This window comes from Pan paniscus, chromosome 16 (genome assembly GCF_029289425.2).
Source record: "Pan paniscus chromosome 16, NHGRI_mPanPan1-v2.0_pri, whole genome shotgun sequence".
NCBI classification, from domain to species: domain Eukaryota; kingdom Metazoa; phylum Chordata; class Mammalia; order Primates; family Hominidae; genus Pan; species Pan paniscus.
Window position 1 is genome coordinate 80,609,448 of NC_073265.2, and position 288,358 is coordinate 80,897,805.

General features: G+C 41.8%; 1 protein-coding gene across 5 annotated transcripts; it reads left to right on the top strand.

Moving 5' to 3' along the window:
• Window positions 1-44,992: 44,992 nt before the first annotated feature.
• Window positions 44,993-240,486, top strand: SV2B (synaptic vesicle glycoprotein 2B). Of its 5 annotated transcripts, none has more exons than XM_014341586.4 (14): window positions 44,993-45,609; window positions 74,005-74,092; window positions 170,998-171,840; window positions 196,981-197,161; window positions 197,531-197,682; window positions 203,580-203,713; window positions 205,470-205,559; window positions 212,062-212,172; window positions 213,035-213,123; window positions 213,917-214,081; window positions 226,916-227,049; window positions 229,200-229,400; window positions 234,710-234,869; window positions 237,559-240,486. In XM_014341586.4, exons 3-14 carry the CDS (start codon window positions 171,390-171,392, stop codon window positions 237,740-237,742), a joined length of 2,052 nt encoding a protein of 683 aa, XP_014197072.1. In that variant the 5' UTR covers window positions 44,993-45,609; window positions 74,005-74,092; window positions 170,998-171,389; the 3' UTR covers window positions 237,743-240,486. The 5 variants fall into 5 exon arrangements, with proteins under 5 accessions (XP_014197072.1, XP_008958083.1, XP_008958085.1 ...); XM_014341585.4 differs by lacking the exon at window positions 44,993-45,609 and adding an exon at window positions 46,917-47,566; XM_008959835.4 differs by lacking the exon at window positions 74,005-74,092.
• The last annotated feature ends 47,872 nt before the right edge of the window (window positions 240,487-288,358 follow it).

The window sequence follows — 288,358 nt, forward strand, 5'->3', positions numbered from 1 at the left end:
AATTCCAACAGCTGATTTTTGTCAGCTACATCTTAGCTTTTACACAGAGATGTCTGATTTAATTAACATTTTGCTTTGTAACAGAATGTTTGGACACCTGGTGCTTTCTAAGTCCATAAGGTTTCCATGGAGGAAAATTGACAAAAGATTCTTTCAGAACAAACCCACAATTTCCCATTAACTAGTTTAGTGTGTTTTCCTTCCTTGCAACCAAATCATCCCAGATTAGTATACCCTCAGTCCCATCAAAGCTCCTGGGGACCAAAACGTCAGCAGCAGTAAGACAGAACGGCAGGATGAGACTTATTTGCATTGAGTTATGTTGGGTTGTTAGCAGCGGTAATAAAACCCTGGGATGTTTCCTCTCTGACAACTCTCTCTATTGTCACAAACATTTGTGCTAGTAGCAGATGGATAGGTCACATCAATTTAATGTAACAACTGTACTTTACAAGGCTCTGTCTTCATTAGTAAAGATCAATTAAACCAAGATGGGCATTATGCCCAGGAAATCAGTGTGACATTTAACAAGAAGGATATTCTCGATGGACACACTTTGCCATAATTTTTTTTTACCACATATAATAAAAAATTGGAGGTGAAAACGAGTAGATATTTTGTAAGGTTTAGGCTGGAGATGGTGATGTTGGAACCTGGAATTCTCAATTGGTAGGAATGCTATCCTTGGGTTTGAGGAAGCTCAGATCTTTCCTGACCCCTCCACACCTACATGGGCCAGAGAGTGTAATGAGGGACCCTTCCCTTCTGCGGACATTCATTCCTTTATTTCCCCCATATTCTCTGGAATCATGAAAAGAACCTGGATTTGGGAGTAGACAGTTTTACATTTGAGCGGCCACTTTACCATGGCTTTGCAAGTGGAACTTGGGCAAGTTCCTTAATGTTTCTGATCTTCAGTTTCCTCAAATAAGGAAAATAAATAAATGCCTAATAGGTTCTGCTGTGAAGAGTCAATGAGCAAAGCATCTCATATGCCTGAGTCATAGAGAGCACATAACAAAAGATAGCTCGTTTTATTCTTATTATTCATCACCTTGAGACACATATTTATCTTAATATTTAACTTAGCTCACTTTATTATCCCATACCATTTGTAGTGAGAATGTATTTTTCCCCTGCTATCCTTTCTTCTGTGATAACTCCAACGTCTCTCCTCCCTCAGGGATATTCCTTGATTCTTGGATGCTGTCTCCTCCAGCAGAGAAAACCGGAAGACAAGGGTGTCCCAGAGTTTTGGCTGTTGTTGCTTGTCCTAACACACGATGGCACTGTTGAAACAGGCAATCTTGCCATTTGGTGCCATCCTCCCGGTACAATGCCCAGGGATCTTAGGGAACGAGGCAGGCACCTCCGTGGAATATAGAGATCCGGCAGCAGCTGCTACAGCCCATCTCAGCCTTGTGGAGAGATCACTTTTATTTAAGTACGGCTTGTGATGGAAACAGACCTGCAAGCCTATTGTGTGTGCAGGAGGGATCCTCACCCTGGTGTACCCGCCCGTGTCTGAGACTCAGTCCCGCTTCCTTGTTTAATTGCTCTGAGCTTTGAGTTGACACATCCAGAAGCTCCATGATAAGTGATTTCTCTCCATGCAGACAGCTACCGTCATACTCAAGTAATTAGCATTCTCCTCTCTGGCAGTATTCACGTGCAGGTTCCTGCCACAAAGACGCCCTTGTAGGGAACCAGCTCTGAATAAAGCTTGGAAAACTCACACCTCCCTGGGCACATCTCTGCCCAGATGAGTTCCTTGGACCTGCATGTTTCTGCCCACACTCATGAAACCTGGGCTGGAATTAGCTGTCAGCGCTGAAGGAATGTTGGCGTAAACGTCACTCGTCCACTTTCACCTTTTAACCAAATCTCAGGACTTTAAATGCATTGAGGGTGTTTGCCATGGGAAGGAGGGGCATGAAGAGATACCCAAGATAAATGGTTTAATCGAGAAAACAAACTGGCAAACTAGATGTATAACATGATCCCATTTCCCTGTTTTTTCTTTTGCACTTCTCTATTGTCTGAATTTAATGTACTTTTACAAAGCGTATGAATTAGTTTTACATATAGGAAAACGTGACAAAGATTTAAAAAACCACCCTATCCTGCCAGCAAGTTGGCTGGAAATAGAGGCTTCAACCGAAAGAAAAAAGTAGGGGGATAATGTGGGGTCTTTATCAGTATTGCTTTTGGAAAAATTGAAAAATCATCAAAATTATTTTTTCTAGTGATATATGACCCAGAATCAAATTTTAAAAGATTCTTTATTTCTTTCTTCCTTCCTTTCTTTCTCTCTTTCTTTTCTTTCTTTCTCTTTCTTTCTTTTTCTTTCTTTCTCTCTTTCTCTCTCCCTCCCTCCCTCCTTTCCTTCCTTCTTTCTTTCTTTCTTTCTTTCTTTCTTTCTTTCTTTCTTTCTTTCTTTCTCTTTCTTTCCTTTCTTTCTCTTCTCCCCTTCCTTCCCCTCTCCTCCCCTCCCCTCCCCTTCTCTTCCCTATCTTTCCCTTCCCTTCCCTATCCTTCTGTTCCCTTCCCTATCCTTTCTTTTCCTTCTTTCTGCAGTCTCACTCTGTCACCCAGGCTGGATGAAGTGCAGTGGCACGATCTCGGCTCACTGCAAACTCCTCCTCTTAGGTTCAAGCAATTCTCCTACCTCAGCCTCCATAGTAGCTGGGACAAAATTATCTTTTAAATCAGCACAAAACAAAATTGATAAGGTAATATAAAAGCATTTTGTGAGCTGGCCTTTGCTTCCTTAAAATGATTTCTGAAGAGATCAAAACAATTTCAAGGAACAGGCATAGTGGCTCACGCCTGTAATCCCAGCACATTGGGAGGCTGAGGTGGGAGGATTGCTTGAGCCCAGAAGTTTGAGACCAGCCTGGGCAACACAGTGGGACCCCATCTCTACAAAAAATAAAAAAACTAGCTGGGCATGGTAGTGTGTGCCTGTAATCTCAGCTACTCAGGAGGCTGAGGCAGGAGGATCGCTTGAAGCCTGGCATGTCGAGGCTGCAGTGAGCTGAGATTGTGCCACTGCACTCTAGCCTGAGTGACAGGCAAGACCCTGTCTCAAACAAAACAAAACAAAACAACACAAAACAAAACAAAACAAAACACCAGTATCAAGGTCTAACAGTAACCATACACTAAGGACAACAGCAGAATCAGGCAAGAGCAGATGGTGTTTCTATGTACTTGTGGCCAAGAAAGATTTCTGTGCTTTCTTTTCATGTAGGCTTCCTTTTTCTGTTTTTACTTTTGATCAAGTGGTTTATATTTGATTATGCCTCCACAATGTAGAGCGTCTGAGCAGCATCTCTCTATTTAGTTAGAGATTAAAAACTGAAGAGATGAGGGAAATTGACATTTAATGAATATCAACTGGTACTGAGCACTGGGCCAGTGACTTTACTGCCTTTATGGCGCAGAAGCCTATGTCCAAGAGGGGTTAAGAGCAAATTCAAAGCTGCTGACTTTTGAAGACACTTGACCCTTGGATCCTGCATCTATGAACTTGGGAACTGCAAATATGTGTACTTCTTTATGGAAGGGAAGAATTCAAATTTTTCCAAATATATATTCAAGTCTATTTTAGCTGCATATGTTTTCTGTATTAATTGGGTGATGTTAGCTGCTGTAGTAGATTAACACCACTTCTTAAGGATTAACACGAACAAACATATTTCTCTCTTAGTTTCCTGGTCCATACTGGTTGGCTACTCAGAGCCCAGGTGCCTTCATCCTGTGGCTCTGCCCTCTGCTCAGTTCCCAGAGTTATTTTCATTCAGCAGATGGGTCAGGGAGAGCGACTGTGTGGAAGACACGTATGTTTCTTAGTCATTTTGACCTGCAGGAGACAACAGCACAGCATCATTTCCTTGGTGAGAGCTAGTCCTGCCTAGAACTGGGGCTGGGCAGCCCTTTCCCACAACGACTGTGCACGGTGGAAGGGATCAGTTATCTTTGATGGTCAGCCAATCGTTTCTACACGGGTATACTCATGACTCAAATCAACGATTCTGGAAAAATGTAATTTTTAATGTCCTCAAAGTCACTTTCCAACTTCAGCAGTGAAAATGGCAAGAAAGAGAGGTCATTTGGAGTCCACTCAGAGAGAAGGTCGAGATTCAGATCAGGCGTTCTGGAGCTTCCTGTTTGTATTTGCACAAGCAAACTATCTCCAGACCCAGTATCTCCTCAGCAGGTTGGTCAGAGAGCAGGCAGAAGCATATCTATCCGTCAACAAATTCTTTAAAAAGGTAAAATTCCTCAATGGATTGTAGTAACGCAAATGAAATATATGTTTCCAAATATTGTTAGTGTAATTGGACACCCATTTGTGTGAGAAGTAGCTATACTTTTAATATGCTGCTGGTGGAATTTTTAATTCGTTTAGCCATTGAGAGAACACATTGGCATCATATCTTAGAGTTGAAAATGCAGGCATCCTATGACCCAGCAATTCCATCTGTACCATTGATAAGGATTTTTTTTTTCCCAATCAGCAACCCTGGATGACCAAATAATGCAAACAACTGCGTGTATGAATGACTCCGAGTGGTTTCATTTTTTTGACAAGATGATATCTTAAGAGCAGGAAAAAATCGACCAAGTTCTTATGAGAGAGAAATAAATTCTTCCAGCATGCTGCTATCAGTAGCTGAACGTGCACATTGGCAGCAAGTTCTAAATGATGGAGACCATCACGCTGTTTGCCTCACGGACATTCTCCGGGCAAGTCTATTCAAAAGTCAGAATTTGATCAGGTAAAGGTATCTGTGCAAAGAAGAATCAATGCAGTACTATCTCACTTAGTCTGATGGGATGGAAAACATGAGAAGGAATCAACTTTACAGTAATATTTTAACCAGTATCTATATATTTTTATCAACAGAAGTATTGATTCAAGTAGAATGGAAATGTTGTAGAATGTATCTGTTGTAGGAAAAGTGGAGATTTGTAGGTAATATTTTGCTTCTCAGACTGGCTATTTGAGTGACATGACAGGAACACAGGGGGTCACCATCGTGGCAGATGTAGCAAATTTTGTTTTATATTGTCACTTATCTGAGGACTTTCCCTCTTCAGAAGTACAAACGTATAGAAAATAAAATAGGCTTCTGAGCAACAGAAATATGTCACAGACATTATGAGCTGAAACTTATGAAGGCTTCTGTGAGATTTCCTCAAAATATCACGCCAAGCTTATTTTCTATTTATTTTCTTATGTTTTTGTCTGATAAGCCTGGCTAGCTCTTTCCTCCTTTGAGCAGCACTGTAAGATGTAGCATATTAGAAATGTGTCTGTGTGCATGAAAATGATGCTCACCATCACTGGCCATCAGAAAAACGCAAAACAAAACCACAATGAGATACCATCTCACACCAATTAGAATGGCGATCATTAAAAAGTCAGGAAACAACAAGTGCTGGAGAGGATGTGGAGAAACAGGAACACTCTTACTCTGTTGGCGGGACTGTAAACTAGTTCAACCATTGTGGAAGACAGAGTGGCGATTCCTCAAGGATCTAGAACTAGAAATACCATTTGACCCAGCCATCCCATTACTGGGTATGTACCCAAAGGATTATAAATCATGCTGCTATAAAGACACAAGCACAGGTATGTTTATTGTGGCACTATTGACAATAGCAAAGACCTGGAACCAACCCAAATGTCCATCAATGATAGACTGGATTAAGAAAATGTGGCACATATATACCATGGAATACTATGCAGCCATAAAAAGGATGAGTTCATGTCCTTTGTAGGGACATGGATGAAATCAGAAATCATCATTCTCAGCAAACTATTGCAAGGACAAAAAACCAAACACCGCATGTTCTCACTCATAGGTGGGAATTGAACAATGAGAACGCTTCGACACAGGGTGGGGAACATCACACACCGGGGCCTGTCATGGGGTGCGGGGAGGGGGGAGGGATAGCATTAGAAGAGATATACCTAATGTAAATAACAAGTTAATGGGTGCAGCACACCAACATGGTACATGTGTATATATGTAACAAACCTGCACGTTGTGCACACATACCCTAGAACTTAAAGTATAAAAAAAAAAAAAAGAAATGTGTCTGTGTGCATTTGTGTGGGTGTGTGCTCACCTAGAACAATTGTTCTTAAATGGGGGTGATTTTGCCCCTCCACAATAGGGGACATTTGGCAACGTCCAGAGACATCTTCGCTAGGCATGCCTGGGGAGGAAGGGAGAGTTACAACTCACATCTAGAAAGTAGAGGCCAGGGCTGCTGATAAATATTCTATAATGCACAGGATGACCCCTACCCAACAAAGAACTATCCAGCCCAAAGGTCAACAGTGTGCCACCCTAGTAAGACACCCTAGCAGGCACAAGGACATCAGTGAAACGTACGTGGTAGCTTACAACCTAATAGTGAGGTAGGAGGGAGAAAAAGTTATAACAACAAACGTATGAATTAAAAAATTAAATTTACAAAAGCACATCAGTGTGGCACCATTGGCATGGAGGGAAAGAACTCCATGCGTGTCAATAACCCCTGAGGCTATTGCCATATCAGGGCACTGAGTAGTAATGGCTGTCTGAATAATGTTAATATATTCAGTTTCATAAAATAGATGGGAGATTTTTATTACCTGCAGCTCCATAGGGCTGAGTCTAGCAGACACTGACATCTGTGATAAACAGATACCTCTGACTTCTGCCTGGAGCTAAGGGACTGCAATCCAGTGTATTAGAGGCAGAATTTACGTGGCAAAGTACATGCATTTAGGAGTCCCAGACACCTGGGTCCAGTCCCGGCTCTGTCACTGTGTGACTTTGGGCAAATCTGAAATCTTCTGAGTCTCTATAGGGGATTATATTATCTTCCATGCTGAGTGCTATGAAGACAAAATAAAAATATTTGTTAAATGCCTGATGCATAGAAGGCACTTAATAATTAATGGCTCTTATTACTATAGTAAGTGATAATTTATAAACATAATAATATAAACAATTTTAATAATAAAAACAACTTTATATTTATATAATGATAAAAATATGAACAACTTTATATTTATATAATGATAAAAATATAAACAACTATATTTATATAATGATAAAAATATAAACAACTTTATATTTATAATAAAAATATAAACAACCTCATATTCATAATAAAAATATGAACTATATTATAATACATGTAATAACGAGCAAATGATTAATAAATAATAGTTGTTATCGATAATCTGGTGTCCTGAGGTCTAGACTTTCTGATACCTTGCCACTTGGCAGATAAAAGGTAATTGGCACAATCCCAGTGGCCTGACCTGGGGAGGCAAGTTCCCGCGCCCATTCACAGACAGCTGTGGTGAGTTTCTGGCCTAGAATAGAGAAGGGAGAGTGCCTCTAATCCAGACAGCCTCAATGATTGAAAGGGGAGAAATAAGAAAAGCCTGAAAGTCAATTAACCTGAAGCTGAACAACGGAATGCCTGACTCCACTGTTGAACTCCCTTCACCCAGCAGCCACCTCAGTGCCGCAGAAAGACTGTCTTGCCTCTTCTCACTCCTGCTGGCCGAGAAAGCACAGGAACCTCACAGGACCTGCACATTGAACTAAATTACTTCTAGCAGAAAAAAACTCCATCAGTGAAGCACTCATGCATCCCAGACGTATTTTAAGGGCACCAGTGACGATCTCTCCTTTAACTCCTGGGCCTCTTATTGCTTCAGCTTCAGACAGAACTGGGTTAGTATCGTGACTTTGTTGCTTCCTAACTGGGTGGCCCTGTTATCTAGGTTAAATGTCTTGTGGCTTGTCGAGAAGCAAGTTACTTGATCTCTGTAAGCCCTAGTTTTCTCACTCGTATATTAGGGATAGAAATAATATCTATTTTTCAGTGTTATTGCTTATTATTAAATAAAAATTAAATGCATCTATTAAATAAATATTAAATATATTACTGTATAACAATGTCTCTGAAGCACTTAGCTGAGGGCTAGCATATCCTAAGAGCTCCGTGAATGTTAAATGCTCTTTTTATTATTAAATATTATCATTACCCTTGGGATGGCTGTGGATGAAGTTCTTATTGACTATCTCCCTGATAATCTTGGTCTGAAGTGGCAGTGCTCTTTAGGATAGTTCCTGTATTGGACTTACAGTAGTTTTGCATTAACTCTTAGAAGCTGAATGAGTAGGCTGGGCACGGTGGCTCATGTCTGTAATTCCAGCATTTTGGGAGGCTGAGGTGGGTGGATCACTTGAGGTCAGGAGTTTGAGATCAGCCTGGCCAACATGGCGAAACCCCGTCTCTACGAAAAATACAAAAATTAGCTGGGCATGGTCGTGCGTGCCTATAATACCAGCTAGTCAGAAGGCAGAGGCAGGAGAATCACTTGAGCCCCGGAGGTGAAGGTTGCAGTGAGCCAAGATGGTGCCACTACCCTCCAGCCTGGGCGACAGAGCAAGACTCCATCTCAAAAAAAAAAAAAAAAAAAAAAGGAAAAAAAAAGAAGCTGAATAAATAAATTTTGTTTGCAATAAGGAATGAACAGGTTCTTTTTTATTTTTAGAGATGAGGTCTCCCTATGTTGCCCAGCATGGACTTGAATTCCTGGCCTCAAGTGATTTTCCCATGTCAGCCCCCTGAGTAGCTGGGGCTACCATGTCTAAAGCTTTTCTTTTCTTTTATTAAGAAATTCAAACAATATCATTTGTGCTACATTTACTGTAGGGAAACTGAACATTATAAATAAGGGGAAACTGCTGTTGAAATGAAAAATACATCATTTTTATCCTTTTATAGTTTTACATTGGTGAAAAGAATACGTCTTTGTATAACCCGAGTGTTATTTCAAATGTTCTGGCTTTCTGCCTTTTTCTTGTTCTATATTACTGTCTGTGTTAGAAGATAATAAACAGTATGTGTCCTCCCCGGATTGAATCTGTTATCCACTGTGGGAAGCTCCTGGCTTTGCTTCATGTTCAAAAACATGATTTTTGAGGAGGTTTATGCATATTAAAAGATGGGGCTTACCTCAACTGGGACAACTTTTCATTTTTTGCTGCCTGAGCAGATAAAGATGAAAGAGCAGGAAAATCAGAGTTGTAGGTTGTAATAATTCCAAATGATGGTTTGCTTTGGGGCTTAGGCCTGGATCATTTATTTTCTCTTTTACTGTCAGCTTGCTAAGGGATCTCATCCTGTCTGCTGGTTTTGAATGCCGTTAACTTGCTGATGGTTCTCAGACTTGTATCAGCAGCCCAGACCTCCCCCGAGAGGCCAGTCAGGTCCACCCAACTGTCTACTTGACATCTCCACTTGGCTGTCTAAGAGGTGATCCAAACTTCACACATCCAAAACCACACTCCTGATTATAGCCTCAACCTTCATCAAGCCTGCCCTCCTCCAGCTCAGTAACTAGCCTTGAAGAATTGTCTTTGTATCTAGTTCTTGGGAGGGAATCACTACACTGTTGGGATTTCCCAAGTGATAGGAGTGTCTTTACCATTCATGGCGGGCCCCTCGGATCACATCTGAGTTTCCACTAACGAGATGACTCAGGACAGAGGCCTACCATGACAGAACGACCAACCATGTGATTAGAGGACTGGGGCTTTGAGCTGGGTGATATCAACCTGAACAATGGAGAGGGGAAGGGAACTGGAAGTTGAGTTCAATTTTGTGGTCAATGATTCAGTCAGTCATGCCTACACAATGAAACTCCAGTAAAAACTCTGGACACCAGGGCTCAGGTGAGCTTCCCTGGTTGGTGATACATATTGATGTGCCAGGAGGGTGGCAGGTTAATGTAATGGACAGCCAAGGTTGAGAACCAGGTCAGACACCACAAGCTCTTACTGCCTCTAGGCCTTTGTTTTTCATGTCCGCTCACTTGGAATGCTGTTCCCAGCTCTTGAAATTGCCAGGCCTCAGCTCAGATATCACTTCCTCAGAACAGACTGCTCTAATGTTCCTATCTAAAGTGACCCCTCCTGTCTCCCTCTTTTTCATTACTGTATTTACTTTGTAAGACTTATTTCAGTCTGTAAATATCTCGTTTATTTAGGTTTACTTGTGTCTGCCTCCCCCAGTAGAATGTGAGTGCCATGAGGGTAGGGGCCTTGTGTCAGTGCCTAACATTATGTGAGGCATATCTAGACCCAGTAAGTACTTTTAAAGTGTCTCTTAAACAAATAATTGAATAAATGAATAACCGAAACAACTGGCTGATTAGGTAACATTATACAAGGAAAAATGATACTCAGTGAATTTAATGAATTTTTGTCCTGTATGTAATTATCTAAATCTATATCTGTGTGTGTTTGTGTATATATATATATAATATACCTATTAGACTGATGCAAAAGTAATTGCGTTTTTTGCCATTACTTTTAATGGCAAGAACTGCAATTACTTTTGTGCCAATGTAATACATACATACATACATACATACATGTATGTATACAAAATATGTATACAAAATATGTATCCATGTATGTATACAAAATACGTATACAAAATATGTGTGTATTATATATCCATTTTTTTTCTAGAGTAGATGGTTCTTTTAAAAATATTTGCCTGACAGTATAAAAATGTGAAGTACATGAATTCCAAGAGCCCTAAAGAGTGGAAGAACACTGTGGTTTTGGCTGACAAATTGAAGATTGCTCAAGGTGGGTCCCAGGAGCAAGGGCTTCATGGAACATTCTCCTTTGTCTGACCAATTCCTGGTTATCTCTCAGGCCCCATGGTGGAGGTGCCTCTCCTCTGTGCCAAGATGTGGCAGTCACTGCCCAGGACTGGATGTGCTTGTGTATTTGTCAGTATCTATCAGAGGACTGTGCTCTCGGGGACTCTGTCCTGTCTCTACTTTCTCCCAGCACCTAGCACAATACCTGGCAGATAGCTGGAATGCACTCTGTGTACAGAATGCACTGGAGCACAGGGCAGTAACAGGGGAGGTTTCAGAGACATTCAGTCTGACTCAGACCCCAGCTGCTATAGTAACTGCCCTGTCACTCTGGACAGAACCTCGGGGACCTCTTTTGTAAGATAGGAAAAATAGTATCTGCTTCCAAGAGTCCTGGGGAAGGACAGATGAAGACTGTACTGGGAAATGCTTTTAAAGGCTATGTTAATTACATTTTATTTTAATTTTCTTGGCTTCCCCAATATTTCTTCAAAGCAGGGACCAGGACTTCCAATTTAGCCCATGAGGACTTGTCACGGGACACTGCAGTGCCTATTATCTGCTCGCCCCTCTGTGGCTCTTTTACTCAGTAGCATTTTCCCAGGTGTCTTGATCTGTAAGTAGGGCTCTGAGCTGGTGCAGATTCTGTGAAAGTCAAGCTCTCCTATGGGTCGGTAACTCTGGAAATCTAGAGAATGGGTCAGCATCTGTGGCAAGTAAACAGAAAACACATGAAGGGGCCTTGAGGCTACTTTTCTTCCTTGATCATTTAACTACAATGTGCAGAGGGAAGTTGTGGGTCTGGATCTTAAATCTGGGGAACTGACAAAGGCGTCTTCAATGGACAAATTTCAATCTGATTCTCAGTGTCATGGCACTTGCCGGAGAGGCTTCATTGCTTGATCGATGAGGGTGTTGCCAAGGATTTCTATTTTTAATCTTCGAAATTCTTAGCTTGCTTACAACTTGGGGGCTCCAAGCACAGGCAGTTTCACTCTCTTCTAGGAAAATGGACCTTTTTCAAGAAAATTAATTTGTTTCTGAAAGCTCATTCTGATGCACACTCTTTCTCTTGCTTGTTTTCTTCTCTATTCCCTAAGCGATTTCAAGGGGGCTTGCAGTAAGGTAGGCACCCAACCTGTAAATTAGGAAATAAAGGGAATGAGGTTGTAGTCAGAAAATGGAATAGGAAAGTACATGCTGGATGGGATTAGCTATCTGTGGAATAAATCATAAGTTTATTTGTGTGTAAATATTTGAGCAAAGAGTTAGAGGACACCCCAAACTCCAATCAAGTGGACAGTAGAGAATTTATTGAAACAAGTAAATGAGGTATTATATCCAAAGCACCTTGGACAATGCTGGTGCATCGCAGGTAATGAGTAAAAGGTTGTTACCAATAACACCATCTTCATTACTAAGGTTATTAGGGTACAGTTTGAAGGAGGTGGGACCACTGGGTGTGACTGCAGTTTTGAAAAAGAACTGTCAACATTTGTAGGAGCACTTCCCACACAGTGGGCACTGGAGTCAGTGCAGGTGTATGTGTATTAACTCAACCACACTGTGAGGTACTATTCTTATGCCTATTTTACAGAATAGGAAAGTAAGGCACAGAAGCAAAGTCACATAGCTAACAGTGGTGAGATGTCAATGTACCAGATCTCTCCCCAGAGCTTGTGCCCTGACTCACTGACTACGTCAGCCTCCTCCCAAGGCATAAATCCAATCAACTTTTGGTTCATTGTATTAAGAAAGACTTATGAAGACAAGGGAAATGATGAAAGAGAGCAGGTCAGAGGAAAGTGATTCATCCTGCTGAAGGTGTGGAGGCACAGCTGGAAGCTACTTTCTGCAATCAAAGGACTGTGTTGGTCAGTCTCAGCTAACATTCAGTTATAACTAATGTTGTTTTATTTTATTATTTTATTTAATTGAGACAGGGTCTTACTCTGTTGCCCAGGTTGGAGTGCAGTTGCACTATCCTGGCTCACTGCAACCTCCACCTCCTGGGTTCAATTCTCATGCCTCAGCCTCCTGAGTAGCTGGGGCTACAGGTGCATGCCAGCACGCCTGGCTAATTTTTGTGTTTTTTGAGAGACAGGGTTTCACCATGTTGACCAGGCTAGTCTTGAACTTTTGACATCAAGTGATCTGCCCATCTCGGCCTCCCAAAGTGCTTGGATTATAGGCGTGAACTACTGTGCCAGGCCGAGTTGTAACTAATATTGTTTTAATGAATATTTCTATATCATTTGCATATGTTTTTGTTAATCTATAGTTACTGTATTATTTTGTTGACATAAGTCACATGAATGCATCAATGACTCAGATAGTTTTGTGTGTGGCTGTGTGATATAATATATTCAGAGAGGTGGTATTATATCTTAATATAAGCTATAAACTTATATTTACACGTTTAAGAAAAACAGAAAAATGGCCAGGCACTGTGGCTCATGCCTGTAATCTCAGCACTTTGGGAGGCTGAGGCGCTTAGATTACTTGAGCCAGGAGTTTGAGACCAGCCTGGTCAACATGGCAAAACACCATCTCTACTGAAAATATAAAAATTAGCCAGGTGTGGTGGTACATTCCTGTAATCCCAGCTACTTGGGAGCCTGAGACATGAGAATCGCTTGAACCTGGGAGGTGGAGGTTGCCGTGAGCTGAGGTCGTGCCACTGCACTCCAGCCTGGGTGACAGAGCGAGATTCAGTCCCCCAAAAAACAAAAGAAAAGTCAGTAAAATGAGTAGTTGTGTAACGAACACCTGGGAGAACTAGAACGTTGCCAATACTTTACAGGCCCCCACATCCACTTTCCCCAGCGGCGCCCCTCTCTCTTCCTTATCTCCCTCCGTTACCGTGTTCCTAACTTTCCTATCTTTAATTCCCTTTCTTTTCATTCTAGCTTTACCACCTGCGTATGTATCACTAAATGACTTATTGTTTACTTTTACCTTTTTTTTACTTTCTATAAATGAAATCACATATGTTTTCCCGTGACTTGCTTCTTTTGTTCAATATGTTTTTGAGATTCATCCATGTTGCTGTACTTAGCTCTGATTCATTTATTTTCACTGCTGAACATGTTCATACAATAGAATGAACCTATGACTAGACTACAGTTAACTCATATGTTGTCAGTGGTCATTCTAATTGGCTTGTTTCCAGTTGGTTTACTTTTACAGATCATGCTGCTTGAACACTGTTGTTCATGTCTGATAGTGCATGTGTAGATGAAAAAGTTTGCCTTCTTTTTTTTTCTGAGACAGGGTCTTGCTTTATCACCTAGGCTGGAGTGTAGTGGTGTGATCACAGCTCACTGCAGCCTTGACCTCCTGGACTCAAATGAGCCTCTGGCCTCAGCCTCCCTAGTAGTTGGGACAACAGGTGTGTGCCACCACACCTGGCTAATTTTAAAGTTTTTTTTTTGTAGAGGTGGGGTCTGCCTATGTTGCCCAGGCTGCTCTCAAACTCCTGAGCTCTTGAGTGTCAAATCACAAAATGCTTTCCCACAAAGAATAATTGGCACTTAACTATATGCCTCCTAATCTTGATTTAGCATTGACAGAAATACTGCAAATTGTAAGAACAAACGGTGGCCTCTATGTGCATATTTTTTTGGCATGCCAACTGGAGAAACAGGCAGTTAGAGCAACAGCCTGCTTTTCCCCAGTGGAGGGCGTTGTTGTGGGTGGGAATGGTACACTCTTGTCTTTAAATAAGGAATGAAATTAACATAAATGTTTTTCATAATGCTGCTTTTAACCTTAATTCAGGAATCTTAGTATCTTGAATGGTGTAATCTAGGGGTCTAAGCTCTCACATTAGGGACAGAATACCCCATATGCTCAGGAGACGATATCAGAATTTCTTCAGTAGGCTAAATGATGGTGCAAAGAATTTGATTTCTGGGAATTTGATAGATTACCAATAGTTAATGTTTTTTGTTTTTGTTTTTTTTATTTGCTAGAGAAGGAAATTAAGAAAACCAAGATGTAATGCTGTTAGCCGTGGCGAATTCATATGGGTCTGCAGAAAACTCAATTCTTGCCTCCTCAGAAGAAAGAATTTGACCGAGGGACATAAGGCAGAAGGAGAGACTGAGGCAAATTTTAGAGCAGGAGTAAAAGTTTATTAAAAATCTTTAGAGCAGGAGCGAAAGAAGTGCACTTGGAAGAGGGCCAAGCGGGTGCCTTGAGAGATCAAGTGTGCTGTTTGACCTTTGACTTGGGGTTTTATACACTGGCACGCTTCCAGGCTGTTGCGTCCCTCCCCTGCCCCCGCATTCTTCCCTTGGGGTGGGCTGTACGCATGCACCGTGTGTTTCCTGGAGTTGTACACATGCTCCCTTGAAGCGTTCTTCCCTCACCAGTAGAATGCTCTCAGGAGATCATATACCTGTGAAACTCTGCTGGTTTGCCTCTTAGTGCCCCTGCGTGAGCCCACTCATCCACCTCCTGAGATCTTAGTTCTGGGTGTTTCTGCCTATTGGGAGACTGCCTTTCCCTGATCCCGGCTGCATCCAATTATTGTTTTGGAGAGACAGCTTAACAACTGCCAGACTATCACCTGGTGGTCGCCTGGTGCAGGGAGGTCAGGGGGGGCTCTCCTGCCCTGCTCGTGTCTGGGTCGCTACCTTCTGTAACAGTGCTGCATATTTAAAAATCCACACCTGCATCCAAGTACTGCAACAGAACATGAAACAATACTTTCTAGAGCCACAGTCAATGAAAGAGTGAGAAAGTCTGTCTTCAAAGTCGTCCCAGAACAGAAACATTTGCCCCTTGTCTTTTAGATATGATTTCTGTCAATGTAGCGTCCGACAGGGTGGAGAAAGTTGTATTCAGTAAGAAACACTTTTATTTTCCATTCGATTTCCCAAATTTGTGTAAAAGCGACACCAAACATTCACTGACATTCCCGATGACCTGAACTCTGAGATGAAATTTTCTAATTTAGTGAAAATACAGAGGAGGAAAATAAACTTTAACAGGAGGAAGGATATAGAACCTAACCTATAGCTCAAGCTATAGAACACTAAGCCAGATACAGCAACCCTGGTGAAAGATTACAAAGGATATTTCTACAGCTGATAAAATGTCTATTAATATTAATTATTTTATTTTTATAATTTTAAAATATAATTTTAAATATTTTATCACTTATTGTCTACCAATTCTATTTTTAAAAATTTATTTTCATTTATGATTGCATTTTATAAACTTAAGGGCTACAACATGATGTTTTGATATACATAGTAAATGATTTCTACAGTTAAGCAACTTAAGATATCCATTATTTCACATCTCACATAGTTACCTTTTTTTTGTGTGTGGTAAGAGCACCCAAAATCTACTCTTTTAGCTAATCTCCAGTATACAATACCATATTATTAACTACAGTCTTCAGCCAGGCATGGTGGCTGATGCCTGTAATCCCAGCACTTTGGGAGGCTGAGCTCAGGAGTTCAAGGTCAGCCTGGGTAACATGGCAAAACCCCGTCTTTACAAAAAACGCAAAAATTAGCTGGGCATGCTGGTGCATGCCTGTAGTCCCAGCTACCCTGGTGGCTGAGGTGGGAAGATGTCTTGAGCCAGGGAGACAGAGGTTGCAGTGAGCTGAAATAGTGCCACTGTACTCCAGCCTGGGGGACGACAGAGTGAGACCCTGTCTTCAAAAAACAAAACAAAAATAATTTTGTTTTGTCCTCATGCTGTGCGTTAGATGTTCGGATTTATTCATCCCACCTAACTGCAACCTTGTACCCTTTGACCTATGTCTTCCACACCCACCCCCACTGCCTCCCACTTCTGATAACCGCTTATTCTCTGTCAATTTTTACTGTCATTGATAAAATGTGATTACTCTGAATATTAATGATATTTTTAATCAACATACTTAAAAATTAAGACTAATTTTTATCTAATTTATTTAAAGCCAGCAGACCACATTTGTGTTGAGCAAGCACTTACCTCTCCACACATGGAAAAATTTGAGAAACATAACGCCATCTAATCCTACACCAAGATAGGCACTGGGGAAAAAAAGATGAGCAAAACATGTTATTCCTGATAGTCAAGGTTTGGAGTTTAACTGGGAGATGAACATATACATAAATTAGCAGAATGATAAGGCAGTGTATAAATTGTAATTATACAAAGAAATTTGTATTTGCCTGTGATTGCTCAATAAATTAAGTGGCAGAACTAAAGTCAGGGCAGGTTTCCTTGACTGTGGCACTGTGTCAGTGATATTTTATAATTTTAGTGTTTAACTTGGAAAATTTTAAGCATATCCAAAAAGAAGAAAATAGTATGATGAGCTACCGTTTACTTTTACACAGCAGCATCAATTATTAAATCTGTGGCCATTTTTATTTCATCTGTGTGCCAACTACTTCTTCCCGCCCCACTCCCTGGATTATTTTAAAGCAAATCCAAAACTTACTATTCCATCCGTAAATATTATCAGTATGGATCTCTAAAAGATACGTGCTGTTTAAAAAAATATAACCTACAATATCATTAAACTACTTAAGAAATTACTACTCTCTAATCTCAAATATTTGGTCAGTGTTCAAATTTCCCCAATTGTCTTATACACATGTCTGAGTGTGTGTGTGCGTATACTTGGCTTGTTGGAGTAAGGATGCAAATAAGGTTCATACACTGAATTTGACTGATTTATCTCTTAAGTGTCTTTTAAGTCTAGGTTCTCTTACCCTCTCTTTTTCTTTCTCTTGCCTGATCAATGGGAAAAACATTTATGTAGTCAAGCTTATCCATTTTTGCTTTATTACTTCTGGATTTGGTGTAATGGTTAGAAGTAAGAGTTCCCCATTCCCAGATTGCATAACTTCACTCATGTTTTCTTCTGTATGATTTCATATTTACATTTGAAATTTATTCTAGTGTATGGCATGAAGAATAGATCTAATTTTGCATTTTCCCAGATGACTATCCAAATTCCCAACACCATTTATAAAATGTCCATTTTTTCCCCACATTGCTTTAAACATTTTTCGCACTCTGTTCTTCAAGGGAGATGTTATTATGAGAGTACTGGATGAATAATATTCAGACGTTATAACACATAAGGCAATCCACATGTACTGACATAGGAAAATGTCTCTCATATGAAGTAAAAGAAGGTGCAGAATAGCATGTATTATGAATCAACTTTTGTATAATAATTATTTATATCTGTACAAAAAAAATTTGGAAAGTCAGTCTTCAAATTGTCAATAATGGTTAATGGTGGTTACCTCAGATGGGGGGAATGAGGGGGTAAAGTTTTAATTTTTTTCTTTGTAAAATTTAGCATTTATTTATTTATTTATATTATATGCATGTATCATGTTTCATTTAAATATTCAAATTTACAAAAAGGTCATTAGCATATCCTGAATGTTATTCAATCAATGTTCGGTGAGTTCCACTGCATACCAGTTTGCTTGTATGCTCTGTGTCTAAGGATGTTTCCCCACCACATATTTTCAAATCACCCGCTTTCTCTGTTTCTGTTTTCTCCTTTCTGAAAAAAAGGGAGCTTCAGGATGCCCTCAGGATGGACAATCAGGAGACCCGAGTTCTGGTTTCCACTTTCCTAGGCAGCTCTGTGAACTTGTTAGCCCAAATGCATTGCTTCTCTAACCCTCTGAGTCTGCATCTGTTAAACAAGGGCTTGGCTCAGATCCTCTCTGTCTTGTCTTGTCCATCGCTGAAATTCTGTGATCTGATATTTACATATGCTCTGCATGGTTATCTGACTAGTTCCATCCTAGCCAGGCTGGCCAGTTCCAGTAAGTCCCTGTACATCCAGACTAACTGTGAATAGTATTCATTGAGTATTTACTCTGTCCAGTTATGCCCTGCAGATCAGGAGAATGATTTATTTGATTTATATCTAGTAAGTGTCATAGTTGGCAAATAGCAGGGCATTATTTTTTGGGAATTAAAAAGGATTACATAGCTTCTTGAGTAATCAGGTTTTTTTTCTGTTGTTGTGTTTTTTTGTTTTGTTTTTGTTTTTTTTTGACAGGTTTTGCTCTGTCATCCAAGGTGGAGAGTAGTGTCATGGTCATGATCAGGGCTTACTGCAGCCTCGAACTCCTGGACTCAAGTGGTCCTCCCGCCTTGGCCTCCCAAAGTGCAGGATTATAGGCATGAGCCACTCTGAAAGACCCAGGGTCTTTTTTGTTGTTGGGTATTGAAGTTATTTCCTTCAATAGATTTTTTTGAGTAATGCATTTTTAATATAGCTTCTTTTTCTGATTTTTTGGGTACAGGGCAATTGCATTATAAATGTACTCAACGTAAGCAAAGTCAGCTAAATGTATGTGATTCCAGTGTTTAAAGATGCTTATTTTTCATACAGCATGAACTTTAAATGCAAGCTGACTACCTCATCTAGTGCTTAGCTAAAGAAACAGCTATCTGTTTCAGTGCAACAGGAATTACTGGTTGGGTTGATTAAATATGTGTCTGAGTACCATATATAGTAGACAATTAAATGAATTTGACATTGACTATACATAATTTTTCACATTACAAACTGTCATTGGAAATGAATCCTGGCATAAAATACATTTCTATTGTAATATATGTTCATAGCAGAAAACTTGAAAAAATATAGCAGAAGATAAAAGTCATCACTCATCCCTCTATATGGAGATAATTGTAATGATTATTAAGGGTGTATGTCTCTTCAATACTTAATTGTATGCAAATATTTACGTGGTAGGACACAACTTTGAGATCCTATCCTAGGTCCTTGCCCCCTACCTCATTCCCTTGTGCTCTATCCTGTGGCATTTCTAACAGTCCCACCCCTAGGCCCACCCCATCACTTCTTAAAGGTTCAACATTGCCTTTTGGTGCTTATATCAGAATTAAAAGCGTTGAAAGTCAAGCTCTGGGATGTGAATATTCTGAAAGTCCATGTCCTGAATAATTAAGTGCATAAAATTGAATGAGGTAAACAAGAAGGGAAGGCCAGGCGCGGTGGCTCACGCCTGTAATCCCAGCACTTTGGGAGGCCGAGGTGGGTGGATCGCTGGAGGTCAGGAGTTTGAGACCAGCCTGGCCAACATGGTGAAACTCTGTCTCTACTAAAAATACAAAAAAACTTAGCCGAGTGTGGTGGCGCGTGCCTGTAGTCCCAGCTACTCATGAGGCTGAGGTGTGAGAATTGCTTGAACCTTGGAGGTGGACATTGCAGAGAGCTGAGATCACGCCACTGCACTACAGCCTGGGCAACAAGAGCAAGGCTCTGTCTCAAAAACAACAATGACAACAACAACAACAACAAAAAAAAAACAAGAAACCAAACAAAACCAAAACAAAACAAGAAGGAAAGTGGAGCCAGGTCCCCATCTCCTAGGGGAGATGAAGAATCTCCTTATGGGGAAAGTCATGTGGGGGGAATGGAAGGCACAGAACACTTGCCTAGAGAAAGAAATTGGTGGGTTTAAGGAGAACTATGTAGACCCACCTGAGGGGACAAGTACTGAGTTGCCTCTGAGTGAGCACCATCTGTTGCTGGCAATGAGAGCTCCGGGGAGCTGCCACAGGCCCCATTGCCCGCTTGCCCAGTGTAGGTAAGCGTTTGTATTACCGGTGCTGGGGAACTAAGTCTGCAGTTCCCTCCCTGCCACTGTGCTAGGAGTGCCCATGGAGGCCAGCCAGTGAGTCTCTGGCACATGGACCAACTGACACAAGTGTTGGCCATCTGTTCCCTGAGATGCTGCTGCAAATTACTTTGTGTGGCCAGTGCCTCTCTTGAAAGGTCAAGTACACTTGTGAGCCCATACACTACCTGGATGGGCAGTGGTGAGGTCACAAGGAAAGAGCCAGCTTTGGTACTTTGGTGGAACTGTGTGAAATCAGCTCTCTGGAGCACACACCTCACCTTTTAGACATTCCAAATTGGGATCATACTCTATGGCCTATTTGGAGACCCTGTTTTTCCACTTTATATTCTATCATGTACTTTACCTTCATGATGAAATAGTCTCCCAGAGTGATTTTAATGGTTTCAGAATATCCCATCACGTGAAAGGTACCATGATTTACTTTAAAAATCCCCTCTTGTTGGACTTTAAAATGATTTCTAGTATTTTGCTGCTACTAGTAATGCAACGATGACCTTCATTGTCCTAAATCTTTGTGACTGTCTCTGAATTAAAAAAAAATGCTTAAAATATGGCAGGCGATCACAAGATAACTACGGTGAACATGATTGTCTGGGTTTTGGCTTAATTTTCTAGGATTATTGGCAGCTGTTGAAGCAGCTGAGGCCCCACCTGCTTTGCAGATGGGCAAGGCCTGCAGAGGCTCTGAATTGAATTAACACACTGGTTGGAGAAAGAAAGGCAAACATAGGAATATAAAATTGCCATGGAAACATGCTTCCTGGCTAAATACACATCTTGGTATCTAACCCATATCTCAGAGTCTATGATGACTTGCATACATGAAATGAGGTCCTGCTTTGAGCTCAGCATTTCAGAGGAGACTGCAGTTCCCAGGAGCCTTTGTCCTTCCTCTTCTAACTCAGACAGGAAGTCCAGTCTGAGTTATCCTCACACATGAACAGAAAAACCATGAAATATTAATGCCTTGTTAGTGACTCTGCTGCAAACATTTAGTAAGCATCAGTCCCTTCCTAATCAATATCCTGTAAATTATGCATAGCAGCGCCACAAAGTCACACTTACTATCCTTTGGGTTACAGTGGTGGGGAGGACTAGGAGCAGATACCTGAGGAAGATGCTAATCAGAGATGGTCACAATCCCTTCTCTATATATTTACTGTAGAACAAATTCAATTGGTTCCAGAGAAAGAGAGTGTCTTATTCATCCAACAACTCAAGATTTGGAAGTATAATGCTTGAAGTAGCCCAATAGATTACTTTGATTTATCTCCCTCTTTGGCAGTAGGGAGAGGGAAATGGTAAAATTTTAACACATTTTGTCTCTGCTTACTTAGAAGGAATACATATTTATTCTAAAAAATTTGGAGAATGCAGAAAGATTAAATTTAAAATTTCCTATTTAATTTTAATATTATTTTTATTTTATTTCTGTTTTTATATTTATTTTTTGAGACAGGGTCTTGCTCTGTCACCCAGGCTGGAGTGCAGTATTATAATCTTGGCTCACTGCAGCCTTGAACTCCTGGGCTCAACTGATCCTCCCACCTTAGCTTCTTGAGTAGCTGGGACTTGAGGTGTGTGTCATCATGCCCAGCTAATTTTTGTTTTTCACAGAGATGAGGTCTTGCTATGTAGTCCAGGCTGGTCTTCAATTATTGGCAATCTTCCTGCCTCAGCTTTCTGCAACACCTGAGATTATAGGTGTGAGCCACTGTGCCTGGCCTGAATAGACAATATTTTAAAGCATAGTTTTAGGTTCATAGAAAAATTGAGTGAAAAGTTCCCACATGCCCCCTCCCCCTACACATGCACAGCCTCCTCCACTATCAATATTTCACATGAGGATGGTATATTTGTTACAATCAATGAAGTTACTGTTAAAAAACAAAATTTCAACAAATTGAGTTTAATGATTGAATTGGATTTTATTTGTGATTCATGAATTGTGCAGCATCTCATTTATGAAATAGAAAGGCACTAGGCTAGACATGGCATGGTTTTTGCAAGGTAGGTTGAGCAGGCACAAGGAAGTAGCACAGTGCAAAAAGCAGATTGGTTAACATCAGGTTACTTCAGGCTACTTTCCTTGTATGAGTTAATGCAGAGGTAGCTTACTTACGCTGGCTAAAACTTGCCTGTTTGGGGATTTGGCTATCACGTCTCTCCTGATTTCTCAGAAGGTCAGATCTTAAAAGTAAACAGCTTATGTTTTAGTTTGGTAATATGAAAACTTAGCATGAGTGACTCCCTCTCAAGTTGTTCTGCTGGGGCCTGTGCAGGATCTCCATCAATGACCTCTTAGAAATTTTATTTAACACGGCTGGGCATGGTAGCTCATGCCTGTAATCCCAGCACTTTGGGAGGCTGAGGCGGGCGGATTGCCTGAGGTAGAGAGTTTGAGACAAGCCTGGCTATCGTGGTGAAACCCTGTCTCTACTAAAAATACAAAAATTAGCCGGGTGTGGTGGCGCATGCCTGTAGTCCCAGCTACTTGGGAGGCTGGGGCAGAAGAATTGCTTGAACCCAGGAGGTAGAGGAATTGCAGTGAGCCGGAGATTGCGCCATTGCACTCCAGCCCTGGTGACAGAGCAAGACTCTGTCTCAAAAAGAAAAAAAAACAAAAAAAACAAACAAAAAGAAATTTTATTTAATACTACGTTGATACCTCGTTATCTACCAACTCCATGGTTTTCATTAGAGTTCACTTTTGGTGTTGTACTTTCTAAGGGTTTTGAAAATGTATAATGACATGTGTCTACCACTATAATATCATAACAGAATAGTTTTGTTACCCTAAAAACTCTGTGCTTTGCCTATTCATCCTTTTACTTTTTTTTTTGAGATGGAGTCTCACTCTTGTCACCCAGCCTGGAGTGTAATGGCACGATCTCGGCTCACTGCAACCTCCGCCTCCTGGGTTCAAGTGATTCTCCTGCCTCAGCTTACCGAATGGCTGGGATTACAGGCGCCTGCCACCACGCCTGGCTACTTTTTGTATTTTTAGTAGAGACGGGGTTTCACCATATTGGCCAGGCTGGTCTCGAACTCCTGACCTCAGGTGAGCTGCCCATCTTGGCCTCCCGAAGTGTTGGGATTACAGGCGTTAGCCACTGTGCCTGGCTTCATCCCTTTACTTTTAATATATATGTTTATGTTTAAAGTGAGTTTCTTGTGGGAAATATATGGTTGGCTCTTGTTTTTTGGTCCACGCTGACAATTTGTCTTTTAAGTGGTAGATTTAGGCCATTAATGTCTAAAGTGATTATTAATTTAGTTGTGTTGATATCTATCATACTTATTACTGTTTTCTATTGTTGCCTTTTTCTTTATTTCACTTTTGCCTTCCACTCTTTTTAGGCCATTTGTGGTTTTAATTGACCATTATATAAATTTTCTCAATTTTTTCTTCTTTCTTAGCATATCAAGTATACTTTTAAAACTTTTTAGTGGTTGTTCTAGATACAATTTGCAATATACAGTTACAACTAATTTAATCCACCTTCAAATAATACCATACCACTTCAAAAGTAGTGCAAATACCTTATAAAAACAAATAAGCCTAATTCCTTCTTCTCACCCCTTATATCATTGCTATTATTCATTTCATATATACCTAAGCACACATAAGTGTATACGGATGCTCTTCAACTTACATTGGGGTTACAGCCTAATAAATTGAAAATATCACAAGGGAAAGATGGATTTAATATACCTAGGCTGCCAAACATCATAGCTTAGCCTAGCCTATGTGCTCAGAACACTTACTTTAGCCTACATATAGGCAAAATCATCTAACAGAAAGTCTGTTTTATAATAAAGTGTTGAATATCTCATATAATTTGTTAAAAACTGTACTGAAAGTGAAAAACAATGATTGGATGGGTACTAGAGGTACAGTTTCTACTGAATGTGCATTCCTTTCATACCATTGTAAAGTCAAAAAAGTTATAAGTTGAACCATCAGATATCATGGACAGTCTGTATATATTTACATACACATGAACATACATAATCAAATATATTATTGCTATTGTTATTTTGAACAAACCATTCTCTGTTATACCAATCAGGAATAAGAAACATAAAAGTTTTTATTTACTTTTACTTATTCCTTTTCAAATGTTCTTCCTTTCTTTATGTAGATTTGAGTTTCTGGACTTTATCAATTTTCTTCTCTCTGAAGAAGTTTTTAAAAATATTCCTTGAAAGGAAGGTCTACTGGCAATAAATTCCCTCAATGTTTGTTTGTCTGAGAAATTATTTCTCCACTTTTGAAATATACTTTCACAGGATAAAGAATTCTAGTTGAGGCTTTTTTCTCTAAACACTTTAAATATTCCACTCTATTTTCCTCTTGCCTACAATGTTTCTGAGAATTCAGATGTAATTCTTATCTTTGCTCCTATACAGGTAAGGTATTTTTGTCCTGTATTTTTTTTCCAGAATTTTTTCTTTATTTTTGATTTTCTGTAGTTTGAAAATAATATGCTTCAGTGTAATTTTTTTGTATTTATTCTTCCTGGTGTTCTTTAAATCTCGTGGATCTGCGATTTGGTGTCTCACATTTATTTTTTGGGAAATTCTGTTATTATTGCTTTAAATATTTCTTCTGTTTTTTTCTCTATTTCTTCTTTTCCTGATATTCACAATATTTATGTTACACCTTCTGTATTTGTCTCGCAGTTCTTGGATATTCTATTCTATTTTTCAGTATTTTTTCTCTTTGCTTTTTAGTTTTAGATGTTTCTATGGACATATCCTCAAGCTTGGAGATAATTTCCCCAGCCATGTCTAATCTAATGAGCCCATCCAAAGGCTTTCTTCATTTCTCTTACAGTGTTTTTTGATATATTGCATTTCTTTTTGACCTTAGAATTTTCATCTCTCTACTTACATTGCCCATCTGTTCTTGCATGTTTACTTTTTTCCACTGGAGTCCTTACCGTGTTAATTATAGTTGTTTTAAATTCATGATCTGATAATTCCGGCATCTCAGCTCTATTTCTTCAAACTGTTATTTTTCTTTCAGTATGCCTTTCACTTTTTGTTAAAAGCTGGACATTATGTACTGTAGAAAGGAACTCTGGTAAATAGACGTTTAGTGATGTGGTGATAAGGAGTGGGGGAGGGGAAACATTCTATAGTCCTATGATGAGGGGTTTTAGTGAGCTTGTGTCCCTTGACTATGCACTTCACAGGTGCCTTTAAATTCCCCCCTCTCCCGCTCCACCCTGCTTTAGGTAGGACAGGATGGGTGGAAGGGACTGGAGTCAGATATATCACTTCCCCTAGGTTGGTTAGGCTCTGACAAAACCCCAATAAATTATGCTCTGGTAAAATAGTATTGCTCTCTCTCTCTCTTGCTCTCTCTCTCTCTCTCACTTTAAGAGACAGAGTCTCACTATATTGGACAGGTTGGTCTTGAACTCCTGGTTTCAAGCAAACTTCCCACCTTGACCTCTCAAAGTGTTTGGATTACAGGCATGAGCCACTGTGCCCAGCCAAACCTGATGAATTTTTAATTTTTTTTAAAAATAGAAATGAGGGTCTTGCTTTCTTGCCCAGGCTCAAGGAGTCCTCCTGTCTCAGCCTCCCATATGTGGGGATTACAAATGTGACCCTAAAATATTAATAGTTTCTTTTGAAGGCAGACCTTGTTCAGAAGAAAATAATGCTTTGGTGTACTTCAGAGTAACCACTTTTCCTCTCTTCTCTTTCCCCTGCTGGAAACAGAAGATTTTTCTTCAGTCTTCATTGTGGGAACCTGGTTGAGCTCCTGGACTTAAAACTAATGAAAGCCCCTCAATAACTACATCTCCCTGGAGTTTTGGTGTGACAGACTTGTTCATACTGAGCCTCCAGCAATTTGTCATTTATAGGTTAGGTCCCTTTCTTTTCTTTCCTTCCTTCCCTTCCTTCCTTCCTTCCTTCCTTCCTTCCTTCCTGCCCTCCCTCCCTCCCTCCCTTCCTTCCTTCCCTCCCACCCTCCCTCCCTTCCTCCCTCCCTGCCTCTCTCCTTCCTTCCTTCCTTCCTTCCTTCCCTCCCTCCCTCCCTCCTTCCCTACTTCCTTCCTTCCTTCCTTCCTTCCTTCCTTCCTTTCTCTCTCTCTCTCTCTCTCTCTCTTTCTTTCTATCTTGACAGGGTTTCACTCTGTTGCCCAAGCTGGAGTGCAGTGGTGTGATCTCGGCAACCTCCACCTCCTGGGTTCAAGTGATTCTCCTGCCTCAGCCTCCTGAGTAGCTGGGACTACAGGTGCAAGCCACCACGCCCAGCTAATTTTTATATTTTTAGTAGAGACGGGTTTCACCATGTTGGCCAGGCTGGTCTTGAACTCCTGACCTCAAGTGATGCTCTCACCTCGGCCTCCCAAAGTGCTGGGATTATAGGCGTGGGCCACTGTGCCCGGCCAAGTCGGGTTTTTCTACCCGAGTACTGGTTCCCATGGGGTTTTCACTCCAGTATGTTATGATTCTCCATATCTGCCTGTTCATCTCTCCAATTTTGGGGTCAATGGTTTGCTCTGTGACCTTACTTCTCTGATTCACCTAAAAAGAGTTGTTGATTTTTCAGTTTGTTCAGGTTTTTTCTTATCGTTACGATGAAGTGGCAACTTCCAAACATATGTCAGACTGGAATTTTTTAAGAGATATTTTTAAAAATGCCTGTAGACATCCCTAAAAGATTTAGATGCTATTAACTATTTCAGTACATTTCCATGTGCATCTATATATGAAAGCAGATATATATTATAGTTTTTTATATGTATGTAGGACTTATTTGCATACACAGTAATATACATATATGTATTGTATACAGTGTATGCAAATATTTCCTACATACATATAAATACAATATATGTAGTTGCTTTTTTTTTTTTGAGACAGAGTCTTGCTCTTTCTCCCAGGCTGGAGTGCAGTGGCAGGATCTCGGCTCACTGCAAGCTCCACCTCCTGGGTTCACACTATTCTCCTTCCTCAGTCTCCCGAGTAGCTGGGATTACAGGTGCCTGCCACCACGCCTGGCTAATTTTTTGTATTTTTAGTAGAGACGGGGGTTTCACCATGTTAGCCAGGATGGTCTTGATCTCCTGACCTTGTGATCCACCCGCCTCAGCCTCCCAAAGTGCTGGGATTATAGGCGTGAGCCACCGCACCTGGTCTTGTAGTTGCTTTCGTAAAATTTTGATTAAGTTTGCACAGCTTTGTATTTAGATTTTTTTCTTAATTTCCATTTGTATTTTTCTATGTCATTAAATAATCTTGTTAACAGCAGTTGACATTCAAATTATCTGATATAACTAAGAGATGAAGTATAGCAGAATACTACCTGTGAAGTCAAGAGAAGTTGGTAATTAAAAAAGTGTTGATCATCTGTGAACCTTTAAGTTGACATAAAATTATTTTAGTTCAGTTAAATAATACATATTAAGTACTCCAGCCCTGTCACCTGCATTGTGGTTACAGAGATAAATAGAATGCAGACTTTGGCTTGAGGGGCATATACCTACATAAGAAAAAGACTGACAAATAGACAATAATAATAAGAGTTGGGAAGTGCTATGGGGTACATGCATGTACATGGTATACATATGGACAGAGTGTTTGGGAGATGAGAGGAGAAGCATTTTACCCAGCTTTGGTGGCTTTTTAGGTGGCAAGAGCTGGGCTGAGTTTTTAGCAATGACAAGAATTCGGCCAGATGAAGACTCGGTGTAGGAAAGGAAGAGCAGGTGTCCTAAATAGAGGTAACAACGTGTGTGGAGCTGGTGGTGTGGAACCTGAATTGATACTGGGTGGAAAATGAAGATTCAGGTGCATTGACATAGGAAAACCCAAAAGCTGTTTGATAGGAGGGACCAAGCTACTTCTTAGTTATTAGATTCATTTTGGTCTCAAAGTATTGTATTTTTCTTGAATAGCAAACAGAAACTTATACATGTAGTATAGAGTCCATCACATGCCAATCTCTGGCAAAGCCAAGCCTTACTAATTGGACTGTGCTCAAGAAATCCTATTTTGGAAAAAAAGACAGAGTCAGCTTGTGTAGGATTTGTATCAAACATAGTGAGAATTTAAAATAAGTTTTGTGACTTAAAGGGGGTAAACATTATTTACCCGAAAAATTCACTTACTTGGCTTTATAAAAAAGAAATATAGCTTTCAATTTTTTCTATTAGAAGGACTTTAAAAAAAAAGTAAATCTTGAACACAATCTAGTATGTAAAACAAAAATAAGTGTAGCACCTCTGCTTGAAGGAAAGTGTGTGTGTGTGTGTGTGTGTACAGAAGCATCCAGAGCTCAAACCACTCAGCATGCCCCTTTGCCTGAAGAACCTAAAATTGCAGAATATAATTTACAAACTATTGAAGTAGATTGGAGGACTATGAGGGGTGAAAGTACTGACAGATTTAATTGAAACATCCAAACCTTGGATTTTAGACATGGCCCTCAAAGAGTTGGCAAGGGATTGTAAATTTCCCAGGGTAGTGGGACTGAATAATTTCTCAGGCATTTCTAAAAATTCTGATGATTTTATCCCATGATGTGTTTTTTTGCCTAGAGAGGAACTCAACATAATAGGAACATCTTGGTCCTCCATTCATGAAAACGTAGTAAAATAATAACAAATATAAAGTTCATTACTTTTGGAACACTTTTTGTGTATCCTACACTGTGAATGCATTTTCTATTTATTATCTTAAAAAATTTTAACTGGCCCGGTGTGGTGGCTCACGCCTGTAATACCAGCAATTTGGGAGGCCGAGGCGGGCGGATCACCTGAGGTCAGCAGTTCAAGACCAGCCTGGCCAACATGCTGAAACCCCATCTCTACTTAAAATATAAAAATTACCTGGGCATGGTGGCAGATGCCTGTAATCCCAGCTACTCGGGAGGCTGAGGCAGGAGAATCACTTGAACCTGGGAAGCAGAGGTTGCAAAGACCCGAGATGGCACCATTGCACTCCAGCCTGGGGGGCAAGAGCGAGACTTCATCTAAAAAAAAATTTTTTTAATTGTAGGCTGGGCATGGTGGCTCACACCTGTAATCCCAGCACTTTGGGAGGCCGAGGCGGGTGGATCACCTGAGGTCAGGGGTTCAAGACCAGCCTGGCCAACATGGTGAAACCCCATCTCTACTAAAAAATACAAAAATTAGCTGGGCATGGTGGCAGGCGCCTGTAATCCCAGCTACTTGGGAGGCTGAGGCAGGAGAATGGCTTGAACCCGGGGGGTGGAGGTTGCAGTGAGCCGAGATTGCACCATTGCACTCCAGCCTGGGAGACAGAGCAAGACTCTGTCTCAAAAAAAAAAATTAATTGTAAACTACATATGACATAAAATTTACTACACTAATTATTCTCAGGTACACAGTTCAGTGGCATTAAGCACACTCACATTGTTGTGGGACCACCATCATCTATTTCCAGAGTTCTTTTGATTTTGCAAAACTGAAACTCTGTACCCCTTAAGCAATAACCTCTTCCTCCCTCCCATTAGCCCCCGGCTACCACCATTCTTCTTTCTGTCTCTGAATTCAACTACACTAGGTACCTTATATAGGTGGAATCATATAGTATTTGCCCTTTTGTGACTGACATTTCACTTTGCTTAATGTCTTTAATGTTCTTTCATGTTGTAGCCTCTGTGAGAATTTTCTTTCTTTCTAAAGCTGAGTAATATCCCATCATATGTATATATATATATGTATGTGTATATATATACTATATGTATATACCATATACCACATTTTGTTTATCCCTTCCTCTGTTGATGAAAACTTGGACACTTCTACCCATTTGTTATTGAGAATAATGCTGCTATAAATACGAATCTAAAAATATCTCAAGTCCCTTCTTCCAATTTTTTTACATACCTATAAGCATATCATATAGATAACGGACCATATGATAATTCTAATCGTAATTTTTTGAGGATCCACTACACTGTTTTCCGCAGTGGCTGCACCATTTACCAAACAACAGTATACAAAGCTTCTTACCAAGTGTGCACACAAGCTCCAATTTCTCCAAATCCTTGTCAGCACTTGTTATTTTCTGTGCATATTTGTGCTTTTTTTTTTTTTAAATAAGCAGCTATCCTAATAGATGTGAGGTGCTATCTCACTTTGGTTTTGATTTTCATTTCTCTAATCATTAGTGATGTGGAGCATCTTTTCATGGGCTTATTGGCATTTGTATACCTTCTTTGGAAAAATGTCTGTTTAAATCCTTTGCCTGTTTTTGTTTTTTTCTGTTGTTGTAGGAGTTCTTTATATAGTTCTTATATTGACCCTTCATGAGATATATAGTTTGAAAATATTTTCTCTCATTTAGTGAGATGCCTGTTCACTCTGTTGATTGTGTATTTTGATGAACAGAAGCTTTTAATTTTGATGTAGAGCAATTTATCTTTATTTTGTTGCCTGCGCTTTTGGTGTTATATATACGAGGAATCATTGTGAAATTTAATATCATGAAGCTTTTTCCATTGTTTTCTCTAAGAGTTTTATAGTTTTAGCTCTTATGTTTAGATCTTTGATCTATTTTGAGTTCCTCTTTGTATACAGTAAGGTAAGGGTTGAACTTTATTCTTTTGCATGCAGACATTCAGTTTTCTCAATACCATTTATTGAAGTAATGTGACTTTCTTAGAGCCACATGGATACTAGCAGAGATGTGGCCAGAACCCAGGTTCCCTGAATCTAGGTCTTTAGGACTTCCCCTACTATTGTTTGTTAGTGCTCCATTGTCCACTGTCTTTGATAACTGAGGCACCACTGTGTTCACACAGAGGTGTGATGGAGTTCACACTCTGAGTGCACCTGCATTTGAAAGGCAGAATTTGTTGTCCCCAATATTTTTGAACAAGGAGGTCATCCAGTGCTCCCTGCCCAACTGGTCATCCAGTTTTGCTTCTACTTCATCATTCCACTGAGTCTGGAAGAGAGGCAAACCCAGCCACAAAAACTTGCCCTCAGAATCACATGTTGTTTATACTTTACTTCACACACTTTTCCTTATTAAACCACAGGGTTCCTTAAGAACCAAACCTCTTCTTTAAGGAAAAGAAAATGGGCTTGTGCAATGAACTGTACAAATTAAAAAATATGAATTATGAAATGATGAATGTAAGAAGTCCAAACTTAGCTAAATTAATTTCTAAACTACATTCTATCTCCTGAGACTCTGATCACGATGCTTATTCAATTCATACCTAAATTGCCATCTATTTAATTTTCTTTGCAGGAGTTGGTACTTAGTATACGTCAGAGCAAAATACTAAAAAAAAATCAATGAGCAAAAATATTTTAAAATCACTTTCAAATGTGTTGAACATTATAAGTTTCATGCAATGTAAACCTGTGTAACTTATGTATACTGAGTCCCATATGGTCCCATCTTTGCATGGTGGTGTATTTCAAGAAATGTGCCTCAGAAACACAACTGAAGGTCATTAAAAGTAATTCCAATCTTTACTTGACTATTGATTAACATTAAAGTGGATTCAATTCATAACTTCTATTTCTTTCCATTTCTACCTGTCTCTTTCACACTTTGCAACTGCTCCCCAATCAAATGCCCCCCTCAACACCTATCCAATGACTTTTTCTATTTCATTCTCTTCCCTTTCTCCTTCTGGATCCCCCTTTTCTCTCTCAGACATTTTCCTCCTCAAAATTTTACTCATATGCATAATAAAGGGGTTGGGGATGAACACCTCTTACCACCTTCTCTCTCTTTTTTTTTTGAGACTAGGTCTCGCTCTGTCACCCAGGCTGGAGTGCAGTGGCGTGTCTCAGCTCACTGCAACCTCTGTTTCCTGGGTTCAAGCGATTCCTCTACCTCAACCTCCTGAGTAGCTGGGATTACAGGCACCCACCACCGTGCCCGGCTAATTTTTGTATTTTTAGTAGAGACAGGGTTTCACCATGTTGGCCAGGCTGGTCTTGAACTCCTGACCTCAAGTAATCCGCCTGCCTTGGCCTCCCAAAGTGTTGGGATTACAGGCGTGAGCCACCATGCCTGGCCCACCTTCACTCTTTCCACCTGGTCCAGGCCACCATCATTTCTAGCCTGAATCGCTATGTGAGTCTCTCAGTTGGTTTCCGTGCTTCCACCCCTGCCCCTTAGAGTCTATTCCTGATACAGAAGCCAAAACGATCCATTAAAATACAAAGTCAGTGTTAGCTTTATCCCTCCCCTGGATATTTACTTGCTTACTGTCTGTTTCTCCCCAGTAGACTGTAAGCTCCTTGATGGTGGGCAGTTTTATCTGGTTCCCTGCTGTATCTCTGGTGAAAACAACATTGACTGGTACATGAGAGGTACCTCAAATTTGTTGAATGGAAGGCTGAGTTGATTAATGAATTTCTTACTTGATTTCACAGGTTATTTCTTCTGTATGAAATAACTACTATAAGAATTGACATGACTTTGGCTTCAGGTTACAAAAAAGGCAGCATGCTTTATTTTACATAAATAAAAAGCCATTTCTGAATATGAATGATGTGTTACCATTAAGGCTTCAAAACGAATGAGGACAACAAACTCTGTATCTCTGACTGCCTTTCTGCTGTTACTTGCCATGCTACAATTCATACTTTTTTTCGGTCTTGCAGTCTCCTTTTATTAAAGGGGGAATTAAAAAGAAAGAGGTTGCTGAAACAATGAGGAATTGCTGCTCACATTACTGGAAGTACAGAGGTAGCCTGATTCTAGCAACTGAATGATGGCCTTGAGCTTGCAGGTGCTTTTTCTTTCTTTGACATCCAGTACTACAGGGCACCTTCTGTGCCCTGCCTCATAGCCCCTCAGTCTACCTTTAATCTAGCAATTGGTGCAGGAATCAGCTCTGCCCAGGTGCATCAGCACCTTGCCTCAGCTGCACAGCATAGTTTTCACTTCCTGCTCCAGGGCTCTTCTGCTAGCAGATGTGTCTTCTAGGAACCAAGTGGGGGACCAGCTGGACCCTTGTGCACAAGCAAACCTACAAAAATTGGTCCAAAAAAGCCCATGAGATCATGCTGAAGGCAGAACTACACTTGGAGGCACTCTTCCTCTTCTCCTGGACGTGAAAGAGGAAGCAAATAGCCCCATAATATGGTTTGCCTGTGTCTCCACCCAAATCTCATCTTGAATTTTAGCCAAGGGGCACTGAAATTACTTACTGGAATTAGTGCAATTACTGAGATGGTTAATGTTAGGTCAGTCACAAACCATTCATGAGGTTCATATCTTTTCTAAACTTTTTTAAAGTTCACAGTTGCTGAGAGAGACTGGATTGCATGCTGGGGAATCAACCACAATGTCCATTGCACTCTTCTATTCCTAATTTCTTGATGAACCGCTCATCTTTCTTCAAGACACCCTTAAAACATCACCTGTTCTGTGAAGACTTCTGTGAGGCGGGCTTATCTTCTCTGTGCTTCATCTGAACTTATGTGAGGTAGTGGTTTTGAAAGTATGGACACTGGAGCCCATTTGCCCAACTTCCTAGCTGTGTGACATTGGGCAGCTTGTTTAACCTCATTGTACATCAGTAGTTTCATAAGTAAAAAAGGTATTGACTTTATTTTCTTTACTTTTTTCTTCTTTGTTTTTAGATTGGGAAAAAGGTACTTACTTTAGAGTGTTGCTGTGAAGATTAAATATGTAGAATGTATAAGTGGTTCAGAACAGTGCCTGGTGCATAGCAAGTGCTCAATGTGTCTGTTATAGGATTTCACTTCTAGTCATTTTTGTGTTTCCAGTGCCTGAAGTGAATAAAGGTCTGTTAAATGAAGGAACAAGTAGTACAGAGAATACATAAATATCTGGAAGGGAGAGATTGCTATGAGGAACTGGGGGACAGAAGAGGGTGGTCTGAGCATGTTTATTGGAGGATATGGAATCTGAGTAGAAATTTGAAGGATAAATTGGCCTTTTCCAGGGTTGAGGATCAAAAACAGTACTAGAATGAGGAAGTGTGTGTAAAGACACAGAACAGAAAATAAGCGCAGAGCATTTGAGAGAATAGAGCAATGTGGCTAGAATGGAAGGAGTGGGAATGGATATGAGGAGGGATAAGACAGGACAGTTAAGTTGGAACCAAACGGAGGAGGAACCAAGCCTATGTGAATAGGAGAAGGATAATTTTGTGGAAAGAGGTCAGGCTTCAGAACTATACCATGATTTGGACTCTCGTCCCCATCACTTACTGGTTGTCTGGCCTTAAAATCACTTGACCACTCTAAGCTTACGTATTTTTATTTCTATTTTTTTTTTTTTTTGAGACAGAGTCTCGCTCTGTCGCCCAGGCTGGAGTGCAGTGGCACGATCTCGGCTCACTGCAAGCTACACCTCCTGGGTTCACGCCATTCTCCTGCCTCAGCCTCCCAAGTAGCTGGGACTACAGGCGCCTGGCTAATTTTTTCTATTTTTTAGTAGAGACGGGGTTTCACCGTATTAGCCAGGATGGTCTCGATCTCCTGGCCTTGTGATCCACCCGCCTCAGCCTCCCGAAGTGCTGGGATTACAGGCGTGAGCCACCGCGCCCGGCTGAGACTTCTATCTATGAATTCATACACAGTGAAAAATATCCTTCAAAAATAATGGTAAAATAGAGACATTTTAAGTCAAACAAAAGCTGAGAATATTAGTCCCTAGCGGACCTGCACTACAAGAAATACTAAAAGGAGCTGTGTACTAGCTGAAATAAAAGGATCTCAGAAGCACAGAACTTCAGGAAAGAATGAAGACCACCAGAAATGGGACATATGCAATTCAATATAGAAGGATATTGACTTTTAACGGGTTTATAGTGTTATAAACTAAGTAAAATATATGAAAATAGTAGCACAGAAGTCAGGAAGAGACAAATGTAGTTTAATTTTTGCAAGGTTTTTGCATTGTTTGGGAAGTAATAAGAGTAATAAGGTTAACTTAAAGTTGTTAGAGTTGCACTGTAAAATCTCTAGAGTATCCAAATATTATTAAAATAGAAAAAGGGAAAGGTAAAAAGCAAATAGAGGACATATACTGATTTAAGTTTTAAATCTTTAAGAAAGAAAGAAAGGATACTAATCTACCAAAAAAAGATAAGTGAGAGAATACTTCTCGGCCCATTTTATGAGGCCAGTAAACTCTGATACAAAAATGTGATAGCGAAAGGTCGGGTTACCCACAAAGGGAAGCCCATCAGACTAACAGCTGATCTCTCGGCAGAAACTCTACAAGCCAGAAGAGAGTGGGGACCAATATTCAACATTCTTAAAGAAAAGAATTTTCAACCCAGAATTTCATATCCAGCCAAACTAAGCTTCATAAGTGAAGGAGAAATAAAATACTTTACAGACAAGCAAATGCTGAGAGATTTTGTCACCACCAGGCCTGCCCTAAAAGAGCTCCTGAAGGAAGCACTAAACATGGAAAGGAACAACCGGTACCAGCCACTGCAAAAACATGCCAAATTGTAAAGACCATCGAGGCTAGGAAGAAACTGCATCAACTAATGAGCAAAATAACCAGCTAACATCATAATGACAGGATCAAATTCACACATAACAATATTAACTTTAAATGTAAATGGGCTAAATGCTCCAATTAAAAGACACAGACTGGCAAATTGGGTAAAGAGTCAAGACCCATCAGCATGCTGTATTCAGGAAACCCATCTCACGGGCAGAGACACACATAGGCTCAAAATAAAGGGATGGAGGAAGATCTACCAAGCAAATGGAAAACAAAAAAAGGCAGGGGTTGCAATCCTAGTCTCTGATAAAACAGACTTTAAACCAACAAAGATCAAAAGAGACAAAGAAGGCCATTACATAATGGTAAAGGGATCAATTCAACAAGAAGAGATAACTATCCTAAATATATATGCACCCAATACAGGAGCACCCAGATTCATAAAGCAAGTCCTTAGTGACCTACAAAGAGACTTAGACTCCCACACAATAATAATGGGAGACTTTAACACCCCACTGTCAACATTAGACAGATCAACGAGACAGAAAGTCAACAAGGATACCCAGGAATTGAACTCAGCTCTGCACCAAGCAGACCTAATAGACATCTACAGAACTCTCCACCCTAAATCAACAGAATATACATTCTTTTCAGCACCACACCACACCTACTCCAAAATTGACCACATAGTTGGAAGTAAAGCACTCCTCAGCAAATGTAAAAGAACAGAAAATGTAACAAACTATCTCTCAGACCACAGTGCAATCAAACTAGAACTCAGGATTAAGAAACTCACTCAAAACTGCTCAGCTACATGGAAACTGAACAACCTGCTCCTGAATGAATACTGGGTAAATAATGAAATGAAGGCAGAAATAAAGATGTTCTTTGAAACCAACGAGAACAAATACACAACATACCAGAATCTCTGGGACACATTCAAAGCAGTGTGTAGAGGGAAATTTATAGCACTAAATGCCCACAAGAGAAAGCAGGAAAGATCTAAAATTGACACCCTAACATCACAATTAAAAGAACTAGAAAAGCAAGAGCAAACGCATTCAAAAGCTAGCAGAAGGCAAGAAATAACTAAGATCAGAGCAGAACTGAAGGAAATAGAGATACAAAAAACCCTTCAAAAAATTAATGAATCCAGGAGCTGGTTTTTTGAAAAGATCAACGAAATTGTTAGACCACTAGCAAGACTAATAAAGAAGAAAAGAGAGAAGAATCAAATAGACACAATAAAAAATGATAAAGGGGATATCACCACCGATCCCACAGAAATACAAACTACCATAAGAGAATACTATAAACACCTCTACACAAATAAACTAGAAAATCTAGAAGAAATGGATAAATTCCTCAACACATACATCCTCCCAAGGCTAAACCAGGAAGAAGTTGAATCTCTGAATAGACCAATAACAGGATCTGAAATTGAGGCAATAATCAATAGCTTACCAACCAAAAAAAGTCCAGGACCAGATGGATTCACAGCCGAATTCTACCAGAGGTACAAAGAGGAGCTGGCACCAATCCTTCTGAAACTATTCCAATCAATAGAAAAAGAAAGAATCCTCCCTAACTCATTTTATGAGGCCAGCATCATCCTGATACCAAAGGCTGGCAGAGACACAACCAAAAAAGAGAATTTTAGACCAATATCCTTGATGAACATCGATGCAAAAATCCTCAATAAAATATTGGCAAACCGAATCCAGCAGCATATCAAAAAGCTTATCCACCATGATCAAGTGGGCTTCATCCCTGGGATGCAAGGCTGGTTCAACATATACAAATCAAGAAATGTAATCCAGCATATAAACAGAACCGAAGACAAAAACCACATGATTATCTCAATAGATGCAGAAAAGGCCTTTGACAAAATTCAACAACCCTTCATGCTAAAAACTCTCAATAAATTAGGTATTGATGGGATGTATCTCAAAATAATAAGAGCTATCTATGACAAACCCACAGCCAATATCATAGTTAATGGGCAAAAACTGGAAGCATTCCCTTTGAAAACTGGCACAAGACAGGGATGCCTTCTCTCACCACTCCTATTCAACATAGTGTTGGAAGTTCTGGCCAGGTCAATCAGGCAGGAGAAGGAAATCGAGGGTATTCAATTAGGAAAAGAGGAAGTCAAATTGTCCCTGTTTGCAGATGACATGATTGTATATCTAGAAAACCCCACTGTCTCAGCCCAAAATCTCCTCAAGCTGAAAAGCAACTTCAGCAAAGTCTCAGGACACAAAATCAATATACAAAAATTACAAGCATTCTTATACACCAATAACAGACAAACAGAGCCAAATCATGAGTGAACTCCCATTCACAATTGTTTCAAAGAGAATAAAATACTTAGGAATCCAACTTACAAGGGATGTGATGGACCTCTTCAAGGAGAACTACAAACCACTGCTCAATGAAATAAAAGAGGATACAAACAAATGGAAGAACATTCCATGCTCATGGGTAGGAAGAATCAATATCATGAAAATGGCCATACTGCCCAAGGTAATTTATAGATTCAATGCCATCCCCATCAAGCTACCAATGACTTTCTTCACAGAATTGGAAAAAACTACTTTAAAGTTCATATGGAACCAAAAAAGAGCCCGCATCACCAAGTCAATCCTAAGCCAAAAGAACAAAGCTGGAGGCATCACGCTACCTGATTTCAAACTATACTACAAGGCTACAGTAACCAAAACAGCATGGTACTGGTACCAAAACAGAGATATAGACTAATGGAACAGAACAGAGCCCTCAGAAATAATGCCGCATATCTACAACTATCTGATCTTTGACAAAACTGACAAAAACAAGCAATGGAGAAAGGATTCCCTATTTAATAAATGGTGCTGGGAAAACTGGCTAGCCATATAGAGAAAGCTGAAATTGGATCCCTTCCTTACGCCTTATACAAAAATTAATAAGAGATGGATTAAAGACTTAAATGTTAGACCTAAAACCATAAAAACCCTAGAAGAAAACCTAGGCAATGCCATTCAGGACATAGGCATGGGCAAGGACTTCATGTCTAAAACACCAAAAGCAATGGCAACAAAAGCAAAAATTGACACATGGGATCTAATTAAACGAAAGAGCTTCTGCACAGCAAAAGAAACTACCATCAGAGTGAACAGGCAACCTACAGAATGGGAGAAAATTTTTGCAATCTACTCATCTGACAAAGGGCTAATATCCAGAATCTACAATCAACTCAAACAAATTTACAAGAAAAAACCAAACAATCCCATCAAAAAGTTGGCGAAGGACATGAACAGGCACTTCTCAAAAGAAGACATTTATGCAGCCAAAAAACACATGAAAAAATGCTCATCATCACTAGCCATCAGAGAAATGCAAATCAAAACCACAATGAGATACCATCTCACACCAGTTAGAATGGCGATCATTAAAAAGTCAGGAAGCAACAGGTACTGGAGAGGATGTGATAGGAACACTTTTACACAGTTGGTGGGACTGTAAACTAGTTCAACCATTGTGGAAGTCAGTGTGGCGATTCCTCAAGGATCTAGAACTAGAAATACCATTTGACCCAGCCATCCCATTACTGGGTATATACCCAAAGGATTATAAATCATGCTGCTATAAAGACACATGCACACATACGTTTACTGTGGCACTATTCACAATAGCAAAGACTTGGAACCAACCTAAATGTCCACCAACGATAGACTGGATTAAGAAAATGTGGCACATATACACCATGGAATACTATGCAGCCATAGAAAATGATGAGTTCATGTCCTTTGTAGGGACATGGATGAAACTGGAAACCATCATTCCCAGCAAACTATCGCAAGGACAAAAAACCAAACACCGCATGTTCTCACTAATAGGTGGGAATTGAACAATGATAAGACATGGACACAGGAAGGGGAACATCACACACTGGGGACTGTTGTGGGGTGGGGGGAGGGGGGAGGGATAGCAGTAGGAGACATACCTAATGTTAAATGATGAGTTAATGGGTGCAGCACACCAACATGGCACAGGTATACATATGTAACAAACCTGCACATTGTGCACATGTACCCTAAAACTTAAAGTATAATAAAAAAAATGTGATAGGGACACTAGAAGAAATATTACATGCTAATCTCTCTCAAGAACACAGACACAAAAATATTAAACTAAATATTATCAAATCAAATGCAATGATAATAAAAATATTACACCATGACAAAATGGGGTTTATTTGAGAAATGTAAGGTTGGTTTAACATTCAAAAGTCAGTCAAAGTAATTTGCTATATTAATCAAATGAAAGAAAAAAATACATATGGTCATCTGAGTAGATGCAAAAAAATGACAAAATTTAACACCCATTTATTATATGTTTCATAGCAATCTAACAGAAGAGGGAAGCTTTTAAATATAAAGATTAGAAGTATCTCCCCAAAATATGCCACTTTGGCATAAGGCTTATCTTGAGCTAAAGACAATTGGGGAAAAGCAGATACAAGAAAAACTCTCTGGCCTTTCCCTATTTTCCTAAAAGCAGGGCATACATATACATGAAAGTCTCCCCTCCACTCTCAACCAAGAACGCCAAAAGTAAATCACCAGATAGAAATGACTTTAGACCCTTATCAGCCTGGAGACAGCAGCAGAACATCTACATAACATGCTTAACTAGCATTTATCTACCATTAGTTTCCTGTATATTTGGCTTCCTACAGTTTCCTAAATTGTAGGAGACTCAAAGTCCTTTTCTTTTGTCTTGTCACTTCTCTAAAAATTTATTATTCTTTGTTGAAGATGTTGTATAAGATGGAGTTTGAAGCTATCTCTGTGAGAATTACTTATTTTCTGGGTATCCTCCAGGCATATGTAAGATATACATGTTAATAAACTTGTTTGGTTTTCTCTTGTTAATCTGTATTTTGTTTCAGAAGCCCCAGCCAAACATTTTAGAAGGGTAGAAGGGAACTTATTTTTCCTCCCCTATACACCTATGATTAGCATCATACTTATTAGTAAGAGTGCTTTCCCTCTGAAGTTATGACTAAGACATGCTGTTCATTATTACCACGTTTACAATTAACATCATACATAACCGTATGAAGATGCCCCATCCCCCAAATTTGAGAGTTAGACAATGATGCCCAGTGTCATCACTTTTATGAAAGGGCCTAGCTAGAGAAATAAGGCATGAAAAAGTTTATGTAGAAGATGTAACCATTGGAAAAGAAAAAGTAAAATTGTCTTTAATCACATATATTCTGTACCTTAAAAATATCAAAGAATATATAAGCTTTTTTTGTTTTGTTTTGTTTTTGTTTTTTGAGATGGAGTCTTCCTCTGTTGCCAGGCTGGAGTGTCATGGTGCGATCTCAGCTCACTGCAACCTCCACCTCCCGGGTTCAAGTGATTCTCCTGCCTCAGCCTCCTGAGTAGCTGGGACTACAGGCATGTGCCGCCACACTCAGCTAATTTTTGTATTTTTAGTAGAGACGGGGTTTCACCATGTTGGCCAGGATGGTCTCAATCTCTTGACCTCGTGATCTGCCCACCTCGGCCTCCCCAAAGTGCTGGGATTACAGGTGTGAGCCGCCGCGCCTGGCCTATACAAGCTGTAAAAATTAATAAGTGAATTTAGCAATTAAAAGGATATAAAATATAAGAACAATATATTGAAATAAGTTTTATTTTGATACTGATATAAGGTCAATCTAAAATTAATTATATTTTTGTATACTAGCAATAAGATTAAAAATGAAGTTATAGTACTATTTACAATAGAATGAAAACATCAAAGATTTAAGCATGATACAACAAAACATAGGCAAGATCTATTCACTGAAATCTATAAAGTATTTCTGAGTGACATTAAAGAACACAAAATAAGTAGAGAGATATAAAATGTAAAATTATTGGGGGACAGTATTGCTAAGGTGTTCATTCTCACCAAATTGATCTATAGATATAAGGCAATGCCAATCAAAATCCCACCAGGGATTGTGTGCATAATTTGACAAGTTGATTCTAAAATTCTTGTGGAAAAGTTAAGGACCCGAAAGAACCAAGACAACTTGGAAGAAGAAAAAAGGTTGGCAAACATGATCAGATTTCTAGACTTATAATAAAGGTAACTAAGACAGTGTAGTGTTGGTGTAAGGACAGGTACACAGACCAGTGAAACAGAATGAAGAGTCTAGAAATAGATGCACATATAGATGGTCACTTGACTTATAACAAAGATGCTATTGCAAGCTAATTCATAAAGAATGGTCTTTTCCACAGTGGTTTTGGAGCAACTGCTATCTTGAAATAAAAGTAAAATTTCAGCCTACCTTATCCCATGCACAAATAGAAAATAAACTAAAATGTAAAGGGTAAAACAAAGGCTTGTAGAAGGAAAGAAACACCAGACAATAGATGCCCAACCCTGAGACAAAGAAAGATTTGTTAAACAAAACACACAAAAGCATTTGTCTTTTAATCACAAAAGAAAAAATTAATGTTGTGTGTCATTAAAATTAAGACAATAAAAATATAAGCCCCAAACATGGAGAAGATATTAAAATTACTATATCCAACCAAGGATTTATACCTAAAACAGAGAGAGTGCCTACAGATCAATAAGAAAAAGACAAAAAACCCAATAAATTGGTCAAAAGACTTGAAACTTTACAAAAGAATATCCAAATGGCCAATAAGCATAAGAAATTGCTCAACATTAGTAATCATCAAGAAATACACATTAAAACTATATCAAAGTTTTAACTTCAATGTAATTTACACTACACACAAGAATGGCTAAAATTAAAAGCACTGATAATGCCAAGTTATGGCAAAGAAATAGAACATCTGGAATTCTCAAATATTGCAGATGGGACTAGGACTGTAAACTGGCACAACCACTTTGGAAAACTGTTTGGTAGTACTGTATCTACTAAGGCAAAGTACTGTATCTATTTACTAAGGCAAAAACAGGCATTTACCTTGTGACCCAGCAACTCTATTCCTAGTTACATATTCAAAAGAAAAGAGCACATATGTCTATCAAATGTTCATAACAGGCTGTGTGCCATGGCTCACACCTGTAATCCTAGCACTTTGGAAGGCTGATGTGGGTGGATATCTGAGGTCAGGAGTTTGACACCAGCCTGGCCAACATTTCAAAACCCCGTCTCTACTAAAAATACAAAAATTATCCGGACTTGGTGGCATGTGCCTGTAATCCCAGCTACTTGGGAGGCTGAGGCAGGAGAATTGTTTGAATCTGGGAGGTGGAGGTTGCAGTGAGCTGAGATCATGCCACTGCACTCCAGCCTGGGCAACAGAGCGAGACTTCTTCTCAAAACAAAACAAAACAAAACAAAAACAAAAAAGAACAAAAAACAAGTTCATAGCAGCTTTATTCATCACAGCTAAAATCTGGAAGCAACTCAAATGTCCACTCATAGAAGAAGGGATAAATTGTGTTATATTCAGGCAATAGAATACCATACAGCAATAAGAAAAAAATGACCTACTGATATATGTAATGATATGGAAGAATCTCACAGACATTATTTTGAGTAAAAGAAGCCACACCCAAAAGAGTACATACTATATATATACTATATGACTCCATTCATGAGTAGTTCAAGAGCAGGTGATACTAATTGGTGCTGAAAAGGGTCAGAGTGGTGGTTACACCTAGGTGGAGGGTGACTGGTATTGCCCGGGAAAGAGCATAAAGAGACCCCTTGATGACAGGACTGTTTGCCACCTTAATCTGGATGGTGGCTATAGCAATAGATATTAAGCAGATACGATATTCTGGGTCCCTGTCCATATGAGGCAGACAACAGAGGCGTGCGTTCCTACAGCTTACATTCTCTTATGGAAGCCGGACAACAACTTTAGTAAGGCGTTGGGTGCTGTAGTAGAGGAACTAATGGTATCTCTGGGCACATGGAGCAGGGAGAACTCAGGTATTTCAGGGATGAGGGAAGACTTCTTTGAGGAAGAGATGGCTCAGCTGAGAATGATAAGGCTTTAGGCAGAGGTAAGAGGAATGGGAGGAGGAGAACATTCCAAGCAGAGGGAACAGTATGTGCAAAGACCTAGAGGTGAAAGAGTGAGGCACGTCCAAGGAATTAGAAGTTCCATATGGCCAGAGTACAGGGGAAAAGATGAGGGTGGAGGGGTGAGGCTGTGGGGGTTAGCAAGTGTTTGCTTTCCAGCACTTAAATGTGATGTGTTAGGCTGGCGCTGTAGCGCGAGCCTGCATCCCAGCTTGGGAGGCTGAGGCAGGCGGATCACTTGAGCTCAGGAGTTCCAGACCAGCCTGGAGAACAGAGTGAGACTTCTACTCTACAAAAGGTTTAACAATTGGCCAGGAGTGGTGGCCCATGCCTGTAGTCCCAGCTACTTGAGAGGCTGAGGCAGGAGGATTGCTTGAGCTGGGGAGGTTGAGGCTGTGATCCAGCCACTGCACCACAGCTTGGGCAACAGAGCCAGACCCTGTCTCAAAAAAAAAAAAAAAAAAAAAAAAAAAAAAAGGTTTTGGATTTTTCAAGGACACTGGGAAGCCATCACATGGTTTTAGGTAGGAAAGAGTCAAGATCAGATTTACATGTTGAGAAATGACTCCAGGAGCCTGAGAAGTTGAAGTCCTTGCGGGTGGTCCAGGTGCGAGTCGGCGGAGGCCCCAGCCAGGGAAGAGGCAGGGAGCTGGAGCGCAGGTCATTGACGGCAGCGAGAGTGGGGAGTCCAGCTGAAGACCTCATGATGGAGGATGTGCCCCATGGAGAAGAGGGGGAAGGCTCTTCCAGAACTGGCCTTCATTTTAGCCCTGTTAGGAAAGGAACGTAGCTTCGGATCCTAGAGGGGCCAGGCACCTGCAGTGTTGTGCTGTTTGAGTCCGCATCCGAATTTCCAGTGTCCTTTCCTTGCTCCTTACTTGCTCCTAGAAGGAGCCCTATGCTCCTAAAGAGTCTTTCGGTGCTAAGCCTTGGCAGTTTAGTTTGCTGAACTCTCGTCAGTGGAGTTAGCGGGTGGTGGTTTGGAAGGAGGGAGACAGAGGTGGAGGGCTTGTTTGAATGCACCAAGCCTTGCAGGCTTTCCTCCTCCCCGCGCTGGCCGGGTAGGTTCTTTTCAGCTCCTGATGAGGCAAACGAGAACAAAGCAGTCGAACAGCACCCATGATCGACGATACTTCGGGGGCGGCGTGATCAGAGGATTCCCCTTCCCGGGAACTTGCGTCTAGTCCTCTGACGCATCCTAGTTCGGAGTGGGTGGAAGGGCATGTGGAGTCCACAGCGCCCCCTCGCCCTAGGCGGGGTGGAGACAGCGAGACGACGCCCATGATCAGCTGGTTACAAAACTCGAGGAATAAGAAGTTTAATATTTATTGGTCTGCAAATCCGGAGACCTTGCGGCCTCACTGGTCCTCCTTCCCTCTGAGCTATCTCCACACCCAGCCTTCGATCAGAAGGAGATTTAGAAGCAGAGCTGCCCGCAGCGAATACTTTTCATGCCCGGGCCGGGAAGAAAGCGGGTTAGGATCTGATCCCGCTGAGTAGAGGACCCAGGAGCCTCCCGCCCCGAGTGCTCTGTAGTGCGGGGGCGCGCTGCGCGCTGCGCGCTGCGCCTGGGCGGCAGGCGGCGGCGGCGTGGGCGCGGTGATGCAGGTGTGACACCCGCCGGCGCCTGCCTCCGCCGGGATCGCCCAGCTCCGCGGTAGCCGGAGCTGCACGCGGGGCTGCCGGGGCGGACGCTGCTCTGCCTGCATCCGGAGGCGGCCGCCAGCAGATTTCCCACCCAGGTAGGGGACTGCGTTGCTCGCTGCGGTGCAACCGACCCAGCCGGGGCGCGGACCCCGCGTGCGCCAGGGCTCCCAGACTCGCCTGCCTGGGCTGAAATATACACGCTCGCACAGCTGAGTGCTGTTCATAGTAAATGGCACAAAAGACCGGAGAGTCTTGAAAAGCCGGCGCAGAAAAGCAAGGACTTGCCCGCTGCCTGGAGCTGTGCGCTTCTTTGAAAGCGGCCTCCCCAAGGGCTGTTTTAAAACCCTGTTTGAACTATTAGCGCCATAAGTAGTTTTGCAACTTATAAATGTCAGGCTGCTGGCATTTATAGCTCCGTTTCCATAAGCTTCCTAGCCGCTGCTTTTAGTTTCAGTTACATTCTAGTAGATAGATTTTGTTATTGTTGTTGGCTTGTTCTTAAAGAACAGAATTCAAACGTGCTTACACCTGGTGGCTCTTGCGGTTTGTGAGTGTGTATTTCTGTATGTGCAGGGCGCCCTCCGTGGGCGTGGGAGCCGTTTCTTAGGGACACAGAAGGATTTGTTTATGGACGGGTTTTAGCGCAAGGGAAAGAAAATGACTTGTTTTGCAGGGATGGGCTAGCAAATGCGTTTAGCCAGGGAGGAGCAAGGCACCGCTGTGTCTTCGGCAGACGGGTGGTAGAAATCTCTGCTGTCCAGGGTTCAGCAGGGCTGATGAAATACACTCCTTTATCCGGAAATTACAGATGCAAATTACTCCGTTTAAGGGTAACTTAACGTTGGTGTCTTGGGCTCTGATAAGAGCAGCCCCAGTGGGGTGGGGTGGGACGCTGGGGGAGGCTTGCTGGCTTTCTAGCCCTTGGGGAGGTGAATGTGGGTGGCTTTGGGGCTCAGAGAGTGGCAGGTGAGGGGTAAGGAGGGTGCATGAGGGAGGACTGGGCACTGTAGTCGGCTCAGCGGTGGTTCTGGTCTATGCTGGTCTCCTCTGTGTTTCTGCTTCCTGCCCTTTCCAGAAGAGGTGACTTGTTCTGCTTGTTCCAGTTGGTGCAGTAGGTACAGGCTCGTTCTGCATCTTTCTTGAGTCAGCAAATACTTACTGAGCACTTAGTATTTGTCAGAGATGGGATTAGTCCTTGGGGATGCAGAGATGATGATAACAATGTCCTGGCTCCCTGAGGTTCACACCTGGTAGGGGGAGAAGCACTCGTAATCAGGAGGTGGATAAATTCATGATGGTGTTGGAAAAGAGCAGTGAGAGCAGAGAGGAGGAGGAAATTGATAGTGGCAGTGATTAGTATAAAAATGAAGCCCTCATGGATTAGGCATGGTGTGGATTTCAGCAGGAACTGGGTCGCTCTCTTGGTTCTTCGGTCCGGGAGTGACCCACATGACTCTCCCACACCATTGCCATCACTGCCACTGGGTGGGCAGAGCTTTACAAGTCTCGGCTGGGCTGGTATTTGCAGTACGTGACTAGACCCCAGTAGACACAGGCTGACACCCAGAGAGGAGCACACGCAATACAAGTCAGACTTTTAATTTTTTCCTTTTTTAATGAATGGTTTTCCTGAATTCCAGGACTATGAAGGTTTTGAAGCAACACTTCACAAAGGCAGGGACTCTGGAAAATTCTGAGGGAGTTTCAGAGCAGATGAACTTCTGTCTGCTTCTCCCTGGGTCCCCGACCTATCTGTTCTTGTCCCAGCCCAGTTCGAAAGGAAAACTCTCCCTTGATTTTCCCTAAATGGGTGGAATAAGGGAAAACTAAAGCTGTTACTACCAGTCTTTTCTGGGAGATGAAAATCCAATCTCAAGGATGTTTCTTCCTGGACCAAAGCTGTGATGGGTGAAGAAAAATGATAGAATGAAAAGCTCTTGTGTTATGTATTTGCCAGAGATGTGTGTTACATGTGCCTACACCATCATTAAGGTATTTGAAAAGCAGCGTGCACTACAAGAAGCATGAGCGTGGATGCTCAAACAGACCTAGGTGAGTGTCTTGGGCAAGTTACTCAGCCCCTCTTTGAGCATTAGTTTCCTGATCTGTAAAATGGAGACAGTAATAGGATTCTTATAATAATTAAAGAAAAGATACTTTAAAATATTTACTCATTGTTACCCGATCATTATATATAACTTGCCTGGCACAAAGTAGGTGCTCAAGAAATGGCAGTTCATTCATTAAGTTCCTACTATGTGTCAGCCATTGCTCTATGTGTGGAGAATACAGACAAAAACAACCAAAAAAGCCCTCTCTCAAGGAGCTTAAATTAATGAGAGAGTGTGTGTATGTGTGTGTGTGTAAGATGATGGACAAATAAGTAAGTATAGAGTGTATCAGCTAATGAGACACTGTAATGGAGAAAAATAAAGCTGGCTGAGAGGACTGGGGAGTGCTGCCAGAGGGCAGGGTGGGGCTTGTTATTTATTTTTATACAGCTTGGCCAGGGAAGGCTTTTTGGTAAATGACATTTGACCAGACATCTGGGAAAGTGAGGGAGGAAGCCAGGGATTCTGGTAAATGACATTTGACCAGACATCTGGGGAAGTGAGGGAGGAAGCCAGGGGTTGCAGGCAGCACCTGCAAAACCCTGAGATAGGAGAGAGGTGTGTTCCCTAGAGACCCAGAAAGGAGGCCACGGAAGCTGCTGTTGAGTCAGACACCCAGGACAGCAGTAGGACCTGAGGTCATAGGGGCAACACGGCAGGTATTTGAGATATTGCCTCTTAGGATTCCTATTTGTCACTATGATGTATGTGCTGAGTTATTGTTTAAGGAACTGGATGAAATCCTAAACTCTGTGTTTAGAAGAAGGTTTGTTGGTAGATATAAGTACCTGTGGTCATTCAGAGCATAAACGAATGCAGGAAGCAGAAAGCATAGGTCTTTGCAAGGCAACAGGAAGCACAGGAATTAAGGACACTGTGGAACGCAACATTCAGATTTCTCCCATCCGGATGGAGGACTGTGTTTGTGCTTCTTTTGAATCTTAGTATTATGATTTTTTGTTTCCTTTCCCCCACACTAAAAGAAAAGGTCATCTTTAGCAAACAGGCCAGCAGTCCTTGCTAGATATTCTTTTTCCTTTGAGAATGAGAAGAGTTTCTATGATCATGAAAAAGTGTTGGGATCATCTGGAAATATGCTGACCTTCAGTGTACCATGAAATGCATTTACATAATATCATATGGCAAATTTATTTAAAGCCTCTATCTTATAGGCTTAACATAAAGATCAGTTTGCTGCTCTGCCCTGTGGAAACTTTATTCCTCTAGAGAAAACATGGTTTGGGCATTTGAGAGCCTCATCACTCAGCTGTCCTTGGTGCAGAAGGGCTACTGCAGTGTGTTCCATGGCCGGAAATGGGGCTGGATGCCTGAGAACCTAGTCAAAGTTTCTGTGAAATAGAATGAGGTGAGGCTGGGTCAAGGTCAGAGAGTCTGGCTGGGTGTCCCGGAGTCCACCTCAGAAGGCAACATTTACTTCTGTGAATTTCCCCCATCCAATATCTGGCTTTTAGTGTTGCTGCCTCAGAAACCTGATCTGTCTTTCCGGGCCACGTCACAGTGACCTTGTTCACCTGCATGCCAGCTTATTGATTTGCAGTGGTTGAGACACTGTGTGGCTTGGCTAGTGGGTCTTCTTCCTGCAGACCCCTGTCATGACAGCCAAATCACAAGGAGAAGGTCTCCTGAAGCACATTATTCAGAGCAAAGCAGCTTAGATGCGTACCCTAGGGACTGATTACATGCTTTAGGGCCAATCTTGCCAACGGGACTACAGACCAAACCACCCCTAAACTTAATGGCTTAAAACAACAGCCATTTCTTATTTTCTCACATGTCTCTTGGTTGGCTGGGTAGTTCTGCAGATCTGAGTTGTGCTTGCTTGATTTCAGCTGTGCTTGCTCATGTGATTTTGGTCTGCTGATGGAGTGTCTGAGGGCTGGCTGCTTTAGGATGGCCTCAGCTGGATGACTTGGCTCTGCTCCATGTGGTCACTCATCCTCCAGCAGGCTAGCCTGGCATGTTCACATGGTAGTGGCAGGAGGCCAAGAGAAAGTAAAAGCTTGTATGGCCTCTTGAGGCCTAAGCTTATAACTGGCACTCCGTCACTTTATCTTTGTCTAATGACAAAATTAAGGCACAAGATAGCCCAGAGTGGAAAGTTAGGAAAACAGACTCCACTTCTTGATAGGAGGAGCTACATAGTCACATTGCAAAATGTATAGATACAGGGAGGGGAAGAATTGAGACATTTTGCAATCAATCAATCAATCAATCTACCATAGGGACCTGAATATTTATTTATTTATTTTTGAGATGGAGTTTCACTCTTGTTGCCCAGGCTGAGTGCAGTGGTGCGATCTCAGCTCACTGCAACCTCAGCCTCCCAGGTTCAAGCGATTCTTCTGCCTCAGCCTCCTGAGTAGCTGGGACTACAGGCGTGCACCACCATGCCCGGCTAATTTTGTATTTTTAATAGAGATGGGGTTTCTCCATGTTGGTCAGGCTGGTCTCAAACTCCTGACCTCAGATGATCTGCCCGCCTCGGCCTCCCAAAGTGCTGGGATTACAGGCGTGAGCCACCACGCCTGACTGGGACCTGAACATTTAAAGTGCTATTGGCTAGATTTCCTTTTCTTCTGGACTCTGCTCGAATGGGCAGAGCCTGTACTTGCTCTTGTGACTGTCTCTTTTTCTGTGTTTCTGTGGTTGACCATCTAGAGATGTATGTATCTTTAGATAATCATTCATTCACTAAATAAATATTTATTGAGTGGTCTCTATGTGCCAGGCATGTTATAGGAAGTAGACCCATCTCATGAAGCATTCATTCTAGTTGAGGGAGACAAATAATATGTAAGTAAATAATATATGTTTTATATCAGGTGATTAAGGAATGTTGAGCAGGGAAAGGAAGATGGGGGGTGCCTTGTTGTGTTGGAGTGGGAGGGTAGGGTAAAACGAAGTGTGGGTATTTTATGCAAGGTGGTCAGGGTGACATGAAGGAAGTGAAGGAGTGAGCCAGACAGTTATCTGGGGAAAGACATTTCCAGGTAGGGAGAACAGGTGCAAAGGCCCCGAGGCAACAGATAACTGGCATGTTCCAGGAACAGCAAGGTGGCTTATGTAGAAGGAACTGAATGAGACAGGGTGAGCGTGGGAGAAGAGATCAGAGAAGTAGCAGGGAGCCAGCTAATAGAAGGTCCTGTAGGGCCTTGTGTAGACTTTAGCCTTTATTTTGAGGAAAATGGGACACCACTGGAGAATTCTGAGCACAGGGTGCTATTAGCTGATTTATGTTTTCCAAGGATCCCTTGAGCTTTAGAGCTTAGTGTAGACTCTTGGAGGATAAGGGTGGAAACAGGGAGATTAGTCAGGATGGTACTGCAGTGACCCAGGTGAGAGAGGGTGGTGGTTTGGACCAGGCTGGATAGTACTTAAAATGGTGAGAAGTTGTAATGCCAGCATTTTGGGAGGCCAAGGTGGGTGGATCACTTGAGCTCAGGAGTTTGAGACCAGCCTGGACAACATGGCAAAATCCCAACTCTACAAAAAATAAAAAAATTAGCCAGGTGTGGTGGCACATGCCTGTAGCCCTAGCTACTCGGGAGTCTGAGGTGGGAGGATCACCTGAGCCTGGGGAGGTCAAGGCTGCAGTGAGTCACGATAATGCCATTGTACTCCAGCCTGGAAAATGGATTGAGATCATGTCAAAAATAAATAAAAATAAAAAAAGATGGTGAGAAGTGGCTAAATTCATAAAGCAGGCAGGATGTGTGGATGAGTTAGATACTTAGAGTATGAGAAAAAGATGACGTAATTAATTTTGACCTAAGCAGCTGGATGGAGTAGCACTTTAGTGAGGTGGAGAGGAAACAGTGATGGGGTTTAATTGGATATCCAATAGGAGATGTTAAGTAGTTCATTGCATATGAGAGTCTAGAGTTCAGGGAAGAGTTTCAGGAAGGAGACATAGGTTTGAGCATCATTAGCATGTTATTTATTTTTCCATGAGCCAAGTCACTGCTGTATCACTAGTGCCCAGAATATTGTCTGGCACATTGTATATCCTCAATGGATATGTACTGAATGAGTGAATGGAACCACTTACTTACTAGAGTTGACTGCAAATCTTTGCTTTGGTGGATTTTGAAGTGTAACTCCTTGAAATTTCCTTTCTTTACAAGGTCTCATGGGAGCCTTATTGTGGATCTTATGCACTAAAAAGAGGCTTTAAATGTGAAGGCTCCAATCGCTTATATCATACGGAAAGCAACGTGTGGTGACAAGAAAGAAAGAGGAACAAGTGGAAACCAAAAAATAGCTCATATTTTCAAAAAATGAGAAAAGATCCTTTAGAGGGAGGTGGCTGAAATTCAGGGGTGTGATGTTCTTGGGTTATTATTGTACTGCTCTTAATTTAAGATGAGGCAGAAGCAAGGAAGAATCTTGAAAGGGGAGAATTTTATTTAAATCAATTTATGCCGAGTGTCACCAGCTTGCTTGCGAAACCCCACATCTACAGTAGCTTGCATAATGTGTTCCTGTTTATAAAAGGAAGAAATAGGGAATAGCCTTCATAGGAAAAGGGGAGGGCTGGAATGACTTCAGCCTCAGGCTGTGGGTGCTGTCCATTTTCTTCTCGTGGTGTGTCTGATTCTATATAAGTTTTGTTTGCAATGATGTTGGTGAAGGGAGTGAAACAAGAAAAAGCAGGTACTGCTATTGAAAGTGGTTGTGTGTGTGTGTGTGTGTGTGTGTGTGTGTGTGTGTGTGTGGGAGAGAGAGAGAGAGAGATGGAGAACGTGCCAGTGGTGGAGAAAAAGAACCAAATCCCAGAAGGAAGTGTGAGAAAGAGACACAAGCTGCCCTTCATTTTTACGTGTGGCTACTAGGCCTGACCACATGGGGCTAGGATGGAGCAGTGGGCTTTAGCATCAGACAGAACTGGGTTTGCACTCAGACTTCATTACTTTATTTGTTTATTTATTTATTTATTTTTTTGAGGTGGAGTATCCTTCTATCACCAGGCTGGAGTGTAGTGGCACAATCTCAGCTCACTGCAACCTTTGCCTCCTGGGTTCAAGCGATTCTCCTGCCTCAGCCTCCTGAGTAGCTGGGACTACAGGCGCATGCCACCACGCCCAGCTGATTTTTGTATTTTTAGTAGAGACGGGGTTTTACCATGTTGGCCAGGATGGTCTCGATCTCTTGACCTTGTTATCTGCCTGCCTTGGCCTCCCAAAGTGCTGGGATTACAGGCGTCAGCCACCGTGCCTGCTAACTTTCTATTTTTTTTTTGAGACAGGGTCTCACTCTGTCAACCAGGCTGGAGTGCAGTGGCGTGAACTCAGCTCACTGCAGCCTTGACCTCCCGGGCTCAAGTGATCTTCCCATCTCAGCCTCCAAAGTAGCTGGGAATACAGGCATGCACCACCATGCCCGGCTAATTTTTAAATTTTTTTGTAGAGGTGGGATCTTGCTATGCTGCCGAGGCTGGTCTTGAACTCATGGGCTCAAGTGATTCTTCCACCTTAGTCCCCAAAGTGGTGGGATTATAGGTGTTAGTCACCATGCCCAGCCCAAGCTTCCTTACTTTCTAGCTGTGTAAACTTGAGCACATTATTTAATTTCCCTGAGCCTGGGTTTCCTCAGTTGTAAGGTGATGATGGTGGTGTGGTGTGGTGGTGGTGATGATGATGATGATAGTAATCATACCCAAGTGTTCTGCAGTCTCCTTCATGCTCCTGGACTTGGAACTATGTTGGTGTAAATATTGATTAAAGGATTACCATACCAGCTGAGGGACTTAAAGATTTTATGTGAAGGGAGAAATGAGAATTTGATGTTCACAGTGCCATTTAGAAGATTATTTGCATGGGGCCCATAATGTTCAAAATTAGACAAAGGGACAATAATAAAATGTCTAGCCTTATGGGCTAGACATTTCAAGGTGCCTCAGAGGAAAACTAACCTCCCTCCTCTGCAATAAGCCAATCTCCTTAGTTCAGTTCTGCAATGTCGCATAGTTTGTTGGAATTCCACAATGAAAATTTTGGAGTCATGTGTAGTATATAGATGCAGAAGCTTTCCTGTCTGATGCCTTTGTGGCTCCCACAGAATCCACTGCATGGTGTTCTTCTGGAAAGGTCTGTGGTTCTTCCTGTTCCAGGCACATAGTAGGCATACAATACGTATTTATTAGATACATGGTGAATAAATGCTGCTGTGGTTTCTCTGTTGGCTGTGGCTCTCCTGGTTGCTCCTCCCGGCCTGGGCAAGAGATCAGCAGGTAAGTGACAGTGATGAGCTAAGTCTTTGGCAGGTACTCAGCAGCTAATGTTACCCTCTCTCCACCACCCTCATGCCTTGGCTACCATTCTGACATCCCCTAGATCAAGAATCATATACTCAGCTTTCCCTTTAAGCCCCCAGTTAACATCGTCAGCAAAGCCAAAGCTCCCTTGCTGTCCTGACCTTTGATTACAGGTAACGCAACAGTGTCTCCTGACTTAGCAACAAAGACTCACACCATGGGTTCCCTGCTTCAGCTCCCACACAGAAGCCTGTGGTCCCATTAAGTCTTCCTGTTTTCTATACACACTTCTGCTCCACCCACCTCCTGTTCCCTTCAGTTGTTAGAGCTTGATTCTGTATGGGTTGGCAGGGGAGAGAGTAGCATTAATTTTCTTTTCACAAAAGTCAATTGAAAATTCTCTCCTAACGGATGACTGTCTAGCCCCTCAGAACTGAACTTCTTCAGGAGGCAGATAGGCTACATCCTTCCTCCTGTGCCCATTTTACAGGTGAGATATCTGAGGCGCAGAGAAAAGAAATGACAGGCAACAGTACCCTTGGAAAAGTGGATGCACAATCTCATTTGTTTCCTGCCAGCTCTGCATAGATGCAAGAGAAGGTAATTCTTCCAGACCGCTGGGGCCTTCTTGAATCACGGATGTCTGCATCCAGAAGCTGATTGTTGAATCACAGGTGTCTGGATTTGGAAGTTGACTGTTCAAACTGGGAGCTTGGTGCTGTTAAGCACTTCTTATGTCAACCCCAGGTGATATGTGTGTGGGCAGGAGCTCTAGGCTCCCAAAACTCACCTAGGTGTGATAGGTGTGATTTACAATTCTGTTTTCATGATCATTTCATGAGAGAAATCTGCAAATGAGCACTGCTAAGGAGATGGAACAGAACGCGTTAATGGATAAATGAGCTGTCTATCATTACTCCTGAGTGAGCGTGATTTGTTTTAATGAATATTTCACGGGCAGGTTCCTTTTCAGGTCCAGAATACGCTCAAGTCAATGAAGACCTTAATTGAACTGTAGGATCTTACAGTTTCAGAGCTCGAAGGGACCCTAGAAAGCGGGGAATCCAAACTTCTTATTATTCAAGGAAGGAAATAATTAAAAAAATTTTTTTGGTACATGTTCTTGCCCTGTTGCCCAGGCTGGAGTGTAGTGGCACAATCTTGGCTCACTGCAACCTCTGCCTCTTGGGCCCAAGCAATCCTCTCACCTCAGCCTCCCAAGTAGCTGGAATTATAGGCGTGTCCCACCATACCTGGCTAATTTTTTAATTTTTTGTAGAGACGAGGTCTCATTATATTGCCCAAGCTGGATTTCCCAAGCAGTCCTCCAGGCTTGGCCTCCCAAAGTGCTGGGATTACAGGCATGGACCACTGCATCCACCTCGGAAATAGCTTATTTGGGTGGATAAAAGAGCTGTCCGTCATTACTCACATTACAAATCACGCTCACTCAGGAGTAATGAGGGACAGCTCATTTATCCATTAACGTGTTCTGTTCCTTCTTCTTAGCAGTGTTCATTTGCATGTTTCTCTCATGAAATGACCATGAAAAGAGAATTGTAATTTATAAGAAAAGAGGTTTAATTGGCTCCTGGATTCATATAGTAAGTTAATGATGGAGAGAGGGTCAAAGCTCAGGTCGGGGCTGTAGCAATGTTAAGTTTGTATGAGAGGCCAAGAGAGAACAGGAAAACGGGGTGTGGGTCCCCTACACTGTCATGCTTAGAAACCCTCTGAAATGGCACAACTAGTTCTCCCAAGCAGGTGAGAGCCTGGTTAGGCCCCTCAACAGCCTCCTCTGATTGCTCAATCCTCTGGGATTTTCCCTGCCTGGCTCCCCGAGCCCAGGCCCAGTGAGGGTGGCTCCTGTGTTGCCTGCCATCCCTGCTCTATCGCACGCAGAATCTGACCGTGGCCTCTCGCCTGATCTGGGGTGCAGCAGATGGCGCCGAGGAATGGAGCCCAGCTGGCACGTGGGAGGCTCTGCGGGAGAGGAAGAGGCACCGTGGGGTGGCCTGCCCTAGGCAAAGTGCTGGGCCTGGGAGATGGGGCTGGAAAGGTCATGGGAATGTCGGGAGCCTCTGCCCTTGACCCTGGAGGGCTCAAGGAATTTAGTTCCACCCCTAGCACTATGACAAGTGACGAACACATCCCACACATGCCGGTGTAAGGGTCTGTGAATTAAATGCAGCCACTTTAATTTTTGTTTTTTAAAGCAAAGCATAAACATGAAGCTTTAAGGAAAGGAAACCTATAGGGTAGCAATGTAAAGGCAGTAGCTTGAAACTTAAAGCAAAGAAGAGAAACTCAAATGGGACAATGGAGAAGTAGATGAGAAAGGGTATATGAAAACGGTGGGGTGCTGAGCCAACTTCTCCTATTTCCCATGATGGATAAGGTCTTTTTTTTTTTTTTTTTTTTTGGTGGCGCTGCCCACGTCTGTGGCAGAAAAGCTGTGCTGGGCTCCCACCCTCATATCACAGGAGTGGTGGCCGCCTGCTTCTTTGGTGGCTCAGCATGCAGCATCTTGGGGCACTACAGAGGGCTGTCAGAGGCCGGGCTAGTCCTATCAGGTTTCTCAGTTTTACCTGTGTCACTCCCAGGTTTATGTCTTGTTACTTTCAGCCCATTTCTTTAGACAAGCAAGGCCCCTGCTGGCTGGCTTGGCCTTCCGGTCAGTTCCTGGATTCTTGAGCAAACTCTTACTTTCTTGTGGTTCTTTGAGATGGTGCAGGGCAAAGAGCCCCAGAGCCTGTCTGCTTAGGGCTCTGCAGTAGGGGAGCTCATTAATTAATACTTAGAATACAAGGTGGGGAGGTACATGCTGAGAGAATTGGGGAGAGTGAGGCTGGAAGCCGTTGCTATTGCTGCATGAGGAAAGAAGACGGGGGGCCAGGCAAAGCTATTGGACAGGGGAGGGGATATTGTCTGATGAGCCTTGAAGGTTGGGCTGTTGTGGGGAGGATAGGGAATGGTTTCAGGAGAAGCATGTAGACCTGAAAATGCATGGTTGATTTTGGAACAATAGGGGGTTTGGTGTATTAGTCTGTTCTTTCATTGCTATAAAGAAATACCTGAGATTGGGTAATTTATAAGAAAAGAGTTTTAATTGGCTCATGGTTCTGCAGGGTATACAGGAAGCATGGTGGCATCTGGAGAGGCCTCAGGAAGCTTCCAATTATGGAAGAAGGCAAAGAGACAGCAGGCATGTCACATGGCAGAAGCAGGAGCAAGAGAGAGAGAGGGGAGGTGCCACACACTTTTAAGTGATTAGATCTCATGAGAACTCACTCACTGTTGCCAGGACAGCACCAAGGGGATGGTGCCAAACCATTCATGAGAAATGTACCCCCATGATCCTATTACCTTCCACCAGGCCCCACCTCCAACACTGAGGATTACATTTCAACATGAGATTTGGGCAGGGACACACATCCAAACTATGTCATCTGCTGTGGCCAAAACATGGGGTCTGAGGTGGTATTGGCTGGGGGTGGGGTGAGGGTTGGGTCGGGTAGGGATAGGGAGAAGGGGGATGGGGAGAAGTTTGGTGAGAAGTAGCAGGACGCCCACTAGAATCTCTTGTGGGTTTAAATGTTGTCACCAGATGTGCCAAGGAGGAAGAAGCTCGAGAACCATGGTGATACAGAGGAGCTGGTTGTCTTGGCTCCTGAAATGCTCCTGCAAGTGGTGAGATCGCCGCTGTCCTGTGCTTCAGCCATGATATGTGGCTGGGTGTGAATTAAGCGGACCACAAGTTTGGTTTGGTCTTGGTCACAGATCTCCATCCAAATAGAGAAGCAGCCTTGGAAACTGTGATTGAAGTCTTGGAAATGCTCTGGGGCACAGAAAGATCCCAGAGAGCATGGAAAGCATTTAAGAAAGAAAAAGCTTTTAGGTTGTTGTTACCCAAAACAAATGGAGTGGAAAGTTCTGTTTGAAAAAGATGAGAGAGAAGCAAGGGAATCAGGGAAGCAGGATTTGCCTGTATTTCTTGGGTAGTTACCTGGATTATATAGTTCTACCCATAACTCCTCAAAGACTCACTGATTAGGGGATTTTCCCGCTTTCTCTTTTTCCTCATCATTTTGGATACATTAAAGACATATTACAGACCATCACGAAAATAGGGCAAAGAAAAGGAAAACCTACTTATAATCCCCACCATTTATGTAGCATTTTGAATTCTACTCTTTCTCTTTTAGAGACAGGGTCTTGCTCTGCCACCCAGGCTGGATTACAGTGGTGCCGTCATGGCTCACTGCAGCCTCAAACTCCTGGGCTCAAGAGATCCTCCCACTGCAGCCTCCTGAGTAGCTGGGATGAAAAGGCAAACACCATCATTCCTGGCTAATTTTTATTAAATTAATTTTTTTCTTTTTTGAGAGATGGGGTCTCCCTATTTTGCCCAGACTAGTCCTGAATTCCTGGCCTGAAGCGGTCCTCTCACCTTGGCCTCTCCTAAAGCAGTGGGATTACAGCATGAGCCACTATGCCTGACCCAGATGTAATCATATTAAGTATGCAGTTTAGGAGCCTTTGGCAAAGACCAGTTGGCTTCATTTCCTTGTCCTCCTGGGCACATAGACTACATCTCCAGGCTTCCCTTGCAAGTGGGCGTGGCCATGTAACAGTTTTGTTGATGCGGTGAGAAAGGTGTGCTCTTCCAGGCTCCTTTTCATCTATTGGCTGCCCCTGCATGAGGCTGTCTCAAGTGCGAGAAATAAACTCTGCCTATGCTCAACTACACACATCTTAGAGTTTGTTTGTTGCAGTAGTTGAGCTGACTTTCACCCACACAGAAGCTGAAATTTCAATGAGCTATTTCTCATAAGCTTATGGGAACAAGTTGAGGATCCAGAGGCATGTTTCTTGATAACATAAAGATTAAAAGGTTATAGCTGGGCTGTTGGGTTGCCTGTAGCCTGGATGCTCTTTAATAGAGAAAACGACTGGGGTAAACATCCAGTTTTTTTCCTGTGATGAATATACCAGGAGTATATACATCTGAAAAGGCTGAAGTCCAATATTTTCCCTTTTCTTCTCTCATTGTTTCTGACTTCTACAAAATAATAGGAATATGTTATAGAATCCCATATCATTTTTAAACCCAGAGGCTCTTTCTGATACAGGTTGCATAGCCTCAGACAAGTTTAACTTCGCAGAGCCTCAATTTCCTGATCTTTAAAATAGTCGCAGTAAGGTCTATTTTCTGGGATTGTTGAGTCATTGAAGGAGATCATGTTTGTCAGTGCGTAGTAGGGTACATTGTGCACAATAGGTGCCTTCCCACTGGACTATAGATTCCCTGAGAGAAAGACTGTGCCACCTTGTCTACCACTGTAGCTCCAGGGTCTAACACAGTCCCTGGCACATAGTAGGTGCTCAATGGTTAATTATTTTCCAAACTTAAAGTGCCTTAAAGAGACCCCAGCTACTCGGGAGGCTGAGGCAGGAGAATGGTGCGAACCCAGGAGGCGGAGCTTGCAGTGAGCCGAGATCGCGCCACTGCACTCCAGCCTGGGCGACAGAGCAAGACTCCATCTCAAAAAAAAAACAAAAACAAAAAACAAAAAAAAAAAAAAAAGGGAGAAACAACGTACCCTGGATTGGAGAACTGAGAAAGGTGTTAGAGGAACGTGGAGAGGATCTGGACAGTCTAACACCTTAACCTTGAGGTGCTGGGAGGGTTAATCTATGAGTTCACCACAAGGGTGAGAGAACAAGAGTTTACACAAGAAGATGGGGAAACGTCCTATCTCTAATGTGTGTGCTTGGGATTGCTCTATATTTGGATGATAACTCTCTCATCTGAGGTTAATCCTCTTTGTCGGAGTCATCCAGCCAAGGGATTAACTGCTTTAAACTCCAGGCCTCGCTGGCCCTGACAATGTGAGCTTGGTGTTGCTGGCGCCCAGGGACCCAAGGGGTCCCGTTTTTATTGACTCAACACACAAGGTTCCTCTGTGGCTATTTAATCCCAGTCTCTTAATCCTATGGAGGAAGAGACTGAGGCCTAAGGGGGGGAGGTAACTGTTTTCTTGCAGCAGCTTTATGATGAGAATCGCTGTTTCCAGCCTAGAGTTCTCTTCTGTGCTCTGTGCTAGGCTCCAGGGAAAGCTTCAGGAAAAGGGCCCTAGCTGAAAGAGCAGAAGAACGGGTCTCTGGGAGTGCTCGTGTATTGATAGAAATTCCATATTGTGTTCTGGGGAAGTTCCCACTCTGTCTGTCAAAAGCCCAGCCTGCTCCCTTGCTAATCAATGGGCTATTTGGAAACACGTCCCAGGGTCTGAGTCCTCCAGCCATTTTCTAGCTTTGTGTGCTCAGTTCATGATGCACAATCTAGGATGAGAGAGCCTAGCCCAACTGGGGTCACATGCCCATTCCTGAGGGCACCATCACTATGACTCCCAAGATGGCAGGTAGTGAGGAAAGGGGAGTTTCTTAAAGGAACACTGGAGAGTTGTTACTGAAAGAAGGGGACATAGGTCCTGAGCAGGCAAAGCCAACAGGTGTCCACTACACACGCTGAGCTGGCTTCTCTTGCTGAAATAAAGATTACAAAGTGCTACCTTTAAAGGAAAATTGGAGAGTTGTTGCTGAAAGAAGAGGACATGGGTCCTGAGCAGGTGAAACCCACAGACGTCCACCACACACACTGAGCTGGCTTCTCTTGCTGAAATAAAGATTACAAAGTGCTACCTTTGTTGGTGAGTGTTGACGACTTTGAAAGTGGGCTGTTTCTCCATCTCCCCTTCCTTTTTTTTTTGAAACAGAGTCTTGCTCTGTTACTCAGGTTGGAGTACAGTAGTGTGATCTTGGCTCACTGCAACCTCTGCCTCTCAGGCTCAAGTAATCCTCCCACCTCAGTCTCCTGAGTAGCTGGGACCACAGGCACCCACCATCATGCCTGGCTATTTTTTTTTTTGTATTTTTAGTAGAGACAGGGTCTCGCCATGTTGCCCAGGCTGGTCTTGAACTCCTGAACTCAAGTGATCCACCCGCCTCAACCTCTCAAAGTGCTGGGATTACAGGTGTGAGCCACTGCGCCTGGCCTTCCTTATTTTTTTCTAAGGGGTTTCTAAGGGGTTCACATTTTTATAACCATCTCCTTGCTTGCCCTAGTCTTGCATTTTAAGAATTAAACTATGCAAAATTCAAAGATATAATTCTCCCTAAAATGCCTTTTACATTTATTTATTTATTCAGCAAATGTTTATTGACTTCTCATTGTATTAGGCATCAGAGTTAATGATAGGTAAGGAAAACGTGATCTCTGCCCTCAGGGTGTATAGTGTAGAAGTTTGTAAAGAAGCTTTGTTTCACATACACCTTAACAGAGTACATGCACACACATACACACACACATAAATATACATATATAATACATTATTATATGCTCCAGAATTTCTAGCTTGCTTATAATTTGAAGACCTTTAAGCCCAACTGCTGCTCATCAGAAGTCCTAACTTGGTTAAAGAAGGGGGTACGTTGTTGAATCAAAATTATGAAGAACATTTTGCTAAAGAACATGACCTTGCATTCTCCCTGTGCATAGAACATCTTGGAAGTTGAAGAGTAAAAAATCCATCTCGGTGTCAAACTGCCTGCTACTCTGTTTTCCTAAAACCAGGAGGGAGTGGGTGGCCTTCATTTGTGCTGCTTCTGTTTGCAGGCTGTGAATGAGGACTGGCACCCCTGGCTGCTTTGCTGTTGTGTGTTGGTGTTTGAACACCGGTCAGCATATTGCTTTGCTATTGTCACGTTATTTGTATAATCCCAGCAGCTGGCAATTGTGTAATAATTTTTGAGAGCCCCAGATATTTGCTTAGAGAGAATAAAAATAGGCAGAGAATGAGGTGTGCTCTGCATCCCGTGCAGAACGTTGTATGACTGCACTTCACAATGACAGGATTGTTTCTTGGTTAGAATTCCCCGTGGGACTTTCCCTACTCAAAGTTCAGAGAAGGGTCATGCATTCTGGAAGGGAAGCCTGTCTTATCCTCTTTGCATGCACTGACAGAGCTAGAAAAATTGCCTCAGCCCTTGCAGTCTCGTCAGGCTTGTACTGATAGGGAACTCATAAACGGCTGTATTAGTCTGTTCTCATACTGCTATGAAGAAATACCCAAGACTGGGTAACTTATAAAGAAAAAGAGGTTTAATGGATTCACAGTTCCATGTGGCTGGGGGAGCCTCACAATCAGGGAGGAAGGCAAAGGAAGAGCAAAGGCATGTCTTACATGGCGGCAGGCAAGAGACCATGTGCAGGGGAACTGCTCTTTATAAAACCATCATCTTGTGAGACTTATTCACTATGATGAGAAGAGCATGGGAAAAACCTGCCCCCATGATTCAGTTACCTCCCACCAGGTCCTTCCCATGACATGTGGGGATTATGAAAGCTACAATTCAAGATGAGATTTGGGTGGGGACACAGGAAAATGATATCAATAGTCACAATGGTTTTGAGCCTGAGGTCTGTACCAGTATGCAGACTTAGAAGAGCACAGAGCCACATCTTTGTCTCCTGCTTTTTGTTCCATGGTGGCAAGAGTATCGGTCTGGAGCTAGATTGCTGGGATTGAAGCTTGTCTCTTTCACTTACTAATTGTGCTAAAATTCTCTGCACCTCAGTTTCCTAACCTGTAAAACAAGGATAATATTAACGAGAATTCTATCTTACACACTTGTTAAAAGGAATGAATTAAAGGAGACAATACAGTGCTCAGCACAATGTTGGACATATAGCGAGGGTATTAATTAGCTGCTACTGTATAGCAATAATGCTGCCTAACAAATAGCCCTAATTATTGCAGTGGCTCATACAACAAACTATATTTATCTTACTTATGAGGTGGCCAGTCAACTGGGATTGGCTCTCCTTCATGCTGTAGGTCAAGTTCAGGTCTGCTCCAGGCGTCTCTCATCTCTCCACCAGATGCTACCAGCAGCTACCAGGGACATATTCTTCTCATTCTTCTCATGCCAAATGGCAGGAGGACATGAGGAATGTTAAACTGTCCTAGTACATTTAAAGCCTCTGCACTCATCATGTTTGCTAACATTTCATTGGCCAAGGCAAATGACATGGCCAAACCCAAACCCATGTCAGTAAAGTGCGAAAGTATACTCTTCTCACAGTAGAAGACATGGCAAAGTGACATGGCAAGAATGTGGATTATAATCATATTACATGGGAGAAAAGAACTGGGAGTAAAAATTTGATCTACCAAAGCAAGTTCCCTATGTAACAAGATGTTGAGTGGGACTTTTTTATTGCCCCGAATGGGCATTCAGATTGCAAAGCTAAAAATAAAGTCTTAGACACTCTATTTGTTAAATAACTGGAATTCCTCATGACTTTCAAGAGGTATCAAAACTGGCTTTGGGACCCACAACTCTAAGCCCCTGGGTCTATGTAAGTAGAGGGATTAAAAAAAGTGGGTAGAATTTTTGAAATCTTGGCCTGTAACAAATACTAGCTTGAGGTGAAACACTTTTTGCTCCCCATAAAACCAAGAAAAGGGCCTCCAAGAGACTCCCTTATGGGGAGTGGAGATGCTTGCAAAAAGGGAGACAGGGTACCTTGCACCCTAGCTGGGTGTTTGCTGATCCATGGTTCTGGTGGAATGGAGTCTACTATTCAGGAGAGTGCTTTAGAGGGTTTGATGTGTGCCCTGGAGTTTGGGGCATAGAAGACATAGAGCCTGGTGCCTCTTCTAGTCTGGAAATTTTGGCAGGCAGCTGATTTAATGGAGTAGCCCATGCCAGCAAGAAAGATGGGTGGTAGTACAGTGCTAAGGGAAGAAAAGAACATTTTTTCCTTTGCATTCATTGAGGGCTTGGGAAGGTACAGAAAGCTCCACAGGAAGAAGCCTGATGTGTAGGGGAGGAGCAGGAGCCCCAGGGCTGTCCAGGCTCAATCACAAAAGGGGGAAATCTGCCTGGAGAAGAGGCTGGGTGTGTGGACAGCTGGAGGGTCTGAAGCGGGACCCAGCTGCCCCTTTCTGAGAGGCTCCCTACTGCCCAAGAGGGCCGAAGTGAGGCTGAACACTGTCTCAAGAAAACTGTATACACAGAAGCCACCACATCAGACAGCCCAGTCCAAACCAGAGCCATGCCAGGGAGGGACATCTCTCTGTCATCATCATCATAATAGCTCTTGCTGTGATTATGCCTCACTCATTCTTGTTTGAATGAACAAAATTAATCTGCCTCCTTCCTCCATTTCTGGTTCCTCTTCATAGCTTCTTGCCTCCTCTCATCGGCTCTGTGTGGAGACTTGCAATACTTTATATACTGGTGAATGAGCTGTCTCGGCTTGGAGGCAGGGCCTGTGGGGGTGGGCATGCTGGCTGATCCGCTTGGGGCTCCCGGCTTTTACTCCTAATCCTCAGCTTCTGTCTGGCCTGTAGCAGATGGAATCCTCTGCAGGATGCTTGGCCAGTTGCTCCACTTTTTAAAACAAGGCAGGGTCCAAAATACATAAATAAAATGCTGGCAGGGAGCATATCTTTGCAAGGAGCAAAGGGTTGGCATTTCTAAGGGAATAAGCTTTCCCCAACGGTAGGAGCTATCTTTTTAAGGATAAATCCTTTTCTAATGTGACAATCTTTTAGCTCTCAGGGAGATATTAAATAGCTCCAATGGATGAAGAAAGAAGTTAAGATTTCCTAAGGTACTTTGTCATTTGAGACGCGAGTACAGAGCTATGGCCAGCAATTCATTTGTTCTCATGCTTAGATCTGGGCCATTTGGTGACCTGCCTGAATTTAGCAAGTGACAAACCCCACTCCTGGCTCTGATTGTGTAAACTGATACAATACCCAGAGTGCGACTCGTTTCAAGCTTTGCGTTTGCCACAGATTTGGAAATTACCCAAATCTATTGCTGAAATTAGTGAATATTCAAGTTTCCATCCAGGTGGCTGGTTTCCTTATGCCTATTAACTTTTTCTTTCTGATTAGAAAGGTGGTATTTGCCATTGAATACAATTTGGAAAATAGGAAAACTTATAAATGATAGAGCTCTTCATTCATGCTGCCAAGTTGCATTGTAGAAAGCTTGTTCTAGTTAACCTGACAGCTAGCACTATGCATGTGCCCCTCAATGCATCTTTGTTTGCAATGAGTATTATCCTTAGAAGGAAAATAAAACATTGTCAATTTGTTAGGTGAGAAAATATTTTATTTTTCATTTATTTGATTGCTTATGAGATTGAGCACTTTTATTTATTGACTGATTGTATGTCCCCTTCTAAACATTGTTTTTCCATGCTGTATGTCCATTTTAAATTAAGCATTAGTGTTTTCCATATTTGTAAAAGCTCTGCATATATTGAAGATATTATTCTCCTTGTTACTCTCATGAGAAATACTTATAAGAAATATTCTCATAAGTGTTGCAAACATTTTCCAAAGCGATTTGCCTTTGATTTTGTATTTGTATGGTCTCCAGCCTGGGCACCAGAGCAAGGCTTTGTGTATTAGTCTGTTTTCACACTGCTGTAAAAGACTACCTGAGACTGGGAAATTTATGAAGAAAAGAGGTTTAATTGACTCACAGTTCCACAAGCTTAACAGGAAGCATGACTGGGAGGCCTCAGGAAACTTAAAATCATGGCGGAAGGTGAAGGGGAAGCAAGCACCTTCTTCCCATGGTGGCAGGAGAGAGAGAGTGAGGGAGGAAGTGCCACACACTTTTAAACCATCAGATCTTGTGAGAACACACTCACTATCATGAAAACAGCATGGGGAAATCTGCCTCCATAATCTCATCACCTCCCACCAGGTCTCTCCCCCAATATTTGGGAATTATAATTCAACATGAGATTTGGGTGGGGACATGGAGCCAAACCATATTACTTTGTCTCTTAAAAATGCTTTGTATTTTAAAATAATAATAGAGGGCATGCACGGTGGCTCACATGCCTGTAATCTCAGCAGTTTGGGAGGCTGAGGCAGGCAGATCCCTTGAGCCCGAAAGTTGGAAACCAGCCTGGGCAACAGGGTGAAATCCCATCTCTACAAAAAATACAAAAATTAGCCAGGTGTGGTGGCATGCACCTGTAGTCATAGCTACTTGGGAGGCTGAGGTGGGAGGATCGCTTGAGGCTGGGAGACTGAGGTTGCAGTGAGCTATGATCGTGCCACTGCACTCCAGCCTGTGTGACAGAGTGAGAACCTGTCTCCAAAAAAAAAAAAAAAAAAAAGAAAAAGTAAAAGAAACATTTCACTTATAGAGAACTTAATACAATGTAGGCTTTGAGTTCTTTAAATTCAATATCTCATTTAATCCTTCCAGTTTTCTCAACATGATTCAGGTAGTAGATGGCAGAGCTGCAGCACCCACTCAAGACTTTCTGATTCTGAAGCCTGAACTGTTAACCTCTGCAGTCTATACAGTCATCCCCTCGCTTAAGATTTTTGCAAATTGTTTCCCATGGTTTAAGGTGGCAGAGAACTAGTCTTTTAACACGCTAATTTTTGGTCTTATGTTAGTAACTCGTTTCATTTTTTTCTCTCTTTGAAATAAAAAAGTGTTAAGGTAAGGCTAACTTCGCTTGAAGTTTAGTGAGCACCGCTGATTTCGAGTCAAAGTTTTCTTCACCTCAGGCAAGTTTTTATCTAGTGCTATGGTTCTCAATCCTGGCTGTACTTTAGAATCAAGTGAGAAATTTATTAATTTTTTCCCCCTAACCCTCCTGAGAATACTTAAGCCAGAATCTCTAGGGATGGGAGTATAAATTGAATTTTTTAAAAATAAGCTGCCCAATGATCCTAATGTGCAGCCAAGACCCAGTGACAGAGCAAAGCTTCAATTATTATTACTGTTTCTATTGCGTTATTTTCCCATAATTCTTGGGTAGAATCTTGCTTCTTTTTCTTTCATGTCTATTATGTCATTATTTTTTACCTTTTTATATTTTTTTCTTTTCTGTCTGAAGGTAGACTTGACATTTGGGCAAACCGAGCAGGGCACCCATTAGCTGGAAGGGAAGAAAGCAGAGTTGGCTTAGAGATGAAAGCAAATAAGATCTGAACACCAGCTCTCTTGAACCACATGGGTGCTTATCTTGCCCAGGGAATTAATTCCTTTACACCACTCCTTTCCCCTTCGCACTCACCTGAAGAAACCATCTATTTATATATTAATAGTGTTTTTTTTTTTTTTTTTGAGATGGAGTCTCGCTCTGTCACCCAGGCTGGAGTGCAGTGGCGCGATCTCGGCTCACTGCAAGCTCTGCCTTCTGGGTTCACGCCATTCTCCTGCCTCAGCCTCCCGAGTAGCTGGGACTACAGGTGCCTGCCACCACCCCCAGCTAATTTTTTGTATTTTTAGTAGAGACGGGGTTTCACCGTGTTAGCCAGGATGGTCTCGATCTCCTGACTTCATGATTCGCCTGCCTTGGCCTCCCAAAGTGCTGGGATTACAGGCGTGAGCCGCTGCGCCCGGCCCAATGGTGTTTTAAAAGTAATGCTTGCCTGTTGACTCCAGGAGTCTGACCCCAAAGACTGAACTCCCAATATGTGCTAAACCATCTCCCCTTTGGACTCCCACTATCTCAGCTACTAGAAATGTATTATCTCATCGATATATGTTGCATTAAAGCCAGGGGTGTCGTGGATGCAAGTACAATGAGTACAGAGTCAGATTCAGAGAAGGAGTTGATCAACGATATCCTCTCCCTCCTCCATCAAGAATTAAGTCATGCTGTACACAAATGGAGTCTCCAGACATCCTCCCTGGGGAAACAGTCTAGAAAGCAGGAATGGCTGGGGTTGATTTCCCTGTCTGAATAATTTTTAATGGCTCAGCTTTCTCCTGCTGGGTTGACTCTCTGATCCCTATGCCTTGTAAGCCATTTGGACACCACACCCTGCTTCTCCTTCTCTGCCAACATGCATGCTGCAGAGCAGACTCCCCCATCCTGGTTTCCTCTCCATCCTTTTTGCTGCTTCTAGTGACTGCTTTGTCTGAGTGATTTAACAAAACTGGACATCCCATTAAGATACTTTGCACCTGGGGCTCATCTTCCCCAACCATTTGTCTGTTCTTAGTCCTGTACTTTCCAAGACATCTATTGAAATAAGAGCTTGATCCTGGAGGATATTACATTAAATGAAATACGCCGGGCACAGAGAGACAAACACTGCCTGATCTCACTGATAAACGGAATCTAAAAAAGTTGAGCTCATCGAAGTAGAGAGTGGAATGGTAGTTACCAGGGGCTGGAGCGAGTGTGTTGGGGAGATCCTTGTTGGTCAAAGGATACTAAATTTCAGTTTGACAGGATTAATAAATTCAAGAGGTCTGTTCTACAACCTGGTAGCTATAGTTAATAACAATGTATTGTATTCTTGAAAATCGCTGGTCAGGTGTGGTGACTCACGCCTGTAATCCCAACACTTTGGGAGGCTGAGGTGGGAGGATCACTTGAGCTCAGGAGTTTGAGACCAGCCTGGCCAACATGGCAAAACCCTGTTTCTACAAAACAAAGTACAAAAATTAGCTAAGCATGGTGGCGTGCACCTGTAGTCTCAGCTACTTGGGAGGCTGAGGTGGGAGGACCACTTGAGCCTCGGAGTTCATTAAAGCTGCAGTGAGCCATGTTCATACCACTGCATTGCAGCCTGGTAACAGAGCAAGACCTTGTCTCAAAAACAAAAAATTGCAAAGGGAGTAGATTTTGTGTTCTTATCATACACACATACACACACAAAAAGATAAGTCTGTGAGGTTTAGCTTGGTTTAGCCATTCCACGATGTATTCATATTTGAAAACAACATTTTATATATAACAAATAGACATAATTTTTATTTGTCAATTAAAAAAAAGAAATAAGAGCTTGAGGAAGATACAGTGTAGGTGGGCCATAAAACCACAGAGCCTGCACTTGGGTATCCCGGGAGAACTTAGGGAGACGGGATCTGGTTCCATTCATGCAGTAAAAACTCCAAAAGTGGTCCCTGTGCATACTGTGTGACTTATGGCACACAAATGGGGAGGTGTGCCTGAGGATTTGCATTTGCTGAAGGCCAGTTATTTGTCTAGCACTTTCTGAAGAGTAGACGTGAGGAGCGGTAGAGTTGTGATGCAGGTCTTCGGACTCCTCATGCACTACTCCTTTCTCTATTCTGGGCGTGTCTTCACTGAAGGTCTCCAGAGAGGAGCAAGGAGAGACTAATCGGGAACAGGCAGGATTTGCCAGTTTGGAAAAACCAGACAAGTGAACTCCAGGGGAGATGACCCTGGGCTCTAAGCACACTTGGTCTGTGTCCCAGGCATATCTATAAATTACTCCCTTACCTAGAAATCACCTGGCACTGTTGCCCAGAGAGGAGCCTTGAAGAGGTACCTAGAGAAAATATTCAGCTTGCAAGCTGCTAGTTCACAGACAGGCTTGAAATCCCTCAGAAAATACTTTGTCCGTGTCACCTTGTTGCACTCCTCATTATGGGAAAATCATCCTGGGTAGACAGCAAGGTGGGCAAACTGTTTTGGCTTGCTGGTACTGGTTTGCCATTCTTTTCTCACCACATTCATTAAATTATCAAAATTCTATAAGGATTTAAATGAATGTTCCAGCCTCAGGGCCCATCTGTTCACGCTATTTATTCCCTCGGGGAAGTCACGAATCTGTCATTTGCGATTTTAGTTTTTGTGTCTGCGGTGCCAGTGGTGTTTCCTTCTGTGAGGCACGACTTCCCAGGCAGGACTCTTGGGAGGATTGTGAAGCTAATGGCACCTCCTTCCTCAGGAAGTGAGACACCTGCAACCGAGTGTGAGGTGCAGCAGCCAAGAGCCAGTGAGGAAGAGAGCCTAGAGGGGGAAATGTGCATTCCTTACTTCACAAGACAGAATTTCAGGCCTGCAGAGGGATGGGGGACTTCCTTTAAGTCATCCTAAAACTTTCCACCATCCCCAAATGCCAAAAATACTTCTTCTCAAAGGAAGACTATTCATTTGCTGGGGCTGCTATAACAAAACACCATGGAGCGGGTGATCTAAACAACAGAAATTTCTTTCTTTCAACAAATTTTTTTTTTTTTTTTGAGACAGAGTCTCACTCTGTCACCCAGGCTGGAGTGCAGTGGCACTATCTTGGCTCACTGCAACCTCCACCTCCTGGGTTCAAGCGATTCTTGAGCCTCAGCATCCCAAGTAACTGGGACTACAGGCATGAGCCACCACACCTGGCTAATTTTTGTATTTTTAGCAGAGACGGAATTTCACCATGTTGGCCAGGCTGGTCTCGAACTCCTGACTTCAAGTGATCCACCCGCCTCGGCCTCCCAAAGTGCTGATATTACAGGTGTGAGCCACTGCGCCCAGCCCAGAAATTTATTTCTGGTGGTTTTGAAGGCTGGAAGTCCAAGGTCAGGGTGTGGCCAGGGTTGGTTTCTACTCAGGCCCCTTTCCTTGGCTTGCAGATGGCTGCCTTCTTGCTACCTGCTCACATAGCCTTCCCTTGGTGCAAGCACCCTGGGGTCTCTGTGTATGTTCAGATTTTCTCTTCTTGTAGGGACACTAGTCAGATTGGATTAGGATCTACCCTAAAGGTCTCATTGTAACATAATTAACTCTTTTGAAAGGCTTTATCCAAATACAGTCACATTCTGAAGTTCTGGGGGTTAGGACTTCAGCACATGAATTTTGAGGGGACAGAATTCAGTGCCTAGCAGTACATGAGGGTATAAACACTTGTTGAGTTTCTATTCTGTGCCGGGTACTGCACTCATGACGTCACATGTTTTCTCATTTACTGAAAAGACTTTATAAATCATCCAACGGCGATCCCAGCTGGCCTTTGTATGATCATCATTCTGCAGTCAGTGCAAGGAGTGAGGCTTCCCTTAAGAACTTAGACATTTGGCCAGGCGCATTGGCTCACGCCTGTAATCCAAGCACTTTGGGAGGCTGAGGCAGGAGGATCACTTGAGCCCAGGAGTTCAAGACCAGCTTTGGCAACATGGCAAAACCCTGTCACTACACAAAATACCAAAAAAATTAGCCAGTCATGGTGGTGCACGCCTGTAGTCCCAGCTACTTGGGAGGCTGAGGTGGGAGGAATGCTTGAGCCTGGAAGTTTGAGGCTGCAGTGAGCTGTGTTCTTGCCACTGCCCTCTGGCCTGGGTGACAAAGTGAGACCCTGTCTCAAGGGGCAAAAAAAAAAAAATTCAGTCATTTAAAATTAGGGCATAAAGAGCAGAGTGAGAAAATAACGTCACCTTAAAGAGAGAAAAGGGTCCCCAACCCTACTGTACTTGAACCTAACTGAACTGAATATATTGGTAACAATAATGGTGGTGGTGATGATGATGATGATGATAGTTGATGTTTGTTGAGTGCTACTTTTGGCTGGGTGTGTGTTCTAAGTGCTTTAAATGGATTACTTAATAGTCACAAATCTAAAGAAAGAACACATCTAGCACTCTTAAGAGGGATTGGTCAGCTGAGTATGCAAAGAAAAAGGAGCCTCTCAGAAGGCGATGTTGGCACTGAGTTCCAAATACCACCTAAGAAAGACAGCATCTAGCTAACAAATTCAGGTATGAGGGTTCCTTTGGCAAGGCTGTGCCTACTGTGCACCTGAGGGCAGCAGGCTCTAAGATGGAGACCCAGAGCAGTGACTCATCTGCTTCTGCCTGTTCCAACTCTGTGTTCCTGAGCCTCCATCCAAATATGGGTTGACTTCCTGTGTTGGTCTGATAGGAGGTGCTGATCATGCCAAGATGAGGATTCTGTCTTACAGGTAGAGCTCTCCTTGCAGATAAGTAAAGTGACATTCTGGTTGATATATCCATCTGGAGATAATAGTGGGAGAGAGACCTGTGGCTGTAGGGTTGATGAGCCAGGTCTTTGGCTTGAGTTAGGGTAAGAGTCAGACCCTGGACTGGGATATTATATTTGTTTCCTATTGCTGCTGTACAGAAAAGAAAACTATAGACAAATACCTCCGATATATAGATACAAAAATCCTCAAGAAAAATACTAGCAAACAAAATCTAGCAACATAAGGAAGTGATTATACACCATGACCAAATGGCATTTATCCCAAGAATGCAAGTCTGGTTTAATGTTCAAAAGTCAATCAATGTAATATACCACATTAATGGAATAAAAGAAAAAACTTACACAGTCATTTTAATAGACAGAAAAACATTTGACAAAACCCAACACCTTTTCATAATAAAAATACTTAAACTAGAAATAGAAGGGAACTTCCTCAACCTGATAAAGGACACTTCTAAAAACCCCACAGTGAACAACATCATAGTTAATGGTGAAAGACTGAATGCTTTCCCTCCAAGTTTAGGAAAAAGACAAGGGTGTTCACTCTCACCACTTCATCATTATAGGACACATAGCATGGGCTTTGGAATGAAAGAACTTGGACTCAAATGATAGCTCCATCAATCACTAGCTGTGTAATTTTGGGCAAATTGCTTAACCTCTCTAAGCTTGGCTTAGTTTCTCCCTGTATACAATGGGATGATAATTATACCTACATTGCAGGTCTTTTTTTGAGGACTGAATGAATGTCAAGCTTCCAGCTCTGAGCTGGGCACAAGGTGGATATTCACAAAATGTTCTTTTTGCTTTCTTCCCTCTGGGATGCTTAGCTTCATCTTAGATAAAAGAGAAGGGTGTGGACAAGACAAGGTGGGGAGAGTGGGAGGCACATTTAAGCATTTTTGAGATACTCTAATTAACGGGCAGAGGCCAGGCTGGAAACAGATCAACTGTGCCCTTTGTGCGGCTGTTCCAGAACAAGCTCATTTTTGCCATGCCTTCTGCTTGGGACTGCCGGGAAGGCATCCTGTTCTCCAAGCCCCCGCACTGACGGCACTGTCCAGCCGCTCTTCTGTCCCTCAGCAGGAAGGCTCAGTAGGGGTTTAGAAAGCAGATTGTCCACACTGTCCTGATTTTGGGAAAGAAAAACTCTTTCTATTGAACAAATAACCTTTTGGATGAGAAAGAAAAGAAATACTCCAGAGGCATGACAGTCACAGAAGGGGGCCAGGGACAGCCCAGAAGGTGTTTGTGTGTGCAGGGAGCTGAGATGCAGGGGGAAGTGTGGTGGGTGGAGGGCAGGAGGAGTGAGACATGTGGTCTCAGTGTTCTGCTGAGCTTTAGCATGCTGCCTCCATAGTGGAGTTAAGGTTTTAACTTGTGCATATTGGGGCATAGTAATAGTCCCAGGGGTTCGCCAGAATTTCTATGCTAATTTTGCAAAGCTATGCAGATTCAGGAGTAGTTCTTTGAGCTTTTCTTTTCTTTTTCTCATTATAAGCATTAAAGTGACATGCATTTTATGAACTGTGAGGAAACTTGGGATAAGGTCATGAAGAATGGCATTTGGTGCTCTGCAGAGAAAAACATCCCTCAGGTATTTGAACCTATTGCACTGGAGAAAAAGAGAAAAATATACCTGTGAAAGCTCTTATTATCATTGTCACGTTCATCCCAAGGACTCAAATTAAATCTGGGATTGTGCAGAAACTGTGTTTCCACCCTCTGGGGACAAATCCCATCACCAACTCAGCTCTTTGTGTAGCAGAGATTTTCAGTCCCTCCTGGGAGCTGTTTTCACCCTCTTCCACCAGTGAGTCATCCGCAGAGGCTGTTCTCCAAGAAGGTGGGATGGGAGAGCAGGAGGAGGTGTCAGAATGTGAAAGCTGTTCTGTTCTTTCCTTGACAATTATCTTTGCAGCTTGTTAGTAAGATTTTTCTTCAGAGTCAGAAAAAGTGAATGGACCAGGTACTCACCCAGGGTCTGATTCCACCCCGCAAGCCCTCACCTGGCTGAATATGAGATCCCTACATTGCTATTGGCGCTCAGAAAACAATATCCAAAAATGAAGGCCTCAGAAGCGAAAGTGTTTTTCTCCTCCCCGTCTGTCTCTCAGTCCCAGTCTCTCTCAAGGCTAGCCATAGAAACTAGAATCCTTCTTTCCCAGGGCAGATCATAGAAACCAGAATACTTTTTCCCCAAAGCCAGCCATAAAACCTAAAAATACTACTCTCACTTCCCTCTGCCTTTCTGTGTAAAACCTAGCCATAAAGAAATTATCTGACCAACCTTCTTTGACTATAGGTCCTAAGACTCTCAGTCCAGAGAGGGCCCTGCCCCACACCCAGAAGGAAGGAATGCTGCCCAGAGATGACCAGAGGAATCTATACAGGTAGGTCTTCTGGGTTTCCTCACTTAGTCATGAGCACTAGATCCTATCCTTTCTGTCCAATCATATTTCTCCATGGCTGTCTATATTTTGTTGAACCCATGCATAACAATGGCCAATTTCCCTTGTGTCTTTGGTTCTTCATTCTGAAGGCTCCCATGGATACACGTCAAATAAAGTTATATGCCTGCCTTCCAATTAATCTGCTTTTGTGAGTTGACTTTTTGGTGAAACTTCAGAGGGCCAGGGAGCCCTTGGCCCCTACATGGCCACGTGTAAGTCTTGTGTCCTGCTGCCTTTCAAACAGGAGTGAAATAATCCCAGTGACAGCATATGTGTGAGATCCTTGGGATCAAGTCACTTCAACAAATATTTAACATGCCCTGGGGTAGGTACATGACACATTACAGAAATGAGTAGGTCAAAGATATCCAACCTTAAGAAAGTTAGAGTCAAGTGGGTTGAATACATGTGCATTTGCATGTATTTGCATTTCATAAATGAAATTTACCATTTCATAAGGTAAAGTGAAAGGAAGGCTTTGGCAAAGGTATACATAAAATGCAGGGTTGTGATGAAGGGGGAGAAATCAATTGTTCGGAGATGGAACTGGGGGAGGAGGGAGCATTGAGGCTGAGTCAAGTGCAATGGTGGGGACCAGCAAAGATGTAGTATGTCTTGGAAAAGCCCAGAACCGGAGTATGGCCCTAGTGCATGAATGAAGCTGCAAGGGTGGACAGAACCAAAACAGAAGGTCACATGTGCCCAGCACAGCACACTGGGCACAGACTAGGACTGCATCTGGTTGCCTCCAGATGGCTTTAGGGGCCATGCAGAGGACAGTGGTAGGCATGAGGGAGCCAGCGGAGGCTTCTTTGGAGGCGATCTGTTTGATGTGATACGGTCTGTGGATGGAGGCAGTATAACTTCGTGGCTTCTGGCCTGTGCCCTGGAGTTGGAGAGCCTGGATTAAAATCCCAGCCCTGCCACTTACTAACTGTGTGACCGTAAGTATGGTTTTCCTCAGCCTGTGTTTCCTCATCTGTAAAAGAGAGACAAGAAGAGTACTCACACGGGGATCTTGGGAGGGTTAAGTGAGATAATGCATGTAACACGCTTAGCTCAGTGCCTGGTCCTTGGCAAAGGCTCAGCAAAGGGAGCTGATATTAACAACCATTCCAAGGAGATGACCATCAACGCTAGGGGTGGATAAATTGGGAAGAGAGGGACGACAGGCCTGGGGCCACGTGGGCAGCTGTGGCTGGCATGCAGGTCAGGCGTGCCAAGGCCTGAACCTGAACAGTGGTAGGAGAAAGGAAAGGAGAGATGGATGAGATGATTCTTAATGCTGAGATGAAATGGCTAGGACTTGGCAAGTCTAGGAAGTGGGGCTGAGGAGAGTGAGAGGAGTGACACAGCTGAGGTTCCTAGGTTAGGGCAACTGGGAGAGAGGATGGGAGGAGTGTTGGAGGAATACTGAATTCCATATTGGGCTCTCTTGAGTGAACAGGCTCAGGAACCAATTGCAACTCAGGGACAAGGTCAGGGTTGGAGTTACGTGCTTGGCTAGGGCTGAAGCATCATGTGGCAGAAGTGGCTGAAATCATCCAGGGAGACAGAATAGAAGCAGAAGAGAAAAGTCTCATGCTAGAACCATAGAGAACATTTGCATTGAAAATGGAAGTGGAGGGTAAGGAACAGGGAATGAGAGAGAGAGAGAGAAGCAGCTGCATTTGGGGAGGAAGGAGAAGAGTCAGGAGAAAGCTGGTGTCAGAGATTCCAAAGCAGGAGGGGTCTGACCAAGTAGGTGTTCATGGAGGACAGGGACCAAGAGGAAGCTCCTGCGTGTCAGTCAGGATGTGGCTTGTGAGTCTTGCAGACATACTGCCTGCATGGAGGTGAGAAGAAGAGCTGCAGTCCTAGGGGCGAAGAGGGGAGCGTGTGGCGGTGCACGGTTCAGTGAGTCCTTCAAGATGTTCAGAGGTGAAAGCAAGGGGAGAACGTTGGCCAAGCTTGTAGGAAAGAGGATTGAAGGAAATGTCTTTAGGATGTGTGATATTTTAGTATTTTTACAGGGTAAAAAATGAGAGTGTGAGGAGAAGGAACTTGAAGATGCAAAAGGAGGAGATGGTTGATGGATCCAAGTTCAGGAACACATGGGAGGGTGTGGGGCTGAGAGCAGTGGGGGGTTAGCCTTAGAAAAGGGTAGCTACGCTGTGGAGGGAGAGGAGGAGAAAGGAGTGGGTGAAGTTGGGAGACTTTCTGAGAGAAGGCTTTCAATGAGCTAGTGAGTGAGGTCAGGAAGGGTTTTGGAGATGGGGGGAGATTCAGGGAAAAGATGTTTTCTTGTTTTTTTTTGTTTTTGTTTTTGTTTTTTAAATAGAGACAAGGTCTCACTTTGTTGCCCAGGCTAGTCTTGAACTCCTGGGCTCATGCAATTCTCCTGCCCTGGCCTCCCAAAGTGTTGGGAGGTGTGAGCCACTGCACCCAGTCCAGGGAAAAGGTTTGGAACAGCCCTCACGGGGAATAAAACTAAGCACAACTAGGGGCATTGACAAGCAGGACTGGGGGTCAGTCGATTTGAACATCTGTATTGGGGGGGTTGGGCAGATAAGCACACATATATGTATACATATACACATATATGTTTGTGTGTGTATGTGTATATGTATATATTTTACTGTGAGTGTTTGGCAGCCTAAGTAATGGGCAAAAGAAAGTGGGTTTGCAGATTGGGTGCAGTGGCTCATGCCTGTAATCTCAGCACTTTGGGAGGTAAAGGCAGAAGGATTGCTTGAGGCCAGGAATTTGGCGTCAGCCTGGGCAACATAGTGAGACTCTATTGCTACAAAAAATTTGAAAAAAAACACGAAAAAGTGGCTGAGTGTGGTGGCTCATGCCTGTAATGCCAGCACTTTGGGAGGCCGAGGCAGGCGGATCACTTGAGGTCAGGAGTTTGAGACCAGCCTGGGCAGTACGGTGAAACCCCGTCTCTACTAAAAATACAAAAATTAGCTGGGTGCGGTGGCAGGTGCCTGTAATCCCAGCTACTCAGGAGGCTGAGACACAAGAATTGCTTGAACCTGGGAGGCAGAGGTTGCAGTGAGCCAAGACTGTGCCACTGTACTCCAGCCTGGGCCATAGAGTGAGACTCTGTCTCAAAAAACAAACAAATAAACAAACAAAACTTAGCCAAGTGTGGTGATGTCACCGGTAGAGGGTCATGACTGCAAGTTATTATTGAGGTTCTTGCTGTTTTGAACAAAGAATTGGACAAAAACGCCCAGCAAAGCAAAGAAAGAATGAAGCATCAAAAGAACGCAAGCAGGGATTTATTGAAAATGAAAGTACACTCCACAGTGTGGGCGCAGACCCCAGCAGCGGCTCAAGAGCCCAGCTACAGAATCGTCTCGGGTCCAAATACCCTCTAGAAGTTTCCCATTGGCTGCTTCATGGTCACCTCATGTAAATGAAGTAGTAGCCCACAATCAGTCTGATTGGTTGCAGAAAGCAGCCAACCAGAGGCTGAAGTGAAGTTACAAAGGTCACACACCTGTGCAAACATTGGTTGCAAAAACAATCAGGGGTTAGGGTGAAGTAAAGTTATACTTCTATGCAAATGAAGACTTGGCCTGCAATCAGTCTGATTGGTTGTGGACAGCAACCATTCAGAGGCTGGAGTGAAGTTACAAAGTTGCAAACGAAGACTGGACCCTCATTCAGTCTGATTTATTGCAGACAGCCAATTTTCCATCTGCTCTGCAGAAAAGGTCAAAGGGACCAGTAGCCTCTGGTCCTTTTGTTACTTAGGAGTGGAAAGTTAGGGTTTTCCTTTTGATTTAGTTCTAGGAAGTCGGTGTGAAACAGTTTAGGTTTTTTGCCTCCAGACCCTATTTCTCCTGCCTCAGTGGCACGTGCCTGTAGTCCCAGCTACTGGAGAGGCTGAGGTGGGAGGATCCGTTGAGCCCAGGAGTTTGAGGCTGCAGTGAGCTATAGTCGCACCACTGCACTCCAGCCTGGGCAACAGAGTGAGATCCTGTCTCTCAAAAAGAAAAAAAAAAGTGAGTTAATGTAGGGCTGAAAATTGTGCATGTCTCTGGTTCCTCATGGGAATTGGCGCCATTTCACTTAAGGCCAGTGCATAATAAGGGCTAAAAGACTAAAGACTATTGGGCATCTGTTGCATGCCAGGCCTTGAGAGAAGTATGTTACCTCTGTTAGTTTATTTAATTCTGTAACACCCCCATGAGGGAGGCCACATCATTATTCACATTTTGCAGGCGGAGAAACTGAGGATCATAGAGATTAAGAGACTTCAATATGATCACAGCAAAGAATAAGCAGTGCAGGTGGAAACTGACACCAGTGCATTTGTAGGAATTAAGCATTTTCTCTTGCATCTCCTGCCCACAGCACAGACTGGGTCTGGGGGCTAATTAGACATGAAAAAACAGCATTTCCTGTTGGGGCTGATGCACTAGGAAGCAAAGGGTTTTGATGAAACAAACAAACAAACAAAGAACAAAATTGAACTGCCATCCTCCTGTTTCACTACTCTGAGGCAATATGTGTGGGAACTTTTTCTTCCTTTTCCTTTTTTTTTTTTTGTTTTTTTTTTTTTTGCTTGAGGTTCTCTGCTCAAATGCACTGGAATTGACAAATTCTAATGATAGCCTATTTTGGAGGGAGTGTTAAATTATTCAGAGGTAGGCACAAATAGCACATCTCTAGCTTCGACTTCCTGCTTGAACCTGCAGATGTCAATTTATTGAGCCCTGTGAGGGTCTGCAGAAAATGCCCGGGCCAGAGTGGGGACAGGCGGCAGGGCTTCCATCCACTGCCCAGGAGGCAGGTGCTCGCTGGCTGCTGTCTGGAGTCTGCAACTCCAAACTCTCTATACTTCCTGTCCCCAGGCAGCAGGGTCACTGGACACAGCTTGGCGCCATGGCAACAAAGTCCTTGACTGGGGCTTCTTCTGATTTCTCTTATTCTCCCTTGCCTGGGTGTCAGTGAGCCTTCCAGGTACGCGATCCATGAGAAGCTGGAACTTCTGCAGTGCACTTATGGTGATCACATTTGGGGTTTTGCATACTCTGAGCTCGGAAACGTCCACATGCACATCAGGGCTTTCTGCAGGATGCTTAAAAAGTGAGGCATGTTGAGATATCTTAAAAATAAGGTCCTCCTATGCCTCTTCACCACTTTCTTTCTTCTTTTTTTGAGATGGAGTCTTGCTCTGTCTCCCAGGCTGGAGTGCAGTGGCATGATCTCGGCTCACTGCAACCTCTGCCTCCTGGGTTCAAGCAATTCTCCTGCTTCAGCCTCCCAAGTAGCTGGGATTACAGGTGTGCACCACCACGCCTGGCTAATTTTTGTATTTTTAGTAGAGATGGGTTTCACCATGTTGGCCAGGCTAGTCTCGAACTCCTGACCTCAGGTGATTCACCCACCTCCGCCTCCCAAAGTGCTGGGATTACAGGCGTGAGCCACAGGCCCGGCCTTCTTCACCACTTCCTTGTCATCACTCAACCTCTTCTTTCCCAGGGACCTCTTTGCATCTTCTGATAAGGATGTTGCTACAATTCAGAATCCATTCAAGACCGCTGGGATTCTAGGCCTTCCCTGTGGAAATACCTTGAGGGATGGACAGAGCCACAAAGTAGCTGCAACTAGGATGATTATTTAATTTAGGATCCAAACCTGCAAGAGAGTGAAAAGGGGGTGCTTTTTACAAATGACTCCAGGACACCCGGCGTGATCAGGCACTGTCTGGAGCAACTTGGGAAGGTGGCCACTCTGGAAAGAACACAGGCTCTGGAATGAAATGTTTTGCTTAACATTTAAGAACCTCAGCTTTTTCATCAGTTAAACTGACATCTACTTTTCATGGTCCTGTTGGAGTAACATATATGAAGTGCCAGGCACAATTCCTAACACATAAGTGTTCAATATTTATTAGCTCCTTTTCTTTAAAAAGCAAACAACCCCAATAAAAACAACAGCGACAACAAAAACTGCCCTGTACCAAAAAATCATTTCTGGGCTTCCAGCAGGTGGGATTGAGTCCCACCTATTTTCACAGCCTACCTCTTTCCCCAACCATTCGTTCTAATGCAGAGGTGGAATATTGCTTTCCCAGTCAACCATTTCCTTTTCTGCTCAGATGTTTCTGGTCTCTGTATAACAGTATTTCTCAACCTTTTTTTTTTTTTTTTTTTTTGAGACAGGGTCTTCCTCTGTTACCCAGGCTGGAGCACAGTACTGTGATCATTGCTCACTGCAGCCTAGACCTCCCCAGCTCACGTGATCCTCCCACCTCAGCCTCCCAAGTAGCTGGGACCCCTCTCCGCCATCATGAAATTCTAATACTACAGATATACCGTATATCTTTTTATGTACTGTGGCCCTTGAGAGGCCACAAACCATTGTGATATCTAAGATTGTTTTTCCTTCCCCTCAAAGAGCAGATTATCGCCCTTTTCAAAAACCAATTTTCATCCCGTTGGAGGCAATATCCACCCCTTTGAGAACGCTTGGCATTCAGCATGAATCTTTCACTCTTCCCACTTCACCTCAGATTCTCCCGTGTCGGGGGTGTCATACTTCTCAGTTGACAGCTACCTACATAGTGGTGAGGGGAAAAACCATGAAAAACAGTAAGAGGTACTTTTTGTTGAGCAAGTGCTTCATGGTACATTATCTCTGATCATCACAGCAATCTTGCAAGAAAATTTTCTTTCATGGATGAGAAAACTCAGGCTTGGAGGGGTAAGTCACCCATAACTGTGGGGTTGAATGTAACACAGCGTCTGTCTGATATGAAAATCGAAACCATGACGCCATCCTGCCTGCTCATTCATAAAGGCCAGGGAAAGGTAATAGTAGAAGGAACCAGCATTTACTGAGCCGTTACTGTGTTTCTGAAACTCTGGTGCTTTACCTACTTACTTATTTCACATCTCTGCTTTGTGAAGTTCGGGGTATGTGCCTAGTTTTAGAGACAAAAGATGGGTTTGCAGTGATTATTTTTTCAAATTTCACATGGCTAGCAGTTCATGAAGGCTGAATTGTAACCCAGGTCTGCCTCTCCTAAAACTCCTCTCTGTTCATTACAAAACACAGCTCCTAGGAGGAAGTGCTGTTAGCCTTCACCTTGCAGGAGGGCAAGAGAACCACACGATTGCAGCTTTCTCCCACTGCCTCTTCCCCAACACACACACTTGATTTTTTTTTTGGCATGTGTAGATATGAAAATAATATAAAGTTAGATATGAAGATAATATAAACCATAACATTCTGAAAACTTTGTGTACTTTACCACCTTCACAAAGTACTGCCTTCACAGACTCCTAGGGATCTGGGAATCCCAGATTAAATGCCACTGGTCTCTGATATGCCAAAGAGGGACCTGCTGGAGAGAACTTAGCAGGATGCCATTCAGGTGGGCATACTCAGATGCAGTGTAGCATAGCTATAAACCTCAGATTAGTCGGGAGAGAGCGGCCGACCTCAGCAGGTTGCTGGAAGGTTTGATGTAGGGTTGATGCATCTGACAGCCAGAAAGTAAGGGGTCAGTTTGTGGGTGACTTACTCTCTAGGGGCCTTAGGTATATTCTTGGAGAGAAAACCTTTATTTACATGTGCCTGTCCAGCTAGTGGAGAACCAGTGGGAAGGCCCATGCGTCTCGGGTGCTTTGTCCCAGGGAGAGAACTGTGCGGTGGAGTAAGGCTCTTGACTCAGCTGTCTGCAAGCCCTTTACATCTTCATTTCATTACTGGCCTAATTTGCTGAGCCCTGACCTGACAGCCAGGTGGGGCCAACCATTCCATCCACACCCTGGAGCAAGGAAGCTCTAGGTTCCTGTAAGGCAGACTGCCTTTTTAGTTGTCAGCAGATCTGTCTCTTGGGAGCAGGAATGGGGTGGCTTCCTTCCCTCAGGGAGGAGGGGGTGGTGACAGCCGGGTTGACCAGCTCTCCTGCTGTGCCAAGAGGCATCTGAAGGCTGGCACATGGGATCCAGAGGTGGGTGGCAGTGATGAAACAAGAGGGCAAGCAGCTTTGGCAGGAGAAGCAAGAGGGCTCTGGGTAGCCAGCTTATTCCTGCTCTCCTGGTCAATGGCAACTTACCTTGACCGGGATTTTGGCAGATGAAGGAAAAACTATCTGCTCCTGAATGAAAATTTGATCCACGCAGAAGACAACCTGCAGGCAAAGCAAAAGCACTGGAATGTGATTTTTAGGGAAGAGTATGAACGATGCAACTTGTAAACCAGTTATTGGGGTGACTTGTAAGAAGCAGGCAGTCACTGAGCCTCAGTTTCCTCAGCTGGGAGGTGAGAGGGCCAGGTCACATAACCTCCAAGTCCCATGTATTTTTTCATGGTTGTTTAAATCTTTTAAATGGTTTTATTAAAAACTTAAATATGTCAGTGGAACACTTCTCCAGTCTCCAACTACTAATCACCCCAGTTAATGAGTTGTTTAAGCCACCCTCATATTAGAGTCTACCCACCTCCATTGTTTTAAAAATTGTGTGATTCTAAATGTGAGATGGAAGACGAGGGTGGCTTCAAAGCATTTACCACAAAGCTATTATTTATTTTTAACTTACAATTAGATTTACAATGGATGAAGCAGTTAGCAAATCACTAGTGAGTAACTGTGTGTCAGGCATGAGGTGGAAGACAAATTACATGTATATTTACTTTCAGACTCAGAAATCTCACTTATTAGATTTTATTCCAAAACTACAGGACAAAACTAGGAAAATGTGAAATATATATATATATATTTAATATATATGTATTTCATATATATATATACACACACACATTTGCACAGGTTATTAATTGTAGCCAACAGCATTAATTCATTGGAACACATCAAATATGTTTAACCTGTAGGTTTATAATGGTGCTCAGAATAGAACACCTCACTGGTCACTTTTGGAAGATACTAGGAAACCAACTTATTATTTTGAAAACTGGTAAATAAGAAGAGAGAATCAGGTGTTTACTTTGCCTTTCCAATACAAACTATATCTCAGGACAACCAAATGATAGATGAGGGGAATTTGCTCTTTATAGAAGTATTCCAGCTGACAAATGAAAAAACAGTGACAGAATTGGAATTCTGTAATCTGAATTACAGGGTCTAGGCAATAATTGCCAATGAGTGTTAACATCACATGAAGAAAGACAACAAGATTTTATATGTATCTTGATAGAAGTATCACAACACTACCTATGAAGTAGCCTTGATCCCAAAAACAAGACAAAAACAAAACCCAACAATAACAAAAACCAACCAAAAAAACCCTAACCTGAATCTGAGGTGGAGCATGTCCAATGGAGCTTTCTGCAATGATAGGAATGTTCTGTATCTGCACAGTCTAACGTAGTAGCCAGTAGTTACATGCATGTGTTGAGCACTTGAAATAAGACTAGTGTGACTGAGGAACTAAGTTTTAAATTTTGTTGAATTATAACTAATTTAAATTTAAATAGCCACATGTGGCTATTGGTTACTGTATTGGACAGCACAGTTCTAGATTGACCTATCAATTTATGGGAGACACAGGGGACAGAATAACTTGTTGAATGACACCATAGGAATGCAAACAGCAAAACACATTCTATGAGAACTATAGTTGGCACTCTGCGTTCATGGATTCAACCAATAACAGACTGAAGATTTTTTTTAAAAAATGGATGGTTGCATCTGTACTAAATGGGTACAGACTTTTTTTCTTGTAATTATTCCCAAAACAATATAGTATAGCAAATATTTATATAGCATTTACATTGTATTGGGTATTATAAGTAATCTAAAGATGATTTAAAGTATACAGGAAGACCTGCATGCATGATATGCAAATACTATGTCATTTTATATAAGGGTCTTAAGCATCCATGGGTTTCGTTATCTGCAGGGAGTCCTAGAACCAATCCCTCATGGTTCCTGAGAGATGACTGTATAGGACAAACTATCTGGTTTCATCCACAAATAAGGCACAATGAATAAAAAAGAGATAGCTTGGGAAACATAAATTATTAAAGAAAGTGATATCAACCAATTATTAATACAAGGTATAGAGCGTCTATGGATTCTGTTTGAACAATTAAACCAGTGAAATTATGAGACGATTAGGGAAATGTGAACACTGATTGTATATTTAATGATGTTACAAAATTATCACTTTTTAGGTGTGATAATGGCATACTGATTATTTCAAAATAGAATCCTATTCTTTAAAAATTATGACTGATGTGCATATGGCTAAAATCATATGATGTTGGGCTGTGCTTCACAATCATCCAATGGTTGTGTGAAGGGAAGGTTGGAGAACTGGGTAGGGGTATAGATGATATGAGATTGGAATGAGTTGATAATTGTTCGAGTTAGCTGGTGGGTACATGGTAGTTCATTAAATTCTTCTCTCTCCTTTTGAACGTGCTTGCAAATTTCCACAATAAAATGTTAAAAAAAAAAAAAGAAGTAAGGGAAACTTCCAAAGAACCTCTCTCTAACCCTAAATAACAACAGCCATAATATCAATAGCAGCAAAAATACCACCCTTGAGCTAAAACCAGAGCTGGGAAGTGGGGGCAGGGAGAGGTGTACAAGTAGCACCCAGAACAGAAAAGCAGGGTGAGGGCAAACACCGCTATCAATGCTGTAGTAAGAGTAAGCCTTGGGCTAAGGGCACTAAGTTAAGCTGCAACCCCAGCTAAGGCGATCCCAGGTCTACAGTGTCCCTGGCTCTCAGAGAAGGCAAAAGCAAATTCTGTCTGAAAGAGAGCACCCTCCATTTAGGTATGTGGGATTCCTACGGATTAGGGTTAAGCAAATAGGAGCAAACATTAGGGTGACTGTAACAATTATCATCTAAACTGAGATACTTTTGAGGATGCAAGGAGGTACTAAGGTAATTAACAGGCATCAGTTGGTTGTAAAAGACATAAACTAAGATTGTCCTGGAGAAACCAAGCTATATGGTCCCTCTGGTAGCCAAGGAAGGGAGGAAGATCCGGCCACTGTGTTCCTAGAGTTTGGTGAGAGTGAGAGCCTGCGTCTCAGCCCAGATCATTTGGAAGTTGGGCTCATGCTCTAGGTCAATGATTCTCAAAGTGTGGTCCTTGGACCAGTAGCATCAGCATCACCTGGGAGCTTGCTAGAAATGCAGGCTCTTGGGTCCTGACCCAGACATAATAAATCAGAAACTCAGGGAATGGGCCCAGTAGGTGATTCTGATGCACCGAGTTTGAGAACCACTGGTGTAGGCAAACATTTCTGAGCTGTTGTCCATCCAGCTATTACCAAACATTCCGTGAGTATCACAATGCTCATTATTTTTCTTCAAAGTAATAGCAGCTAGGAACAAAGTTACATTTTCTCAAGCCTTAACATTTTAACAGTACCAGGTAATTCTATAAATAAAGTCTAAGAAAAGTCATTCATCAATTATCCATTAAGAAGGATTTTAAAATAATAAAAATGCCTTTCAGCATTTTCTGTCTCAAAAGTCTAGTGCTTCTCCCAGAGGAGGAGAACAAAAATATCACCTTCTCAAAGGAAGCTTTAATTAGGTGTATATCTCTCCTGTGTGCCAATTCGTGGAGTTCCTCCAAATGAAGTTTCCACACACTTCTGGCTGCAACTGGCCCCTAGTTAGCACTAGCTCATTCATTAGGTCTGCTTCCATTTAACCCGAGGCCTGAGGAGTAGCCCATTGCTCTCCTCTTTGATCTCCTCCAACAGAGTGGAGAACATGTCTGACGGTCAGTTTTTCTTTCCACACTAGGCTTCCTGGACTAACCAGGACTGGGTGTGGGACATGTACTAGATACTTCTGTGGCTTAAAACACCACCTTCTACCAAAGGCATGCTTCTGTTTGTCTTGAAGAAGTTTCTGGCATGGCTCAGTGGCTGTTTATCACCTCTGTATTAAGGACAATAGGATGAGCCCCTGGTTGATTAGAGCCTTGCTGGGGGTTGATAAACACACACTGAGATAGAAGACTCTCTGTTTTCTTATGGCCACAGCCACCAAAGAGAAACCACACAGCCTCAGATGAACATATGTTAACACTAAGATTCTCCACACTTCCTCCAACTTCTTTTAAAATAGAACTGTTTTCATGATGGAAGCCAGAAGTGCTACAAGCACTCAGGTGGCAGGACTTATAGCTAAGAGTGGCATAGGACCACACTGTTTCTTAAACCCCACTTCTGGAACTGGCTACATTCTTTGGAGACCATTTTTAAAAAAGTAGCCCTTTCTTCCACCCCATTCCCACAGGATTTTCTTCAGTAGGTCTGCATTGAGGCCTGAGAAACTCCAATTTTGGAAGGGTTCTTAGGGGATTTCTGATGTACAGCTTGAGTTGGGAACTGCCGATGCTGAGTTAGAGCTATTCTAGCAAGGGCATGGAGTGTTTCCAGATTTTTGCTGGCATCATCTAGGGTGTCTTGCAGAGCAGGGCCTTGCTCTTCTTCAGGAAGACTTGGAGTTTTCAGGAGCATCTTAGTAGTTTAGCTTTCTAACCTGCTCCTAATCCAGGTGATAAGTGAGTTCATTGAGGTATCCCGGTCAAGGGTGCAGAGAGGTTCCCCTTTGAGGGCCAGCTCTGCTACTTACCATCTGTGAGACTTTGAGCAAGTTACCAAATTCCTGCGAGCTTTGCTTTGAATGTCTAAAGAGTGGTAAGGGTAATATCTACTTGAGAGGGCTCTTGTGAAGATTAAATGACAGAATATAAGTAAAATGCTTAGCCTATTGCCTGGCACACAGTGAATGCTTAATAAATCATTCATATTATTATTTTTTTCCTAAGGGTTCAAGCCAATAGAGTTGCCAAATAGTTTGGGTTTTGTTTTGTTGTTTTTTTTGGACAGAGGTCACATTTTGGCAACATCTTTTTCTGCTAATGGATATTACAGAAAGTTACATTCAGAGAGTTAGATGCTGTACCTGAAAGGGTGTATGTTTAAAAGACTGATACTGTCTGACAGGAATTGGCAGTAAAGAACACAGGGTCCCACAGTGGATCCTCAGAGCAAGGATCCTCAGAGCTCCTGAGCAGAGGAATGGCACAAAGAGAGCAGGGAGGCAGAGAGGTAAGATACACAGCTTTGCGGGAACTCATTTCAGCCTAGATGTTAGCTGGAGGCCCTGAACCCTAAGAGCTGGATATGATGGGATCACACTCCACTCTACACTCTGGAAAGGTCCAAGATTTCTTGCATTTCACAGGCATCTTCAAAAGTCCCCCTTGACTCTGACTTCTGCTGATTCTCAACCCCTGTTCCTGTTGCGTGCCCACAGCCTTGCTGTTCTCTCATCCCTCCCCTGTCTCCTCTCTTCTGTGCTTACTCTGTCCAGTTCACTTCAAATGAGGAACAATTTAATTACCTCTTTTGCTACCTTTTCACTTGCTAACTCATGCTGTCTGGGTGTCTGCTGCCTCAAGTGGCATTTCAAGATATTTTCCTGAACAAAGAGAACAACTTCCTGAAAAAAGTGGCAATGCTTGCTCTTAAGTAACCATTTATTTCCTATCTCCCTCCAAGCCTAAATATTTAAGTAATGAGATGCTGAGGAAATACAGGAATGCTCATGTAGGTGGTGTGTTAGCAATGGAGAGAAAGACTAGATCAGGAGATATTTAAGAAATGGTAAGATCCTATGACAAATTGATCATAGAAGAAAAACAAACAGAAGGGGAAGGAAGGGAACTAACATTTATTGAATGCCTGTATCATAACAACAGCCCTATTCTATTAGTTTTATCCCAGCTTTCCAAGAAATGGAAATCAGAGGGGTCAAACAATATGCCCAAGGCCACTCAGACAGTAAATAGAAGGTCCAGGATCCAACCAAGGTGTGATTTAAAAACCTATATTCTTTGCATTGTATTCTTAATCACTTATACTTCTACCATAGAGGACAGTAGGGTCCATTCTAAACTGTGTTTAGTTCAACACTTATTTGAATTTAATTCAACAAGAAAATCATTTTTTATAAAAATAAAGTTTAGCATATACTCTTATATTTTTACAGCTTGCAATTTGAATCTTTGCATGCATCTTTCTTTCAACGGTTTTTTAGGTGCAAGTAGCAGAATCTGCTGCTGCTTCAGTGTAAATGAGGCTCCTCTTACTCACTTGTGACAGCACAGCCAGTGGCTGGGAGTTCCAGGGAGGCTGTTTCCCAACTGTTGGTGCTGTCCAGGGACAGACCGGGTGGGTCCACTCTCATGGGAGGTATTAATTAAGCAAAGACTGGAGGACGGCTTGGTTGGGGTGTTGCTGTGGGAATTTGGATTTGGATGGGAGGTACCCACATAGGGCTGTCCATAAGAACCGCTTGGGGGAAGGCATTTTCAAAATACAGATGCCTGGGTCCTATTAGAGACGATTCAGTATGTCTAGAATGGCTCAGAAGCCTTCCAAATATGTTCCCCAGTTGATTGTCATGCACACCCAGGTCTGGGAACCATTGAAACAGGTTGCCATTAACCCTTTTCCCATTTGCCCCGAGAAATGGGTGGCGCTTGCGGCGGCAGCATTTACCCTGAGATAAGTTTGTCACAAAATATCTCACTTTCATTGTTATTTTCACATTGCTCCAGTGTATTGACTTTGGAAACAAAAGACATCATTCTATCAATAGCATTCTGTTTTTAGTAGTGCTATTTCCATTTACAAAATATAGTAATTCTCGATCGCCGAAAGTGTCAAATCCCAGAAAACGTAGCATTCTTATGTGTGATGTTAACATCATTCTCGAACTGTTGTTGGGTGCAGACCCATTTGATGAATCCGGTTTTTCTGGAGTAGATGATTCTGATGATTCAGACGATTCTGATGTTTGTTCTGTTTAGAAATAACTCCAAGAACAGTTTTTATATTTTATTTTCACATTGAAAATTGGTCAGATTTGCTTCAGCCTCGAAGAGCATGTTAATGCAAAATTAAATGAGCACTGGCAGTGAGCTGCACTGTTTTTTTCTAAATGGGTAAAGTGCCCTTCATCACTGGATTCTTTAGAGTCTGTCTTCTATTATGGGAGGGAGAGTCTTATAGCCTTTAAGACACAATGCTCTATTCATGTAGGCGGTGATAACTGGTCAAACATGATTCTGTTTCATTCTTGGAGAAGGTAGAATACTGAGCTCCTTTAAAATCTTTGGGTTATACATTCTCTTTGTAATGGAAAATGTTATTTACTCTAGTAGTACTTGTTGGTGATGCCACACATATTTTACTTTGAAGAAGCCAGATAATGTTTATACACCTGCAGGAACTAGCTAGAGGAATCAAGATGAGACTCCTAGCTGATATAAGTACTTACAAAAAAGCAGAAGGTTAAACACAGGACTGGAGTGGTTTGAGGAATGTAGCATTCTCAAATATACTTCTCCTTGGTGTGCTTGAAGCAGAAAAAGAAAACTCAAGGGATTTAGTAACAAATGTATATTTTCTGGACCTTGGGTAACATGCTGCCCAATATCTCTCCAGCTCTTGGGTTGAAACATTCATGATTTTTTTTTAAAAAAAGCATTTGCTTATTCTTCCCCAAATAGATGGATGCTAGTAATAAATAATGAAAAAATATTGAATGCCAGGAAAATGACATGCAATTTTTCCTTCCTCCTGCTATAATACTTTCTTAATAATTGATGTGTGCATCTTTTCTAGTGGTGAAAGACCTTTACTTAAAGAGAGCACATGTTCAAAGCTGAGAGACTTGCTGAGTTTGTGGCCAGCTCAGAGGCATTGACCACCAAACCATTTGCATTTCAACAGCGGGACAGCTCTCAGAAGAGGACACAGGATAGAGACGCCATGCTTTCTCCACTTCTCTTACCTTATTCCATGGCACTCAGCCTTCCTTGGCAGCCAGCCTATTCCTCATTTTTAAGTAGGAGGGCTCTATAATTAACTCCAATCTATTTCTGCCGTGTTAATTAATGTGTGCATACAGAAGGTTGCTGTTTTCCTTAAGGTGTGATGAAGAGAACTGTTTTTTTTTTTTTTTATGGAAGTCACTTAGAGCTTTAGCAGATGTAGCAATTCACTTTGAATAGCAAGACACAACAAATTCTTTTTTTAAACTTAATTTTTATTTTAAGTTCAGGGGTACATGTGCAGGTCTGTTATACAGGTAAACTTGTATCATGGGGGTTGTTGTACAGATTATTTCATCGCCCAGGTTATTGAGCCTAGTACCCATTAGTTATTGTTCCTGATCCTCTGCCTCCTCCCACCCTCCATCCTCCAATAGACTCCAGTGTGTGCTTTCCCCCTCACCCATGTGTCCATGTGTTCTCATCAATTAGCTCTCACTTATAAGTGAGAATATGCAATATTTGGTTTTCTATTCCTGCATTAGTTTGCTAAGGATAAGGTTTCCAGCTCTATCCATGTTCCTGAAAAGGATATGACCCCATTCTTTTTTATGGCTGCATAGTATTCCATGGTATACATGTACCACATTTTCTTTATTCAGTCTACCATTGGTAGACATTTAGGTTGATTCCATGTCTTTGCTATTGTGAATAATGCTGCAATGAACATACATGTGCATATGTTTTTATAATAGAATGCTTTATATTCCTTTGGGTATATACCCAGTAATGAGATTGCTGGGTTGAATGGTATTCTTGTTTTTAGGTCTTTGAGGAATTGTCATACTGTCTTTCACAATGGTTTAAATAATTTACATTCCCATCAACAGTGTATAAGCATTCCTTTTTCTCTACAACCTCAGCAGTATCTGTTATTTTTTGACTTTTTAGTAATAGCCATTCTGACTGGTATGAGATGATATCTCATTGTGGTTTTGATTTGTATTTCTCTAATGATCAATGATGCTGAGCTTTTTTACACATGATTTTTGGCTGCATTTATGTCTTCTTTCGAAAAGTCTCTGTTGATGTCCTTTGCCCACTTTTTAATGACGGTGTTTTTTTCTTATAAATTTAAGTTCCTTATAGATGCTGGATATTAGACCTTAGTCAGATGGATAGTTTGCAAACATTTTCTCCCATTCTGTAGGTTGTCTGTTCATTCTGTTGATAGTTTCCTTTGCTGTGCAGAAGCTCTTTAGTTTAATAGGTGCCATTTGTCAACTTTTGCTTTTGTTGCCATTGCTTTTGGTGTCTTCATCATAGAATCTTTGCCCATTCCTTTGTCCAGACTGGTATTGCCTAGGTTGTCTTCCAGAGTTTTCTATAATTTTGAGGTTTACATTTACATCTTTAATACACCTTGAGTTAATTTTTGTATATGGTGTAAGGAAGGGATCCAGTTTCAATCTTCTGCATATGGCTAGCCAGTTATCCCAGCACCATTTATTGAATCCATTCCGCATTTCTTGTTTTTGTCACGTTTGTTGAAGATCAGATAGTTATAGGTGTGCGGTCTTATTTCTGGCTCTCTTTATGAACCAGTACCATGCTGTTTTGGTTACTGTAGCCTTGTAGTATGGTTTGAAGTTAGGTAGCATGATGCCTGTGGCTTTGTTCTTTTTGCTTAGGATTGACTTGGCTATTTGGGCTCTTTTTAAATTCTATATAAATTTAAAAAATTTTTCGAGTTTTGTGAAGAATGTCAACGGTAGTTTAATAGGAATAGCATTGAATCTATAAATTGCTTTGGGCAGTATGGCCATTTTAATGATATTGATTTTTCCTATCCATGAGGATAAAATGTTTTTTCATTTAGGTTTGTGTCATCTCTGATTTCTCTGAGTAGTATTTGTAGTTTTCCTTGTAGAGATCTTTCACCTCTCTAGTTAGGTATATTTTATTTTTTTGACACCACTAATTCTACTGGGTAAACTCTACCAGGGACTACAGTATAAAAAGTCATCCACAGACTCCCTCTGGGCTCTCTATGGGCAATGGAAAACAGTGAACAAAGTGGAAGGAACCTGTCCAATGACATTAGTCAGACCACAGTCTGAATCTGAACACCACACTATAGTGACTGTGTGATTTTTGGTAAGTCATTTCACCTCTCTGTGTCTTGTTTGCTCATTCATAAATGGCGCACAGAATGCCTCCTTTGATCAAGAGTGACTCATGCAATGTTTGCAAAGCTTCTGAGCCATATAACTCAATTCATGAGCCTACACGTTGGCTGTAAGCATTTATCCCATTAGACTAAGATCCTTGAGAGCAGAGATGATGTCTTATTTATGTCTCCAGTGCCTAGTAACAATAGGAACTCATATTTATTGAAAGACCAAAAAAATGAATTTGTCTTATTTGATTTTTAGCCTTAAACTCTTCACATGTCTGTGTCCCTAAAGGAATGTGAACGTATCAGCCAGAATTTCTCAACCCTGTTGGCAGAGTGTTGGCTTGCCAGTCCTCAAAGCCTACCACCTAGAATTACACTATCCCTTCCTGCATGGTCCTTCTGACCTGGGAGTCCTCTGGAGCTCCCTGAGATGTGGGGTGGATGCAAATCTCTGCAGAGATGCTGGTGTTCCAGCTTGCCCAGACGTGCCATGCAGCCACTCCCCTCTTGGGTCGTGTCATATCAGTGCCAGTGCCACAGACAAGCAGGCCATGAGGGACAGCAGGATTTTTTCCTGCTTTCAGAGACCTCTATCCATTCTTTGCTTCTGTGCTCCTTCCCCAGCCCAGGGGAATCTCTTTTTAGTCTGAGTGAGATCAACTTCCCTTTTCTGCTCTTTAAGGCACTCAGTCCATCCCTAGAATCTCTCTTTCCCGAAGGCCATAGGCTTTTGGAACACACAAGCCAGAAACAGTTTCAGGTAATTTATTTTCTGCTCTGCCTAAACCTCTGCTGGATATCAAACATGCAAGACTCATTACTTGCCTGAATCCGGGAAGGGAGAGTGAATATCTTAAAATATTATAGGTCTAGTGCCTAGGAGGAAACAATTAGATATTGGGGACTGGTCTTACCAGGGATGGCAGATGTTACAGGACTTTAGGGGATATTAATTCCTTATGATTGTAAGATGGTGAAACTCCAGGTATCATTGCAGCATTTAAGACAGGAAAAAGGATGGAATAAACAACAGTTTTCTGTTTGTTCCCCACCCCGCACCCCCCCCACCTTTTTTTTTTTTTTGAGATGGAGTCTTGCTCTGTCGCCCAGGCTGGAGTGCAGTGGTGCAATCTCGGCTCACTGCAACTTCCGCCTCCCGGGTTCAAGCAATTCTTCTGCCTCAGCCTTCCAAGTAGCTGGGATGACAGGTGTGCGCCACCACACCTGGCTAATTTTTGTATTTTTAGTAGAGACGGGATTTCACCATGTTGGTCAGGCTGGTCTCAAACTCCTGACCTCATGATCTGCCTGCCTTGGCCTCCCAAAGTGCTGGGATTACAGACATAAGCCACTGTGCCTGGCCTGTTCCCTTTTAACAAGAAATGAAATAGCATTTTAGAGCCCCTCTGCCTCTCTGAGACTTTTAAAAATGTATCATTGACCAAGATTGGGTCACATAGCACAGGAAGCAGGAAAAGCCAACATTGGGTTTCCGGCCTCAATGTGGGGAGACAGCAAGTGAGAAGCGATGAGGCGTGCTGTTGGGTTAGCCCATCTTAGTCTGGGTTCCCCCAGAAGCAGATCCTGAAACAGGGCTTCAAAAGCAAGTGGTTTGTTTGAGTGTGAAGTAAAGCCTAGTAAAGTCATGGGAAAGTGAGATGAAAAGGAGAAGCCACGTATATAGCCTGGGTTCCCTGAAGAAACACAGTCAATAGGGAATATTTATATAAAATATACACATATATTATATATATGAAGAATTGATTCACATGATTTTGCAGGCTGAGAAATCCAAGATCTGCAGTTGGCAAGCTGGAGACCCAGGAGAGCTGATGGTGTAAGATCCAGTCTGAGTCCACATCTGAAGGCAGAAGACTGATGTCCCAGCTCAAAGACAGTCAGGCAGAGAGAATTCTTTCTTACCTAGCCTTTGTTGTATTCAGGCCTTCAATGAACTGGATAAATCCTACCCACATTGGGAGGGAGCCTTCTGCTTTACTCAGTCCACTAATTCAAATGTTAATCTCATCCAGAAACACCATCACAGACACATCCAGAATAATATTTAACCAAATGTCTGGGCACCCCATGGACTAATCGCATTGACCAGGACAGAGGGCATTTGTCAATTTGGCTACCAACGTGGGCAGCCAGCTCTTAATCCTGGTGGATTGACTTCAAGATCTATTGTAAAATATAGACTGGTCCTATCTCACTTTTACCAATCATTGGTTGAGGGCTGCTGGGGATTGAAATCCCTGTTACTCTGTCCTGCTCACGACCTGGCAGATGGGCTTTGGCCTGAGGATGCCTGCAGGCAAAGCAATGCAGGTGCTGGCCATCGGAAGTCTGAAGGTTGCTCTTTAGTAGTAAGATGAGGGGATAGGAGTGGGCACTGATGGTATCGGTGGCCCCAGCTGACAGGATCCACCCCACAGGGTATAGTAAAACAGTTGGGTGATCCGCAAATGCTTCTTGATCTTTTAAAAAATTAAAAGCTGGTGATTGATTCTAAGTCTCAGATGTTTTGACCTGTAGGACTTTATCTCAGGAGAGAAACTTGAGTTCTTAGGACATTTTCTGTGGGCACAACCTACCAAAGAAAGAATGAGGATCTTGTGAGGAGAATCTGAAGTAATTGAACTGTAGACTTTACAACCTGAATCACTGGGAGCCACGCTCTTAGTCTCTCCATCTTGGACATGGTTTGGCACTTAAAGGGAGGGCAGATCCCATTGTCTAATGTAGCTTTCAAATTCAACCTTGGCCAAGGTGGTGCTATCTGTTGTCCTCATGTGAGAAAACTGAGGCTCAGGGAAGGATTTGCCCAAGTCATCCAGCTGCAAACATCAGCATAGAACCCAGGGAAGCCTGACAATAAAACTGGTACCTGTTCCATGATACTTGCTGGTTCCCTCCCAAGAAGATGACCTTTCAAATGTGTCATAGAAATTAATAATGGTATAATTATATGCCACTTCTTGTGCTGACTCACATCCAGGCCAGTGGCAGAAAGTTCTTCTGATGGGTGTATGTAGCGCTGACCCTCTGATATCCTCTCTCTCTGTCTCTGTCTTTCTGTCTGTCTCTCTTTATTTATTTATTTTTTGACAGAGTCTCACTCTGTCACCCAGGCTGGAGTGCAATGGCACGATCTTGGCTACTGCAACCTCCACCTTCCAGGTTCAAGTGATTCTCCTGCCTCAGCCTCCCAAGCAGCTGGGATCCAGGTGCCCACCACCACGCCCAGCCAATTTTTTGTATTTTTTTTAGAAGAGATGGTGTTTTGCCATGTTGGCCAGGCTGGTCTCGAACTCCTGACCTCAGGTGATCCACCCGCCTCGGCCTCCCAAAGTGCTGGGATTACAGACGTGAGCCACCACGCCCGGCTTCTGTCTGTCTCTCTATCACTCTTTGGTCAGGTGTATACAGCTGTTGGTAGGGTTTGGTGTCATATTCCTGAGTCAATCAAGTCAGCTCATGCTGGGCTGAACCATATTCTTGAGGTATTGATATTTCCTCCTGAATTATTAACTTTCAGGTAGCTGCTAATATCTGTGTTGGAAAAACATAAGTTGCAAATAAAACTTGGCTCTCTTTTGTCCTTCTGTTATTAAAATTAATACACACTTGGATTTGTTTGTGAATGCCCCTCTTCTTCTTTGGACTTGCTCCTGATCCCTAGCTCCTGCTGGGAGGAGGACCAGCTGTCCATATTTCTGCCCCAGTGTCTGCTTCCATAAGCAGATGGGTGGGCACAAATTGTAAGGAAACGAATTCCATCAGATTTTCTGTCCTGGGAATTTAGTTCTGAGGCTCTGAGAGACTGAAATAGTCATACTGTGGCAAATCATGCCACAAAATCATGTCTGAGCCTTAGATATGGGTGCAGAGGAGCTTCTAGTGAGCAGAGAGCAGGCAGATGCTTGTGAGGAAGCAGAGACAAGAGAACAGATGGCTCCATGGGGAAGGAGTTTTGAATTCTGCACCCCCATCCCTCTGCTCCTGGGCTAGACTTTCCTCCCCTTGCCTAGGAGACTCATATGATTATGATGAAAGAAACCCCCCTTACACGTGTAGCCTGGGAGGGGGCATGGGTTCCTTTTCATCCAGATGATCCTCAGTCAAGATGATTTAGGTGAGAGCCTGTGGGCCTTGACCATGGAGCTGCCTCACCATGAGCGTGGAGCTCTGCCCTGTGCTGAGATGGAAGACTAACAGTTAAGCACATGTGTGCACATTCAAGCCTGTGTGTCTATTCACAAAACTGATCAGGGCCAAAACTCCCCATTGAAACAAAACAAAAGCACAACCATCTGAAGAGAAAAACCATGTCATTAATGGTTACACAGAAAAATTGAGTCAAATTACCAGGTGGCTTCCATAGAAAAGTTAAACTGCAGCTTTATAATTTGGTCATAATATCCCCAGGGAGCCTGTTGTGATTTATTTGCTTGTTTATTTTAAAAGATAAACAGTACCACCAAAAGCCTGAATAACAAAAGTTAAATATAAACCACTTTAGCCTAATCAGCCCGAGACCACTAAGGACCAATCTACAGCCCAAGAAAGTCAGATTTATCGATCCATTTTCATGATGGAGGCTGCATGCCTGAAGGGCCATTGGACATCTCACCAAACACAGGGAAAGATAGAATTATTCTACAGTTTTCAAGAAGGCTAAAATTTAGGTAAAATGAAAATAAAGCTTAAAAGCAAAGCAGTGCTGGGTATAGAGGGGTCTGGACTGTAAATTGAACCCAGGCTCCCATTTCCTTGGAAATGACAAGGTTAAGGTAAATGTGAGTGTTTTCGTCAGAAACCCCTTATATGAAGCTTTGTATCTGGGCTGGAAATCAAAGCTGCTTCTCTGTGTCAAAGTGACTTAGGTCTTCCAGGCAAGAGTGAGATGGTTCATTCTTACTCATACAATTTCCAACAGTGAAGTTTCTGATAGTCACTGATTTTAGATATCAAGGCTTTTCAGGATGCAAGAAAACAGTAGTTACTCAAAGAAGGTTATTATGTGTGGTGTGTCCTTGGGAGAAATATCATTTCCTGGTATACTTTGCAAGTAGCTTTATCTATGTCTGTTATCCCAGCCTGATGAATGTCAGGACAAATGTTTATTTTGTCAATCTGAGTTAATTTTTACTCTTTTTTTTTTTTTTTTTGCCAAAGAGTGAGCAGCAGCAAGATTTATTGCAAAGAGCAAAAGAACAAAGCTTCCACAGTGTGGAAGGGGACCCAAGCGGATTGCCCAGTTTTTACTCTTTAAAAAAATCGTTGAGGCTCTTTGCGAGAGAATGAGTCAATGTTCTTTGTTTTTTCAAGAACTTGTGAATAGATTTTTGTAAAACTTGTGAGAACTCACAGCTATTCTCTATGAACACACATGGTTAATGGTGTTTGGAGGAGCTGGGTGGGAGCTGCCAGCTTTGCTGATATCGCAGCTGGGATTTCCAAGCCTTGAGATGTGGCATAACACAGGGCACTGTTCCCACCTTTGAGTCTCTTGGGCTTCACTTTCCTGATCTTTTTCCATATGAGGGAACAGGTATTATTATTTACTTAATTTTTAAGAAGTGAATTTACATCTTGTGCTTAAATAGATGCATTACAAAGTAAAGCTTTTAATCACTGCCATAACAGGAAAAACAGTATTGCTTTCATATATTCAAAGTAACCATAGGAAAGAAATTAAATGATACCTGGTATCACTTCTTTTTATCATCTATTGCTTGTCAAATTGTGTAAGATTGGCTTGTGTTACCTTTAAAAAAGGGAATGTGGGGTGAGGAAGATATTAGCAAAGGTCAGAAAGGAAACAGAAAGGAAAGAGGTTTTCTTTCTGAGCTTCCTTTCATCCCACAGCACCAACTAAGCCTTTCTCCATGATTAGAAAGATAAAAGAGTTAAAAGAGGAGACTCATACCATGTATCTTAGTCCATTTTGTACTGCCATAACAAAATACCTGAGACCGGGCAATTTACAAACAATAGAAATCTATTTCTTACAGTTCTGGAGGCTGAGGAGTCCGTGATCATGGTGTCAGCAGATTCGTGTCTGGAGGGGGAATCTCTGCCTCCTAGTTGGTGCCTTCCAAGATGGTGCTGGGTTCTCATGTGATGGAAATGGTGAACTCTGCCCTGACATGCAGAAGGGCTAAAGGGATGAATGCTGTGTCCTTATATGGCAGGAGAGATGGAGGGATCAGGCAGCTCTCTGAAGCCTCTTTTAGAAGAGCATTAATCCCATTCACAAGGTGGAGCCCTCGTGACTTACTTACTTCACCTCCACCTCTTAATACTATCACCTTAGGGGTTAAGTTCCAACGTATGACTTTTGGGGGGACAAATACATTCGAACCATAGCAGCAGGATTCACTATTGGAGCACCTCACATCATCTCTGGTGCCAGCGTGACTGTGTGTCCCACCCTTGGGAAACTAGCATTGCATCTCGGGAGCTCTGGCTGCTCGGTCACAGGCTCAGGATGGAATCAGGTGCCACCACGTTTTAGGTCTGTGACCTTGGGGCAGGCATTTAGCTTCCCCAAGGCTCAATTTCCCCGTCCCTCATGGGGATAGTAATTGTTATTACCTCTTATGATTGCTTTCAGGATTTAATGAGCTGATTCATGGAAAACTGTTAGCACCGTGTCTGTCATAGACAGTTTTCCACAGCTCTGAGCTAGGATGCTGAGATAAGCTTGTGTCATGCACCTGCCAAGGGCCGGTGCCTGGGTGGATTTTAGAGGTCACATCTGGGTCACAAAGGATGTCCATCCAAATGGACCAGGAGGGGGAAGTCAAGTTGACTGCTGAGGGTCAATTCCTATTGTGTCAAGTGGTAATAGTCAGGCTGGAGACAAGAGTCAAAGAATTATGTCAGGGCAGGGGCAGGGGCAGGGGACAATAACAGAACATCTGCCAAGAGTCAAGACACAGCCTCTCTGCAAATGTAGGCAGGCCATGCTGAGGTGTGCCTGAGGTTTCTCTAGTCTCCTGTGGTTTGAGGGGGGCATCCCAACTAAGGGAGACACAGCTTCTCTAATCCTAGCTCCCAAGAGACAGTTATAGGGCCACTGTTCTCATCTCTGGAAAAAGACTATAGAATAATGTAAAGAGACTCTTTTGTAAGGGTCTCTTTATGTTATTTTATAGTATAAATATTAATTTATAATATAAATTATTTTATATTAATATTATATTAATATTTGATATTAATTTATATTATAAAATTATATTATAAATTATAAATATAAATTATATTATAAAATAATATAAAGATACTCTTTTATAGACCAGTTTAGGGCCACTGGTCTCATCTCTGGAAAGAGACTATTTGGATGTCATGCATTCATCTTTTTGTAGGCCTACTATGTGCCGGATGCAGTGCCAGGCACTAGACATGGTAGCACAAAAACATGGTTGGCCAGGAAGGCTTAGGGTCAGGGGTCCAGGAGATACTAAGATTAAGTGACAGAAATGGAATATTAGACAGGCAGATTGTGGAAGGAGCAGGGAGGGACACAGGATGGGCAGAAGCCTGGACCCCACTTGGCTGTGTAGCGTCAGGTATTGATCTCAGCGTCTGTCCATATCCTCCTGCTGTGGGATGAATGTGACCTTATTTAGATACGGGGTTTTTGCAGACGTAACCAAGTTAATTTGAGGTCATAGTGGATTAGAGTGGGCCCTATTCCAATGACTGGTGTCCTTATAAGAAAAGGAAAATTTGAATACAGAGACACACACAGAGGGAAGATGGCCACGTGATGACAGAAGTAGAGATTGGAGCAATGAAGCTGCAAGGTATGGGCTGTCCACAGGAAGAGGCAAGGCAAGATTGTTCCTTTGGAGGGAGATGGCCCTGCTGACATCTTGATTTTGACTTCTAGGGTCCAGAAATGTGAGAGAAGAAATTTCTGTTGTTTTAAGCCACCCAGGTTTGCAGTACCCAAGAGCATGGTTCCTTGGGGAGGTGCCTGTGAGCAGGATGACTGAGTAAACAAGTAAACTTGTTTACTGATGACTCAGTAAACGAGTGGACTGAGGTCTCTGCCTTTCTGTGCCTATTACTGATTTTTTGTTATTGATGAGTCCCTTTCCTCAAACTCCTGAATATCCTAAAGTACCGCTTCTGGCCCCATCCCTGGGACTCTGATTCTTCCCACTCATGGACAACTCTCCTTCCAGCTCCACCTTTCACTATCCAAGAGAAGCCATAGAAAATAGAAGGCAGGAGCCCTGGAGCAAAATGAGGAAAGGGAAGGGCGTGGTTAAGGTAGGAGGAGTAACCTGCAGGGGAGGAAGAAGGTGTAAGGAGTGGAATCCTTTTCTGCGGAGTCAAGAGCAGACCACTTGTGTTTCAGGATCCTATGCCAGTGAGTATTAACTGTAGATGGACGTGGTACTGACACACCAGTTCTTTCCCAGCTTAGCCATCTTCTCTGCCTGGTCACCAGCATGTGGCTTTAGAAACACTTCTTGCTTAAATGGCAGATTAAATAATTTTATTCAATGTTTACCTAGATCCTGGGGCAAGAAACCAGCATTCCTTGTATGGATTTTGCTTCCTGGCCTCTTCTGGACCCCAAGATGCAGGAGAGGACTTTTCTGTCTCAGTCCATGGATCAGGGCATGTGGCCAGAGGTCTCATGTCTCATGACTGAGTGTTTTACCAGAGACCCAAGGGTCAGGGCTGGGGACTGATTTCTCTCTCCGCTGCTTGTTGCAGGAAGATGCCCTACTCCCTCACAATAGCCTTTATGAAAAGAAAAAAAACTGATGAGTCAAATAGCATTTTATCTAAAGAGGAAGCTTAAAATAATCTGAGCCATTTGACAAAACTAGAAGGATCAGATCTCAGGTTTTTGATCTTATGTGGGTGGTCATTGTTCCAGACCGTTAAGATAGATAGTTGTCTGGACTCAGTGGAACCTCATGCATTTTAAGAGTCCCTGAAGCCCACGTGGCCACTCTGTAGACTTACATTTACCGTAACTCTCAACACCATATTCTCTCTTTCCAAGAAATCATGGGCCCAGACATTGATATTCTGATGAGCTGATATAGAAATAAATTTCAGGCAGAGGGGTTTGGTTGGAGAGAAGCAAGAAGGTCAAGCAGAAACAAGGAATGGAAAAGTGTTTTATGTTCATGTCAGAGGAGCTTCCAGATCACTCCAGGCTGAGGCTTGGGGATAAATGTCTCATAGGGACTTGACTTCAAGACCCAGGGACTTAGGAGTAGACATTTAGGAAAAGAAATGCCTCAGTAAGCTTGCATTCTCTGTGCCAAATTGTAAGGAAAGGGTATAGATAGGCTTCTTTCCTTCCTTCCCTAGAGTGGGACAAGAGGCCCAGTGTGACTCTACGGACTTCTTAGAGATGGGTTCTCTTGTGCAGGGCCACTTGATGAACATGTGCACCTCAAAAAGGCTAATAAGAGATTTGGGGAATTCCACTGTCAGAGGGGTGTGACTCAGCCAACTGAAAACATTTGAAGCACCAGATTAGTGAAAGCTCAGAAAAATCAAGCTCTAGCCTTAAACAAAATGGCAGGTAGGAATCAGGAGCTGAAGCCAAGGGTATGGTAATGGGAGAAAGTCCAGCAGCCTGGGAGCAGGTTAGTGATGGGAAGCTGCACAGGAGAGACCCATGCTAATAGCTCTAGGCTGCCAGCCTTCATGGCCACTGGCCTGGCTTAAACATACAGGGTCAAGCATTCATCCCTTTCTGGAAATCTCTAGTTGAAAACAAACTCAGACAAATCATTTTCTATCAATTTAGAGTGAAAACCAAAATCCCCAGAGTAACTCAATATCACCTGCCTTGATCACTTCCTGGAAAACCTCCAGGGTGCAATATCTTTGCAACCCATTGTTCTCAGGCATAAACTTCTCTGGCTTATAAACCACATGGAGAACAATCTACCTCCTTTATGTGGGCTGCTAATTGCAATTTTTGTTTTTACGTAAAGTGTTGGGACAGATGCTTTATTCAGAAAGTAAAGCCTCAGATAAACAGATGTGTAGGCACAAGCTCATTGCTTGCTGCCCAGGGCTCTCTATAGCTGCATTTGACTCCCAGCTGTAGACTAAGTCAGTCAGGGAATGGTTAAGGCCCTGTGCGTATCAAACACTGAAATCATGGGAGCAGGTTAAAGAGGGGGAAGCTGAGCTTGGAAATGCAAAGTAGGATTTGGGAAGGATTTTTACCTTTTGCCCATTTCTACTCGTCAAAGTCTGCAGAACCTTCCGGGAAGCATGTCCTGGAGTGATTGGGAGTCAAATCACTTGGGATGCACAGGAAGGAATGGTTTCTGTCTTAGATAATCTCTATGAGGCTCCAAGAAAAAGGTGTGAAATCAAGGGAGGTGTCCTAGATCAACAGAAGGATGGGTTCAAAACCCCATGGGAGACCCAGCTGCTTTGTTCCTCTTTTTCCTTCTCTTCTCTACCTGCCCATCCCCCACAAGAGGAAATGTTAACATTTCCCTCATTTCTTCCTGGCTGTAGGATAATTTTGGCCAGAGTAACAATCTTAAAACATAGCCTTCTTTGTGATGCTCTCTCGATAAAAAATAATGAAACAAATGCTTTTGCTGCTTACAATATGTTAGGCACTGTTTTAAGCTCTTTGCACATTCTAAGTCATTTATTTCTCACAACAACACTGTGATGCAGATGCCATTATCATCCCCGTTTTAGAGAGGGAAGGGAGAACTGAGGCATAGGGAGGTTAATTAACTTGTACCAGGTCATAGCGCTAAGTGGCAGAGCCAGGATTTGAACCTAGAATCTAGATCAAGATCCGTGCTTTTTTCTCCACTCTGCCTATAGGACAAAGAACAAGTGTATTAGTCTGGCATTCAGTGTCTTCCACCACCTGAGCCCTGTCTACTTTGTCCTTTGTGTATACTTCAAAATACTCTGTGTGCCTCCCACAGACCAGGAGATTTCTTAGCTCCACCTAGAGAGTTCCCTCTGACCTTCTAGGTCTGTCTGGTTCCAGGAATGCAGGTGGGGAGCACTGGTTTTGGATTCAGGGGATTTGGTTGAGTCCCCATTTTGTTCTGACCTCTGTATGTCTATGGGCCTATGGGCTTCCCTCTCTTGTCCTCAGTTTGTTTACCTGTTGCTGTGATTTGGATATGGTTCGTTGGTCCTCACCAAAGCTCATGTTGAAATTTGACTCCCAATGTGATGGTGTTGGGAGATGGGGCCTAATGAGAGGTGTTTGGGTCAAGAAGGCTCTGCCCTTTTTGGGTGTCTTGGTGCTGTTGTCTCAATAATAAGTTCTCTCTCTCTGGCAAGACATGGGTTTCAGCACTTGTTCTTCCCCTTCCTAGATGTGTGACTTTGGGCAAGTTACTTAACGCTTTTCATCCAAATTTTATTCTCTAATCTGGGCTAGTGGGATTGCAAGGTGATGGGGGACCCTTGAATGATATGAATGAGGCAATATGTGGTTTTATTTATTTGTTTTGCAGAGAGCTCACTTTGGAGTAGCACAAACGAAGGATTAGAGGGGAACAATCCAGGAAGTGGAGTGACCAGTTAGGATGCTGTTGTAGACAGTGTACATGATGTGGCTTTGTAGTTAGTGACAAGAGTGCCTGTCTTGTTGGGCTAGTGGGGTAGGGGAGGGGGTGCTGATTAAGGCCTAGAGAAAGGGTGGCCTTTTCTTTTATTTTCCCTTTTCTCTTCTCTTCTCTTCTCTTCTCTTCTCTTCTCTTCTCTTCTCTTCTCTTCTCTTCTCTTCTCTTCTCTCCTCTCCTCTCCTCTCCTCTTCTCTCTTCTCCTCTTTCTTCTCTCTCTCCCTCTCCCTGTCTCTCCCTCTTGCTCCCTGTCTCCTCCCTCCATTTGTTCTTTCCTCTCTTCCTTCTTTCTAAAAAATTTTCACAATGTTACCCCCAATCTCTAAGCTGTGTATCGTTGGAGCTGAGTCTCCTTAGAGAGGTAACTTTTCCAACCAGTTTGCCCTTTTGCAAATTTAGTTCAAGATACTCTAATAAGGTTGTAGGCAGTCCTGGTTGTGCTAATGTAGGAAAGAATGAAATGAGGCTGCTTAAAGGCAATTTAGGCTTGGGAGACAGGGTGGCCGGGCGTGATGAGGCTGAGTAGATGAAAAGTAGCCCTTTTCATCAAGAGCACTAGAAATCAGTCTCCAAGAGCATGTTGAGGGGCTGCTGCCTTACTTTGCTTTAGAGAGCTCAGCTACTTTATCATTTTGACTTGATGCTGATTTGCCAAGCTCCCCACCACCTCAGCTTCTCTGTCCTGCAGCTTGGCTTCCTTTCTGGGCTTAGCAGAAGAGCCATGCTTAGCTCTTGGATATAATGTTCGGTCTTTTACAAATGATTTACTAGGTATTTGGAGATAGGGTTGGAAGTGAATCTCTGGATAGTCAGATTACCTACACAGTGAAGCTCTGCTCTACCCAAAAGGGGTTATTTTAAGCTTCACACAGTAGCTTAGCATTGGGAACTCTGTCTAGCCAAATAATTGCATTAACAATTTAGAGAAAAAATTATATAGCCAAGCCACTAGATAACAGAAGAGAATTTGCTAATATTCAGCAATGATTTTTGATAAAAACATGAAGTGAAATAAGAATAGAAGAATACTTCATAGAGAGGATTAAGAAACATTGGAAATCAATAGCAAGCATTACATTGAAAGATAGAAGACATTCCCATTCAAGTTCTGAATAAGGTATGAATACTTGTTATCATGGCATCATTTGACAAAATTTTGAAGTTTCCAACTAAATACGACCATGAAAATAAATGATTTGACTATAAATATATCCACTTATTATTTGTCAAATAAATAATTTAAAGCTGATTTAAATATGAAAAGAGAATAAAATTATCACTGTATGCTTCTTACATCATCTTATATCTGGATAATCTAAGTGTCTAAGTGAAAAATTATTATAACTAATTAGAAAATTTGTCTGGAAAAAAGATGAATACACAAAAATAATTTTCCCTTTTCCATTCTCAAAAATGATTTAGGAAATAAAATGAAATAAAAATTGACAAAACTACATACTACCAAGGGATAAATTATAAGAAATGTAATATCTACATGAAGGAAACTTTAAACTTTTACAGAAGGATTAAATGTTCCCAAAGTAATATATGAAAGGACATGCCATGTTCTTGGATGGAAGATTAACATCATAAATATAAAAATCCTTCCAAAACCAACCAAAATATTTAATATAATTCTGATAAGAATCATAATGTTATCTTTTTGGAAAGGTGGGGAGCTGACAATTTTATTTTAAATTTCATATCAGATAATAAATGTGTGAAAATGGCTGAGAAAATTTTGATAAAGAAGGATAACTAAATGATAATTACTGTACCAGATATTAAAATATAGCATAGGTTGGGCAGTGGCTCATGCCTGTAATCCCAGCACTTGGGAGACCAAGGCAGGCAGATCACTTGAGGCCAGGAGTTTGAGACCAGCCTAGCCAACATAGTGAAACCCCATCTCTACTAAAAATGCAAAAATTAGCTGAGCGTGGTGGTGCATGCCTATAGTCCCAGCTACTGGGGAGGCTGAGGCATGAGAATCACTTGAACTCAGGAGACAGAGGTTACAGTGAGCTGAGATCATGCCACTGCACTCCAGCCTGGGTGACAGAATGAGACTCTGTCTCATAAGTAAATAAATAAATAAATAAAATAAAAATAAAACGTAGCATAAAACCACTATGATGAAAACAGACAAATAATCAGTGGACTTCAAGAGGGAGTCCCAAAATAGATCCAAGGATAAATAGAAAGTTAATGTGTGATAAAAGTACTAATTAAAATCAGTGGAGTTACTGTTATTCATTAAATAGTGATGAAAGGATTGATACACATTTAGAAAAAAAAATAGATCCCTACCTCAAACCTCATAAATAAAATAAATTTCAGATGCATTAATCATCAAAGAGTAGCCCAAACTGGAAATAATCTAAATGACTGTCAGCTGGTGAGTGAATAGACAAAATGTGGCTTATCCATATAGTGAAACACTGCTCAGCAACAAAAAGCACAGAACCACGGATGCATGCAGCCCCACGGATTAACCTCAAAACATACGCTAAATGAAAGAAGCTAAACACAAAAAATGACATATTGTATGATTCCATTTATACAAAGTCTCTAGAAAACACCAAACATATGGAGATGGGTGGTTTCTTGGGGGCTGGAAAGACAGCAGAAAGTGACTGCAAACAGGCATGATGGAAATTTTGGGGGTGATGCAAGTGTTCTAAAACTGGTTTATAGTGATGATTGTATAACTGTATAAATTTACTGAAATGTATCAAACCATAAAACTGAAATGGGTGAATTTTTTTGTATGTAAATTGTACCTTAATCAACTATTAAAAATGTTGAATAAAAAGGAAAAGTATACAATAAAATATTAGAGTGGCATATTGAAACATTTTCTTAAGCAAGTTGTGAAAAACAGGTCGTTAAGAAAAATATATATTTGACAACATAAGAATTTAAAAAATTGATGGTAAAAGATTTTAAAATGTAACAATGCAAGTGATAGTAATGCAAGTAAATAAAATGAATGCTTTTTGCTGCTTACAATGTATTAGGCACTGTTCTAAGCTCTTTGCACATTCTAAGTCATTTATTTCTCACAACAACACTAGGATGCAGATGCCATTATCATCCCCGTTTTAGGGAGGGAGGGGAGAACTGAGGCATAGGGAGGTTAATTAACTTGTACCAGGTCATAGCGCTAAGTGGCAGAGCCAGGATTTGAACCTAGAATCTAGATCAAGATCCATGCTTTTTTCTCCACTCTGCCTATAGGACAAAGAACAAGTGTGTTAATCTGGTATTCAGTGTCTTCCACCACCTGAGCCCTGTCTACTTTGTCCCCTGTGTATACTTCAAAGTACTCTGTGTGTCTCTCACAAAAGTATTTGCATCATTTATAAAAGACAAAGAGTGAATCTTTTCATTATGCAGAACCTCATAAAGATGACAGGAGGCAAAGAATCTAATCTCAAATTAGTCAGGGTATCCACAGATGACAATACAAGTGAACAGTAAAATGCAAACATTTTCTTAGATAGCTGCAGAAATGAAGATTTAAGCAATGAATTACCTTTTTTTGGGGCACAGTTTCTAATATCTGATAATACATGCTGTGAAGGTGTGAGGAAATGAGCAGTCTGTTTAGAGGAGTATAAATCAATTCAGTTTTTTTTGGAGATTGACTGGGTAATAATAGCTATTAAAAAGAAAAATGTGTATGTCTTTAGTAAAATAATCCCTCTTCTAGTAATCTTTCTTCCAGAAAATACCACAGATACAGTAAGGCAATTGCATAAAGATGTTTGTTGATGGGTTGTTTGACAATAACAAGAAGTAGGAGCCAGATGAATTTCTATAAAGAGGAATATGTTTGAATATATTTTGCTACATCAAAATAATAGCAAAAAATATAATATTATGCAAAAGAAGTAGGAACACTTATTTTCATTGGCTTGGAAAGCTGTATATTATTGTATTAGCTTTTTATTCTTGTGTAACAAATTAACACAAATTTAGAAACATAAAATAACACCTAATCATTAACCTATGTCTCTGTAGCTCAGACATCTGGCATGGAAGTGGACTGGATTCTCTGCTCAGGGCATCACCAAGCTAAAGTCAAAGCATCAGTTGGACTGAGTTCTTATCTGGAAGCTCTGAGGGAAAAATCAGGTTCCAATCTCATTCTTCTTGTTGGCAGAATTCAGCTCCTTGTGGTTGGAGGCCGAAGTTCCCATTTCATTGCTGGTTGTCAACTAGGGACTGCTTTTTTTGTTTTGTTTTGTTTTTATTATACTTTAAGTTCTACGGTATATGTGCACAATGTGCAGGTTTGTTACATATGTATACATGTGCCATGTTTGTGTGCTGCACCCATTAACTCATCATTTACATTAGGTATATCTCCTAATGCTATCCCTCCCCCCTCCCCCCACCCCACGACAGTCTTCTGTGTGTGATGTTCCCCACCCTGTGTCCAAGTGTTCTCATTGTTCAATTCCCACCTATGAGTGAGAACATGTGGTGTTTAGTTTTCTGTCCTTGCAATAATTTGCTCAGAATGATGGTTTCCAGCTTCATCCGTGTCCCTACAAAGTACATGAACTCATCCTTTTTTATGGCTGCATAGTATTCCATGGTGTATATGTGCCACATTTTCTTAATCCAGTCTATCATTGATGGACATTTTGGGTTGTTTCCAAGTCTTTGCTATTGTGAATAGTGCTCAATAAACATACGTGTTCATGTGTCTTTATAGCAGCATGATTTGTAACCCTTTGGGTATGTACCCAGTAGTGGGATGGCTGGGTCAAATGGTATTTCTAGTTCTAGATCCCTGAGGAATCGCCACACTGAGTTCCACAATGGTTGAACTAGTTTACAGTCCCACCAACAGTGTAAAAGTGTTCCTATTTCTCCACATCCTCTCCAGTACCTGTTGTTTCCTGACTTTTTAATGATCGCCATTCTAACTGGTGTGAGATGGTATCTCATTGTGGTTTTGATTTGCATTTCTCTGATGGCCAGTGATGATGAGCATTTTTTCATGTGTCTTTTGGCTGTGTAAATGTCTTCTTTTGAGAAGTGTCTGTTCATATCCTTCGCCCACTTGTTGATGGGGTTGTTTGATTTATTCTTGTAAATTTGTTTAAGTTATTTGTAGATTCTGCACATTAGCCCTTGTCAGATGGGTAGATTGTAAAAATTTTCTCCCATTCTGTAGGTTGCCTGTTCACTCTGATGGTAGTTTCTTTTGCTGTGCAGAAGCTCTTTAGTTTAATTAGATCCCATTAGTCAATTTTGGCTTTTGTTGCCATTGCTTTTGGTGTTTTAGTCATGAAGTCCTCGCCCATACCTATGTCCTGAATGGTATTGCCTAGGTTTTCTTCTAGGGTTTTTATGGTTTTAGGTCTAACATTTAAGTCTTTAATCCATCTTGAATTAATTTTTGTATAAGGTGTAAGGAAGGGATCCAGTTTCAGCTTTCTACGCATGGCTAGCCAGTTTTTCCCAGCACCATTTATTAAATAGGGAATCCTTTCCCCATTGCTTGTTTTTATCAGGTTTTTCAAAGATCAGATGGTTGTAGATGTGTGGTATTATTTCTGAGGGCCCTGTTCTGTTTCATTGGTCTATATCTCTGTTTTGGTACTAGTAGAATCAATATCGTGAAAATGGCCATACTGCCCAAGGTAATTTATAGATTCAATGCCATCCCCATCAAGCTACCAATGACTTTCTTTACAGAATTGGAAAAAACTACTTTAAAGTTTATGTGGAACCAAAAAAGAGCCCGCATTGCCAAGACAACACTAAGCAAAAAGAACAAAGCAGGAGGCATCATGCTACCTGACTTCAAACTATACTACAAGGCTACGGGACTGCTTTCAGCTCCTTGAGGCCACTGGTATTCCTTGTCACATGTCTACTTCTACCTTTAAGCCAGAATAGTGTGTCAAATCCTTCTTATGCTTTGAATCTGTGAATTCCTCTGTCTCTGACCTCTACACCCAAATTTAAAGAGTTTATGTAATTGTCTTCCTATTTTTAGTGGAACTTATTTGGGACCTTAACTATATCTGCAGAATTTCTTTACATTAACATCTGGATTCATGTTTGATTGAATAAGTGGGAGAAAGTATATGTACACTGGGGTCTAGGGATATTGAAGACTATATAGGAATTCTGCCTACCATAATGATATACCACAAATGTAAAAGCTATTCATAGATCAAAAGATTGAGCATTAATCCATTAAAACATTTTATATTTCTATATAGATGAGTATGTTTACACACATATAGATATACTGACATTAATATGTATGGGGCTGGACAGTGGAGAGCCATGCAAGACCATTCAAGGGCACGCTGTTAAAAGTGGTTATTTCTGTGATTGGGATTGGATAGGACAGAGGGGACTTGTACTTTTCCTTATGTTTTTACTTTTCTAAACATTACAAAATTATGGGTGTTTATCTGTTTGTGTTTTTTAGTACAGCAGCCCTTCATATCTTTGGCGTCTGCATCTGTGGATTCAAGCAACCGTGGATCAAAAAAAATTTTTTTAGGCTGGACATGGTGGCTCTTGCCTGTAATCCCAACACTTTGGGAGAGAGAGGTGGGTGGATCACCTGAGGTCAGGAGTTTGAGACCAGCCTGACCAATATGTTGAAACCCCATCTCTACTAAAAATACAAAAATTAGCCAGGTGTGGTGGCGGGCCCCTGTAATCCCAGCTACCTGGAAGGCTAGAGAATCACTTGAACCCAGGCGGTAGAGGTTGCAGTGAGCCAAGATCGCATCATTGCACTCTAGCCTGGGTGACAAGAGCGAGACTCTGTCTCAAAAAAAAATTATTTTTTTAAAGGATGGTTGTATCAGTATTGAACATGTACAGGCTTTTTTCTTGTCATTACTCCCTAAACAATACAGTATAACAACAATTTACATAGCACTTATATTGTATGAGTTATTATAAGTAATGCAGATGATTTAAAGTATATGGCAGGCTGTGCATAGGTTATATATAAATATTACACCATTTAATATAAAGAACTTGAGCATCTGTGGATTTTGGTATCCACGGAGGGGGTCCTAGAACTAATCCTCTATGAATTCTGAGGAATGACTATATTTGAGCCCTTAAGGTCTCTGACATCACTGTAGGAGACAGACCTGAGGGAGGAAAGTGATCTATCTTCATAGACTTACATTGTCTTCCATTTTCTTCTGCTTATAGCCCAAGTCACAGCACCACTTCTTCCAAATTTCAACAGTCATACATATTTTAAAGAATTCGAGGAGAAAAATAGTCAATTATGTTTATCCAGATATTACCATTTCCAAGTTTTTTCCAGTGTTATTTCCTTTCTACTTGAATAACTTCATTTGTTTTCTCTTTTAGATCAGAACTGCTGAAAACAAATTCTCTTTGTTTTTCTTTATCTGTAAATATCTTTATTTTGCCTTCAGTCTTGAAGGATGTTTTCACTGAACATAGAATTCTGGGTAGACAATCCTTTTCTTTCAGCCCTTAAAAAGGTTCCATTGTTTTCTGGCTTCCATGATTTCTTGTGAGAAATCTGCAGTCATTTGAATTGTAGTTCCCTTAATATCAGCAGTTCTTAACTTCAGCATTATTGACATTTTGGGTTATATATTCTTTGTTGTGAGGCTCGTGTCCTGTAGGATGTATAGTAGTATCCTTAGCATATTAGGTACCAATAGCAGTCTACTCCCAATGTGAGAAAAATTAAAAAGTTGGAAACATCTGATCTTGTCAGATGTCTCTGGGGAGGCAATACCAACCTGGTTGAGAAACACTGCCATGCAATATGTAATTACACTGCATATAATGGTTAATTTAAAAATATTTTAAATATAATTATATATATCTTAGTTTTTCCACAGTTTGATTATAATGTGTCTGGTCATAGTTTTCTTTGAGTTTATCCTATTTGAGTTTCACTAAACTTCTTGAATATGTAAATTTATGACCTATAATAAATTTGAAGAGTATTTACTCATTTGTTAAAATTGTTAAAAAATTTTTTCAGCACCTATCTTTTTCTCCTCCTCTTTAGAGACCCTGATAGCATGAATTTTAGAACTTTTGATATAGTTCCATAGGTCCTGAATCTGTATGACTTTTTTCTCAATTTTTATATCCTCTATTATTCAGATTAGATACTTTTAATTGACCTATTTTCAAGTTCATCAGCTCTTTCCTGAGTCATGTTTATTCCTCTGTTGAATCCATACAGGGAGTTTATAATTTCAGTTATTGTAATTTTTAGTTTTTTTGTATAGTTTTTCTTTTCCTTTTTTTTTTTTTTTTGAGACGGAGTCTTGTTCTGTTGCCCAGGCTGGAGTGCAGTGGTGCGATCTCGGCTCACTGCAAACTCCGCCTCCTGGGTTCATGCCATTCTCCTGCCTCAGCCTCCCAAGTAGCTGGGACTACAGGCGCCTGCCACCATGCCTGGCTATTTTTTTGTATTTTTAGTAGAGACAGGGTTTCACCGTGTTATCCAGGATGGTCTTGATCTCCTGACCTCGTGATCCGCCCTCCTTGGCCTCCCAAAGTGCTGGGATTACAGGCGTGAGCACCCGGCCGTATAGTTTTTATTTCTGTGCTGAGAATTTCTTTTAATTAATTTAAGGAGTGTTTGCCATTATTTCATGGAATATGGTTACAGTAGTTTTTTTAAGGTCTTTGTCTGATAATCTCAACATCTGGTCATTTTGGGATTGGTATCTGCTGTCTTTTCCCTTGAGAGTTAATTATATTTTCCCAGTTTTTTGGTTTGGGTAATTTTAAATTGTGTATTAGTTTCTCATTACTGATGTAACAAATTACCACAAACTCTTGGTTTAAGGCAAATTTATTCTTATAGTTTTGTTGATCAGAATTATAAAATGAAGATGTTGGCAGGCCTGCATTTCTTCTGGAGACTTTAAGAGAGAATACATTTCTTGTCTTTTCCATATTTAGAGGTGCCTGCATTCCTTTTGTGTGGCCCCTTTCTCCATCTGCAAAACACATCACTTCAACCTTTGGTTTTGTCTTCACACTTCTTTTTTGTCTGATTCTGATCCTCCTGCTGCTCTTATAGAAGGGCCCTGTGATTACACTTGGCTCACTTATACAATCCAGGAAATCTGCAATTCTCAACATTCTTAACTTCATCACATTTGCAAAATCCCTTTTACCATGCAAGGTAACATATTCATGGGTTCTGGGGATTAAGAATTAGACATCTTTGCAGGGGTTATTATTTATCCTACCACAAATTACATTCTATAGATTTTGAATATTACGTTACAAGAATCTAAGTTCTGTTAAAATCCTATGAAGAATGTTCATTTTTTTTTTTTGAAAGTGGGTAATCAACTCAGTAAGTAAGGTTCAGATGACAAGGGCTGACCTACCTCCTGTAGGCTCTGGATCCAATGGAAATTTAATTTTCACGGCCTTTGTGGTGCTATTTGGTTTCATCCCCAGATGTGCCACTCGGGGTCAGTCTATAATCTGGGGGATGGTGTCTAGTATAGTTCATTTCCCCGAGGTTTTGCTATACTGCTTTGAGTTGATTCTGTATATACACAGCTTGGGCATGAACTAGGATTTCATACCTAGATTTAGAAGGTAGTTTTTGCCACGCCTTTCAATTTGTGATTGCCCTCACAGTGTCTGGCTCCCAGAGTCCCTTTTTCTTGGTTTTCTGATAGAAATCTGAAGTTTAGCCTCCCTGCACAGTTCCACACTTTTTGTGAATGGGTCTACCTTTGGGCAAAATGGTGAGATACGAGAAAGAGAGAGAGAGAGAGAGAGAAAAAAGAAATTTCTCACACACTCTTCAGACCAAAGAGGCCAATTTCTCTGGCCAATGAGTAGGATTTTCTCTGAGTTGTGGGTGCCCTTGTGGCTGGTATTCCTGCAGCTGCTGGGGGAGTGCTGGTTCATGCCTGGGACTTGCCTTGAGACAAGGCCAGCAGAGGAAAAAGGGGGAAAAAGGGAATACCTCCCACATCCTATGTTCCACAGGGGTCCCCCTTTCCAGTCTTCTGGCTAGAAAAAGAAAGTTTCTCTTGGAGATTTTTCCATCTGTGCCTGCTGTGTAGTTCTGGGATGTGAGCCACCCTAGAGTCTAAGCTGGGAGAATTGAAAAAAGATTAAACCAGGAAACTCACTGCTGTATTGGTTGTTCTTTGAGTTGTAATTTTCCACCCCAGCATGCCTGCTATTACTTATTTTTTAGAATCCTCTCATACAGTTGCTTTATCTAAATTGTCCAGAGATTTTAGTTCTAATCAGTGGGAGAGAAAGAATAGAGTGTACTCATTCTATCTTTTCCAGAACCAGAAGTCCCAGGTACATTATTGATAATAGAAATGATGGCAAGGATGCAGCTTTTGATATTACAGTGAAACACATCATCAGTCTTGTCCATGGTGATTCTTCTTATCTGCAGAGAGAACCTATAGTGAATTCCCCTAGTTAGTCCGGGGGCAGATGATTTAAATTTTTTTAATGACCCCTGTAGATATTTATTACTCATTTGATGTCTGAGGTTACATTTGATGATGAGGAGGTTACTTTGTTTTTCTGCATATGAAGTAGTAATAATCACTGTCATCTCATTCTGTTTCTCCTCCTCCTCCTCCTCATAATCGGTTACTGCGTGGTTACTATGCTCCAGGGACCATGCTGAGGGTTTTAGATACATTATATCTCTGAAGTAGCCTCATCAGTGTATGCTTTGCAAAAGTTCCAGGCTTAGGCTTGTGCAATAATGTCTTCTTTAAGAACCTGGGCTAGGTCTATTTCACTCTCCTGCATGTAGCCAGCATGTTTCAGTACTTGGTCTGCAGTAGATGCTCAGTAAACATCTGTCCAGTGAACGAATGAATGAAAGACAGCCCCCCATCCCCCACCCCCACCCTGTTTTGTAGGCTATTTAAGGAGAACTTAGTAATATGTACCTGCTTCTCCTTCCTAACTGCAGCTGAGCTAGGAGACCCTTTCACAGGAAAACACCAGTTTTGCTATTCATCTACTCACTCGACAAGTATGTGCACCAGGCAGCATTCTGGCTGCTAGGGATGCTGTGGGGAAAAGCAGGCGAGATCCTAGCCCATGGAGCTGACATTCTAATGTGTGAGTCAGACAAGAAACAAGTAACTGATCAATGAACGAAATAATTTCAGGTGGTGATAAGTGACATGGAGAAATGAAATAGGGTAATGGGTAGCGGCGGAAGGGTGTGGGGCTACTTTAGCTAGGAAGGTTATGGTTATGGGGGATTCTTGAAAGAGACCCCAGTTGAGCTGAGATATGAGAAAGAACCAGTCAGACATTCATTTAGCAGCCTGGAAATTTTTTCTTGCTTAACATCCCTGTTGTTTTCACTGGGAAAATCAGCGGTGCAAATAAGACTGCAAAAGCAATGTTTAAAATTGACTGAAGAGAATCAATTACTTTCCGATGGTTGAAGGGGACTTAGACACCATCCAGTGATTTATTTTAGCCCAGGGTTTTTATTTTTTGCTCGTTTTAAGTCATCAAAGGTTTAAAACAATTTTTTAAAATTACTGTTATTTAATTTGTCTTTGTAGGTCCGTATTTTTTAAAGACCTTGACCACCAAAATTTTTTAATTAAGTAGATTTCTTATGAGACTGCAGTGTCAGTGCATGGGTTGGTATAATTCCAGTCAAAAGACAGACACCCGAATTTTTTTAGATTACCTCCGCAGTCTTATTAGAGAGATATATGCTGATTTGTTGGATTTTTTTGTTTTTTTGAGATGGAGTCTTACTCTGTCACACAGGCTGGAGTGCAGTGGCACAATCTCAGCTCACTGCAACCTCCACCTCCCAGGTTCAAGTGATTCTTCTGCCTCAGCCTCCCGAGTAGCCGGAACTATAGGCATGTGCCACCACACCCAGCCAATTTTTGTATCTTTAATAGAGACAGAGTTTTACCATGTTGGCCAGGCTGCTCTTGAACTCCTGACCTCAGGTGATCTGCCGCCTCAGCCTCTCAAAGTACTGGGATTACAGGCATGAGCCACTGTGCCCAGCCTGATTTGTTAGATTTTTAAAATTAAAAAGAACATTATACAAACTTGGTTTAAAAATACATTAAAAATATCTGACTGTCCCTGCCCTGAGGTCAGTGATTTTCCTCTTAGATTCACCATTGTAATTTCAGAAACTAGAACAGTGCTTGGCATCAGGCAAGTACTTAATATTGTTCAAATGAATAAATGCTTCTACGGAAATTTTTCCTGATCTAATGGAATAATAAAGCTTTAATTAAAATCAATAAAAGTTGATTTGTATTTAGGTTTTTTTTTTAGGTGGCTGACTGTGAAGTTTCAATAACGTGTATCTTGGAATAAACAGGGTTTGTGAGCTCCCAAATAAATATTATTACATCCCTTCTTCATTGTGGACTCACTCTGTGCCAGGTGCCATTGCACATTTAAGTCTTCGCAGCAGCTCTGTCCATTTTGCAGATGAGGAAACTACGGCTCAGAGAGATGAAGTCTTGACGTCACACAGCTGGTTAGTGGCAAAACCAGAATATGGATCTCGATCAGTCTGTCTCTGAAACCTGTGCTCTTAACTATTATGCTATGGAAAAGGCAGGGAAGCATGGGGGTCATGGTGTCAGGGTCCCTGGAACTGGGCTCTGAAACATAGCTCTGCTGTGTGATCTTAGACAAGTGGCTAGACCTCTCTGTACCTCAGTTTTATCATCTCTAAAATGAAGCTATGAATACTACTTACCTAATGGAGTTAAGATTATTAAACCAGTTAATTTATGTAAAACGTACAGTAACTACTTCATAAGACTAGTTAACTATTTCTGAGCACAAAGCATTTGGCTGTTTGATATTGTGAGTTGGTGGCACATGTGTCTTGACTGGCTGGGCCAGGCTGCCTCTCTGCTGCTGCGGTGGCTCTGGTGACAGCCACACTCAGTGCAATAGACTGCAGTGGACGTCACTTTATGCTCCCCTGGTCTATTGGTTTGGGTCGTGTGTCATGTTGGCAGCTAATTTTCTCAGAGCGGTTGGTTGGAATGGGTCTCAGAGACCGTGCCTACAGTCATAAAACATACAGACCCAGCGAAAATGGTCATCATCTCTCCTCGTGATTAGTATGGATTGCTGTGGCTTTATTGATCGGCAACAATCGCTTGCTCTCACAAAAACCCCTATGCCTAGCCCACACAGACCAGTTTTGCTGTTTTGTGCTGTTTTCTTTTGGCATTTTGACAAAGTCGGTGAATTAACAATGTTCCATGGAGTGTTTGAAAGTGGTTGGCTGTTGGTGGATCTATCTTGCTCCATGACTGAAGACATCATCTCCCACCCCTCCTTTATCCACCCCCTCTTCACACCATCTGTAGAATCATCCTTCTGAAACAGCAATCCGTATCACTCTGTTGGATAAAAACCTTTAGTGATAAGCAGATTTTTGGGGGTGATAGAAATGTTGATTATCATCATTGTGGTGGGGGTTAAGTGTATTTGTACATTTTGTCAAAACACATCAACTCTGCGCTAAAAATTGGTATATGTAAGTTATGCCTCAGTAAAATAAAAACAATCAGTAGAGGAGAAAAGCCTGAACTCCCTCCCTGGGCATTCAGAGCTCTTCTCGGCTTGGCCACAGCCTATCTTTCCAGCCTCTTCTCCTCCCCCTCTGCATCCCTGTCCCTTGCACTGTAGCCCACAGCTTTCCCTGCCTGTGCTATCTCTGCTTATAAGCTGAAACATTTGCATGTGCTTTTCTCTCTGCCAGGAAAGCCCTCCTCACCCTTCCCAGTGTGGACACTTCCCTCTCTCTTCCCTTCAAGGTATCCTATGTGTCAGGCTCTGTGCTAGGCATGGGGCCTACTAAGATACAGAAGACACAGCTCAGCCTCTGAGGATCACTAAGCAAACCCATCCCCTCCCTGGATACAGCATTTTGGTCCCACTATGTCTTCTTCTTCTTCTTCTGGCATATGGGATCCTCAGAACAGAGGGTACAGAGGGAGGCACGAATGAGGAGGGCTGGGTGCAGGCAGGCTGATGTGAGACCCCCACAGCCTCTCTGTGTCTCCTTCCAGGAAGTCTCCTGTCCTCCCCCAACACATAGAAGCAGAGAGCAGAGCAGGTCAAGTTTCCACTCTGGAGACAGCTTCTTTAGGTTCCCAGCTCTTGTCCTGATAGCTGTGTGACTTTGGGAAAGTTGCCGAACCTCTCTGCACTTTGGCTTCATATCTGGAAGATGGTGAGAACAATAATTCCACCCCAAAGGATTCAGTGAATTAATATATGTAAAGTACTAAAAACAGTATCTGGCTCATCATAAAGGTTATATAAATATTGCTATTATTGTTCTTGCCTGCCAAGTACACCGAGATGAGTAAGAGCCTGGCTTTCAGGGGCATTTTTTTTTTCTAGTGGAAAAGTCCAGACAATACACAGGTGGATAAATCAATAGCAAGAGGATACCACACTGTGATAAGTGCTTTGAAAGATACAAAGAGGAGACTGCGCTAGGGAGAAATTATTTTGGAGGAAAGGAGGCACTTTTTGGTTGGTGTGATGAGGAGTGGGCCTCTGTGAGGAGGAGAAATTTAGACAAAAGGCCAAGAGCTGAGAAGGAGGGAGGCATATAGAGGCCATTGGAAGAGGATTCCAGGGAGAGAAAGCATGGCAACATGCCCTAAGGAGGTACGAGCGCGGTGTGTCTGAACAGAGAGAAGCCGATAAAGCTGGAGTAGAGGAGGGCAAGGAGAGTGCAGGAGAAGGAGTTGTGGGACTGCAGGGGCTTGGCCACCAGTGCGTGGTACGAGCTGTGTCAAGGAGCTGGGATTTGATTCTTGCTGCGTTGGAAGCCACTGGAGAGGCTTAGGCAGGGTCTGATCTTACCAGGTTGTTTAATGCTCTCAGTTCTAGTTAAAGCCAAACCAGGAGCACTGCCTTCTGGGTTGTTCTCTGCAAAGGCTTGTCATAGATTGTATCATGATACTACTTCCCTCAGTAGAGTGGCCCACCCAGGGCCACTGTCCTGCCCTGTCCTCAGTCCTCCCAGCCTGCCTCTTTGCCTTCAACCCATCCAAACTTACCTATCCTATGTCCACACCTCATGACTTTCCTAAGTGGTTGCCCAATTCCAACCAGGGAGAAATGTTCCCAGTCTGTTCCAAATGACTGGAAGTTCTTCAACAGAAAGCCTCACAGAAGAAATGCAGGAAAGAATAGGTGAATATTTCAACATCAGAATCAAAGTCATCTTGTAAACCAGCTGGAGAAAATGTTGGGCAAAAGGACCGTTCCTTTTGGTGCTCTCAGATCTTGCCATCCTCTGACGTGCAAGTCTCTTCCTCTGGTTATCTTTTCAGTACTTTGATGCCTTTTTCTTATCTGTCTGAGGGTTTCCATTTCATCCTTGGGATTTTGGGGTTCAGTGCATGTTGAGGACCACTGCAACAGTCCTCAAATCAAGCCAGCCAGTGTCTATGTGAGAAAATATACTCATTCATCATTTTCTGCATTTATTTTGCAACTGATTGCATGGGCCTTCTGACCACTTGTCTGAAAAGTCTAATACCAAACAGGTTTCTGAAGAGCCAGTGGAACATTGCAGAGACACAGCCTTTAGCAACTCCAATTCTGAAATGAGCAAATGACTGATGACGTGCAATAGAACATGAAAAATAGAAGGTTCTCTGGTTAAGAAAGTTTGACTTGACAAACAGAGAAACCTGGCTTTGATTCTCAGCTTCACTCTCTTTGTGGATTTAGACAAAATTACTTAAGTTCTTTGTGCTTCATTGGGGTTGGTAATTAGACTTTGCCATTACCATTGTGATAGTCCTGCGTGTGGTAGTTATGTAAACTGAGAGTGCTTAGTAGGTATTCTATTCATTTTAGTTCCATTCCTGGTTGGAAATTGAATGTTGAATGCTGTGTTATCCTTTGTTTAGGGAGAAAAAAAAGGCTTGATTTAAAACAGGCATTACTTCTCTAAGTTCCTGCACTGTCCCATCCTACCTTCCATTATCTTTGTGATTAAATAATATTCATCATTAGGTGGGATCCAGCATGCAGGAAGCTCCTGGCTAGCTCAGGCAGTTTACACTTTGGAGAAGCGCCCGTGGAGGGAATTTTAATTCAAGAACAAATGGAATCTAGTGTAGTGATAGTAAAAGAAAAGCTTTTTCTACAATAGCCCTCCAAATTTGTGACATTTCTATGTAGCTCATTAAAAGACGGTTCAGGCCACTCCTGGATGGGCCAGTTTCTCAGCATTGAGCCTTCTGAGCCTGGTGGCATTCCCAGTGGGATTCAGCTGGAGGGACAGACACTGAGCAGAGAGAAGGTGAGTTCAGACCCCGTTGTCTTGATCTGGGGTCGGGGAGACTTCTATTCTGAGGGTCATAGAAGAGATGCCAAGGGGAGATGGATCGCCATGAAGTTCGTCAAGAGCATGGATGGGTGGAAGCCTTTCTATCAGCCCTGCAGCTATGTCGCTATATGGGAGCACATCTCAGACACACAAATATATAGTGTCCTGTTCTGGTATAAATGAAGCAGTCTGGAAAAGAGTAACTTTCCAACAAAGTGTTTGTCAGAGCAAATGTAATCTGCCTGCCTTTGTCACCTTTTCCCCACTAATAAAAAAATGAAAATTTTATCTCATTGATGTGTCACAAGCTGATCTATTGGGTGTTTTAAGGGAAAGTAAAGAGAAGACTTTCTTTTTTCTTTTTTTTTTTTTGAGATGGAGTCTTGCTGTGTAGCCCAGGCTGGAGTGCAAGGGCACGATCTCGGCTTACTGCAACCTCCGCCTCCTGGGTTCCAGTGATTCTCCTGCCTCAGCCTCCCGAGTAGCTGGGACTACAGGCATGTGCCATCATGCCCAGATAACTTTTTGTATTTTTAGTAGAGACGGGGTTTCACTGTGTCAGTCAGGATGGTCTCGATCTCCTGACCTCGTGATCCGCCAGCCTCGGCCTCCCAAAGTGCTGGGATAACAGGTGTGAGCCAGGGCACCCAGCCCGAGATGACTTTCTTATTTCCCAGTGAAATAATTTGGTTCCATAAAATCTTATACCTAGAAACGTGTTAAGTATTTTAAAAGAAGACAGTGCAAAATTTCTCCTTGTCCTTTAGACTCGTGCTCTTAAAAATGCCTATCATGTAAATACACATATATATACATATATGTGACTATCTATTATAGATCTAATCTAATCTTGATATGTACTGCACAGAGACATACAATTCAGTTTGAACTAAAATCTTTCGGGTTTGAAGAGACCAGATGCTGTGAATTTTCTTTTTTTTCCCCATATATGATTTTATTATTTATTATTATTCTTTTTTTTATTATTATTATACTTTAAGTTTTAGGGTACATGTGCACAATATGCAGGTTAGTTACATATGTATACATGTGCCATGCTGGTGTGCTGCACCCATTAACTTGTCATTTAGCATTAGGTATATCTCCTAATGCTATCCCTCCCCCCTCCCCCCACCCCACAACAGTCCCCAGAGTGTGATGTTCCCCTTCCTGTGTCCATGTGTTCTCATTGTTCAATTCCCATCTATGAGTGAGAACATGTGGTGTTTGGTTTTTTGTCCTTGTGATAGTTTGCTGAGAATGATGATTTCTGATTTCACCCATGTCCCTACAAAGGACATGAACTCATCATTTTTATGGCTGCATAGTATTCCATGGCGTATATGTGCCACATTTTCTTAATCCAGTCTATCATTGTTGGACATTTGGGTTGGTTCCAAGTCTTTGCTATAGTGAATAGTGCCACAATAAACATACGTGTTCATGTGTCTTTATAGCAGCATGATTTATAGTCCTTTGGGTATATACTCAGTAATTGGATGGCTGGGTCAAATGGTATTTCTAGTTCTAGATCCCTGAGGAATCGCCACACTGACTTCCACAATGGTTGAACTAGTTTACAGTCCCACCAACAGTGTAAAAGTGTTCCTATTTCTCCACATCCTCTCCAGCACCTGTTGTTTCCTGACTTTTTAATGATTGCCATTCTAACTGGTGTGAGATGTTATCTCATTGTGGTTTTGATTTGCATTTCTCTGATGGCCAGTGATGATGAGCATTTTTTCATGTGTCTTTTGGCTGCATAAATGTCTTCTTTTGAGAAGTGTCTGTTCATATCCTTTGCCCACTTTTTGATGGGGTTGTTTGTTTTTTTCTTGTAAATTTGAGTTCATTGTAGATTCTGGATATTAGCCCTTTGTCAGATGAGTAGGTTGCAAAAATTTTCTCCCATTCTGTAGGTTGCCTATTCACTCTGACGGTAGTTTCTTTTGCTGTGCAGAAGCTCTTTAGTTTAATTAGATCCCATTTGTCAATTTTGGCTTTTGTTGCCATTGCTTTTGGTGTTTTAGACATGAAGTCCTTGCCCATGCCTATGTCCTGAATGGTAATGCCTAGGTTTTCTTCTAGGGTTTTTATGGTTTTAGGTCTAACATTTAAGTCTTTAATCCATCTTGAATTAATTTTTGTATAAGGTGTAAGGAAGGGATCCAGTTTCAGCTTTCTACATATGGCTAGCCTGTTTTCCCAGCACCATTTATTAAATAGGGAATCCTTTCCCCATTGCTTGTTTTTGTCAGTTTTGTCAAAGATCAGATAGTTGTAGATATGTGGCATTATTTCTGAGGGTTCTGTTCTGTTCCATTAGTCTATATCTCTGTTTTGGTACCAGTACCATGCTGTTTTGGTTACTGTAGCCTTGTAGTATAGTTTGAAGTCAGGTAGCGTGATGCCTCCAGCTTTGTTCTTTTGGCTTAGGATTGACTTGGCTATGTGGGCTCTTTTTTGGTTCCATATGAACTTTAAAGTGGTTTTTTCCAATTCTGTGAAGAAAGTCATTGGTAGCTTGATGGGGATGGCATTGAATCTATAAATTACCTTGGGCAGTATGGCCATTTTCACGATATTTGTTCTTCCTACCCATGAGCATGGAATGTTCTTCCATTTGTTTGTATCCTCTTTTATTTCATTGAGCAGTGGTTTGTAGTTCTCCTTGAAGAGGTCCTTCACGTCCCTTGTAAGTTGGATTCCTAAGTATTTTATTCTCTTTGAAGCAATTGTGAATGGGAGTTCACTCATGATTTGGCTCTATGTTTGTCTGTTATTGGTGTATAAGAATGCTTGTGATTTTTGTACATTGATTTTGTATCCTGAGACTTTGCTGAAGTTGCTTATCAGCTTAAGGAGATTTTGGGCTGAGACAATGGGGTTTTCTAGATATACAATCATGTCATCTGCAAACAGGGACAATTTGACTTCCTCTTTTCCTAATTGAATGCCCTTTATTTCCTTCTGCTGCCTAATTGCCCTGGGCAGAACTTCCAACACTATGTTGAATAGGAATGGTGAGAGAGGGCATCCCTGTCTTGTGCCAGTTTTCAAAGGGAATGCTTCCAGTTTTTGCCCATTAACTATGATATTGGCTGTGGGTTTGTCATAGATAGCTCTTATTATTTTGAGATACATCCCATCAATACCTAATTTATTGAGAGTTTTTAGCATGAAGGGTTGTTGAATTTTGTCAAAGGCCTTTTCTGCATCTATTGAGATAATCATGTGGTTTTTGTCTTTGGTTCTGTTTATATGCTGGATTACATTTCTTGATTTGTGTATGTTGAACCAGCCTTGCATCCCAGGGATGAAGCCCACTTGATCATGGTGGATAAGCTTTTTGATGTGCTGCTGGATTCGGTTTGCCAGTATTTTATTGAGGATTTTTGCATCAATGTTCACCAAGGATATTGGTCTAAAATTCTCTTTTTTGGTTGTGTCTCTGCCAGCCTTTGGTATCAGGATGATGCTGGCTTCATAAAATGAGTTAGGGAGGATTCCCTCTTTTTCTATTGATTGGAATAGTTTCAGAAGGAATGGTACCAGTTCCTCCTTGCACCTCTGGTAGAATTCGGATGTGAATCCATCTGGTCCTGGGCTCTTTTTGGTTGGTAAGCTATTGATTATTGCCACAATTTCAGATCCTGTTATTGGTCAATTCAGAGATTCAACTTCTTCCTGGTTTAGTCTTGGGAGAGTGTATGTGTCGAGGAATTTATCCATTTCTTCTAGATTTTCTAGTTTATTTGTGTAGAGGTGTTTGTAGTATTCTCTGGTGGTAGTTTGTATTTCTGTGGGATCAGTGGTGATATCCCCTTTATCATTTTTTATTGCGTCTATTTGATTCTTCTCTCTTTTTTTCTTTATTAGTCTTGCTAGCGGTCTATCAATTTTGTTGATCCTTTCAAAAAACCAGCTCCTGGATTCATTAATTTTTTGAAGGGTTTTTTGTGTGTCTATTTCCTTCAGTTCTGCTCTGATTTTAGTTATTTCTTGCCTTCTGCTAGCTTTTGAATGTGTTTGCTCTTGCTTTTCTAGTTCTTTTAATTGTGATGTTAGGGTGTCAGTTTTGATCTTTCCTGCTTTCTCTTGTGGGCATTTAGCGCTGTAAATTTCCCTCTACTCACTGCTTTGAATGTGTCCCAGAGATTCTGGTATGTTGTGTCTTTGTTCTCGTTGGTTTCAAAGAACATCTTTATTTCTGCCTTCATTTCGTTATGTACCCAGTAGTCATTCAGGAGCAGGTTGTTCAGTTTGCATGTAGTTGAGCAGTTTTGAGTGAGTTTCTTAATCCTGAGTTCTAGTTTGATTGCACTGTGGTCTGAGAGACAGTTTGTTATAATTTCTGTTCTTTTACATTTGCTGAGGAGAGCTTTACTTCCACCTATGTGGTCAATTTTGGAATAGGTGTGGTGTGGTGCTGAAAAAAATGTATATTCTGTTGATTTAGGGTGGAGAGTTCTGTAGATGTCTATTAGGTCCGCTTGGTGCGGAGCTGAGTTCAATTCCTGGGTATCCTTGTTGACTTTCTGTCTCGTTGATCTGTCTAACGTTGACAGTGGGGTGTTAAAGTCTCCCATTATTATTGTGTGGGAGTCTAAGTCTCTTTGTAGGTCACTAAGGACTTGCTTTATGAATCTGGGTGCTCCTGTATTGGGTGCATATATATTTAGGATAGTTAGCTCTTCTTGTTGAATTGATCCCTTTACCATTATGTAATGGCCTTCTTTGTCTCTTTTGATCTTTGTTGGTTTAAAGTCTGTTTTATCAGAGACTAGGATTGCAACCCCTGCCTTTTTTTGTTTTCCATTTGCTTGCTAGATCTTCCTCCATCCTTTTATTTTGAGCCTATGTGTCTCTCTGCCCGTGAGATGGGTTTCCTGAATACAGCACAGTGATGGGTCTTGACTCTTTATCCAGTTTGCCAGTCTGTGTCTTTTAATTGGAGCATTTAGTCCATTTACATTTAAAGTTAATATTGTTATGTGTGAATTTGATCCTGTCATTATGATGTTAGCTGGTTATTTTGCTCATTAGTTGGTGAAGTTTCTTCCTAGTCTCGATGGTCTTTACATTTTGGCATGTTTTTGCAGTGGCTGGTACCGGTTGTTCCTTTCCATGTTTAGTGCTTCCTTCAGGAGCTCTTTTAGGGCAGGCCTGGTGGTGACAAAATCTCTCAGCATTTGCTTGTCTGTAAAGTATTTTTATTTCTCCTTCACTTATGAAGCTTAGTTTGGCTGGATATGAAATTTTGGGTTGAAAATTCTTTTCTTTAAGAATGTTGAATATTGGCCCCCACTCTCTTCTGGCTTGTAGAGTTTCTGCCGAGAGATCAGCTGTTAGTCTGATGGGCTTCCCTTTGTGGGTAACCCGACCTTTCTCTCTGGCTGCCCTTAGCATTTTTTCCTTTATTTCAACTTTGGTGAATCTGACAATTACGTGTCTTGGAGTTGCTCTTCTCGAGGAGTGTCTTTGTGGCGTTCTCTGTATTTCCTGAATCTGAATGTTGGCCTGCCTTGCTAGGTTGGGGAAGTTTTCCTGGATAATATCCTGCAGAGTGTTTTCCAACTTGGTTCCATTCTCCCCGTCACTTTCAGGTAACCAATCAGGTGTAGATTTGGTCTTTTCACATAGTCCCATATTTCTTGGAGGCTTTGTTTCTTTTTATTCTTTTTTCTCTAAACTTCCCTTCCCGCTTCATTTCATTCATTTCATCTTCCATCGCTGAAACCCTTGCTTCCAGTTGATCGCATCAGCTCCTGAGGCTTCTGCATTCTTCACGTAGTTCTCGAGCCTTGGCTTTCAGCTCCATCAGCTCCTTTAAGCACTTCTCTGTATTGGTTATTCTAGTTATACATTCATCTAAATTTTTTTCAAAGTTTTCAACTGCTTTGCCTTTGGTTTGAATTTCCTCCTGTAGCTCTGAGTAGTTTGATCGTCTGAAGCCTTCTTCTCTCAACTTGTCAAAGTCATTCTCTGTCCAGCTTTGTTCCGTTGCTGGTGAGGAACTGCGTTCCTTTGGAGGAGGAGAGGCGCTCTGCTTTTTAGAGTTTCCAGTTTTTCTGCTCTGTTTTTTCCCCATCTTTGTGGTTTTATCTACTTTTGGTCTTTGATGATGGTGATGTACAGATGGGTTTTTGGTGTGGATGTCCTTTCTGTTTGTTAGTTTTCCTTCTAACAGACAGGACCCTCAGCTGCAGGTCTGTTGGAGTTTGCTAGAGGTCCACTCCAGATCCTGTTTGCCTGGGTATCAGCAGCAGTGTCTGCAGAACAGCGGATTTTTGTGAACTGCAAATGCTGCTGTCTGATTGTTTCTCTGGACGTTTTGTCTCAGAGGAGTACCCGGCCATGTGAGGTGTCAGTCTGCCCCTACTGGGGGTGCCTCCCAGTTAGGCTGCTCAGGGGTCAGGGGTCAGGGACCCACTTGAGGAGGCAGTCTGCCCGTTCTCAGATCTCCAGCTGCATGCTGGGAGAACCACTGCTCTCTTCAAAGCTGTCAGACAGGGTCATTTAAGTCTGCAGAGGTTACTGCTGTCTTTTTGTTTTGCCGTGAATTTTCTTACATTACTTTGCAAACACCCCCAATACAGATTCAACCATGACTCCTACATGAAAGAAGTGACATGTGACAACCTCCTTACTCAGAGTCATATAAGAACACTATTTCTTACTATCCTAAAATTTTTTGACAAACGTTTTTGTTTTCAGCTTATTATCTGTAAATAATGACTCACTCAGTTAACCAATTAGATAAACAGTGGCCAAATGGAATAATCAGTTTGACAACCATCATGAGGCTGTCAATTTTCTGAGTAAGGAGGTCATCACATGTCACTTCTTTCATGTAGGAGTCATGGTTGAATCTGTATTGGGGGTATTTGCAAAGTAATATAAGAAAATTCACGGCATCTGGTCTCTTCAAACCAGAAAGATTTTAGTTCAAACTGAATTGTATGTCTATGTGCAGTATATATCTAGATTAGATTAGATATAGATAGATAGGTAGACACATATATGTATATATGTATTTACATGTTAGGCATTTTTAAGAGCCTAAGTCTAAAGGATGAGGAGACATTTTGCACTTCTTTTGTTTTAAAATACACATTTCTAGGTGTAAGATTGTATAGAACCACATTATCACTGGCCTTCTGATAAAAAGTGCATTCAAAGTAAAAAAACATACTAGCACTTCAAAATAAATGCAAGTAGGAGAGACAAGGCTTATATGAAACAGAAGAGAAATGCTTTTCCTATGATTAATTTAAATCAAGGATCAGTTCAAGCAAGAAGTGCTCTCCTTTTCAGAAACCTCTCAAGGCTGGACATGTGACCGTCCATCTAACCGTCATTATGTTTGAACACCTGCTTTGCTTCAGGCCCTGCACTAAATTTAGAGCCTCATGTTGTGGCTGGCACATAGCAAGTTCTCAGTTAGCATTTGTTGAATGCACGCATGCATGAATAACTAAAGAAAAGGTAGCTCAAAAAGCTCAAAATCTAGATGTTCCTATTTTCAGTCTCTGAAATAAGATTATGGACCTGAATAGGGTTCCAATGACAATGATAGTTCTGATGATACTACTTAGGGCAAGTTCCTGAGCTTGATTCTCTTGAAGGCCAGTCACCTGTGGTTGTTCTGAGCCCCACACTTTACCAGGAGCCCACACAGCCATCTCTCAAACACGTGCCACTGACCACAAGGGCATCTACGATGGGTCAGCATGAAGTCATAGCTGGAAGAAACTATTCCAAGAGTCTGTTCTTATGGCAGAAGTCAGCAGCACCTCTCTGAGTCCTTCATTATAGGAACCTCATCGAAATTTTCTTTTCTCTACCATTTAAAAAAATGCCATTCATTATAAGAAAGAAGTTCGTAATTCTGCTGGATATTAATTAATCATAAACCAAACTCAAATGCATGTAGATGTACACACAACTGCCAAGTTTGGAAAGTACTAGAGAGCCGTCATTCATCTGTATACCCATAGGCTTTAAGATTTGCACTCCCTCTTCATCTTCACAGCCTCTTTTGAGTACCTGTTATGTGCCAGGAGCCAAGACAGGGCTGGAGAGACTCAGTTCAGATCCTGTGCTCATGGAGTGCATATTCTAAGGAAGAGACAGACATTAAAAATATGTAGTCCTATACAATCAAAGGAGAAGGCATCATTTGGAGTGATTAACATGGGGACTTAACGTTGTCTGGGGTCTAGAAAGATTTACTTGAGGAGTTGGCTTTTGAGTTGAGAGCTGAAGGATGAAAAATGAAAAATAGCTATGATTACCATGGAATCTAGATTACATACAAATTAGGATTAAATTATCCACATAAATGTGGGGAAAGTTGGTCTTCTCTTGGATTACCCAGATACTTCCCTTTGACTTTCTATTGTATACTGTTGAAATATGAAGTAGAGAATCAAAATGATTGACCAATTGACCAGAAAATATTTTTCCTTAATTACATAGACACTTCCTAAAGAAATAGTTCAGATATGAACTGTCTAGATAACTGGTTCTCTGCTTCAGTTGCATTTACATCTAGTTTTGATATCCAGCCTAAGCTGCACAACTTTTTATGAGTCCAAACTTTGAGACCTATTTCTCCAAAACTGCACATGACACAGTAGGTGCCATCATAGGTTATTTTCATGTTTATAAGATGTCATCTTGCCTTCCCCATAGCCTAAGTTCCCCTGTTGAATTGGTTTTATTGAGCTTCACAGTCATTTTGCTATGTATTTGCCCAGGCATTCATCAAGATGACAAAGGAAATAAAAACCCCAGTCTCAAAGCTGTATGAATGTCAATGAGCAAACAGATCAAAGAAGTAAACAAGCCAGATCCACATTCACTTGTGATTAGCAGGAAAACAGAGGGAGAGGAAACTGACTATTTGCCAAGGACAGGATGGAACATAAATTGAATTTTCCTCCTGGCTTTTGAAAATGTTGTCATTATCATCTGCTCATCGTTTCTACATGTCTTATTTTCACAACTTGCTTGACACCCCAAATAATCGCCTGGGGACAAAAAAACTGCAATATCATCAGGAGTTATTTAATTGCTAGTATTGTTAAGAAAACACTGTATCCACCTTCATCTTCTATGAAGTGCTTAGAACAGCTAACTGTCACAATATTGTGAATTCAGTGCATGAGAGAGACTTGAAGAATACATTTCTCATTCATCTCTGTTGCCCCAGTACCTAGCATAGAACCTGGCACAAAGTCCCATTAAATAGAGTCCCCTAAAACCCTTGCAGCATAAAAGCAACTTTTTGGCAAGCAGCCTTGCCAAAGTGCCCATTCTCATTAAGAAAGGTAATTCACTGAGTGGAAGTTCATGGGCTCTGGAGTCAGACAGATGAGATTTTGAATTCTGACCTCTATTTACCAGATTTTGAATTCTGATCTCTTTAGGCATATAGTAACTTCTCAATCAATGTTATCTATCAATACCTTACCTGGGCATCATAAATTGGATGTCAGATTTTGTGAGATTTGATGAATAATTGTCAGTTGTTTCTTGGGGAAAAATTGGGCTTTGGTTAATGCGCTCTAAAATATCCCCTCTTTAAAGAATCTTCCCCAAGGCCCTGCCATTGGAGCCTCTGCTGCCTTTCGATTCATCACTGTGGTACCTTTCTATTCCCCAGTTTCTTTCTTCTTTAGCTTGTTTTTTTCCATTGCTTGCCAGCTGCTTCTTCCTTTGTGATCTTGAAAAATGCTTACTCATGACTTCTCTGTTACTTCAAAGCCATATGTTTCATTTTATCATTGGCATTTTACTTATTTATCTGACCTTCACCACTTTATTCAGAATTCAAGCCATCAGATGCAATTGACCTTCATCTTTTCAAATGCTGGTTTAAAAACTCTGAGTCAAAATGTCACCATGGTTGTCTTAAGTTTTCTCAGGATATTTTGCATAAATGTACACAGGCAGATATACATGTATACCTAGTGTACTAATGATAGTATAATGAAATTATTATGAATCTACTCCAAATGAGATAATTATTCATAAAAGTTTGTTTCATTTTTAAAGAGACACACTATTGAAAACTACTCCATTCTGTCACTGGAACTTTCTTCTGAAACAGATGTTCTGTCTATCCGATTGAATATCAGTTAAAGGACTTTTTCTTTTTTCAGACAGTCTTGTTTTGTTGCTCAGGCTGGAGTGCAGTGGTGCAATCATGGCTCACTGCAGCCTTGACCTCCCTGGGCTCAGTGGAGCCCACCTCAGCGTCCGAAGTAGCTGGGACTACAGGCACATGCCACCACACCCAGCTAATCCAATTAAAGGATATTTAAGGAAAAAAATGAACCTCTTCAAAATCAAATTTATTTTGATATTTAATTCACAAAGATGTGCAGCATATTTTTGTGCTTCTTTTTGTATCTATTTGCATTTTTGCATGTAGTTATTTTGACATGATATGGATGACATTTTCCTTCCTTCCATTTAAATAATAATTGTGCACTGTTATCTACTTAATTTGTAAGGTATCCCGCTGTCCCCATCACATTGATGAGAAGGGTCCTGGTCTCGTTGTCCGGAACTCATAGCTATATTAGAAGATTGTATGTTTTCTTCATTAAAGCACATGGGGAGGAATGGAAGGGAGATGTTTCTGGCCTCTCACACCCATATGTCAGTGTCCTTTGGGGGTTTCCTGGAGAAAATAGTACTGGACATTTGTAATGGTCACATTACTGGAACTGAAAAAGTGACATGATGGGGATTAGGATGATGATAATGGCTGGCATTTGTTCAACCACCACCTTATAAACTCTTTGAACTCTTGCAGTACCTTGCAAGGCAGATTGTGTGATCTTCTTTGTCCAAATCAAGGAACTTAAAGCACAGGAGACTTCAGTAACTTGCTCAAGGTCATGTTGTTGTGGACTAACTCCTGGTCCCAAGCTCCACATCACTACACCACTCCATGAGGCTAACACTGGTTTTGTCATCCATGTGTCCTGACATTGCAGTGAGTTATAACCAGATCTTCTTCTAAGATGGGCTCTCGTTTGTCCCAGGCTGTCCCCCAGACCCCTGCTTCTTCTCTCTTCTGTCTTCATCACAACATACAGGAGGATTCTTTATGGACTGTTACACAATGGTATTATTCTTCTCTGAATAGGGGTGTGAATTTTGGCAAGGAATTACCTACTTACTTTCTCCTAACAAAAAAAGGCCTGGCCTATCTGGATATTTATCGGTGAGATACAGAATGAAAGAAGGCTGAGATGGATTTATTTTACACCCAAAGCTGGTAACTTCAGGGCCTCTGGAGAACTATTTGGCAGCTCAATGTCATAAACATTTTATTTTATATTAATGAAATGAACTATACAGTTTAAATTTATATTTTGCTATACGTGAGATAAACCACTGAGCAAAAATTATATATAAAACATAGTGAATTGGCATCGTGATAAATAGAAAAAGCATTATACATGGAGTGGGACAAAGCTAGTTTTGAAGCCTAGTCCACAATTTACTAGCTGTGTGTCCTTTAGCAAGTCACTTGACCTCTCTGAGATTTGGTTTTCTAATTTTTAAGAGGAGGTCATTATACCTACTAACAAGGTAGTTATCAACAATTTGTAGGGTTACATGAACAAAAGTTATTAAGCAAGTTTTGGAAATGTGAAAAGATCCTAGGTACTTAATGAACTTTAAAAAATACACTTATAAATGGAAGCTAAATAATGTGTACTTATGGACACAGCATAGAATAAGAGACGCTGGAGACTCAGAAGGCTGTGGGGGGTGAGGAGGTTGAGCGGTGAGAAATTATGTAATGAGTACAATGTACACTATTTGGGTAATGGTTACACTAAAAGCTCAGACTTCACCACTGTACAATATATCCATGTATCAAAACTGCACTTGTACCCCAATGTATACAAATAAAATAAATTAATAAATTAAACAAGTAAGAGAATGCTTACATTTTTCTTAAGCATTTTATTTAGAAGCATGTATCAAGCAAATACACAAAAGAAATTTATTTTCAGAGGCTAATTATCTTTTAAAAGTACACTTTTTGTTTTCACTATAAGGAGACTATTGAACATGCTCCGTTCTTATCAATGCAGGAGAAGTCCTGAGTCATGCACAAGGCATACTTTTAAGAAAAACTGGCAGGCAATAACATTTCACGGGTGCTCATTCCTGGATGTGTGAACACTGCATTTAAAAAAAGTTTATTGGCATTACATTTTGTGACATATTGTTGGAGGTGAATAATTTATCTGGTGTGACTGCCTGAGGAAATATTTCTCCATATTTGCAAGTGGATTCTTCTTTCTCATTACTGAGTAGATTTATTGCATGAGTAAAATGAATTCTATAATGCTCTTAAATGTTTCTCAGTAAGAGATGAATTTCAGAGTCTCACATTTAATCGATAATTTTTTACGTGGCAGCAGAATAAGAGAACATTCCAACCAGCTTGCTCACCAGCATGTGAAAGTAGCAGGTAAAGGTCACTGTCCAATGTGCTGAAAGCTGCTCCTGCTTATGAAATCAGTGGCTCTGGGTTAGTTTTCTGGAAGTCACCCCATTCTAATATATAATGCAACATTTTAAAGTACTTCAGCACAGTAAATCTTCTTGTGGCTTGTAGGATAACATCTGTCAAGTGCTACTTGATGCCTTAGACAAATAGTGACAATCTTCAATTCATTCAATTTTATGTTTATTTTTTAAAATTGTGGCAACATATACCATTGTTTTCCTTGCTGCAATGATAAGTAGATTTGTATAATTTTTATTGAGTTAAATCATAATTAACTGAATATTTTTCTATATTCATTTACTAGGAAGCAGCACTTGGGATTTGTGGTTTTTCAGATGCTGACTATATTTCTTTTAAGCATGGTGTTTTGGTCCTTTTGAAGAAAGAACTGAACCACATAATTGAAATAGGCTAGCTTTGATTCATTTTATTTGGGTTTAATTTCAAGTACAATGCCATAATAAACAAAATAAGAATTATAATGAAACTATCTTGTACTCAAAATATCCAAATATGTATTACTAAGAAATTTGGTACTAAAAGCCAAACATATTGTATTGACTATACATTATTTTTCATTTAATTATTTTTCTTTTATTTTATCCATAAGTTTTTCTATAGTCACCTTATTTTAAAATGAATAATTATAGGAAAATATACCAAGAGGTATAACTGGAGATCCACAATACAACCTGCCTTCTACCAAGGCCTAAAAAGAACCCAAGAAGGGGTCTGTCTGTAGAATATGTGCTTACCCTCTCCAGTCCAGAGAACTTGGAAGACAAAAGAATGTTCCTTATTTTTATTTATTTATTTATTTATTTATTTATTTATTTATTTTGAGACAGAGTCTTGCTCTGTTGCCCAGGCTGGAGTGCAGTGGCGAGATCTCAGCTCACTGCAAGCTCCACTTCCTGGGTTCACGCCATTCTCCTGCCTCAGCTTCCCAAGTAGCTGGGACTACAGGCGCCCGCCACCACGCCTGGCTAATTTTTTTTGTATTTTTAGTAGAGACGGGGTTTCATCGTGTTAGCCAGGATGGTCTCGATCTCCTGACCTCGTGATCCACCCACCTCGGCCTCCCAAAGTGCTGGGATTACAGGCGTGAGCCACCACTCCTGGCCTGAATGTTCCTTATTTTGAACATGAATATGTCATTTGAATAGTGTAGGTTACTTAGGGCCTGCTTTTTTTGAAAAAGATTAATCTGAACGCTCTTATTTTTATGCCCCATCAACTATTACAGGTTTTCTTTATTATTGTTCTCATGACCTAGTAGCTTCTAATACTAAGTTCTTGAGGATATATGTACATCCTATTTTCCCTCTTATTTTTATTAATTTATTTATTTTTGAGATGGAGTTTTGCTCTTGTCATCCAGGCAGGAGTGCAGTGGTGCGATCTCAGCTCACTGCAACCTCCGCCTCCCAGGTTCAGGTGATTCTCTAGCCTCGGCCTCCCAAATAGCTGGGATTACAGGTGCACACCACTATGCCTGGCTAATTTTTGTATTTTTAGTAGAGACGGGTTGTGCCATGTTGGTCAGGCGGGTCTCAAAATCCTGACCTCAGGTGATCCACCTACCTTGGCCTCTCAAAGTGCTGGGATTACAGGAATGAGCACGGCTGTACATCCTATTTTCTACCTCAGTTTTTTTTCTCCAAATGTCATTTTTTTCCCACCTCTTACTTTTTTATAGACTACATTTTGTTCATGGCACACTGTCATAATTGGTCCTTGGAAAAATGTCCTGTATTTTGTGTTATTCTAGTCATTTTTTCCTCTCACCTCCGTCCCCATTTACCTCCTTTCATAGGCATCCATTCCAACATGTTTAGTAAGTCCACTTATGTATATTCATAAAATATATATATTGTTTTATTTTTATGTATTTTATATACATAGATGGCATTGCACCGTGGTTTTGTTTCTTCCTTTTTCACACAGTGCTATTTTAAAAGATCTACCCATGTTTATTTATATATGTATATATGTAGTTCAATACTTCTGACATTATAAAAATGTCAATTTTCTCCAAAGTACCTTAGCACTACAATCTAATTATAAGAAAATCCCTTCTTTATCATGTTATCATCTCACACATAAATTTGGTAAGTCTTTCCATATGTTCAAGCCTTTTAAAAGCATTCTTTGAAAGTGTTTTAGATTTTCTCTGGAAAGGGCTTGTTCACTCCTTTTAGAAAAATTCCAGCCGGGCACAGTGTCTCACACCTGTAATCCTAGCACTTTGGGAGGCCGAGGCAGATGGATCACGAGGTCAGGAGATCGAGACCATCCTGGCTAACACAGTGAAACCCTATCTCTACTAAAAATACAATAAATTAGTTGGGTGTAATGGCAGGCGCCTGTAGTCCTAGCTACTCAGGAGGCTGAGGCAGGAGAATGGCATGAACCCGGGAGGCGGAGCTGGCAGTGAGCTGAGATTGCGCCACTGCACTCCAGCCTGGGTGACAGAGCGAGACTCCATCTCAAAAAAAAGAAAGAAAGAAAGAAAGAAAAATTCCTTGATATTTTAAAGATTTTATTGCTATTTTGTTTTATCTTATTTCATATTATATTTTCTTGTTGGTTATTGCTGATAAAGAGAAATGCTATTTTTAAAAATTTTATTATTATTATGCTTTAAGTTTTAGGGTACATGTACACAACGTGCAGGTTTGTTACATATGTATACATGTGCCATGTTGGTGTGCTGTGATTTACGTTCATCTTTTATCTATCTACCTTGGATTATTACATCTATATGTATGATCTATGTAAGTGGTCATATCATTCATCAATAGTGATCATTATACCTTTTCATTTTCAGTGTTTTCTTTTTTTTTCCTTTATTTCTTTTTCTTGCATAATTGTCTTCTTGAGGACCTCCAGTACTATGTTTTATAGTTGTGGTAAAAGTGCACATTATTTTTTTGTTCATGATCGTAAAGTGAATGCACGGAAAATTCCCCCATTCAGCATGATGTTTGCAGTAGGATTTTGGTAATCAGTATTTATCTGTAGTCATAAATACTTATTTGGAGTGCCTTCTATTTCATTCTGTTCTAAGTATCTTTAAATTTTCATTTTTGTTTCTTCTTTCTGCCAAAGGCAGAATATTTCTTAGTTTTCAGACATATGTTGTAGGTTTCTGATGTTCCCGTTTTATGGTCAGAGACAAAATCTCTATGAAGCTTCTGGTACATTGTAGGATTTTGCAAATGTTCCATATGTTGTCAATACACCTATGCACGCAAACTTTTTTTTAGTTCTTCTGTAACATGACTTTTCTTTTAGTCTTCTTTATGTTTTTTAGAGAAGGAAATATTGCAATCTCCAGCTACAATGGTTGATTTATCTACTTCTCTCTGTAGTTTTATCAATGCTGCTTTGTGTATTTGGATATTATATTATTTAGAGGATTTTGTGCATGATCATTATAGTTTCTTGATCTAGTGTTTTGTCTACCTTTATTTATCATACCTCTGTCCTTATGATAATTTTTACCTTAAATTCTATTTAGTCTGATATTAAGATGGTTACCCTGGTGGTTTTTTTGGTGGTTTTTTTTTTTTTTTTTGACAGAGTCTTGCTCTTGTTGCCCAGGCTGGAGTGCAATGGTGCAATTTGGGCTCACTGCAACCTCCGCCTCCCGGGTTCAAGCGATTCTTCTGTCTCAGCCTCCTGAGTAGCTGGGATTACAGGCACTGGCCACCACACCCAGCTAATTTTTGTATTTTTAGTTTCAATTGACAAAAACTCCCTCTTTGATCAAACTTTGTACAGGCTCCTAGTAATCTTCTTCTCAATTAGGTCTTGCCTTTGGCCTGCTGAGCCCAGTTCTAGCAAAGAATCCTACTGAGATAGTTTAGAGAGAACCCTTCCTGCCCGATACATCATCAAGTTATTAATCCCCCCCACCTTCATATCGAAGTACTTGCCTAACCTTTAGCAAGAATCTTGTTAAGCCAGTTTAGCAAAAATCTCTCTACTCTTGATACCTAACTAAGTTCCTCTCAGTAATTTTCTACCCACTGACCCCCTTGTCTGCTTCTTGGCTGTAAATCCCAAGTTGTCTCGCTGCTTTTGGAGTTGAACTCAGCTCTGTATTGAAGTCTCTCTCCCCTACTGCGGTAGCTCAAATACAATTTATCTTGCCATTTGAAACAAATGTCTGGTGCAAAATTTTTCTCCTGCATAACCTCTCCATGTACTACTTTTGTTTTAAATACATCTCTTATAGGCAACATTTTGCTGGATATTTTTCAAAATACAACTTGAGAATCTCATCTTTTAATCAGTTAGTTTGATTTTTTATATTAACTAGTTATTACATTAGTATTTATTACTCTATCTCATTTTCTTTTTGAAAAACATTTTGCACATCTTTTATAAAGATTTTTCTCTGTCTTCCTATTTTCCACTGGATACGTTAAATTTTATTTTATAAGTTTTAAAGTTTGAGTTTTATTTTTCTGGCGGTTACCCTTAGATTCCAGATCTTCCACCAAAGTGAATATATTAGCGTGTTCTTACCTCATGCTGGTCTCTCTGTCTCCTGCCCACTATCATATTAGTATTGATCTTTAGTTCTAGGATTTTATACATTTTTAAAAGTCATTGCTTATTTAAAAAATAAACCTTGTTAACATATTTATTCACTTTTCCTTCCATGCCTAGCAGGAAGGAATTTATTTTCTCTTTTTGTGGCACTATTTGTCCTAAAAATTATTTTCAAAGTGTGTCTTTGTGTAATAAGCCCAGGCCTTGAATGACTAAAAGAATTTTCATTTCACTCTCGCATTTGATTATAAATTTGGCTGACATACAATTCTATGCTTTCTTGAATTCAGTTCCTCTCTAGGATTTCCGTTCCTTTCTCTAACTCTTTGTCAATAGGACTTCTTGAGTCTAATGTTTCTGTCATGAGGTCTGAGGTCAGTCTTGGAAGTGACTTTGGCCTCTTTAAACTTCAGGTTCGTCATGTGTAAATTGAGATAATATCAATATGGGTTTCACAAGGGATGTGATGAGAAATTAATGAAGTAGTGTGTGAAACAATGTGATATTCTTGATGTGTTTATGAACAACAGTCTCTGAGTTGCTCCTAATATGGCTTTAAAATGGCTAACATAATTCTTCCCTTTAAAAAAGGGTGGAGAAGAAAAGGAGAAGGCGGGTGACATTTTCTTTTATTTCACAAGGTAAAGGGAATTCACTCCAATTTTTCCCATTTTACAAAATCACAGAGTTTTGCTCGCAGTGGACAGATGAATGACTTTCAGTAACTTCTTTTTACGATGCAGACCTTAGGGACTGACACGTGACTCATAGCTTGAAACCAAGCTGTGCTATTTTTCCAGGCACCTGCTGTGCAGGCTCCTGAGGCTGGCCTGGATGGATGCAGTACATTGGCTTGGGCAGTTCAAACCAGTCATTTGCAGGCTGTGTTTGCTCTCATACTATGGATTATTTTTCCAATGTTTCCTCTCTGAAATGGAAAAAAGAGACACAAATCTATCTACTCATTTGTTTTCTGTCTGTTAATCCACAGTGGTCCCTTCGACTCAGTTCAGCATTTGTCTCTTGGGCATCTATCTTTGTTTGCTCAATATTGTTCCCGGTTCAGCTCTTGGAAGTCAATGAGTCAGGGATTCAGGAGAGGTGAGCCTGAGATGGCAGCAAGATGTAAGGGAGCCTCTGCAAGTGTCGCAGGAGGAGAAGGAGACGACCTGCTTAGGGGATGTTTACCACACCTGCCTGTTGCTCCAGCACGTAGTAGTACGTCAACAGTTGTTGAAAAATGTACCTGTTGGCCGATGTTGGCCTGTGTGGTTAGCCTCTTATTTCCAGTGAAGCAGTGTTAACTTTGCTTTGCCCTGACATTGCCCAAGTTGGATATTTAAAACAAAAACAAAAACAAAAACAAAATCAGAGCCAGGGAACCCCCTTTGGATGATCCAGACCGTCTGTGCTTCCTTCTCTTTCTTGGAGCAGAGCAGATGGTGACTTCACTTGCCAGACCTAATCGAGAGGCAGATCTCAGAGTGGGCCCACACCATGCATTTTAAAAAATTTGAAGGCCTTTGAAGACATCCAAGTATGTGAGAGAAGCACAAGGACATTCTGCCATTCTGAAAGCAGCTTTCATCTTCTCAAAGTTGTCTCATATTCTCATTCTAGAAAGCACTCAGCTTTCATATCTGTCCATTTATATTAACATGAGGACTAATTTTCAAGTGAAGTGCTTATAAAATAAGCACAAAAGAGATCACTGGAATGGACTTAAATGATATAATATGTTTATTGTCTCAGGGACAGCAGTCCAGAAAAAGTTTATATTATTTTTTCCGACATATTCCATCATGTTTTGGTATGCCACATCTAAGTTGTAACCATAAAGGCTCAACGTTTTTATCCTCTTTTTGTAGGGCAAATGTGGAAATTGCAAACCTGTTTCTGTTTGCTAGGTAATCACCAGGGTATAGAGTTTGTTTGTTTGTTTGTTTGTTTGTTTGTTTTTTTTAATAGGAACCTGGCCAGGGCACTGGGATGATGGATTCGATGGTCAGGGAGGAGGGAATTGAATTTATGCAGCATCAGCTGGGATCAGTCAAGGGCAGCTGTGATTAGTGTCCTAGGGGACCTAGAGAGAAGAAGACAGTATTTCAGCTGAGCAGAAAGAGTAGGACAGGCAGAGAAGCAGGGAGCTCTGGCTCAGTGACTTGAGGGGTGATGGGTAGAGCATTGGGCATAGCATAACCTGTAGCTTCTCCCTCGGCTCTGCCCTGTAAAGGTGTGACTTTGGGCCAGCCTGCTCATGCCTCTGGACCTCAGGAGCTTTATTTCCTTTCAGATAATGTTAGAATTATGCCTTTGGGCATAACTGGGTTGCTTCCAGTTTGGAGCAATGATGAATCAAGCTACTGTGAACATTCTTGTATATGTCTTTTGGTGGCCATACGCACTCTTTTCTCTTGGGTAAATACCCAGGAGTGGATTTGCAGAGCCTTAGATATACGTATGTTTAGATTACCTCGTCCTCTCTCTGAAACTTTCTGGAAAATTGTAGAAATGAATTTCTGATAAATTCAGATGAAGTGCCTTGGGGCTCTGGAGAATGCGTTAGACAAGGATTCATTCATTCAGGAAACCCATCAGGGATGCAGGCATGAAAGAGAGAAATTCGTTACTCTGGGACAACTCACTGACTTCAAGCGAGGTTGCATCTTTGGGTTTAGGTCCTGATGCTGTTACTCCTTGTGGTGGGCTGTACTACTTGATGTCCTCCTCTGTGGAAGGATCATGGAGGATTCTTCTTCCCCAGCTGAATTCAAGTGTGGCAGTGTGGCTAGGGTTGACCAATGAAGTGAATGTGAAACGGCCTGTGTCTATGTGGTTGTGTCTAAGAATCAGCACATAGTTGGTCACGTCCTCATTTCCTCGGCCATGATGACTGGCAATATTCAGGATCAGAATGAAGATGAAGGCATGGAGCAGGGCCTGGGAGGCCCACAGTGGATATATAGTCCAAAGGAGAAACAAACTCTTACTTGTTTTAAGTCACTGACATAGGGGCTCCTTGTTACCGCAGCATAACCTAGCCTGCCCTGGCTGATTCGGTAACTACTAGCCATGGATCTCTGAGCATGTCATGTAAACTATTGTTTTTTTTTGAGATGGGGTCCCCCTCTGTTACCCAGGCTGGGGTGCAGTGGTGGAATCTTGGCTCACTGCAGCCTTGACCTCCCAGGCTCAAGCGATTCTCCCACCTCAGCCTCCCGATTATATGGGACCACAGGCACACACCACCATGCCCAGCTAATTTTTTGTAACTGTTTGTAGAGACAAGGTATCGCTGTGTTGCCCACACTGGTCTTGAACTTCTGGCCTCAAGTGATCACCCCACCTCAGCCTCCCAAAGTGCTGGGATTACAGTTGTGAGCCACTGTGCCTAGCTACATAAATTATTTGACCCATAGCTACGTAACTTATAAAATGGGGAGATGAGCATTTTACCTGGGTTGATGCAACTTCCTAGGGTTGTTGCGAGGAATAAGCAACACATTGTGAAATTGCTTTGAAAATGAAGCTTGGTTTCTATTATGGCAGCATGGTGTAACCTAATTAATGAGTGGCTGAAGGTTCAGGCTCTAGGGTTAAGCAGCTGAGCCATTTACTCAGCGTGTGATTTTGGGTACATTACTTAAACCCTCTAAGTTCCCTCAATGCCAAAATGTAAATAGTGGTAGTATCCACCTTATAGGTTGGTGAGCCAGTTAGATATGCAAAAGTACAGCTAACATAGCACAGAGCCTGACACATAGCAAGTCCTACATGAAACTTGCCTGGCATAATTGCCATCATTGTGTTGTTATTGCTATCTATGTACATTTTTCATCAGCATCAGGATGAGAGAACCTAGGGAAAGGCTGGGGTTCTGCAATTCTATTCTACTGCATCTAGAACAAAATATGTCTATTTCTTTAAAAAAATTCTGCAGGCAGGAAAAATGTCCATACAAGGTAAAGTGTTTAAGTGCTTTAGGCTTTGTTTATAATAATTTATTAAAGATTGGCTGCTAAAAGAGTCTTCTTTCAAAAATAAATCAATAGCTCACACAGGCCAAGATGCTGAAATCCTCTTCTTCTTGCTAGAAATTAGTCATGGAAGAAAATCACATTTGATGTGTTTGCGGAACATTTATTCACTCCACTATGCTCAGGGCAAGGCACGGGGATATAATAATTTATGAAAACAACAAGGTGCTCTGTGTCTAGAGGGCGAGAGGGGCTCCTGTCTACACAATTAAAATAAGATGCTGTTAAGTGCTACTGCATTGCAGAGTTACATGGAAAAGGTGACAGGAACATAAATGTAGGAGTGATGTATTATGTCTACGTGGGTCCTGGCCAAGGCCTTGGAGAGGAAGTGACATCTGAATTAGATTTTATAGGCTAATTGGACACCCCTTGGATATGCAGGGCCCAGCACTATGAAGGCAGAGACTGGGAGGCCGGTTGTGGGATATGGGATATGGCTGGCTATAAGATGGAAAGAGTGGCTGAGCTGGTTGGAAGGGCCCTTGACGCCATGTTAGGAAATCCAACCTTGATTCTTCAGGCAAGATTAAAGGCAGGTGGATTCAGCACATAATGCCCTGGATAAACACCCAAAGACAGAGAGGAAGAAAAATCAACAGTTATGAATTATCCTCTATTTATATGTGAAGCAAATTTTTTGCTTGCTGAACAGGATGTGCCTACATAGGTTTGTTGGGGTGAAATTGCAGTAAAATGAGTGATAGCCCTTTGGGCCTGCTAATGAGTAAAAGCGTCACTGTGAGGTGAGCCTAAAGGGGAGGGCTGGGGTTCTAGCCAAGCAGGGAGATCAGGCAGGTGATAATCATGATGGCTGCTATTCACATGGTGCCAGCAAGATGCTGGGACCTGTGACAGACACTTCACAAACAGCACTGCTGCAGGGGGAAGTTTATACCCACTTCCAGGGCCACGGGGATTTTGCTCCTCTGTTGCTCCGCCTGCCGGCTGTGGCAGCCTTTAGCCCATAGATGCCGATCTTTGATGTCAGAAAGACCTGTCTGCCCTGTTTCAGATGTGAGGCTGGCCTTATCAAATTACCGTACTTCTCAGAGAATCAATACCCATTAACAAAAAGAAATGCTGTGATCATTGTTTTGTTTTTGTGTTTTTTTTTTGTTTTTTGTTTTATTTTGTTTTGTTTTGAGACAGAGTTTCATTCTTGTTGTGCAATGGCATGATCTCAGCTCACCGCAACCTCTGCTTCCTGGGTTCAAGCAATCCTCCTGCCTCAGCCTCCCAAGTAGCTGGGATTACAGGGGTCCGCCACCACACCTGTTTTTATATTTTTTGTAGAGATGGGGTTTCTCCATGTTGGTCAGGCTGGTCTCAAACTCCTGACTTCAGGTCATCCACCTGCCTCGGCCTCCCAAAGTGCTGGGATTACAGGCGTGAGCCACCACACCCAGCCATCATTGTTTTTAATAGAAGAAAAAAAATACCAAACCAAACCAAACAAAACAAAACAAAATCACTGTAAAGACAAGAATGGATAAGTAAGGAGAGTTATCCCCAGGAATGCTATATAGCAGTTGAGCTAAATTAATTACAACTCCATACATGTTACAGCAAAATCTCTAAAATATAATGTTGTGCTAAAAAGCAAGGATACTTGCTATATAAAGTTTAAAAAATATGCAGCCAGGCCCGGTGGCCCACGCCTATAATCCCAGCACTTTGGGAGGCCGAGGTGGGTGGATCGCCTGAGGTCAGGAGTTCAAGATCAGCTTGGCCAACATGGTGAAAACCCATCTCTACAAAAAATAGAAAAATTAGCCAGGCATGGTGGGGGACCCGTGTAATCCCAGCTACTTGGGAGGCTGAAGCAGGAGAATCTCTTGAACCTGGGAGGCTGGAGGTTACAGTGAACCGAGATCGTGCCATTACACTACAGCCCGGGCAACAGAGCGAGAGTCCATCTCAAAACAAACAAACAAAAATACACAAAACCTGTTGGATGAACACATTACTATGTAGGAAAATATAACTGGTGAATCTCTGGCGAGGAAAAGAAAGGAGCCAGATGAAAAAGTCTGCCCCGGTGCTTCAATTTTTATCTGTAGTGTTTCCTTTGTTTTGAGAGCAAAAGGCCGAGGAAGCCAATGTTAAGATTAGATAAAGCTGGGCAGTGAGCTCACGGTGGTTCATTATGTCAATCACTTTCTCTTCAAATTTCTGTATTTGAAATATTTCTCAATATACTAACATTTTAAAAGAAAATGCTTTCATCAAGGCACCAAGGCCTATTAAAACAAAGCCATTACCTTCGGCACTGAATGGATTTTTCTCATTGCTTTTTCTTCTCAGTGACAGCTTTTGGTTTTCAGCCAAGAAGCACGTGTATGTGTGTGTGTGTGTGTGTGTGTGTGTGTAGGTGTGTGTTTGGAGGTCTCCTGGAGGCAAATGAGCACATTTGTTAAAATGGAGTATTACGTTTGTACCAGAAACCTAAAAGCATATTTTATTTAAATGAGATGCAGAATATATTACCTTAATGAGTAAAAGGGTTTCTGCTTTGGATAACTGGGCCCAGGCCACAAAAAATGAGAAGGGGAATGGGAGGGGTAACCCTAGATGATACGGAGAAAGCAATAATCTGGCCGTGGTGCTCTTGCCCAGGGAGAATGGCTGGAGACCTTAATGATAATTGTTAAAGCTATGTAGAGAACTTGGCCTCGACCCAGAGTCCTGTTGCTGTATGCATGCAGCTGATCTGGGGGCAGGGCCGTAAACAACAGCAACTCTGGGCTTCTAGGAGATGCCTCTTTAGGACTGGCAGAATCTCCTGTGTGTGGTTTTGCATGCACATTTGAAGTTCGAAACAGCATATTCAGTATTATCGAATATTATAAAATTTATTTTGAATATAAATACTTAAAACTTAAAAAGTCTACTCATTTATTTTTTAGAGATGGGGTATCCTTATGTTGCCCAGGCTGTACTGGAACTCCTAGGCTTGAACTCCTGGACTCAAGCAATCCTCCTGCCACAGTCTCCTGAGTAGATGGGATTATAGGTGTGTGCTACTATGCCCAGCTCTATAAACACTTAAAAAATCATGTAAACTATAGAGAGTAAACCTCAATAAGTCTTAGGGGGAGAATTTTTGGAAAATACTGTTTGACTTTTGACTGTACCCATCACTCTCTGGGGGAAGGATGAAAATTCGGGAGTGACTGGCAGTGAGGTTTGTGTAAGGGGGCAGACCCAGGTTTAACAGGTAGAGTAACAATCCTCCAGGCCAGTGTGCTCTGGGGACCAGAATCTTGGTGGTGATAATGAGGGGGACAGGTGGCAAACAACACGAGGTCTTCTTTCTCCCTGAGAGCCACCTGCCTGGAGTGGGAGAGAATGGGTCGTGGGTTTCTGTTTGTTAAATGCCGCTTTGCTAAAACACAGTGCCTCTGGGCAGATGTTAGGCCCTTGGGCATCTTGGGGCAGGGCAAATGCTTTGAGAATCCCAGTTGTGGGCAGTGGTGCTCCTTTGCGTTTTTTCCCAGGCCTGTCGCCGTTGAAGCAGAATCACAGGTAGTAGGAGCTGAGAGGGACCATCAGGAGACTGAGGTTTCAGTGCCCAGGTGGGGTGGGGAAGCCAGGAAATGGAACAGAGGCTTAATGGAAATTTTTGGACGCACACAGTGGGGATGAGGACTTGGAGGGTTATTCTGGGCTGAAGGCTATTAATCTCAGGCCTGTGTGATGATGACGAGGCAGCAAACATACCGCTGTTGGGGCAGCGCGGCCACCTGGCTAGTTAAGTGCACTTCCCACAGCCTGGGGGCTGTGTGAGGCTGGGCCTGCAGGCTGAGGGTCTTCATATGGACTGCCCCGCAGAGAGGCAAGCTCCTACAGCTCAGGGCCTGGCTTTCTTCTGAACTATCTGTTACCACTGCTTAATACTTTCCATATTTATATAGCTAAGGTGCATTAAATGGTCCAGGAAATGCTTTGATCCCACATACATTCAAGCCTCTCCTATTGCATTCAAGCCTTTTCTATTCCTATTGTTCTGATATTTGATAATTTACCAAAAGGCAAGGTTTCCACTGAGGGAATCTGATGCTTTAATTTTGAGTTTGGTCTTTGTGGACCATTTCACTGAGATCAAGCAGGTTTGTTCTGCCAGAATAAGGTTTTTGACCTTTGAAATGTTATTTCTCCAGCAAAATTGCTAGGAACAGTAAGGTACAGAGAGTTTAGGGATATTGATTGGGCCATATGGCCTTGAAACATGTTCAAATATAATTAGAAGGGAGACAAATGCCATATCCCTGTTGATTACTTTTTGAATGCATTTACCTGGGGGATCAGAAAGGAAACTAGAGGGGTGTCCACTGGGGCCACTGAGTGGTGGCTGTAAAGAGTCCCAGTATGTCAATATGGGTCTTACGTGGTTGTGGTCAGTGGTAGCAGACCTGGCCCAACTCAGTGAAGACAGGTGCATGAGAAGGTCAGATGGTGCTACTGGGGTTTATTCATTTTGAATAAATAAACTGAAAGCCGGCTTGGCATGGTGGCTTACAGCTGTAATTCCAACTTTGGGAGGCCAAGACAAGAGGTCCGCTTGAGTCCAGGAGTTTGAGACCAGACGGGGCAGCATAGTGAGACCTCATCTCTATCAAAAATTAAAAAAAATTAGTCAGGCATGGTGGTGCATGCCTGTAGTTCCAGCTACTCAGGAGCCTGAGGTGGGAGGAAGGCTTGAGCCCAAGAGTTCAAGACTGCAGTGAGCCATGATCGTGCCTCTGCACTCCAGCCTCGGTGATGGAGAACCTGTCTCTGAAAAAAGAAAAAGAAAAGAAAACAAAACAAAACTGAAAGCTATTCTCCATCTCTTTGTACACATCCTGGATTTCACAGTATCTGAAAGGATTAATACATGTGTCATAAGATAACCATTTTATGTTTGGCTTTTGCTGCATTATTGGCTATACTTTCAGTAAAATGGACATGCTATTCCCTTTATCTTGAATGTTCCCCCACCCTCTCAACTTCCTTGGCCACCTGACTCCCTCCTTTCAAACTCAAGCTTGGGTTTTGTCTTCTCTGGGAAGCAAGTGTCCAGTCCAGTGAATCACACCCTTTTTGGGTGCCTCTTTGTACTATGTACAAATCCTCAAGTGTTACATCCATTGGGAACCTCATTGGAATTTTAAAATACTAAAATGGTGCTGATTGCATGGGAGCCACTGTTCTAGATACTTTTACATGTATTTACTCATTGAAGCCTCATAACGACCTGATAAGGTCAGTACAGATGTTCTCCCTACATCACAGATGAGAATGATGAAGCCCAGAGAAGTACAGTGTCTTTCCCAAGTTCACACAGTTAATAGCGTCAGAGCTGAGACTCACCTCTGGGTAGCCTGGCTGTGGAATCTCTTTTCATAAGCCGTGTGCAGTGCCATTTCTCCCTGAACTCTGTTGCCTATAACAGCTAACTCCCATGACTCCCTATCTCCTGATCCCACCCCGTCTCCAGCCAAAGCTGCTCTTCCCACAGGCCTTTTCATCTCAGTTCATGGCAAATCCATCCTTCCAACTGCTCAGGCCCCAAATCTGGGAGTCACCCTTGACTTTTCCTTTGTTGCTGTCACACCTTTTATCGGATCCATCTGCAAATCCAGATAGCTCTACCTGCAGCATAGATCTGACAGTTTCCACCACTCCCATCACTAACCATCTTGGTCTAAGCCACTGCCATGTATGGCCTGAGTTATAATAAGAGACTCCTATTTGGCCTCCCTGCCTCTTTCCTTGTCCCTAGCCTCCCACTGTCCAACCCCATCAAATCTATTCTCAACATAGCAGCCAGGTGATCCTTTTAAAATTTTCCAGAGCATGTCACCTCTGTTCAGTATCTTTCACTGTTTCTGACTTTGTGCTTGCCCCCTTTACTCAACGTAGTCTTTCTTCAAATATCTGCATGGCTCACTCCCTGCTTCTTTCTCTTCTTTACTCGAATGTCACCTATCATGAGATATCTCCTCACTTCCCCACATAAAATAGCCCCATCCCTGCCCCCGTCACCTCTGGTCTTCCCTAACCTGCTTAAATTTCTGCCTAGCACTCATATGAGATATGCATTTACTTGTTTATTTGTATATTTCCTGCCCTCTCTCCACTAGAAGGTTAGCTCTATGAGGTCAGGGACTTTGTGTTCTTTGTCCACTACTGTTTCTGCAGTGCTAAGATTAGTGCTTAGCACATAGTAGATGCTCAGTAAATATTTGAAGAATGAATGAAAAACATTAGTGAATGAGTTGAACACTCACTCTGTATTAGTCACTATTATGTTTATTTACCAACATCGTGTCTTCTTATTTTCACAAGATCTCCTAAGACCACCTGGGTGTCTTGGGAAAAATGATTGATCTCTGTTTAGCCTCAGTTTCTTTATCTGTAAAATGAAGATAATAATACTTACCTCTAAGAGTAAATACCTATAAAAAGCTGAGAACAGTGGCTGGCACATGGTACCTGTGCTACCTGGGTTCCCTGGGAAGCAGAGGGAGATTAGCGCACTGGATTCATGCTCTGGGGATCAACACCTGTGTGTGGGGGTGGGGTGGTGATGAAAGAAACAGGACTGGCCAGAGAGAGAAGTGGGGCTACAGTCTCAACACTCTAGGGAGTGCTGAAGCCGGAAAGGTTGTAGAGTTGTCCTGAGTTGGGTCAATGGGCCTGGCCTTTTTATCCCTACAGTAATTAGTCATTGGCTTCAGGCTGCTCTGGGAAGAGGTGTGATCTTGGGTAAGGCAAACCCTCTCTTTACTCTCAGGCAATCCCTAGGAAGGACAGACTACCACTCACACTCCCAGCAGCTGGGGAGTGAGGGCTCCAGCCCTAAGGGTGTGTTTGTGGGGCTGGGTAGATATCACAGTAGCCACCAGAGTAAACATTTTGTAAATGCTTAGGATGACTGTCTTATTACTGCATTATTTAATCCAGCAGTTAGTTGCCTGCCTAAGAACCTCTAGTGAGTCTAGTGCCCATTGAATACAGAACAAATGCCATCCTTTGAGAGTCTTTGCTTTCCTGTAAAGATTTAGGATTGGACTTGAGCTACAAGCCTTTCTCCTTGCGGACTTCCCCAGGTAGGGGCCTGGCCTGGCTGTCCAACTGCGTAGTCACCCCTGAGGTGTCCACAGGTTCTATGCCATCCCCTGTGGTCAAGGTGATTCAGAACCAAATGGGGCAAGCCTTTGGAACAGTCGAGGTCAGCAGGCATGAGCCTGGTACCGCTGAAATGAAAAGGTAGGGATTCCCTCTCCACCTGGAATCCTACCATTAGAATCCTGTTATGTATTGAAGCATTTTAAAAAGCATCAAGAATGTTCTATTTAAATGCAAATAACTGTAAAAGTTAACAGCTTAAGCCTTTGTGATGAAATGCCTTTATATCTTTATTCAAACACTATTAAGTTTCTATTTTAAAGTTTTCTAAATGTGGCAATCTTGTTACGGTTTAGCTTGGGTTTCATCTGCTTTGAGTGAAAATAAAAATAATCTGGATTCCTTCATCTGGGCATTTTCTTTGAGAAGAATGGAGGGTACAGTAGAGAAAGCTCTGGAATATGGAGACCTGGAGTCTAGTGTGAGGTCTGTCCTAACAAACGGTGGACTTTTGTCAAGTTCCTGCGTGTTAAATCTGTAAACAAAAGACCATGAGATCTGTGGAGGAAGGGAGAGCTACTGTCTCTCTCTCTCTCTCTCCTCCCCTCTCCCCCTCTCTCCCTCTCTCTCTCTGCACAGCCTTTAGTACAAGTTAAAGTGCTTTCAGAAGACCAAAGGGAGAAAATCTGGCTTAAATAGGAAACCTTCTAGCCTAGGTTCTCAATCAGGTCCATTTATGCAAATGAAGGATTCAAACTTGTTCAGTTCTGATCAGTCGAAATAATTGAGCCCTGGTTGGGTGGTTTCCAGGCCCCAAAAGATATTTCTTTTGTCAGATATTTCTTTCAAACTGCTAGTGGGCTGGGGATGGGAGGCTTCCAACTGCAGTTTACCCTGGCTCTGGTAGGGCGCGCGGGACTGCTCCCTCTGACCCTGCTATGTCCACCCGGTTCGCTTTTAAATTGAGAGCATCTATATTAGCCACAGGGAGTCCATCTGGTCTGGAGAGCTTGGGGTCTTAATTTACAGTTTTATTTTACAAATCCAAATTAATTAAAATTTAACTCAGTTCCTTGGTTGCACTAGTCACATTTCAAGTTGTCAATAGCCAACTGCGGCTAGTGCTACTGTAATAGGCAGTGTAGAAACTTCTACTAGATAGCACATGAAGATGATGCCTTTATTTCTTTGTTTAGAATAAAATTTAACCCACATTTGTAATGAGTTGAGAGTTGATAATAGTAGGTAGTTTTTTTTTGAGATTTACACACATCCACCAGTGCTTATCTGGCCACTTATTTCTTTTCTTCTTCTTCTTCTTTTTTTTTTTTTGAGACAGAATCTCATTCTGTTGTCTATACTAGAGCATAGTAGCTCGGTCACAGCTCACTGTAGCCTTGAACCTCCTGGGCTCAAGTGATCCTCCCACCTCAGCCTCCTTAGTAGCTGAGACTACAGACATGAGTCACCATGCCCGGCTAATTTTTAAATTTTTTGTAGAGATGAAGTCTTGCTATGTTGCCCAGACTGGTCTCAACCTCCTGGGCCAAGTAATCCGCTCACCTCGCCTCCCAAAGTGCTGGGATTACAAGTGTGAGCCAATGCACCTGGCCCACGCACTTTCTTCTATTTCTTACCACCACCTTGTGAGCTAATTTTTACAGATGGGAAAACTGAGACTGAGAGAGCGTAGAAAACAGGTTGAAAGACCTAACTTGCATGAGGTCTTTGCTTGTGTTCAAATCCAGGTTGGTCTGATGCTGAAGCCTGAGCTGCTGTTTTTGTTTTCTGAAATAAGCATGTGCTAAAAGATTACAGACTCACTGTTGTTTAGAAAGAAGTTTATCCATCCTTATTTCTGCTGCTCTTTTTCCTCTTTTGTCTCATTTTCTTCTAGAAAGCTTTGTTGACTTGGTAAAATGCACGTGATTCCTTTCTCTAGTGTCAACCTAAAATAACCAAAAAGCTCAGGATCCAGTTAAAAGAGTTTATTCAAGCATGAAGTGTGAGGGCCGACATCAGGGAAGCAGAGCTACAGCAAAGAATGGTGATCAGTGCTCCCAGTGTGGGGAAAAATGAGGACCATTTATCTAGGCAAAAATGGAGGTGCTGAATAGGATAACATTTCTTTTTTTTTTTTTTTTTTAAGACAGGGTCTCACTCTGTTGCCCAGGCTGGAGTACAGTGGTGATCTCGGTACACTGCAGCCTCTGCCTCCTGAGTTCAAGTGATTTTCCTGCCTCAGCCACCTGAGTAGCTGGGATTACAGGTGTGCACCACCATGCCCGGCTAATATTTGTATTTTTAGTAGAGGTGGGGTTTCATCATGTTGGCCAGACTGGTCTCGAACTCTTGATATCAAGTGATCCACCCACCTCGGCCTCCCAAAGTGCTTGGATTACAGGTGTGAGCCACCATGCCCTGCCCAGGATAACAACATTTTCATACAAAGTCTAATGTAGATGTAAGATTTGATTGGCTACTATTGGTTATACTCTAAAGGGATTGCTTAACATTTTATTGCAAAGAGTCAAAAATCAGAAGGGTGTCTATCTCCAATATCATTTAGTCTAGGTTTGAATAAAGAATAGAGAGTTCAGTTAATGTATAAAATCTCAACCCAAAGGTCAGAAAGCAGCAGTCACGCACTGGAGGAGAAAACAGCTGTGTTATGTGAGTCAGTTTCCAGGGCTTAACTTTTCCCCTTGGCATGATACATATGGGAGGTCCTGAAATTTTAGTGTCTTTTTACACCAGAAACAACTACTGTTTTTGTTGTGGTGGTGGTGGTTGTGGGTGGTTGTTTGTTTTTGAGACAGGGTCTTCCTCTATTGCCCTGGCTGGAGTACAGTGGTGCAATCCTAGCTCACTGCTGCCTTGAAATCCTGGGCTCAAGCAATCCTCCTGCCTCACCCTTCTGAGTAGCTGGGACTACAGGCACATGCCACCATGCCTGGCTATGTTTTTTTTTTTTTTTTTTTTCAGATACAGGTTCTCTTTGTGTAGCCCAGGCTGTTCTTGAACTCCTGGGCTCAAGTGATCCACCTGCCTTGGCCTCCCAAAGTGCTGGGATTACAGGCGTGAGCCACCGTGCCCAGCCGATGACTACTGTATTTAGTTAAGGAAGCTCCCCCTTCCAGCAGGTTCTCCATGTATATAGCCATATGTATGGCATTGTCATACATGGGTGATGTGCTCATCCACATGGGGCTGCTCTTCAAAGGCCTGACTGTGGTTTCTATTTTGAATTTCAGTTCAGTAAAAGTCAGAAACCTCTTCAGGAATTTCTTTGGATTAGAATCAGATTAAAAACTTGCAGTTTGCTTGGGACTTGAGGAAGCCCATCCATCTGGGGACGTTGTGGGCAATGCCTGCTTGGAAGCTAATAGTCATAAAAATGTTTTGAATGAGTGGGGTTTGGGGTGGGTGTCCATTGAAAGGATAATGGAGTTATCTTCTGGTTTGTTAGCTGGTATACTCATAGGATATAAATGTTCGACCTAGTACCTGTTATGTTTTCTCTTGACTTGATTATATTATATGACATAAAAAAGCACATTTAAATTTCAGGTGTTTAGGAGGGGAAATGTGTCCCCTGATCAATAGAGAAGTTTGAAGGCTGATGTTCGATGTTAGGCTCTTTTATTTGGACACATCATCCCAAATAGAAAAGCAGACTGATGCAACCCTAAGTATATGCATTTTCCAGAGAGGCTTGAGAGAGTGAGAAGGGAGAGTTTTGGTTGAGACTGAGGGCAAGATGATACCCCCATGAAAGATGTGAAATGGGATTGTGAGCAATTTCCTTTAAAAAATTTTTTTTTTTTGAGTCACCCAGGCTGGAGTGCAGAAGCATGAGATCCTAGCTCTCACTGCAGTCTTCCCGGGCTCCAGTGATCCTCCCTCCTCAGCCTTCCAAATAGCTGGGACTACAGGCACACGCCATCATGCCTGGCTTTTTTTTTTTTTTTTGAGAGACGGGGTCTCACCATGTTGCTCAGGTTGATCTTGAACTTCTGAGTTCAAGTGATCCTCTTACCTTGGCCTCCCAAAGTGCTGGGATTACAGGTGTGAGTCACTGTGCCTGGTCTTAAAACAATTTTTTTTTTTTTTTCTGTCAGAGATCTAAAAAGGTGGGACTAAAGAATACCTTTGTGGCAGGCATTCTGTGTTAAGAGCAAAAAACTGGCTCAGGAAGGACTCTTTCTAATTCCTATACCTGAAAAAGGCCTGTGTGTGTGGTCTGTGTGGTCCCCACCAAGGAAACAATTTGTTTGCCTGCATACCAAGGGTCAATTTATCGGGGGGAATATCCACCAAGTCTGTTTGGTCAGCTTGATGTTGTAGGGAAGAAAAATAATTTCTTTTCCTCACCTATCACAAGGTTCATGGCTGACACCCCATAACCAAAGACAGAATAACAAAATAAAAGCATACCAACTTATTTAACGTAAGTTTTATGTGACACAGGAACCTTCAGAAATCATGACCCAGAGAAACAAGGGAATCTGTGTATTTTTATGGACAGTCATGCAGAAGTATGATTGGAGGGCAAAAGAGCATGCTCTATTGGTAATAAACTGGGGAGGAACTTAACAAGGCCTGTTCAGTTTCTTCTTGACATCCTGTGTGACAGTTCTCCCTCTCAGGTATAGGGCAGGACACCTGTCACAGGAGGGCCTTCAGGGGAGAAGTGAGGAAGAAGGTCAGAGAGTGACTTTCCCAGGTTTTATCGCCTGCATCAGGGAAGAAGGGGCAAGTGGAATTCTAGTGTCTGTGGCCCACTTCAGGGGAGAAGGGGGTCAGAGAAGGCAGAGAGACCTTCCTACTTGTGCTGTTTTCTCAATTTCCAAGGTGCCATATTTTTGGGTAACATTTTCTGCACCCCATCAGTATCGACAGTCTCACCCGCATCTGTGATCTCAGTGGAAACAGCTGGAGCTTTCATGATGTAGTAGAAACCTAGTGGTGTCTGAGCAGCTGGTTTCAAATTCCCCAGCAGATACCACTAAGCCCTCTGCATTTTGCAAAAACTTGTGTGTCTATACCTCTATTTATATGCACAACAGCTTGCAAATAACCTCTTTTTTCTTATATCTCTAGGGGGAATCGTTGCTTTGTGTTTTATGATGAAGAGAAAAGTGTTTTCCCCCCACCCTTGAAAATAAGACAACATGATGTTAGTTGATTTCAGAGGTGAAAGTTGCTAAAGATCATTTTGCTAATGACAGTTTCATATTCATGGAACACAGAAAACATCATGTATTTGGTTTCAAGACTCCGGATGACAGCAGCAGGCAGCTCTGGGGGTGGACCCTGGATGATGCCTGATGCAGGAATTGTCCTTCATGCAGCATGTTGCAGTGATGTGCCATCTGTTTCTAGGATGAGTCTAGTAGCTGTTGAAGAGCCTACAATATTCCTGCCAGGTCTTCTCAAAAACTCATCTTTCCCCCTCCTTGTATATGACAACCCTCTATGTAAGAAAGCAATTTAGCAATAGGAGGGCAATGAAGGTGCATCTTTTAAAAAAAGTGATCTTCTCCCTGTCACTCAGCTGGGTGCCTCACTCACACTCATCTCCTTCTTCTGCTCCATTCAGGACTCCAAAACATAACAGTGTTGGAGTTCATTTCAGTATCCACGGACAGTTTAAATGATGCCACAATGGACTACGTGGGTTTACACTATTCTTGGCTTCAGTTGTGCAGGAATGCAATCTTCTTCTTTTTCTTTGGTAATAATTTATTTATTATGTACCTGTCAGTGCCAGGTCCTGCTTCCTGCTACATAGGCGACAGAAGAGTCAGAGATAGACTCTGTCCTCAAGTTGCTTACCAGTTAGCCATCAGTTACAATGAGTGACTGTGGCAGTACTGTTTTTTTTTTTTTTTTTTTTTTTTTTTTTGAGACAGAGTCTTGCTCTGTTGCCCAGGCTGGAGTGCAGTGGCGTGATCTCAGTTCACTGCAACCTCTGCCTCCCAGGTTCAAGTGATCCTCCTGCCTCAACCTCCCAACTAGCTGGGATTAGAGGCATGTGCCACCATGCCCAGCTAATTTTTGTATTTTTAGTAGAGACAGGGTTTCACCATGCTGGCCAGGCTGGTCTTGAACTCCTGACCTCAGGTGATGCCCCCACCTCGGCCTCCCAAAGTGTTGGGATTACAGGTGTGAGCCACTGCGCCTGGCTGGCAGTACTAGTTTTGATGGCTTAAGCAGAGTTTTCGAGTGTTGACGTTATTTGAAATCTTTCCTTGCCAAATATGTAGGAGTAATTTGAGTAGGAAAGCCAAACAGTTGAAAAGTCATGTTGAGGAATTTCATCACACTATTAGCTGAGCTTGTCAGGTGCCAGAATGAGATAATATGTGATATTCTGTAATATATGGGGAAGCCCAGATATGACTGCAGAGACAGCCAGGTAGAGACCTGGGTTTGAATCTAGCTCTGCCTCTCTCCGGGGGTATGACCTTGGGCAAATCTCTTGGCCTTTCTCAGCTCCTGTTACCTAAACCCAAATTCTCAGGTCTTTGAAAGAATTAAATGAGATCGTGAGTGAGACGCTCCTGACATAAACTACAAGTTCATTAAAGGTTTTCTTCCTTTCCCCTTATCTTTCTTCGTTACTCCAGGATTTGGAGCAGAGCCCAGAACTGCACAAAACACTAGGCTTTAGCACTAAATATGTTTGCATTCCTGGCAACACATTACCCTTTTCTAATTACAAAGTTTATAATTTGCCTAAGCTGAATTGGGGAAGAGGATGGGGAGACGGAGGGGGACTCATTATAGAGCAGGGATCTGTTGGAGTGAGGCTTGTGAGTGTCCAGGCGGGAGAGAACCACAGGGCCAGTGACACCCGGGGGCTGAGTCTATGGCAGGATAATTAGGAGGTGGAGACAGGAATTGGAACACAGTGAGGTGAATTTAAACAAAAATTATTATTTCGGGTAACTAGATGGGACTGCAAGATAATCTGTGAGGCCACTACTGATAATTTCCCCAATGAGAAATGATGGGGAGGTTTCCAGAGGCTGGGAGAGCTGTAGACTGATAGTCTATGAGGTGGAGCCGTAACTGGGCAGCAGGGACCGGGGTCCCGAACCAAGCAGGAGGTGGTAAGTAGTTCGGTCTAAGCTGCGGAGAGTACAGATGGCAGGCAATCCTAGAGGACAGGGAATTTCCACGGCTGGGTTATTGCAAGGCTAGACTGCAGCAAAGGGCAGGGTAGTTTCAAGAAAGGCTAAAGTCAGAGCAGAGGCAAATTGAGACATAAAGAGGTGGTTTTTCTAGCCTGCCAGCTGCTCTCAGACTTGCATCTGAGGTGTGTTGGGGAATGATCCCGGATCCTCCTTGATATCATCCCTTCTAGCCTGCCCATCTCCCAGCCTTCCTTAACCTCGGTAACTCCTACATCTGTATCCACAAAGTTTCTTGGGTCTTTTAGGAAGAGATCAAATTTCCAGCCAGTGTCCCCTATTGGAGCAATGCATCTCCTCAGTTTCATGCCAGCTTTGAGTTTTTACTGGTTTTGATATACCTCCAAAGGTTCAAACGAACCAGAAGCTAGAGAATATCTTATGTGTGAAGAGAGAGCCCTTTCTTTATAGAAAGTCTACTGTTCTTAGGCTTATTAAAATATCTGTTCACTGGACTGTACGGGACATGAGGGCAGGAGCTTGTTTTATTCTCCTGGGTGCTCCCAGCGCCTGGCATAGGCCCTCCAGGCAGTAGGTGCCCCTGAAGTGTTGGAGGAATCAATGCCTGCCATTGATGAAGACAGTGAAGTAAGGCCACACCCCTAGGGAGGGACGACCAGAAAAGGAGAAAATGAAGTTGGAGAGGTGGGCAGGGTGTCATTCAGCAAGGGTCCTGTGTGGCCAAATCAACGGCAGTAGTTTTGAAGCCGCTGAGAGAGTTTAGGCCATGAGGTGGGGGCTGATGGTGTCAGGGAACTGAGGTGAGAGCTGTGCTAAGGCAGTGCCAGTGGAATGGAGTGAAGGGCTCATTCCCAGAACTTCCTTCCTTGCTAGTCTCAGAATTTAAAAGCTAGAAGTGTCAGCAGGCAGAGTTTGTCAATCTCATGAGAAGGGGATCATGGGTGTGTGGCCTTCTCTTTGATGACTCATTTGATGATAGCCATGGCAGTCTTCAGGATCACACTCAATTCTGCCATTGGCTTAGTGGCTTAAATTCTTCTTCTTCTCCTTCTTCTTCCGTCTTCTTCCTCCTCTTCCTCTTCCTCCGCTGCTGCTGCTGCTGCTGCTTCTTCTTCCTTTTTTTTTTTTTTGTTGGAGTCTCGCTCTGTCACCCAGGCTGGAGTACAGTGGCGCAGTCTCGGCTCACTGCAACCTCTGCCTCCCGGGTTCAAGCAATTCTTCTGCCTCAGCCTCCTGAGTAGCTGGAATTACAGGTGCCCACCACCACACCCAGCTAATTTTTATATTTTTAGTAGAGACAGGGTTTCACCATATTGGCCAGGCTGGTCTCAAACTCCTGACCTCGTAATCCACCCGCCTCAGCCTCCCAAAGTGCTGGGATTACAGGCATGAGCCACCGCACCTGGGCTTTTTTTTTTTTTTTTTTTTGAGTTGGAGGTCTCACTGTGTTGCCCAAGCTGGTCTCAAACTCCTGGCCTCTAGAGATCCTCCCGCATCAGCCTCCCAAAGTGCAGGGATTATAGGCGTGTGCCACTGCACCCAGATGTTCAGTATTTTTAAACTAGACTTTCAGCCAGAAGAATTATTTTTGAATCAACTCTATTGTGAGAAAAAAAACTGCATGTTGAAATGCCCACCAGGTTATAACATCTCTTCTTTGCTCTGGGAGATTGAAGTGCATCAGAAATATGACCTGTTTCTAGATGCTCTCTTAGATAAACCTATGTTGTGTGCCATGAGCCTCCAGGTAGATTTGTGCAACAGCAGAGGCTTCCATTTCAATAGCTCTGACTTTTCTTTCCAAAGAAATATTGCTTCTCAGGAAAAACAAAAGCAAGAATGAAAACTCTCCAGAAAACTTGCTCTCTTTCTTCCTTGGGCTTACCCCAAATCTATCTCTGTGGGCTTCACTTTTCAAGTTTTAGGTGTCAATTAGCCGGCCCTCTGTTGTTACTGAAGCTCCTTTCCAACCTGGCCCTACCTTCCTTCCTACCTATGTCTGCTGCCTTCCCACTAAAGTCCCTGTGTGCTCCTGCTAGAGTCACTGGCCCCCATGTGAGTCCCATCATTAGGTAACTTGACAGGACTCAAGTTTGCTAAGATTCACTCTTTAATTCTGTCAGTCTTAGCATTTACTTAGGGCACACGTGTTCCTGCGTCATCATACAGGGATATGTTCAGTTGTTGCTTACAGTAAGTGCTCTTTGTTGGGTGTATTTAATGGCAAGGTAAGGTGGAATTGTAGAGGGATGTTCTGGTAGAGAATAAAGGAAGCTGGCTGGGCACGGTGGCGCACGCCTGTAGTCCCAGCACTTTGGGAGGCCGAGGTAGGAGAATCGCTTGAGCCCAGGAGTTTGAGACCAGCCTGGGAAACACAGTGAGACCCTGTCTCTATAAAAAAATTTTTAAAAAATAAGAAAAAGAAAAAAATATTTTAAAAAAGAAAGTGACTTTAAAAAGAGAGGCTGAGCATGGTGGCTCATGTCTGTAATCCCAGCACTAAGGTAGGCCGAGGCAAGGGGATCACTTGAGGCCAGGAGTTTGAGACCAGCCTGGCCAACATGGTGAAACCCTGTCTCTACTAAAAAAAAAAAAAAAATACGAAAATTAGCTGGGCGTGGTGGCTCACACCTGTAATCCCAGCTACTTGGGAGGCTGAGGCAAGAGAATCGCTTGAACCTGGGAGGTGGAGGTTGCAGTGAACTGAGATCGTGCCACTGCACTCCAGCCTGGGTGGTGGAGTGAGACCCTGTCTCAGAAAAATAAATAAACAAAAATAAAAAATAGGAAAGAGGGAGAATAGAGGAAGTCAGGATGCCAAGGCTGGGCTCTAAGTTGGCTTCCCAATAGGACCAATAGACTCATGGGCACATTTAACTTTTCCTCAAGCTGGTGTTACTTTCCAGTGAGATACCTATCTGGCAGTGGGAGATGCAGTTAGGGTGTAGCAGAGGCAGTTTGGTATAGCAGGTGAGTTTGAATCCTGACTCTTGAACTTACTAGCTGTGTGACCTTGGCAAGTGACTTAACCTCTCTGAGCCTTAGTTATCTATGGAATACAAAGGTAAAGGTATGTATCTCCTTGTGTTGTGAAGTTGAAATGAGATGATAAATTTAAAGTGCTCAACTCAGAACATGCTACTTTCTCTCCACCTCGAAGGCAGCACTTCCTGTCTGGGTGGTCTTTGCCAAATGTCCATAATTCATCTGTAAAAAATTTTACCATGTCCCTGGCAAAGATCATATACCACCTCCTGTACTCCTCTTACTTAATTTTAAAAATTCAGGTCATTTTTACTAACTGACTGCATTCATTTAGTAAAGATACTATACCACTCCTATAAATATAGGGTTACTATAAAAAAGACAGTAAAAATAATATAGTGTTATGTTATTGATGGTAGCCAGATACTATTCCCTTTAAAGGCTCTGAACCTGAGTCTTGTTTTCATTTCATTCAAAAGGATAATTAACAAGTTAGCAAGGAAGTGGTAGAGCTGTGCTGGCCCCCAAAAGGAGGCTTTTTCCTTGACAATCAAAAGGGATTGAAAGAACCCTGAAAATGGAATCACCATTTCTCTATGTGATTCAATGTTATTGAATGGTATGTTCAAACACCTTTTGAAGTCATGTCAGATACCATCAAAGGTAGCATCTTCCACTTTGGGAAACACTTAACTTGGAAATCAGTCATATGGGAACAAAATATCAGCTCATGACTACTGGGAAGTGGACTAGTTCCGGATCTCTAGAGGAGGGAGCTGGCATGGACTGGTGGAGTGGGGTAGTGGTGACCCCAACCTGGGGATGAGGATTCAGGGCAGGGTTCCAGCAGAGTGGAAGTGCTAAAAAACCAGAGGGTCTCACCCAAGAAGGCCTCAGATTTGCTGCTTGTGGAGTGAGGTTAAGGGTCTTGTTGTCCTTTAGAGTGTGGTATGCGTCTCTGCAGGAATTAGGGAATACGTAGAAAGGCATATCTGTGTGTGTGTTTATATAACAATAGCTATTTTTATTGAGCTCTTTCTTGGTGATGGACACTGTGCCAAACATTTCGAAAATGTTAACTCATTTAATTCTCATAACAACGCAATGAATAGGAATCCTTATTATCCTCATTTCACACATGAAGAAACTGAAGCTTAAGGTTCAGAAACCTGCTCTGATTCACAGAACTTGCGAATGGCAGAGCTGGTATCTGTAAAGAAATGCAGTGGGCAAGAATTCGCTTTACAACAGCCACTGTATGGCAAGAAATATCATTAACAATTGTTTTCCCGATGAAATCAAATCGAAGTAGGATTGGCAAGCTGCCCATAATTGGTCTTTGTTAGGGCTTCCTTCCCCATTCCACTGGCTCACTTATTTAAGTGGTCCCCAAACAGCTGTGGGGGGTGTGCTTGACTCCTTAGTCCATGGCTATAGCCACAGTGGTTCTCCTCGTTCTTTCTGCTCCTCAATGCTGCCTTCAGGAGCAAGCCTTCTGCCATCTGCCAGGCAGTTCTGTTTTGGATAAACTACAAGAGACGCTGCTCAGTGATTCTTGATTCTGTTTACCAGTCGTACTGCAGGCTGGGACCATTGTTGCTGACCCCAGGGCTGCAGGGTAAACGGCCTTCGCAGGCATCCTATAGCTATCCCACATCCGGAGCGCTGCCTGCAGGAGGGACAGGTTCTGTCTCCTCTCGGAGAGCTCACATTCCTTCGTCCAGGAGTCTTTGTCGTTGTGGTTGGGCATCTCCACAAGTCCAAGCACCAGCCCCTCATCCCCTTCCCTACCAGCTTAGCTCCTGCAAAGAGCTAATTAACTCTCTGAAGGCTTGGGTGAGGTCTTCTTTGGCCTTGCACTTGAATCACAATGAAACTGTTTCCTGGGGTAAGAACTTAGGCCAGAGGTTCTTGACTTTGAGTGAGCACAAAAATTACCTTGGGAGCTGGGAGATAAAGTGGATTTCCCTCCTCCTTCTGTTTTAGCAGTTTTGGAATGGGAGCCAGGCGTCTGCATTTAGCTAACACCAGGTGATTCTCTCCTGCAGGTGGTTTAAGGATCACACTAGAAAACAAATACGGGTTAGGTTTTGGAACACAGAGGAACAGAGAGAGAGAGAAAATACACTTTTCAGGGGGGAATTGGCAAACATTAACATCTTAACTGATCATCCTGCCAGAAATATTTGCATAGTATAAATACATATTCATATAATATTATGGATACTATTAGTATAACCATAAATACATGATCTACCTAGCATTTTTACCTGGTATTATAGTGTCATCATTTTCTCTTTTTTTCTTAAAAAGTCATTCAAAAACATGTTTCTTATATTCCCATAAGATTTAGCTGTATAAATATCTTAATATTTATTTACCTAACCCTTGTTATGTGACGTATGGCTTGTTTTCAAGGGTTGATGTAATAAATAATGTTTTGACGAACATACTTCTCCATAAATTATTGTTCTGCATTCGTATTTAAAACTAAAAACCATTATGAAAATTCAGACTAAGTCTGATGTTACTTTGAAGTATTTGGTGTTAAAGTATTTGTTTTTTTCTCCAGCAAAAAACTTCGCAGGGTTTGGTTCTTATTTCATAACCAATTGTTTCTCCCACCTTGAAAACTAGCTTTCTGTTTTAACAAAATAGAAAATAGATGGATGATTCAGCTTAGAAGAAAGAAGTATTTTTAATATAATACTCATGAACCAACACTGTTGTAAGTGGGGCGAGTGCAGCAATTGTTGGAAGCCTCAAAGAACACTGTCTCCCATGCCAGCCAAATAAGCCCTGGTATTTTCAGCCCACGGGTTGATGTAATCTACCCCAGAAACATCAAGCAGGGTATTTCAGGAAGCATCACAGGTGGTTAAAACATATTTTATGGTCAGAAAGTTGATAACAAGTAACTCAAGCAGTCAGTCGGTAGAACCACTGCACCCCCAGCAATCTTAGCTGGGAACTTGTGGATGTAAATAGAAGGACTACAGGCAAGTGAGAAAGTAAATGGCTCTGTGTGTGTCCAAAGAACTGAACTTTTAATTTAACTTGTACATTTTCTTTCTTTTCTTTTTTTTTTTTTGTTTTTTGAGATGGAGTCTTGCTGTGTTGCCCAGGCTGGAGTGCAATGGTGTGATCTCGGCTCGCGGCAACCTCCACCTCCCGGGTTCAAGTGATTCTCCTGCCTCAGCCTCCTGAGTAGCTGAGACTACAGGCATGTGCCACTAAAAATTTTTATTTTTAGTAGAGACGGGGTTTCTCCATGTTGGTGAGGCTGGTCTCGAACTTCCAACCTCAGGTGATCTGCCCGCCTCGGCCTCCCAAAGTGCTAGCCACTGTACCTGGCAATTTAACTTGTATTTTTTTTTTTTTTTAACAAAAGTAAAGCATAGCATTAAACCAGTTCATCTATTTATTCAAGGCAGGGCCATTCTGTCTCATGGGCCATTTTCAACATCAGCAAGGCACTGAATAACTACCTTTTTTTTTTTTTTTTTTTTGAGACCGAGCCTCGCTCTGTTGCCCAGGCTGGAATACAGTGGCACGATCTCAGCTCACTGCAACCTCTGCCTCCCAGGTTCAAGTGATTCTCCTGCCTCAGCACCCTGAATAGCTGGGATTACAGGCGTGTGCCACCACGCTCGGCTAATTAGTGGGGATGGGGTTTTGCCATGTTGGCCAGGCTGGCCTTGAACTCCTGACCTCAAATGATCCGCCCGCCTCAGCATCCCAAAGTGCTGGGATTCCAGGTGTGAGCCACCACACCTGGTCCTGAATAACTATTAACTGTTTTCATTAAGCAAACATTTTTTGAGAATCTTCTATGTTCAAGACTCTGTTTGGTTTTGGTGATTCAAAGATAAGTAAAATTCAGTGCTTTATCTATCTTGGACCTGCCCACAATCTCCTGGCAGAGAGAAACACATAAACAAAGAGACACCAATAATTCCAGTATAATATGATAATAGAAATACGTGTGCAATGCTATGGGACCTCTTAGAGTAATTCTAAATGTTTGGGGGGAGGGGGGAGGGATAGCATTAGGAGATATATCTAATGTAAGTGACGAGTTAATGGGTGCAGCACACCAACATGGCACATGTATACATATGTAACAAACCTGCATGTTGTGCACATGTACCCTAGAACTTAAAGTATAATAGTAATAAAAAAGAATAAACAGCCACCAAATTGCCAAAACAAATGGCTAATCAGTTTGTAAATGTTGTTCTTAACTCGAAAGAGACATTATCCTGTCATATTCTAACATAATAATAATTCTGTTATTATATATTACTTAGATGCTTCAAAGCATTTTCACAGATACATGAGAAAATATTGAGTCAGGTGGCTAGACACGGTCTTAGAAATCGTCCAGAACAGTCCCTCGCTTGAGAGGTGAGGAGCTGAGAACCCCAGAAGGTGAGTGACTTCATTCATGCTCCCTCAATGCCTTTATGGCAGGGATGGGACTATGATTCAGGTCCTGTCTTCAGTAGTCCAGTGGACTTTCTCTAACACAAAACACTCTATTTTGTACGGAGTCCCATGCCCTCACTCAGTACTCACTATTGCTATGACCATCTCAATTAGGATGGGAACTAAAGTAAAAGCTATTCGTTCTTATCGTTGCCAGGATAGTGGCTGAGACCCCTATAACAAAAGACAGATTAACAAGAGGAAAGCACACACATTTATTTAATATAAGTTTTATGTGACATGGGAGCCTTCAGAAATGAAGACTCTCCAAAAAAACAGGAGAACTGTTTATTGTTCTGGACAGTTGTGCAGCAATATGATTGGAGGACAAAAGGGCATGGTCTCATGAGAATGAGCTGGGGGAATTTACCAAGGCCTGTCTGCTCAGTTTCATCTCTGTGTCCCTGTGTCTTCAGAGATAAGGATATTCTTTTCCTTTAGGTATAGGGTGGGCACCTCTGGAATGAAGATTTTATGACCTACTTTAGAGGAAAGTCAGAACACATTTTTACAATCTGCTTCAGGGGAGAAGGGGAAGGGGAAGGACAGAAAGCCCCTCCTGCTTCTGCTGTTTTCTCAAATGCCAAGGTGCCAAATTTTGGGGGAGTGTGTCTGGAACCTCACCCCTTTCCACAAAGCTGACACATATGAATATCTCATTAGTACCCGTCTGAGTGTGTTGACTCTTCTCTTTCTTTATATAAAATAGAATTACAATAAGGTTCTCAAATAACATTTTCTCAGGCTTTGTCCCTATAATGCCTCAGTGTCTACCAAATTCCTGCCAAATAGTTCCAGGAGTACCCAAGGGTATCCAGTCCTTCTAAGCATGGGATGTCTGCCATTTTCTTCTTCTGCCCTGACTCACTGGGGTGAATCTCTTGCCAAAGCTGACTGCAAGTGAAGTCACAGATGCTACTGACTCCTGCTAAAGGGACCACCAGATGTGCTCAGCTCTCTATGGGTGGGCCCTGAGGATACTGGTATCTTGGCTAAGGGGACCATCTTTTGTTATTGTTCAAACCAGAGTTGCTATATTTTGGGCTTTCTTTCTTTCTTTCTTTCTTTCTTTTTTGATACATGGTCTTTCTCTGTCACCCTGGCTGGAGTGCAGTGGCATGCTCACAGCTCACTGCAACCTCCGCCTCCCGGGTTCAAGCCACTCAAGCCATCCTCCCTGCCTCAGTCTCCCTAGTAGCTGGCACTACAGGTGTGCACCATCACACCCAGCTAATTTTTGTACGATTTTCAGAGATGGGCTTTCTCCATGTTGCCCAGGCTTGTCTCAAACTCCTGGTCTCAGGTGATCCACCCAACTTGGCCTCCCAAAGTGCTGAGAGTACAGACATGAGCCACTGCACCTGGGCACATTCTGGGCTCTTGATACACCATCAAGATTGGACAGAGCCTGGTGAAGAGGTTCAGAATTATCCTTCCTTTCAGCAGTAATCCACCGGGCTTATGACCAAGATGTGCTCTGCAATTCTCTCTTCCAATAGGAAGCTCTTGGTCCCTCATGCAAATAGACTCCAGGATGCTTGCCAAATGGGTTTTTAAGACATGACAAAATCCTGGGATGAATGGAGCTTAGATTCTAGTGAACAAAAATCTTTATTTAGAGCAGCCTATATTCTATGGATGTTAATGAGGATTCCAAGGAAAAAGAAGCCCATGAGAGTGGGAAACACTGATTTTAATAGGTTAAATATTTTTTGGGGGTGGGGCAGCAGCTTTATTGAGGTATATTTTATATACCATAAAATCCACTCATTGTAAGTGTTCAATTTGATGATTTTTAGTAAATTCATAGAATTGTACAATCATCACTATAATCCAGTTTTTGAACATTCCCATCAACACCCTCCCCACGCCCCTGAATTTCCTCAAGTTCACTTACAATCATTCCCCACTGTCACCCACAGCTCTGGGCAACCACTAATCTACTTTCTGTCTATGGATTTGCATATTCTGGATATTTCATCTAAATGGAATCATACAACACGTAGTCTTTTGTGTTTAGCTTCTTTCATTTGACATAATGTTCACCCAGGTTGTAGTTTGTATCAGTAATTTGTTTCTTTTTTATTGCTAATCAGTGTTTCATTGCACTGCACTTGGTTTATCCATTCATCAGCTGGTGGATATTTGTACTTTTCCCAGTTTGGGGCAATTATAATGTTGCTATTAACATTTGTGTCCAAGTCTTTGTGTGGGCATATATTTTTATTTATCTTGGGTAGATTCTCAGAATGGAACTGCTGGGTTATTTGGTAAGTGTATGTTTGACATTTTAAGAAACTGACAAACTAGCTTCCAAAGGCTATTTTACATGCCCACTGTCAGTTTCTGAGGGTTCCAGTTCATCACATTCTAGCCAACACTTGCTATTGTCTGTCTGTTGATTAGAGCTATTCTAATGGATGTGTAGTGATATCTTACTGTGGGGTCTAGCAGGTTTTTGTTCAGGTCTTCTCATAGCCTTTAATATAGCAATGTGCATTGTGCATTTCTGAAAGAGAATAGTGAATAGAAGATTCAGTGTTTCCCAAACTTACTTGCTCTTGGAATTCTATTTTTCACTGAAAGGATAATATTAAAGGCCTAATGCTCTACAGAACAGATTTTGGGAAGCATTACATCATTTGATTATCATATTTTTAACTTTGTTCTCTGTGATATTTAGTAATAAGCAAGAGTTTGCTGCACAATGATTTTGAGTCATGTAGCATAGATGCGGAGGCTAATAGAATGTAAAAGTTAAAGGAGGATGCTTAAGAGGTTAGCAGCATGGGAGGTAGTTGTTTTTATGAGGAACTCAATATTAGTTTGTTTTTCTCTGTGTGTGGTTTCCTAGCCCAGCCCTGATGGGCCCCAAATCTCATGGGGCATGAGGCTAGGCTCAAGCTTAGAACTTGGCTACATTTTAATTGTCAATACTTAGATAATAATCATAATTTTTGTTTTTCATGTTTATTATTTTATTTTATTTTATTTTTTTGAGACAGGGGTCTCTCTCTTTCACCCAGGCTGGAGTGCAGTGACATGATCTTGGCTCACTGCAACCTCCGCCTCCTGGGATCAAGTGATCTTCCTTCCTCTGCCTCCTGAGGCGCTGGGATTACGGGTGTGTGCAACCATGCCTGACTGACTTTTTGTATTTTTTTGTAGAGACAGGGTTTCACCATGTTGCTCAGGCTTGTATCAAACTCCTGGAATCAAGCAATCCTCCCACCTCAGCCTCCTAAAATACTGGGATTACAGGTGTGAGCCCTCATGCCCAGACAATAATTATGATGACAACAACAATAATAGCTATTAGATCGGATTTAAATTGATCACATCTGTACCAGACACTGTGCTGAGCACTCTTCATGGATGATCTCAACTGAATTCTCACAATGACCCTACTATAACCATTTTACAGATGAGGAAACTGGGGCACAGAGCAGTTAGTAGCTTGCATGCAGTTAGTAGATGTGGCAGAGTCAGGATTGGAACCTGGACCGTCTAAGACCAGAGTCACTGTTGTACATCCCATAATCATACCAAAAAGGTGGATCAGCCTGAAAAAATATTTTTTTAAAAATCTTAATTACACAGGAATTATAGGATGCTGGAAAGGTTTCCAGTCCAGAATTTGGCTCCTTAGGGTCATCATTGTTCTAGTCACTCTCAGCCTTTCCTTCTCACCTGATAGGAAATGCACCACTTGTTCTCCTGTGGGAGTCCCCTTGTGTCTGTCCTTCCAGCCCCGTGGCCACCACCTTTGTCCAGGCCTCACCTCACCTCTGGACTATTACCAAGCATGCGCGCACGCGCGCGCACACACACACACACACACACACACATGTGCATACATGAAAGCTTCTACCTGGTTTCATTGCCGTTAGATTTTTAATTAAAAACCAGGAGCACATCCCCATCAGGAGGATCTTTCCAGAGCCCTGCCCTGCTGCACTGCACTGCTGTGTCCAGTTTAACAACCTTCACTGGCTCTCTTTTCTCAAAGAAAATTTCAAACCCTGAGCAGGGTATTCAGACTGAATTCTGTTTCCTTCCGCATCATGTCTCCCATAACCTCCCACTCTTGGATCAACTGCTGTAGGCCACCTGGTCTCTTCATTCTGCCAAGACAAGCAAAGCCATCCTGCCTCCATGCCTCTGCATAGCCTTGTCCTCCAGCCTGCCGTGCCTTCCTCTCCATTGTTTGTTTCTCTGAGCCCTTTCCTGCCTTTGGACGTCCCCACTACCTCTAGGATACTATTTCAGCAGATCCCAGCCCCTAGGATCCCTCCTTCCTTTGGAACCCCTTGGAGAACAAATGTTTGTGGCCCTGTGTTGTCTATCTAAGTTCTTCAGCCTCAGTCTTATTTTCTGTAAAATGGGCGCAATAATAGTCCCACCTCATACGGTCGTTGTGCAGGTTAAAAGATGTAAAGCATATGGTAAACTTAGCACAGTAGCTGGCACGAAGCCTCAAGGCAAGTATTCAATAAATGAAAGATACTATTATTAATAATCAAGATTGTAATTTTTATTACCACACGATGCTTTGTGTTGTTTTAATCTAACTCTCTCATGAGGGGTAGATCTTCTGAGAATGGGGATCAAGTCATGTCATAGTCCTGTAATGCCTTCAGCATCAAGATCCCAGGACATGTTTGTTGAAGATGGGTGAGCAAACCCTAACCAAAGAGTTGGAAACTCAGTGTCAATGTGAGCTCTGCCAGCGACTCTGCGTGTGACCTTGACTTATCTTCTTGGCGTCTTAGTTTCTTTCACTCTGTATCATCCCTAACATTCTGTTTGAACATGGATTTCAAAGCCAAGCCCTGATATTGATTCTCTGTGTTAATTTGGGCACATGTTTCAATCTTCTTAGTCCTCAGTTTCTTAATCTGTGAAACGGAGAGAACAATCTTGTTTTACCATTGGCCGTAAGAATAAATGAGGTATTGCTTATAAAATGCTCACCTTAGTACTCAATTCAGTTGCACTTGTGGTTGTTTTATCATAGCTGTTTGATGTTCTTATTTCATAAACACTAGGCTTGTTGAATGTATTCATTTCCTGGGCCTGTCATAAAAAATATTTGTTTCATACCTCTGGAGCTTAGATGTTCAGAATCAGGGTGTCAACACAGTTGATTCCTTCTGAGAGCTGTGAGAGAGAATCTGTTGCAGGTTGGGAAGCCTTAGGTTTGTAGATGGCATTTGTCTTGGGTCTTCACGTTGTCTTCTTTTTGAGCGTGTCTGTCTCTGTGTCCTTTTGTGAAGACACCAGTCATATTGGATTAGGAGCCATCCGAATGATCTCATCTTAACTTGATTACCTCTGGAAAGACTCTATTTCCAAATAAGATCACATTTTGAGGTGCCGGCAGTCAGAACTTCAACATACCTTCACGCTATAGGGACACAATTCAGCCAGTACCATTGAAAATGATTAATAGTTGTATTTCTTAAATGAAATAGAAATGAACACTCACTGGACAGTGATTCCCCTTTACTCCACTGCACTTGACATTCACAGCAGGTCTTTTAACTGAATCAGGTGAGTGGAGTTAGTTTTGACGAAGACCCTCTTCTTTCTGCAAAGCAGCTCCCAGAACCTTTGCCCTGGCTGGTGAGTCCCACAAGTGCTTTTGGAATTGCAAGTCTATCATTTCTGGTTCACGACGTTGTTATAGGGCCCCCAGGATGGAAATAACACACCAGATCTCAGTCAGGTGGCGTTCTTTCCATGTTTTTATAGCGCTCTGCAAACTCTCCTGCTGTTTACATGTGACTTATATTCCGCCGGTGGTCCCTAAATAGATGTAATAAAAACAGATTTAGAATGTTAATCTGACATGGTTCAGGCCAACATGGTCTAATAGAAATTTATTTACTGGAGATGGTGAAAAATCGGAAAGAGTAGAGTGCGAATCATTTCTTAGTAAGTATTTCTTGCTGGCTTCTTTGGCACTGTTTCTCAAAGTGCAGTCCTGGATTCCCTGTGTTGTTTGTGGAAAATGCAGATTGCAGGGCCCTGCCCCTATCCTGCAGATTCAGTGTCTTTCAGGGAGGGGTCCTGGAACTGGCATTTCTGTTGAGCCGCCTATGTTCTGAGTGGTGCTTCACCCTGTGATGTTTGAGAACCACTGGTTTCCATCCTCTCAGGAGGAAATGCATTGTGTTGTCTGAGTCAGATGGGTTTCAGTGCTGGAGTCTGTCCAGGGCTGAAGACCAGGAGGGCCAGGAAGCAGGTGTGGGGCAGAGGGCCCAGGGATGGGCTGTGGGCAGAGGGAGGAGTCAAGTAGCCATGGTGAGGACAAATGTATCCAATCCTTTGTGAGGTGACATCTGCTGAGCATGCTGAAAGGACAGTGGATTTCAGGTGTGACAGGGAGGCCTGTAAAGGTTGATGGGGTCTGTACTGTGGGCAGGTGGTTTGACCTGGGGCGTGAGTCTCTGGTAGCCTCAATGTGTGAGGTCTGAGCATTATCCCTATCAGAGGGTCCAGCAGCTGGGAGCACTGGGGTGGGGTAGGGGGTGTAGGAGGGGCTGACGCCTAGCCCTGAGGGGCTACTCAGTGAGGCGGGGCCTCAGAGCCACTTGGAGAGAGCTGTGGGCAAATCTGGATTTCTGAGCTTGAACCAGCCCTTCTTCATTACGCTCTGGGAATCTGTATTTTTAAAGCTCCCCAGGTGATTTAATGTGACAGTCCCTCGGGATAGCATTTGGGAAGTATGAGGACATTGGAACGAGCTGGCTTTGGGACCAGTGACCTGGTCCTAATGCTGTGACCTTGATCGCATTACTAACCCACTCGGAGACAGTTTGATTATCTCTCAAATGAAGATACAGATGATTTTTTTTCTTTCTTTTTTTGCTGTTGTGGGAATTACAGATAAGAGATGTGATACACTCAGCACATTTTCTGGCACACAGTAGGCCACAATAAATGGTGGCCCCAAGCCTTGTGAAACCTGAGATTCTAGGCACAATGAGAATCCATTGGGCAAAGGAGTCAACAGAGGGACTCTGATTGGAATTGGGATATAGGATGAGATCTTGGCTCTAGACAACATTGCCTCCTGGTGTCCAGAATTGGAACTAGGGGAAAAAAAAGAAGCAACATTCATGTCAAGGCTTAAATAGTATTTACCCGTGCAGACCAGGCACGATTCTAAGTACTTTATGCACAACCTTATGAATTAAGTACTATTGTTATCCCATTTTATACAGGAGAAAATTGAGGCTTGGAAAGATGCGTGTATGGTCACATGGACCATCGTGCAGCAGAATTGAGTTTCAGACCCAGGTCATCTGGCTGTATCTTCAGCCCCCTGTTCCTGCCTGTTTAAGGCTCATATGAGGACAGAGTGGCCTTTGAACCACAATGCTGAGTCTCAAAAGTAAGCTGGGATTCAAGAAAAATGTTTCCGGCTATTTTTTTTGCCATACATTTCTAGATGTTAAATCGTACAGCCACTTCATGACAAAGTTAGAAAAGCGGCATTTTCGTAGCAGAAACAGCTATAATAACCTCCACTATTGCCAAAGGCTTGATAAGTTCTAACAGAAAATCCATAATACAAAATTGTCTTAGAGTATAAATCCCTTGACCACTTTATATTTCATTCTTGCATAAGATTTTTATTTTATTTTATTTTATTTTTTTATTATTATACTTTAAGTTCTAGGGTACATGTGCACAACGTGCAGGTTCGTTACGTATGTATACATGTGCCATGCTGGTTTGCTGCACCCATTTCATGGGTCAATTAGAGCTTCAAAGGGCCTCTCTGACCACGGTTCCTTCTCCCTTAGCCTCCACTTTCACTGATTCAATCCTCATTCAGTTGATAGAAATTTGAATGTCTGATAAGATTTCTCCCACCTTACACATGAGGCATTGGCATTACCAAATATATTGGCTTAATTCTGAGAGTATTTTGTTAGAATTTCAACCTTTGTAAATTCTTCTCTATCCCTTCTCTCTGTTCTCAGAGCATAACCTTCGGTGGCAGGACAAATCAGGCCAGCACGCAGTCTGCCAAGTCCTGCTCGCTCCCTGTCAAGACAAACAGCTGGATCCATTTCTAATCAACACTTCCCAACACAACACTTCTGAGTCTCTGAAGGAGACCAGAGCTTGAAACTTTCCAGACTTCCAACAGACATCGAGTGCAAAAGGATATTTACATTGTCTTTGCACAAATCTGGTTGATTTGAGAGATAAAGGGGGGAGAAAACGAGTGTGACTTTCACCTAAGAAGTCACATGAACATATTTCACATTTGAACTACATAATGAATGATGGTTATTGAAATAGCCCAAACCTCTACCACAGAGCGAGGGATATAGCTCAAGAGGCAACCAGGCAGTCACAGAACCAAGGAATGGATGACTACAAGTATCAGGACAATTATGGGGGCTATGCTCCCAGTGATGCCTATTACCGTGGCAATGAGTCCAACCCAGAAGAAGATGCACAGAGTGATGTCACCGAAGGCCATGATGAGGAAGACGAGATCTATGAGGGCGAGTACCAGGGTATCCCTCACCCAGATGATGTCAAGGCCAAGCAGGCCAAAATGGCGCCCTCCAGAATGGACAGCCTTCGGGGCCAGACAGACCTGATGGCTGAGAGGCTGGAAGATGAGGAGCAGTTGGCCCACCAGTACGAGACCATCATGGATGAGTGTGGCCATGGCCGCTTCCAGTGGATCCTCTTTTTCGTCTTGGGTTTGGCCCTCATGGCCGATGGGGTGGAAGTGTTCGTGGTGAGTTTTGCCCTGCCCAGTGCAGAGAAGGACATGTGTCTGTCCAGTTCCAAAAAAGGAATGCTAGGTAAGTGGAAATTTCCAATGATCCCTCCAATGAAAGGGAAAGAGAAGTAAAATTTATCTAGTATCTGTCACTATTAGGCACTTTAAATATATCACAATGTACCCATTTTGCTGTTAAGGAATTTTTGTCTTAGAGAAATCAATTGATTGGCTTAAGTTTGCACAGCTAATAAGTATTGGAGCTTAGGTTTCTATTGAGGTCTATCTGACTTCTGAGCTCTTAGTTTGCTTTCCAGATCTTGTTGCCTCCTTGAGAGTCAGATTTCTTTCTTCTTCATGTTAAACCTTCTTCGATGTCCAAATGACAAATACATTTTGGGAGTGGCAAATGTGGGAGTGGCAAATTAAACCTTCTTCCATGTCCAAATGACAAATACATTTGGGAAGAGATCTCTGGCTGGTCTCTTCCACTTGGTCCTTCTCTCTGTGTCTTTCCAGAGTCTGATGGTGTCTGTTCCTGGTTTCTCATGTACATAAATGTTAGTAGGCTGAATGCCCACATACCCTGGGGATGAATGGCGGGCTTAAGCACACCCGTGGAGTCCCTGCAGGCTGTTGGGAACCATGCTGTGAAGCACAGATGGATTCTGCAGGATAGAGGACCAGCTTTGCAAATCAATTAAGAGATCAGCACCATCAGAGCCAAGCATCAGCATCAGGCTGAGGCAGAGAGGATTTGTGAAATTAGAGAGAGGGTGTGCACAAATGGTGTGATGTGGAAAAGATTCATCATCATATGGACAAGCATTTGTCTTTAGTCACCAAATGTCCTGAAAAATGTATCTACCCTCTAAATTTAGAGTCCATGAAATTAATTGTGCAGCAAACATGTAGTTATGAGAACTAACTATAAGTCAAATTCTCATTCAAGACCAGGACATGCTTATGACCCTCAAGAGCTCAAAATCTATCTAGCAATTCAGCTCCTTCATTCAACAAATATTTTTTATTGGTTTACCTTATGCTAGACTCTGTGCTCAGGATCTGGGAAGAAAATAGCTTTTGTCTCTCAAATAATTTGTATGTAGTTGAACAAACAGACATTAACAAACACAGAGAATTATTTGGTTACGGTAGGGACAGTCTCTATGAAATACCTGGTGCAATTCAGGTCCCCGATACTTGCTATAGAGCAAGAGCTAGCAAACAGTTCTGTAAAGACCCAGATAGTAAATATTGTAGACTTTGCAGACCCAGATGGTAAATATTGTAGACTTTGCAGACCCAGATGGTCTCTGTCACAATCACTCAACTCTGTCACTGTAGCACAATAGCAGCTTTGAACAACACGCAAACAAATGGGCTGTGTTCCAATTAGACTTTATTTACAAAAAATGGTCAGTGGGCCAGATTTAGCCTGCAGGCTGCAGTTTGCAATCCCCTGATTTAGGGCCACTGTAAATAAAATTGAGATATAAAATAAAGAACCTCTGCATAAAAAATTGTCCCTGGGGGCTCTTAAAAATGGTTTTACACGTTTGGGTTTAACTAAAGGGCCATTTAAAATGATTAGAACTGTGTCAGATATAACCATGAGGGCACCAAAAGAGACACAGTATATGCAAACAGAAGAAAGGGCTTGAGAAGCAAAGATATCACCTGGAGTTTTTAAACACCAATGTAATTTTAGTGTAGTTCTTTTTCATATTAAAAAATTCTGCTACCTGCTTTTAAGTATAAATAGTAGATTTTTTTTTCAAAGGACAAAACCAAGCAACCAACAAACAACCAACAAAAACCAAAAACCCCAAACAAAACAAAACCATCTCCAACTGATGTAAACATTTCTGAGACATTAATTTGTTTTGCAGTATTCCCAGCTGAAACCCTGGGTCCCTGTGAGTCCACATTGGCAATGTCGGTAATGATTTCATGGCCTGCTGGTCTCTCTGGCACCGTGGTGCCTGGCAGCCTCATTAACAGGGCTGCAGTATGGTTGCAGCTCTTGCTGGCTCCTGGGGCAAATGCTGGGAGTTGCAGGAACGTGGTCTTAATCTGAGAGTCCAGGTTTTTGTAATTTTGCTTTTAGTGTCTGCCCAGAAGATGCGGTGACTCCACCCAAGTGGAGAAGGCAGACCCTCTGAACATAGATGGACTTCCTGTGCACTCGTGGGAACCTCTTTGTGGTCAAGAAAATGAGTGTCTAAATGGATCCGGGGGCTGGATGATTTGAGGATTTCATGAGGCCAGAATTTCCACACGCTGTCACATGGAATCTTCAGAGTCACCATGTCGGTTAGATGATCTTTGTCCTTCAGTGTGAACATGCAGAGACAGATTCAGAGAGTTTTATCTAAGGTCACATAGCTCGTAAGTGTTGAGCAGGGGTTTGACCGAAGGTCTATTTGATTTCAAAGTCTATGCCCATTCTGCCACACCATACTGCCTTTCTCTCACGCCTCATTTGTGGGAAGGAGGTCATGCCATGCACAGGCTGCTCTCTGTGTCATCAAGCACCTCATAGATTACTTGGAACACCAGACTGCTTCCAACAGAAAGGGAACATGGTATGCTGATAATGATGTGGGCACTGGAGTCCAACCTCTAGGGTTTGGCAGCTGGGTATGTCCTACATGTCATCGATCTGCCAGTGACCTTGGGCAAGTTATGACTCCTCCAATTCTCGGTGTTTCCATCTGTAGAATAAGAGCAGTAATGCAGTGCTGCGAGGACTAAATGAGATAATGCAGGTGTAAAGCAACCAGCGCTTGTTGCCCTCTCAACAATGATTAGTTCTCGTTACTTTATATTCTGCCATTCTCCCGTCTGGCATTTGCAGTGAGCTATAGCTTCAGTGAGATGATGAAGCAACGTGGCCCTGGAGCCAGTTGCTTGGATTTGAATCCTTGCTGTGCCAGTTCTTAGTAGTGTGGTTTTGGGAAAGTTGCCTGGCTTCTCTGTGCCTTGGTTTCCTTGTTTGCAAAATGGAGATAATAATAGTATCTACTTCATAGGATTATTTTGAGGACTAAATGAGGTTAATCCATGTAACATGACTAAAACAGTACCTGCCCCTAATCAGTGCTCAAGATATCTTAGTTATTATTATTGTCGATTGTGGTTGTTCTTATTACTAAACTGATTGCTTGATAATGACTCAGGAACAGATTTTCTCAGGTGAGACTGCAAATTTCTTTCAGCCAATGTTTTTTATGGTAGACTTCTAAGGTCAAGCTATCCTGCCTCAGCTGGCGAAAAGGCTGTTTATGTTTGAGTGCTGCTAACTCAGTTCTGTCTTTACCCATCCTCTCTCTGTTTTAAAAAGAAACTCTCTGATTGGGTGTGGTGGCCCATGCCTGTAATCCCAGTGCTTTGGGAGGCTGAGGTGAGAAGATCACTTGAGCCCAGGAGTTTGAGATCAGCCTGGGCAACATGGTGAAACCCGTGTCTACAAAATACAAAAGAAATTAGCCAGATGTGGTGGTGCATGCCTGTAGTTCCAGCTACTTGAGAGGCTGAGGTGGGAGGATTGCTTGGGCCCAGGAGACGGAGGTTGCAGTGAGCTATCATTGTGCCACTGTACTCCAGCCTGGGTAAAAGAGTGACACCTCGTCTCATTTAAAAAAAAAAGAAAGAAAAGAAAAGAAAAAGAAACTCACTGAAAGTGATGTCTTTACGCTTGACTCCTACTTGATGGCCCAGGAAAGGAATTCAGTAAGAGAAATCTCCACTCCCAAATTCAAGTGTCAAATCATAGGATATTTTGTTATTTTTTTCCTGGAAATGAATGAATCCATTTGGAAAATAAAGAAATATCCGTTGGCCAGGTGACAAAAATATCTGGGTGCTGCTGTCCTATTTTTCTGAGCTTTTAGAAAGATGAATGTTTGCTTCTCTTGAGCGTTATGTTTTATTGGATCTTCATCTAGAACTGTCTCACTTGGGGAAGAAAAAGATCTGTGAGTATATTGTTAACATTGAAGGCTCAACCCTGCTTAGTGTCCAGGAGTTGGTCTCCTTCAACTCTCAATGAAGGAGAAGGCATTCATTTGTTAATTAAACTCTTCACCCATTCTTTTAAAAAATGGTTGAACATTACCACATGCCTGGTACTCCTCTGGTTTATAGCAATACAAGGAGACAAAGTCCTGGCACTCAATGAGTTTTATTCTAATGGTGGAAATAGAGGTCACACAGAGATGTTAAACACAAACACCACAACATAATCATGCAATGCAACATTCAGCCTTCTCACTTTTATTCAGATAGGAAGGAAACAAAGACAGTGTAAAGGGATAGAGCTTGAGGTTGATGGGGTGGGGGCGTTCTAGAGTTAGGTGATTTGTTTTTGCAATTGCTCTATTAACGATTGTGTGACCTTGGGCCAATCTGAAGTCTTTCTTCTGAGATTCCACAGTTTTTGGTGGTTGATGAGTGAATCCACATGTATTTTAACCTTTCATGTGATAATTATGCATTTTCTGGGTATGTAAAAAAAAATCACCCGAAGAAATGACTAAACTTAGGAAGCTCAGGGCTATGTGGCAAGGTAAGCCATTTGGTTCTTACAACTGACATCACTGACAACAGATTGCCATGTTTAGGAGTGCGGACTTGATTCCACTGGTAGTGGAGAGCTGTTTAATAGGGAGCTATGAAATATGCCTTTGAGGAAGGAGGTGATAAGATGGGGCCTGTGGTTTAGGGTGATCACTCTGCCCCAGTGATTTTGGTACTGAGAGTGCTTCTAGAGGAGCAGAATTTTGAGGATGAGTTTTCTGAATTGGTTCTGGGGTTTCTGGAATTGGCTTTCTAATCTGATTAGATTTAAAGATACTTTATTTTTTGAGTGTGGGAGCCTTGTCTCCCTGGAGCTATTACTATTAAATGGCAAAAACTGCAATTACTTTTGCACCAACCTATAGGATGACAATATTGGCGACACGTAAGGCAAACCAACCCCTTCCTTTTCTGCCTGCATTTGATAAATTGACACCAATTTTTCACAACTGCAAATAAGCACCTCAACCTGGAACTGTGGGCTATTCCCTACCTTCATGCCTATAATAGTGAGCTTCACTTTCAGGCAAGAGTTCCGTGTTTTGCCTGCAGAGTTTTCATTTCTTGGAAGGATCCAGTGACTTGTGTATTTTATTGGCTGTTAGTTTCTTGCCGTCTGCAGTGAAAAGACTCTGGGAGTTATACCTTTCAGAAAGTGACTTAGAATCTAACAGTTGACCCCTGGGGCAAGGTGTCTGTGCCAGCCATACGGAGGACACAGAGCAATGTCAGATGGGGCAGATTCATTAGAATAAATTGTGAGCTGAATTTTCATAGCAGCTCAGAGATAGATATATTACTCTGCTGTCGGGAAAGATTATCCTGTGATTGTTTTATATGCAAATTCTAGCCGAGCATCAGGGCATAATATTTGATTTATGAGCCGTGTTTTCTTTAGGCCTAAATTCGTTGTCAGTTCCTGAAAGGAGGAGCCACTCTGTGTCTCAGAAGGGGGTGGCATGGAGGGGGGTCACTTCTGTGGCACAAAATATGTCCTCAGTGACCAAGTATTTACCTACTTACTCATGATGGTGAAATCCACCACTGGGAATGTCCGTGTATTTCTTTCTGTGTTTGATTTGTATCAGTTGTTCTTATTTATACTGTTTAGATCATGTAATTCTTCAGGATAGACTGATTACTTGATGCTCTTATGAAAAAAAAAAAGCATCAGAAGAAATAGAATAGACTTAAAATGAAGGGCTCCCTTAGCAGACGTACATGGATTGCTGTGTTTAGGAGTGTGGAGTTGATTCCACCGGCAATGGAGAGCTGTTTAATGGGGAGCTATGAAATATGCCTTTGAGGAAGGAGGTGATAAGATGGGGCCTGTGGTTTAGGGTGATCACTCTGCCCCAGTGATTTTGGTACTGAGAGTGCTTCTAGAGGAGCGGAATTTTGAGGATGAGTTTTCTGAATTGGTTCTGGGGTTTCTGGAATTGGCTTTCTAATCTGATTAGATTTAAAGAGTTTATTTTTTGAGTGTGACATATTGTTATAGCAGTGGTTCCTTTTGAATTTTTCACGTTTAAAATAGAATTTCAACTTTTATTTTAGATTCAGTGGGTACACGTGCAGGTTTGTTACATAGATATATTGTATGATGCTGAGGTTTGGGATACAAATGATCCCATCACCCAGGTAGTGAGCAAAGAACCTAACTGTTTTTCCGTCCTTTCTCCTCTCCAGTAGTCCCCAGTGTCTATTATTCCCATCTGTATGTCCACGAATACCCAATATTTAGCGCTCACTTATAAGTGACAATATGCAGTGTTTAGTTTTCTACTCCTGCATTAATTTGCTTAGGATTATGGCCTCCAGTTGCATCCATGTTGTTGTAAAGAACATATGATTTTGTTCTTTTTTATGGCTGTGTAGTATTCCATGGTGTATATGCACCACCTTTTCTTTATCCAATCCCCTGTTGATGGGCACTTATGTTGATTCCACGTTAAAGACCCTTTTGACTCTATTTCTAGGAGTAAAGAGAGCACTGATAGTCCATGTTGTGATGTGGCAATGAAGATACATAAAATATCACTAGATACATCTAATCAAATACTTATAATAGGCAAGAATCTGAGTGACCAAGTACATGATACCTTCAAACATTTTTGTCAAACTAATGAGTATAAAGACTTTGGCTGTTAGCACTAATGTTACTGGACAAAGTGGGGGAAAGAAATGAACAAGCCCAAGGATTCAAATTCCCAGTTCAAATGCTGCATAAAGGATTTGAAAGCTTCTGTGTTTCCCTTGAAAGAGATCCTTATCTCCTGAGATTGCTGAAAACCAAACCCAGAATCTCATTCTGTGAGTGGCTGAATTACAGTGAAAATTGAATTCCCAGCCTTGCAGGGTGTCTTCTGTTAAAGTGAGAACATTGACTGGGAAGGAATGAGATCCTGAAAGTCAGCATGGGGATGTGTGGGAAGACTGGTGAAATTGGGAACACTGAGCCCCTACATTCTGATGAGTCTTCTTTGCCATTATAAGCATCCTCTCTGCCCCCATTCAGAGGAGATGAACTTTGCATTGACTGAGGAGTCTGTAATTGCCTCTCCTGAGGCAGTTGCCTTGCAAGACTTGCTGATTCTCATCAGGACCCACTCCCTCCACCCCTCTTTGCTTCTAGACCTGTAACTAGAGTCAAGTCCCATCAGGCCTCTAAAGGTGAGGCACAACGTGTGGACCATGAAGAGGTGGTTACACTCCAAAAGAATGACTTGATTTTTCTGGAAAGTATATGTAGGAATGGATATTAAGGGTGTGGGATACTGGTGGAAGAAACATAAAGTTGGGTCAGGCTAAATTTATTGATTTGGGCCCACTAAGCAGAAATTCTGCATTTAATGTTGCAGCTTGTAGGGCTGGAAAAAACTCTACTATTTGTTTCATTGGTTGGCTGAAATGTAGACCAAAATGTGGCCCATAGTAAATGAAGTCGAAATGCCAGACCTATGTTGGTTTATGGTAGAGGAAGAGATTGAAAGGCCTAGGAATATTTGCATGTTAGAGCGGATTTTTCATTTCAGACCTACTCACCCTCACTTGGAGGGTTCAGAGGACACATCTTTTACCATGACTATGTGAGTTTTTTGAGGGGATCCTCAGTGTTCTTAAAGAGATCTGTGATTACTGTGCTCTCTGGAACAGACCTTACAGTGTGGACTGTAGTCATGGAGTTGCAACACCTAAATGCAGTGGGAATAATTGGATCCCAGGGTGCAAGGGCCAAGTGGTGGCACTCAGTCACCAAAGGCAAGGGGAGTGTGGTTATTGTAGTGGACAGCAGAGGCAAAGCAGAAATCAGAACAGTCTGACCTATGTAGACCTGTGGTACTGGCTAGTTCATTGTGGCATTTTTAGAAATGAAATAAATAGGAAGTCTACTAAACTCTTACTTGATCTGGATAAGAGTAAACTTCTAGGTCAAGTGAACAGAAGTCTTATGAAATATAGAAACAGAGCATCATGGCTTCTCGGTCAATTCCCAGACTTGAGCCAGTTTACAGACCCAGAAACCCTTGAATGAAAGGGAGGCTGAATCTCCTTGAGGAGGGACCCCAGTACACTGCCAAAAATTTATACCATTAATCTTTCTCTCAGTGTTCCCCAAAGAGACCTGTGGGCTTTTACTAGGTGACTGTGCATTGGGGAAAGGAAAATAGTCAGACCTTTTGAAGATACTTCCTCTGAACTGACACTAATTCCAAGAGACTGAAAACGTCACTGTGGCCCATCAGTCAGAGTAGGAGCTTATGGTGGTTAGGTGATCAATGGAGTTTTAGCTCAGGTCCATCTCACAGCGGGTCCTCAAACTTGTTCTGTGGTTTTTCCCCCAGTTCAGGAATGCATAATTAGAACAGACATCCTGAGCAACTAGCAGAATCACCACACTGGTGAAGAAAGGATCATTGAGGAGAGAGACTGGAGGTGGGAGAACCCGTAGAATGTTATTGGGGTAAGAAATATGCAATTCCTAAACTAGTCTTTAGAGGTAATAGTAGAAGCCATTTGAGTGTTTTGAAAAATTGAGGTTTTTATGTAGGCCTTAAAAACATTTCTGCTATAAGCACCATTATTTTCTTGTACAATTTATGCAAGGAAGAAAACCCTTCTTAACATCAAGAGATTTACATTTTTACACAGTGGGTTGCGTTTATTATAATACAGTCAGTGAATTCATAGTCAGAGGGTTGACTATTACAAAGCTTATGAGTAAATTCACTTTTCTGTAACTAACACACAATGAATAGAAATAAGTTTTTCTACAGTCAACCAACCAACCACCTAGCCAGCCAACCAAAAAGCAAGCTCCGTACTCTCAAGATTAAGAGCAATTTCACAATTAAACCACTGGGGGTTAAAAAAAAAAAATCTCTCGAGGAGAAGGTCTTGCACACAAAACACTCATTTTATCATATGAGATACAGATTCAGTATGGATTTAGCTTTGAATGTGACACTTTCCCCACTTGTCTACTGCTATTTTTTGTGCCTTTCAGCTTATTCCAACATCAAAGGAGAGAGCCTACTACCAGTCTCAAAAGCACTTGTGTCAACAACTTTAAATTATTAACTCCTTGTTGAAACTTACAGTTTCTGAGTTATTGGATTTTGATCAAGATTTAATCAAAGATATGTGGAGCTTGTGTAGATTTTAGTTTTACTGGGAATAAACAGCAATGTCTGGAAAGAGAGGGAGATGCAGAGATAGAGAGGGGGAGAGAGAGAAAAGACAGGGCAGTAGAGGATGGTTCTTAGCTCCCAAGGATGTTGGGAAAATTAAATGAAATTACCCCTGCAAACTGCCCTAACTACTTTGCTCAGGATCTGCACACAGTAGGTGCTTAGTCAGTACCCATCCTGCTCCCCTGATCCAACTGCAAAACCTGATGTTTTAGCTTCTCAGTTGTTTCAACATGGGTTAAAGCAAGGATGTCTCAGAACATTCTGTCCACTTTGCCTGCAGAATATCTCCCTTGGCAATGTCACCTTCAAAGACTTTAATGAGTTGTTTTTCCTCCACAGTTAAGTGCACCCTTCTGGAAGACCTGGCAAATGAAAGATGTTTAGTAACTACCAATTTGCTAATTATCAGAATAAACATATGTTATTTATTTATTTGTATTGATTCACCTATATTTATGCTTATATTTGCTTCCACAATGGAAAACTTCACCAAGAATAAAAAAGACTCATAAGACCCTTGACCCACATGTTGGAAAATATGATCTTCCAGACCACAGAAAGCACAACAGAAATGAATGAGAGGAATTCTTAAGTAAATTGGCATATTTACTGAGAATGGAGGTGGAAGTTGCAGAGTTGGGAGTGGGCTGGAAATATATAAAGATCATTCCCTGTACAAGTATATGTAAGCTTTTGACCTTGGTGGCCCAATGAAGAGGGTTTAGAGATGGATCTTTTATAGAATCATAAAGGACTTTATTCTGGTTATCTATTATTGCATATCAAACAAGCAAGCAAACATATACTCCCCATAGAACCAAAACCTCCATGCCATTTACTTTGCTTATAAATCTGCAGTCTGGGCAGACACCTGGCCCCTATTCCACTTGACATTACCTGGGGCAGCTGGAAGGTGGGGGCTAGAATCATCGGAGGGCTCACCCACACAAATATCTGGTACCCAGACTGGAAGACGCAGATGGCTGGGGCTTCTTTTGAGCATCTCTCTCTATCTCCATATGATCTTTAAATGTGATCTTTCCAACATGGCAGCTCCAGGGTAGCTGGATTTTTTTTTTTTTTAACCTGTTGGCTTGGAAAGAGATCTTGAGAGAGAAAGACAAGCAGAAGCCTTTTGTGACTTTGCCTCAGAAGTCAAGCATGTTATTTCCTTGAATTCTATTTGTTGAGATAGTAATAAAGACCAGTTCGATTTCAAGAAGAGAAGAAATAGACTCCATCTTCTAATGGAGGAAATGACAAGGTTCTGGAGAGCATGTGAAACCAGAAATATTGCTGAGCTATGTTTGTGCAGTATGGTCAGTTCCTGACTTTCTTTAGAATGAGTCCTCTGTGTGGCCCCTCTCAAAGTCATGCACTATTGACATGTTGGGCTGGACAATTCCATGTTCTGAGGGGCTGTCCTTTCCATTGTAGGATGCTTACCAGCATCCCTGGCCTCTACCCACTAGATGCCTGTAGCACCCTGCTCCCGGTTGTGACAACCAGAAACGTCTCCAGGTATTGCTAAATGTCCCCTGAGGGACAAAATCACTTCCAGTTGACAACCACTGCACTAGATGAATGTCCTTAATCCTAACTGCCCAACAGAATCACCTGAGGAGCTGCTGATAAAAAGCACAGGCTGTGCTCTGGAATAACTAAGCCAGAATGTCTATGGATGAGTCATGGGCATGTACATTTTTTAATAGCTCCATAGTGACACTATTGTACAGCCAGAGTAGAGAGCCACGTAGTTTATACAAAGACTGCGCATCAGTAGGAGCTGCTGAGATGTCAGGGTTTTTGCTTAAGACAAAGACTGTGTATCAGTAGGAGCTGCTGAGATGTCAGGGTTTTTGCTTATCGAGCTGTATTAAAAAGTAGGAACGATCCCCACATGGCTTCCTTCCTGTATTTGCGATGATGTTTGGAATATTTGCACATATCTTCGGTAGCATGAAAAAATGGAACTGCATTAAAAAATCTTGTACAGTGCTTTACAGATTTTCAATGGTTTTCCTAATCGCTCTTATTTGGTCTTTAAATGACTCTGTGAGATGAGTAGAGTGATAGTCTGTATTTATGCCATGAGGGGAGTGTTGCTCAGAGACCTTAAGGCATGAGTGCTGGACTCCAGTTTCTAATGTGATTTTCCTGTCCTGTGTTGCCACTCATTGTCACTATGGGTTCCTTTATATGAATGAAGTTGAAAGGTTTATTTTCTCCCATACAGACTTCTTCATAGAAAGCAAAAGAAACTGATATGAATAATTCAGTTGTTTCCCACTGTCTTATATAACCTGTTCCTTTTTTTCTAATTTAAAATCAAATTATAATAATTATACTACTATCACCACTACCAAGAGTTATAATTTGATAAGCTCTTTCTTTGCATCCATTTTGTACTAGGTATCTTATATTATACCATTTCTAACCTTTATAATGACCTGAAAGACAAACATGATTTTCACTGTTTAACAGATGAGAAAACATAGGCTCTAAGAGGGTAAAGTAACTTGGAAAAACTAGTCAGTGACAGATCTAGGATTTCAAAAATCCAGTTATATCTGACTTCAAAGTCTGTTGCTTCTCCTTTATCTTGCTGTCCCACCCCTGGAAGACTTTTCCAGGTGCGCATTACACATATAACCTTAAACAACTTTTATGCAAAATGCGTGACTCCAATAAGATGCAAGTGTGAGGTAGGCATTGGCCTCTCAGGGTGCTGGAGTCAGTGCCAGCCCATCTCTGTAGGCAAGAGAGGGATGTTGTTTGTGTCTCAGCCAGTGGGTGTAAAATCAGCACCGAGCTGATTTCATTGGAAGGGGAAACTGCAGGGGTCTGCAGTGATCCCTGAGGCTAGACTGTCAGCCTAGAATAGGCTGCCAGATAGCTGAGCGGTGACATTGCCATCCTTTGTGTCAGGGGCCCAAGAGATGATCCGTCACTAAGTATGGAGCAGAGCAACAGAGCACAAAGAATTTCCCGCATCCCTTCCGCCAGCAACCCCGTCAGACAGACAACACTCGGGTCCTCGGTGGAGCTCATGACTGCCAGCTAAAATGACTCTTTGAGGCCAGTGGGTGTAAAATTCCTCTTTATTTTGTAAATCTCAACCAGCACTAGCTCAGATGAACTGATTTTCACTTTGCAAAGGATTGATTTTAATTTCAGAGAAGAAAGCTGGAAAGTCACAAATATTAGCAGGGATGGAAGAAAGGGGGTGTGATAGAAGGTCCTGGAAATGTAATAGCCTTTGAAATGCCCCATGGGGTCCACTGAACAGGCTGGATGTGAACGTCCTCTTCTCCGTGTGGGCTGGCCTGGCTGCTTGAATGTGTGGAGTGTACGCTTTCTGTTTCACCACTGGAGATTTTGCTGACTCAGAGGCATTCATCAATCTCTGCTGGGGATGTGCAGAAAATAGTCCAAAGAAGTTTTGTCCTTGCCGTGTCCTCTCTGCCTCACCTCTCTGTGGGTCCCAGAAAAGGACGTCTTGTGCTCGAAAGGAGACATGATAACAGATTATAAGGTATAAGGCATGAATTACAAAATTATAGTACCATCTAATATTAGAAATGAAAGAAAGGAAGGAGACCTCCTAGCATGCCCTTCGTTTCTGACTTGAAGAAACTGAGCCCCCAGGAGAAAGTGACTTGGTCAAGGTCATATACTCTCAGACCAGAATCTGGGACTCCTGACTATTGGCACAGAATTCTTTCCCCTGTGCGAAGTTGTCTTGCCGTTTGCTTGTAAGGGATGATTATTTAAACCAATCAGATAGAGTCTTTCATTAGTATGGTTTCTTTTTTAGAAGGCAGCATGTGTATAGGGTGCATTTGGCTTCTGGTAACAATAGCTTTGAATCATAAAGATACTCGTTATTTGTTGATCAAGAATTTTCAAAGTAGGTGGTACCAGAGTTGGTTCGATGACTCACTGATGTCAGGGCATGAGGTTGGCATGTCTGCGATTCTCTTTACTTTCCATGGTGGTCACAAGATAGCCACCATAGCTCTAATCTAAGTCCCCCGATAATGGCTTTCCAATCACCTGGCAGGTGTCCACCAAGTCTTATGGCTTGCCTGGATTAATCACTGGCAAGAAGAATTGGATGAAGATGACCTAGTTAAATGAACTATGATTGATCCCTTAGGGTTGAGTGTGTCTGAGGAGGCAATCTCTCTGAACACGTTTAATACCTGAACAAAAGCCCGGGTTCCCTTAGCAAGGAAGAAGAGGGAAAAGGGCTGTTGGGAACATGACCAACAGAGTCTATTGCAGGCATAAGGTTTTTAAAGGTAGGCTGTTTGACTTCATATCTTGGCTACATCACTAACCCTATCATCTTACACAAGTAACTTAACCTCCCTAACCTTGGTTTCTTAATGTGTGATATTAAAATACTATTAGTACCTGCCTACAGAAGCATTGTGAGGATTAAATAAGATAAAGCCCATAAAGGGCTCATCACAGTTCCTGGCACACAGTAAGGATCCAGTAAATACGAGCTGGTATTTGTATATTTTTAACTTTTCACTTTATTCAGTTGCTCCTTAAAGAGTCAACTTACTCACGGGCTTGTTTACTGATGAACAAGAGGTGTTAGTCCCTCCTGTCCTGTCATGGAGCCAACATTTTAATAAAGAAAAAGACTAAAAAACCCCCAAAAACCAAGATGGCTCTCTCTGACCTCCATTTTTCCACTGGCAAGAGTAAAGAAGATTCTAGAATTCAATGTATTCTTGGTAGGCTTCCCAGCATTTTTTCTCCCCAGTACTACCAGCCTTGCCACCAAGATCAGGACTAATTTCATTATGCTCTTTATCCCTGTATGTCAATCACCGTGAGAGGTTCATGTCTGCCAGGACACCCCTTACCACCCACATTTGCATTCCCGTATGGCACTGTACATGCCTCCGTTCCCCTATGTTTCCCCCTTCTCCTCTGAGGATGTTAATTAGCCCTGCAGCCTCAGATGAGTGCTCTTGGCCCCGTCACAGCCTCCACTCTTGTACCATTGCTCTTTGTTGCTCCCCCTGGACATTTCCAGGCCATTCTCCCTCTCTCCTGACTAAAAGATCTCATATTCGAATCTCTTGTCATCAGAGAGTATCACTTACTACACATTCTTGTTGCAGTCATCCACTGACTGGGCCATGTGCTCTCATTCCTGGAGAATTTTAGTTCTAGGTTCATCACGGTCACATTCCAACCATCTTTCTATTATTGTCCTTGGAGATTTTAACAAGTGATTTCCATTATCCTGGTCTGTCGTTTCCTTAAAGTCCTCTCCAATCTTTAGACTTTTAATATCTTATTACCCCCTTGTTCTCACCACATTCCTCACTGAGCTTAATGTCCATGTCCATAATCACAGTCACTTTCTGTGCACATCACCAGCTTCCTTGCACCTCTCTTACTCTGCTGTGTTCCCCACCCCTGGTTGCATCCGACTTTTCCTCCATCTGTCCCTAAACCCCGTTGCTGCACCTGGGTGGTCAGGAACACAGAACATACAATGTTGCCCACTGGCCTCACTAAATTCATGATGCAGAGCCTCCAGAGGATCCTTTGTGCTGCCAGCCATCATCCTTCATTTCCCTCATCCCTTCACTCTCTCCTCGATGGTTATTTTGTGTCTTATCCACTATTTTCCAATTTCCAGCATCTCTTCCTCATCTTCACTCTCAGATTAATAAACTCAGTTCCTCCTGAACTGAGAACAACAGAAGTAACCGGAGAAGAACTTCCATAGCCCCTGTTATCACACCTGCCTTCCTCGCTGCCGCTGTGCTGACCCCGTATTCTTGTGACAGTGGAGGAGGTGTAAGGCTCACTGGTCTCCCTGTATCTCATCCCCTCTCACCTCCCCAGAACATCACTTTTGTAATCCTTTTTCTCATCATTTTGTAACTCCTCCTCATCAATATTTATCTCTCTATGGAATCATTCCCACCAGCACACCACACATTTCTTCAGTCTTGATCCCACACACATCTTTTCTATTCCCTTTCCAGTAAAATTCACTGAACCCAGTTCCTCACTTTCTGTTCTCACTTGAACCCACTTTCAGTAGAATGAATGAGTGAGGATGTTTCATCTTTAAGCAGGAGTTAATCCTCGCCTCTTCAGAAAGCTGTTCTTGTCTAGATCACTCTTGGCCTCCACTTGCTCAGTTCAGCAGTCAGCTGTCATCCTCAGCTTATTCACCTGTTCACAGCAACTCTAACGGTTAGTCACTCTCTCCTCCTTGATGCGCTTTCTTTATTGGACACCTAAGCTACCTCTGTCTCCTCGTTTTCCAGCTGCCCATTGGCTGCTCCTTCTTGTTCTTCATCACTGGTCTCTCTTCATATTCCTGGCCTTTAAATGTTGGAATGTCTCAGTGCTCAGTCCTTGAATCTCTTGTGTGTTGCCACTCACTTCTTTGGGGATCGTGTTCGTTGTCTGTTTTCATTACCACCTTTCCTCTGGATGCCACCTTTAAAATGCATCCAGAATCCAGCCACTTCTTACCACTTTCCTCTACCTACCAACCTGGCCCAAGTCATCAGCGTCATTCACTTGAAATACATGTGGTGGCCTGCGAACTGATCTTTACGATTCCACCTGTTGGAGGGAGAGGCTATTGAGGATGGATGGTCAGGGAAGGCCTCTTTGAGATTTCGCCTGAAATATGAGAAGGAGCCAGCCATGCGAAGATCTGAACAAAGAACATTCTAGATAGAGGAAAGAGCAATGTGAAGACCCTGAGGTGGGAGAGAGCATAGGACATCAGTATCCAGGGGTTGCTCAATACTTGATAAAAGGATGAAAAGCAGAATAAGAGCAACTGTCATAGGATGAAGAGATTTGACCCAGGAGTTACCTATTTTTTTTTAAATACGAATACTCACTTTCTGAACATGCTATTAAAGGCTGCACAAATCTCTGTCACACAGGGTTCTCAAATAGTAGGTGAAACTACTGTTTGGCTAGTAGTGTTTTAAAACTCAGAGATTTTATTTAGCAATCTAGATTTCTGGTTCTTTTTGAAACTGTAGGAATAGGGTCTATCTTCTGTAACACAGCAGTTGGCTGAAGTTAGGTAGTGGCTGCTCCCTTTAGACGGGCATGTATTTCTCAGTCCCCACACTCCCTATTAGGGATGTCTGGAAGTATCACCCATTTGTATAACCTGCCTGGGCCCTGTTGGCGTCTGCTTTTACCCTCTTATGAGACCCCTGGACTATTCCTATATCTCATCAGACACAATATTCCACCCTCTAGCAATGACCACAACTTGGTCTTAAGTGAAATGGCAGAGGCATCACTGAGCCTCATTGGGTTATGATCCTATCTGAGATGCCCACAGTGGCCAGGAGAGCTATCAGAGGTGTCATACCTCCACTGGCCCAGGTGACACCTCCTCTTACCCGTCTCACCTGGAGTCATTCTGGATTGGAGGCACCAAAAGGGAAGCTGCGTTTCTGAAACATCTCTAGTGTGGTGGTATGTGAGCAAGGCAATTTCAGGGTTCTTGAAGTATCCTCAGGGAATCCTTCTTAATGCCTCTTCTTTTTAGCCTGAGAGAAGATTAAGGAAAGTGACAGATACCCCTTTGCCCCAAGGCTAAGGTGAGCCCCAGTCAGAAACCTCACTGTTGTCTTAAATCCTTTCTATTGCAGCTGCTTCCACTGTGGCTGTGGATATGTCTCTACTCACCAAAGACACAGCCAGGAACCTGGGGTCTGGGTCTCCTCATTGCTCACTGCTTGGCCCAGAATGTTGTCTCATGGTTTCATCTTGGTTATCCATCTCCTGCGATGATAAAGTCTCTAGGCTGCCAGGCAAAGTCTTTAGTTTCCCCTATATATGGTTGGAGAGAGAACTTCTTCCTGATTTAAGGCTCTGTCCTTAAATCCAATGCTGCTGAAGCAAGGGGCTTCTGTCTCTCAGACTCCCTGATCTGCCTGTAGACCCTCACCTCTGGGCCTATTGGACACATTCAGAACCTAGAACTTCCAGGAGGGGTGGTTCTGCTCTTCTGCTGTGCTGTGGCTCGCCCTGAGCTGAGGGGCCAGGGCAAGTGAGAATGTTGCATCCTCATGCAGAGTGACAAATGCCTCACCCCAACCCTGCTGTCCTTGAAGAGTATTAGTGTATCTTTCTTCATGGGCTATGTCAGAATTTGGGGCATTGGCGACTCACTCAACTATAATCCTAGGTTCTTTCATCAGATATTGGGAAAGTTTATTTATACTTTAATAATTATGGTCAGAGAGGAAATCTCTTAACCTCAGTTTCCTCATCTGTTAAATGAAGCCATTAATACTTCCCTCACCAGGTTGGAATGACAAATTGAAATTATTATACATGTGATCTATTACAGTGTCTTACATATGGCAGGAGATCAACAAATGCTAATTCTTTTGTCCCTTCATTTCTCCTCTACACACTTGTATCCAAATATCTTATGTGACATTTAGGAAAGAATTCCAACTACCAAGAGAATGGACAAGTTAACCCACTTCTGAAGATTCATTCACTTGAGTTTACTGGACCCATAAAAGACTAGAAAAGTCGAACATGGTGATTCTAGATTGGTTTCCACTAGACGACATGTTAAACCCAAACCTTTTTGACCCAAAAGAAAGTGTTTACTCATCCAGAAGTTTCCAAGCGTCCAGATGCCACATAAACAAAGCATCTGGCTGACTCACCTAATGCATCTTATTTCATAGGGTGTGCAGATGGATACCCTGATGTTCCTCCATGATTTGATACCAAAGTGAGAGTTCTTTGTGGGATTCCCATATATGTTAAAACATTGGTCACATTTACCACTTTGAGGAACTGTGAATCCCATGCCCTAGTCCAAGAGAATACTACCCTTCAAGGGGGGTATATTTGGTTGAGAAATAAATAAATGGAATGGAAATGACAGGAATTACTTTTTAGAGATGTTATTATAGATGCAATGGAAATGGTTTAGTTGGAAGATGCTGATTTTTATTCCTGCAAAGCATATGCATACAGTCAAATAAATATTTGAGTCACTGCAGGAAAAAGCAGCTCATAATCCTCTCAGGATAATGAATGCATTTAATTTCTACATACTCAAGCAAGAAAAAGGTTAGAAGTGGTTTATTTGTCTTTGGTTAATTGCTAAATAAAGAAGCTCACCCACGCAGGGCCTCTTCTTTCTTGTCACCACGGTAAGCCAGTGCGGTCTGATGGTACATCTTATCTTGCTGCCTCTGGTGTGGAGAGGAAATCTTCTGTCTGTGTGAAAAGCATCTCTAAAGCTGAAAAGAGGTTTCTGATATCTGCCAGCTCTCTAGAAGGATATTTGGCATTCTGTCTCAAGAGGCACAAACTTGTTGATCTCCTTCAATCTCATGATTCAATTTCTTGGAATCTATTCTGAGCAAATAACTAGAAACACCAACAAAGACATATGCATAAAATATTCTTTGCTGAGTTGTTTATTAAGTGAAAAGCTAGACTATGAAGCTTTCGAGACAGAAAGATTTCTATCGTGTAAATACAGTATGTAGTTATACACGTACCAATACAAATACAAAAATAAAGCCTGCTGACAACAGCTGTCTCTGAGTGGTGGTATGATGAATAGATTATTGCTTTACCTTTTATACATTTTGGGGGGTGTTCCTCAGATTTTCTTACAGTGAATAGGAATTACTTTTAGATTATTTTATTTATTGAACAAATATTAATGGAGTACCTACTATGCGTACATCTCTGTGCTAGAGACACAGTGTCGAACTCTCCTCAAGCAAAATCAACATGGTCCCTTCGTCCGGGAGTTTACAGTCACAGGAGTTTGGCAAATATCAAACAAATAAATATATAATATCAAATAGAGACATGTGATACAAAGGAAAAGCAATGGTATGCTGCCAAAAGACTATCAGGGACGACTGAAGTTTGGAACAGGAACCAACAAACTGTGGTCTACAAACCTATGACCAATTTTTTTTTAAACATTTTTAAAGGGTTGTAAATTTAGGAATAATAATATGATGTGACAGAGACCATAGAAGATTGGCAAAGTACATTTTACAAGTAAAATATCTATGCTCTGTCCCTTTATAGAAAAAGTTGGTGGAGCCTTAGTTTGGAACATCAGGGATGCCTTTCTAAGGAGATGACATTTAATGTGGGAACTGAAGAAATAGGAGTTAGCAAAAAAAAAAAAAAATTCCCCCCTTCAAAGTCTTGTTAGAGGAAACTTCGAAAATATTTTTCAAAAAAGCTTTTTATTGGAAGCTGGCTTCTTCTCCAGGTAAGGAGAGAGGAAGGTTTATTTAAAGGGCATACTACTAAAAATAAGTTTCCTCTGCTATTCTCTATCCTTTTTTCCTCATATTCCTTTAGTATATGACTGGCTTGTTTTTAAAATATCACCATCTTATTTTTATTTTTCTAATCCTGTGGCTTTCCAAGGTCCTAGACAACTTTAAGCTGTACTGCTAATAACATCAATAGCAGCTTTTATTAAATGTGCATTTACTTTGGTGCCAGGCATTTTGCTAGATACTTTAAATCCACTCCCCTATATAATCCTAACAACTCTGCAAAGATGGGCACCGAATTTTACAAAGATGTAATAGTGGTCAGAGAGGCTGAATGGGCTGCCCACAGGCATGCTGTGGTAGTCATGGAGCCAGGACCATGGCCCAGATGTCTCAGTCTCAGAACTGGGCTCTTTCTTGCATGGTGCCTGTCACTGCAGGCTCCTCCCTCTTCCAAGGAGGGGTATTCTATTTCTTTTGTTGTGTTACCACCAATTAAAAGTCTTCCACTCCACCACATCGCTCCTCCTTTCAACCTCCTCCTCCTCCTCCTCCTCCTCCTTCTCCTTCTTCTTCTCCTCTTCCTCCTCCTCTTCCTCCTCTGCTCTGCAAGTAGCAATCCTGGTTTTCAATTTCCTCAAAAATCTCAGTATATTAAGGGATCATTTCCCTAATATGCCACCGAGCTTGTTGAGTGAAATTGAGGGAAGATTGAATTTCTGGCTTTCTAACTAGTTCCTTATCTGCTTCACACTAAGGTAATTTTTGATAACTCCACTGCACTCTAATTTTCCAAATGTATTTTTTAAATTTCTTTTGCTAAAGACAGATTTTAAATGAGTCTAATAACATAGCCATTCCAGAGACATTGTTAATTTTGTATTTCCCTTCCCTGGTGATAGGCTCATTTTTCCTTCATTCTTCCTTTTCCTAGACTTCAAAGACAGCATTTGAGAAGCTCTTCTTATTCTCTCTGGTACCTCCATGACCTTGGACAGTGAGGTTTAGTAGTGAAAGCACAAGGCCTGGAGCCAGGAGACCAGAAATGCAGTGCCAGCAGGTCCTCGGCCAGCATTGAGGTTCTGGGCAAGTTATTGACCCTTTCTGGGGCTCAGCCTCCTCGTCTGGTAAAACTAAGGGGTTGGATTCAACATCTAACTTGTAAAGTTTTTCAATTTGTCTAGGTGTCTAGATCAGTCATGGGATAGTCAGGAGACAAATCATACCAGTTACTTGAAAAGAGAGATTTTAATGTAAAAATTATTAACAGGATGGGTGAAACGCTTTTGAAAAGTTTCGCTGAGGTAGCAAATGCAGGGAGAAGCTACCTCCCCTAGGGCTTGGAGAATAAAGGAAAGAGATTGGAATGATTATAACTTAGAATCTTGAAAAGGGGTTCCATAAAGCTGCAACTCAGCTCTCTGAAGAGAGGCCCTGGCTGGCAGTTGCTGGTGTTGGAGAGGAGAATGAAGTGCAATGTGGCCTCTGCTAATTGGATGCAGCTGATATCTAGAAAGGACTTGCTGCAGTCAGGCTGAAACCTACAGGAACAGAAAGGACAGGTCCTTTCTTCTTTCCCCAGCCCTGAAGCCTCCCTCTAGCGCCCTCTATTGGCAGAGCCTAGTAGAGAGTGGCTGGCAAAACTGACCGGGATTTGTGGACCAAGTAAGGTCTAGAAGGGTGGCTTTGGAGCTGAGGGACAATAATTTCATAACTGCACAGTGTTCATTGCTAAGATTGCAAACTGGTAGGTTAGAAGCCACTTTTTTGTTAAGGATATCTTTATTATTATTATTCGATTCTTTTTAAAGTCATTTATCATAGTTGTACATATTTTGGAGCACCTGTGATATTTTGATCCACGTGTACAATGTCATAAAGATCCTTGTCACGCCTGTAATCCCAGCACTTTGGGAGGCCGAGGTGGGCGGATCACGAGGTCAGGAGATCAAGACCATCCTGGCTAACACGGTGAAACCCCGTCTCTACTAAAAATACAAAAAATTAGCCAGGCGTGGTGGTGGGCGCCTGTAGTCCCAGCTACTAGGGAGGCTGAGGCAGGAGGATGGCGTGAACCCGGGAGGGGGAGCTTGCAGTGAGCCGAGATCGCGCCACTACACTCCAGCCTGGGTGACAGAGCATCTAAAAAACAACAAACAAACAAACAAAAAAATGCCTTGTATGGCCTTAAGTAGTTTAATCAAACATTTGTGTCTGAGTTTATGTTTTTAATCTGCATATCTTCTTCCTTGGAAATCCACAGTACTTCATCTTTCATTATTTACATTTTTAAAAAATTAATTTAAAATTAATGAATGGGAAGGCAACTTGGAGATCATCTCTAGTTCAGTAATCGGTTTATAAATGAGGTGATTAATACCCTCAGAAAGTGAGAGGATTTGCTCCCAAATCATACAACTAGTGAATGAGATCTTTGGGTTCCAAGGCCTGGATTCTCATCATTATTTACTGTTTACAGGAGGACAGATGTGCTCTAGCCTCTTGCTACTCAAAGTGTGGTCCCCAGACCAGCAGCACTGGCCTCAGCTGGCAGCTTGTTAGAGATGCAGAATCTCAGGTCCCATCTCAGGCCTGCTGAATCAGTATATGATTTTAACAAGATCCCCAGGTGATTTATGTGCACAGTAAAGTTTGAGAAGTGCTGAAGATAGCTTTATTGAAGTAAAAGAAAAAATAGACTTTTATTGGATGCTAGTGTTTTTCTCTAGGGTGGACTCAGGGTGTGGGGTGTAGAGACTAGTTCTCAGCAAATCTCTGGACCACTCCTCTAAGTCTTTTTTCCCTCTCCCTGCTTTCAGTTTATGGGCCCATACACATACATGCAAACACCCATGTGCACACACACAATCACGCATGCATGCATCCATACATCTACGTTTTCACATACACACACACACACACACACACACACACGTTTATGATCTGGCTTCTGTCCTACCTTCCAGCCTGAACCCTCACCAGATTCCCCTACATGAACTATGCTCTACTCACGCTAGGCTACTTACAAGAAGTTGCCCAAACATATCAGACTTTCTTTTTGCCTCAGTCACCAAATGGAAATCAGACTAAATTCTGTTTGTCTTTCAAGAACAGCTCAATATCTTTGTCTTGGAAGCCTTCCCACATTGAGTGAATTATATCCAAGGTTTGCTCTTCTTCTGGGTTTTAATAATACCTGACAGATACCTTTATTGAGCACCTTTTTTCTCACTCATAGATAATCATACATTTTATTGTTTATCTCCTTGAAAGGATGGAACCATTCCTCACTTGACAAGCAATACTGGGGGTGAGCAGATGAAGAAAGAATGAACTAATGTAAAGCAAAGGAATCTAACAAATGCTTATCTGTAAAGAGCAGCAAAGTGTAATAGTTAAAGGATCGAGTTGGTTTTTTGAAAAGATAAACAAAACTGACAGACTTTTCGCTAGACTAAGGAAAAAAGAAGGCTCAAATAAAATTAGAAATGAAATGAAAGAGAAGACATTACAACTGATACCACAGAAATATGAAGGATCACAGGAGATTATTATGAAAAATTGCACACAACCAGTTGTGTAATCTGGAAGAAATGCATACATTCCTAGAAACATGCAATCCACCAACACTCAATTATGAAGAAATAGAAAATCTTAACAAACCATTAATGACTAAAGAGATTGAATTACTAACCAAAAACCTCTCGACGAAGAAAAGCCTAGGACCTGCTGGCTTCACTGTTGAATTCTACCACACATTTAAAGAATAAGTAATGCCAACCTTTCTCAAACTCTTCCAGAAAATTGAAGGTGAAGGAATATTTACAAACTCATTTTACAAATCCAGCATTACTCTGATACCAAAGCCAGAGAAGAACACTACAAGGAAAGAAAATTACAGGTCAATATTCCTGATGGACACAGATGCAATAATCTTCTACAAAATACTAGCAAATTAAATTCGACAGCACATTAAAAGGATCATACACCATGATCAAGTGAGATTTGTCCTTGGCATGAATGGATGTTTAAAGATATGCAAATCAATAAATGTGATACACCACATTAACATAATAATGGATAAAAATCATATGATCATCTTAATAGATGCAGAAAAAGCATTTGACAAAATTCAGCATCCTTTCGTGATAAAAATTCTCAACAAATTAGGTATAGAAGGCCACATATGGCAAGCCCACAACTGACAATCATAATCAATAATGAAAAGCTGAAAGGTTTACCCCTAATATCAGCAACAAGACAAGAATGCCCACTCTTGCCACTTCTATTCAACATAGAGCAATTAGGCAAGAAAAAGAAATAAAAGTCATCCAAATCAGAAATGAAGAAGTAAAATGGTTTCTGCAGATGGCATCTTATACATAGAAAACCCTAAAGACTCCACCAAAAAATTGTTAGAACAAATAAACAAATTCAGTAAAGGTGTAAAATAAGAAACCAACATGAAAAATAGTAATGTTTCTATATGCTAACAATGAAGTATCTGAAAACAAAATCTAGGAAACAATCTCATTTACAATAACATTAAAACATACTTAGGAATGAATTTAATCAAAGAAATGAAAGGTCTTTATACTGAAAACTATAAGACATTGATGAAGAAATGGAAGAAGACACAAATAGATGGAAAGATATCCCATGTTTATGAATAGAAAGAATTAATATTGTTAAAGTATCTATACTGCCCAAAGTAACCTACAGATTCAATGCCGTCCCTATCAAACTTCCAATGGCATTTTTCATAGAAATAGGAAAAACATCCTAAAATTCATATAGAACCACAAAAGATTTGGATAGGCAAAGCAGTCGAGCCAAAAGAACAAAGCTGATAGCACCACACTACTTGCTTTCAAATATACTACAAAACTGTAGTAATTTAAAGCAATGGTAGTGGCATAAACACAGACATATAGACCAATGGAACAGAATAGAGGGCTTAGAAATAAATTCACACATTTATGGCCAATTGATTTCCAACAAAAGTGCCAAGAACACACAATAGGGGAAAAACAGTCTCTTCAATAAATTGCATTGAGAAAACTGGATATTACATGCAGAAGAATGAAACTGGACCCTTATCTCACACCATATACAAATATACTACATTTCCTTAAGGCTAGACATTGGTTGTAGCTTGAAGAAAGGTCCTTCTTGGATGGTAATAACATAGCCGGCCTTGCTAGCAATTGCTGTTTTTCACTTCTACCATGTTCTTCCTTCCTAATATCCACTTTGCCACACTTTACCCTGGAAATTCTCTCCTTAAACATAATCCACCAGTTGAGGGCTTTTGCAACACAAAGACTTTCCTTGCTTAAAAAATTACAGCATTTCCCTTGTCTGCAGATTATGTACCTAAATGACTGGTCTTACAGCCATCTCAGTTTTGGTTGATCTGTGTTAGTCTGTGTATATGTGAGGCCATTTTTAAGATAAAATTTGTAAAAAGTCATATTTGTATAGCACTTCCAATTTGCCACAAATATCACATTCCACCATTTTGTGTCTATGACACAGAAATTCTAGGATAAATAAAAATGAACATTGTATTTTGTAAACATTATATAGTCTTAATCTTTTGTCTTTTCTCTCTATTCTCTCCTCTCCTCCCCCTCATTGCAGGGATGATAGTCTACTTGGGAATGATGGCGGGCGCCTTCATCCTGGGAGGCCTGGCTGATAAGCTGGGAAGGAAGCGAGTCCTCAGCATGTCTCTGGCCATCAATGCCTCCTTCGCCTCCCTCTCTTCCTTCGTGCAGGGATATGGAGCCTTCCTCTTCTGCCGACTCATCTCAGGCATCGGGTATGTTCTTAGGGAGGTGGAGCTGGACCATCGCAGACCAATGGCCCATCCATTCTGGTATTCTAGCTCCAAGAGGTAACTCTAGAAACCCTTGGACTGACTGAGTTTTTGTTTGACTTTCAGGATACTATATTAAAGTTGAACCTTAGAAAGAGTTAGGGTTAGGATTAGCCTCTGAAGTCAGCATGCAATGTCAAAATAATCCAAGACTGCCTCCCACATGTAGAGAGGAACTACCTGGCCGGTCTCTCAGATTCACTGGGTCCTTTCACCACAGAACCTAAGGTGGGGTATAGGCAACTTGGTTTCTGCTATGACCATTTTTAGTGTATGACTTGATTCTTTCTCTCTGGCATTTTTCCTTTGCAGTATTGGGGGTGCTCTACCGATTGTTTTTGCCTATTTTTCTGAATTCTTGTCTCGGGAGAAGCGAGGAGAACACCTCAGTTGGCTGGGCATCTTCTGGATGACTGGGGGCCTGTACGCATCTGCCATGGCCTGGAGCATCATCCCACACTATGGTGAGTCATGGCTCCAAACAGCCTAGGGGGCCCTGTTTCTATGGCTCCTGCACCCAAACAATAGTTCCTGTCCTCAGCCTTATTCCATGTACTCACGCACAGTTCCCGTACGTGACCTTGATCTTTCTTAACAACTTCTAACATTGCAGACACGTTGTTAATTTCAATTCAATGTCTTTTTTGAAAAATATGTCCTGTCCTCCCTCTTTTCCTCCTTCCTTCCCTTCCTTCATTCTTCCCTTTCTCCTTCCCTCTCTCCCTTTCTTGTTTCCTTACTTTTATTTGAAATAATTTCAACCTTCATCTCCAGCTCTCCTCCCCCTGAGCAACTTAGGCTTTGGTAACCTGATTTAATAGATGACAGGTATGTGACAAAAGCCAAGAGAAGTTGGTGACTTGCTCAAGGCCATGTCCCTGGCATGTGGTGGAGTGGGGGCTGGAGTCCTGATGTCCCCTCAGGGGCAGTAGGCTGGTACTCTTTCTGCCCTAGTGCCTGCTGTCACTCTTGTTTGGCTGTGACAGTGCAGCAGCCCTTATAGACAAGGTCATGGTTTCAGCCGGGACAATTTTATTTTCCTGGATAATTGTAAACACTATTCTCTGGACAGACACCTGGCAACATCAACTTTTACTACTGGTTTCATCAAGAGCAAAGTAGGGAGAAGGCAGCAATTTTGACTTTGATTCTGCTTTTGGAGTATACTTAGTAATACTATCATCATCATTCAAAATCATTTTTGGTAAATCACTGATTATGAGTATAGGTTTAGCAGTGATTTAGAATCCTCAGACCCCGAGGGGGTAGCAGACAGCTGCCCCTGAAGCTGACCGATAGTTTACCACCTATTTATTGTCTTGTTTTAAATATGACCCTCTCTGCTGTGCTTTCTCAGCTAATGGAGGCTGCATGTATATCTTTTTAAGAACAAGCTTTGGTTTAGACAGTACCTACTGTATTAGTTAAGGTGTTGGACACTGGGTACATTACCTTGACAAGCTGATCAACCCTGAAATCTCAGTGTTTTAACACAGTGAAAGCTTCTCCCTTATGTGAGGTCCGGCTGGCATTTCTAATCTGCAGGTGGCTCCGCTCCATCAGTGATTCTGGAGTTTAGATTCCTTCCATTGTGTCATTCTGTCATCTTCAACATACAGCTTACAAGGTCTCCGGTTTGGGGAAAGAGAATGGGCAGTTGTAGGTTGGCTGAAGGCCAGGAAGTAGAACACACTCACCATTTCCGCTCACATTCCAGTGGCCCCCAATCTGTAACATGCCCACACTCTTCTGCAAGGGACACTGGGTAACAGTCTAGCTGTGTGCCCACAAAGTAGAGGAAGTGGGTTTGGGAACACCATGTTGTCTTTGCCATATCTAGTACTTGAAAATCCACTGGATTTTATATCAGAAACAGAAAAAATATGAAAAGGAATAGTGAAATAAAGAGTTGAAGAGTTTTCCAGCCAATTCTGTCATTCTAGTTCTCCATAATTTTAGATACAAAATTGTATTACTGCTACTATCAGGTTCTGCAAGATATCCCTCACTCAAATGCACACTTTAATTGCCCTTGTACTATGTACTATGCTGTTGATTATATGGTTTTGAGGCATTGCTTTCCTTTTTCTTTTTTTCCTCGCAATTCTTGATATAATATCATTTTCTCTGTTAGCTGGTCCAAATGTTTGAATACTAAGGGACTATTTTCACTTCTTTTTTTTTTTTTTTTCTGAGACAGAGTCTTGTTCTATCACCCAGGCTGGAGTGCAGTAGCATGATCTCAGTTTACTGCAACCTCTGCCTCCCAGGTTCAAGCAATACTTGTGTCTCAGACACCCAAGTAGCTGGGATTACAGGTGTGTGCCACCACACCCAGCTAATTTTTGTATTTTTAGTAGAGTCGGGGTTTCACCATGTTGGCCAGGCTGGTCTCCAACGCCTGACCTCAAGTGATCCACCCGCCTCAGCTTCCCAAAGTGCTGGGATTACAGACGTGAGCCACAGTGCCCGGCTTATTTTCACATTTAAATGAAGTGATTGAAAAACCTTTTATGGAGGGAAGCAACTGAAATCTAAATAAAAGCTGAATCCAAATAGTGGTGCTGTGTGATATGGGACAAGTCAATCCATCTTTTCAGCCTTGGTTCTTTTACCTATAAAATGGAGGGGAGAAGTGACACAAAAAGAATCAGCTCTAGATACATCTGCCAGCCCGAACCTTTGGCAATTCTTGAGGTGCACAGAGGAATGAATGTTGAGAAAAATTCCAAGATAATTCTAGTACTCAGGCCAGCTTCCCTCCTGGAAGCATTAGCAATATGAGGCTTTCTGTTTGCAGACTGCTTGTTTCATGGGGAAAGCCCACCCTCACACTTGACCAATGAAAAAGGGTCTTTGATTTCCCTCTGATTGGATCAGCCTTGGTCATGTGTCCACCTCAGCCAACCACTATACACCAAGAGATGCAGGTCCGGAAGGGTTTAGATCCACTTCCTTCTCCATCCCTGGAGCTAGGGGTAGGGTCATTCCCACCCAAACCACAGGTGTGCAACACAGTGGTGAAGAAAAGGCAGGAGGATGTTGTGAGGGAAGCTGGCAACCCACCTCTTTTTTTCACTTCACAAACACACACACTTAAACAGACACACACACTATTGTCTAAGTGTCTGACTTCTAGGAAAGCAATAAAAGAATTCAGGTTGGGGACATGTTGACCAACATAGATGGGATGTCCGTGGCTGAGGGGCCCCATGGTAATTGTCTGACCACTGCAGGCTGACAGCAGGGCTTGTGGTTAAGTATTTTACCCCAGATGAGATTATTATTCTAAATTAAGTAACTCAGGAATGGAAAACTAAACATCGTATGTTCTCACTCATAAGTAGGAGCTAAGCTATGAGGATGCAAAGGCATGAGAATGACACAAGGGACTTTGGGGACTCGGGGAAAGGGTGGGAAGGGGGTGAGGGATAAAAGACTACAAATTGTGTGCAGTGCATACTGCTTGGGTGATGGGTGTACCAAAATCTCACAAATCACCACTAGAGAACTTACTCATGTAACCAAACACCACCTGTTCCCCAATAACCTATGGAAATAAAAAATTAAAAAAAATTATTTTACCCCAAATGGACAGGACTTTTCCCTATGTGTATGCCTGTATGATATCTGTGACTTTTATATTCCATTTTAAAATAGAAGCCTCTTGGATGATCAGGCTTAATTGAAACAGGCGTTCACTTGGGGGAAATCCATCCTAGAAATATGGTAGGCTAGAATCACAGTGTAACAAGAGCCATTATTTATCTTAAGCCTCAGATGTTTTGTCCGCAGTGAACCAGACATTTGATGGTATTTTCCAATGTGCCTAATGCATTAATCTTCTAACAAATGCAAGTGTAGCTTTAGAGAAGAGACTGATATTTGTGTGTACAGCTTGTGTAACCTGTTTAATTGATTTTGCAAGAATGAAGTAAAGGGAAGTCTTGGCACCAGGAATTTGAGTGATTGGCTCACTGAGAAAGAAAATTACAAAGCTCAGAATGTTTTCCTGTGAACTCACGGGTAAAGCTCAGAAAAAAAAAATGGATATATTATGGAAGATTAATTCCCATTGTAGTCAGCATTACCAGCTGTTTGTGAAATCCTGACAGAGAAAAGTAGGGCAAGCTAGAAGATCAGCAAACAGAACAATCCCTTCCTCCAAATTAATATTGTTCCAAATATTTGGAAGCAGTTTGCCATTTAATTTTATTTAATTTAGGGCCCTGAAGATGCGCCTAATGAATGTGATAAATGCAGATTACTGAAATCACCATAAAAGCCATAGACGCGTGAAGGAATAATGGATTTTGTATAATTTGTGCATATTATCATAAAGAAAAAGATCTTTTTGAAGCAGAATACTTTATAAACATGACTGCTTCTGCCCCTCTTCCCTGGTTATCCATCTGAGTTTGACTGCTGTGTGGTTTCGATCACCTTTACTTCTAATGATGCCAGAGTAGTTTTTGCACGTGAGCTGAGAACGTGTAAATATTGCTGTGGTTTTATCTTCCTCTCTCTAGTGTTACTCCCAGGAGAAAGGAAAGGCTTTTTAATTAAAATTAAAATGAACGAACAAACCTCAGTGAGATGATAAGAGACCAAGCTGTGCAAAAAGAGATTTGATTCTGATTGAGTGTATGGGATAAGGTTTGTGTTCAGTTGCTGTGGCCAAAGGTGTCCAAGGGACCACAGTCCCACATTTCCACACCGGGATTCCCTCTACCTAGTCTTTTAATTGTACAAATAGAGTAGAAAATGTCTGCAGGAACAGCAGATAATTGGTTAGGAGTCTGCTGCGAGTAGAACAAGTTGAACCACAACGGGGAGTAATAAAAATTCAAGGCAAGCTGTTTGCCACTGGAGTTGGCCATATGTTATATTTCTAAGTAAATGAAATAGAAGTTTTATATCCAAATAACTATTGCTCTCTAAACTTTATAAATTGATATATTTATTTACATAGTCTTGTCTTTCACAAATACCATTTGAATTGTCTTCAGAAATACTTTATGGCATGAGAAAACCAGTCTATTTTATAACCTCGGCTCTATTTTTTAAAAATTCTTTTGCTGATCTTTGCTGATATTTATCTATTTTATTCAACATCCTTGGCACTAAATGTCATGGAGCTATTTCTTAAAAAAATCAATGTACTCTCAAAGCAGGTGAAGTATGATGGGTTGCTAGGAGCGTTCACACATGACAAATCTATGGAGGTATCATTACCTGTATTCTACAGCTGCGAAAACCCACCAGTGCAGTTCGATGGGATCAGACCAGAATTTGAACTCTGATCTCTGTGACTGCAAAAGTCTAGGCTCTTTCCACTGTATTACTTAAAAGAGGGAAGTTTGCTACCCATGAGGATATTCAAAACAATGCTTGAATGTAATTTCTGAATATGGGTTTTAGCAATGCTTTGAATAATGATGATTGAATAGGAGCTAGTTATCTTCCCATTTCAATGATGATGGGATGCATTGGAATGTAGAAGTTCAGTCCCTCATTTAAAAAAATTGTGTAGCCGTATAACAGCTTACAGTGTTTTTCAAAATGTGGTCCTGAACCCTTTGCGCTGGAATCACCTGGAGCTGGCATTGCCCTTTGACGTTGGAAAGAGGGATCACCAATAGAAGCCCTGGGTCGTATGAGGCCCTGCTCTGGCCTTCCTCTGGCTGCACCCCTTCCCATAAGGCAAGGCATCTCTGAGGCCTTGACCCCCATCCCCATCTTCATCCAGATTATGCTCTGGGTGCTCAGGACCCAGGAATTCCCATAGACTCAAGAAATCAAGACAGGAGTGCCCATTCTCATCACAGTGGTGTGTCCACGCATGTCTGCATGAGGTCCCTTATTTGGAAGGAGGAGGTGGGGGATTGAAAAGGGGATGTGGCATATGTGGGTGTAAATTCTGGGCCTGGACTTCTAGCTTGTTGCTTGTCAAGGCAGGCAAATAGAATATGTTTCATTTAACAATCTGCCATCTTAAAATATAATGATTCTGTAGAGATACGGGCTACTGCTTCTGTTTGTACTCTTATCCAAGGCTCTGTAAATGTCAGGCCAGGCCTGGACCTGGGGATTTGTCAGAATGCAGAATTCCTGGGGATTTGTCAGAATGCAGAATTTGCAATGTGAGAAATATCATTTTGCAGATTTGTCAAGATGCAGCTCCTATCCCAGGCTTATGACTCAGAAGCTTCGGAGGCACAGCTGAGGAGTCTGCATTTTAACCACCTCCCCGGGTGACTCTCTTGTGCCCTGAAGTTTGTGAGCCAGGGCTTCAGAGTCACTCTTCCGTAGAGGGAAAGATCATGTCCCAGAAATCCTTTGACTGACTGCTCCTTTGCAGGCTGGGGCTTCAGCATGGGGACCAATTACCACTTCCATAGCTGGAGAGTGTTTGTCATCGTCTGTGCTCTGCCCTGCACCGTGTCCATGGTGGCCCTGAAGTTCATGCCAGAGAGCCCAAGGTTTCTGCTAGAGGTGAGTCAGTGCTTTTCCACCAGGGGGAGAGCGACAAAACAGCCACAGGAACCCAGCCTCGCTTCCTTCTCTCAGCTCCTAGTCCCACGTCCTCTGCTGCTTATGTGTTGCAAACTCTCCCCGGGTCGGCTGACCTCACTCATCATTAAATCTGGCACCTGCCGGCTGTGATGGTGGCAGGTCATGGATTCACGGACTGCAAATGCTGGATGGTTCAAGAGCTTGTGGAGACCAGAGCAGGAGCTCTTTCCCAAGGCTGTGCAGTGGTGGAAGGGCAGCTCCTGAGCTGCCTCACGGCACCCACTGTCCCCCGAGGTCCTGATTAGGAAGTTTTTTAGCCTGGGCTACACAGGGAGACCTCATCTCTACAAAAATAAAAAAAAAAAATTAGTTGAGCGATTTGGTGCGTGCATGCCTGTGGTCCCATCTACTTGGGAGGCTGAGGTGGGAGGACTGCTTGGGCCCCAGAGATCAAGGCTGGAGACAGCCATGGTTGTGTCACTGCACTCCAGTCTGGGTAACAAAGAGACACCCTGTCTCAAAAAAATAAAAATATAAATAAATAAATAAAGGAAGCTCTTTAGAGCTGCTGGTTTTCCATGTTTGGCACTGAGAGCTATGATACAGCTCGTTGCTGCTCCTAAGTACTTCAGGTCTCTTAGCTACACAGGGTCCCCAGCCACCAGACAGCTGCATCTGTGTCCTGAGAAATGAGTCCCATGAGCCTTCCAACAGCAGGGGAACCTCCTGCTTGCAGAAGTCAGACAGTGCAGGAGCAGGCAGAGGGGCAACAGGACCTTGAGGCTCTTCCAGCCCCAATCTGCAGAGTCCACCTATCTGCCTCCTTCCTAAGCCATGTGCAGAGTGATCCTCCATGTCCAATGTCCGTGTTCACCCCTTTGATCAGGAGGCAGATGCAATAGGGAGTTTTGCACCCTTGGTTGGATATGAGCGTCCTAGGGCTGCTGTAGCAAAATGCCACAAACCGAGTGACTTAAAAGGACAAATTTGTCTCACAGTTTCAGAGGCTTGAAGTCCCAAATCAAAGCAGCAGCAAGGTCATGCTCCCTCAGAAAACTGTACGGGAGACTCCTTCCTTGCCTCTTCCAGATTCTGGTGGTTTGCGGCAATTTTGACCATTCCTTGGCTTGCAGCTGCAACACTCCAGTCGTGGCCTTCATCGTCACATGGTGTCCTCCCTGATGCCTCTGTGTCTCCATATGGATGTCTTCCTATAAGGGCAGCAGTTATATCGAAACAAGGCTCCACCTACTCCAGAATGTCGTAATCTTAATTTAGCTAATTGCATCTGCCACAACCCTATTTCCAAATAAAGTCACTCTTTGTGGTACTGGGGATTAGCACTTCACCATATCTTTTTTTGGGGGGACACAATTCAACCTGTAACATGTTGCTTCTTCGCCTTATCTCATCAGTGACGAACGTGCTTCCCACACCACAGTCCATTCAACCTTATAACTGTGATTAGTTACTCAGAGTGTATAATGATGATACCACCTAGCATTTACATCTTGAAAGCACAACCTTATTATCCTTGTAAGAATGGCTGGGGATGGAAGCTTGTCCTGGTCTTTCACAGGTCCTAGATGGTAATGAGTCCATGTGCAATTGCCTCAGACCTGCTAGGAATGCTCGTATCAACATTTCCATTGAGTTTGTAGGATTTTCCACCCCTAATGAACAGAAGGCATAGTCAGCAATGAATTTTTCCTGTGTCTTTCCTTGGTTTCATCAGATGGGCAAACATGATGAAGCCTGGATGATTCTCAAGCAAGTCCATGACACCAACATGAGAGCTAAGGGGACCCCAGAGAAAGTGTTCACGGTGAGTGTGGGGTTGCCTGCCAATAAGAAGGGGGTTCTCCTCTTCACTGCTTTGGTTTGCTAAAAAGTAATTTAAGCACATAACAGAAAATTCGTCAAAAGGAGAACAAAGACTCTGATATTGCTGTTACTTTATAATAATTATTCTTCACATTTTGATGGATATCCTTTGAGGTTTTTCCTTAGGTTGCTAGTTGTTTTTAAAAATGGTGCCAGGTGCGGTGGCTCATGCCTGTAATCCCAGCACTTTGGAAGGCTGTATTAGTCCATTTTCATGCTGCTGATAAAGACATACCCGAGACTGGGAAGAAAAAGAAGTTTAATTGGACTTACAGTTCCGCATGGCTGGGGAGGCCTCAGAATCATGGCGGGAGGCGAAAGGCACTTCTTACATGGTGGTGGCAAGAGAAAATGAGGAATTTGCAAAAGCAGAAACCCCTGATAAACCCATCAGATCTCGTGAGACTTATTCACTACCATGAGAACAGTATGGGTGAAACCACCCCCATGAGTAAAATTATCTCCCATCATGTCCCTCCCACAACATGTGGGAATTATGGGAGTACAGTTCAAGATGAGATTTGTGTGGGAACGCAGAGCCACACCACATCAGAGGCCGAGGCTGGCAGATCACTTGAAGTCAGGGGTTCAAGACCAGCCTGGCCAACATGGCAAAACCCGTCTCTACTAAAAATACAAAAAAATCAGCTGGGCATGGTGGCGGGTACCTAAAATCCCAGCTACTCAGGAGGCTGAGGCAGAAGAATTGCTTGAACCCAGGATGCAGAGGTTGCAGTGAGCTGAGATGGTGCCACTGCACTCCAGCCTGGGCAACAGAGCAGGACTGTGTCTGAAAAAAAAAAAGATAACAGAAATAAACAGATTTCTCTGGGGATAAGCATATATATGTATATTTATGTGTACATATTATTTAATAGTATAGCACTCATTATTGTTTTATACGCTGTCTCCTAGTATTCATAATCATCATTTTAATAAACAGTAATGTTACAAACATTAACACGGTTTTCCTAACATGTCTCTAATGTTAGAAGCTTGTTTATCCAGTTTTACTACCTTGTTCCTGTAAATATTAGTGCAATGAACCTTCTTGTGCACATAGTTCCTTCCCCTTCATGTTCTAGGATTGTGCTGGCTCAGAGAGCTTGGATATTTTTATAGCTCTTGAGATACATTGCCAAATCATAATACATTTCAACTGGGTTGTACCGATCTACAATGCCACAGGCAATAGAGGACCCATTTCTTTACACCCTTACCATCATTGGCTATTAGTCTGAATTTTGTTTCTTGCCAGTTTTAAAAGCAAACAAAAACAAACAAACAAAAACCAAAACAAAATGGTAAATGGTAGTTTCTATGAAGATGGCCTGATAGTTACAGAGATGCTGTCTTCCTGCCTGCCATGCTTTGATGAACCAGGAGGCTATAGGCATCTTTGTGCACCTGTTTTTATAACTTCCCCTACTTCAAATCCATTTTCTCAAGGAAACCATCCTGGAGTAACTCCTACCTAACTTTGATTCACTGCTTTTATTTTTTAGCTTCCATAATTTCAGTCTCAAGTAAACCATTTACCCTTGTTAACCTGTTGCTTCAAACGTCTGCTTTTCAGGCAGGATCACACGGTGGCTGAGGACCTGTATTCAAAGTATCAAATCCCAGTTTTGACACTTTCTAGCTGTGTGGCCTTGGGCAAGGTACTCTCTGTGCCTCATTTTTCTCATGGAGAAAAGAGGGATAATCATATCTATATATGTGGCTATTGTAAGGATTAAGTAAAACACCAAAAAACAAAAACAAAAACAAACAAAAACAAAAACCGGTGCCTGGCTTGGAGTAAGTGCTACACAGACGTTAACCATTATTTAAATTATTATGACATTTTTTCATAAATTAACTCAAGTTATAAATTTTATGGAAAATTCCTCAATGGGATATTTTCTCAATTCTAATGCTTCTAAAATATCTGAAATATGGGACCAATGCTTTTCCTGCAATTTTTTAAAAACTTCTATTTTAGGTTCGGGGTACGTGTGCAGGTTGTTATAGAGGTGAACGTGTGTCACAGGGGTTTGCTGTACAGATATTTTGTCACCCAGGTATTAAGCCCAGCACCCAATAGTTATCTCTTCTGCCCCCTTCCTCCTCCCACCCTCCACCCCCAAGTAGACCCCAGTGTTAGTTGTTCCCTTCTTTGTGTTCACAAGTTCTCATCATTTGGCTCCCACTTATAAGGGAGACCATGTACTGCAAACATTTATTAAGAAGCACAATGAATAGAAATGCTCCCAATGAAAGATGTTAAGGGTCACAGTGAGTCTCCCGATCTTCCATCCTCGCCGACTCTGTGATGGCCTGTAGTGCTCCCGCTGTGCTGCGGGTGTGGAAGCCACACATTGGTGAGGCTTCTGGGTGTACTTGGCTCAGTCCTGCCACCCTGCCCCTGCTGCCTCGTTCCATGGCCAGAGGAAGTCTAAGTTTCTCTCCGAGCTCCTGCTTATTTCTGGAAGATGTTTCCATGGTCTTCTGTCTCTGCCTCCAGTCTCTGACTCCACATTGGCTGGATTGGTTTTTGCACTGCATCAACCTGGCCTGAAACACGGGCACACACAAGCACATCCACAAAGACACGGAGACACACATAGACATAGGCACACATACAGAGACACACAGACACAGGGACACACGGACACACATGAACACAGACACACAGACACAGAGACACACAGACACAGAGACACATGGACACACATGAACACAGACACACAGACAGAGACACACAGACACAGAGACACATGGACACACATGAACACAGACACACAGACACAGAGACACACAGACACAGGGACACACGGACACACATGAACACAGACACACAGACACAGAGACACATAGACACAGAGACACACAGACACAGAGACACATGGACACACATGAACACAGACACACAGACACAGAGACACACAGACACAGAGACACACAGACACAGAGACACATGGACACACATGAACACAGACACACAGACACAGAGACACACAGACACAGGAACACACGGACACACAGAGGCACACATACAGACACACATGAAGACAGACACACAGACACATTAAGACAGACACAGATGCAGAGACACACAGACACAGGAACACAAACACAGAAACACACAGACACACATTAAGACAGACACACAGACACAGGAACATATGGACACACAGGGACAAACACACACAGATACACATTAAAACAGACATGTAGACGCAGAGACAGACACACATTAAGACAGACACACAGACACAGAGACACACACAGACACAGACACATATTAAGGCAGACACACAGACACAGAGACTCACAGACACAGGAACACAAACACAGAAACACACAGACGCACATTAAGACAAACACACAGACACAGGCACACACAGACACACATTAAGACAGACACACAGGCGCAGAGACACACACAGACACAGACACATATTAAGGCAGACACACAGACATAGAGACACACAGACACAGGAACACAAACACAGAAACACACAGACGCACATTAAGACAAACACACAGACACAGGCACACGCAGACACACAGAGACACACATTAAGACAGACACACAGACGCAGACATCACTCATACCAAGCGTTTGGGTTGAATGGACTTCCCGAACATTTGTGAACAGAGGAATTACATCGCAGAGTGCAGCCTTCTCCTTCCTTTCTCCCTGCCCCTCCTCCCTTTCAGTCTCTCCACCTCCTTTCCTCTGCCTTCTCTCTATTCTTCTCCCTTTCGAATAAAACAGTTTCTCCTTGCTTATGCATAGTAAGTTACTAGTGTTTTAAATCTGAGAGTGTCTTTCTGGGATCTCCCCATGCCTCGAGCAGTTATTAACAGATTTATTTCAAATGCACACAGACTGTCCCAGGAGCAGTCCTGCTGGATAATTCCTTCCCACCCTGTTCTGCCTGTCTGCCCTTGCCTGTCCCAGGCACGCTGTCAGCTCCTCCCCACTTGTGTCTTACTCTAGGGCGTCTCGTACAGAAGGTTCCACGTAGTGGTGCTTAGCCAGGTGTTTCCTAACTTTGCTTCTGGAAGGACTCCTTCTACACCAACCAAACAGGCCCCACTGGGAGCCCCATTTTTGGAGAAGTGATCCCACATTCTCTCCTGACGATGCATTCTACTGTGTGAAGAGAGAAACTCTGGCACATTAAAATTTTAGAGAGTTTATTTATGGAGACAGTGATTCATCAGTCAGGTAGCTCACACTGGAAGTGGGTCAGGGCTTTCCCTAAGGAGCACGAGGGAGAGGCTTTTATAGGTCGAACATGGAAGCAGAGCAGAGAAAGCATTTGCTGGGTTAGAGTTTGGGCCATTGCCTCATTTGGATTATTCCAGTGGGAAGTTCAAGATAATATAGCCAGTGCCCACTCAGCCAACTGGGATTGGCTGAGCTTGTTTCATTTTCTTTAAAGTTCTGAGTTAGGTTTCTGCTTGATGATGTGGGAACCCAGGGCATTAGAGCCACCTCCGTTGAGTGGCCTCCCATTTAGTTATTTTAACAGATATAACTGCCTAATGCTGAAGAATGAGATCTTAGCCAGGAAATAAATAAAAATGCCAATTTTCAGACACAAAAGCCTTTTACAACAGGATCAGAGTTCCTCATTTTCGGGGTGGGAGTGCACCCGGAGGAAGGATGTGCAGGCAGAAATCAATGTGCGGAGAGTTACAAAATGTTGGAGGTGGTCTTATCCCAGCATGCGTGCCAGTTACTAAGCTCTGAGGCATAACTTCTGCTTTTAGTTTTAACCCAACAGGAAGAAGGACTTAAAAAGGTTATGGGCTCAGTATTCTATACTGACTTGATGATTATATTAATGATGTAGAAGTAAATGGCTGGATGGGCCAGAAAAAGAAATGAAAAAAGAGAGACAACCAGAAAGTGGTAACTGACCTTACAGAGCCAGCCTGTGGTTGGCGGTCAGGGGCAGGTACTCAGCCCAGCTTGAAGGTGTTACCTGTTTAACTCCTGTGTGTGCCCCATCAGCAGACGTGCTCATAGATGTATTCAGTGGCCTGGAGGGAGAGCTTAGGGCAGTCAGACTCTTAGTTGATGGCCATGACGTGAGCTCTAGGTTTTACCAGCCCTGTTGGCTGCCTCACAAACTCACAGTGAAACCTTTGGAAGGAGAAGGAGTTGAAGCATTCGGCTGAGAACCCACGATCTGCAGGGCTGGGGTAACACAGGCCATATTCTAATTTAGACTGAATCATAGACAATTGTTCTAATGAATCGTAAATTAGAGTGAGTAATTATGCTTGAAGTTGTCAACACACTCACTCCCTAATCCCAAAGGAAGACTGTTATTTTCCCCAAGGAGCAAAGAAAGGAAAAATTGACATTTGAGAGGATATCTTAAGGCTTTGGGGTGTGGTTTTTAAGGTGCTTCCTGAGTTGATGTTAACTTCCTCTGTAGCCTCCTTTTTGTCTGTAGCTGGGGGTCATAACATCCATGAAGGTACTGAATAGCTTGAAGCCCAGCTCCAGCCAAGAGTTCAGCTGCAGACCCTGCTTTGTGAGTTCTGAAGCTTCTCTGTCTGACGTCAGGCGGAAGATCATTTGCAAAGGCTGCATAGCTGGGAGTGGCCAGATGAGTCCAGGAGGCTCACAGTGTGGTCACGTCCTTGACATTTCTGGGAAGAGAGCCTATGCCTTTAGCAGATTCTCAAATTCTCCCAAAAGCTTAGGAACCACTGTTTTGGCTGGGCGCAGTGGCTCACGCCTGTAATCCCAGCACCGTGGGAGGCCAAGGCGGGTGGATCACGAGGCCAGGAGATGGAGACCATCCTGGCCAACATGGTGAAACCCTGTCTCTATTAAAAAATACAAAAAAATTAGCTGGGCGTGGTGGCGCAAGCCTGTAGTCCCAGCTACTCGGGAGGCTGAGGCAGGAGAATCGTTTGAACCTGGGAGGCGGAGGTTGCAGTGAGCCGATATCGTGCCACTGCACTCCAGCCTGGCAACAGAGACTCTGTCTCAAAAAACAAAACCAAACAAAAACAAACAAATAAAAAACCAAAAAACCCCACTGTTTTTAGGGTTTAAAAAACAATAGCCAAGCCGTCTTAGACCTAGCCCTCGGGAAATGATGAGTCCGTTGTCCACTTTCCAGGGACTGCTTTCTCCCCGCGGATTGCCCAGTCGCATCTGTATTTCCCTTCTGCTGTCTCCTCATATCCTCAGTCCTTTGGCTGAAGAAAGAGATGGAGACACTCTATGGCTCGTCTTTATCCCTAGATGAAAAGTTTATTGGAGGAGGTGATGGAAACAGTTTTTGAATTTTTTTCGAGTGTGCTCTTTGAGAAACCGCAGACTCCTCTAGTCCTAAATCAGTTTAAATAGTTACATTAAACTACACATTGAAAACTCTGACACAAAGTGGGGTTCAAATTCTCTATATCCTATTTTTACTTTTCAGGTTTCCAACATCAAAACTCCCAAGCAAATGGATGAATTCATTGAGATCCAAAGTTCAACAGGAACCTGGTACCAGCGCTGGCTGGTCAGATTCAAGACCATTTTCAAGCAGGTATGATTGGGAACTTACTTTGGATGAGAATGTGTCTCTGTGGGAGTCTCTTACCTTAGTGGATGAAAAATGCAGCTCCTGAACATCCCCACCAACCTGGGCCAGCGTGATGGAGAGGAAGCAACCCTGGAGGGGGGCGTTTGGGCTCCAGCCCACGTCTGCCTCTAGCTTGCTGTGTGCCCTGGAGCTGAAAACTCTCTAAATCTTAGTTTCTTTTCTTTGTTCTTCCTTCCCAAGGCAGGGATTTTGAATGTAGGTAAAATGTCTAGTCTGAGTAAACATTATTCTCTCTAGCAAATTTTAAAATAATCACATGGAGGAAGAAGTGAGTAAAATAAATGACCCCTTGAGGCTTGTTCTTGATTTCCAAGAAACATTTTTCTAAAAGGGCAATGCCATTTCTCTGGAGCACTGGCTCCTCCAAGTAGGGAGCCAGTCAGCTATTGAGCACTGAGGCAGCCAGACAGCCAGCGTCTATTGGGACTGGTTGGCCTTCATGGTGTATGGTCAGTAAATGTTTGCAATATCCCCCTTGCCCACAGTCAGGGCATAGAACTCAGTAGTCAAGGTTACTCAGTGCCTTGAAGTCCTAACTCAGTGTGCTTTCAATCACATTCATGGAATGTTGTGCTCCCGGGGAAAATCCTATTGGACTGTTAGAGTATGAGGCCAGCCAGTAGGAAGAGAAGAGGCTTTCCTTGTTATTTGGACAGTTTTGGTGCCTCTAGGAGACAGTGGGGTACCGGTTCTCTCCATGAGTTCCTAGGCAACTTATTAGAATATCTCAGTAATGAGCTCTTTGTGGGAGAAACAAAGTCACACATTGCTTTCTTTAACAATCCTTCTCTGGTATGGGTTGTAGGTCTGGGATAATGCCCTGTACTGTGTGATGGGGCCCTACAGAATGAATACACTGATTCTGGCCGTGGTTTGGTTTGCCATGGCATTAAGGTAAGTTCTGTCTTACTTAAATTTCGTAATTCCCTGTGCCTCAGTGGCCTCCTTTACACATTGAGGATTACAGTGAGTTCTGACTTAGAATTTGTATCAGGTAGGATGCTTTGGTTGCAAGTAACAGAAAACCAACTCTAGTGGCTTCTACAAAGAAGAAACTTTTTTTTTTTTTGAGACAGAGTCTTGCTCTGCACCCAGGCTGGAGTGCAGTGGCATGGGCTTGGCTCACTGCAGCCTGTGCCTCCTGGGTTCAAGGTATTCTCCTGCCTCACCTCCCCAGTTGCTGGGACTACAGATGTGTGCCACCACACCTGGATAATTTTTGTATTTTTAGTAGAGATGGGGTTTTGCCATCTTGGCCAGGATAGTCTTGAATTCCTGACCTCAAGTGATCTGCCTTCCTTGGCCTCCCAAAGTGCTGGGATTACAGGTGTGAGCCACCACATCCAGCCAGTGGGGATGTCTTTAGTGTTTCCCTATTCACTAAGATTCTGGCTGAGACATGTATATTTTACGTGTTAAGGAGGTGTCCCTCAACCCCTAATCTGTTGGTGTTTGTATCAGGAAAAATTTTCTTTTAAATCAAATGCCTTTTCAGCATTTATGGAGGTGGTCATATTTTTCCCCTTGTATTTATTAATATGAGGATTTATATTGTCAGATTTTCTAATAATGAACCAAATTAATGTATTTTCAATGAGTTTGATCTGCATCAAGTCAAGAATGTAGACCCTGATCATGAAAGAATGAATCCTGTTGTTGTTGCAACTTTCTGCCTTCTCCACTCCAGTTACTATGGACTGACAGTTTGGTTTCCTGATATGATCCGCTATTTTCAAGATGAAGAATACAAGTCTAAAATGAAGGTATTTTTTGGTGAGCATGTGTACGGCGCCACAATCAACTTCACGATGGAAAATCAGATCCACCAACATGGGAAACTTGTGAATGATAAGTAAGTGAGTGATCACGGGCTTCTCTCACATCAGGGTGACAGTCGTGGGGACTGTTCTTGGGAGGGAGCCGGAGGGAAGATAAGAATCAAATATGGCCGGGAATGAGCGCCAAGGCTGGTGTCATCATCACAACCTGTCATGGCTGCCAGAGACTCCATAGCTCCCCTAGTGGCTGTGTCTGTGTTGTGCTGGCTCCCCGACACCCTAATCTCCTGGCGAGAGCTATTTCATGCAAGGATGGAGACATTTGACTGAGGATGGTCAGTTGGACCATTTTTCCAAGCGATGTCCCATTAAGAGTGGCTGCCCAGAGAAAGGGCCTAGGGCTCTTACTGCTAAGATTCCCGAACTAGTCCAAAGCCTGGGTGTTGAGCTTTTACTTTGACCCTGGAAGCTTTTCCATGCCAGGACAAATAAAGCCCTGTTGTTATTCTTTCACCTAATATTACTTTGGAGGGTTGATCAGTATGGTCCACAGTCAGCTAGGAGTGTTTTTTAGAGGGGAAAAAAAAATCAGTGGAGGATTAGAAAAGTCCTGTTCACATCTTTGTGGGGCTGCTTCCTCAATCCATTTTACTCCTCCTCCTCCTGGTCCTGGGACAAATGAGATGGGCCATCCGCCCTGCTGTGCTTTAGGAATGCCTCTTTGAAACTGTCCTCTGAAACCCTCAAGATGGATCAGGGCAGGACCTTAATCATGCTTACCCAAGCCCACATTATTCACTAAACTGAATAATGTGAATTACCCCTCTGCTGTGTCCCTTCTTGAACTGTACTTAGCAAGCTCATCAGGTTGTGAATGGTAAGTAAATGGGTGGCCATGAGCTACACAGCGGCACCTGAAATACCATGGCCCAGATAATTCAATGTCAGTCACATTAACTGCCCCATATTTACCACTTCAATACAAAATTAACACCATGAATTCTCACCTCCGGTGAATGTTCTCTCTCCCCCTGTCTGCACCCACATATGCGTCTGGTGTCTCAGTAAAGTCCCTACCTGTAGTGACTCCTGGCCACTTTAGGAAAGGAATGGCTGGGTGAAGCCCAGGAAGGATACCTCTTTCAGTTTATTCTATATTGTTCTTACAGGCTAGACTTCAGCTAAGGCTTCCTGTTATTTAAGGTGAGAAAGTGTGCAATAAAAAAGAGAATATTATTTCTACCAATATCAGACCTTTGGGAAGGAAGGTTTTGGACTAAGTATCATTGACATGGGTTCAGATTTTCAGAATTTTTAAATTGCTGAAGCCCAGTTGCAGACATCTCCATACTCATATACCCATGCAGCCATACATCCCCTGCAGAGACAGTTCAGAGTCATTATCCTCTGCCCAGAGTGACCACTCCAGGGATGGCGGCTCCAATGCTCGTGGTGGTGGAAGGCAGTTCCCCCAAGATGTTTCATTGTCTGAGCTCTTTAGTATGTCAGGAGGTCTTGTGTTGACATTGCCAAGGAAGAAATGTCACCCTTGCTTTATTAGGATACTTTGGAAATATTGAAAACTAAGGGACATTATGGATGACTAGATGTCACCCATGGGGTGACACCATTCGTTGCAGAGATGAATTCCCTAAAGGAGACCTCATTTCGGAAGTTCCCAAGGTTTAGTGATACATTATTTTGATACAAGTAATACTAATGGTAGCAGTGACAATGATAATAATGCCAATGATAGTCACTGTAGCAGGCAATGTTAATGAGCATTGCTGTGTGCCAGGTGCTACCTTAAGTGCCTTACGTAGATATCTCACAAAACTCCAGGGAACAAGAAATATGCTTTCTCTTTTGCAAGTGGGGAAACAGAAGCTTAGAGAGGTTAAGTATCTTGCTCAAGATCACACAGCTAATATACATAGAAATATCTATCTCCCAACCCATGCATTTGGACTCCAGATCTTGTACTCTTGACAACTACAAATATTTTCTCATTGGGAAACTCTTCATTCCTACAGAGGCGCTGTTTTACATGATACTTTCTGCATGAAAGTCAGTACAACGCAGAGTCCTTGTGATTTGTAACAAGCAGATTTTGCAGTTCTGACACTTAGCTAGGCACAAAGTGGAGACTTTTGATCCACTCTGTCATTTTAACTTTGCTCAGCTTCTCCGGGCTTTCAGCAAACTGCTGGGTGGGAGTGAGGAGGAAACAGGGGCTGAAGAAAGCAGTGTTGAATCCTGTGGATGATGGGGGGACGGTGAATCCTGTGGCTGATGGGCGGACAGTGAATCCTGTGGATGATGGGAGGACGGTGAGTCCTGTGGATGATGGGAGGAAGGTGAGTCCTGTGGATGATGGGAGGACGGTGAGTCCTGTGGATGATGGGGGGACGGTGAATCCTGTGGATGATGGGCGGACGGTGAATCTTGTGGATGATGGGAGGACGGTGAGTCCTGTGGATGATGGGTGGACGGTAAGTCCTGTGGATGATGTTGTGGATGCTGAATCCTGTGGATGATGTTGTGGATGCTGAATCCTGTGGATGATGTTGTGGACAGTGAATCTTGTGGATGATGGGTGGACGGTGAATCCTGTGGATGATGGGTGGACGGTGAATCCTGTGGATGATAGGTAATGAATTTTGTGGATTCAGGACCCCCTGAGGAACATTATGGATGACTAGATGCCTCTCCCCACCCCACGGGGTGACACCATTCCCTGCAGAGATGAATTCTTTTAAGGAGACCTCATTTCTGAAGTTCCCAATGTTTAGCGGATATATCATTGTGATATGAGTAATAATATTGATAGTAGTGACAATGAAAATGCTAATCATGGTAACTATAGCAGCCAATGTTATTGCCAAGGTCTGGGAATGTATAGGTGTGCCAAGGATTGTCTTGGAGTGGATTGTCTTCACACATTTTCTACCATGTTTCTATGCTTCAAATGTACATAGATGCTTTTGTATGATTATGAAAATATAAATTTCTTCAAAAGTTGTAATGAGTTCATTGTAACTTTCATCATATGGTATATGTTTTTTAACCAACAGACACTAAACCTATACCCGCTATTATTTGAAGCCCATAATCCCCCCACTCCCTCCCCAGCAACTTGCTTGAATAAAAAGGGTATTTTTCTCCTTGACTGGTTAGGAACCTTTGAAAGTGATCTAAGGAATGAAAGGAGCCTGGCTTCTTTTCTTGAGTTATGCTGCCATCTGCTGGTCGTGAGCTGGAAAACAGCTCATCTTTGAAAACCCCAACCCTCTTCTGAGCGCCTCCATGAATACACGCGTGTTCTTTGGCTTCCTTGGGGGCATTTCTTCTATCCTTACCAGTATTCCTCCTTTGACTTTATTCATACTTGGCTGATTTAAGGTTTCGATGGAAATTATTTTGTTGAGTATCACGCATGGTGGAAAATTATTTTTTTGTAAACAGGGCTTCACCCACGGAAGTTTTTGACAAAGGAAATTCTATTGAAACCTCAGTTTCATCCTGCAGTAAAACCAATCTCTTTGCCCCCAAGAAGAAACAAAAGTGCCAAGGTTAGTTTTGGTCTGCTCCCAAAGCATCATCTGCATCCTTCTAGTGCCTTTTTTGGGATGTGGGGGCTCTGAGTACCCATGAAGCTTTTGCTTCAAAACCTGTGAGTTTTTGGAAAGTGCAAGAAAGGCAAAAGAATAAGTTTATGTATTAAACCCTGAGCCAAAATGTCAGGCCAGGCTTCCTTTATTGTTAGCTAAAAACAGGATAGAATTTCTACCCAGAATATGTATTAACTAAGTAATTAATTAACTAACTTACCTTCTCTTCCTGGGAAGACATTTCTCCTTAGTAGGGCTTTCTTCTGTGAGGGTTAGGAGCAGGAGAGCATTATCTTATTTAAACCTTTCTGCACATCAGGGAGAGATGCCTGATTTCTGTCTGTGATAGGTCGTGACCCAGGAAGTAATGTCTTACTCCTGGCGGTTCCTCAAAGCTGATGCTGTGTTCTTACTCAGGTAGGAATGTGTAACTGCTCACTCAGATGATTTGCCAATGAAGGATGGGAGAAAAGCTCTCTTGAGTTCTTAGTAAAGGTCAGAGGTGAATAGCTCAGTATGAAAATGAAGTTCACAAGATTTAGCTCTAAAATGAGGCCGGTAGTATAGCAGGGGGCAGGAAGAGCAGAGAGAGGAAGAAAGCACACGCACACAATAGAACAGAGGTTGCTGTCACGCATCACACTGAAATGTTACACGCAAAGGCTCCTTTGGGGAGGGGGAATAAATGAGCATATTCATCTTTTTTTTTTTTTTTTTTTTTTTTGATGGAGTCTCACTCTGTCTCCCAGTCTGGAGTGCATTGGCATGATCTCAGCTCACTACAATCTCCGCCTCCCAGGTTCAAGTGATTCTCCTGTGTCAGCCTCCTGAGTAGCTGGGATTACAGGCGCGTGCCACCATGCCCGGCTAATATTTGTACTTTTAGTAGAGATGGGGTTTTGCCATGTTTGCCAGGCTGGTCTCGAACTCCTGACCTCAAGTGATCTGCCCCCCTCGGCCTCCCAAAATGTTGGGATTACAGTCATGAGCCACCACGCCTGGCTCTAAATAAGAATATTCTTCAACTGCAGTGGGACTAAATTTCAGTAGAGTAAAGCTCCTCGAAGATGCCAGTGGTGGGCCAGGTCAATGCAGCTTCTGGTTTCTTGATCCCAGAAAGTTGCCAAGGCTGGGTTCTAGCTTTGATTGTTTAATAACAAGCTGAGCCATCCTAGGCAAATCTGTGACCTGTCTAAGCCTAGGATTCCACATCAGAATGTGATAATATTGATGTAGAATGTATATCATATTTCAGAGTTGATAACATTTCTCAGCCAAGTTTTGTAGCTTACTCCAGGTCCTGCATGGTTCTTGTGGAGCATCTTCTTGGATAGTTTGTACTTTGGCTGCTGAAAATTGGATTCCTTTTCCCCTGTCAAACATGTGCACGTGTTGTAGCAAATAAATAAGACCTCTATTGAGTTTTGGATATTTGTTTTGTCTCTGAGCTCTCAGATAGTTCTGTTTTTCTCTTGTTATATAATCCTATCATCTGCAAATAACTAGTTCTTTGGCTCCTTTCCTCTCTTTTTTTCCATTATAAAACATTTCAAATATGCAGAGAAGAGAGAATAATATAAGCAGCCCTATTCAGAGCACCTAGCTTTATAAAATCATAAACTATGTTTACTCCAGATGTCAAAATTGATGAAGCATTACTCACAGTATTACTCTTTTTGATAATATTCTTCTCCCTCGCCGGAGGTCATGATCACCATTGTCATAAGTTTGGTGCTTTACATTCACGCAGTTTTTACACTTTTTGCATATACATGTGTATCATAAACATTGTACAGCAGTCTTTTGAATGTTTCAAAATTTAGATAAAACCATATTATATTACATGTATAGATATATAATTATTATAAATTATGCAACTTGTTTTTTGTGTAGAATTATGATTTTGAGAATACTCTGTTGGGGGAGAAAGCTATATAACTCAATGTCATTTAATTCAAATTTTTATATGCATATTTCATAATGTATCCATCTGTTTTCCTTTTGAAGGACATTTAAGTAGTTAATAAACTTTTCTTGCTATTACAAATAAAGCTGCAAAAAGTGTTGTCAGGAAGGAATTTTTCTAGGCTATGTACCTAGAAGAGGAATTGCTGGGTGAAAGGCTGGAAACATTGTTCTCCAAAGGGATTGCATTAATTTGCACTCTCACCAGTAGTATACGGTGTATATTTAGCTTATATTGTTCTTGTTCAACTTTGGTATCATTGTTATGTCCTCTCTTTCTTTTCCTTAAAGGAAATTATATAAGATAGGGATTGTTAATTTTTTGAAGGTTTGGTAAAACCAGCCTCTATAACCAAGTGAGCCTGCCATCTATGGAGACAATACATTTAGATGACCAATTCATTTTGTAATGGTATTTGTATATTCAGGTGTGGTAGTTCTTGTTTTGAAAAATTATATTTTAAAAGTTTTACAATTTATCAGCATAAAAGTATTCATCGTCTTTTCTTAGGATATTTAAAATCTGTTGGATCTGTAATTATAAGTCCTCCTTTTTTGTACTAATACAATTTCCATTAATATTCACTCTTCATCTCACCAGCTATTTAGAAGTGCATTTTAAGTGTCAAAATACCGTTAAATATTGATCATTTATATATACTTGTGCTATGACCGGATGATGCAGTCTGTATGATTTTTATTCTTAGAAATCAAAATGTGTTAGGACTTTGTTTTTGTTGTTGTTAGGTGTATACATATTTATAACCATTATATGTTACGGGTGTATCGAAACCTTTGTCATTATGTAATGTACCCTTAATCCCTGATAGTAGTCTTTGTTCTAAGTTTACTATCTGATATTATCTAAATCTTCAGCATCTTTCTGATCAGTGTTTGTATAATTTTTTCCATTTTTTTGCTTTCAATCTATGTATATTTTTATAATTAAGTGAATTTCTTGTAATTAATATATAGTTAGGTCTTCCTTTCTCCACCTAAACTGATTCTCTTTATTTTTAAATCCGTGTGTATAGAACATTTATACTTATTGTAATTATTTATATGGTTGAATTATAGCCTATCATCTTGCTGGCTATTTTCTATTTGTTTTGCATGTTTTTTGTTTTTTCTTTTCTCCCACCCTCTTTTAGATTATTTTCATAATTCCATTTTACATTCACTATTGGTATATTATTTATTCCTCTTTGTAAAAAATTTAGTGGTGTCTTAGCGCTTACAATATACATCTTTAATTAATCATAATGTGCCTTCAAGTATTATTCTATTACTTCACTTTTAGTGTAAGAGCCTTACAACAGAACACTCATTTCTTCTCTCCTGTTTTATGTGATTGTTGCCATACATACTTGTTTTACATATGCTATAAACACGTGATATATTGCTACTATTTTTGCTTTACCCAGTGAACTATCTTTTAGAATGATTAAAAATAAAAGAAAAATAGGCTGGACATAGTGGCTCACCACTGTAATCCTAGCACTTTGGGAGGCCAAGGTGGGCGGAATGCCTGAGCTCAGAAGTTCGAGACCAGCTTGGGCAACATGGTAAAACCTTGTCTCTACTAAAAATACAAAAAATTAGTCAGGCATGGTGTTGCATGCCTGAGGTCCCAGCTACTTGGGAGGCTGAGGCACGAGAATTACTTGAACCTGGAAAGTGAAGGTTGCAGTGAGCTGATACCACCACTGCACTCCAGCCTGGGTGACAGAGTGAGACTCTGTCTCCAAAAAAAGAGGAAAATGTATTTAACCATTTCTAGAGATCTTCATTTCTTTGTGAACATCCAAGTTTCAAATGTAGATAGGTATTATATTTCTTATGCCTGAAGAACTTCCCTTTATTATTTCTTGTGGTGAAATTATGATGGCAATACATTTTCTCAGTATTTGTTTGTCTGAAAGATCTGTTTCTTCTTCAATTTTGAAAATATTTTTGCTGGGTATAAAATCTGGGTGGACAGTTTTTTTTTTTTTCCAGTTAGAAATTTAAAGCTTTCACCCTATTGTCTTTTGGCTTGCATACTTTCTGATGAGAAGTCTGCTGTATTCTTATCTTTATTTATTAATTTTTTTGTATGTAACATGATTTTTTTTCTTTTGCTCCCTTCAAGATTTTCCCTTTATATTTGATATTCAGCTATTTGAATATCATGTGCTTAGGTGTACCGCCACCTCCTCATCTTCCTTCTCCTCCTTCTTCTTGGGATTTACTCTATTGAGGTTCTATAAGTTTTATGAACTTATGGTTTGATTGGTTCCATTACTTTAGGAAAATCCTTTGCCTTTGTCTTTCCAAATACTTCTTCTTTCTCTTATCTTTCTTGAATTCCAATTGCACCTATGTTAGATTGTTTGATATTTTCCCATAGCTCTTAGATGTTTTTCTCTGTTTCTTCCCTTATTTTTCTCTTTATGTTTCAATTTTGGTAATATTTTTTGAGTTATCTATAACTCCAGTAATCCTTTGTTTTTGCCATGATGAGCCTAATAATGAGTCTATCAAAGACATTCTTAATATCTGTTACATTATTTAAAACAATTCTAGCGTTTCTTTCTGAATCTTATAACTTGCATCTTTTTGCTGGAATTTCTCAACTGCTCATGCGTGTTAACCATTTTTTCCTTTAAGGCTTTAATATGTTAATAATAATTATATTAAATTCCCTGCCTGATAGTTCCAGTATTTATATTATTATTATTATTATTATTATTATTATTATTATTATTTGAGACAGAGTTTTGCTCTTGTTGCCCAGACTGGAGCGCAATGGCATGATCTCAGCTCACCGCAACCTCTGCCTCCCAGGTTCAAGTGATTCTGCTGCCTCAGCCTCCTGAATAAATGGGATTACAGGCATGCACCACCACACCTGGCTAATTTTTTGTATTTTTAGTAGAGACGGGGTTTCTCCATGTTGGTCAGGCTAGTCTCAAACTCCCGACATCAGGTGATCTGCCCACCTTGGCCTCCCAACTGAGTATTATTTTTTAAGTGATTATGTCTTGATGTGATGTTGTTTTACTCTTGCTTCTTTGTATGTCTTGTAATGTTGGGTTGCAAGTCAGATGTTTTGTATGACAGTAGGGACTAAAAAATGTGTACACCTCTTTTGCTAGGTTTTAACAGTATGTGGGGAGGTTAAGAAAATCTAGGCAGTAGTTGAGCTTGGTTTGGATTTTGTTTCAGCTATGGTTACCTTAGAAACTTTTTGAAACTTCCTTTTTTATTGAGGAATAATTTATATACAGTAAATTTACCCCTTTTAGTATACAGCACTGTGAGTTTTGACAAAGGCATGCAGTCATGTAACCATCAACACAAGCAAGATACAGGACAATTCCATTACCTCCTGGATTTCCCCATGCCATTTTGTGGTCAGCCCTTTCTCCATCCCCAGTCCTTGGCAGCCAATGATCTTCTTTATGTTACTTACATGGAATTATACAATAGGAAGCCTTTTGAATTTGCTTCTTTTACTTAGCATAATGCATTTGGAATTTATCCATGTTATTGCATTTTTAGTAGTTTATTTTTATTGTGGAGTAGTATTCCATGATTTGAATGTATTACTGTATTTTGTTTATCCATTTACCTGTTGAAGGGATCTTTGAATTGTTTCCAGATTTTGGCATGGCTAAATTAGTGTTTGACTTAGAATGTTTCGAACTATATTTATATATGAATTTGTTCTACTCTTTTTCTCTTGCTAATTTAATGTTTATATCTTTATTATTTCCCTTTTTGTTCTATGTTCTATGCTTCAGTTATCGTTCCTAAAGGCAGTAAATGTGCTAGGATCTTTGTAAAGGAGACAGAATGAGGTATCGTGATTTCACCACTCAGGTATCTTTGAGTGTAAGAAAAGAAAGAGAGGGGAAGTTGGATTTTATTTCCAGACTCACTGAGGCACAATAATGTATGTCCTTACGCTATTTGATTGACGTTGGCACCAGGATTTCCCATCATGAACATTTTCTGATTCTTCATGAAATAATATTTCAATATTTGAGGAAGTAAGATGGCCATCTCCTGAGTCCACTCTTATTTCTTTCTTGGGGCTACACACAGTAAAAGTACGCCTTGTTTATGGAACCATGCTAGAGCTGCAAAAAGAGCCATCTTCTCAACACCCCTATTTTATAGATTTTTTTAAATGCGGGCTTCGAGAGGAGAAGAAAATTGTTTGAGGGCTCCTGGTGGTTAAGTTCTGAAAGTTAGACTCTTCATTTTTTGGAGGGTGGCATCACAGGTTGGGTGAAGGCCTGACCCCTACACCTGGAGAATGTAAGGAGTTACACAGATATTCAGGCAAGAATTTGTTTCCTCTTTTCTTTAAGCAAATTAGGCCCAAGTACATATTTTCTGAAGTGATCCTCTTATTTGTCTTTTGATTTACCTCAGATTAGGACCTGATCTAAGGTAATATGTGAGAGGCCGGGGTGCCTGTTCTTAAGAACTCTATTTCATTTCATGGTGGCCAGAGAGCTTATTAAAATATTTATGTGTGTGAACTTTAGGGAGCCGTAGCCTTTATTTATTTTCTCCGTAAATGACGATGTAATTTATGTGAAAGAGAATTCTCTGCTTTCAAAAAAGGCAATTGAAGAGTATATATGACATGCATCTGTGTCTGCACATGCTTTTCCCTCTGTCTGGAATACATGTCCTTATCTTTGCTTAGAGAGCTTCCGCTCTTCCCTCAGGGTGAGTCACCTCATACTTTACCCAACTGGATCACAAGTGTCCCCTTAGAAGTGGTTTTATAGCATACCTCTATCTTGATAATCATCACACTAAATTTTAATGGCTGGTTTTCTTGTGTATCTCTTTAATTAGACTGAATTTCTTTAGGGTGATGCCCTCAAGCCTAACACATGTTGAATGCGACTTTGGTGTAGCTTAAATCACTTGCTGGACTAACCATTGGGCCTGAAGGCAACTGAAACAAAGTGTATGTAATGACAATTTTGTCATGGACCTTGGATTGCCAATGGCTTCTGTTGCCTTAAAGGAAAAGCTTACAAAGTACTGTTGCTAACATTTCTTTCATCTTTTGAACTCTCCTGAATCAAGAATCTTGGGTAGGCCAATTCAGTATATAGGCTGGAGATCGGAGGAGATGATTTATGTAAAGCGTCATAAAATATGTGTTGGCCCTTTCTCCTTTTATCTCTTCCCTTATAACTCTGGCTTTTTCTAACTGACTTGGAGAGACATTTTAAGGGCTGCCTGCGTCAGACCCATTTATGATTTATGGCTCTGCCTTCTCAGCCACCCTGGGAAGAATATTAAAATATCACCCAAGGCTACATCAGCAGCCTATTACTATATTAAAGAGAAGGATATATTAAGAAAAGCAAAGGCCTGCAACAGTCTCCAGGAATAGCTCTCTTAAGTAAACACGTCTAGCTTATACATTTTGACATCAGAGGCATCTTCTTGTAACAAAAGACTCACCAATTAGTTTTCCCATGGAAACCTGAAGAATTTAGTGATAGCTTTTGGAGGCCCCTGTTTAAAAGTCTGTAGCAAATTTGGCCCTCAGAAAAATTTCTCAAAATAGTTTGGTTTTCTAGACCAATGATTCTCAAATTTCTTTAAGTATAATAATCTGGTCTCTGCCATTGGTGATTCTGGTTCAAGAGGTGTAGGCTGGAATTTAGGAAATGACATCTTTAGTAATAACCTCAAGTTTATTCTGATGCAAGTGGTCTGGGGTCCTGCTTTTGGGGAACACTTGCCCGGGACTTCTTGTGTGGGGTCTTTTAGCAGAAGCTAATGATTGGCAGCTGTAGGTTAAGGTTCTGAGCAGGACACGATAGAGCATGAAGGATAAGGGTCACTGGCCATTGTAGGTGGTCATGGAGTGAATTATTTGGTGGCCCTTTTGAAGAGGAACAATGGCCATCAGCACCCTGTGCTATCTCTGTCATGCCGATTTCCACTGTATTGTAGTTGCCTATTTGCTTGCACTTTTTTCCAGTTAGACTGGAGAGCAGGGACCATGACTTTCCTCTCTATACTCATAGCACCTAGTACCATGCTCAGTGTTTGCAGAAGACTAAATATGTAAGTGAATGAATAGATGAATGAAAGGATGTGTTGTAATTATTTGCAAACGAAGACATATTTAAAGGCTTCCAGCCTAAAAGTTTGACCAAGCTTGTTAAATGTAGCCAACAGAGGAAGATGGTAATGTATGTGAGATACATTTTTAAATGTTGCATTGTTCTTTCCTATTAAATATGCAGGAGTTGGAGAGGTGCAGTGACTCCCACATGTGGCTGCACCTCAGAATCGTCTAGGTGCCTTACTCTCTTTTTAACTGAGTTTTAAAAAAAGTGAACAAATAATACATACACTTGGCATAAAGTGAAAATTAAGTGTATTATTCCTCACTTCCATTGTGCCTCCCTGGAAACAACCATTTCTATCAGTTTCTTGTGTAGCTCTCCAGATATATTTGGAAGCATATGTATCCATACCCTTTCTTACCTTAATGAGCCTGTCTTATAAACTCTATGTTGCATCTTGATTTTTTAACTTAACAATATATCTTAAAGATTATTCCATATTAACACATATAGATCTACCTCATTTACTACGATGGCTACATGGTATTCCATTATATGGCATCTATTACATATGTATGTATGTAGTAATCCATCGTTGTTACAAGCAGTGTTGCAATGAAGATCAGTGAATGTATCTCTGAATACATGGGCAAGTATGTGTAGGATAAATTCCTAGAGGTGGTATTCCTAGGTCAAAGAGAACGTGCATTTCAAATTTTGCAAAATTGCTCCCCAAAGAGGCTGCATGGATTATATTCTACCAATAGTATGAATGAAAGGCCTATTTCCCCACATCTTTGTTGGGACAATTTTTTAAAAATGAAGATTCTCAGACCTTCACAATTCTATGGCTTCCAAAACTTCTAGGACCACTCCAGGGACCTGCATGTTTTAAAAATGTCTCAGAAAGTGAGATGTTATTAATATTTAAATTTCACACTATTTCACATTTCTGTGATTCTGACTTAGAAGGTCCGTGGACCTGCCTTTGAAAACCACCAGGTTGGTGCATAGCACTCCGTATGCACCTACGCTAGACACTGGCTTCCAGGTCCTGAAGCCCTTCCCCACTAATAAACAAACAGCTAAGAAGTGGGGAAGTGGTCTGGGTTGAAAATAATGCTCTGGCACCTTTTGCTTGCAGATCTCCTTTTTCTGCCTTGCTGTGTTTTCCATTTTGGTCTTAAGTCTCTTTTTTTCTCAGATGAATCACTCAAGGGTCAACCTCTTCCCACAGGTTCACAAGAATGTACTTTAAACATGTACTCTTTGAGGACACATTCTTTGACGAGTGCTATTTTGAAGATGTAACATCAACAGATACCTACTTCAAAAATTGTACCATTGAATCAACCATCTTTTACAACACAGGTAGGTAAGAACATTGACAGATTGAATAGAATGTAACAGGAGACAACTTGTGTTGTCCAAGAATCAAAGTGGTCAGGCATAAACTTCAGGAGTAGGAAAGTATTCATAGATACAAATGCCAAGCCTTGGTGGGGAAATGGATTTTAGCTCCAGGCATGGCACAAATTAGGTGCACAGCCTTTGCTAAGGCATTTAATGTATCTGTGTCTCAGTTTTATCACAAATGAAATGGAAACAAAAGTTGTAGCCAAATGTCCTCATCTCGGTGAGGCTGATGCTATACACGAAGGGTCTTTGGTATGAACAAAGGATGACACAAATAACAACTGGCATTCCAGGAGGGCTGCATTTTATGCACGGAGTGCATTCTTGAAGACCTTGCACAATTTGAAACTTGCAAAATGCAAGACTCATGTTCTCACGATAATAAATGGAAAGGGAAAATTACATCTGTTCACGTTTTTTGCATAAAGTGAAATACAAAGACTATTTTAAAATCATACTATTTCAGATTTCTGTGATTTAAAAAGTCCCAAAATTCTACCACTACACCACTTCTTGTTACTTTACTACCCTCATCATAAATTAATAACATACCAAGTGAAGTCGGGGTATAAGGAAACCAACTGAGCTTCATTAGGGGGCTTTACCTACATTGTCTCAAGGGATAAATGTACTATTTTTTTTTTAATCCTTCTCTTATAGCTAAGGAAACTGAGTTAAGGAAATCAAGACTTAAGCAACTTGCTCAAGGCCATGGTTAGCAAGTGGAAGGAGTTTGGATTCATTCCTGAGTTGTTTGGCTCTGAAGCCTGCAATCTTTCCACAGAACTACTTGCATTATGTCCAGATCTATGCTTTATTCTTGGCATCAGCAGCAAGGGATAGTTTATATAAGAACATCTTTTTCCTCTATGATATCAGCCTCAAGAGCTTCAAGATCTGGTCTCTAAATATTCTGGAGTCTCTTAATAATTCATTCTGGCACTAACCTTCCTGAATTTCCTTTTAGACTGATCTTGAAACAATAATGAGTTCCAGAAGTTTAATAAGTGTCATTAGAAACTGGCATATTGTTTTATGATTTCAAGTTTGAATGATGCCTCCTCATCTGAATACTCTTACCATGGAGATTCTTGCAAACACGTGTAGTCAGGAAATGTCAGAGCTGGGAGAAGCAGTGGAGATGATCAGGTGCACTCTTCCAATTTTGTAGATTTTGTAGGTAGAGCCTCAGGGAGGTTAAAGAGGGTCAACAGCAGGGCCAGCTCCCCAAACGCAGGTTTCTAGGGATCCTGTTTAGTACTTTTTCTGTCAGAACAGCTGATCTTAGAAGGTGTCAGAAGACTTGCAAACTGGTTCCAATGCAAATGGCTTTTATTTTTTAAGAATGTTCAGGTTTTGGCACAGACTACAGCATGGGCTCTGGAGTGATTGGCTCCATCTGGAACCAACTCTCTTGTGTTCTGCTCCCCTATGCCAGGTAGCCTCCAAGGAGAGGCCTAGCTGCCATGGCCCTCAGTGTCTCAGTGTCACCTGATTGGTACAAACAGGACTGTTATCCAGCTGGAGAGATGATTTTTTTTTTTTAAAGGCAAGGTCTCCCTCTTTTGCCCAGGCTGGAATGCAGTGGCATGACCATGGCTCAATGTAGCCTTGACCTCCTGGGCTCAAGTGATCCTCCTGCCTCAGGTGCCAGAGTAGCTGGGACTACAGGCACACACCACCCCACCTGGCTAATTTAAAAGAAAAATTTATTTATTTATTTTTTTGTAGAGATAAGGTCTCACTATGTTGCCCAGGCTGGTCCTGAGCTCAAGTGATCCTCCTACCTTGGCCTCCTAAAGTGCTGGGATTACAGATGTGAGCCACTACACCTGGCTGAGAGGATGCGTTTTGAAGTCTCTCAATGTTAGTTTAATTTCCCCTTGCTTTTAGGAACTTGAACAGGTCATTACATTTTTGGAAGTTTCTCTACTCATCCATACCTTGATGACATGGCCACATATTACCTTGACTTTGAGGCTGTCTGACTGGCAAAGGCTGGCACAGCCTGCCTACAGGAGGGGGCAGACTTCATCCCTGCCTCTGCCTTTCTCTCTCCAGCTCCCTTCCACTTACGTGAACCGAAGGTTTCCTTCTCTCCCCAGACCTCTACGAGCATAAGTTCATCAACTGTCGGTTTATCAACTCCACCTTCCTGGAGCAGAAGGAGGGCTGCCACATGGACTTGGAGCAAGATAATGACTTCCTGATTTACCTCGTCAGCTTCCTGGGCAGCCTGTCTGTCTTACCCGGGAACATCATTTCTGCCCTGCTCATGGATAGAATTGGAAGGCTCAAGATGATTGGTGAGTTGCCAGCAGGGTCATTCCTGGGTTCCAACGCGCTGGGGTAGTGACTTTCAGGTGTATTAAACAGGGAAATTTTGCCTTTTATTAAATAATTCTTGCACAACAAACCCAACAAGTAAGATTGCACCCAGGGCTATAGAGCCAAGGATGTGTGCCTACAGAAGACTCCAGGGCTCCTGGGAAATAGTCAAGAATCTTTGTCTAGGCGAGGGACTTTTGTTCATTTCCTGACAGAGAAATTCTGTGACAGTCATTTAATCTATTAGCACTTCCATAAGGGTAGTAATAATATCCACCCTGCCTCTTCATCAGATTATTGTCAGAAAAATATATAAAATGCTCCTGGGTGATGGTTTGATGTTTGAAGATAAATTGTATTACTTTTATTATTTAATAGCAATACCACTTTAGGCTTTGGAGTTGGACAGAGTCATGTTGAAATCCTATCACCGAAAGGCTGTTTGACCTTGAATGTGTTCCTTTACTTCTCTGGGCCTCAGTTTCCTTATTTATAAGAGAATGCTTTTCCACATCTAGCTGGTAGGGTTTTGTGAGAATTGAACATAAGGTACCTGTAACACTTGGCACATCGTCGGTTCTCAAAAATGGTAGCTATATTCATGTATGCCTTGCCTCATTCCATCGGGACTTGCAGCAGTTTATTACAGAAACACATGCCATGAATGGTAAACAAGAAGCAAAATGTACAGATTGAGGACCGGGGAAATGTACATTAGAATATGAGTCAAGGCCAGGGGTGGGGAAGTGGACAACACATTATTAATAAACATGCCATTAGGGACCTGCCTTAGGGATGTCGTTGATTAGGAAAGTTAATACGAAGCTTCCTAGCAGCAACGTGCAAAAGGAAACACAATAAATCATAAAGTCATTTTGTTGGAGAAGAGAAAATTGATCAGGTCTTCATGGGAAGGAATTCTTTTCCTGGCATTTGGCTCATACTGAATATCACTATTATAAATAGTAGCATGCATATTCAGCGTGGTAAGCGTGAGAACTGACTGTGACTTCAGCTTTTTAATCTTGTGGTGAGGGTGGAGTCATGTCTTAGATATGGCAGACTTCATGCTCTCCTCTATTAGAGGCAGTGCCTGGGTAGTCCTGAGGCCCTATGGGGGAAGGGACAATGGCTTACTCGTCCGTAACCCCTGTGTCCAGCGCAGTGCCTGCAGTAGAGTTGACACTCAGCAATGCTGCTGAACTGATCAGAACGGATGAAGATGGCCTCTTTCCTAGGTTAGCCCCGAACACCAAGCTTTCAGCAGAAGACACTACAGGTTGGCATCTTAAAAAAACTTTGGCTGGGAGTCAGGTGGCTCCGTCTCTGCCAAGATTAGCTTTATGTGTGGACCCACGTTCCTTTACTTCTTTGAGCTTCCATTTTCATTGTTAAAATAATACCTCTGTTTGCCTCAGTGAGATAAGGGGTGTGAAAGCAGACATGTGACACTTCCGCCATTTGTCACCAGCCTTATGAGTCCCAGAGTTTACCAGTGGAGTCTCTGGTCTGTTCATGAAGCAGCTGAGGAGGTTCTGGGGGAGGCAGGGTTATAAGGCTGGGGTGGGTGCCCATGTCGACGAGAACAGCCCACCACCTAAGGACCTGCCACATGCCCCCTCACAGAAGCGGGGTGGGGATGTGGCTGGGCACAGGGGCAGGCGGGACGGTGAGACAACAGACATCCTTTCCCTCACCACTGAAGCCCTTCGTATCATCGTGAATACATCCCAGATCAAAACAATTCCTATAATGCTAAATAAAGGCATGCTCTCGAATGAGAGATCTAGAACTAATATTTAATCATTCTTTATAGCCTACTCTCTTGTGAATGTCTCTGTTTTGTTTCTGAGCTAGAGGCAAGCTTGTTAAGAGCTGAGACAGGACCTTCTTTGTCTCTCTACCCTTCAATCTTTAGTAAAAGGCCTACATGCAGTGGATCGGCTGTGACATTGGCAAGTGCACGGTAAAGACAAGGTGCTCAGTTAATACCTATTCCACTAGGATATGGGATGTGGCGGAACCACTTTGAAATAGCCCTATCCCCACCTCTCAGACCAACCCCACTAGAAAATCTGCAAGCACATTTTTGTTCTGCTTAATCTGCTGGGCTCTTTGTAGTGTGCAAGTCATTTCTTGTTATCAGCGGAGTAGAAGTTTTCCTGATTAGGCTGCTAGCCACTCATTTATTCATCCAATAACATTTACTTATGCAGTAGTTATTCTCTCAAGGCTGTGTGGGAGGCAATGGGAATGCAACAGTAATTGAGACAGACAGTATCCCTGTGCTTAAGGCGCAAATCATCTATTGAGAGAGGCAGACTTCGACTAGAAATTTCATTTACTTAAACACTATGACATGCTTATTGTTATTGAATATTATTATTATTGAATATTATGAATATTGAACATATGTTCAATATTAACACATTGAACCCTCACAATAACCCTATGAGGTAGGCGCCATTTTAATCAACATTTTAGAGATGGGGACAGTGAGACAGCTCACAGAAAGGTGAAGCAACTCACTTACGGTCACACAGGTAGTAAATAAGCCGGCATTTGCACCCAGGCCTCCCAATTACCAGAGGAATAAGAATTATGGAAGTGGAAGTACACTGGGCCCTGGGGACTTATAGCAGGAACACCTAACAGAGTTGAAGGATCAGGGAAGGCCTCCCTGACTATTAGCTGATGTGTCAGATCATCATGTTTTGTGGTTATGAAGTGTTTGCCAGCATTTACTGTAAGCCAAGCCCCATGGCTGGCCCCTCTGAGGGATGCATGCATGTAGAGGGTATTGTCCACAGAGCACTTGGGGGTCCTGTAGATGCCAGTTTCCCCTGTTCTAGTTCTCTCCTAGCTTTTGGAAAAAGGTTACCAGGCACCTGCTCACAGCCCTACCACTTCCCAAAGTGGGCAGAATCCAGTTGGACAGTTATCATTTCCTAGTTCATCAGCAAGGATTGGCACTAGTCTTGCAGCCCCAGGTCTGAGGGTGACACTCCGGGCTGAGGACCATCCCTGGGGAGCTGTTTCTTATTGAGGCCAGGTCAGCCTCTGGCTTCTTGACAACTGGAAAACCTTCCTCCTGCAGGGTCCTGGTGCCTGGTGGGGCACTCGTGCCCTGTGTCCCGGTTGGTTGTTTGAGACCTGCTTCCTTCCCACCTTTCTGCTCACCCTATTTCCACCTCATCGCCAGTCACTTTTCTAGTCTGCAACCTGTTTTGCCATGTTCTGCATCCACCTTGGACTTGGAGCTTGCATCTCAAGGTCCTCCGGGCTGAACTTACTGGAATTGGGCAGCATTTGACAGTCTTCTTTGGATGGGATCTCCTATCAGCTCTATAAGGGCTGTGCTGCTTATTTTCTGTTCACTCCCATCCCCACCCCAGAGTTCTGAGCTGCACTTCTCCGCCCTGCTGGGAGCCCTGCGAGGCTAACCTCATGGACTGCATACTTAGATTCCTGGAGGGGAAAAGGGATTCACCCCAGATAGTTCTAGTGAGGAAACTTTACTCATAGAGCTTTTAGAGCTGTGGACAGGGTTATGGAAACAAATAAGGCAGCTGAGGCACCCAGACACTAGCAAAAGTGAGAAGCAGTCACCACCTCTATGGCTGTGAGGACAAGGGGGGATAATTGCACTCACAGAGCTCCATGGGGGCTGGAGCCGTGGAGCAAGAGCTACCTGGGAGGAACTGGGGTCTTGGAGGGATGCAGACATTGCCAGAAAAGGCCTTCTACCCCAGGGGAGGAGTTGGGGAGAGGTACTCCAGCCACCTTCCCCTCCCAACTGATAGGAAAGTCCATGGGGTTAGCGTGTAGAGGGTATGTACAGAGCACATATACAGAGTACAGAGGGTAGCGCAGGGCTGAGAAGGGCAAGTCAGATCTCTGGGGTGGGGATTCGGGTAAATGGGGAATAGCATCGCCTTTCTTCAGGTTTCCCTTCAATAGCCCATGTATAAGGTGTGTTCTCACCAGGTTATAAGCTCCATGAGAATGGATTTTTTAAAAAAATTATTTTTTAATTTTTAATGGATAAATTATAATTGTATATTTTGATGGGGTACAATGTGATATTTTCATGCATATATACGATGTGGAATGATTAAGTCAAGCTAATTAACATATCCATCACCGCACATATATATGTTTTGTGGTGAGAATATTTGAAATTTACTCTCTTAGCAATTTTGAAATATACAATACATTGTTAGTAACTGTAGTCACCGTGCTGTGTAGTAGATCTCGAAAAGTGAGATGATGCAGATGTTTCTGTGCCTGGTTTACCCCACGGACTGTATCTAGCATCCTGCCTTCCAGGTTCATCCATGTTGTCATAAATGGCAGAATTCCTTTCTTTTCTTTTCCTTCCTCTCTCTCTCTTTCTCTCTTCTTTCTTTCTCTCTCTGTCTCTCTCCTTCCTTCCTTCCTTCTTTTTCTCTTTCTTCTTTTTTTGACAGTGTCTTGCTCTGTCACCCAGGCTGGAGTACAGTGGCGCCATCTCGGCTCACTGCAACCTCTGCCTCCCAGCTTCAAATAATTCTCGTGCCTCAGCCTCCCAAGTAGCTGGGATTACAGGTGTGCACCACCGGGTCTGGCTACTTTTTGTCTTTTTCGTAGAGACAGTGTTTCATCATGTTGGTCAGGCTGGTCTCGAACTCCTGACCTCAAGTGATCCACCTACCTTGGCCTCCCAAAGTGCTGGGATTACAGGCCAGAATTCCTTTCTTTTTGATGTCTGAGTAGTATCCCATTGTGTATGTAAACCACATTTTCTTTATCCACTCATCTGTTGATGGCCACTTAGGTTGATTCCATATTTTGACTATTGTGAATATTGCTACATTGAACAAGAAGTACAGATCTCTTTGACATCCTGGTTTCAAATCAAGACTGAGGTTTTTGTTTTTGTTTTTTGGCCAATACTGATGTAGCTCAAGCACCTAGAACAATGTCTGGTACATAATAGATTCTCAACAAATGCCCCTATCTGCCCCGTCCCATCACTCTGAGCTGGGCACCACCTTAGAGTGGTGACTGCAGAATCCTTCCTAAGTCTGGTGATCTGACCCACGCAGAGGGCTCTAATGCCATGTCTGGGGTGCCTCGTGAGGATTCCAGCTGTGTTCTCTCTGTGTGGAGGATGAACCTAATACTTCAGGCAGCCTTGGCTTCAGGTGTACCAGTGAGGGTGGGAGATGGGGCAAGAACTGTGAGTGACAGCCATGTGCAAGACACAGGCCTCATGTTTCTTTTTGCCCTTGAACTCCCTCTGCAGGTGGCTCTATGCTAATCTCTGCAGTCTGCTGCTTCTTCCTGTTTTTTGGCAACAGTGAGTCTGCAATGATCGGCTGGCAGTGCCTGTTCTGTGGGACAAGCATTGCAGCCTGGAATGCTCTGGATGTGATCACAGTGGAGCTGTATCCCACCAACCAGAGGTCAGTTCTTCCCCAGGCTTTCCTCAGGGACTTGTTTGGGCTTCTTTGGCCAGAAGTCTACCTGCTCCCTAAATCTCATGCTGTGCATGGCCATCGTGGTCTTTCTGCTGTTCCGTGAAACAAACATCTCTTATGTTGAACTTCTCCTGCATGGTGGATGGCATAGACCTGAAAGTTGGTAGGCTAGGGCTTGGATAGGGTGGGAAAGATGGCAAGAAGCAAAGGATGGGAGCAAACTATGTCCAGGAGAAGGAAATAAGAGTGAAAAGTTGGTAAAACCATATGTGTCATGTAATCCACAAGAGAGAACAGACCTTCAAGGGGAGATAAGGCAAAAAAGTGAAGAGCTGGAATAGCACAGGGTGGGGGCAAGGAGAGAAATAAAGGTCGGGAGGCAGCATGAAGTCCAGGGAATCTGCAGAGAATGTGGCAGGGAGGCCCAGGGGTTACTTTTATTTTGCACAGGTCGTATATGGAAAGAGGCCTTGTTTAAAGGCATAGGATCAAGGCCATTACTTAGTAATTGTTTTTCTTCGTGGAGGGGAATTGTAAAGTTTAAAGGAGAAGATAAGAGGCCCTGTGGTCAAAAAGGAATGTGAAGTGGTAAGGAAGGTGGGTAAATGAAATTCTGCAAAAACCTTAATGATATTTCCAAAATTGGCGACAGAGGTATTGGGATATAGATAACTAAGGAAGAGCACAACATGTCATATTTGGAGCCCCTCTCATTTGAATCAAAGAACTGCTAAGTTTTACACAAAATAACAGGAGGACAAATGATTATTATTTGAATATGATGTGATTTTACATCTAGGAAACCTAAGAGAATTAACTTATGAGACCACTATAGACAAAAAGACAATGTGGTCAGGTGGTCAGTAATAAAATGAAATTATGTATAGGTTTTAAAATATATTGAAAAAGTTAAAGATGCAATTGAAATCCGTTTAATAACAGCAGATGTCATAAAATAATTAGGGATCAACTTGACAAGTGAAACACTCAAATGAAGAAAACCATAAAGCTTTACTAAGAGATATAAAAAAAGACACATAAGAGAAGATAAATATATGCCAACTCAGTGATTTGAGAGGCCGAGGCAAAAGGATTGCTTGAAGGCTGGAGTTCAAGATCAGCCTGGGCAATACAGTGAGACCCCTATCTCTACAGAATATATTAGACAATTAGCCAGGCATAGTGGCATGTGCCTGTAGTCCTAGCTGCTCAGGAGGCTGAGGGGGAGAGCTGCTAGAGCCCCGGGGTTTCAAGGTTACAGTGAGCTAGGATCACAACACTGCACACCAACCTGGGTGACAGAGACAGACCCTGTCTCAGAAAATGTATATATTTATGGATTATATATTTATATATAATTATGATAATACATATAATTAATAACATATAATTAGTATACATTATTATATATAAATATATATATTTAAAAGACAAGATATACCTAATTTTGGATAAGAAGATTCAATCTTACAAAAACGTCAAATTTTATTTAGTTTTTTTTCTAACATAAAAGAATTCATTCAAAATTCAACAAGTTTTTTTTCCCCCTCTGGGAACTTGAAAAAAGTTTATTTAAAAAAGGACATATGTTAAAAGATCCAAGAAAATACAAAAACAAAGATACTAAGACAAACAAAAAAGACTGGGTTGGTGAATATAAAGCTACAGTGTGGTACAGTTATAGACAAAAATGAAAGAAGAGTTTTAGGAACAAAAATATACCCACATCCTTAATAAACTTGTGGTATGAGAAAGAAATGCTTTATTTCAGTTGGGGAGAGGTAGCATTGGGAATATTGCCTCTGCATACAGATGGGGTCATGAAAGAATAAATGATTAGTAATAGTTCTCACTGGAAAGTGTGATTGAAAGATCATAATTAGGATTAGGTTTTGCTGTTGCTGACAGCAACCTCAGGTAACTGTGGTCTTAAGAAGGTTAAGCATTGCATTTTTCTTTCCTGAAAAAGTCTAGAGTGGGTGGTGCAGGCTCTTTCCATCTCATTGTTTTTCCTTGCATGGACTCATCATGGTCCAAAATGAAACCATCTGTGTTCCATCATGAAGCAGGATAGAAGGAAAAGAATGAAGGGGAACAGAGCAAAAGGCCCACCCGCAACGTCTCTTACGGAAGCTTCCTGGGAACTGCTGCCACTTGCACTTACATCCCATTGGCCAAAACTAAGTCACATGGCCATGCTCAGCAGCAAATCAGTCTGGGAAATGTAGTCCTACATTTGGGGAAATGCTGTTTGTGGGCAACTGGCAGTCTCTGCTTCAGGAGGGTTGAAGAGTGTTAAAAGGGGGAACACTTACACTTTCTGCTTTGTATACTTCTTCATCCTTTCAAGATTTCCATAGTAAGCATGTAGTACCTATAAAAATTTTTTAAATAGATATCTTTGAAAAAAAACAAAAAAGAAAAACACTTGAAGAAAATACTTCAAAATGTTAATAGAGGTGATTGTCTCTCGGTGAAGAGGTTAGATATCCATGCATCTTTATATTATTCTGTATTTCCAAATTTGACTACAATGAGAATGTGTTATTTTTATATTTAGGAAAAAAAACTCCCTTGCACCCTCTTCCCCCTGCAATAAGGAAAAGAAAGAGCCCAGTCCTGTTCATCTAATGTGGTTCAGAATGTCAGAATTATTTCCATTCCTCTTTTACAGAGCAACAGCCTTCGGCATTCTCAATGGATTATGCAAATTTGGCGCCATCCTGGGAAACACCATCTTTGCTTCTTTTGTTGGGATAACCAAAGTGGTCCCCATCCTTCTGGCTGCTGCTTCTCTGGTTGGGGGTGGCCTGATTGCCCTTCGACTGCCAGAGACTCGAGAACAGGTCCTGATGTGAACAACCTATGGGAAAAGGAAAGGTCGAGAGAATCTTGTCCAGGACCCTGAAATGCATCCACACTTCCTGCCTATCACGGTCCGGAGGACACCTTGGATAGCACGGGAGGAGAAGTTGACTTTGTGCCCCCTAGTTTAGGACCCACTTCAGTTGTCAATATGTTTGTAACTCAGGTGACTGATTTGGGGGTGCCCTGAGCCACCCTTAGAATCACAGAGCTGCGTGTTTAACTTCAGGTCTTCCCAGTCCAAGGCAGGGAGAGGATTCTCCAGTGAGTGCACACACTATGCGAGGAGCAAGCATTTCTCTAAGTCAAGTGCAAGGACTTAACTTGCATTTCAAAAGGAATTAGAGGGTCAGAAACACCCAAGCTCCTCCAGAAAGCTCCTTGGAGCCCAACAACTTAACAAATCAACTTGGCTGGAAGTTAGAGTCATTATATGAAGATTGGGCTTGAAGTACAGGATACATGTATTTTTGCATTTAAAAGTATCACCTATCATATTTTCCACTCGAAAATTGACATAGTAGCATTGAGGATACTCTGATCTAGAAAGCCAAGTATTTGAGCAACATCTATAGAGATCTACTTTTCTCCTATGTCTCCTAGGCTTTCCATGATAATTAGGTAATACATTTAAGAAGGATATTTATTTCTGTTTTGCTCTATTCAAAGAAACGGAATGGGATATTTATTCTGTAAACTAAGTTTGTATATAACTTTATTTGGGTTTAATTTCCACAACTGGTATCTGCAAATATTGCCAGCATTTTAGCCATATTTTGGGAGAACTTGGTGTTTGAGGTCCCAGGAAATGAGGTCTGATCAAATGAAATGCAAGCACAATTTCTTACAGCCATTTAACTTTCTGTTGGGAAGATGAATTAACAAACTCACATTGTGCAGTCCGCTTAATCCAGGCACTTTTCTTTGTGCAGGTGTAGTGAGTAGTTACTTCTCTCCCTTACACAGATGACTTGTGAAACTCAAGCTCACCATCTTCAGTGCTGGCATTTTACTTTGCCACTACCCAAAAACAACGTGAGATGTGTTCAGTGGCCTCTGGTACTCTTTGCAGGCAAGAATCAAACAACATGGGGACTGAGGGAGGGATGGGGAAGTGTAGCCACAGTTCTTCCAAATGTAAATACTTTTTGTTTGTTCTAGTGGTAAAATGCAAATGCAATCCATATTTGTTAGGATGGTCAGGTCTCATGAGAAATCTATGCTATGTGTCCAGAGCTTTTGAAACAGAGTCCATTGGAGTGGGAGTTAGGGAGTGTAGTGGATGCCAAATATGTTTTTCTTCAGTGCTTAAGAGAACTGTTTGCTGAAGTCCAGCTTTGAACATAAACAGGGGTGTGGGTTGGGGGAGGAGCTTAGGACAAACCTCTCTGATGAAGGTCAGCAATAGACTGAAGTCTTGACTGCATGGAAGAGGAAAAACATCAGAACTGTCTGACAATGGAGGGGACAGTGAGCTACGCACAACTGCCAGCGGAGGTGAACTTGCACCTGCCCAGGCCGGATGAACATCAGCCTGCAAGAACTAGTTGTTTGAGCTGATTTGCAGTGCTCTCAATGGGCAAGTGCCACATTTTCCCTGGCAGAGATCTCCAAAAATTTCAAACAGAATAATAATGGCTGTGTCGAGTGTTTTCTCAGTATTGGAGAAATGCTTAGGTCCTATGACAGCTTCGGGACATCTTTCTGTAATTTTCCTCAATTAACGGGTTGGTAGGGGTAAATCTTATGACACCTTTCCACCGTCGATTTGAGATCAGTTTTAATGGTTAAAATGTTTACTCTCCTTCTGTCAACCCTCACCTTTTTATTGACACCCCTCCCTTTTTTTCTGTACAGGGAGAGAAGACATATCGACTCTGACTGGACACCCTGATTCCTCCAAATATATATACCACTGTGTATTAATCTTTCTCTCAGTGTTTTATAGGAGTACTAACATATTGCTCTGTCAATAATGAAAGGCTCGATGTAATATAGCTTAATTTACTTTCCATATGAATACAGTGGCTAGGTTCATAAAAGAGAATTGTGTGAGTCTGGGATTACCACATCTAAAACATTATTCTTTAATGCGATAATACAATTCATTGAGCAGCTACCACTTAAAACATTTGCAGGACAGTTAGAGCCTGCATTTCTAGTTAAGATGGATCTTGTAAATTTAAAATTGGATTAACTTTTGAGTGCTGGGGTGGCTGCAATAATTTGGGGGCTAACTCCATTTGGTTTCCAAGATCTCACTTCTGCATCATCTTTATCGCTCTTTAAACCAGCCACCTAGCCAATCAAGGGCAATTCCCATCTCATCCATCACTCAGGTCTTTGTAACGGGTGCAGCCAAGCTCTGCAGACTTTTCTCATGAAGGATTGTCTAGCCTGAGTACCTGGCTACTTCTTAAATGCTGTCACTCCTGCTGAGATAAATGCGTCTTTAAAAATAGTCTCTGTGGCAGGTCACTGGGGGACAATGTACAGCATTCTGGCCATCCACTTCTTTTTCACTTCATGTTCTACCCCAAGAGACTCCCAATGTCGGCTGTGGAGGGTTAAAGGGATGAGGCTTTCCTTTGTTTAGCAAATCTGTTCACAGTTCTTGATGATGTATTTTATGATGCCCAGCTTGGAAATAGTTGCTTTCCATAGTCTCAACTGTATTGTGTCATCTCCTGATGCTGATTTTTGATCTTTTGTTTTATTAAAAATAATTAGTGAAAGAGGTGTGCCTATCTGTGAAGTTTGTAGTACATTATGCTGAGGTCATGTAACAAGTAAACCCCAACCCAGCGTTCCCTCCTACCTTGTGTTAGTTCATTAAAACTAAATAATAAAAATAACTGTAAGAAAACCTTAAGAACTGGGGTTAGAGATTATTTTCAGGCACTAAGGTCTCTTCTGTATTCCTAAATTGATTGAATCAGCTGGGAGAAACATCGAGAATCGCTTCCTTCAACTTTTATTTTGCAACATGGGGACCTTGAGAGGTTAGACGATGTGGCCCAGGTTACATGTCATGTGAGGAGTGGGTGAGAAGACCTAAGGTGATGCTCTCATGACAGTTCTGGGGAAGCCTGCAGTTTGGGGAATGGGACAATGTGACAAATACTCGCCATTCCCTGAGACCATTCATTGACTATTCCCTTGATGGCTTTACTAGAATGAGAGGAAGCATCAGTTTAAACATAAAAAGATTAGTATTTATCCATCCATTTATTCATTCAGCAAATCCTTATTGAGCCCTGACCATGAGCCAGTCTCTGTGCCAAGCCCTGGGGACACAGTGATGAAAAAACTGGCCACAGTTTCTGCCTCCTGCCTCATTCCACTTGCAGTGAGTGGATATTAAATTGGCCATAAACACCGAGTACGATGACCTTACAATCCGCAAAATGCACCTTTCATGTGTAAAAGGATTGCTACTACTTTACTTGTCAGCTGTGGATTTCCAAATGTGGTGGCTCCCTCTTATTTTTTTTTTCTTTGAGGAGTGTACCAATTTTTTATCTTTATAAACCAGGTAAGGGAAATGATGCACTTGCCCATTTTCTACAGACCTAATCGATTTTTACCTAATCAGTTTTACAGAAAGGGTTACATGGAAGAAGAGATAGGGGCCAGGAATGCAAGAGGGACATTGGTGAGTGGGGTAAGAATCCCCGTAGCCCTGGGAAAGGTGTCTCCACTTCCACATCTGGCTTTTCTAGGGGGCATCTGTGCTAACTGACCTGGGATTATGTTGGATGGCATATGACTGCAAATTCAAAGAAACCGATTTATAATAAGATTATAGTAAGTTAAAGGTTTGTTTTACTCTCATGTGAAGGGAATCTGGAGGAAGGAAAGCCAGGGCTGGAGTGGCTGCCTTTGATCATGGGAGCACACTCCTTCTGCCTGATCATTGGGAGCACACTCCTTCTGCCTGATCATTGGGAGCACACTCCTTCTGCCTGATCATTGGGAGCACACTGCTTCTGCCTGATCATTGGGCGCACACTCCTTCTGCCTGATCGTTGGGAGCACACTCCTTCTGCCTGATCGTTGGGAGCACGCTCCTTCTGCCTGATCGTTGGGAGCATGCTCCTTCTGCCTGATTGTTGGGAGCACGCTCCTGCCTGATCATGGGCGCACGCTCCTTCTGCCTGATCATTGGGCGCACGCTCCTTCTGCCTGATCATTGGGCGCACACTCCTTCTGCCTGATCATGGGAGCACACTCCTTCTGCCTGATCATGGGAGCACACTCCTTCTGCCTGATCGTTGGGAGCACACTCTTTCTGCCTGATCGTTGGGAGCACACTCCTTCTGCCTGATCATTGGGAGCACACTCCTTCTGCCTGATCATGGGCACACTCTCCTTCTGCCTGATCATGGGCACACGCTCCTTCTGCCCGATCGTTGGGAGCACGCTCCTTCTGCCCGATCGTTGGGAGCACGCTCATTCTGCCTGATCGTTGGGAGCACGCTCCTTCTGCCTGATCGTTGGGTGCACGCTCCTTCTGCCTGATCGTTGGGCGCACGCTCCTTCTGCCTTCAGACTCCTTGATTTTTAGTGCAGTTTCCATCACTGAGGCTGCCTCATGGGCTGAGATGGCTGTTGAAGCACTGATCCTCGCATCCACAATTCAGGCAGGAAGCAGAAGGAAGGGCAATGGGCAAAGGGGCTGTGCCTTGCAGCCGAGCCAGCCTCCCTTTGCTGCAGAGGAGGCAGGGAAATGCGGTATTTACTGGGAACATTGCCGCCCCTCCTCCAAATTGAGGGTCTTGGCTCGAAGGACAAAAGCCAGAAAGGATAGGTGGATCAGTGCTTCTTAAACTTTTGCGTGCATCAGAATCACCCAGAAAGATGTTAAAACTCACTCTTCAAGGCCCCATCCCCAGAGATTCGGATTCTGGGGATTCGGAATCTGGGGTGGGGTCTGAAGAATCTGCATTTTTTAACAAACTCCCAGGTGACATAGATGGCGTCAATTCTCAAGCAATATTTTGAGTAGCACTGACACTCTTCCAATAGGTGGTACTTTGACTTGTCAGGGAAGTTCTATTGCTCTGATAACTTAAAACCAACCCAACCAGAAGCTCACAAAAACTAGCAGCCTGTGAAAAATGATCACCATTTTCCTAGAGCTCCGAGACAACTAGTGGTAGTGCAACAGTAACCCAAAAATGTCAATGAAAATATTTCCTTCCCCAGAAACTGCTTGGTTTCACTCAGGTCCTGTCCTTATGGGCCTGTGTCTGGTTGCAGGGCTTGACGTATTTCGGAAGCTCAGCAGAGGTTGAACCCTTTCCCCTGGGGGTTGGTGATCTTTGTTTTGGCCACTTCCACCTGGTGAAGATTTTCATAGACAAATATGCTTGTGGCATCCTGTAATTCATTGTGCCTTATGAGGGACCTCTGATTCTATAAGCTTCCCCCTAGCTAGGGATGCACGGGGGTGATCAAGACATGACTAGATGTGAACCTGACCTGCTGACAGTCCACCTGAACTTGCCTGGAAATGTCTCTCGAAAAGGATGAAAAGCCTCCTCCTTTAGACAAGGAAGACAGAGTGGGGTAAATTTCTCTACATAGATCTCATTCGAAAACAAATTTACAGAATGCAGAATGGCTACTGTGTGTCTTGTGCTATGCTAGGTCTCTCTCTCTCTAAGTGGACTCTGACCCTGTCCAAAACATTGTGCTTTTGCATGTAGCTGTGTCACATTTAGGCCCAGCTCTAAGAACCGTTTGGAAATAAATCACATAGAGCCTTTGATTGTGAGGCAGGCTTAAAGTACATTTTGTTTGATTTGCAGAGGCATGGTGAGGAATTTATATGCATGGCTGTTGTGGCAGCAGCGAGATTTCCAAAAAGATGAATGATGAAATGAAACAGACTGAAGCTATCTCACAAATGTTAAATGGAGAAATAAAAGTTGTTGTAGTCATTGCTAATTACAGAATGAGCAAGAGATTTATTTAGCAGGACCATACTAGGCCCCTAGAAGGTTCAGTTTATGAGCTGGAGCACAAGGATTTACTGTCATTTCACCTGAAAACACACATTTAGCTGTCCATTTACCTTTAATCCTACAGGCTTAAAATACTTTAAAATTTCAGAGACCATTAATATGTATTCCTTTAGGAAGCAAAGGTCTTTCAGAAGCTGTCCTCTACCAAAGTTAATGTGGTCACCACATTTGATGATTTTGCTAGGTAGGGAGGTTTATTTAATCACAGCTACTGTCACTCAGGAGGATGAGTCATTTAAAAACGGTGGCCCTGTCCTCCACTTCTTACCTACCATATATAATCTCAGTAATTCAGATTTCTCTAAATCAGCATTAGTGATCATTTCAATAGGGTATGAACAAAAGGCCTATAAAAATAGCTTTCCAGTTCGCCACCAAAAATGCAAAAATGACAAGTATGTGAGGTAACGCATGAGCTAAATAGCTTGATTTAGTCACTCTAAAATGTGGGTGTGTATATATACATACATATATATACACACACACATTATGTTATACACCATAAATATATAGAAATTTTACTTGTCAATTAAAACTATAAATAAAGTGGCTTTCCAGAAAAATTAGATATTGGACTCTATCACAAAGGAATTGCATAAAAATACTTACAAACATAACTATAAGCAATTGATGAGCAAATTACAAATGACTGTTTTTTATTAAAACATTCCTCCAAAAGAACGGCAAAGCAAATTCCATAGACACCCAAAATACTGAAAGTGACAAAACAATACTTCTTTAAAATGTATTTTATGATCTATTTATTGATATTCTAATGGTTTTAAGAAGGATAATTTTCCAAAACCTAAATGCTACACATTTTACAGTGGAAATATCAACCTTATCATGAGCTAAAGATTTGCAATCAGAACATTGGTAGAGTGCATTGCTGAGTTATAACAAGTGTCTCAGGACGAGGATATTTGGTAGGTATCCTTAAATATATAGACGCTTACCAGTAGGTTTAATAGAAGATTTCTGAAAGGTAGCCCAACTTTTTATTTCATTATTTTTATTTTTATTTTTTTGAGACAGAGTCTCACTCTGTCATCTAGGCTGGAGTGCAGTGGTGCAATCTTGGCTTGCTGCAATCTCCAGCTCCCAGGTTCAAGCGATTCTCCCACCTCAGCCTCCCGAGTAGCTGGGATTACAGGCATGCGCCACCATGCCTGGCTAATTTTTGTATTTTTAGTAGAGACGGGGTTTCACCATGTTGGCCAGGCTCGTCTCGAACTCCTGGCCTCAAGTGATCTGCCCGCCTCAGCCTCCCAAAGTGCTGGGATTACAAATGTGAGCCACTATGCCTGGTCCCAACTTCTTAAAATTAAATTTTGGGGAAGTTCATGGAGATATTTTTGACATGTAAAAATAGAAAAAAAACCATCCATAGTGTGTGCATATATACACACAAGTTTTGGTTTAATATACTTGCTGTGCACTAGTCAGTTTCGATTCAGGTTACATAAGGGATAAAATATAAAAAGACATTTTAAAGTTTGAAATATGTGCTAAGTAGTTAGAGATTTGGCAGTTTTGCCACATTTCAAATGGGCCAAACATTAAAATAACTTATCCATGAATTTCAGGTTTCAAGGAAGGAGGAATATCTGACTATTTTTTTGTGTGTGTGAGATTTGGTTTCCGCTTTTTGGTCCATCTGAATCCTGGAAGTCCCCAACTCTACCAGACCAAAAGGGTGTCTCTATTTTTTGTTGTTACTTCTCTGTTCTTGATGTAATGAGTGAAGTAGATGAAGGAGATTAAGGTGCAGGGAAGGGCTCTTAGAAGTTTAATGTTTCAGCTTTCCATAGTCATTCAGACTTGTGAATCTTCTTCCTCTTCTACTTCAAAGTAGCCAAAACTTGGAAAGTTCAAATTAATCTCTGGGCTCCAAAGAGCAGTTCTGAAGGATTAACAGGTTTCATTCTGTCCGGTGGGAGGTGGCCTAGACAGGTGCCGGTTTTGGGGAGAGGCGAGAGTACCCAGATGTGGGTGACTATTTCCTGTTCTTCCCTGAAAGTCAGGCCAGTGGTCTCGAATCATTCCCACAGCAACTGCTACAAAAGTGACTATCTTAATCCTTTGGCTAGATGGGATACTTCTTCTACCTTTTCAGAGCTGAGCTGTTGAGTAGTAATGTCCGCTACAACAACACCCTCCCGGAATGGTGGTTCCTAAGAGCAAAGTCAGTTAATACAATTTCTCCAGGTATCCAGCTATCTCCAGGTGTGCGGTCCTGTGAAGCACTCTAAGAACTGTAAAAAATATTTCATAGGTATAGAAGGCATTTGTAATACTGTTGGTTCAAATGTGCTGACATGTAGCCAGTAGAGGAAGATGTTTCTTTGGAAGCCTGCCATCTTTCTGTAACCCACCTTCAACCTGAGATGATTAAGATTCATTACGTTTCCCAGTCCCATGTCATATTGACCAGTCCTGTGGTCCTATGGCTAAGCGGAGGACACGGCCACAAGCTGTGAGTCATGAAAAGGAGGGTGCAGGTGATAGGCAAAGGGACCCATTAGCCAGTTTACAATGACTGGCAACTGACCAGATAGAGCTTACCGTATGTCCATGTAGAGTTGCTCATATTAGTCTGTAAATAATTCTATGCATAGTGAATGCAGCTTCTGAATTATTAAACCGATGCTATAAATGTGAACTGACAAAACCCACTTTTGGTCTCTCTTCATATTTTTCGTGGTTTCATTTCTCTCTCCCTTCAGATGTTTTTCCATCTGACTGTCACTGGATAGTGGAATTGCTCTGATTACCAATGCCTTTTTTGTTCTTTGGTACATTAAAATAGTAGTAACAGTTGATCTGGTGATTGGTGAATACAGTTTAATCTTTAATACCTTGTGATCCAGATATTTAACAAACACACATGAAATTTACTGAATGACAAGAACTGTGATAAAGACTTTTAAAGCCTATCCCCTTTAACCTTCATAATAACCTAATGAGTAAGTGTTATTTTCTTCCCTTTAGAAGTGGGGAAACTGGAACACAGGAAAGTCACTTGTCAAAGGCCAAATAGCTACAGACTGAGTATTCCTTATCCCAAATGCTTGGGACCACAAGTGTTCTGGATTTCTGGTTTTAAAAGATTTTGGGATATTGGCATTATACCTACCAGCTGAGCATCCCAAGTCTGCACATTTGATATCTAAAATGCTCCAATGAGCTTTTCCTTGGAGTACACGTTGGCGCTCAAAAAGTTTTCAATTTGGGAGCATTTCGGATTTTTGACTTTTGGATTTGGATTTGGAATGCTCAACCTGTTTTCAGAGTCAGAGCCAAGTTCTGAATGCTCATCACCTGGCATATAGTATGGTATAATCACCCCACCAAACTTCTTCCAAAAGAAGCCAGGGTCATCTGCTGCAGATGTTTCTGGGCCACTAGGCCAATATTAACCAAATTATTATAGACACCATCTTAATGTAGAGGATCCCACAAGACTGTGACCTAATAACACCCTCATTTTCCCTATGCATTGTGACTAACACAGTATTTGATACGTAGTAGGTCTCAATAGATGATGAATAGACCGATGAATGAGCACATGAGTTGAATGGTGAGGAGCAAGTGAAGTGTCATATGTAAAAGAGTTAATTCTCAGATTGATTCAAATGCGGACTTAACACTGCAGCTGTAACTCTGGGTCCGGGTCTTGGTGGCTCCTGCTTTGCTGAGCTTTAAAACTTTAGTAACCTGATGATGGAGAGATCTAGGGGGTGCAGAGGAGGGACCTGGTTCTGGAGTGGTGATGCTGGTTGTCAGAGGGCTGAGGGTGGTGGCCTTTTGCTAACTGGTATGGAAGCATTTCAGTATTTTAACAAGTATGGAAGTAGCTATGTGAATTTGCCAAATAGAAACCTTGGAGGCCCGGTGCAGTGGTTCACACCTGTAATCCCAGCATTTTGGGAAGCCAAGGCGGTGGATCACTTGAGGTCAGGAGTTCGAGACCAGTCTGGCCAACATCGTGAAACCCCATCTCTTCTAAAAATACAAAACTTAGCTGGGTGTGGTGGCACATGCCTGTGATCCCAGCTACTTGGGAGGCTAAGGCAGGAGAATCTCATGAACCTGGGAGGTGGAGGTTGCAGTGAGCTGAGATGGTATGTGAGTCTTGGTTGGACACAAGAAAATGCACTCCAGCCTGGGTGACACAGTGAGACTCTGTCTCAAAAAAAAAAAAAAAAAAAAAGAAAGAAACCTTAGAAGCCACAAGAGGTCAGCTCCAGTGCAATATCCTCACCTTATGATGTTTTCCAAGCTCCTACCAAGACTGCTGAGACACATCACTAATTGAAAAACTTTGTGGAGTTCGGTTTTGTTTCAACCAGGTATACTTTTTTGCTTTATTCCCATATCAACACTAGAGGGCAGTAGCCACCTTGAAGATGTAAACCAGGCTTCTCCAAGGTTGGTGAGCCCTCTCTCCCCGCCTTTGCCAAGGGGAATGAACGGCTTTTGCGAAGCATGAGTATTGCCCCTCTGCTGTTTACGATGGGTCTGAATGTGGAGATGATTCCAGAAGGCATTTGCTGGAGGGCCTGGGATATCCTTTAACCGTTGATAATATGCTCTTATCTGAAAGATGGAAACTTTCCCATCAACTTTAGAGGAATTGTGGATTCAGCAATCATTTATTAAACATGGGGATGGGGACACCCTTCACCATCTTAGCAGACGACTGGCTTTTAACCCATGCTTATTTAATTAGGACTTCACCATTTACTGTTGCTAGTTAATTTTATATAGGCAAAAACCTCTTGGTGTCCCCTGGGAATCTGTAAGGACAATGTGCTATGAACGAGAATTCAGAAGGGAGTGTTGGTTTGTGTATTCACAAGGTGTCTACTCAAAGATTGAACTCTTCCATATGTGGGGTGAAAGTTCCTGGCATTAACTATATTAAATAGTCACTGTCCTAGCTGAGCTCAGGGGAGCAGATGTTTTCAGCACAGGATACATGCAAAGGCAGTAAAATGTACTAGGAGAAGTTCAGTTTGGAAGCCCTGAAGTTCTTGACTCCATCCTTCACTTCTGAGATCTAGGGAAAGGCTGTGAGAGCCTGTGCTGGTTGCTTAACCTCATTTTCCTTATCTTTAAAACAGAAGCGGCAGACACAATGGCTGTAGGGTCTCTCCAAGTTTTGATTTCTACAGTAAGAACAATATCACTTGGGAATGCATATAAAGCAAGACACAGAAATAGAATTTCCTGTATGTGAGTCTTGGTTGGTCACAAGAAAGGGAGTGCATGCCCTGTGAGCTCTGTTTCGTTTGGAGACACCTGACAGGGTGCACCGTGCTTTGATTACTCCTCGCCAGTGGTTTCCACAGAGGGAGCGAGAGGCCGGTGATCTGCCAGTGTAATATGAAAGGCAATCTAGGCTCAAGCCTAGCTTAAAGGAAAAAGGAAAAGGAGGTATCCACAGGGAAAATGGGGTTAGTTTTATATTCAAATCTTATCTGAGATGCCAACAAAGTAATGACAGAAAACTGCATGTAGCTACATCAGTGGAGGCTAAAAGAAGATAATCAGAGATACTAGGAAGCAACCTACTGCAGGAGGAGAGAGAGAGGGGGAGGGAGGGAGAGAGAGGAAGAGGGAGAGAGAGAAAGGGGAGAGAGAGAGAGACAGAGAAAGAGATGAAGAGAGAGAGTGGGAAGGAAGGACAGAGAGAAAAAAGAGGGAGAGAGAAAAAGAGAAAGGAGAGAGAGAGAGGGAGAGAAAGAGGAAGGGAGAAAGAGAGATGGAGAGAGAGAGAAAAAAATGAGAGAAAGGAGAGAGGGAGGGAGAAGAAGGGAGAGGGAGAGAAAAAGAGAGGGAGAGAGAGAAAAGAGAAAGGGAGAAAGAGAGGGAAGGAGAGAGAGAAAGGGAGGAGGAAGGACGGGGGAGAGGCAGAGAGGAGAGAAGGAGAGAGGGAGGGGGGGATGGGGGAGACGGGGACACTGGTAGAGGGGAGGGGGAGAGGGGGAGGGGGAGAGGGAGAGGGAGATTGACTCATGGTTGGAAGGTCCTGGGTTTAAATCCTGGCTCCACATGGGTAAGCGTGGGCAGGTGAGGGAGCTCCCTGAGCCTCTTTTTTTCTCACCTGTTGTTCATAAACGTGAGTTGCCTCTCCTGTCCTTCTTTTTCCTTGAATCTATAGTTCTAAGGAAAAAAAAGTGTTTCATGTTTCTTGCATTCAATAAAACTTTTTCCCCTGGAGCTGAATAAGTAGAAAAGGCACCAGAAAGCGTAGGGAAAGAACGAGGGTACTCTAAGTCTGGCTTGAAGGGACTGGACCATTTCCAGAGTGTTCCACAGCTAAACATGAGCACACAGAGAAAGCAGACCAGAAAAGACAGACGGATGAGGGACCTGGAAATTATCTTCATGTGAGTCCTGGTGTGTTTCCTGAAATGGACCTTCCTGGCATTTGTTTGCATGACAGAATTCTTTTTCGCTGGAGTGGAACAGACACCAAATAGCAATGGTGATGATGTGGAAGGATCACCTTCACGTGACCTTGTGGGGGGTAGTTATATCAATGTGGTGAACCAGGGCAGGTAGAAGAACATGGAAAAAACACATGCAAATGTTTGTCACTCTTTGTGAACTTTCAGAAATAACCAGGTGAAACTCCTAATGGAATTAGAAATCCTTTATGAATAGCCAGGGAAAAACACTAGGAAGCACAGCTGATTCCTGTAAGTGAGACCTAGTTTCTGGGAGACCACACGCTACGCAAAGAATGAAGGAAATTGGAATTTCTTCCATGGAATAGAGATGTAGGGAGACTGAGTGAAGTTTAGCAGAAATCATGCCTCTTTCAAAATTTTGTTTTTCAGGTCTCATTGAGTCTGAGTTAATATGTGAGACACCAATAGGCTGGTTTAGAATTACATGTCTTCATGATTTCATCTTTATGTATTTACTTTTTGGGGTTGCCTCATATTAAAGAACTTCAACTTCATCATTTTGTTAAAGAAACTTCAGCAAGCAAAAACATAGACTATCCACTAATCTTGCATAAAAAATCAATATTGCATTTGCATCGACTTCTCAGATCTAATTTACACTGCATATAGAGTATCCCCCAGTGAAGCTTAGCCCAAAGGAAAGAAGGTAAAGAGAAGAGGAAGAGAATGACTTAGATGAGGAGGACAGAAGAACACAGAAGGGGAGGAGGCCACATCATGGATTAAGGCCAGGTCAGAAGGGGACAGCTGGTGGTACACACAGAAGCAAGAGGAAGGTCATCACCAGAAATTCTAGGACTGCAGAAGGAGGGTGTGTTTAGAGATTCTGATTTCTCCAACGGGGGAGGCAGAAAAAGTCCAGAATCTTAAATAATGGGCTTGGGTCAGCCTCATGCATTCCATCAGGTCAGAGGGAGACAGGGTGTGTGCCTGAGGATCCAGGTAGAGTTTCAGGTGGTATAAATCAAGCCCAGTTGATAGTAGTTGGAGAAGATTCTAGAGAAGGAAATAGGAAATTGCATCCCTGTGTCAGAAATGGGCAGTCAGGTCTTTACTACTATACCCTCAAGAAATGACTGTGAATTTCAGGATGGCGTCTTCCTATGCTCTGCCCTACCCATTACTTACTCTCCTGCAGGATATTAGATACTTCCTGTGCACCACCCCATGTGCTCTTGGCTTTGCCTCTTATTTAAATGGCTGCAGCTGTGGCAGTCAATCTACACAGGCTTTGACAAGCTTCCTGCAGCGTGGGCCTCAGGGATTTTTGACACACAGCATGGCACGCCCAAAGACGTGCTCAATACTCACAAATGCTCAGCTGTGAAGTGGAGGGGAGCTTATGTCTCTTGGGGGACCCCTGGACCAATGAGGGGCAGGAGCTGATCAATAAATGCCTTCCTTCCCTTTCTTACTCCGGAGACTTGGCTGTGACTTCTCAGGTGATTCCATGAGATGTAAGTGGCCCCAGAGTGAGGGCCCATTGGAGAATGCAAATGCATCCTGGTATTGGCTTTCTTTCCTTCCTGCTCTCTCTGTCCTCAGCCCTGCTGCCTGGAATCACCCTTTCAAAGAAACTTACTCTCACATAAGCCTCTATCTCAGGCTCTACTCTGGGTAACCCAGGCTAGAAAAACAGACCAAGAGAGTAAGAAGGAGATGGAGATGTCTTCCTTGGAGGGCTTCTTGAATTCAGCAAGTCGCTGCAGGAAACAGGGGCTTCTCAGAAAACATGGTGAGACTTTCCCCATCCTTTGCTTTGGAGGGTGGTGAGTACCTGGGGCAGGTACTTCTCTGGCTAATGATACTCCTTTTATAGGAGACATTTTTTCTGCTCTTCAGAGATCATTTCACATAAAAGTCAGACTTTGGGATTTAAAGTCCTACTCTCTTTTCTAGACCAATGACTCCCTATTTCTCCATGGCTTCATTTTAAGACCCAGTGTGCACATTTGCCCACTGACTTGGTCTCCTGCCCCTGAATGTGGATCTATTCTTTAATATCCCCCTGAAATCAGTCTCCTGCGAGCTGGCTGCCCCAAGCCAGGTGTGGCCTGACTGATGCAAATACAGGGGAATTCTTGCCTCTGGTAGTTTGAGATTCAGTTCTTGGTCAGTTAATGGGGACCCGGATTGTAGAATGTCTTTGCTTTCAGGAAATTCAATGACTGTGTTGGAAGCACTAATTACCTGCCTTAAAAACCAACATTATTAGCCAAGAATAATTATTACTGCAAGGAAAAGGAAAGCAATCAGGAAGGAACACATCTTTAAGGCCACTTTAAATTTCAACTCACCTTCTAGCAGAGGGGGAAAGGTGCAAATCCTTATTCTCCTGTCTATTAAAAAGAAAGTCTTCAACTGTAAGCAATCTGCCACTGAATCCCATTTATATTTTTTTACCTTTGGTGTGAATAGCAATTAGATGTAGTGACAAAAACACAACATGTGGAGGTTCATACAACTTTGGTATTTGTTATTTTAAGTTCTTTTTCAGGATATAAACGATTGGAGTTTGAGTGAAGTTATGGTTGGTGGATGAAGCATGTGAAGTTTGTGTGTGTGTGTGTGTGTGTGTGTGTGTGTGTGTGTGTGGTGGGGGGTAGCATAGAGAGGCTTCATGGTTACTATGGCTACACCACACAACTCCCCTGGCAACTTGAACAGGGTGTAAGGGCAACAAGCAGGGGGAGTTGGAAAAGCATACAAATGAAATCAGAGGGGTTTACAAAATCCCAAACTGGAAGACTGTATTTCCTTAAATACCTCTACCATCTGGGCACATTCTCTTTTAAGATTCTGTACTCCAGATGCATTTTTGTCAAACAAAGCAGAGTTATCTTTAGTAATATAAAATTAAGGGAGCAATGGCTGAGTGTAACAATTCTAAAGAAACCTTGGGATCGGCCATACAGTGATGCCTGATTTAGCTGGCATTGTTGGGTCTCGGTGCTACATAAATAAAATAACCCCTGTAATGGGAGCTACCTTGTTGAACCAGGATGGATGGGTGGGTCCGTGGGAAGATTCTCTTCATCATTCTCCTTTAATCTGCCTCCAACGCTGCACCTGCCACATCTCTTCTAGGTCTGCCTTGGCCCTGAAGCCCACCAGACTCTGTGGGGAGATAAAAGGAAGGAGGTGAGGATGGAGGGTGACGTTGACGACTCTAATTCTTTCTGATTTGCACTCTCCTCTCTCCTTCCACACAGGCCTAGCTCTTGGGTAATCGGATGGAGGAGAGGATGGAAGCAAGTGAAACTTCCCCCTACCTTCCGGCCACAACAGCCAGATAATCTCTTGCTTATGTGACATACAGTTTGTGGTTAATTCACTGCTGACCCCTCTTTGTCTATGGCTCCATCCTTTTTTCAATTCAACAGAGACTACTGTTTTTCTCTGTTTTTAAAAACTTAATTTAAAAAAGTTTTGTGGAGGTAAAATCCACATAACATAAAATGAACCATGTGAAAGGACAGGTTGAGTATTCCCTTGTTTGAAACACTTGGGACAAGAAGTGTTTCAGATTTTGGATGTTTTTGGATTTTAGAACGTTTGTATGTATACAATGAGATACCTTGGGGATGCGACCCAAGTCTAAACATGGGATTCATTTATATTTAATATACACCCTATACGCATAGCCTAAATGTAATTTTACATAATACTTTAAACAATTTTATGCAGAAAATTAAGTTTGTGGTAAGTACTTTACGTGCAGAGTTTTCCACCTCTGGTGTCAAGGTAGCACTCAAAAAGCTTCAGATTTTGGAGCATTTCAGATTTTGAATTTTTGAATTAGGGATGCTCACCCTGCATAGACTTCACTTGCGTTTGGTACGTTCTCTGTGTTGCACAATAATCATCTCTATTTCATTCCAGAACATTTTTACCACCTCAAAAGGAAACCTGGTACCACTGAGCCATCACTCCCCACTTCCCCCCTCCTCCGCCCCGGCCAACTACCAAAACTTTTAATTGTAGTATAAAATACATGCAGAACAATGCACAGGTCATATGTGTGCAGCTCAATGACTTTCCACAGGTGGTCACACCCGGGGTCCCCTGAGCTCAGATCAAGATGGAATCTTAACAGCTCCTCCTGTGGCCCCTCTCACTTCTAACCCGACTACCAGAGAAGCCACTATCCTAATCATGGATCGTGTGTGTGTTTTTGAGCTTTCAACACATGGGCTCCAACCTTATGTTCTTATTTGAATCTGGCTTCATATCTTCATCCGTATGTTTGTATGGTTGTGGTTTGCTTATTCTCTTCATATCTTCATCAATATGTATGTAGGATTGTGTTTTGCTTATTCTCATTACTGTATTGTATTTCCTTGGGCAAATTTACTCCAATTCATTTGCTGGGTGAATATACTTCACTTTACTTATCCATTCTATTGTTTTTTGGTGCCTAGTTTCCCTCTTTAGGATGGCAGGACAAATTCCCCTGCTGTCTCAGCTAAGGAGAGCTGCTTGCCCAGGGTCACACTCCTTTGCTGGGCAGCCCACATCCAATGCTGATTGACATGTGGGGCATGAAGGTCCAGCCCCACCACCCTAACTTGGGACAACTAGGAAGCGCTATCCCAGATTGAGAGCTCTCCTGTGGGGTCAGCTGAGGCCATGATGACCTGCATTGCAGCCCACCCAACTTCTCTCTGCCCAATTCTACTCTCTTCCCTCCCTCCATGGGTGACGATTCTGAGAGTTCTTTAATTAATGTCCTGCACGTGAGCACTGCTTTCTGGGTAGCAGTGGGGCTTTGGATCATTTGTAATTTTTTGCTTTCACAAAGTGGTGCTACTATGAACATTCTGGTGCAGGTGTTCTGGTGAAGATATGTGTGCATTTCAGTGGGGTATGTATCTCAGAGTGGAGCTGCTAGGTTTCAGAATTAGCACTCACTCGGCTTTAATAGATAGTGCCAAACAAAGTAAAGTGGTTGTACCAATTTACCTTCTTGTCAGGAGTTCTAGTTGTTTCACATCCTCACCAACATTTAGTTCTCTTTTATATGTTAGCTAGTATAATAGGGGTGTCATGTTATTTCAATCAATGTGTTTTTTTGTTTGTTTTTTTTTTTGAGATTGAACCTCTCTCTTGTCACCGAGGCTTGAATGCAGTGGAGCGATCATGGCTCCCTGCAACTGCCTCCTCCTGGATTTGAGTGATTCTCTTGATTCAGCCTCCCTAGTAGTTGGGGTTACAGGTGTGCGCCACAACACTCACCTACTTTTTGTATTTTTAGTAGAGACAAGGTTCAGCTATGTTGGCCAGGCTGGGCTCGAACTCTTGACCTCAAGCCATCCACCCACCTCGCAATGTGTTGGGATTACAGGCTTGAGCCACTGTGCCCCGCCTTTAATGTGGTTTTAATTTGCACTTGAGTTGCAGCCTATATACTTTTTAGGCACCTCTCTTGAGCCATTGGGCAGATGCCCCTTCTTTAAAGACTATATATTTTTTAAGAGCAGCTTTGGGCCCACAGCAAAATTGAGAGGAAGTATAGAGATTTCTCATATAACCCCTGCTCCTACAACTGCACAGCCTCCCCCCATTATCAACATCCCCCAACAGAGTGGCACATTGACACATCAGTATCACCCAAAGTCCACGGCTTACATCAGCGTTTTCTCTTGGTGTTGTACATCCTATGGGTTTGGACAGATGTGTAATGACGTGTATCCATTATTATAATAGCATGCAGAGTATTTTCACTGTCCTGAAAATCCTCCTTGGTCTGCAGACACTATGATGATCACATCCCCCTTTATCCAAGACAGGCATAAATTTTCTTGTGTAGCATTGGGACAAACATTTATTAATTTTATTTTTTATTTAGGAAAAATATAAATATAATGTACCATAATTATCATTCTAAGTATATAGTTCCATGGTAATAAATACACTTATATTCTTTTTTTCCCCTTCATTCCCCCAAGATATTTATTAATTTTAATACCTTTCTATCTACTGGGTACAGGTAAGACCAGTATTGCTTTAAAGTGGACTGGTAATATTGTTGGCTTGTTAAATTGTGGCAGCTCCCTGTAGAAAGAAGTAGCTGAAGAGCCTGGGCGCGGTGGTTCACGCCTGTAATCCCAACACTTTGGGAGGCCGAGGCAGGCAGATCATGAGGTCAGGAGATCGAGACCATCCTGGCTAACATGGCGAAACCCCGTCTCTACTAAAAATACAAAAAATTAGCCAGGTGTGGTGGCGGGCGCCTGTAGGCCCAGCTACTCGGGTGGCTGGGGCAGGAGAATGGCGTGAACCCGAGAGGCAGAGCTTGCAGTGAGCCGAGATTCTGCCACTGCACTCCAGCCTGGGTGACAGAGCAAGACTCCGTCTCAAAAAAAAAAAAAAAAAAAAAAAAAAATCGGAAGTAGCTGAAGAGTAACAGGAACCCCTGGGGTATGCTATCCTAGAGCAAGAGAGGTATGGCTAGTACTAGAAAGGGGCCTGGGGCCAGGGGAGAGGGTAAAGATACCAGAAGAAGTTAGCTGAGGTAGAAGAAAGTCAAGGGTGATGTAAGAAAAAGAACATAAGTATACATAGAAATAGATGTAGATCTAAGCCCTGCTGCTAATCAGCTTGAGCCACTGACTTTAGACCTCAGTTTCTACATCTATAAATTAGCAGATTTGGTATAAAAAAATTTAGATTGTTTGCTTCTCGTTTTACATTTTTATTGATTACGAAAGTTATATAAAACTAGTAATTGGAGTTCCACTTCTGGCATGACAGCGTAAGGAACTCCAGTGACCTGCTCACCAGTGAAGCAGATGAAAATCATTAAAAAAACAAAAAACAAGCAAACAGAAGTCTCTATAAATGGTCCTAAAGGCAAATGAAAAGAAAAATATCTTCAAGCAAGTCTATGAATATTCAGCAGGAAAGGAGAGAGTCTGTGGTATCTGCCCCAAGACCGCTTCCTTCCTCTCCCCTCCCAGCTCAGTGAGGCTCTTTTCCTCATCCCTCCTGCTCAGCTGAGTATAGAGATTCCACTCCAGATGGCTGTGCCCAAGAACACAGGGTTCTCTCTTCCCCCAGCTCCCACTGCTTTCTTCCTGGGAGGAGCAGGATATCAGCATTTCTCATCTTGCCCTCAGCTACCTGTTGCCGAGGCTTAGTTCCAGGCCAATGCCAGTGAGAGGTGAGGGCTCCCTTATTCTGCTCAGCCTGTGCTATGCAACAGAGGAGGTTGAAAATACTAGGGCCCCGATCACTCTTGTCCCACCACAGCTTGTGGGGTGATGGTTCCATATCAGAAGCGGTAAGCCAAGAAGACCCCAGTCTGATATCACACCCTTGACCCCCCAACTCCACTGATCACTCAGCTAGAGCAGAAGGAAGTTTGTCATCATCCTCACCTCTAGCTCCAGAGCTGTCTCAGAGATTTTGCCTGGGGGAGAAGCAGGCCATACAACAGGTAGCTCCTAATCTCTTCCCAAAGTAACTGACTTCATTTGCAATAGAGAGTGGAGAAGTTCAAACCTAAGGGCCCTCTCTGGTGAAAGGCAATTGATTCATGAGTCTAGGTCTTAGGACAATACTGTCTACATGGTAGGCCAGCTTGTCTGCAGGAGAGAACTGGAGAATAAAACAGATGGGAGAAATCCTGTTGGGGTCAGAACAAATCTTAAACATGAACCTCAGGAACTGTGTCTCTAAAGGAGTCATAATTTGATTGGATTAATTTATAAAGAAATTTATGCCCCGGGGAATTGTTGAAAACAACAGAATGATCAGCAGGCAATTAGCAGAGTTAAACAGCTAGGAGTCAATGGGGAAAGAAAGAGAACTGAACCAATACGGTTCATCCCACTCAGGGTGACTGTGGCCATACCCAAATCTGTACCTCCCTAAGGAGCAACATCAGAGGCTTAACACTATGGAGTAGGGGTAGGGAGTAGGGGGTGGGAGAAATAGACTTCACTAAAATCTAATCACTGAAAAATAAACAAGCAAATAACAAACACACGTCTTAGACGGGAACGCCAGTACCCAGCACTGCTACAATGTATTATCTAAAATGTTCAGTCTCAAAAAAATATTGTAAGCCATGTAAAGAAACAGCATACACTGGAGCAAAGAAGGCAATAGAAACTGCTCGTGAGAATAACCAGATACCATATTCAGTAACAAAATACTTTAAGATAGCCATTATACAAATACGTTCACAGAACTAAAGAAAACTGTGATTAAAGAAGGAAGGTAGGATGACAATGTGGCATCAAATAGAGAATGTTAACAAACAGAAATTACAAAACAGAACCAAATGGAAATTCTGGGGTTGAAAATTACATAACTGAAATAAAACATTTACCAGAGTGGCTCAACAGTGGATTTGAAGTAGTGAGAAAAAAAATTTAAAAACTTGAAAATAGATTGATAGAGGCTATGCAAGATGAAGAACAGAGGGAAAAAAGAATGAAGAAAAATGAACAGAACCTCAGAAAAAAAATGTGGGATACCATCAAATACATCAACATAGACATAATGGGGGTATCAGAAAGGAGAGAGAGAAAGGAGGAGAATAAATATTTAGAGAAACAATGGTTGGCCGGGTGCAGTGGCTCACACCTGTAACCCCAGCACTTCGGGAGGCCGAGGCGGGCGGATCACGAGGTCAGGAGGTCGAGACCATCCTGGCTAACACGGTGAAACCTGTCTCTACTGAAAATACAAAAAATTAGCTGGGCATGGTGGTGGGCACCTGCAGTCCCAGCTACTTGGGAGGCTGAGGCAGGAGAATGGCGTGAACCCAGGAGGTGGAGCTTGCAGTGAGCTGAGATGGCGCCACTGCACTCCAGCCTGGGTGACAGAGTGAGACTCTGTCTCAAAAAAATAAAAAGAAACAATGGTTGAAAAGTTTTATATAAAATTGTTGTAACAGTGAAACGACATAAAGATTTATAAAGTAAATGCTCATAAACTCTCACCCAGGACTGTGGTCTTCACCCACTATGAGGCAACCAATGTCACAGTTGGTGTGTATTCTTTCATACTTTCCTCTATGTTCATGCAAAACTAAGCAAATATACATATACATATTTAGTTTTTATATATAAAATAGATACATGATATTCTGTTGTTTGGATGCATTGCAATTTATTTAGCTATTTCCCTATTTTACCATTTTCCTGCCAGATTTTCAACAACTGTGATTCTGTTTATCTAACAGAAGCCATTATTATGTTAAATTTATTCTCAACCACATTCAGCCTGATTTTTGAAGACCACAGCAAGACTTGTATTGGAACAGGTTTAATAGACTTTACTGTCATTTGTAGGGCATGGACCAGCCTAATTTGAATATTTAGGTGTGGGAGGTTATAGTGGGAAAGCAAGAAGCATGAAAAAGACTAACTTGTTCAATATGTCATTTGGTTCAGCCTGATTGCCCGTATACCAAGTGTGATTTTGAAAAAGTTTTAGACTTTGATTGTATTACCCAGAAAAATAGACTATGAATTTTGAGGTCTGGGTTCGACTTCTAACTTAGTCACTTTTCAGTTAACCTTGGCCAGAACCTAGTGCTAGGTGGTAACCAATCACAAAATTTCAGTGGCATACAACAGTAAGGACTAGTTTATCTCACGTGTCGGTGGGGCAGCCTGGGGGTTTGTTGGGTGTGGGATAGATTGATCTAGGCATGGCTCAGTGGGGGTGGCTCTGTTTTGTGTGTCTTTTTGGGACCAGAAGGCTAGACTGGTGATGGCAGAGGCGCAAGAGAGCAAGTCCAACTGCAAAAGCACATTCTAAGCCTCTGTTTGCATCCCATCTGCTAACATCCCATCAGCCAAAACAAGACACATAGCTAAACCCATAGTCAAAGGGGCACTGCAAATTTACATGGCAAAGAGTATAGACAGATGATCCTATTACTGGGGAGGAAGGAAAGATTTGGAACCATATCACAGTCTACTGTAGTCAACTACTAGCAAGTTATTTAGTGTTATGTGAAGGAAGGAGATGATACTATCTAACTTTGTAATTTTGTTGTGAGGGTTAATTGCAATATTTCATGTACCTCCCTTGACATGTCATACATAATCAATGGCTATCAATTTTCTTCCTTTACAAAAGCTATAATGGATATTATAATTCTTTTATGTTTGAAATCTTATACGATGTTGGCCAAACTGATAACATTTAAAAGTGTGAAATAATTAAAAAATTCTTTTTCTAACATACGAGTAAAATAATGGATTTTTTCCTATTGTGTTCCTACTAGGTTCCACTTGCAAAAATATTTTTGCATAGTTGAATCCAGAGTATATGGCCATTCTGAATACTGCTATTTTAAATTTTCTTATGTCAAAACATTATCTGAAGCTGCTACACTCCTTTCCCATGAATCCCTTCTTGTGGTTGTATGATAGTTTGTCATTTGTTGGACCATAATGAGGCAAACTATTTCAGGGAGAGGTCTCAAGGCCTCCGGGCTGGGCATTCATTACCTGAGCTGGTGTCCTGTTGGTTTTAGAGCATTGGCACCTGCTGAGTGATTGTGGCAAGGATCTTAGGGTGCAGGGCTCTCGAGCTCCTATAAATCCTCCCTTCCCTGAGAAGACAAGCTAGCATACTGGAAAAGCAATAAAGTCCTCCATGTTATATTAGTGTGACTGCTGCCCGTGGGAGGACAAACAAAGCCATCTGCAGGTGCTGTCAGTGTCAATAACACATGACAGCAGGCTTCAACCCCACTGAGCTGATTTGGTGGTCTAAAATATTTGGCCACACATAGGACTGCATCTGTGGCTTTGTATATTGGTTGAAGGTGCTACCAAAGCTCATTTGTTAAATTTTTAAAAAGCAGGTGAAACGGACCTAGAATTGGTTTAATGAAGATGTGGCTCGCGAGGGCAATGAGCAGCAGGTGGGCTCTGCTCTCTGGGCAGGGTTAGTCCAGTTAAGGAAAGCTTTGTCAGCAAGCTGTTGATCTCTTTGGGGCCCAGATGGCAACCCACTGTTGCCGAGACTAGTTCCATGGCTAGACTCAAAAGGATCCATCATGTCAAACTAGGAGTTCAGTTCAGCCAGGAAAAAAACACAAAACTTCTTTTGCTTAGGATTGTCTAATAAAACATTTGCTCGTGGGTTGCCCAGGGCCCTCTGCCTGCGAGACTGGCTCACTGTGCACTCTATTCTCTGCCACATAATAACCAACCCTCCGGAAGTGGTTATATCATGTTTTGGGTTTGCCCAGAAATGTTTTGTTCAGAAGAGTCTCAGAGAATGGCCTCAGGATTCATCACGTTTTTCTTGAACCTCTTTCTATTCTCCTTTGAAACGTCTCTCTATTCCATCTCTGTGCCTCATTCTGCACACTCAGCAAGGGGTCCCCGCAGGGATGGATGGATGGTGCAGTAGTGAAGAGCATGGGCTGAAGAGCCAGGCTGCCTGGGCTTGACACTTTAGCCACTCAGATGTTGTCACCTTGGCAAGTCGCTTAACCTCTTGGTGTATTCATTTCCTCACCTTTAATATGGGGATAATAATGGCACCTACCTCATAGTATTGTTTCAATAATTAATGGATTATGTAAAGTGGTTGGAGGAGTTCCTGGCAAGTGGTGTTATGTAAGATGACTACTACTATCTTGAGATCTTAATGAACATCAATTAAATGAGATGATGCATCTGACATTCTGTCATAGAGAGGACACTGAATTATAAATATTATCACCACTAATAATGGTAATAGGCCAGGCATGGTGGCTCATGCCTGTAATCCTAGCACTCTGGGAGGCCAAGGTGCGTGGATTGCCTGAGGTCGGGAGTTTGAGACCAGCCTGACCAACATGGAGAAACCCTGTCTCTGCTAAAAAAACACAAAATTAGCCAAGCATGTTGGCGCATGCCTGTAATCCCAGCTACTCGGGAGGCTGAGACAGGAGAATCGCTTGAACCTAGGAGGCAGAGGTTGTGGTGAGCTGAGATCATGCCATTGCACTCCAGCCTGGGCAACAAGAGTGAAACTCCATCTCAAAAAAAAAAAGTTAATAATAAGATATTCAAGTTTTATCTCTTCTTGGATAAGATGTCTGAATGTTAACAGGGACTTATTGCAAAGAAAACCTGAATCTGCCTTTTCTCCAACTGAGTTTGGCTCTATAGAGGAAAGTGTTCTATGGTCACATAAGTTTGGAAAATGGTGCTTGGTTGTTTGCATATGAGCGTGTGTGTGTGTGTGTGTGTGTGTATGTGCATGTGTGTGTTTCTAATACATATTCAGATCTTTGAAATATTTTCCCTCAAAACCCAATTTGGAAAAGTTTTTCCATGACCTGTTGAATGGGAGTGGGAATTTCAGATGAGGAGAATCGTTGGAGGAAGTGGAGTTCTGAACCCTTCTCAAGTAATGGTAATCAAGAAACTGCCCTTCTCACCTCCAAGGGAAGTAATGGGAATTTATTAATATCTCCCCTGTGCCAGACATTGATCTTGGTGCTTCAAATGCATTATCTCTAATAAAAATATGTTAATAGCTACCATTTTTTGAGCACCTGGAATGTGCCAGGCATTTTATATAATTTATCTCTAACATCCATAACATTTTAGCAGAGTAGGTATTATTATTCCTATCTTCAAGGTGAGGAATTGAGGTTCTGTAATATGTCACATGGCAAGTATTTGGAGCCCAGGTTCAAGCTCAGGTCTGGAGGCTTCAAAGCATCTCTTTGTGAAACCATGATGGGGGAATTTGGCATTCTCAGCAGCACTTAAGAAGATTAGGGAATGAAGGGGAAAAGCAATGATAAGAATAGCAGACGTTCACATTCACGTCGCAATATAGAAAGTGCTTCCCAATGCAGTTTCTCATTTGATTCCAAGAGTGTGCACTCTGGGCCCCACCTCCCTCCAGTCTCTGCTTCCACAGTTCCCTTAGTGGGAGGCTCTTTCCAAGGAGCCTGGTCTGCTCCTCTGAACTCACTTGGCTCTCATGATTTCTTGCCTTTTCTCACATTCACCCCTTCTCATAGTTAACTTGATGAGTCTTCCAAGTTCCAGTTTGCCTTCCCTGAGCAGCTCATCCTAGCTCCCCTAGACAGAATTGATTGTTCCTTCTTTACACTGCAGAATTTTATTCAAACTCATTTGTTGCAGATTGAGTTACAATCGCATGTTGGAAGATTGAATGGGTGAGCACAAAGTAGCATCTTTCAGCTAGGTCAGGTAGGCATTAGTCCTCTCTTGTTTTGGTTTTTAAATGAGATTAGTAAAGCTTAGATTCGGTGACCTGTCCAAGGTCATACAAGTGGTCAGTGGTACAGCTGGGCCTTCAGACTTGATTTTAGCAACCAGGGACCCAAGGATGCCAACCCAGGATTGTAGTCATAAAACTTAAATGCTCATAAACTCATTTCCCAGTCTCTTCCCTGAAGGAACACACTTTTTAAGCCGGGATTGATTAGCTTAACAAGAGAACTCTTATAGAATGAATGCAAAAAGCATCTATAACCTCCTATTTATATGTGTCTTAGTTTTCAAACCACCCTCTACCCACTTCCCTAGTTATGTCAAGAAGGTCAGATGGTGATAAGACTTTTTCTAACTTACTGAGATAAGCAAGTGTGTTTTCTAGGGGATCTTTAAATAAAAGGAATGCTCCCACTACAAACATCTCACCCTCTCCCGTCCCTCTCCCCATCTGCATGTGGATACTTTCTTTGGAGAGTCTCACTCCCTCTAATGACTCTGTGGGAAATTTTGCACTTTCACACCCAAGAGGCTAATTAAAATAAATCAATTAAAGTCAGACTGGTGAAAGCAGTGATCCAACAAAGGGGAATAAATGAGCAAAGGATGTTTATCATAATGGAAGCTGGAAGGCGAATATTGCCTAAACACTCATTTACAGGCCGGGGGACTGACAGCCAGCTCCTGATTTAGGAGGCCTTGATGAGGCTACAGCTTCAGCGCTCCCGCATTTTTCTCAAGAGTTTCCTTCTGCAGGCTGGAATCAGTCAGGGCAGAGAGATAGCACATATCAGCCAGAGCAGATGGCCTGCCCTGTTTTCCCTTTGAAAGTTGGAATCTGAAGCTATATTAGTGCCAGGCTTAATATTAATTATAACCATGACCTGCCTGGCTAGACTTCCTGATTATTTTTGGTAAATTTTCCTTGGAGATAAGGAGGAAACCATTAAACTCAGATTATGGTTTGCCAGTTCTAGGAAGCACCTATTAGGACATTTAACACTGCTCTAGACAAGAAGAAAATAGCCCAACCTTGGGCACGTAAATGAATGACACACTGCCATTCCTGAGAGCAGCTCCAAGATCGGCCCAATGGATCTTCCTCATCTATCACTCTCTAACCCTGGAGGCTTGCCTTCTGATTGCTTTATCAAGATAGTGGAAATGTGGGTTAAGAATCCTTAAGAAGATCTGAAAAGAAGCTTTGTCTTTTTTATTCATCTTTTTTCCTCCTTGTCTTAGGCCCCCTGCCCCCACTCTCTCTTAGATCAAGGTTGTTTATTACAGTCTGCATGCCCTCTGGCGACAGGGCAGGACTCGAATTTGAAGAACTCATTGAAAACTGAGATTTTCAGTTTTTATTTTTACTCCTGAAGCCAGAATCTCAGCGCTGAACTGGGGAACGATCCCTGTTATATACCTGGGCTAAACCTTTTTCATTAATTTCTCTTCCTACTACTATGAATCTTATGTAAGATTCAGACTTTGATCTCCTGCAGTTTCACAAATGTTTGTTTTTTTTGTCTTTTTTTTTTTGAGAACTTAACACTCTTGGTTATTATATCTCAGATGAATACTTTTATGTCTGTATTTTCTACTTGTTATTTTAAAACCTAAGTCCATTAGAGAGTTGGGAGTGTAGCCTCAGTTATACCTTAATGATTGATGACCTTCGGAGTAGTTGCCTTGGGTATACATGCTATTATTTAGAATAATTTAGGTTCAAGTGGAAGAAAATAACACTAGTTAAGCATAAGGGAGATTTATTTTACAGATACTAGCGTGTCTCACAGAACCCAAGAACACAAATATCAGTTCTCAGGACTCTTGGGAACAGGAACTGAGTTCTCAGAATTGACTTTCTATTTCTTTTATCTCTGATTCTGTCTGCATAGCAACATCTTTCTTCCCCTTCTCTGAGTGTAAAGGTTTCCTCCATCTCTCTAGTCAACGTCACAGAAGACAAAAATACAGTCTGAGTTTCCCATCCTACAGTAAGCTACTCAGGAGTGACTTTTTTTCTTGGTTCTAGTTCCAAGATTACTCTGCCAGCACTCTGGTCGGCCTACCTTGGGACAGGTGCCCAACTCATAGGGCTCACTTGGCATCAATACAGATGGAGGTGGGTCTCAGATAGGGGTGTTCAGAAGATGAAAATTAGGCAAAGAAAGAAGAAACTTGTCCCTATGTTTATAAACCATTCACTAAGCAAATTCATTAGTTTTGCTAATTAAGTCAATTCATTTTCCCAGGAAGTGATGAGTTGTAGATTTTTAGTCTATGAGTTATTAGCCTCTATTATTAATTGGATTTAATTACTTAAAGAAATCAATTCCTTTATTGATGAAGGATTGATTTAGAAACATCTATTTACATTGTTCTTTCCCTCAAGCAAGTTATAATAAGAGCAAACATGTAAAGGGCTTACTGTGTGTAGTAGGCACGGTTCTATGTTGTGTGTATATGTGTGTGTATGTGTGTATATATGTGTGTGTATACTCATTTTGGTCCTCAAAACAGAAAAATGAGGCATAGGGAATTTGAAAATTTTCCCATGGACAAGAGGTAATTAGTGGTGGACCTTGGATTTGGATCTATATAAAGAAACTGGGGATTGGAGGTGTATTCAAATTAACAGCTAATAGAATAATGCAGTGCAGAATGTGGTATAATGACTGTATTTTAATCTGTCCTAGAATTTGGAGATGTCTAGAAGCCACATGAACTAGTCTCATTCCTTCATGGTTACTTTATTTTTTTAACGAAATTAGTAGTCTTAACACAGTTGATCACTATTGTGCTACAATCCCAAAGAAAATAGTTTACATTTTACCAGATAACTATTTATGGTGGCCTGCTTGGAAGTGACTATAAGGGGATGAATATTTCCTGTTCATTTTATAGATGGAAAAAGTAAAGATAAAGCCTTGAGAACCAGAATGCTCACGAGGCAGAATGCTGCAGCTACGTAATGCCAGGCCCTGTGTTTTCAGAATATATTAAAATTTTGCATTTTGTATTGCTTCATGTCAATATCCAAGTCATCTCAGTTTTCTCATTTCCATGATAGGTATAAATATATTTCTGTCTCTACTGAAAATAGAAGCTGTTGAGGATAAAACACATATAAATTAAAAAGCATTTTTATAGATAAAAAATGCTATGGAATGTTCAATGCTATTATCTTCACCATTGATTTTATCATAAGATCTACCCTCCCGTATGTTGGAATAGTCTTCTGACATAGGATTTTATTGCTAGGAGGGTCCTTAGAGGTCATTTATTCCAAAGGCTCATTTTACAGATGAACACACTGAGGCCCAGGGAGGCCTATGTGACTTACAAAAAAGTCACACATGACCAAAAAAAGAAAAAAGTTCTCCAATATTAGACTTGTCTAAGGGTAAACATCTCATGGAGTGGCTCCTTTGAAATGTGTGCTCAAAATCAGGCTGAGGCTTTTGTCTATTTCACATATAATGTCTCCTCTGGTATTTGACATCACAAATGAAAGCACAAGGCCAGATGCTTAATGGCTTCTAAATGGAGGCTATTAAACGATAAGCAAGTTTTTGCCATCTTTTCTGTGGGTCCTTGTGTCTTCTCCAAAGTCATTGTATTTTTGTTGTTTGTTAGCTTATTTCCAAACTGGGAATTATGAAACTGATTTTTAAAGCATTAGAATGACTTATGGAAAACTATAATATAGCATTTCGAGATTTTTCAGGGATTATGCTCTACCTTACATTTCCATTTGGTATGCAATTAAATGTCCATAACTAGAATATTTCTAGTCAGCTTTTAGCACAACATAAAGCTGTAAATGCAAAGAACAAGGTTATTCCTGGGCAAATAGTCATTGAGAGTCTGCTTTTCTTTCCTTCTTTAATAAACAGAACTTATGAGATTATAAATAAAATTTATATTTATTGTAGAAAAATTTTAAAAAAGTTTCAAAAGTAGGAAAAAGAATAAAAATACATAATCTCACCTCAGAGACCGTCTTCTTTATTATTTCAGTGTATTTCATTCCACTCTTTTTATTTTTTACATTTTTATGGTGATAAAAGTATATAAAACAGATATGTAGGCCTAACATGTAGTAATAATGCTTAACGAATATTACTAAACAAAATGCCTGTGTTCACACCAATTTCTTACTCATTCAGGTCAGGAAATACAACATTATAGGCACCCCAGAAAACACCTAAGTGGTCACAACCTCCTCCCTTCCCCTTCAGTAATTTTTTTTTTTTTTAGTTTTAGTTTTTTTAGTGTCTTTGTATAGTGTTACTACTGTTACATGTATCTTTAAACCACACACACACACACACACACACACTCACACACGAGTTTCTCCTATTATTAACATCTCATATTAGTATGGTACATTTGTTACAATTAATAAACTAATATTGGTACATTATTATTAACAAAAATCTACAGTTTATTCAAATTTATTGCAAGTTTTACCTAAAGTCCTTTTTTCTCCACCAGGATCCCATTCAGGATTCCACACTGCATTTAGCCATTATTGTCTTTCTAGACTCCTCTTGGCTATGATTGTTTTTCAGACTCTCTTTGTTTTTGGTGGCCTCGACAGTTTTGAGGAGTACTGATCAGAAGATTCGTAGGATGCCTTTTTATTGAAATCTATTTAATGGTTTCCCTCAGGATTAAACTGGCCTTACAGTTTTTTTGGAGGAATATCACAGAGACAAAGTGCCATTTTCACCTGATCATCTAAAGGGTACGTACCATCAGCATGATTTATGATGTTGATGCTGACCTTGATCTCTAGGCTGAGGTAGTGTCTGCCAGGTTTTTCTGCTGTAAAGTTTCTGTTTTCCTCCTCTCCATGCGTACTCTTTGGTAGAAAGGCACTATAAACAGACCACACTTAAAACGTGAGGAGTTATGTTCCCCTCCTTGAGGAAAGATTGTCTACGTAAATTATTTAGACTCCTTCTGCATGGAAGATTTACCTTTTGTTTCCCATTTAATTAATTTATTCAATTATGTATTTATAGATACATCAATTATGTATTTATGGACTCATGAATATTATGTGTGTTTATTTTGGGTTTTAATATAATACTACTTAATTTTGTTGCTTAAATTTTTTCCATTTGGCCACTGGGAGCTCTTTCAGTTACCTCCTGTGCCCCTTTGATATACTCATTTCAATGTATATGTGGGATTTAAAAAATTTATTTGTATTTTCATTTTTTTTTGTGGGTACATAGTAGGCATGTATATTTACAAGGTGCATGAGATATTTTAATAAGGCATACAATATATAATCATCACATCAGGGTAAATGGGGTATCCATCACCTCAAGCATTTATCCTTTCTTGGTGTTACAAACAATCCAATTATACTATTTTAGTTATTTAAAAATGTACAATAAATTAATGTTGACTGTAGTCACCCTGTTGTGCTAGCAAATACTAGTCTTACTCATTTTATCTGACTATAATTTTGTATCCATTAACCATCCCTAATTCCCCTACACAACTGCTACTCTTCCCAGCCTCTGGTAACTATCCTTCTACTCTCTATCTCCATGAGTCCAGTTGTTCTCATTTTTAGCTCCCACAAATCAGTGAGAACATGCAAAGTTTGTCTTTCGATGCCTGCCTTATTTCACTTAACAATGACCTCCAGTTCCATCCATGCTGTTGCAAATGACAGGATCTCATTCTTTTTATGGCTGAATAGTACTCCGTTGTGTATATGTACCACATTTTCTTCATCCATTCGTCTGAAAATGGACACTTAGGTTGCTTCCAAACCTTGACTGTCGTGAATAGTTGCTACAATAAACATGTGAGTGCAGATATGTCTTTGATATATTAATTTCCTTTCTTGGGGGTATATACCTAGCAGTAGAATTCCTGGATCATTTGATAGTTCTAGTTTTAGTTTTTTGGGAACCTCTAAACTGTTTTCTACAGTGGTTGTACTAGTTTACATTCCCACCAACAATGTACCAGGGCTCCCTTTTCTCCTCATCTTCACCAGCATTTATTATTTCCTGTCTTTTGGATAAAAGCCATTTTAACTGGGGTGAAATGATATTTTCACCCCAGTTTTGATTTGCATTTCTCTGTTGATCAATGGTGCTGCACACCTTTTCACATACCAGCTTGACAATTGTATGTCTTCTTTTCAGAAATGTCTATTCAGATCTTTTGCCCATTTTTGAATCGGATTATTCAATTTTTTTCCTGTTAAGTTGTTTGAGCTCCTTATATATCCTGGTTATTAATCCTTTGTCAGATGAATAGTTTGCAAATATATTCTCCCATTCCATGGGTTGTTTTTGACTTTGTTGATTCTTTTCTTGGCTGTGCAAAAGCTTTTTAACTTGATGTGATCCTATCAGTCCATTTTTGCTTTGGTTGCCTGTGCTTGTGGTGTATTACTCAAGAAATCTTTGTTCAGTTTAATGTCCTGGAGAGTTTCCCCAATGTTTTCTTCTAGTAGCTTCATAGTTTGAGGTCTTAGATTTAAGTCTTTAATTCATTTTGATTTGTTTCGTATATGCAAGAGATAGAGTCCAGTTTCATTATTCTGCATATGAATACCCAGTTTTCACAGCACAATTTTTGAAGAGACTGTTATTTCCCTAATATATATTCTTGGCACCTTTGTTGAAAATGGGTTCACTGTAGATGTATGGATTTGTTTCTGGATTCTCTCTTCTATTCTATTGGTCTATTGCGTCTGTTTTTTTAATGCCAGTATCAGTCTGTTTTGGTTGCTATATCACTGTAGTATAATTTGAAGTTAGGTAATGTGATTTTTCTAGTGTTGTACTTCTTGATTGGGATAGCTGTGGCTCTTCTGGGTCTTCTGTGGTTCCATATATATTATAGGATTTTTATTCTGTTTCTGTGAATAATGTCATTGGTGTTTTGATAGGGATTGAATTGAATCTGTACATCGTTTTGGGTAGCATGAACATTTTAACAATACTGATTCTTCTAATCCATGAACATGGAATATTTTTCCATTCTTTTGTGTCCTCTTTGAGTTCTTTCATAAATGTTTTACAGTTTTCATTGTAGAGATCTTACTTCTTTGCCTAAATTTATGCATAAATATTTTATTTTGTTTGTGGCTCTTGTAAATTAGATTACTTTCTTGATTTATTTTTCAGATTGTTTGCTGTTGGCATATAGTAATGCAACATGTTTTTGTGTTGATTTCATATCTTGCAACTTTACTGAATTTGTCAGTTCTAGTAGGTGTTTGGTGGTGTCCTTAGGTTTTTTCAAATGTAAGATTATACCATCTGCAAACAAGGATATTTGGCTTTTTAAAAAAATTTCCTTTTTTAATCTTTTTTAAAAAGATGTTACCTTTTCTTAGGATTACTTGCACTCTGCTTTGGGGCTCAGTAAAATCTCTCTCAAGGAGTTAATCTGTCTCTCCTTTTAAATGTTTATTTTTGGTTTAGGGGTACATGTGCAGGCTTGTTTTATAGGTAAACTTGTGTTATGGGGGTTTGTTGTAAAGATTATTTTATGACCCAAGTACTAAGCCTAGTTCTCAATAGTTATTCTTTCTGCTTCTGTCACCCTCCACCCTCCACCCTCCACCCTCCACCCTCAGGTAGGCCTTAGTGTCTGGTGTTCCCCTCTTTGTGTCCATGTGTTCTCATCATTTAGCTCACACTTATAAATGAGAACATGTGCTGTTTGGTTTAGTTTGACTTCCTGTCTTTTTATTTGGATGCCCTTTATTTCTTTCTCTTGCCTGAGTGCTCTGGCCAGGACTTCCAATATTATGTTGAATAGGAATGGTGAGAGAGGGCATCCTTGTCTTATGCTGGTTTTCAAGGGGAATGCTTCCAGCTTTTCCCCATTGAGTATAATGTTTGGGTTTGTCATAGATGGCTCTTATTATTTTGACGTATGTTTCTTCACCACCTAGTTTCTTCAGAGTTTTTAACAGAAAGGAATGCTGAATTTTATTGAAAGCCTCTTCTGCATCTATTGAGATGATCATGTGTTTTTTGTCTGTAGCTCTCAAACAAGGATAACTTCACTTCTTCTTTTCCAGTTTGAATGCCCTTTGTTTGTCTTGTCTGATTGCTCCAGCTAGAACTTCCAGTAGTATATTGAATAACAGTGGTGAAAGTGAGCATCCTTGTCTTGTTCTAGATCTTAGAAGAAAGGCATTCAGTTTTTGTCCATTCAGTATGATACTAGTTGTATATCTGTCATTTATGGCTTTTATTATGCTGATGTATGTTTCTTCTATAGCTAGATTTTAAGTTTTTTTTTAATCATGAAGGGATGTTGAATTTTATCAAATACTTTTTCTGCATCAGTAGAAATGATTTTACAGTTTTTGTCCTTCATTCTGTTGATATGATGTAGCACATTGGTTGATTTGCATATGTTGAACCATCCTTGCATCCCCGGGGTAAATCCCACTTGGTCATGATGAAAGATCTGTTTAATGTGTTGTCAAATTCAGTTTGCTAGTATTTTGTTGAGGATTTTTTGCCTCACTATTCAACAGGGTTATTAGCCTGTAATTTGTTTTATGAGTCTTTGTCTGGTCTTGGTATCAGAGTAATAGTGGCCTCATAAGATTAGTTTGGAAGTATTCACTCATCCTCTGTTTTTCAAAATAGTTTAAGTAGGGTTGGTATTAGTTTTTCTTTAAATGTTTGGTAAAATTCAGCAGTGAAGCCATCGGTTTCCAAGCTTTTCTTTGCTGGGAGACTTTTCATTATGGTGTTGATCTCATAACTTGTTATTGGTCTGTCAGGTTTTGAATTTCTCCATGGTTCAATCCTAGTAGGTTGTATGTGTCTAGAAATTTATTCATTTCTTCAAAGTTTTCCAATTTATTGGCAAATTGTTGCTCATAGTAGCCTCTGATGATCCTTTGAATTTCCGTAGTATCAATTGGAATGTCTCCTTTTTCAAATCTGATTTTATTTATGTGGATTGTCTCTCTTCTTTTCTTAGTTTGGCTAAAGGCTTGTCATTTTTTTTTAAGAAACAGCTTTTAATTTCATTTTTTTTGTATTGTTTTCTTTTGTTTGTTCCAATTTCATTTGTTTTGCTCTGATTTTCAATATTTTGCTTTTTACTAAGTTTGCTCTTACTTTTCTAGTCCCTTAAGATGCATTATTAGGTTTTTTATTTAAAGTTTTTCTACTTTTTTGATGTAGGCACTTATTGCTATAAACTTTTCTCTTCATACTGCTTTCACCATATCCCATAAATTTTGGTATGTTGTGTTTCCATTATCATTTGTTTCAAGAAGGTGTTGATTTTATTTCTAATTTATTCATCGATCCACTGTTTATTCAAGTGCACACTGTTTAATTTCCATGTGTTAGTATAGTTTCCAAAATTCTCTGGTTATTGATTTCTAATTTTATTTTCTTGTGGTCAGAGAAGATATTTGATAGAATTTCAGGTTTTTTTTTTTAATTTGGATTTCATTGAGCTTTTCAAAACAGCTATTTTGAATTATCTTTCTGAAAGTTCACATATCTCTGTATTTTTGTATCTTTGTTTGATGAAGTCATGTTCTCCTGGATTGTCTTGGTGCTTATGGATGCTTGCGGGTGTCTGGGCATTGAAAAGGTGGGTATTCATCATAGTCTTTGCAGTCTGGACTTGTTTGTACTCATCCTTCTCAGGAAGACTTTCTAGGTATTTGAAGGGACTTAAGTGTTGTGGTCTAAGTCTTTGGTTACCACAGCTGTATTTATTTTAGGGGGCACACTAAGCTACCCAGTAATACTGTGGCTTTTGCAGACTCATAGAGGTACTGCCTTGGTGGTCTCGGATAAGACCCAGGAGAATTCCCTGGATTACCAGACAGAATCTCTTGTTCTTTCCCCTTACTTTCTTTGAAACAAATGGAGTCTTTTTCTTTGTGATGAGCTGCCAGAAGCTGCAGGAGGAGTGACACATGCACCCCTATGGCCACCACCACTGTGCTGGGTCATACCCAAAGCCAGCACAACACTGGGTTACACCCAAGGCCTGCAGTGACCACTGCCTGGCTACTGCCTATGCACACTCAAGGCCCAAGGGTTCTACAATCATCACGTGGCAAATCCAGCCAGGCTTGTGTCCTTCCCTTCATGGCCACAAGTTTCCCTCAGTCCCAGTTGGGTCCAGAGATACCATCTGAGAGCCAGGTCCTGGAGTCGAGAACCTTAGGAATCTACCTGGTGCTTTTTCCTATTGTGGCTCAGCTTGGCACCAAAGCCACAAGATACTTTTCCACTCTTCCCTCCTCTTTCCTCAAGCAGGAGTCTCTCTCCATGGCAACCACTGTCCAGGCCAATGGCAAGTACTGCCTGGGTACCACGGATGTTGACTCAAGGCCAAGGGAAGGGCACTTCAGTCAGCTTGAGGTAAATGTTGCCAGTGCTGAATCTCTCCCTTCAGGGCAGTGGGCTCCCTTCTGGCCAAGGGAAGGTCCAGAAATGCCATCCAGGAACCAAGGCCTGGAACTGGGGACCCCAGGAGTCCACTTGGTGCTCTATCCCACTGTGGTCAAGCTGGTGCCCAAGCTGTAAGACAAAGTCCCCTTTACCCTTTTCACTCCTTTCCTCTAGCAGAAGGGGTCTCTCTCCATAACCACCACAACTGGGAACTTTCTGGGTCATATCTGAGGCCAGCACCGCTCTGAGTCTCACCCAAGGCCCAGAACAAGTACTACTTGGGTATCACTGCTGATTATCCAGGGCCCAAGGGCTCTTTAGTCAGCAGGTGATGAATCCTGCTCAGACTGGTTTCTTCCCTTCAAGGCAGCAGGTTCCATTCTGGTCCAGGGTTTGTCTAAAAATGTTGTCTGGGAGCTAGGGCCTGGAATATGGGCCCCAGAACTCTGCCTGTTACCCTATCCTACTGTGGCTGACCTGGTATCCAAGTTGTAAGACAAATTCCTCTTTATTCTCCCCTGTGGTCTCCTCAAGCAAGAGTCTTTCCTGGAGCTGTGAGCTGTGCTGCCTAGGATTGGGGGAAGGGTGACACGAGCACTCCTCCAGCTTCCCCACCTGGTGTCTCACTAGGTCAGGTACCCTCCAAGTTCACTGGCTCTGAGCCCAGCACAGCATCAGGACTTGCTCAGGAATTACAGACCTTGTGACCTAGACTGCTATTCAAATTTATTTAGGACCCCAGAGCACTTTAACCTGTGATGGAGGGGTTGCCAGAACTCAGGTTTCAACTGCTGGGATGGATGATTTGCCTCTGGCTGCGGCTGGTCTAAATGCTCCCTCTGTGGGTGCTGGCTGAGTTCGGCCTGGAGTTCTGCTGTAACTGCACAGCACTGAGTTCCAAGTTCCAATACAAAGTCTCATAGCCACTGTGCTTTCCCTCTCCAAAGTACACAGATTCTCTGTCCACACCATGTGGTCACTGCTGGGGGATAGGGGAGGGGTGTGTAGGTGATTGTTTTTCCTACCTTTTTCATAAGATGTTAATATGATTTCTTTAATATCAAGCTGATATTATGTTAAAACCAGGTATGGTTTTCCTAAATATGATATTAAAACCAGGTACAGGGATTACTCACCTGATTTTTGGTTCTTATGAAGATTTGTTTGTGTGTGGATAATTGTTCAGTTTGGTGTTCTTTCAGCGGGGACAGTTGCTGGAGGCTTCTATTCTGCCATCTTGCTCCACTTCCTCTGTCTGATTTTTTTAAGGCACTTCCTTACTTTCTGGCACTGCAAAATACTCCAAGTTCATCTTGCATATTTCCTGTCTCAATCCTAGAATCAGCCATTACCTCAAGTAGTGCTGGTTTCTTTTTTTTTTCTTTTTTCTTTTTGGAGAGTGGTATTGGAAATCAAGATTTTGGATCTAGGTATGCTTATTGTTTCTTTTAGGCCTGTTTAGCTGACAGAGCAAAGAAATATGTGTATATGTGAACTGGTATACACATATCTATAAATATCAATACTGTGTAACCACAGATATCTATATTAAGCTTCACATGAATTCTTATTAATGTTCCCAACTTTAATTCATCACCACATCAATCATTCTAGCCTCCACCCTTGCCTATTTGTAAGTTCCCGCTGCAACAATGAGGAGCCTGGCTCCTACCATCTGCCATCTGTTTACTTAATTGTTCAATTTCTGTTTACATGTATAGCAGTACCAGAATTGTTAACTTAGACAATAGATTTTTCTTTTAGGTTTTTTTTTTTTCTTGACTGTGTCGGTAGTAACCATAGAAATGACAACATGCATACCTAACATAAAAAAATCAAAATTTAATACATTTTTTTACTCCATGATACACCTTAGAATATTTCAATATCAGTTATCCCTTGCCCATATTACTGTTATATGGTGTTATAACTCTTCATGTATGCATGTTTGTGTGTATGCATGTGTGTGTGTGTGTTTCACTAGGCATTAAGTTTATATTTACAGATATGTGTATAACTTTCCTTGCTCTCCATTCCCTTTTAAGTCTCAGCTGTCTATCTCGGATCATTTCCTTTTGCTTGAATGGTATCTTTTAGAATTTCCTTCAGTGAGGGTCTTTTGGTCATGAATTTCAATTTTGGCTTGTTTGAAGAGTTTTTATTACATTGTCATTTTTGAAAAATAATTTTACCAGGTATGGAATCTTAGGTTTGTACTAATCGAAAATAGCTTTCTACTGTCTTCTGGCTTTCATTGTTGTTGTTGAAGTCAGTTATCTATTCACTGCTGTACTTTGAGGGAACTCTATCTTTATTTCTTTCTATACATTTCTTGGTTTTGGTTATTTTTTGGTCACATATTTGATATGCATATAGATGTGGATTTATTATTATTTATCCTACTTGAATTTTCAGAGCCTGCTTATATGTATTGGTTTCATGTATCAGTTCTGAAAAAAATCTCAGATGCTATTTATTCCATTTTTTCTTTCTTCTCCTTCTGGGAATCTAATCACTTTAGGCTTTATATCTCTCTTATCTGCCTTTGTATTATATCTGGAAAATGTCATCTTCTCTTTTAATCTGTCTTCAGTTATGTTAAATCTGCTGTCCAATGTAACCACTGAACTCTTAAATACTTTTATTATATATTTTATATCCAAATTTTCTGTTTGTTTTTTTCAAATCTACCATATTACTCTTTATTGTTTCCTACTACCATTGAATATTTTCAAGCTTGCCTTTTATCTCTGTAGACATAATAATTACGGTTGTTTTATAATTAATGTGTAATTTAGCTGTCTATTTCTTCTGCTTGTTTTCTTTCATGTTGTCTTTCTTCTTTATGCGCTTGACAACTTGCTTGTCATTGCCCTTGAAAATTATTTGTTCAGATTCCCTGAGGTCAAGGATGATTGTGCCTTCTGGCTTCCCTCCAGAGTGCCTCAGAAGCTTGAGGCTTCCTGGCCTACTCCAGCCTATGCATGCCTGTGATGTAGGGGTACAGGAGATGGGTTTTGGTGTGGTTTGCCCCTATTTTTAGGGGTCATGTTTAATGAGAAAGGACTCCTGTAATTATCCCCTCTTTGGGCAGGTTTTGGGCCCGACCTTCTGCACTCTTGTTCTGTGAAGCCTTGGGCCCAGAGTCCAAACAGTTGGTATTGGCGAATAGCCTCATTGAAAATGCTGCAGTCGTCACAGCTGTGAGAATGCATTGTATAATATTTGTATTCTGATATTTTTCTGTTAACACTATAACTTAATTGCTTTACATATATTCTGTATCCTGATATCTTCCTGTTATTATTAGATTATTTTCTAGTGTTATCAAAAGCTATTTTTTATCTTCAGATGCTTTCAATCACATTAGTAACTTGAACGAATTGTTTTCAACACAATTATCTGCTATCAGTAAATCCCGATTATCTTTTTAGCTCCTTTTTGATAGACAAATTAGAATATTAAAAATCGCAAAATTTCAAGTTAGAAATGAAGACTAGAAAATGAAATACCATAACTATCATAGGCAAGTAACAACAACAACAAAAAACTGCAATAGTATGTCAATTTCAGGTAAGACTAGTGAAGAAGAGAAATAGATAGGAAGAGTGTTAAGGTCTGCCTAGGTCAGTACCCGGGTTCTGATTTCTGCACTGCCCTTTGTATTCTAGCTAGTAACTTCTGCTTATTTTCTCTTGCGAGACTAAAGCTAGCACTCATCAGGGAATAATTCCTGCTCTAATAAGAAACATATATAACTCCCCTGGCCAGTCCTCCTTCACTTCTAAAAGGAGTGTAAATTGCTACAGCTATTCTGAAGATCAATTTGACAATATTTAGTGCAATTAAGTGTGCATATGCCCTGCAACCCAGCAATTTTACTTTTGAATAGTGTTTCCAGAGACACTCTTACACCAGCAGAGAAATACATGTATATGAGAATGTTTGTAGAGCGAAAACCTGGAGGAAGCCCAACTGTTCATCCCTAGAAGAATGGATAAATAAAATATGACATGTGTGTATACCAGAATGCCTTATAGCAGCCAGGAGGAGTGAAACAGATCTACAAATAGCAACATCTCAAATACATCATGTTAAATGACAAAAAGGAAGAAACAGAATAATATCCATAGCTATAGCTTTATCATCATCGGTTGCTCCTAACAAACCATCCCAAAAATATTGGTTTAGAGTAATTGTTTATTAGCACAATAGTTTGGGCTGGGCAAAGCAAAGCAGTTCTGCTGGTCTCTTCTGGGCTCACTTGTGCCCCTGAGGTTGGTTGGCACTTAAAACAATGGTCCCTGGGTATTCTAATATGGCTTACCCACCCAACTAGCTATTGCTTCTGGTTATTCATGTCTGGGAGGGCTTCATACCTGCAGCAACTAACAGGCTAGCTTGGCCTTTCTCACACAGTGGTGGAAAAGTTGTCAGCAGTGAAAGAGAGAAAGCTCCAATGTACAAGATATTATTGTTTTCTTGGACTATGTTTGCTAATGTTCCTTTGTCCAGAGCAAGTTCTGCGCCAAGCCTGGAGCCAGTGACAAAGGGTGTGTGAGCATCTAATGCGGTGCGTGGTTAGTTGGTTGCAGCAATCTACTACAATAGCATGATACTTTTTATGAGTTGCATTTTGTCCCTTCCCTGCAAACTCATGTTAAATCCCTAACCCTTAGTACCTCAGGATGTAACCATATTTGGAGATGAAGTCTTTAAAAAAGTAATTAAGTTAAAATGAGGACTTTAGGGTGGAGTAAACATTGAATTTTTATCTAGCACGACTGGTGTCCTTATGAGAAAAGGAAATTTGAATATACAGAGAAACACCAGGGGTGTGCATGGGTAGAAAAAAGACTATGTGAGGATGGAGTGAGAAGGCAGCCATTTCTGAACCAAGGAGAGGGGTCTCAGGAGACATCAACGCTGACAACACCTTGATCTTGGGCTCCCAGCCTCCAGAACTGTGGCAAAGTATATTTCTGTTGTTTAAGCCATTCAGTCTGTGGTATTTTGTTACGGCAGCTCCAGCAAACTAATATAATGCTATTTATGTAAATTTAAGAAGTTCAGGCCTGGCGCGGTGGCTCACACCAGTAATCCCAGCACTTTGGGAGACCGAGGCAGGTGGGTCACAAGGTCAGGAGTTCGAGACCAGCCTGACCAACATGGTGAAACCCCATCTCTACTAAAAAAATATGAAAATTAGCCAGGCATGGTGGCATGTGCTTGTAATCCCAGCTACTCGGGAGGCTGAAGCAGGAGAATTGCTTGAACCCAGGAGGTGGAGGTTGCAGTGAGCCGACATTGTGCCACTGCACTCCAGCCTGGGCAGCAGAGTGAGACTCCGTCTCAAAAAAAAAAAAAAGTTCACCCACAAGCCATACTATGTATTTTCCATAGATACAAAGGTAATTGAATAAACATATGTGTATATGAGAAGCATGCAAACATGAGGGTGAAGGTGCTTATGAGAGGGAGAGAATGGGATTGGAGTGAGAAATAAAGTGGAAAATTAGAAAGAGGGCCATGGATGGACAGATGATAAGAGTATACCATGTACTGAGCAAGGTGACCAATTCAAATCTGTGTACCTGAGTTCTAAAAACAGGATAAAGTAAAATAAAAATAATCTCTTCTGGCTGAGGCAGAGTTGGTTTCCTTACCAGTATAAGATCAATTTTTAAAACCTAATATTATTGAATACTCCTGTATGATAGACTCTCTTATATCCTTTAACCTTTTACAGGAGATACCATTGCTCCCATTTATAGGAGAGGAAACTGAGGCAAAGGTAACTTAAACACACTTGCCGCAGGTGCATAGTGAGTAAGCGGCTGGGCAGATGATTGAGCTCCAATCTGACTGCTTCCCAGCCTGGGCCTTGGCAGTTTCATCTGATCATCCCTTACTTAGCCACTTGTGTCTCTTCAGTTGCTTAGGCCTGCTCTTTGAGTCTGGAATCAGACACACCCTTGCCTGTGGTTGCTGGTCATGTTTCTCAGTCATTGCTTTTGTCACCCTGTCTTGTTTTCTGCTGTTTGCCTAGTTCTCATTTGCAGCCTAGTTCTTCCTAGGTGCAGGCCTGGCTCCTCCAACTTGCTTCTTCCTCTCATGGTAGGCTCCAAGGTTGTACCCGTAACAAGGCATGAAAAGGTCAAGAAGGCTGAGAGCAGAAGAGCATAGCCAAGAGTAGGCAGAAAGAGGCATAGGATCAAGCCTTGACTTCCTCATTTGTGGGCACTTTGAAATGCAGGTGGCCATATTTCAAATATAATACCTAGTGAGAACTGATTGTTAAGTACAGAACAATTTTACAAGTCGGTTACCAGTAGTTTGAAATTGGCCCTGGTTGGGGTGTTTACACCACAGAAACTGGTAAATGTGGCAAATCAGGACTTGTATTTTGGAGAGTTGGTTTATCAGAACACCAATGAATAGAATATCCACCGGCTATAAAAATGCATTTAGGTTAAAGGACATAAAACAAGTGTCCCATGTTGTGGAGTGAGAAGACCGGAGCTCACATCAAAAACTTTACAACGTTCTTGCCAAGTGATAAAGAGCAAATTATTTTATTTTACCCTAGCTTTGGTTACCTTAGCTTTTAAAGAGGAATAATAATACCTACCTCACTGAAATGCTGTGGAAATTTTAAAAATACATGAAAAAATTGAGCATTGTGCACAAAATAAGCACTTGAAAAATATTAGCTGAATTTGCCCAAGGAGCAAAGTATCGTTAATAAACCCACCCACAATGCTTTCAGGAAATGCAAATAATCATAATATTTATGAATGTTTACCATATGCCAGATATTGTCTTTTTCATGTGTTGGTTTCCTTCAACTTTTTTAGGTAGGCACTATTCTTTGTCAGCATTTCAAAGAGCATAAAATGCACAGAGCTATTTGTTGACAGGGGTTGGGTCTGTCAGATTTCAAAGTCAGTCCTCTTAACCATCCATGCTACTGGTAAAGGGTGATAAATGCTAAATGACCATAATGCATGCAATAAACACTATTACATGTGGTATGGGCGTCTGCCTTGTTCAATTAGGTGTGAGGTCATCTGGAAAACAGCACCCTTTGTATCAATTAATGTGGAATGAGAGCTCTGTCGACCCCTCAGGGGCTGCCTGGTATTTTGCCAGAAAGTGTGCCATAAATCGTGGGTCATGTTTTATGCAGGGCAGTCACTTTTCTTTTTCCATCCTGTGGGTATTAGAGTCTTACTGGAAGAGTTTCTAACAGTCTTCAGCTAAACCAACTCAAAGCCCAATTCTCATTCTAAGATCTTATTAACAGACCTTTGATATGGCAACGATACTCCACTATTAGAGCCCGGGCCAGTTCCTTTAAAGAATGTATAGTAAAGTTACTGATTTCATCCCAATCACCTTACTTAATCAATTATGCTGTTTCTAGGCCATTAGAAGATCTCAATTTAAAAAATCTATCCATGCTGCATTTCAAATATGAGCGAATATATTTTTTCTCTTCTGATATTTTCCCTTCTATCTGGTGTCCTGCAGAGCAGAGGTAATGCAAGACGCTTCCTCTTTTTCTTTCATGGAAAAGAAACCTGGAAAATGAATTTTATTTCATTACCACTTATGTTTATTTATTCAGCAGCTAATTTATTCCTGTTAGAAGAGATGCATCTCTTTTTTCCTTCCTTCTCTTCCCTCCACCCCTCTCTTCCTTCTCTTTCTTTGCTCCTTCCTTCTGTCTTACCTACCTTTTTTCCTTCCTTCCTCTCCTCCTTTCCTTCTTTTTCTTTCCCTCTTTCTCTCCCTCTTTCTTGCCTTAATTCTTTCTTTCTCTTGCCTTTATAAAATGACTTAAATAATAGATCATGGTAAGGCACTGTCTGAGAAACTTCACTAATTTTGGGGAAATTGCCAAAGCAACTCTCATTCTACCAAGAATAAAACAACTAAAACAACTTTAAAAATCCGTTTCTACCGCAGAGTTTATCAGATGTTGAGAGGAAACTTGACATGAAAGTAGAGTCTTAAAATAACCTAGTTACTGAATAGTGTTTCCAAATCACCTTTTACGTGTGTAACTCAGGCAATTCTGGGAGTTCTTTCTTTGGTGCTTCTCTGTGTGTGTGTGTGTTGTGCACACATACACTCCTGAGAGGTTCTGAGGACTGATTTAAAATGTCTGAGAAGCACTTGAAGAACCAAGAGGTGATTTTAAGGAGAACCATAATTTATTTTTCTTTTTAGAGAATGTTCAAAAGAATTGAGAGAGTGAGGAAGGAGGCTGGAGCACAATTCTAATTAGAGAGAGAGAGACAGACCCTATAACCCCCCAGCTGCAGGAGAATGAATGTGAGCTTTGAGGTGGAGCAAGCGTGGGGCTGGAGTGGGAAGATATGAAAGTATTTGCCACTCCTCAAGGGATGACACCATATCCCTTTTTCTTGAGGTTTTCTTTGTTCTTGCTGTTGTTGGTTTCATGTGATAATTCATGACACATGGAGAATAAGCCATGATTTGACTCTTTTTTCATTAGAGTAGGAAACTTTATTATAGTAAATGCTGAGTTAAGAGTCTGGTCATTGGAGAAACTGGAATCCTGGTTTTATCTCTTGCTAGCTGTGCAAATCCAGGCAAATTATTAACCTTACAAGCCTCAATCTCTGCATCTGGGAAATGAGACTGCTCGGTATCTACATATGGAGATTAAATAAAATGATGCCCCAAAATTCCTTTGTACAAGTACCAGACACTAAAGAAGGGCTTAATAAATATGAGTTGTCTATTTTATTTTAATAATTTTTATAAATTCTTTAAAAATTTTTTAATTTAATTTAATTTTGTTTTATTTTATTTTTTTTGAGACAGAGTCTTGCTCTGTCATCCAGGCTGGAGTGCAGTGGCGCAACCTTGGCTCACTGCAACCTCCACCTTGCAGGTTCAAGCAATTTCTCCTCCCTCAGCCTCCCAAGTAGCTGGGACTACAGGCATGTGCCATCATGCCTGGCTAATTTTTTTTTTTTTTTGTATTTGTAGTAGAGACAGGGTTTTGCCATTTTGGCCAGGCTGGTCTTGACCTCCTGACCTCAGGTGATCCATCCTCCTTGGCCCCCCAGAATGCTGAGATTACAGGTGTGAGCCACTGTGCCTGGCCATTTTTTTTAAAATTATGATATACCAGTTTTTTTCAGATTTTTGCTCAGATATATTTTCAGAGAGCCTTTTCCTGGCCGTAAAGACAGAACTTAGGCAATGCTGACTGCATGCCTTCATTGGAGCTCAAAACATGTTGCTTTGCAATTTGTCTGTTTTCTGTCTTTTTTCAGTACCCCGAATTCTCTTGACCAGGGGGAATGTTGGGAGTATTGTTCATATTGGTATGTGACTGACAAATACCTAGCCCAATATCTACACATATTGTTTCTATTATTGTTCATATTGGTATGTGACTGACAAATACCTAGCCCAATATCTACACATATTGTTTCTATTTGTTCCTGAGATATTTACTGAGTGCTTGCCATGACCAGATGTTGTGCTAGAACCAGGCACATAATGGCGTACAGACCCTATCTTTTTTAAGAAGCTCACAGTCTAGTGAGGGATATGGATAAACAGCCAATAAAAATATAGTGTAATAAAAGAGAAGTTTACCTACTTTTTTATACTTAGAAGAGGTCAGAGAAGGCTTCCTGGAAGAAAAACTAATATTTAAAACAATGCATGTGTATCTGTGAGAACTTGGGGGGGTACTTCTTTAAGTTTTTCCAAAAACAGAACCTGAGAAAAGGATTTGGGTATAAGTAATTTATTTGGGAGGTGCTCCCAGGAGGCAGAATTAAGAGAGTGAGGAGAGAGAGGGAGGAAAGGAAGAAAAGCCAGGAAAAGGTGCATTGTTGAACTGGGTACTTCTTTTGGCAAATGGGAAGTAGAGCACCCTTTAAATTTTCCCTTTGAAGCCCCAGAGACTGGGGCATTTATCTACTTGACTGACTCCTCTATTGGAGGAGAGTTACTTCCAGAGGCATTAACCCTCTTACGTTCCTGGCTCTGCACAGAGGCTGAGCAGGCTGCCTCGGCTTCAGAAACCATTTAAGGCAGAAAGTGGAGGAAAGTGTGTGAAAGGAAAGAGGATGCAGTGGGAACTGTCCAGCAGAGCTTTGGCTGAAATCACTTCAAGCTGACCATGTACAATACTGAGGGCCTTGGCCATCTCCCCATTAAGTTAAAAAAATAAAGTGCCTTGCCCCTAAAACTCATGGACAGACTTCCTGGATTCAAGACATCTTAAGAGCTATGAAAACCATCTTAGAAATGCCTGCAGACTCCCACAACTGCCTATTGTCAGGGCTCAGTGTGGTTTCCTTCTGTAATTACATAACAATTATAATTGGGAAATAAAGCATCAGTAACATAAATGTGTAATATATTCATTGAATGTGTTTCATTAAAACATTTTCAGAATAAATTCTAGGACTTTGAAACTAAAATGTGTTTTATATTCTCTCAAATCCTGATTTATCTCTGCCTCTTACCATGCCTTATCAATCATCAGCCCCCTGAGGAAGCAACTGATATTGCTTCCTGAAAAAATAACCACTGTTTTCTTATCAGGAGAACAAGTAGTCTAAGGGAAAAAGAAGAATAGAATGCATATAAGTTATCTGAAGCATGCACAGTTGATGGCCACAGTTTCCTCCTGGAGATGTGGAGGCAAGGAAGTGTACCTCTAAGATCCCTACCGCTTAGGTTTCAGAAGAGATTGAACAGAATCCTGAGCTCCAGAAATAATTATTTCCAAAAGAATGGCTAGCTTTTTTTTTTTTTTAGATGGAGTCCCTCTCTGTCGCCCAGGCTGGAGTCAATGGTGCGATCTCGGTTCACTGCAACCTCTGCCTCCCGGGTTCAAGTGATTCTCCTGCCTCAGCCTCCTGAGTAGCTGGGATTACAGGCATGTGCTACCACACCCAGCTGCTTTTTTTGCATTTTTAGTAGAGATAGGGTTTTGCCATTTTGGCCAGGCTGATCTTGAACTCCTGGCCTCAGGTCATCTGCCTGCTTCTGCCTCCCAAAGTGCTGGGATTATAGGCGTGAGCCACCACCCCCGGCCTATTCCTGTTAAGGCTTATAAACTTCCCCCAATATGAATCTTCTCTTCAAACTACTTTATCCATAAGAATTGTGATTCTCTTGTGTGGTAGAAAGTGCCTGTGTTTTGGTGACAGACAAACCTCCACATTCTGGCTCTGTTAATTTCAAGCTCCTTGACCTCAGGCTAGACATTTAATCTCTTTGAGTCTGCATTTCCTCATCCTCAAAGAGGGAAAGGGAAATAATACCTATTTTACAGTTTCGTTGCAAGGATTAAATGAGGTGATATCCGTTAAACGCCGGTTGAAGGTCAATATTTACTAATGTCAGTTCCTTCCTTCTTCCCTTAGCTAAGGGGTCATGAAGCAGTGCTGGATTCCCTCTGCAAGCTGAGTCCACATCCTTTGGGGCTAGCTCTCACCTATAGTATAGTCATCATGGTGGAGTCTCCAAAGCTTTGAGAAGCAGGCATAAATTCATTTTATTTATTTACTGGGTTTTAAAAGTTATCTTACTTGCTAGACAATTTATTATTTGCATATTAGACTTTCATTAGTTAAACGTTCAATGGACTGTCCTCTCTTAAAATAAATAGAATATGGGGCTGGGTGCAGTGGCCCATGCATGTAATTGCAGCAATTTGGGAGGCCGAGGTGGGTGGATCACCTGAGGTCAGGAGTTTGAGACCAGCCTGGCCAACATGGCGAAACCCTGTCTCTATTAAAAATACAAAAATTAGCCGGGTGTGATAGGGCGTGCCTGTAATCCCAGGTACTCAGGAGGTTGAGGCAGGAGAATTGCGTGAACCTGGGAGGCAGAGGTTGCAGTGAGCTGAGATTGTGCCACTGCACTCCAGCCTGGACAACAAAGCAAGACTCTGTCTTAAAAAAAAATTAAAAAAAAGACTGGAAATGATTGGAAACAGATCCTCCTAATGGTCACCCAGAAAAAAAGGAAACAAAGGCTACGGACACACAATTGATGGAAAATAAAAGCCAAATGGTCAATAAATATATGAAACGATACTCAATTTTATGAGGAATCATGCAAGTGAAAATAAATATGAGATATCATTTGAAATCCATCAATTTGCAAAAGCATATATAAGACTGACCATATTGACAGACTGTGAGGCAGTAGAGCAATGGAGTTCCCCATGCAGTGCTGGTGGGTGTGCAAATCGCTCTGTCAGCTGGAGAGCAGTTAGGCAGTGTGTGGAAAGTTGGAGGCAGACCCAGCCTTTCACTGAGCAGTCATGATTTTAGGTACACACTCTGGAGAAACTCACATGTGTCCAAGGACACCTGTGAGCCTGTTGCTAGCAACACAAAACCAAGGGAGGGGCAATCTAAATGTCCAGCAAGAAACTTGGTTCAATATATTTTAGTTCTTTTTCAAGCTAGAATACTGTTCAAATGTTAAAAGAATGAGCTACAACATGTATCAGCACAAAAAATCTCTAAGATGTACTGTTTTATTAAAAGCATGTCACATCATTTTCATGTGTATACACAAATCCAAGGATGTTCATGGATGTTTACTGCACCAGTATTACAATTGTGCAGAATTGGAGACAACTTAAATATCTGCCAACAGGAGAATTGATCCATAATTGTGGCAGATTCATAACACGGATTATTGAATGGCAGCTGAATTAAATTAGGACCGTTACATCCATATGGATAAATGTCAAATGCAGAAAGAAATATGTACATTTTTAAAAAGTTAAGAGGATGCAAAATAATACTAGGTATTGTTTAGCACATATGTATGTATTTATATTAATGATATCTATCTATCTGTGTGACTAAATGATAAGGAGAAACATTGGTGGGTAAAACCAACATGGACTCTTTGTCTTGGAGAATGTAGAAAGGGAAGGGAATATAATGGGTTAGGACAGAAGCGTTTTACCTATCTGAAATATTTCTTAATGAAAAATGGAAAATAAGGGTTCTAATGTGAGAGAAATATGACTCTTCCAATTTATATAGCATTTTATTTATAAAATAAAATTACCGTTTAAAAAGTAAATTTTCTTATGTTTTTCCTTCCATTAGCTACAAGATCTAGGCAAGAAATGGCAAACCTGGTGTTTCTTCACCTTGGACTTTTCTCAGTATCTCTGTGCCTGTTTCAGTCATGAGCAAAGTTCAATGACAAACCAAGGAAACGGGACAAGCCGGTCTGGAGACTGATGCTCCTAACAGCTGCCAGCACACGTACCTCTCCTGTCTGCTCCAATCACTGGATTCTCATTTCCCCATAAGCCCCTTCGCCTCCGTGACTCTGTGATCTCCACAATCGCTAGTGAAGGCTAGGACAACAACAAGTTTTTATCATCATATTCACCCCTTGCCAACAAAGCTGAATGGTGCCCAATTCTTTGAAACTTTCCTTTAGTCCTTGCCGCTGTGATGAATGAGCCTTCTCATCATGTGCTTTGTTTTAAGCTACCACAGATCCAAACGCTAGTCTCTGCAGATGAGAAAAGACAGGGGCAAATACATTTACTTTAGGAGGTTGTTCACAGTCCATAAAACATTCAGTTGAAAAAGGATTTTTTTTTTTTTCAGACAGAGTCTCACTCTGTCACCCAGGCTGGAGTGCAGTGGCACAATCTCGGCTCACTGCAACCTCCACCTCTTGGGTTCAAGCGATTCTTCTGCTTCAGCCTCCTGAATAGCTGGGATTACAGGTGCCTGCCACCACGCCTGGCTAATTTTTGTATTTTCTCTTCAAATCAAAATTAATAGCAGAAGAGGAAGATGAGAAGTTGGGTACACTCTTTAAAGAGGCTCCTCGGATAAGGATTTAGGATTCAAAACTCTGTGCCGCTGGTGTTTTTTCAAAACAGTAGACTTCCTTTTCTTAAATTATTCTTTGTTTTTGCTTTCTTAAATTATTTCACCATTTTTCCCCTCTAAAAAATAAGAATTGAAAAAAGTGGGAAGAAAAGAGTCAAGAATAAGGAGAGTATGTCACATTGCATGCCTATATCAAAACATCTCATGTACCCCATGAATATGTATACCTGCTATGTACCCACAAAAATAAAAGTAAAATAAAATATGAAGAAAACAGGAGTGGAAGTAGAAATAAAACAAGAGGGAGAAATTAATTACCAACTTGGGAGAAAATAGAAACCATGTGTAGAAGCAAGTTTCATGTTTGCCTTACTTGGTTTTCTTCTGTGGGAACAAGACAAATGGAAAAGTTCCAGAGAATTCACCCTGGAAGTGAACATTCCCATCTTCTCTGAAAACTTACCCACAAATGGCTTTTACAGCCTTTTCCTGAGAATGCAGAGATCAGTACTCCCAGAGGTAAGACCACATTAGCAATGGAAGGGTGGGGGAAGTCACAGTGTTTAAAAAG

Coding starts and splice junctions, on each gene's coding strand:
- SV2B (XM_014341586.4), top strand. CDS start 171,390: ATGGATGACTACAAGTATCAGGACAATTATGGGGGCTATGCTCCCAGT. Junction 214,082..226,915: donor GGGAAACTTGTGAATGATAA/GTAAGTGAGTGA, acceptor CTCTTCCCACAG/GTTCACAAGAATGTACTTTA. Junction 229,401..234,709: donor TGGAAGGCTCAAGATGATTG/GTGAGTTGCCAG, acceptor CTCCCTCTGCAG/GTGGCTCTATGCTAATCTCT.